Genomic DNA, 243,793 nt, shown 5'->3' with positions numbered 1-243,793 from the left:
ACAACTCAATCAAAAAATGGGCAGAAGACCTAAGTAGATATTTCGCCAAAGAAGACATACAGATGGCCAAAAGGCACATAAAAAGATGCTCAACATCACTAATTATTAGAGAAATGCAAATCGGAACTGCAATGAAGTATCACCTCACACCTGTCAGAATGGCCATCATCAGAAAATCTACAAACAATAAATGCTGCAGAGGGTGTGGAGAAAAGGGAACCCTCCTGCACTGTTGCTGGGAATGTAAATTGATACAGCCACTATGGAGAACAGTATGGAGGTTCCTTAAAAAACTAAAAATAGGGACTTCCCTGGTGGCGCAGTGGTTGAGAGTCTGCCTGCCGATGCAGGGGACACAGGTTCGTGCCCTGGTCCAGGAAGATCCCACAAGCTGTGGAACGGCTGGGCCAGTGAGCCATGGTCGCTGAGCCTGCGCATCCGGAGCCTGTGCTCCGCAACGGGAGAGGCCACAACAGTGAGAGGCCTGCGTACCGCAAAAAACCACACACACACACACACACACAAAAACTAAAAATAGAACTACCATATGACCCAGCAATCCCACTCTTGGGTATATACCTGGAGAAAACCATAATTCAAAAAGACACATGCACCCCAACGTTCATAATAGCACAGTTTACAATAGCCAGGACACGGAAGCAAACTCAATGTCCATCAACAGGGGAATGGATAAAGAAGATGTGGTACATATATACAAAGGAATATTATTCAGTCATCAAAAAGAATGAAATAATGCCATTTGCTGCAACACAGATGGACCTAGAGGTTCTCATACCAAGTGAAGTAAGTCAGATCAGACAGAGAAAGACAAATATCATATGATATTACTTATAGGTGGAATCTAAAAAAAGATACAAATGAATATTTTTACAAAACAGAAATAGACTCATAGACATGGAAAACAAACTTAGGCTTACCAAAAGGGAAAGAGGGGAAGGACGGACAAATTAGGAGTTTGGGATTAACAGATACACACTATTATATATAAAACAGATAAATGGCAAGGGCCTACTGTATAGTACAGGGAACTATATTCAATACCTTATAATAACTTATAATGGAAAAGTTGAAAAAAATGTATAACTGAATCACTTTGCTGTATACCTGAAACTAATATAACATTGTAAATCGACTATACTTCTATAAAAGTATATAAATAATAATTAAAATAATTAAAAAATTCAAATATTAATAACATTTTTATCTTAAAATACATTTGAAAGTTGTGGTCTTTTAGCCCAAAGGATACATTTTTTTTAAGTTTTGCCAAAAGTTTGCCTAGAACACCTGTCGGGGTGTATACTGACCCCCCAAATTGAAGGTATACACTTATCCATTTCCTCCCATCATTAGCCTGAACTGGGTACTGTTATTCTTTCATGTCTTTTCCAAATTGATAAGTGAAAAATCGTTCCTCTTGGTTTAACTTGCATTTCTCAGCATACTAGTGAGGCTGAACTTCTTTTCTCAAGTTTTTTGGCCATAGGTAGGTTCAATTTTTGTCTAACCAGAACTTTGGATAGTTTGGGGCCAACGTGGTTTAAGAAACAGAACTCTGCCAGTTCCCAGGGGACCCGTGTACCCTTCCTCATGGCAGTGCCCCTCCCTCCCCAAGGTGGGCGCTAACATGACTTCTGTGATCCTTGTTCTTTTTACAGCTGTACCACTTCTGTGGACACCCCTAAACGACAGAGGATTCCTTGCCTGTGTGTGGCCTGAACATGAATACAACACAGCTGCGTGCTTTCTTCCAAGGCTAGCCTGCTGCGCTCGTACTGGGCCTGTTGGCTCACTGGTTGGAACGCCTGCGAAGGGGAGCCCCCTCTAATGGATGCGAGGTCTCCCCAGGGCTTAGCAAAGGCTTTCTAGCTCTGTTGTGCAATCTGTGGCTCCCCCTTCCCCCCTTCTTCGTATGGTCTGACCTGCGCTGTGGCCTGAAGGCTCTGCACACTTGTGTCCATTTCCTAGGGCTTCTGTAACAGATGACCACAAAGTTGGTGGCCTAAAGCAACAGAAATGGATCATCTCACAGTTCCGGAGGCCAGAGGCCCCATTCAAGGTGTCGGCAGAGTGGCGCCCGCTCCAGAGGCTCCAGGGTAGACCCTCCCCGGCCTCTTCCAGCTTCTGATGCTCCAGGGGTCTCTTGGTTTGGGGCTGCATCACCCAGTCTCTGTCCCATCGTCACATGGCCATCTCCCCTTCTCTCTCCTAAGTCCCCCTCTACCTTTTCTCCTACAAGGGCACTTGGATTTAGGGACCACCTGGATAACATAGCATGATGTCATCTCAAGATCCCCAACCCAATTACATCTGAAAAGACTCGGGTTCTGGGACAGGGACATATCTTTTGCAGGGTGGCATGGGTCAAGCCACCCTTCAATCACCCCCTCTGCTTCTTGCCTCTTTCTTCTGCGTGTGGGGTTCCCCCACCCCCGACCCTGGCACATCGATCTCAGGCCTGGTCCCATCTTAGCATTTGCTGCGTGAAGGACCTGAACCGACACAGATCACTAAGCCAAGCAAGCTGGCCCTACTGTTAGGGAGGGCATAGGGTGCAGGGAGCTCACACCCTGTGAAAGAGGGGGGAGGCCAGCAGACTGGGTGGGAAGAATGGGACGAGGTACAGTTTCAGGAAGGATGCGGCTGGCACAGTGGCGATACCTGCACCCGTGGAAGGAGTTCCGGTCCCCCAGGCAGAGCTTGTGTCCCGCGTCCTTGGGCTTAGCTGTCAGCAGGGTGCGGCAGCCGGGGTCACCTGCGGCCTCGGCAGGAGGGAGGGCGGCATCTGGAATGTTCTCTGCCGCAAGACATCCGAGAAGCTCCTTTTTGCGGCAGGCACACCCCTTGCACCCCTGTCCCGCGCCCGTGGACCTCTTTCCCAGAGGAGAGACTTCAGAGAAGCGGGTTCCCCTTTTAGGGACAAACCAAGGTCCCGTCACCGCAGCTGGTCTCAGGGCCACCACGGTGCTCGTCCTCCCTGCACCCCCATCATCCTCCGCTGTCACCTAGCAGGTCTCGGTGGCTCACCTCTGGGACGTGTGGTCTGAATCTTTATACCTGAGGGGCTGAGCCCGTGGTAATCACACCCTCCTCAGACGCTCAGGCTGTGGCACAGGGAGAATTACCCTTCGCTTCCTGGACCCGTGAGTTCTTCCTGTGGGGACAGAGTGCCATACAGAGGACTCTGATTTCAGGTAGATGCTGCACCACGGAGGAGGGCGCCCCATCTCTCAGAGCGTTGCCCCAGAGCTGGCACTTCAGCCTTGCCCTCGGAAAGTCGTTTTTGCGCTCTGTGAGGCTTGCAGCTGTGTGTTGTCGCCAGGGACGTGGGCGTGTGCCCCGCTGGGCTGTGGAAGAGGAGGGGAATGGGGGTGTCTCCACTCACCCTCCCTCCCGGGTCCACTTTCTGCCCCTCCACGCCTCGCTCTGCACCCCAGGAGGCTGAGCCTTTGGGATGGCATCACCAGGTTGGATTCAGGCGCTGGAGAAGGGCTGGGTGGGGGGCAGAAGCACGACATTGAAGGGAAAGTGCAGAGTGTCTGAGATATGTTTTTCTGCCAGACCTCCTGCCTCGGGACAACAGGTACATGTGTCTGTCTTCCTCCCCCCTCCCTTGCACAGCCCCTCTCCATCAGACCCCAGCTTCACTATTTCCTGGGGGCGGCAACAGCTGCTCTCAGCCTTTTCCTTAAGCTCGCCCCGCGGCGGATACGCTATCGTGTGGGTCCCCAACCCAAGTCCATTAGGTATCATGTCAGCCCCCAGAGAGGGTGTTGGCTGAGGGTCTGAGGACAGCAAAAACAAAGCCATGTGTATAACAATGAGACAGGCTGGGACCTGGGCCCCTCTGCTGCAGGGCTGGCACCTGGACAATCGTCTCCTTGAGCAACGAAATACAAAGAAACCATAAGGGACTAAAAATAACTGCACGCATGCTCAGTCGGGGCAAATTATGAACAAGATGCAAAAAAGACCAAAAACCCAACTGCCACTTCTAAGGCGCCAGGAGCAAAAGCAGGGTCCAGGGCACAACACAGATCCCTGCACACAGCACCACCAGCGGTGGGCAGACCACTTAAGTCACCCCTCAGGCCTGACCCCTGGGTCTGCCCACCCCCCCACCTCGGGGATCGAGCAAGGGCACCCGTTACTTGTTTCGACTCCCCCTGCTACAGTACGAGTCCCAATAAAGCCTTGCCTGAATTTCTTGTCTATTGATTAAGGAGGCCAAGAACCCTGGTTGGTAATAATAGGTGTCTAGCCCTGTGAAGGGGAAACACTGGCCCTTCCAGGATGGAAGGGGTGCAAAGTAGTCAGCTTGCCACCAAGTGGCCAGCTGGTCTCTTTGAGGGGTGAACCATATCGGGGCTCAGTTTGGGTTCTGTTGCCAGGAGGTTGGGCAGTCAGAGGCGGAAGGGCTGGGTGGGGTCTGTGAAGTGGGCGTCAGGCTGCTGGGTCCCCGTGCATCCTCCACAGCATCCGTGTGCATCAGAGCCGGTCCTGGGGTAGCTGGTGATGAAAGCTGGCTGAGTCTTGAATTCTTATTTACTGCCTCTTCTGCGGTGGGTGATCTCTGGTGGGTGTTCACACGTGACACAGGAATATCCACACCTTGTGGCCACTGCCCTATGGCCACCCCCAACACCCTTGCCTGAGGAATGTAGTAAATATGGCCCTTTTGGATTAGCAGACGTTAAAAATGAGTCTAGTCTTATACAAAGTTGAGTAGTAGTTCAAGAGACTATCACAAATGGAATAACATCGATTCGTAAGTTTGACTGAAGTTGGGATTACTTAAGATTTAGAAATCTCATACTTTCTTTTTTTGAATTGTATTTTATTTATTTTTTTATACAGCAGGTTCTTATTAGTTACCATTTTATACATATTAGTGTATATATGTCAATCCCAATCTCCCAATTCATCCCACCACCACCACGACCCCCCGCCCCTTGCTTTCACCTTTGGTGTCCATACATTGGTTCTCTACATCTGTGTCCCAATTTCTGCCCTGCAAACTGGTTAATCTGTACCATTTTTCTAGGTTCCACATATATGCGTTAATACGTGATATTTGTTTTTCTCTTTCTGACTTACTTCACTCTGTATGACAGTCTCTAGATCCATCCACGTCTCTACAAATGACCCAATTTCATTCCTTTTTATGGTTGAGTACTATTCCATTGTATATATGTGCCACATCTGCTTTATCCATTCGTCTGTCAATGGGCATTTAGGTTGCTTCCATGACCTGGCTATTGTAAAGAGTGATGCAATGAACATTGGAGTGCATGTGTCTTTTTGAATTATGGTTTTCTCAGGGTATATGCCCAGTAGTGAGATTGCTGGGTCGTATGGTAATTCTATTTTTAGTTTTTTAAGGAACCTCCATACTGTTCTCCATAGTGGCTGTATCAATTTACATTCCCACCAACAGTGCAAGAGGGTTCCCTTTTCTCCACACCCTCTCCAGCAGTTGTTGTTTGTAGATTTTCTGATGATGCCCATTCTAACTGGTGTGAGGTGACACCTCGTTGTAGTTTTGATTTGCATTTCTCTAATAATTAGTGACATTGAGCAGATTTTCATGTGCTTCTTGGCTATCTCTATGTCTTCTTTGGAGAAATATATATTTAGGTCTTCTGTCCATTTTTGGATTAGCTGGTTTGTTTTTTTAATATTGAGCTGCATGAGCTGTTTATATATTTTGGAGTTTAATCCTTTGTCCGTTAATTCATTTGCAAATATTTTCTCCCATTCTGAGGGTTGTCTTTTCATCTTGTTTGTAGTTTCCTTTGCTGTGCAAAACTTTTAAGTTTCATTAGGTCCCATTTCTTTATTTTTGTTTTTATTTCCGTTACTCTAGGAGGGGATCAAAAAAGATTCTGCTGTGATTTATGTCAGAGTGTTCTTCCTTTGTTTTCCTCTAAGAGTTTTATAGTGTCTGGTCTTATATTTAGGTCTTTAATCCATTTTGAGTTTATTTTTGTATATGGTGTTAGGGAGTGGTCTAATTTCATTCTTTTACATGTAGCTGTCCAGTTTTCCCAGCACCACTTATTGAAGAGACTGTCTTTTCTCCATTGTATATCCTTGCCTCCTTTGTCATGGATTAGTTGACCATAGGTGCATGGGTTTATCTCGGTGCTTTCTATCCTGTTCCATTGACCTACATTTCTGTTTTTGGGCCAGTACCACATTGTCTTGATTACTGTAGCTTCGTATTATATAGTCTGAAGTCAGGGAGTCTGATTCATCCAGCTCTGGTTTTTTTTCTCTCAAGACTGCTTTGGCTATTTGGGGTCTTTAGTGTCTCCATACAAATTTTAAGATTTTTTGTTCTAGTTCTGTAAAAGATGCCATTGGTAATATGGTAGGGATTCCATTTAATCTGTAGATTGCTTTGGGTAGTAGGGTCATTTTCACAATACTGATTTTTCCAATCCAAGAACATGGTATATCTCTCCATCTGTTTGTATCATCTTTAATTTCTTTCATCAGTGTCTTATAGTTTTCTGCATACAGGTCTTTTGTCTCCCTAGGTAGGTTTATTCCTAGGTACTTTATTTGTTTTGTGGCAGTGGTAAATGGGAGTGTTTCATTAATTTCTCTTTCAGATTTCTCATCATTAGTGTATAGGAATGCAAGAGATTTCTGTGCATTAATTTTGTATCCTGCAACTTTACCAAATTCATTGATTAGTTCTAGTAGTTTTCTGGTGGCATCTTTAGGATTATATATAGTATCATGTCATCTGCAAACAGTGACAGTTTTACTTCTTCCTTTCCAATTTGTATTCCTTTTATTTCATTTTCTTCTCTGATTACTGTGGCTAGGAGTTCCAAAACTATGTTGAATAATAGTGGTGAGAATGGACATCCTTGTCTTATTGCTGATCTTAGAGGAAACGCTTTCAGTTTTTCAGCATTGAGAATGATGTTTGCTGTGGGTTTCTAATATATAGCCTTTATTATGTTGAGAGAGGTTCCCTCTATGCTCACTTTCTGGAGAGTTTTTATCATAAGTGGGTGTTGAATTTTGTCAAAAGCTTTTTCTGCATCTATTGAGATGATCATATGGTTTTTAATTTTTCAGTTTGTTAATATGGTGTATCACACTGATTGATTTGCATATATTGAAGAATCCTTGCATCCCTGGGATAAATCCCACTTGATCAAGGTGTATGATCCTTTTAATGTGTTGTTGGATTCTGTTTGCTAGTATTTTGTTGAGGATTTTTGCATCTATATTCATTAGTGATATTGGTCTGTACTTTTCTTTTTTTGAAGTATCTTTGTCTGGTTTTGGTGTCAGAGTGATGGTGGTCTCATAGAATGAGTTTGGGAGTGTTCCTTCCTCTGCAATTTTCTGGAAGAGTTTGAGAATGATGGGTGTTAGCTCTTCTCTAAATGTTTGATAGAATTCACCTGTGAAGCCATCTGGCCCGGGACTTTTGTTTGTTGGAAGATTTTTTTTTTTTTTTGTGGTACGAGGGCCTCTCACTGTTGTGGCCTCTCCCGTTGCAGAGCACAGGCTCCAGATGCGCAGGCTCAGCGGCCTAGCCGCTCCGCGGCACGTGGGATCTTTCTGGACTGGGGTACGAACCCGTGTCCCCTGCATTGGCAGGCGGACTCTCAACCACTGTGCCACCAGGGAAGCCCTGTTGGAAGATTTTTAATCACAGTTTTAATTTCATTACTTGTGATTGGTCTGTTCATATTTTCTATTTCTTCCTGGTTCAATCTTGGAAGGTTGTACCTTTCTAAGAATTTGTCCATTTCTTCCAGGTTGTCCATTTTATTGGCATAGAGCTGCTTGTAGTAGTCTTTTAGGATGCTTTGTATTTCTGTTGTGTCTGTTGTAACTTCTCCTTTTTCATTTCCAATTTTATTGATTTGAGCCCTCTCCCTATTTTTCTTGATGAGTCTGGCTAATGGTTTATAATTTTGTTTATCTTCTTGAAGAACCAGCTTTTAGTTTTGTTGATCTTTGCTATTGTTTTCTTTGTTTCTATTTCATTTATTTCTGCCCTGATCTTTATGATTTCTTTCCTTCTGCTAACTTTGGGTTTTGTTTTTTTCTTCTTTTTCTAGTTCTTTAGGTGTAAGGTTAGATTGTTTAAGTTGCTTTTTGTTTCTTGAGGTAGGACTGTATTGCTATAAACTTCCCTCTTAGAACTGCTTTTTCTGCATCCCATAGGTTTTGGATCATTGTGTTTTCAGTGTCATTTGTCTCTAGGTATTTTTTGATTTCCTCTTTGATATCTTCAGTGATCTCTTGGTTATTTAGTAACGTATTGTTTAGCCTCCATGTGTTTGTGTTTTTTATGTTTTTTCCCCTGTAATTGATTTCTAATCTCATAGTGTTGTGGTCAGGAAAGATGCTTGATATGATTTCAATCTGCTTAAATTTACTGTGGCTTGATTTGTGACCCAAGATGTGATCTATTCTGGAGAATGTTCTGTGCGCACTTGAGAAGAAAGTGTAATCTGCTGTTTTTGGATGGAATGTCCTATAAATATCAATTAAATGTATCTGGTCTCTTGTGTCATTTAAAGCTTGTGTTTCCTTACTAATTTTCTGTTTGGATAATCTGTCCATTGGTGTGGTGGTGTAAGTGAGGCGTTAAAGTCCCCCACTATTATTGTGTTAGTGTCAATTTCCTCTTTTATAGCTGTTAGCAGTTGCCTTATGTATTGAGGTGCTCTGATGCTGGGTGCATATATATTTATAATTGTTATATCTTCTTCTTGGATTGATCCCTTGATCATTACATAGTGTTCTTCCTTGTCTCTTGTAACATTCTTTATTTTAAAGTCTATTTCATCTGTTATAAGTACTGCTACTCCAGCTTTCTTTTGATTTCCATTTGCATGGAATATCTTTTTCCATCCCCTCACTTTCAGTCTGTATGTGTCCCTAGATCTGAAGTGGGTCTCTTGTAGACAGCATATATATGGGTCTTGTTTTTGTATCCATTCAGCCAGCCTGTGTCTTTTGGTTGGAGCATTTAATCCGTTCACGTTTAAGGTAATTATTGATATGTATGTTCCTATGACCATGTTCTTAATTGTTTTGAGTTTGTTTTTGTAGGTCCTTTTCTTCTCTTGCGTTTCCCACTTACAGAAGTTCCTTTAACATTTGTTGTAGAAGTGGTTTGGTGGTGCTGAATTCTTTATCTTTTGCTTGTCTGTAAAGCTTTTGATTTCTCCAACGAATCTGAATGAGATCCTTGCTATGGGTAGTAATCTTGGTTGTAGATTCTTCCCTTTTATCACTTTAAATTTGTCATGCCACTCCCTTCTGGCTTGTAGAGTTTCTGCTGAGAAATCAGCTCTTAACCTTATGGGAGTTCCCTTGTATGTTACTTGTCATTTTTCCCTTGCTGCTTTCAATAATTATTTTTTTCTTTAATTTTTGACAATTTGATTACTATGTGTCTTGGCATATTTCTCCTTGGGTTTATCCTGCCTGGGTCTGCGCTTCCTGGACTTGGGTGGCTATTTCCTTTTCCATGTTAGGGAAGTTTTCGACTATAATCTCTTCAAATATTTTCTCGGGTCTCTTCTCTCTCTCTTCTCCTTCTGGGACCCCTATAATGCAAATGTTGTTGTGTTTAATGTTGTCCCAGAGGTTTCTTAGGCTGTCTTCATTTCTTTCCATTCTTTTTTCTTTATTCTGCTCTGCAGCAGTGAATTCCACCATTCTGTCTTCCAAGTCACTTATTCGTTCTTCTGCCTCAGTTATTCTGCTATTGATTCCTTCTAGTGTAGTTTTCATTTCAGTTATCTTATTGTTCATTTCTGTTTGTTTGTTCTTTAATTCTTTTAGGTCTTTGTTAAACATTTCTTGCATCTTCTCGCTCTTTGCCTCCTTTCTTTTTTCAAGGTGCTGGGTTGTCTTCACTATCATTATTCTGAATTCTTTTTCAGGAAGGTTGCCTATCTCCACTTCATTTAGTTGTTTTTCTGGGGTTTTACCTTATTCCTTCATCTGGTACATTGCCCTCTGCGTTTTCATCTTGTCTATCTTTCTGTGAATGTGGTTTTTGTTCCACAGGCTGCAGGATTGTAGTTCTTCTTGCTTCTGCTGTCTGCCCTCTGGTGGATGACTATCTAAGAGGCTTGTGCAAATTTCATGATGGGAGGGACTGGTGATGGCTAGAGGTGGCTGTTGCTCTGGTGGGCAGAGCTCAGTAAAACTTTAATCTGCTTATCTGGTGATGGGTGGGGCTGGGTTCCCTCCCTGTTGGTTGTTTGGACTGATGTGACCCAGCACTGGAGCCTACCCGGGCTCTTTGGTGGGGCTAATGGCAGACTCTGGGAGGGCTCAAGCCAAGGAGTACTTCCCAGAACTTCTGCTGCCAGTGTCCTTGGCCTCATGGTGAGATACAGCCACCCCCCACCCCTGCAGGAGACCCTCCAACACTAGCAGGTAGGTCTGGTTCAGTATCCTCTGGGGTCACTGCTTGTTCCCCTGGGTCCTGATGTACACAATACTTTGTGTGTGACCCCGAAGATTGGAGTCTCTGTTTCCCCCAGTCCTGTCGAACTCCTGCCATCAGCTCCCACTAGCCTTCAAAGTCTGATTCTCTTGGAATTCCTCCTCCCGTTGCTGGACCCCCAGGTTGGGAAGCCTGACGTGGGGCTCAGAACCTTCACTCCAGTGGGTGGACTTCCATGGTATAAGTGTTCTTCAGTCTGTGAGTCACCCACCCAGCAGTTATGGGATTTGATTTTATTGTGATTGCACCCCCCTACCATCTCATTGTGGCTTCTCCTTTGTCTGTGGATGTGGGGTGTCCTTTTTGGTGAGTTCCAGTGTCTTCCTGTCGATGATTGTTCAGCAGTTAGTTGTGATTCTGGTGCTCTTGAAAGAGGGATTGAGAGCACATCCTCCTACTCTGCTATCTTAAACCAATCTAATTCAATTATTAATTGAAAATACATTAAACCAGAGCAGCAGTGACTTGTGCTGGTATATTGGTTGATGAGTTTCTAGAAATCTCATACTTTTTATTCTTAGAAAGCACCTCCAAGCTTATGTTAAAGGGAGAGTGATGCCAAAAGAGAGAGAAAGAGACTGAGAAGTGTTTCCTGGGTAGTTACTAAGTCTGAGGCCTCATTCTAGCTGGGTGCTGCATCTACTGCAACTCTGAGGAAGGTGGTATATTTAAGAATGAGACTCTCTGACCAAATCAATGGCCTCCATCTGGGAAATATCCCCCGGAGAGAGAGGAATTTGTGATCTCTTGTGAAGGCAGGCACTCAGTGGGTATATATTTAACTTGTAAACGTGGAAGGGGTGTCCCGTAAGCCAGCTCCTAAGTGAGTCCTAAAGTCCCAAAAAGGTGCCCGCATAGCAATTACTCACCACGTGTTTTGTCATCCAGTGGTCTGTGAATGGAAAGAACCTTCACTTGCACCTGGACAAAGAACCACTGGGTCATCCATCACTGTACGCACATCACATGACCAGAAGCCACCTGGAGGTTAATTGTCTTCACAGACGGGAAAATACAATTTTGTGAGCCACATCTGAGGAACCGATGCAGGAGGGCAGGCTTGAGGATGAATTTGAAACGCACAGGTGGATCACAGTTTTTCCACGCCTGTTTTCTCTGCATTTAATGTATCCCTACTGGTGACCTGTGTTGGATTCCTGCGTTTCAGACTGCGGATATATAATTCTACCAGTGGGAAATAAGGTTCTCGTGGTCCTATTAGGGAAAGCCAAATTGCTTCATCCCCAGAAGCCGGAGGATTTCACTGGCGAGCAGTGGGAAGCCTATACAAAGCTGTAATTTGCAGTCTGAGTCTAATTTAAAACCTCTTCTAAAAAAATAGAAATTAGTATATTGAAGAAACTCCCTGTATTACTAGCTAGCTTCCTCCTCAATTCTTTAGAATTCATGGGTAATCGATTTCTTGAGGAAAGTTAATTGGAGCTTAATCATTGCTTTCCATATCCTTTGATTTTTGCATGTACTGACCGTGGTAAATACGATGTGCAGGGCCACTGTGCATATTGGGAGACAAGTCATCGCATTATCCAAAGGCATGAATGCCTTTCACATTTTACCAGCTGAAGAGAACAATTTTGCCTTTTAATAAAGGTGAAAAATCTCCATGAATTCAGCCTTAAAATAGCCTGGAAAAGAGAGTGCAGTACCAGTGTGAGGCTGAACGTAGGGGCCGCAGGGATGGAGAGAGCAAGGATGCGGCAAAAGGCCACACAGACCTAGGCTTTGGCTCTGCTCACGGGCACCCAACCCTCCTGCAGCCGAGTTAAGGGGGGGCGCTGTGGTCCCCAGCTTCTCTACCAGGACCAGCGCACAGAAGAGGAAGGAAACTGACCAGGGAAATTCACAGCAGAGACACGTGCTCTGAGACTTGCAAGGCTCTCTGTGGGCCCGAGGAGACAGGAATATTACTAGACAGACAAACACTCCTCCTTCCAGCGTGAAGCTTGGAAACCAAGGTACGGGGCAGCCCCCCTCTAGAGGAAAGTGGCGAACAATACTAATACCCCTTGGATTTCTGGAGCTCTTCAAAAATGATGAGAACCGGCCAAGTTGTGCTTTTCCTCCCATCGCTTCTTTGCAGCCTCTGCTGAAAGTAAAAGCTAAAAAGCTGAGAAATGATCACAAGTTGAACTGAACGAGGTACCAGCTTCTGTTCGGCTCTGGGTCACTAAAGCCTGAAGGACACGCCCTGGTGGGGAAATTGGGGGTGGGGGACCAGCACAGATATCATGTTTTGGGGGGTGGGTTCTTTAAGAAGAAGACCCATTTATGAAATCAATAATAGGTGTGAACGTGTACAATTATTCAGAGTGAGAAATCACAGGGAATCACATATTTTTAAAAGTTGAGAAATACTTCCCCTCCTAGGACCTGCCATTTCTCATTTCAAATACTTCACTAATCCTGTTCTGTTTTCACCACCACCAGAGAGATGCTGTCAGGACCAGCTACATAACTTGGGGGTGGGGGGAAGGGGCAGGGGTAAAATGCAAATCCATGACCCCTTGTCAAAAATTAAGGATTTCAAGATGGTGACAGCAGGGCATTAAACCTGGCACCAGGAGCTTCTGTGTACAGGGCCTTATGTGACTTCACAGGCAGTGTGCTCACCAAGCCCATCCTAACAGCATTGCAGAATACAGAAACATAATACATTTTTATTAATCATAGATCCACATCTACGATACAGCTTCCCTACATTTTTTGGCTGCAAACTCTTTCATTGCCACTTCATGTGATGACTGTTTTGTAACATCATTTTATGTTTTGTTTCGTTTAAAACTTTTTTAAATTAAAGTATAGTTGATTTACAATCTTGTTTAGTTTTAGCTGTACAGCAAAGTGATTCAGTTGTACATATATATGTATATACATATTTATATTTATATATATACATAATCTTTTTCAGATTCTTTTCCCTTATAGGTTATTACAAAATACTGAGTATAGTTCACTGTGCTATACAGTAGATTCTTCTTGGTTATCTATTATATATAGAGTAGTGTGTATACATTAATCCCAAACTCCTAATTTATCCCTCCTCCCCCTTTCCCTTTTGGTAACCATAAGTTTGTTTTCTATGTCTGTGGGTCTCTTTCTGTTTGGTAAATAAAGTTTATTACTACCCAAGGCAATCTACAGATTCAGTGAAATCCCTATCAAATTACCAATGACATTTTTCACAGACCTAGAACAAAAAATGTTTAAATTTGTATGGAAACACAAAAGATCCTGAATAGCCAAAGCAACCTTGAGGAAGAAAAATGGAGCTGGAGGAATCAGGCTCTCTGACTCAGACTATACTACAAAGCTTTAGTAATCAAAATAGCATGGTACTGGCACAAAACCAGAAACATAGATCAATGGGACAGGATAGAAAGCCCAGAAATAAACCCATGCACCTATGGTCAATTAATTTATGGCAAAAAAGGTAAGAATATACAATGGCAAAAAGACAGTAAAACTGGAGAGCTACATGTAAAAGAATGAAATCAGGACATTCTCTAATAGCATATGCAAAAACAAACTCAAAATGGATTAAAGACCTAAATTTAAGACTGACTACTATAAAACTCCTAGAGGAAAACATAGGCAGGACACCCTTTGACATAAATTGCAGCTATATCGTTTAGGATCCATGTTCTAAAGTAATGGAAACAAAAATAAACAAGTGGTACATAATTAAATATAAAGGCTTTGCACAGCAAAGGAAACCATAAACAACATGAAAAGACAACCCACAGAATGGAGGGAAATATTTGCAAATGACAAGGGATTAATTTCCAAAATATACAAACAGCCCATACAACTCAACATCAAAAAAATAACCTCAATCAAAAAATGGGCAGAAGATCTAAATAGATATTTCTCCAAAGAAGACATATAAATGGGCAAAAAGCACATGAAAAGATGCTCAGCCTCACTAACTATTAGAGAAATGCAAATCAAAACTACAATGAGGTATCACCTCACACCAGACAGAATGGCCATGATGAAAAAGTCTACAAACAATAAATGCTAGAGAGGGCGTGGAGAAAGGGAACCCTCATACACTGTTGGTGGGAATGTAAACTGGTATAGGCACTATGGAGCACCATATGGAGGTTCCTCAAAAACTAAAAATAGAGTTGCCATATGATCTAACAGTCCCACTCCTGGGCATATATCCTGAGAAAACCATAATTCAAAAAGATACATGCAACCCAATGTTCACATCAGCACTATTTACAATAGTCAGGACATGGAAGCAACATAAATGTCCATCAACAGATGAATGGATAAAGAAGATGTGGTACATATATACAATGGAATACTACTCAGCCATAAAAAAGAATGAAATAAGGTCATTTGCAGCAACATGGATGGACCTAGAGATTATCATACTAAGTGAAATAAGTCAGACAGAGAAAGAAAAATATCATATGATATCGCTTTTACATAGTATCTTTTTCAATAGGGAGACTTGAAAAATAATTGTCTTCCCTTTAGCACATTTGATTGAAATTTGTCTCTTGTTGAATTATTCGTGGCTTAGAAAAAAGTTTCAGCATCACAACTCGTTGTTGTGCATATTTTCAGGGCTGTTGTCAAATTTGGGGAAAGCACTGAGTTTCTTTCTCATAGTAGCTGTGGGATTTGTTTTCCACAGAGAGGCTTCGTGTCACTGGCACGCTTCCAGTGCTAGGCTGTCTAGGACATGATCTCGCAGCAATGTGACTTCTAGCCCTATTTCCTGCTGTGTTGCTGGGGGACTGGGCACAGGAGTGGGTGGGGGGAGTGCTTCTTGAGGCCGTTCCTCCACCAGAACAGCTGGCAATAACGTGGAAGTGACATCTCAAACAGAACGATTCCCAAACTCGAGTTCCTCTCAGCTGGATTCCAAAGATACCCAACACCATCAGAAAGGAGGGAACATGAGATTGAGTTTGGGGGAGGAGCGATGTCAAGGTGGAAAGAGACAGTGCCCAATGCTGATCAGTATTAAAATCTCTCAGTTTTGCAAATTTAATAATAACAGGTGACATGGAACGGACCTGTGCAAGCTTAACCCTCATTAGCTTCTCAGTAAATCAACCTCTGAGAGTAAAACACACCACACTGGCATCTGGCGGTCTACCCGGCTGGAGCCCAGTATCATGCCAGCCCAGAGCTATGGAGCTGGCTGTGATATAAGCGGGGAGAATGGTGGCCATTATTTTTGTTAGAGAGGTGATTTTAAATACCACGTGGCAAAGGCTGCTGCTTGGCCAGCCATGGTTTTAAGCACACGTGTCCATTTAGGTAATGAAGCAGACAGCAGTGGCCTGATGAATATGTTGTACGATGGATGGAAAGAGGTCACCCACTTATTTTAAGTAAATGGTCCACTCTGAACAGATCATTTGGCATCTACTCCCAGAATAGTGCTTACACAATTATGATAAAAAGTCCTTCCCAGAAAACCAAAGCTCTGTTTTGAAATAAAGCATTTTACCCACTCCTCTAAAGGACCAGGATTATGCTAACCAAGGACTTCTCCTTGGAGAAGACCTAAGTGGGCAGTGCTCACTCTGTGTCACTCAGACCCCAGGTACCCGGCATCCTACGGAACTGAGGGGCAACTGAGATTCTCAAAGTTGGTTTTACAATCCAGGTTCAAGGGACAAAGCAGGACAACTGGCTATAAAACAAGGGGAAGAGCAGCAATGATACACAGCAGTGTTGATGTGCCTTTAGAGTCTATTTCAGTCCCTCGTGCCTGAGAGAGTGGTGATGTGGACGCCTGAGAAGTCGACGGTCCTCCCAGCTGGCCAGGCCACAGCCCCGCTTCATACCCTCCTCCCTGACCTCTCACCACCTTTGAGACTGGGAACCTCTTCTCCTTCTTGAACTTTCTTTGGTGGACTTTGCCCACTCCACACCCCCCTTACCTCCCCCTGGGGTGGACTTCCTGCCCCCTCCCCTCCCCCTGCTGTCTCCGGAGCTCTGGCACCCTCTCACCACCTCAGGGATGCTCTCTGAGGATGCTCCCAGTAGCCTGTATCTCCCTTCCCTTCCCGTCTCACCCGGCTGACCCACTGGCTTCTAAAGCCTCAGCACGCCCAGGTCTTCCTTCTGTTATCACCACCCCAGTCCTCCTAGGCACTCTTTTCAAAGCCTTGGGGTCACCAACTCTTCCAACCTCCACTTCTGAGGTCTCCGCCCCTCTGCCCTTTTCTTTCCATTTCCAATAGCGCATCTTAGTTTGGGACCACTGATGAACACGATCTCCTAATTACTCTCCCTGCTTCAACCCCCATCCTTTTAATCTATTTAAGATAAAATGATACTATCTTTTAATATCATTAAAAGCGGAGAAGGATTAGAGTTTTAGTAAGAAAGAAGTTATAAAAAATAATGTCCGAGAGTAGAGAGTTAAGTATGAAATTAACACAAGATGATTTCATACCTGGGCAATGCCGAACACCCCTTTAGGATCTCTTGTAAATTTAAGGTGAGACCGGCCAGCAGGGTTCTGTGATTTTCTCTAGTTGTAAATTAAAAAAAAATGATATTAAATTATCTTAATCTTCTCCATATCTCCTCTAAGTACAATTAGAAGATAACCTTCCCTGCTTGAACCCCTTCCGTGGCTCCCCACTGCCATCCTTCACCAGGTACAGAGTTCCTTGGGGCAACATTTGGGGCTTCCATGATTTGACTTCAACACATCTTTCCAGCATTATATCATGTAACCCTTCCTCACTCACCCTTTAATTTCGCAGAGAGGGAGTAAAAGGACAATGTGTAGCATAGAATCTCCATGTGGATAGCTGAGACTTGACCGCATTTTGTCTTTCCTCCAAAGCACAAACAAATGCTTTGCTGAGAGATTTAGTGAGATAGGGCAGGTCGCTAGGTTAATGGCTGAGGAATGCACAGAGGCACCAAGCCCATGATGAGCACAGCTGCTTTTAAATGGGACAAGGTGAATACACAGGCTGTCCTTACCCAGGGAATGTAGAAAGCAACTCAGCTGGTGCTGGCAGACTTTACCAACATCCCTCAGCACCATTCTTGGAACACCCAAATCTCATCAAAATTATTATTAGTGGACTGACAATTTCTGCCTTTCTTTATGAAAGGCAGGGAAATGCTGCAGAATACCTACTCTGACATGCTTCCCCTAGATCTCCTATTATCTCTTTCTTTGCACTGATATTTTATGTCATCTTTTGTGAAAAGCTAATTTTAAGGCACTTTTCTCCGCATTGCTTTTCCTCAGAAGGAGATCTGATCTTCTGAGGGCATAAAAGGAAGTGAGGAAAATGCATTAGGCAAAACCAAGGCTAGGATATTAGGAGAAAGGGGCACTATGATAAACCATAGGCAAAAATCACTTTCCTTAAATTATTTTCTTTGTTAACTCATTGGAAGAAGAGCTATGATAAGACAATATATATTCTTATTCTTAAATACCCAAGTCCTATTTTTCTTTTCCTATTTTTCTTTACATTTGTCATGAACTTTACTTCTAACACACATATGTTGAACTTATATCTGTCCCCTGACCCCATCATACACATATATGCACATATATTCACACCATATTTGGTTTTTTTTTTGAGGTACGCGGGCCTCCCACTGTTGTGGCCACTTCTGTTGCGGAGCACAGGCTGCGGACGCGCAGGCTCAGCGGCCATGGCTCACGGGCCCAGCCGCTCCGCGGCATGTGGGATCTTCCCAGACCGGGGCACAAACCCGTGTCCCCTGCATCGGCAGGCGGACTCTCAACCACTGCGCCACCAGGGAAGCCCCTCACACCATATATGAAAGAATAAGATGAATGAGGTGAGCATTTAAAGCTCATTTACAATCTATTGATACATATTCTTAATTGACAAATGAATCCCCTTATGTCAATTATATTGGCTTTGAACAAAAGTAAAAACAGAACAATGGATACATGTTAGAAATGAGGTACATAAAGTTTAAAATTTAGGAGAGAATATTTTGGTGTAGTTTGTATTAAGTCGAATGTTAAGAGATTTTGTCACTTTGAAAAGCCATAGATATGTTTTAAAAATTAAAATATGTTGTGATTAATTGAATTAAAATAAAGATCATTTAAAAAGTTTGCAGGTTTAATCATTTAAACATCTTAAAATACTTTCAAAATTAAAAAGTAGTGCATAATTATCTAGCCTTTTTAAGCAAAGAAAATTAGTTTACCAACATTAATTATGTTTTCTACTGACATTAGAAGTAAATTAAGAATATTATTAAATTGGTTTTACAAATGGCTAAGTTGAGACAGAGAAATATCAAGTGAATTTCCCAGAGTTATAGTCAAGCCAGTGGAAATTGAAACCTGTGGATTTTAATTTATATAGTATGGTTCTAATGATTATTAAAGTGTGTCTTCTTCAAAGTAGACCTGTTAATGACATTAGTTATATAAAAAAATTTTTACAAGATTTCTCACTCTTTTGAGAATCATGTTTCTTCTAACTTTTATAAAATGTTAAGAAGAGCACAAGTTAATACAGTTCTCAAAGTAATAAAAGTATTTTAAAAATTATTTGGGTACATCTAAAATAAAAATAGCTTTTGTGATAAGAATAGAGAATACTGATTGGTATAAGGATGAGTGAAATTTAAGACCAACATCAAAGGAAACCATGACCCATGTCCTTTTGATTCCCCCGGTCCCTGTACATCATCATCAGCTTTGCTTTTCATCCTGGATTTGAGTTTTTTATGGTTTCTGATCACTTGGGGTTTCCCTTCTGTCTTTTTGCCTAAGCTATGCTTCGTGATACTGCTATTATTTTTCAAAGGCTTTATGTTTTAGAGCAGCTTTAAGCTTACAACAAAACTGAGGTGGAGGTACAGAGATCTCTTGTACACCCCTTTGCACCCAGACATGCACAGCATCCCCATTATCAACATCGCTCACCAAAATGATACATTTTTTTTTTTTAACCAAGGATGAACCTACGCTGACACACTGTAATCACCCCAAGTTCATAGCTTACCTTAGGGTTCACTCTTAGTGTTGTACATTCTGTGAGTTTGAACAAATGTGTAATGACATATATCCATCACTATAATATCTTACAGAGCAGTTTCACTGCCCTAAAAGTTCTCTGTTCTCTGCCGATTCACCTCTCCCTCTACCTCCATCCTCCCACACCACTGATCTTTTACTGTGTCCACAGTTTTGCCGTTTCCAGAATGCCGTATAGTTGGAATCACACAGTCTGGAGCCTTTTCACATTGGTTTCTTTCACTTAGTCATATGCATTTAAGGTTCCTCCGCGTCCCTTCTTGGCTTGATTGCTCATTTATTTTTAGCACTGGATGATATTCCATTGTCTGAGTGGACCACAGTTTATTTATTCCATTTATTCACCTACCGAAGGACATCTTTTGGTTGCTTCCAACTTTTGGCAAGTTTGAATAAAGCTGCCATAAACCTCGTTGTGCAGGTTTTTGGGTGGACATAAGTTTAATTTTGTGAGAAACTGCCCAAGCTGTCTTCCAAAGTGGCTGCACCAATTTGCATTCCCACCAGCAATGATGAGAGTTCCTGTTGCTCCACATCCTCTCCAGCATTTCGTGGTGTCAGTGTTCCAGACTATGCCCATTCTAATAGGTGTGTAGTGGTGTCTCATTCTTGTTTTAGTTTGCATTTCCCTGATAACATATGAGGTGGAGCATATTTTTATACGCTTATTTGCAATTTGTATATCTTATTTAGTCAGGTGTCTCTGTTGATGTCTTTGGCCCAATTTTGAATGGTGTTATTTGTTTTCTTATTATTGAGTTTTAAGAGTTATTTGTATATTTGGATAACAGTCCCTTATCAGATGTGTCTTTTGCAAATATTTTCTGTCATTCTGTGGCTTGTGTTTTTACTCTTTTAACAGTATCTTTTGCAGAGCAGATCTTTTTAATCTTAATGAAGTCCAGCTTATTCATTATTTCTTTCATGGATCCTGTCTTTGGTGTTGTATACAAAAAGGCATCACCATACCCAAGGTCATCTAGGTTTTCTCCTGTTATCGTTTAGGAGTTTTATAGTTTTGTATTTTACATTGAGGTCTATGATCCATTTTGAGTTAATTTTTGTGGAGGATGTAAAGTCTGTGTCTAGATTTATTTTTCTTGCATGTGGATGTCCAGTTTTCCCTGCACCATTTGGTGAAGAGATTATCTTCGCTCCATTGTATTGCACTAGCTCCTTTGTCAAAGATCAGTTGACCCTATTTGTGGGGGTCTATTTCTGGGCTCTCTATTCTGTTCCATTGCTCTTTTTGTCTAGTCTGCTACTGATGCCACACCGTCTTGATTACTGTAGCTTTAGTGTAAGTCTTGAAGTTGGGTAGCATCAGTCCTCCAACTTTGCTCTTCTTCAACATTGTGCTGGCTATCTTGGGTCTTTTGCCTCTCCATGATAACTTTAGAATCGATTTGTTGATATCCATAACACAAGTTGCTGGGTTGTTTCTTGGGACTACATTGACCCTTAGATCAAGTAAGGAAGAACCAACACCTTGACAATTTTAAGTCTCCTATCCACAAACATGGAATATCTTTCCATGTTTTCAGTTCTTCTTTGATTTCAATCATCAATCTTATTTTTTATCCAGAAACTTGGGGTTCCATTAGCACAGTCTGTCATATTGCCAGGAATTTCCTAATTTTTCCATATTTCTTGCTTTCTGAACTTGGACAGGAGAAGTAAGCTCTAGTCCTTTCCTTGATATTTAGAAATGGAGACATATAATACCTGGATAAGCCAGAATTTGAGCCCATATTCTCAGAGTTCATTAGCAGGAAGGTGAAAAGATATGGAAGTTGGAAAAGATTCTGTAACAAAAAAGGGGAGAGGAACTGAACTAGGGGAGTAGGGAACCAGGAAGCTGTGTACATTCCCTCAAGGCTAAGCCATTCAGAGCATCCAAGCAGAAACAATGCTTCCCTGAATGTACATGTACATGCACTGATCCCCCATTTTTCTTAGTAATGAACAAAAGGTATCTCATAAGGTAAGGAGGTTGAATACATCTTATCCATCTTAGATTTTTAACATATTCACACTTTCAGAGAAAGACAAATACCATATGATATCACTTATAGGTGGACTCTAAAATACAACACAGAGGAACATATCTATGAAGGAGAAACAGACTCACAGACATAGAGAGCAGACTTGTGGTTGCCAAGGGGGAAGTGGGGGAGGGATGAATTGGAAGCTTGGGATTAGCAGAGGCAAAATATTATATATAGGATGGATAAACAACAAGGTCCTACTGTATAGTACAGGGAACTATATTCAATATCCTGTAATAAACCATAATGAAAAAGAATGTATATATATGTGTGTGTGTATATATATATATATACCTATATATCTATATCTGAATCACTTTGCTATACAGCAGAAGTTAACACAACATCGTAAATCAACTATACTTCAAAAAAAAAAACTGGAAAAAATATCAAAACTTTCAAATCCACTAAGTTCAGTTCACAAGCACAGGAAATTTCAGGATGAATTAGCCTTATATTTTCACAAAGTTAAGCTTATCTTTAAACTTCTAAATAGTGTTGAGCAGAATTGGAAAGCTTTTGGATATTTAAACACTTTTATTTTGGGCAATATAGTCACGACAAAATGATGCCATCTTTTTGATGTTTGACATTAATACTGCTGCTTCTGCAGCATGTAAATTTTTGGTCTATGTGAATTATATCTCTTTTTGATGTGCTTTGTCAAAATCAAGATTATTTATCATAATAAATAGTTTATTATACAAAACAAGAGGTAATTTTACAACATCCACTTTCCTCATTCTGTAGCCCTGTTTTATAATGTGGTAGGCATTAAAAAAAATACAATGTCGGCATAGTTTTGGAGAAGAGTCTCAGAGAAGAACTCTGCACCATGATCCTTTGCATAGAGGTCAAGAAAGCACCTTGATTTTTAAAATCTTTTTTATTCCCTGGGCGGTGGAGTGTTGGGAGCCAAGAAGTTTTCGCCATTAGAAGATGGCCGACATCCTGCTTCTCTTCCTGCTTAATGAGATAAAAGGCCGCGCCTAAAAACGAAAGCCCGCGCTTCCAACGAAAGCCCGTGCACGCAGCACCAATGATAATTTGCCAAGTACTTCCCTTATTCTGGATCCCGCCCCCCTTTCTCTGTACTGTATAAATACAGCTACTGCAGCAATAAAAATTTGAGGCTTGATCAGGATTTTGTCTTGCCTCCATTCTTTCGCGTCTCCTGCCCCTTCTTCTCTTTTCAACCCCTACAGGTTCCTCCTCGGACTCACAAGGATTTGTCCTGCTGGTCGGGACTCCCGGGGACGCCCGGGGCCGAGCACAGTGGAGGAATAATAGTACAGTATAATATAACATTAATTTGAGCAAATTTAATCCACTAGGATAGCAGACCTTTAAGAAACAGGAAACAAAAAAAACCCCTAGGACTTTATTTGCATTCATCTGCACTGTCTCCCTGGACACTCAGAAGGCAAACCGCCTTTGTTCATCCTCTCACTTTAGATCAAGTCCCTTGGACAGCCATTTTCATAACACCCTGGACCTTTGCCTTTTGGCACTAAGCACTGTTGCAATGACACTCTTGTGAGATGAATGTCTAGTTGCCCCTCTAGACTAGAAGAACCCCAAGGGTAAGGAGGGAGGTCTGTTTTGCCTTCAGCTGTATCTCCAGCATCTAGCCCAGTGCCAGGCTCTTAGTAGGTACACAGTAAATATTTTTGACTGAATATATTCATATATTATACAATTATGGACGGGCTGTACTCTACCATGCAGTAATTATTGTAATGGAGAAAATTTCTGATAATCTTTAGAACTGGCACAAATGTAGGAAGGACAGTAAGTTTCATGATAAAAAATTGTTGACTATAGCACAAACTTTACGGTTGATTTGAGATACTTTCTGGGAACCAATTTGGCAAGGACAATGATTGTCAACTGTTTCTTTCTTTTTATGTATTAATTTGATTCTTTCTATGTTATGTCTTTATGTTCTTCCCTCTGTCTTCCAAAATCTTTTATTTGATTTTCTCTAAATATAACTATGTAATAAGTTCATGCAGATATCTCTTTTAAAATATTAAATTTCTGATGAACAAGTGAAACTCAGGAGAAAAATCTATTGTATATCCTTTTTTTGGATTTGCATGTGAAACCTTTTGTTCTTCTAACATCTGAAATATTATAGGTACAGTTTACAATTCTGTATTTAATAATTCCACCTCTGCAAAATAATTTTCTTTCAGAGATATTTACAATTTCTTCCTGCCAATAAAATTATGACATTTAGTTGACAGGGGTCTATCTGATGAAGCATGGCTTGATTGAGTACCTACCCCTGAGGTTATTTAGGTTTGAATCTTGAATTTATGATGTCACTGTGTTCCCATTATCACTATCAGTAAGAGTCTATACAGTTTTATTTTAAAATGTTTTCTAATGAGTTTCAAAATCTGGTCATATTTAAACAGAAATATGGGAGCTTTAATGAAAGAAATGAACACTGTCAGGTTATATATAACCTGCCAGGCAGATGAAAACCATATATACTGCAAATGATCAAAAACATAACATGGGAGGTTTTTTGGCCCAAGGATTTAGCTAAGATGATTACATAACATGAGGAAGAAGAAATAAAAAAGATAAGAATCAACAAAAAGATATTTTGAAAACTGACACCTCAACCTATAATACAGGCTTGATTCTTGCCTGAGACAAGTAAATGACAATTCTCCTCTGGTTCTCAGAAATATGTCACTATGAGGAAAGATGCAAGGAAGTTTAAGTTGCTCAAAATTAAAGTTTTAAAAATTATTTGTGACATGGGGGGAACAAAATATATTTTTTGAATGATTTTTTTTTTTTTAGGGAATGTAGTTGTTCCTAATTGCTATTTTTTCCATGTTTCTAGCTGCAGTGGTCAAATCACTTCAGTGGGGCTGGGATTAAGCACTTTTATTCTGGAGGCCTTTGCAGCAGCGAGGCCTTTCAGCAGACAGGACTAGATCATCAGCAGGAAGTGGAGCAGGCTATCCTTCTGTAATAGGAAAGGACAAATCTGACACCATATTGGATCTGTTTGTTTTACTGTAACCTTTATATTCTGCTTTTGCTACAAGTTAAGAATGTTGCCTATAGCCTGAAATATACAGTATAGCCCATTCTCAAGGCTGTGACCTTTAAGGGTATAACAGTTTTCCATTCATATAGACATAAGAAGTTGCAAAACAGAGAATAACATTTGTCTTGCTGGAGGGTTATAGGAACATGTGACCTGACCTACCTGGACAGCTGCAAGAACAAAGGGTTCCAGCACCAAGAAGTTTGCAGCAACCAACCACGACCCTGTCCCATTTTAGTGTAAAATGAAGCCTGAATTCTAACTTGGGTGAGATGGTTCTTTGGGACACTAGTCCACCCTCTTCTCAGTCTTCTGGCTTTCTGAATAAAGTCTCTATTCTTTGCCCCAGCATCTTCTCTCCCGAGTTATTGGCCTGTCGTGCAGAGAGAAGAATGGAGTTTGGGCTTGGTAACACTTCCTGGATGCTTTGTCTGGGGCTTATCACCTTGAGAATTTGCATGGCCTGCTCTGAAGAGATCTGAAGTTTATATAAGCCCAAAGTTTACCCTAATTTCATCCTTAAAGTTAGACAGGATGGAGGGTGGTCTCTGAGGCCTAGATAAACTGGTTACAGAAATGAGGGATTACTATTCGTGTTCCCGTGGGGCTGGCTAAGCCATTCTCAATCTTTGGATACAAAATAACCTTGGTCTCAGAGATACTTTGCTCCTTCAGGTCAGGAAATAACAGGAGAGTTTAGAATGTGACAACTAAGGGTTAAAGGGATGTTTCTTAGGCCAAGAAATTTTTTTAAAAGGGAATTTTGTGACTTCTCTTTATAAAAGGAAGGAAGACTAGAGAATTACACATATCTCACAAGGACTGGCTGATGATAATATCATATATTTGGAGGTGTTTTGAAAAGTGTAAAGTGTCCAGCTGCAAGCTGTTTTGGTCATTGTTATTAATAGAGAATATCTTAGTGAATGAAATTATTTTAAAAATAAGCTTTTAAAGGAAAACATACCTCTATAATAATGTTTTATAAAATGGGGAAGGCAGTATAATACCCGGATTGGCTTTGAAAAATGATCAGAAAAGTAGTGAAAATAATATTATCTTGAAAAATAATGGATTTTGTACAAAAGAAAAATTAGTGGGGAAATAATAGTAGTTTATAACTTTAATGCTGCATCCACAAAACCCCTTTGTTTTATGCCAAAAGCTGGACTTTCATTCATTTGCAGATCTTGGGCTGGAGAGGTGTTTATTATGCAATTAATTAAGGATGACAGCATTTCTAAAAATTCAACTGTGGCATCTTAGATTTCATTAATTAAGGCAAACATTTATTGAATGTTCATCATATGCTGGTAATTTTTTAGCTTCTGAGGATGCAAAAAGACATCGATTTTCTTTGCTTGAGAGCAGTAATCCGTTGACTAAGAATATCACAAATAGGACATGTGGTGCCTTGTAAGTCCTTATACAGTGTAAAACACAATCTTTGGTTTTTCTGTAATGAACCCTTAATTTTTTCCTCTATAGACAAAACATTCCTGAAATTCTAGTGGGGCTAGAAGAAGTCTTGGGTGATAGGGACCCAGAGAAACTGTGTTATGGAAGAGGCAGCAGTAGGCACATGCAACCTCAAGGTGTCTCGGTAGGCACAGCAGTCTTCAAATATTTTGAGAGCTCTCAGGTAAGGAGAGTAGACTTTTTCTGTTGTTCAGAGGTCAGAACCATGCAGCTCTAAATGAGGATGCTTTTCCCAAGTAACTGTTAGGGTTTCCAACATTGGTACTGGCTGCCTCCTTACCCCAGGAGTTCAAGAAGAAACTGGGTACCCATGTTTCAGGGTAGAAATATAGATAGGTTTCCAAATAAGGAAGAAGTTGCATTGGATAAGCTCTCAGAAACCAGGAGTTTGTCATTCCAGATCTTTGGATGAGGATGAGTCTGTGTGTCACGAGGCTGAAGAGCTAGTGAGAAGCCGATGAGTGTGGGAGAAGCTAATTAGTGTCAAATATGCATGGCAGTACGTGGTGTTAATTTGCTTTCCATAGACACTTTTTCCCCCTGGATATCTTCCAAAATTAGACAACTCTAAGCCATGAAATAATAATATTGTTTACGAAAAGAAGCCTTTAAAACACTTTTATCACAAACCAAAAAGATTAAAATTCGTACCTGGTTTCTAATTTAAGAGTAGAGAGTGTGTTTCTTTTAAAATAGGAATCACTAGGTGGTAATATTCTCTTATAAATGAAAATCAAATCATCATAGTGGTGAGCCCATAAATGTCTCAGAATATCCCGGCGAGGTTTGAGAAAATGAATTATCGTAGCCTAATTGACATTATGTAAGGAAACATAACATGATTTTTTTTAAATTGGAATGGAGATTTCAAAATATTTTAAAGGAGTCACAAATAACAAAATGTTTTTCAGCTACCAAGTAAAAATTTAAATCTAGATAAGCCAGAATACATATATCTTGCGCAAAATTAAATCTTCATGTTTCCATCATCAAAAAATCTAGAAACAATGAATGCTGGAGCAGGTGTGGAGAAAAGGGAACACTCTTGCACAGTTGGTGGGAATGTAAATTGATACAGCCACTATGGAGAACAGTATGGAGGTTCCTTAAAAAACTAAAAATAGAACTACCTTACAACTCAGCAATCCCACTACTGGGCATATACCCTGAGAAAACCATAATTCAAATGACACAAACCTACTAGAGAATGGACTTGAGGATATGCGGAGGGGGAAGGGTGAGCTGTGACAAAGCAAGAGAGTGGCATGGACATATATACACTACCAAACGTAAAACAGATAGTTAGTGGGAAGCAGCCGCATAGCACAGGGAGATCAGCTCGGTGCTTTGTGACCACCTAGAGGGGTGGGATAGGGAGGGTAGGAGGGAGGGAGATGCAAGAGGGAAGAGATATGGGAACATATGTATATGTATAATTGATTCACTTTGTTATAAAGCAGAAACTAACACACCATTGTAAAGCAATTATACTCCAACAAAGATGTAAAAAAAAAAAAAGAGTCATGTACCAAAATGTTCATTGCAGCTCTATTTACAATAGCCAGGACATGGAAGCAACCTAAGTGTCCATCAACAGATGAATGGATAAAGAAGATGTGGCACATATATACAGTGGAATATTACTCAGTCATAAAAAGAAACGAAATTGAGTTATTTGTAGTAAGGTGGATGGACCTAGAGTCTGTCATACAGAGTGAAGTAAGTCAGAAAGAGAAAAACAAATACCGTATGCTAAAACATATATATGGAATCTAAGAAAAAAAAATGGTCATGAAGAACCTAGGGGTAAGACGGGAATGGAGACGCAGACCTACTAGAGAATGGACTTGAGGATGTGGGGAGAGGGAAGGTAAGCTGTAACAAAGTGAGAGAGTGGCATGGACATATATACACTACCAAATGTAAAATAGATAGCTAGTGGGAAGCAGCTGCACAGCACAGGGAGATCAGCTACATGGTTTGTGACCACCTAGAGGGGTGGGATAGGGAGGGTGGGAGGGAGGGAGACGCAAGAGGGAAGAGATATGGGAACATGTGTATATGTATAACTGATTCACTTTGTTATAAAGCAGAAACTAACACACCATTGTAAAGCAATTATACTCCAGTAAAGATGTTAAAAAAAAATCTTCCTGTTTGTGGTTGTAAGAAGCCCCTAACGGAGCTGTAAGCCCAGCAGTAATTGTACCGTTCGTGAGTGTAACTAATAGAACTGAGGGATGAGGATGGTCCTAAATGAGATATTTCCCTTCAGATACTGTATCATCAGACTACCACTCGTGTGTGTCATTGCCTGTGCCAGCCCACTGCACAGCCCAGTGTGGCATCTCAGAAAAGGAAAGTTAATATCAAATGAAAACATTTGCTCTCTCTACACTTACGACTTACATTCAGTCTCTTGAAAAAGGACCCGCTTTTTATAGCTCTTGAGATAGGCTTATCTGCCAACCTCTACTCAGTCCCCTTCAGTTCTTGTAATTGTTTGGCTTGGAGGTGCATTGTGAACTCAAAGGCAAAGGCAGATGTTTTATGCCACGTGCCCTTTCTCCCCTACAACCAACTAGTAAAACAAAATTAACAGTGCCCAGTAAGTGAATCTATCTGAAAACCAAACAGCCCTGCTACTTCTGTGGCTCATTGGACACTCAACACCCAACTTGATGATGGGCATCTCAGTCCTTTGATTTCGGTGACTCACGGATCACTCTGGGGTTTTAGAGCTGGAGGGGATTGTACAGATTATACAGGCCAGTGGTTTCCAAAACTGGTTCTGTTTCAGAGTCATTGGAGGGACTTCTAAAAAATTCATACGACTGAACTCAGGCCAGATCTGGCGGAGTTGAGTTCTCAGGCGTGGCTCTGGCAACCTCCCCTGGTGATTCTGGTTTGGGGACCAGTGATCTGGTCTTACATTTTTACTTAATAAAAGCCTGAAGAGATGGGATTGTGTATCATGGAAAACATGGGATTGTGTATCATGGAAAAATTTAGATTTAATGGAATTAAATGACTTGTCCAAGGGTTGGTTAGGGACAGAACTAGGACAACAACTCATATGTCCTCGATTCCAATTTTCTTTTCATACCACCATCCAGTCCTATGGCCAGCATCACTAGAAAGCACATAATTTGTACCCATTTGTGAATAAAAGAAGTGTACACACACACACACACACACATACACACACACACACACACACACACACACCAGATCTTTCCTGGGCTTTCTGATTGCCTTTGACACACCTTTCTCCAATTCCATCCCTCGATATTTTAATCATCTCCTTGACAATGTTCCCTGAGCTCCACCTTCTCTTTGGCTGTTTAACTCAGTCTCCTCTGAAGGCTTCCAAAGGCCATTCATCTGTTTCTACTCATTTTCCGCCAAGACTGTTACTCATGGTACAGCTGGTCTTTACCGTGTCTCACCATCTTCCATTCTGTTCCTGTCTTCCATTCTGGAGGTGTTTAGGTCTCCTGTATTCATCTTCCAAGTGGTTCGTTTTCTCCCTGGTTATTTCTGTATCTTTATCTGCTTGCTTTGAGCTTTGAGACATTTCTTCCACCTGATTTTGCGATTCCCTAACCTGGTTCTCCATCAGGACCTTCTTCCTCTTCAATTCAACTACTGAACATTTTAGTCCTTAGATGCTTAGTCCTTAAATACATATATTTATATTTTCTCTAAGGAATTGGTTTATTTGACTATGGAGGCTTAGAGGACCAAGATTAGCAGTTGACAGGCTAGAGACCCAGAAATACCGATGGTGTGGTTCCCCTCTGGTTTGAAGTCTTGATGGCCAAGCCATGCGTAAGTTACAGTCCGAGTCTGAAGACAGGAGAAGACTGATGTCCTATCTCAGAGAATGAATTCTCTCTTACTCAGCCTTTTATGCCATTCAGGTCTTCAAAGCATCGGACAAAGCCCACACGCATTGGGAGGGCAACGTGCTTTACTCAGTCCACTGATTCAAACATTAATCTCATCAGAAACACCCTCACAGACACACCGAGAAATAATGTTTAACCAAATATCTGAGTACCGTGTGGTCCAGTCAAATTGACACGTAAAATGAGCAAGTTCACCCCCTTGTGTACTTGGCATCCATACACAGCTCCTTAGCCCATACTCAATCTCCAAAAATAGACAACAATGAGGTCATAATTCTGCCTTACAGGATACAACTTACTGAGTACAACTGGAAACTCACTAACCCCTTCTTCAGAAGAGGTTATCCCCTAACCTCCTTCCTGTCACTTTACTGAGGATCAAACTAGAGCCTACCTACAGCCTTTGTCTTTTCAACATGGAATTAGATTATTTCACCACATCATAGCACCAGGAGTAGATATGCCATTAGTATTCACAGTAACTGCAGTGACCAGCGATCATATAGTTTACTAGGTCACTAGGCCTTCATTTCAAATACAGGACGTCACCTTTTAGCTATTCCTCCACAAGGACCTTTTTAATGTATCCCAATTAATTACCAACTTTTATAATCACCTGCCCGACTATGATTCCTTTGCCCGTTCTGGAGTCCCCACCAACTGACCATGACAGCGGTTCAGAGGTCAGTGTAGGATGACCTCTATGCTGTGCGGGGGTGGTCAGGATGAGCCATGGTGGTTCCAGCAGAACCAGTGGGCCTGTGGGCTCTGGGCCCCCTGCGTCCCTGCTCAGGGACAGTGGTAGGCCCTGGGTACCACTTCCGTCCCATTTTGCCTCTTCAGTCCTTCCAACATGTCTACAACCAAATCACCGTCACAATTCTGTTTTCACATTTTTGTTACTAATCGCTCCGTTCGAAATAACCAGAAAACTTTCTCTTTCCCTGGCTGGAAACCAACTGACATATTTAGATAATGAGACTTCTAGAAAAGAGTCTTGTTTACAGTGAGCTCGACCATGTTATCAAACAGAGCCATCAAACAGAGCCATGGGTCTTTCAAGCCATACTTGGTAGCAATTCCTCCACGAGCTGATTCTCTTCCCATGGCTCAGTTTAAGGTAATTGCACCTCGCAGAGGCAGCTATGCAGTTTCCAGGGGCTGATTTCTTCACATGGCAGCTCTGCTGTCTGTCCCTTCCCCTGTTGGGTAACTGCCCTGTCCCTCATGGAGGCCGTTCAGGTCGAGATCTTTGGCTAGCTGACAGCTTGCATCCAACAAAGCAGTGAAGTAGGAGAAAACATTGTGTCTGTCATCTACACTCATGATCTGACTGGTTAATGTAGCAATGACTTTCAGTGCATGGTAATCTCCAGTAGGTACTTTCTTTTAAAGCATTTAGTCTCTGATTTGGAATTAAAACCTTTTCCCACTGAAGGCATTTTAGGCACCAGGCAGAGGTTTTTCATCAGTGCACACTCCGGGGATACCGTGATACCACACTACTCGCCAAGCCAGTTCTGAGTTTCACCCTGAGGGGTCACTGCAGTGTGAATCCTTCTGAGGAGAGAGGGGTTGATGCCCCAGGAAGAATGGGAAGGCACCAATGGTGACCTTTTCTCACTGATTCATAAATATTTGTGAGAAACAAATATTTACAAATCTTCATATGCAGCAGGTACGTGCTGGGCACTTTTTGTTTTGCATATTCAAGGTTATATGCAGCCCTATTTGATGATACTTTTCTACAAAGACCCCTGTCCTCATATCTGAGACTTCATTCCTCAGCCTCCTGCATTATTTCTCCCTGTGATAATGAAGCTTCTCACAAAGCTGTATTCAACACATTCTCTTTATTAGTAATGATATTCCTGTATAAAAATTATTTTGGGGACTTCCTTGGTGGCACAGTGGTTAAGGATCCGCCTGCCAATGCAGGGGACACGGGTTCGACCCTGGTCCACGAAGATCCCACATGCTGCGGAGCAAGTAAGCCTGTGAGCCACAACTACTGAGCCTGCGCTCTAGAGCCCGGGAGCCACAACTACTGAAGCCTGCGTGCCTAGAGCCTGTGCTCCGCAAGAGAGACCATCGCAATGAGAAGCCTGTGCACCACAATGAAGAGTAGCTCCCGCTCGCCACAACTAGAGAAAGCCCGCGCGCAGCAACAAAGACCCAATGCAGCCATAAATAAATAAATGAATTTATTTAAAAAAAAAAAAGAGTGGTGATGGGGTGGAGAGCTGCGCGTCTTATTAAAAAAAAAAGTTATTTTGCCAAGATAATGCCAAGGCACTGCTTAGTAATCAGAGAATATTCATAAAGAAGTCATGTTTGACGTTTCCCGATGTAAGACAAAGTCTAAAACAGCCACTGTATCTAGTGTAGACTCTACCTGCTGCCTGATCACCCAGTATAGCACATTTTTGGATTTAACACAGGATTGCCAAGGAGGATCTGGGGAAATGTCAGTGGCAGCGACACAATGATGGCTGTATATTCAAAACTTCCCCAAACGGTCTTTAAAATAATAAAAGGAGGAAATGAAGCCACACTGCTGCTGGGAATATTTATATAACACTACTCCTTTTCTAAATTAAAATGTGTCCCTTCTATAATATTAGAATATTATGGGTCATAGTTATAGATTTTTATGGCTATTTGACATCACTTTAATTTGCCCCAATAGACTCTATTTCCCTGTATTTCAGGGCACCCCTGAAAGCAGAGTCTGAGGAAAAGGGGTTAAGGTAGTCTATGTCGGGAGTGAACTTGGAAGTGAAATATGGAGAGGGCGAGCCCAGGCGAGGATACAATCCTGAGTCAGCGCTGCGAGGGACTGAGGCTGAACCACTGGCATCCTTGGGCATTGCAGAGGATGCTGGTCAGAACTGCCTCCTGGAGAGGAAGGGGAGGGCGTCTGCTCATCTGTGCTCCCATTGGCTGAGGGTCACCCACCGGGTGTTGAGTCCCCCGCAGGTGTCTGGGGGCTTGTGCGGAGCTGAGCGAGCCCGGACAGTGGGAGGTGTTTCGGGGAGAGGTGCTGTGAGGTGGGGCTGGACAGAGCTCTAAGGAGCTGCTGGTGGTGCGTCTGTTCCCCCCCTCAGGGGCACAGGAGGCCGTGGGGCCGGGTTCCAGAGTGTCCAACACGGGCTACCAGCGTTCAGTTGAAAAAAAAAATTAGATCAAAGGATAAAAATTGTTCATAAGGAAAACGATCCCATTTGAAGATTGTCCACTTTCCTTAACTGCTAAAATCTGTATTTCCATATTTCCACATAAAGACAACTCATCAGAGTTAGATCATTGAGTTAATTAAATATAATAAATCTGCGGTTTGAACACTAGGTAGGGTGATTAATTCTGTATTCCCTAGTCTAGCCTCATTTGAAACAGACCCCTGGGACACTGTTCTCACATTTATAAATTATGAACTCAGTGAACCTAATATTTTGCTGATAATGGGATATAATACATTAAGGCGTGCTTGCTTAAACAGACATTCTTCTTCGGAGCAGTTAGGATGGGGAATGTCTCTTGTGGTGGTACATCTTATTTTCAGGCTTTCTTGTAATTTAGCTTAGTAATTATAGGATCATTAAAGCAATGTGAATGCATTAACCCTCACAAATTTGAACAAAACAATTATAAAAATGAAAAGAGGAGTGAGAACTGGAATGGAAAGATATGGTGAGTGAGAAAAAGGAGTGTTTCCCAAGATCCACGTAAAAGAGTGGATTCGGAGGAAAGGACCCAGGGAGAAACCCTTGCACTCACACATCGGGAGAGAGGTCTGTGTTACTCTGCCTTTTACACCATTCAAAGTCCTCAACAGCTTTCTGTTGTTTTTCAGAACAAGCCCAGGTCATGTCACTTCAAGGACCTCAGCAAGCCAACCCCAGCTTACCTTTTCAGACCGGATCCCAGGGCTCGCTGGCAGGCACTGAACCCGCCTAAGTGTCTAGGAGGTGCCGAGGGGCGCACAGGTGAGTGATCTGACCCAGAGCATCAGCTGGTCGGTGGGGCAGCCAGGATGGGGACCCAGCCTGACTCCGGAGTCTGGGGTCTTCCTGGTCACATCCCTGCAGGGCTGCTTTCCTTATGTAGATGGTGGCCCTCCCTCCTTTCTACCTTTTGAAGCCCACTGGTCCTTCACGGCTGAAACCAAGTTCTACTGTCCTCCAGAAAGCCTCTGAGGCTGGACGGCTCCTGGTCAGCCATTCTTCCTTAGGTTATAGAGACTGCAAGTGGGCGGCCCTCCCTCCTTTCTACCTTTTGAAGCCCACTGGTCCTTCACGGCTGAAACCAAGTTCTACTGTCCTCCAGAAAGCCTCTGAGGCTGGACGGCTCCTGGTCAGCCATTCTTCCTTAGGTTATAGAGACTGCAAGTGGGCATGGGTCCCTTGGTCCCCCACCACCACAAAGCAGGATCTGAGTCCTGGCACGCATGCATTTCTCCCTAATCTGGACCTGCCCTTGTTGAAGGGAGGCCAGAACCTTATTTAAAAACAAGTTGCTTTCACTTTGCGGCAGAGTTGAAGTTGAGGACACCAGGACCCCAGAGGACAGGGCTTTGGCGGGGACACCTCTTTGGGCTTTCTGTCACGTCCACTGCCCTCTCTGCATTGTGCATAGCTAGTGTTCAGAATTCATGGACGTGAACTGTAGTTGGGAGCTGTGATGATTCGGACAGCAATGGCTCCAGTTCTATTTATTCAAATGAAAGTTTAATATGCATTCCAGATTCAAAATAAGTGCAGAATGGCAATCTGAATACCAGAAATGACAGGTAATTTTTAAAGTGCTAAGAGTTGCAGTGTGGGCCTGGAAATGCTTCCTTACTCTCCTTTTCTAGGGAGAAATTGCACTTTCACAGCAAGCGGCCAGTGGCCACCATAACAGTAGTAATTAAAAGTATGCAGGCTTAATGTAAATGAAAGACAAATATACATTCAGACACACAGATTTCCAGTGGTTTTTCTGAGGGGAAAATGGAGAGAGTTGAAATACACAAAGACAGCCTCTCTTGCTCATTTCCTGCCTAACACTCTTGGTGCAAAAGCCAAAAATGCATGTGTGTGTCTGACGCCTGGCATGTTGGTGGATTCAGTTTGCCCGTCTTTGTTCTTGGAGTCAGCGTTTCCAGGGAAAGGGAGGGCAGGTGACCTCGAGAGGGTGGCAGTGGATTTGGGAGGATGCTCTCCTCACAAAGGTTACTGTTTGCATCTCAGCCCCTTCCTGGCTAAACATATTTATTGTGCCGTATCTGATGAGAGTAACAATGGCACTAATGACCATCGACTTCCCCTGCTTTGCAGGGAACCACAGCACGCGCTCCAGACCTGGACTGGTCTCTGATGTCTGTTCCCTTCCTCCTTCACTAGACAACCTGGGGGAGGGCTGCTCAGTCAGACCCACCCAATCCCCAGGCCCGGGTGCAGCGGCCAAGGTCAGTTACTATTTTGCTTAGAAGTGACTCTCTTGCTGGTAATTTCCAGACCTCACAAATACGTGGTAAAGACTCCTTTCCTCAACCGATGTTTGATTTTGTCCCTTTTCCTCTGCCTCTGTAGCTGTCCCTTGCAAATTATATCACCTTCTAGATACAGTGAGCTCCGTGAATGCAGGGTCTGAGCCTCCTAGTTTCCCCTCTGCTTTGTGAGAGAGGCTCTCCAGAGAGAGAGAAGCCTCACAGATGTGTGGGGTGGGACATATGTTATTCCCAGCTGTGAATTTCAAGTAACATCAATGGAGTAAGAGAATTTTTAAATTAACTTTCCACACATTGCATAACTTGTAGGAAATAAAATTATCTTGAAATGCTTTTTTTTGGCTGTGGGGAGGTCAATATGATTTTTCTTTTCTTGTTTTTTTTCTTCTTTTTTTGGGGGGTGGTCAGGATTGCTGACCTCAGGAAAGAGTGCTTTTCAGCCATTCTGACAAAAAGATGTTTTCCACTTGTTACCGGGTATGTGTATATATGTGCGTAGGGGAGGAGTGAGGCTGGGAATTTATTTCACCATTTCCCCTTAATTTAAAATTCTACTTCTTAATTCTATACAAAATTTAACTGGATACAGAGAAAATTTCTTAGAAGCAATAGGCATACCTATTAAAAAAAGGCCACTTGTCGTATAACCAACAGATTCTCAAACATTACTGTTGATGTGACTCACCTGGGATCTTGTCAAAACGCAGTTTGGAGTCTGTGGGTCCAGCGTGGAAGCTGCGATTTTGCGTTTCTAACAAGCTCTGGGTGATACTCCACCCCGAGCAGTAAGAAGCCACACACAAGCCAGCATAACCCTTTATTTTAAAAGAATTTCATCATTAGGGCAGCATTTGTGGGGTTTTTTTTAGCCTATCTGTGGTGGGTTTCGCATAGGTAGTAACAGTCCGCTTTCCTAGGTTTGCAGGAGGACTCAGTGATGTCCGCCCTTGGTCCGCACAGTGTACTCTGTAGGTCAGGACAGTGGAGTAACCGGGAGCCTTCCAGAAACTCCGACTCCTGGGCCCCACGTGGGTGGACGGACTCACCCGCATTTCAGTAAGGTGCCCAAATGTTGTAGGCACAAGGATGCTTGGGAAGCATGGACACAGTCCAGATGAGTAACCAGTGCACGGGAAGCAAACAGTTATCCTCTGAGTTCATTCATTTTTCCGTTTACAGGTGAGAAGACTGTACCCCAGTTAGTTACAGGACAAGAGTTCCAACCCCGTGCCCTTAAGAGAAGTGAGTGTCCCGAGCAGCGAAAGCCTGGGTGACTCCCCCTTCTTCCAGCCCCCTTTGGCCCCGGGGAGCTCAGGCCCCTGACTGGTCCAAGTCCAGCTCCTGCACACGGGGTCCCCCATGGAACCTGTCCCCCTTTCTCCAGAGAGAGACCCCTGTGCCTTGTCCCATAGTTGAATATTCCAGTGGACTCTGCTCAACACTGACTAGGTCCTGGGCTCACCTCCCCAGAGGAGTGCGCTTTACACAGGGTTTTCTGAATATAGCCATTTTGCTCAAAGAGGCACTCCTGGGGGGGGAAATTCTAGACTTTGTAGGACTGGTGAGCGTGTACTTTAGGACGTAGGGTGTGTGTGTGTGTGTGTGTGTGTGTGTGTGTGTGTGTACTATGTGTGTGGAGTGTGTGTAGTATGTGTGGGTGGACTGTGTGTGTAGTAAGTGTATGTGTGCATGTGTGTGTGCATGTGTGTGTCATGTGTGAGTGTATGTGTGCATGTGTGTGTGTGTGGAGTGTGTATGTGTGTGCGTGTGTCGTGTGTGTGTGGAGTGTGTATGTGTGCCTGCGTGTGCCTCACGATGGCTGTGGAGACGGCTCCTAGCGTCCCTGCACCCCAGCTGGTGGCGGGCACCTGCCCTGTCATGTGTGTCTGGCCTTGGGTGTCCAGATGCTTGGAGAGAAGATGTTTCTGCAGGAAAAGTCTGAACAGAAAGGGACATGGGGGGCGAGGGGAGGAAAGGACTATGACTCTGAGGTCTGACCAGCAACGTCCAGGGCGTGAAGGACATGATTTGGGGCCAGTGCTCTGGGGGAACAGGGGTATCGTGAAGACCATTCGTCCCACCCCGAGTATGCCATTTTCAAATTTAAATGCCATTTTTGTTTCTGATTTTCCTTTCAGGTTTTCAGAAACGGGCTAATCGGCTGCAGGTGCACTGTGGTCTGTTCAGCCATGTCTCGTGGTCTTAACTGCTTTGTATCTACACCTGAGGTGCTTTCCAATTTGCTCATGTTTCTCACCGCACGGGCGCTGATTGATTTGCTTTCGTTTTGCATTTTTGCTGATAGGAATCGAATGAGTTTGCTGATTCTCATTAGGCCTGTTTTGATAGCGTCATTTAAAACTCAAAATTTTGGTTTATTCTATGGTTTTGTCTCTTGGGTCAAGACCACTTTCCAGATAATGAACTCAGAGCCTGGAGGAGAACAGGTTAGGTCTCCAAGCCTTTCTATCCCTTTTGATTTCGTTGTGATTTATATTTTGATGTGTCTTTTTAAAAAATAAATTTATTTATTGGCTGCGTTGGGTCTTTCTTGCTGCATGTGGGCTTTCTCTAGTTGTGGCGAGCAGGGGCTACTCTTCGTTGTGGTGCGTGGGCTTCTCATCGCAGTGGCTTCTCTTGTTGCAGAGCACAGGCTTGAGGCACACAGGCTTCAGTAGTTGTGCCATGTGGGCTCAGTAGTTGTGGCTCACGGGCTCTAGACATGCGGGCTTCAGTAGTTGTGGCTCATGGACTCAGTAGCTGTGGCTCGTGGCTCTAGAGCGCAGGCTCAGTAGTTGTGGTGCACGGTCTTAGTTGCTCTGCGGCACGTGAGACCTTCCCAGATCAGGGATTGAACTCTTGTCTCCTGCATTGGCAGGTGGATTCTTAACTATTGCGTCACCAGGGAAGCCCTGATGTGTCTATTTAGGAGTTTGCAAGCATGTCTTGGTGTTGGTGATAGCACATGTAGAGGAAGAGATCATTTCACAGGTATATTTGGGTAGGTATGAGGTATGAAAAGCAGTTCACTACCCCTGTCCTAGATCAACTTGGAAAGGCATTTATTTAGGACTAAAATGTAATAGTACAAAAAGCTTGCCCTCGGTGACTGTGAGAGACTTAGGCAAATCTGCTGGTTTGCATCAAACTCTCTGGTTCCAATGATTTTTTTCTGAACAAGGATGGACTAGGCCACTATAATGAAGAAGTGGAGAGGACCATTTACAGTGCATTCAAATTCTGAATTAGGGGACTCAGAGGTTCATCTTTCTTCCTCTGACATCTCTCCTTCTCCAGCCCCCATCAGCACCTGCATACGTATACATAGACATATGCATATACTCACTCCTCTGCCTTTAGTACAAACCATTTTATAGGCAGTTTGACTTCAGAAATCTATGGGAATTACTTCAATGATGTAGCACATTGGACCTGTCATATAATGAAACACGAAAAGTAAGAGCGGTCATGTGGCACGAATATTGTACAGTGCACACACACTGTGTGTGCATGTGTATATTTGTGGTGAGCTGAACCTCAATCCACAATCTCAGGTGGGCAAGGGATGTAACCTTGTATTCTACAACCCAGCTTCAGTTTTTGATCTTGTGCCCTGGTGTGCTGGGAGTGGGTGAAGTCTCCACACCAGCCCTTTCTGGAGTTCTCCCTGCTTCCCTCCCTGGTGTTACTCCATCATCCAAGGTCCTTCCAGTTTCAGGAGCTGAGCTGCAAAGGGGGATGGTACCTGATCCCTGTATTCCCACTGAAGTCTCAGCGTCCTGGAGCCCCTGGCCTCCTCACATACGACTTCCCGCTGCCTGGTGCCGTCAGTAGGGACTCTCCCCTGCCCTGTCCATGGTCCTGTTTCCTGGATGCACAGCACAGCCGCCATCTCTGGGCTCTGGCCATTTCTCTTTTCTCCGGGAACTCCCACTCTCTGTTTTCCTTGTTCGTCCTTCCAAGCTTGGTCTGAAATCCATCTTTCTTCATGGTATGCCTGCTCAATCCTCTGCTCTTGGGCTTTTGGGAACTGAGGCTGGGGTTTCAGCGGGAGGGCCCCTTTGCGCCCTCCTGAGGCACCGGACCTGGATGTAAATGCGACTGGGCGGGAGTCGGTGGGAAGAAGGGCTACCCCAAACAGAGGGAAGACAGCTCAAAGATCAGCTCTGTGCAATCCTGGGATCTAGTCGTGTGTGTTTCATTCTGTAACAACTATTCCAGAACACGGTGCTGATGACTTTTCGTTTCAGTTGCAGAATCTGCCAGCAATGAGAAATCAACAAGTGTTTGCACACCCTTTGTCACTTATCAGATAGCCTGCTTGGTAGAAGAGATCCAAATTGTAAGCTGTGCAGAGAAATTACCTTTCTATTGTAAGTTTCTAAGGACGATTAATTTTCAAAGGTGGCTGGCAAGTACACGGTGAAAAGAAGTGGATTGTTAAGTACCTATGTGAGGCCAAGTGTTTTTTTTTTTCTTCTAATAAGGCACTTAAAATCTTACCTTTTAAATACACGGCTTGATCAATGTGAATTATATCTGCAGCCTGACAAATATCTTTCAAAAACCATATTCATGGAGAGAAATAAAAGCAGAAGTAAATGGATGGGTGTGAAATCCTTTCATTACTAAAATAATAGGATAATTTATGCAATACCTCAAGCATCTAAGTCTTCTAATGGCTTTTTTGAAAATATAAAAGACTGAAAAAAATCAGTTATGCCCGTTCTCTCCTTCACTGAGTGTTTGTTTGAAAAACTCCTTGTTCAGTTAATGTTGTCTTGAGAAATAATAGTGGCCCTGTCTGGAAGAAAGAGGGAAGGATTGAATTCTTGTGGTTTTCTTTTCAGAAACTTCTATAGCTGTTTTGGGGAAATGTTTTCCCAGTTATAGTCCTTTTTTCTTCCAGTATTCTGATAACAGCTTATGATGTACATCCTCGCTCGAATCTTCAGCATGACTTCAAATCTGATGCACCAACTTCCATCATCAGGTTTCTTTTTTCACTTTGAGGCCCACATTGCTGCACCTCTGGATGTCCACGGTAGCTTCTCAAGCAATCCGTGGTGAAGCACCAAGTTCCTAAACCTGCAGCGCTCTTCCTGTACTAACCTCCTCGCAGATTGGACACAGCAGCTGTCACTGGTGCCTGGGCCCATACATCGTAGGGGTAGCTAAGGGTGATCTTTATAAGACATCTGGTGCTTACTTCAGGACCATTTTAACTTAAAATCGGCCACTTGTTCCCCTTAAATAAGACATCTCGATGGGTTAATGACTGATCAGCCCATGCTCACACATAACTGAGATTCCATACATTTGGTATTTTTTATTTTTCGGGGGAGGCCTGCACCGACTCAGATATGGCCTTAAGACTTGGGGTGTTCCGGGGTCCCATTCTGGAGCCCACTGTCTCTGCCTTCCCCTCCTCCCCTGCCATCCTGGATACCTTCCCAAAGTACTGCTTTCTGAAATGAAATCCTTGCTCATAATGCCGGAACTCATAGACCCTGCCTGCAGCACCCGACAACACTTGGCCTGTGTCCTGGCCATTCACCCAGACCTTCTCTGTGGCTCTTCCCCTCCCCGGGGAAGCAAGCCCTCAGCACCCAGCCAGAGAGAAACCTGTGTCCACTACACTTGGCCGCTGTGATTTCCAGATGGCCTATAACATTCTGAACCACAAACACCGCTCTCTAATTGCCTTATGTTTTCAAATGGATTGCTTATTTTAATTAATGAATAACTAATGAATTTGATGGGGAAGAAGCATGGAGGGTTTCCAGTCAGGGAGGAGTGGGGCAGGAAGCAGACCACTGTCTGTACAGGGGGCAGGGGTGGTGGTGTGAAGATGGACAGGAATTCTTCACCTGGGCTCTTTAGGACGGCCCCAGGGAGCTGTCCACCCCTGATGTGAAGAGGTGTGTGGGGCATTTATGAGGGCGTACACTACAACTGGTGTATAACCTTTTCTTAATTGAATTTTTATTGACATAACTAGACTCCCGTCTTGGCTGTAATGCCAAGAGATCCCACACACCCTGCCCGGCCCCGAGTGCAGCTCCCTGGCTGGACAGACGTAACACAGCTACACTCCAGTCACGTGAACAGGACGTCACCGTAGATTCAACCCACCAAGCAGAGGCAGATGTCCCCAGGTTTATGCACGTTCAGCACATGCGTAGGTTTGGGTGGCTACGATCAGAGTAAAGAGAGAGAACAGCTTCATCACCACAAGGACCTGTCCTGTTGCCCTTTGAAACCACCCTCACTTGGTTCCTCCAGCCTCACCCTACTCCTCAGCCCTGGCCCCTGCTGAACTGTGCTCCATTTCTAAATTGGGTCGTTCCAAAAATGTTGCGTACATGGAAGCATTCAGTCTGTAACCTTTCGGGATTGTCTTTTTTCACTCAGCATAAGTCTTTGGAGATTCACCCTAACTGTTGTATATATTGATAGTTTCTTTATATTGCTAAGCAGTGTTCCATGGTATGGACGCATTAGAGCCTGTTTAATCATTCACCTGCTAAAGGACATCTGGGCTGATTCCAGTTTTAGGCTGTTACAAATAAGGCTGCAATGAGCATTCATGTACAGGTTTTTGTGTGAACATGATTTTTTCTTTCTCCGGGTTAAATGTCCAAAAGTGCAATGCTGGGTCACACAGTAGTTGCATATTTTGTTTAATCTCTTAAACTCATTATTTAACGTTGTTTTCCTACTGTACGTTTTTGTATCATGATGCAAAGTCCAGTTGCTGGAGCAGTTATGGCTCTGATATTAATCCCTGAATAAAACCTTCTTCCTTTCTTAGTCTTTTTGACTCTTGGAAAATAATCTTAGAACTTAGATCTCATTTTATTCTTAAAGTAAATCTATAAGCTCAATGGCATTTTACAGGAAAACTGAGACACAGAAATGTTAAGTGACTTGGTCATACAGGGAATTAATGGCATGGTCTGAAGAAAATCCCCAAGACCCCTAAAATAGAATTCTTTAAACCATACCTGACAACATATTAATGGGTCATGAAATCAACAAAGTCAGTCTCAAAAAGAATGTTTTTATAAAGAAAGTGACTAGACTAGAATACAAAATACCATAGTGCATCACACATAATAAGAGTATGTACTGTGTAATCTTTGTTGCATTTTTACAAGACCAGTGCTCTAACGCCTGAGCTATGCAACCACTTTGTTGCATGTATATATAGTATGTGTGTGTGTATATATATATAAATATATATGTAGTATGCATGTGTGTACGTAAGTATATACGTATATATGTATATATAGTACGTGTGTGTATATATATATAAATATATATATATAGTATGCATGTGTGTACGTAAGTATATACGTATATATGTATATATAGTACATGTGTGTGTATATATATATAGTATGCATGTGTGTACGTAAGTATATACGTATATATGTATATAGTTGGCTGCTAGTTAAAATATATGTATATAAATCAGTGATGGTTAAAATATATATATTTATATAAAATCGAGCAGTGGTTAAAAATGTTAGAAACTCTATCCCTATAGATTCACTCTTTCCGTTAAAACCCACATATATTTACCTTACATTTTCCCTTAACAAGGACTTGCAATACTCCAACTAGAATGGAGGTTTAATTAAGAATTCTTGGTTAATATTGGTATAAATGTAGGTTTGAAGGGAGATCTCTTACCCGATGGGAATTTGTCCAACTCTTATTTGTCACTTTACAGAACTTTATTTTCTTCATCACTTGAGACAGACCTCATGTACAAACGCTTCCATATTATACGAAAAAAGAAAACTCCACCCAGCACATATGACAAAATTACCCTCACATGGATAACAAGACATTCTGATGGCAATGCAAGGAGTCAGAAGTTAGAGGACGTCCCCAAGGTCACACATTTAGAAATGACTGGAGCTAAGACCCAAGTCCGAATGTCCAACTCCCAATAATATGCTTCCCCTGAGATCTTACCCTGGTTCTCCGTTGTGGTATTTTCAAAGTAGTTACGTTGATCTTGTTATGAGCAGTCTGCATGTGCCAGGATTTTCATACAGAGATGAAAGCTGCAGCCAAGAAGCCTAGGGAAGACAGACGGACAGTCTACAGACACTGGAAGGGCTGCCATGTCGGAAAGGTGGATAGCACTTCTGTGTTACAACAGAGGCAGAAGTAGGATGAGCGTTTGGCAGTTAGGACGAGGGAAATGGGTCCATCCCAAGGAAAATATTTCTAAGTAAACTATCCAGGAACGAGAGAGCTGCCTAGCGTGGTCTTGAGCTAGCCAAATGAAGAAGTACTCATGGACTCATCAGGAAACCATCTACTCTAGCTGCAGGGAGACAAAATTCTGGGATTAGACCAAATGTTTTTTAAGATCTTTTCCAAATGCAACTTCCTAGGAATCTACCGCTAAATGACTTCCTACTCTGTGAGCCATTTGTCTCTGCAAATTCTGCCCACACACCAGATTTCCTTGCAATCTGTTTAGAGTAAAGAAATTATTTCAAATCAAAACCTTAACTACAACGATTTTATTTCAAATAGACATCATTTATCAAAAACTGAGCTTGAGGAATATGGTTTTTTTCCTCGTTATATTTTGGGTTGGGTCATAAATCAATTAATTCATATTGTGGAATGGAATAGAACAGGATATGTGGAATTAGGTGTTAATGTGAAACAGAGATTTGCCCCATCATAAGCTTCAAGAAGTAGGTAGGGGCAGGGCTTCCCTGGTGGTGCAGTAGTTAAGAATCCACCTGCCAGTGCAGGGGACACGGGTTCGAACCCTGGTAACGGAAGATCCCACATGCTGTGGAGCAACTAGGCCTGCGTGCCAGAGCTACTGAGCCTGCACTCTAGAGCCTGTGAGCCACAACTACTGAGCCCACGAGCCACAACTGCTGAAGCCCATGCACCTAGAGCCCATGCTCCACAAGAGAAGCCACCGCGATGAGAAGCCCACGCACTGCAACGAAGAGTAGCCCTGCTCACCGCAACTAGAGAAAGCCCGTGCGCAGCAACAAAGACACAATGCAGCCAAAAAATAATAATATAATAAGTTAAAAAAAAAAAAAAAGAAGTAGGTAGGGGCAGAAATTCCAACAGGGGGAGAAAAAGTGATTTTCTTTGCAGGGGGAGAAAAAGTGATTTGCTCAAGGTCATGGAGCTAATAAGTGATCACACAGCTAATATATTGTCATACAGCTAATGAGTCCTGGGCTTGCTAACTGGTGACTTCTTGAATAAATATTAAACTTTCCACAGGAGAATATGTGTGAAGGACACTTCTTACTTCTAATGAGAGCATTTTCAAAGGGTTATGAGTCCAACTGTGAGTGAGTTATTATTTACATAATAAAACTCACCCCTGCTTTGCTTACTAATATGTTGCTAGAAAAACACAGAAGCTACTTCCCCCTTCCATGGGGTTTTGCCTTATAAACAGACTCTTCTATTCCGAAAGCAAAACATTCTAAATCATAAGATTTTATGTCGTGGTTTTACATTTCAAGTCCCTCCACAAAAGATATTGAAGTTCACGTCAAGTACTGTCAGGAAAAAATGTGAGTATATAACTAAAATGTTCAAGTAATCCAATCCGTACCTTTTTACACTGTAGTGTCAACTAGAAAACAATATTTACATATCTTTTGCTCTCACTTGGTTTCCATTTCATCTAGTTGTATTTGAGCTCAAACTCCTGTGCGCTGGCACCAGAGAAAAGAGCGGGTGTCGACTCCAAGGTCTGACAGATGTTTTTCATAACGTCTCTGGGCCTACAGTAATAAAAGGAGGTTTGGTTAGCTCTGATTTAGAAAGTTCTAGAGATTTGACTTGGAAAAGCCTGGATGGAGAGATGAGGGAGTTGTACTGTGAGAGTGAGTGATTACTGTATATGTGCAGGGAGTGACCTAACAGAGAAAGGGTGGCCAGGCTCTGGGGAGAACCCTATTCTATGCCCTTGGACTCCCCATCTCTACCCTGGCTGTGTGGCCCCTTGGACGTTTCAAGACATGCACAGGCGAACGGGGAGACAGCATGGAGGCCAATTTGGAAATCAAGGCTCTGCTGCTGCTGTTTGAGCCTGTTTTCCTAGTAAGCGAACTGCTGCTGAGGGCATCATAGGTCTGGGCCTCGGCAGATCCCTTCCAACCCTCCCTAGTGTTGGGGGAATTTTCAGAAATTTGTCTTTTGGGCTTAAGTCTGTGAGAGGTTTAATAAATCCCACACGTTGCCACAACCCCAAGAAGCTACTTAGGCAGAGTCCAGTAGACACAGCTCACTGAGAACTGAGTTTCAGGGATTGTTTCGGGGGCTTTTGCTCTTTCTGCGTCAAGAGCTGTAAGGAGAGTGAGTGCTGTGTGTCTGGGGGGAGGGGTGCTTAGCTCTCCTGTCCTCCCAGCCCACCATCCCCATCCCTCATCCAGGCAAAACCCGAGCAGCAGTTTCCACGTCTTACTCTTCGCAGGAGGAATTTTGGTGATTAAAGGAGGGAGCAAAGGTGGATGCTTATGTTAAATTCTTTTGTCTTTACCCAGAAATTTTACTCTAACTTCTAAAAGTTCCCTTTAGAGTAAAGAAATTTCTTTACTCTAACTTCTAAAAGTTTAATTTTTAAACATTCTTGATCATTTTTATAGTCTCTTCTTTAGTCTATTCTATTTATTTAAATTGATTTTTTTTTTTAGAATGGCAGATTCACAAGAAGTTGTAAGGAATAGTAGAGAGATCCCAGTTTCCTCCAGTGAAAACATCTTATGAAACTCGAGCAGAATATCACAACAGGATATCGACACGGATACTGTCAAGATAGAGAACATTTCCATCACCACAAGGAGCCCTTGTACAGTCACTTCCTACCCACCTCATCTCCTCCTCAACCCCTGGAAAACACAGCTCTGTTCTCCACTTCTGTAATTTTGTCATTTTCAAATGGAATCTTATATAATAGAATCATATGTTATACAACTTTGGGGGCTGGCTTTTTCACTCTGTAATCCTTTGGGAATTCACCCAGGTTGGTTGTGGGTATCAATAGTTTGTTTCTTTTGATTGCTGAATAGTATTCCATGATATAAATGCACCACCATCCGCCTGTGGAAAGACACCTGGACTAACTCCAGGTTTTGGCTATCATGAAAAATCCACTAGAAACACTTGTAGACAAAGTTTGGTATGAACGTAAGTAGTGTCTTGCCAAGTTTTATCAATCTTTTCAAGCTCTTTGGGGTGTTTGCTTTTTCTATTGATTTCTTTTCTCAATTTCAGTGATTTCTGATTTTACCTTTATTATTTCCTTACTTCTACTTGCTTTCAGTTTATTTTGCTTTCCTTTTTTTCCCCCCGCTGGGTTCTTGAAATGGGAGCTTAAATGATTGATTTGAGACTTTTATTCTCTATAATATCTTCACTTAGTGCTATCAATTTCCCTTTCAGTACTGCTTTAGTTATGTCCCACAAATTTTGATATATTGTATTTTCATTCAATGTATTAAAAATATTTTCTTGAGACTTCCTCTTTTACCCATGGGTTATTTAGAAATGTGTTGTTTAGTTTCCAAGTGTTTCAAAAATTTCTTACTCTTTCTATTTTTGATTACTAGAGTGATTCAAGTTGGAGAACACACTTTGTATGATTTCAATTATTTTAAATTTGTTGGGGTATTTTTATGGCTTGGGATATAGTCTATATTAACATATGTTCTGTGGGCACTTGAAAATAATGTATTTTCTGCTGTTGTTGGGTGGAGTGTTCTATAAATGTTGATTAGATTGTGATGATGTTGAGTTCTATATCCTGTTGATTTTCTGTCTGGTTGTTCTATTAATTGTTGAGAGGAAGTGTTAAAATCTCCTGCTATCACTACAGATGATACATTTCTCTTTTAGTTCTATTAGTTTTTGCTTTACGTATCTTCCAATTTTTTAATTTGGTGCATACACATTTGAGATTTTTATATCTTCTTGGTGAATTTAACTCTTTTATTGTTGTATCATGCCCTTCTCTGTCTCTCATAAATTGCTTTGCTCTGATGTCTATTTTATCTGATAGTAACAAAGTCAGTTACGCTATCCTTGATTAATGCTTATATGATATGTATTTTCTCATTTTTTAAACATTCAACCTGCCTATATTGTTATATTTGAAGTAAGTTTCATGTAGACAGCACATAGTTGAGACATGTTTTTAAATCCACTCTGCCAATTTGTTTTTTTTTTAAAACATCTTTATTGGAGTATAATTGCTTTACAATGGTGTGTTAGTTTCTGCTTCATAACAAAGTGAATCAGCTATACATATACATATATCCCCATATCTCCTCCTTCTTGCACCTCCCTCCCACCCTCCCTATCCCACCCCTCTAGGCGGTCACAAAGCACCGAGCTGATCTCCCTGTGCTATGTGGCTGCTTCCCACTAGCTATCTATTTTACATTTGGTAGTATATGTAAGTCCATACCACTCTCTCACTTCGTCCCAGCTTACCCTGCGCCCTCCCTGTGTCTTCAAGTCCATTCTCTACGTCTGCATCTTTATTCCTGTCCTACCCCTAGGTTCTTCAGAACTTTTTTTTTTTTTTTAGGTTCCATATATATTTGTTAGCATACGGTATTTGTTTTTCTCTTTCTGACTCACTCTATTTGGTATGACAGACTCTAGGTCCATCCATCTCACTACAAATAACTCAATTTCATTTCTTTTTATGGCTGAGTAATATTCCTTTGTATATATGTGCCACATCTTCTTTATCCATTCATCTGTTGATGGACACTTAGGTTGCTTCCATGTCCTGGCTATTGTAAATAGAGCTACAATGAACATTGTGGTACATGACTCTTTTTGAATTATGGTTTTCTCAGTGTATATGCCCACTAGTGGGATTGCTGGGTCGTATGGTAGTTCCATTTGTAGTTTTTTAAGGAACTTCCATAATGTTCTCCATAGTGGCTGTATCAATTTACATTCCCACCAACAGTGCAAGAGGGTTCCCTTTTCTCCACACCCTCTCCAGCATTTATTGTTTCTAGATTTTTTGATGATGGCCATTCTAACTGGTGTGAGGTGACACCTCCTTGTAGTTTTGATTTGCATTTCTCTAATAATCAGTGATGTTGAGCATCCTCTCATGTGTTTGTTGGCAATCTGTATGTCTTCTTTGGAGAAACATCTATTTAGGTCTGTGCATTTTTGGATTGGGTTGTTTGTTTTTTTGATATTGAGCTGCATGAGCTGCTTGTATATTTTGAAGAAAAATCCTTTGTCAGTTGCTTCATTTGCAAATATTTTCTCCCATTCTGAGGGCTGTCTTTTCATCTTGTTTATGGTTTCCTTCGCTGTGCAAAAGCTTTGAAGTTTCATTAGGTCCCATTTGCTTATTTTTGGTTTTATTTCCATTTCTGTAGGAGCTGGGTCAAAAAGGATCTTGCTGTGATTTATGTCATAGAGTGTTCTACCTATTTTTTCCTCTAAGAGTTTGATAGTGTCTGGCCTTACATTTAGGTCTTTAATCCACTTTGAGTTTATTTTTGTGCATGGTGTTAGGGAGTGTTCTAATTTCATTCTTTTACATGTCCAGTTTTCCCAGCACCACTTATTGAAGAGGTTGTCTTTTCTCCATTGTATGCTCTTACCTCCTTTATCAAAGATAAGGTGACCATAGGTGTATGGTTTTATCTCTGGGCTTTCTATCCTGTTCCATTGATCTATATTTCTGGTTTTGCGCCAGTATCATACTCCCTTGATTACTGTAGCTTTGTAGTATAGTCTGTAGTCAGGGAGCCTGATTCCTCCAGCTCCATTTTTCTTTCTCAAGATTACTTTGGCTCTTAAGGGTCTTTTGTGTTTCCATACAAATTATGAATTTTTTTGTTCTAGTTCTGTGAAAAATGCCATTGGTAGTTTGATAGGGATTGCATTGAATCTGTAGATTGCTTTGGGTAGTATAGTCATTTTTATAATGCTGATTCTTCCAATCCAAGAACATGGTATATCTCTCCATCTGTTTATATCATCTTTAATTTCTTTCATCAGTGTCTTGTAGTTTTCTGCATACAGGTATTTTTCTCCTTAGGTAGGTTTATTCCTAGGTATTTTATTCTTTTTGTTGCAATGGTAAATGGGAGTGTTTCCTTACTTTCTCTTTCTAATCTTTTGCTATTAGTGTATAAGAATGCAGGGCTTCCCTGGTGGTGAAGTGGTTGAGAGTCCGCCTGCTGAGGCAGGGGAAGCGGGTTCGTGCCCCGGTCCGGGAAGATCCCACATGCTGTGGAGTGGCTGGGCCCGTGAGCCATGGCCGCTGAGCCTGCATGTCCAGAGCCTGTGCTCTGCAACAGGAGAGGCCACAACTGTGAGAGGCCTGTGTACTGCAAAAATAAACAACAGAAGAAAAAGAATGCAAAAGATTTCTGTGCATTAATTTTGTATTCTGCTACTTTACTGAATTCATTGATTAACTCTAGTAGTTTTCTGGTAGTATCTTTAGGATTCTCTCTATATAGTACCATGTCATCCACAAACAGTGACAGTTTTACTTCTTCTTTTCCAATTTGGATTACTTTTATTTCTTTTTGTCTCTGATTGTTGTGGCTAAAGCTTCCAAAACTATGTTGAATAATAATGGTGAGAGTGGACAACCTTATCTTGTTCCTGATCTTAGTGGAAATGGTTTCAGTTTTTCACCATTGAGAACAATGTTTGCTGTGGGTTTGTCCTATATAGCCTTTATTATGTTGAGGTAAGTTCCCTCTATGCCTACTTTCTAGAAAGTTTTTTTTTATCATAAATAGGTGTTGAATTTTCTCAAAAGCTTTTTCTGCATCTATTGAGTTGATCATATGGTTTTTCTCTTTCAGTTTGTTAATATGGTGTATCACATTGATTGATTTGCGTATATTGAAAAATCCTTGCATTCCTGGGATAAACCCCAATTGATTACGATGTATGATCCTTATAATGTGCTGTTGGATTCTGTTTCCTAGTATTTTGTTGAAGACTTTTGCATCTATGTTCATCAATGATGTTAGCATGAAATTTTCTCTTTTTGTGACATCTATGTCTGGTTTTGGTATCAGGGTGATGGTGGCCTCATAGAATGAGTTTGGGAGTATTCCTTCCTCTGCTATATTTTTGAAGAGTTTGAGAAGAATAGGTGTTAGCTCCTCTCTAAATATATGATAGAATTTGCCTGTGAAGCCATCTGGTCCTGGGCTTTTGTTTGTTGGAAGTTTTTAATCACAGTTTTAATTTCAGTGCTTGTGATTGGTCTGTTCATATTTTCTGTTTCTTCCTGGTTCAGTCTTGGAAGGTTGTGCTTTTCTAAGAAGTTGTCCATTTCTTCCAGGTTGTCCATTTTATTAGCATGGAGTTGCTTATAGTAATCTCTCATGGTCCTTTGTATTTCTGCAGTGTCCATTGTTACTTCTCCTTTTTCATTTCTAATTCTACTGATTTAAGTCTTCTCCCTTTTTTTTCTTGATGAGTCTGGCTAATGGTTTATTAATATTTTTTATCTTCTCAAAGAACCAGCTGTTAGTTTTATTGATCTTTGCTATCATTTCCTTCATTTCTGTTTCATTTATTTCTGATCTGATCTTTATGATTTCTTTCCTTCTGCTAACTTTGGGTTTTCTATGTTCTTCTTTTTCTAACTGCTTTAGGTGTAAGTTTAGGTTGTTTATTTGAGATGTTTCTTGTTTCTTGAAGTAGGATTGTATTGCTATAAAGTTCTGTCTTAGAACTGCTTTTACTGCATCCCTTAGGTTTTGGGTCGTCGTGTTTTCGTTGTCATTTGTTTCTAGGTACTCTTTGGTTTCCTCTTTGATTTCTTCAGTAGTCTCTTGGTTATTTAGAAGTGTATTGTTTAGCCTACATGTGTTTGTATTTTTTACAGTTTTTTTTTCCTGTAACTGATATCTAGTCTCATAGTGTTGTGGTCAGAAAAGAAACTTGATAAGATTTCAGTTTTCTTAAATTTACCAAGGCTTGATTTGTGACCCAAGATACAATCTATCCTGGAGAATGTTCCACGAGCACTTAAGAAGAAAGTGTATTCTGTTGTTTTTGGATGGAATGTCTTATAAATATCAATTAATTCCATCTTGTTTAATGTATCATTTAAAGCTTGTGTTGCCTTATTTATTTTCATTTTGGATGATCTGTCCATTGGTGAAAGTGGGGTGTTAAAGACCCCTACTATGATAGTGTTACTGTTGATTTCCCCTTTTATGGATATTAACATTTGCCTTAGGTATTGAGGTGCTCCAGTGTTGGGTGCATAAATATTTACAGTTGTTATATCTTCTTCTTGGATTGATCTCTTGATCATTATGTAGCATCCTTCTTTGTCTCCTGTAATAGTCTTTATTTTAAAGTCCATTTTGTCTGATATGAGAATTGATACTCCAGCTTTCTTTTGATTTCCATTTGCATGAAATACATTTTTCTATCCCCTCACTTTCAGTCTGTATGTGTCCCTATGTCTGAAGTGGGTCTCTGTAGACAGCATATATATGGGTCTTGTTTTTGTATCCATCAGCCGGTCTATGTCTTTTGGTTGGAGCATTTAGTCCATTTACATTTAGGGTTGTTATCGTTATGTATGTTCCTGTTACCATTTCTTTACTTGTTTTGTGTTTGTAGGTCTTTTCCTTCTCTTATGTTTCCTGCCTATAGAAGTTCTTTTAGCATTTGTTGTAAAGCTGGTTTGGTGGTGCTGAATTCTCTTAGCTTTTGCTTGTCTGTAAAGCTTTTAATTTCTCCATCAACTCTGAATGAGATCCTTGCAGGGTAGAGTAATCTTGTTTGTAGGTTTTTCTCTTTCATCACTTTAAATATGTCCTGCCACTCCCTTCTGGCTTGCAGAGTTTCTACTGAAATATCAGCTGTTAACCCTATGGGGATTCCCTTGTATTATTTTTTGTTTTTCCCTTGCTGCTTTTAATATTTTTTCTTTGTATTTAATTTTTGATAGTTTGATTACTATGTGTCTTGGCATGTTTCTCCTTGGATTTATCCTGTCTGAGACTCTCTGTGCTTCCTGGACTTGACTGACTATTTCCTTTCCCACATTAGGGAAGTTTTCAACCATAATCTCTTCAAATATTTTCTCCGTCTTTATTTTTTTTTTCTCTTCTTCTTCTGGGACCCCTATAATTCGAATGTTGGTGCGTTTAAAGTTGTCCCAGCGGTCTCTGAGACTGTCCTTAATTCTTTTCATTGTTTTTCTTTATTCTGCTCTGTGGTGGTTATTTCTACTATTTTATTTTCCTGGTCACTTATCCGTTCTTCTGCCTCAGTTATTCTGCTATTGATTTATTCTAGAGAATTTTTAATATCGTTTATTGTGTTGTTCATCATTGCTTATTTGCTCTTTAATTCTTTTAGGTCCTTGTTAAACATTTCTTGTATTTTCTCCATTCTATTTCCGAGATTTTGGATCATCTTTACTATCATTACTCTGAATTCTTTTTCAGGTAGACTGCCCATTTCCTCTTCGTTTGTTTGGTCTGGTGGGTTTTTACCTTGCTCCTTCATCGCCTGTGTATCTCTCTATCTTCTCATTTTGCTTAACTTATTGTGTTTTGGGTCTCCTTTTCACAGGCTGCCGGTTCTTAGTTCCCGTCCTTTTTGATGTCTGCCCCCAGTGAGTAAGGTTGGTTCAGTGGGTTTTGTAGGCTTCCTGGTGGAGGGGACTGGTGCTTATGTTCTGGTGGATGAGTCTGGATCTTGTCTTTCTGGTTGGCAAGACTTCTTCCAGTGGTGTGTTTTGGTATGTCTGTGAACTTATTCTCTTTTTAGGCAGGCTCTCTGTTAATGGGTGGGACTGTGTTCCTGCCTTGTTTTTTGTTTGGCATAGGGTGTCCAGCACTGGAGCTTGCTGGTCGTTGAGTGGAGCTGGGTCTTAGCATTGAGATGGAGATCTCTGGGAGAGCTTTTGTTGTTTGATATTACGAGGGGCTGGAAAGTCTCTGGTGGAGGAATGTCCTGAACTTGGCTCTCCCACCTCAGAGGCTTGGGCCTGACACCTGGCTGGAACACCAGGGTCAACCACATGGTCCAGAAGAAATGGCAGAAAAAGAAGGGAGGAAAGAAAATAATAAAATAAATAAAGTTGTTAAAATAAAAAAACAAAAATGTAATAATAAAAAGAAAGAAAGAAAGAAGAGAGCAACCAAACCAAAGAATCCATCAGTTACAACAAGTGCTAAAAACCTGCTCCGGTGGGTGAACAGACAAGCCTCTTGGGCTACTGAGTGCTGGCCGGCACTGATCCTCTGTGCAGGAATCTCTCTGCTTTGCCCTCTGCACCCCTGTTGCTGTGCTCTCCTCCGTGGCTCCAAAGCTTCCCCCCAGGCCACTCACAGCCTCCTCCCACAAAGGGGCTTTCTAGTGTGTGGAAACCTTTCCTCCTTCACAGCTCCCTCCCAGAGGTGCAGGTCCCATCCCTATTCTTTTGTCTTTGTTTTTTCTTTTTTTCTATTGCCCTACCCAGGTACGTGGGGAGTTTCTTGCCTTTTGGGAGGTCTGAGGTCTTCTACCAGTGTTCAGTAGGTGTTCTGTAGGAGTTGCTCCACATGTAGAGGTATTTTTGATGTATTTGTGGAGAAGAAGGTGATCTCCACCTCTTACTCCTCTGCCATCTTGAAGGTCCCCCTGACTGTAAGCTTCTTGACAGCAGGGATTGCATCTTACTTACCCTTATATTTCCAGTATTAGAAGATAGAATCCTGCCATTTTGATGCCTTCAAGAAATACCTGTTGACTGTTGTATGAATATCAGTGGTCTATCCTTACTTCACTGCCACATTTTGTTTGGTAGCTGAGACTCAGAAGCCGATATCAGAGCTTAAATTCTGGCTCCATCAATTAACATTTGGGTCAAGGGTGACAATCTCTCTATGCCTCAGTTTCCTCATTTTTAAAACAAGATAATTCATTAAAGTAATAAATACATTTACTAGTGCTGAGTGAAATGGTTGGCAGATAGTTAGTTCTACTATATGCTGGCTATTGTTATATTAGTTTTGTCTTTTATTGAGAGAATGAACGAAAGAGAGAGATAGAAGGATAAAAAGGAGAGAAAACACTACTTTGGTAGAAAGTATTGTATTCTGTGCAAGATCATTTAAACTAAGCACTGGCAGGAGGCGGTCTTTATGTGTATGTTTTTTTTTAATTTTTATATTTAATTTAATTTATTTTTTTATACAGCAGGTCCCTATTAGTCATCAATTTTATACACATCAGTGTATACACGTCAATCCCAATCTCCCAATTCATCACACCCACCCCTCCACCGCTTTCCCCCCTTGGTGTCCATACGTTTCTTCTCTACCTCTGTGTCTCAATTTCTGCCCTGCAAACCAGTTCATCTGTACCATTTTTCTAGGTTCCACATATATGCATTAATATACGATATTTGTTTTTCTCCTTCTGACTTCACTCTGTATGACAGTCTCTAGATACATCCACGTCTCTACAAATGACCCAATTTCGTTCCTTGTTATGGCTGAGAAATACTCCATTGCATATATGTACCACAACTTCTTTATCCACTTGTCTTTCAATGGGCATTTAAGTTGCTTCCATGACCTGGCAATTGTAAATAGTGCTGCAGGGAACATTGGGGTGCATATGTCCTTTTGAATTATGTTTTTCTCTGGATATATGCCCAGTAGTGGGATTGCTGGGTCATATGGTAATTCTACTTTTAGTTTTTTAAGGAAGCTCCATACTGTTCTCCACAGTGGCTGCACCAATTTACATTCCCACCAACAGTGCAAGAGGGTTCCCCTTTCTCCACACCCTCTCCAGCATTTGTTGTTTGTAGATTTTCTGATGATGCCCATTCTAACTGGTGTGAGGTGATACTTCATTGTAGTTTTGATTTGCATTTCCCTAATGATTAGTGATGCTGAGCAGTTTTCATGAGCTTCTTGGTCATCTGTATGTCTTCTTTGGAGAAATGTCTATTTAGGTCTTCTGCCCATTTTTGGATTGGCTTGTTTGTTTTTTTAATATTGAGCTGCATGAGCTGTTTATATATTTTGGAGATTAAATCTTTATCCGTTGATTCATTTGCAAATATTTTCTTCCATTCTGAGGGTTGTCTTTTCGTCTTGTTCATGGTTTCCTTTGCTGTGCAAAAGATTTGAAGTTCCATTAGGTCTCATTTTTAAATTTTTGTTTTTAGTTCCATTACTCTAGAAGGTGGATCAAAAAAGATCTTGCTGTGTTTTATGTCATAGAGTGTTCTACCTATGTTTTCCTCTAAGAGTTTTATTGTGTCTCGTCTTACATTTAGGTTTCTAATCCATTTTGTGTTTATTTTTGTGTATGGTGTTAGGGAGTGTTCTAATTTCATTCTTTTACATGTAGCTGTCCAGTTTTCTCAGCACCACTTATTGAAGAGACTGTCTTTTCTCCATTGTATATCCTTTCCTCCTTTGTCATAGATTAGTTGACCATAAGTGTGTGGGTTTATCTCTGGGCTTTCTATCTTGTTCCATTGATCTATGTTTCTGTTTTTGTGTCAGTACCATATTGTCTTGATTACTGTAGCTTTGTAGTATAGTCTGAAGTCAGGGAGTCTGATTCCTCCAGCTCCGTTTTTTCCCCTGAAGACTGCTTTGGCTATTTGAGGTCTTTTGTGTCTCCATACAAATTTTAACATTTTTTTGTCCCAGTTCTGTAAAATATGCCACTGGTAATTTGATAGGGATTGCATTGAATCTGTAGATTGCTTTGGGTAGTATAGTCATGTTCACAATATTGATTCTTTAAATCCAAGAACATGACGTATTTCCCCATCTGTTTGTGTCATCTTTGATTTCTTCCATCGGTGCCTTATAATTTTCTGCATACAGGTCTTCTGTCTCCGTAGGTAAGTTTATTCCTAGGTATTTTATTCTTTTTGTTGTAATGGTAAATGGGAGTGTTTTCTTAATTTCTCTTTCTGATCTTTTGTTATTAGTGTATAGGAATGCAAGAGATTTCTGTGCATTAATTTTGTATCCTGCTACTTTACCAAATTCATTGATTAGCTCTAGTAGTTTTCTGGTGGCATCTTTAGGATTCTCTATGTATAGTATCATGTCATCTGCAAACAGTGACAGTTTTACTTCTTTTTTCCAATGTGTATTCCTTTTTTTTTCATTTTCTTCTCTGATTGCTGTGGCTAGGACTTCTAAAGCTATGTTGAATAATAGTGGTGAGAGTGGACATCCTTGTTTTCTTCCTGATCTTAGAGGAAATGTTTTCGGTTTTTCACCATTGAGAATGATGTTCGCTGTGGGTTTGCTATGGCCTTTATTGTGTTCAGATAGGTTCCCTCTATGCCCACTTTCTGGAGAGTTTTTATCATAAATGGATGCTGAATTTCGTCAAAAGCTTTTTCTCCATCTATTGAGATGATCATATGGTTTTTATTCTTCAATTTGTTAATATGGTTTATCACATTGATTGATTTTCATATATTGAAGAATCCTTGCGTCCCTGGGATCAACCCCACTTGATCATGATGTATGATCCTTTTCATGTGTTGCTGGATTCTGTTTGTTAGAATTTTGTTGAGGATTTTTGCATCTATATTCATCAGTGATATTGGTCTATAATTTTCTTTTATTGAAGTATCTTTGTTTGTTTTTTGTATCAGGGTGATGGTGACCTCATAGAACGCGTTTGGGAGTGCTCCTTCGTCTGCAATTTTTTGGAAGAGTTTGAGAAGGATGGGTGTTAGCTTTTCTCTAAATGTTTGATAGAATTCACCTGTGAAGCCATCTGGTCCTGGACTTTTGTTTATTGGAAGATTTTTAATCACAGTTTCAATTTCATTACTTGTGATTGGTCTGTTCATATTTTCTATTTCTTCCTTTCAGTCTTGGAAGGTTATACCTTTCTAAGAATGTGTCCATTTCTTCCAGGTTGTCCATTTTATTGGCATAGAGTTCCTTGTAGTACTCTCTTAGGATACTTTGTATTTCTGCAGTGTCTGTTGTAACTTCTCCTTTTTCATTTCTAATTTTATTGATTTGAGCCCTCTCCCTCTTTTTTGTGATGAGTCTGGCTAATGGTTTATCAATTTTGTTTATCTTCTCAAATAACCAGCTTTTAGTTTTATTGATCTTTGCTATTGTTTTCTTTGTTTCTATTTCATTTATTTCTGCTCTGATCTTTATGATTTCTTTCCTTCTGCTAACTTTGGGTTTTGTTTCTTCTTCTTTGTCTAGTTCCTTTAGGTGTAAGGTTAGATTGTTTATTTGAGATTTTTCTTGTTTCTTGAGGTAGGCTTGTATAGCTATAAACTTCCCTCGTAGAACTGCTTTTGCTGCATTCCATAGGTTTTGTATCATTGTGTTTTCATTGTCATTTGTCTTCAGGATTTTTTTGATTTCATCTTTGATTTATTCAGTGATCTCTTGGTTATTTAGTAACATATTGTTTATCCTCCATGTGTTTGTGTTTTTTATGTTTTATTCCCTGTAATTCATTTCTAATCTCGTAGCGTTGTGGTCAGAAAAGATGTTTGATATGATTTCAATTTGCTTAAATTTACTGTGGCTTGATGTGTGACCCAAGATGTGATCTATCCTGGAGAATGTTCCGTGTGCACTTGAGAAGAAAGTGTAATCTGCTGTTTTTGGATGGAATGTCCTATAAATATCAAATAAATCTATCTGGTCTATTGTGTCATTTAAAGGTTGTGCTTCCTTATTTATTTTCATTATGGATGATCTGTCCATTGGTGTAAGTGAGGTGTTAAAGTCCCCCACTATTACTGTGTTACTGTTGATTTTCTCTTTTATAGCTGTTAACAGTTGCCTTATGTATTGAGGTGCTCCTATGTTTGGTGCATGTATATTTATAATTGTTATATCTTCTTCTTGGATTGATCCCTTGATCATTATGTAGTGTCTTTCCCTGTCTCTTGTAACATTCTTTATTTTAAAGTCTATTTTATCTGATATGAGTATTGCTACTCCAGTTTTCTTTTGATTTCCATTTGCATGGAATATCTTTTTCCATCCCCTCTGTTTCAGTCTGTACATGTCCCTAGGTCTGAAGTGGGTCTCTTGTATACAGCATATATATGGGTCTTGTTTTTGTATCCATTCAGCAAGCCTGTGTCTGTTTTTTTTTTTTGCGGTGTGCAGGCCTCTCACTGTTGTGGCCTCTCCCATTGCAGAGCACAGGCTCTGGACGCGCAGGCTCAGCATCCATAGCCCATGGGCCCAGCCGCTCCACAGCATGTGGGATCTTCCCGGACCGGAGCATGAACCCATGTCCCCTGCATTGGCAGGCGGACTCTCAACCACTTCACCACCAGGGGAGCCCAAGCCTGTGTCTTTTGGTTGGAGCATTTAATCCATTCACTTTTAAGGTAATTATCAATATGTATGTTCCTATGACCATTTCCTTAATTGTTTTGGGTTTGCTTTTGTAGGTCCTTTTCTTGTCTTGTGTTTCCCACTTAGAGAAGTTCCTTTAGCATTTGTTGTAGAGCTGGTTTTGTGGTGCTGAATTATTTTAGCTTTTGCTTGCCTGTAAAGTTTTTGATTTCTCCATCGAATATGAATGAGATCCTTGCCAGGTAGAGTAATCTTGGTTGTAGGTTCTTCCCTTTCATCACTTTAAGTATATCATGCCACTCCCTTCTGGCTTGAAGAGTTTCTCCTGAGAAATCAGCTATTAACCTTATGGGAGTTCCTTTGTATGTTATTTGTCATTTTTCCCTTGCTGCTTTCAATAATTTTTCTTTGTCTTTAATTTTTGCCAATTCTGTTACTATGTGTCTTGGCATGTTTCTCCTTGGGTTTATCCTGTATGGGATTCTCTGCGCTTCCTGGACTTGGGTGACTATTTCTTTTCCCATGTTAAGGAAGTTTTCTACTATAATCTCTTCAAATATTTTCTCTGGTCCTTTCTTTCTTCTCCTTCTGGGACCCCTATAATGCGAAGGTTGTTGTTTTTAATGTCATCCCAGAGGTCTCTTAGGCTGTCTTCATTTCTTTTCATTCTTTTTTCTTTATTCTGTTCCGCAGCCATGGATTCCACCATTCTGTCTTCCAGGTCACTTAACTGTTCTTCTGCCTCAGTTATTCTGCTATTGATTCCTTCTAGGGTAGTTTTCATTTCAGTTATTGTATTGTTCATCTCTGTTTGTTTGTTCTTTAATTCTTCTAGGTCTTTGTTAAACAATTCTTGCATCTTCTCGCTCTTTGCCTCCATTCTTTTTTTGAGGTCCTGGATCATCTTCACTATCATTATTCTGAATTCTTTTTCTGGAAGGTTGCCTATCTTCACTTCATTTAGTTGTTTTTCTGGGGTTTAATCTTGTTGCTTCATCTGGTACTTAGCCCTCTGCCTTTTCATCTTGTTTATCTTCCTATGAATGTGGTTTTCATTCAGCAGGCTGCAGGGTTGTAGTTCCTCTTGTTCTGCTGTGTGCCCTGTGGTGGATGATGTTATCTAAGAGGCTTGTGCAAGTTTCCAGATGGGAGGGACTGGTGGTGGTTAGAGCTGGCTGTTGCTCTGGTGGGCAGAGCTCAGTAAAACTTTAATCCGCTTGTCTGGTGATGGGTGTGGCTGGGTTCCCTCTCTGTTGGTTGTTTGGTCTGAAGCAACCCAACACCGGAGGCTACCTGGGCTTCTTTTTGGGGATAATGGCAGACTCTGGGAGGGCTCACGCCAAGGAGTACTTCCCAGAACTTCTGCTGCCAGTGTTCTTGTCCCCACGGTGAGCCACAGCCACCCCCTGCCTCTGCAGAAGACCCTCCAACACTAGCAGGTAGGGCTGGTTCAGTCTCCTCCGGGGTCACTGCTCCTTCCCCTGGATCCCGATGCACACACTACTTTGTGTGTGCCCTCCAAGAGTGGAGTCTCTGTTTTCCCCAGTCCTGTTGAAGTCCTGCAATCAAATCCCACTAGACTTCAAAGTCTGACTCTCTAGGAATTCCTCCTCCCGTTGCCAGACCCCCATGTTGGGAAGCCTGACATGGGGCTCCGAACCTTCACTCCAGTGGGTGGACTTCTGTGATATAAGTGTTCTCCAGTCTGTGAGTCACCTAGCCACCAGTTATGGGATTTAATTTTACTGTGATTGCGCCCCTCCTACTGTCTCATTGTGGCTTCTCCTTTGTCTTTGGATGTGGGGTATCTTTTTTGGGGGAGTTTCTGTTTCTTCCTGTCAATGATTGTCCAGCAGCTATTTGTGATTCTCATGTTCTCGCAAGAGGGAGGGAGAGCAGGTCCTTCTGCTTCGCCATCTTGGTTCCTAATCCCCAGGTCATTCTTACTAGCAGGAAAGTTTGGGAAAAAACATGCCAGGATCCCTCATTCCACAGGACTTCCCAAATGCTCTATGTGTATGTTATTTTATTTGAGAATCTTAACCATCAAAAGGACTGCTGCTGTGATGTGTCCCGTATGGGATGGACTACAGTGCATGGTTGAGACAGCACAATAAACAAAGGCTATAAAATAGAGTAATTCAGAGTACAGATGGAGTGACACTTTTGTTAGTGACAGCTACCTTACTATCATTTATAATATAAATTAAATGTAATCAATAGTAGACACATGTACCTTATAAAGAATGTCAGTAAGGTTGCTGACAGGTGCAACGCCATCCAGGTGCAGTCGTCCACTGCTGTCAGTCTGAGCCAGCACCGTTTGAAACCAGGCAGTGGCGTCTCTCCTCTGCAGTGGCAAATTACATCACATTTTTCTTTCCTGGTTTGACATCTGTTTTTCAATACAGAGCTGATGAGTGAGTTAAAAAAGCGTCTTAACCCTGAAAATGATTTCTTTCTTCATATTCAGATTGTTATTTTGATGTATTGATATGTCTATCTCCATTTGGGGAATTAGAATCTGGTGGTGGCTCTTGGCTTTGGACAACTCAGGCCATGCCCTCTCCATTTTGGAGGAAACTTGGGGCATTATTATCCATTTTTTCGGTTAGGAAAACTAAATCTCGGAGACGTGCTATTTGCCCAAAGCCACACGGTTCATAGTAAATAATAGAGTTTGGAACTAGGGTCTGGGTTTTGCAATTTCTAGTTCAAGGCATTTTAAATGAGTTTTGAGTTTAGAAGATGGTGGAAGAAAAGAGAGAAGGGGTAGAAAGAGGAATAACCCTAAGCAGGTTTTATTTATTTCAGTGGAGTTTAGCCTCTTTTTAATCATCAGTGAAAATCTATTGTAAGCTGCTGAGTCTCCCTTCAAGAAAATGAACATAAATTTTTTTGCTGACAATTTTGGGTGAAAATAGTCCCTGAAATCCACTGATAGGCCCTTATTGAAACATACCTAGTGTGAAAAGAGTCTGGCTTCTTTTTAAGGGATCATAAATAATGCCTCCAGCCCTCTGTACTTCATTATGCTTTGAAACATCTGCTGGAAAAGGGAACATTCTCAGGGGAGAGGGTGGATGCGGAACAGGTTTTATTATTCTCGATTATTGAAAACACTAACTGTAGATTGTACAGCTTCTCCTACTTTCATACCTGATGGGTCATGACAACAAGCTATGAAATTACACTGTAATACCTTTTCTTTTTCTTTAATAAGAAAGCATTATCAGGGCTTCCCTGGTGGCGCAGTGGTTGAGAGTCCGCCTGCCGATGCAGGGCACACGGGTTCGTGCCCCGGTCCGGGAAGATCCCACATGCCGCGGAGCGCCTGGGCCCGTGAGCCACGGCCGCTGAGCCTGCGCGTCCGGAGCCTGTGCTCCACAACGGGAGAGGCCACAGCAGTGAGAGGCCCGCATACCGCAAAAAAAAAAAAAAAAAAAAAAAGAAAGCATTATCATATGTTCCTTCTTACCAATAACATTTGAAGTTAGTTAATGTTACCGATTATTACCAAAGTGTATATATTTCAACAGCATTTGCTTCCTAGGAAGTAAAATATTCTAACTCCAAGGAGTAAAAGTGGAAGATACATTTGCTACATGGCGCTTTCAAGTTTGTAAAATTGTACTAGGAAAAAAGCAAGAAAATATCTGAGATGCTTTTAATAATGCTGACATTTTAAGAATTTAAATAAGTTGCTAAAAGGATTAAAGAAATTGTGGTAAGTAATCAGATACCTCTTTAAACATGGATATTAGTGTCAAATATGAAATCCACTAACCGCAAGTTGCTGGTGGGGACAGTATAAAAATTTAAAGAGACATTATGAAGGTTTTATTACTGGTTTAAATCCTCATTTTTACTTCTTAATGGGAAAATATGAAACCACTTCTCAGAAGAGTAATTTTAAATTGTGTAAATGAGGAATGAAATCATGGTAAAGAAGTGTGTACCTTTAATACCTGTTTTAGAAAGTACAATAAGCCATTATTTATTTATCTTAAATATATAGGAAATAGCTCCAGGGCAGCTTGGATAAAATTGATCTCATCTGTCATTGGAGGTGCTTTCTATTTATTTTAAAGGTACTGGTAGGGTCTTATGAAGAATTTTATTTCTTTAATAAACTCAGGCTATCCTTTCTTTCAGGACACACTCTTTCATGCTGAGAGAGAGAGAGAGACTGAGCGTTCACGTCTGCTCTCACACAAGTACGTTTCTGTAACACAACGGTGCAACACCAGTGTGCCCCTCCCTAGAAACAGTCTATAACCAGAGTTGTCCATTGTTTGTAAAGAAGGCCACACTCTAGTTACCCCTGATCATGGTGCAACGCTCTTTTTACAGCCTGATTTGATCTAAGCAAACAACTTTTAAAGTACACTCATAAAACAGATGGACTCACAAGTGAAAACATGTGGTAGGGCTTTAACTGTAGTGGTTTCGTTCCTACAGGAGAACTGGGGGAAACCATGTCTTGTCACATCAGTTTTTCTCAGAGCCTAATATAGTCAGCGCAACGACCAGCCCAGTTCAACACCTGTTTGTTGAACACTTTTTATACATCAGGCTCTGTGCTTGGTGCTGGGGATACCAATATGAGTGAGACTCAACGACTGCCTTCAGGATCCCCACAGATGACGGGCAAGAACGGATTCATTAGGACGTGATTTTGATACAATAGACACGATGCCTTGAGAGAGGTATGCACAGAGCATAGTGAATATGAGAAGGGCACCCTGGAGACAAGAATGCTTGTCATTCAAAGAAAAGAGTGCAGTAGGGGCACGCGGGTGTTAACAAGCATGAGGACCAGCGCGAGCAGAAGCATGGTGCTAGAAACAGCAACAGTTTGGGAGTTGCTGGAGTAAGAAGCAGCTATGGGGCTGGAGAGAAAAGCAGGGTCCATATGCCATTCCAAGGAGGACCTCGTACGCCATGCTCTCCAAGGAGTGGACTTTATTCCATGTCTCTACCTGTTTATAGGGAAGAAATGCGTGGGAGGCTCGGGGACAGCATCAGAGGTCTGGAGGTCCTCAACGTGTATTAGGAACCGCAGAATGGAAGTGACCAGTGGGGGAGGGTCTGTATAGAGTAGCCTGAGGAGAGCACGGGAGAACCTCGACACTCAGTGGGTGCTCGAGGAAGGGTAAGAAAAAGACTGCGGGGTAGGAGGACCACAGTGCAGCAACACTGTGGAGGCCGTGGGGAGCCCCGGGATTAAAGCCAGGAAGTGTATCTGGCCATGAAGGGGTAACAGCGTCTTAGTTTCAGGGGTTAGTGGGTTCGGGAGTGAGGGCCACGCTGCAATGAATGGAGAAGTGAAGGCAGGTGAGAAGCTTGGCTGAGCGCAGATGGAGAAGGCTGCGGCAGGAAGTCCGTTTTCTCGGAAGGAGGCTTCGGGGTGCATTTAAAGGCTGGTGGTGGGTCTGTGGAGGTGAAGGGGAGAGGGAGTATTGCTGGAGCCAGGTCCGTGCGAATTTAGACGAGAGCGGGATAGAGGCTCTATGAAGTGAGTTGTCTTTCAGCCGCAGGGGGACCTGTCTTCCTCCGAGACTGAACAGAAGGAAGCGAGAGATGTTAGAGCAACTTTATAAAACATTTAAGTAATTTATATTTTGAGTAGATAATTCTATCCATGCCATGATTCAAAATTTGAGAGGTATAAAATGTTATACAGTGAAAAATGTTCTTCTGCTCTCTGCTCCTTCTTCATCTGTTACCTCCTTAGAAAACACTTTATTGAACATCTACAATTTACAGATGCTGATTGCTGTACTGGAGAAGCAACAGCGGATGAAATAGAAGAAGTTCCTGCTGACGTGGCGTGTGTGCATGTGTGTGTGTGTGCGTGTGTGCGTGTGTGTGAGAGAGAGAGAGAGAGAGAGAGAAAGAGAGAGAAGGAGAGAGAGAAGGAGAGAGAGAAGAGATTGACAATAAAGAAATAAAACAAATAGTTGAATAACAAAATATATTAAATTTCTTAGAAGAAAATAAAGTAGGCAAGAGTTAGAAGGAGGCAGACTGAGAAATTCTGTATATTTGCAGGGCGACCAAGGAGGGTGCTCTGAGAAATGGATGTGGAACTAAGCTGTAACTGCACTGAGTGTATTAGGCTCTGAGAAAAACGAGTGTAAGAAAGCATGGTTCCCCCCATCCTCCTGCAGGAATGAAACCACTACAATTAAAGTTCTACCAGATATTTTCCCACGTGAGTCCATCTGTGTTGTGAGTGTACTTGCAGGGTCTCTGATTCTATCATCTATTATTATTATTATTATTTTGGCCGCGCCGCGCAGCTTGCAGAACCTTAGATCCCCGATCAGGGATCGAACCGGTGACCCCTGCGGTGAAAGCGTGGCGGAGTCTTTTTTTTAAGATGTTGGGGGTAGGAGTTTATTAATTAATTAATTAATTTATTTTTGCTGTGTTGCATCTTCGTTTCTGTGCTAGGACTTTCTCTAGTTGCAGCAAGCAGGGGCCACTCTTCATCACGGTGCGTGGGCCTCTCACCATCGTGGCTTCTCTTGTTGCGGAGCACAGGCTCCAGACGTGTAAGCTCAGTAGTTGTGGCTCATGGGCCTAGTCGCTCCGCGGCATGTGGGATCCTCCCAGATCAGGTCACGAACCCGTGTCCCCTGCATTGGCAGGCAGATTCTCAACCACTGCGCCACCAGGGAAGCCCGCAGCGGAGTCTTAACCACTGGACGACCCGGGAAGTCCGAGGTTCCCTGATGCTGACAGAACAGTGTCCCGGGCAGCAGGAAGGCCCTGACCAGGGACAAGGTCCTGTGTTTGAGGAGCGACAGGCAGGGAGCCTGAGTGGAGCTGAGGAAAAAGTGGGAAGACGAGGATCGGCCATAGAGGTCACTGGGGGCAACGTCTGGTGTGGTTTTGTCCTAACTTTGTGTGGTTTGCTTGAAACTGGGATTGGGATGTAATGGCAAGACACTGAACACATCCCGTTAGAGAGCTGCTTCTGACTCAGGAAGTCTCAGGTGGGGCTCGAGGGTCCAAATTGCCAACCAGCCCTGGTGATGAAGTGGCTGCTGGTCCAGGCCAGGCTGGGAGTGTGGTGGTGAGAGGCTGACTCGACTCCAGACACTGGGGATGCAGAGCTGTGCAAGAGCAAGCCGCTCTCCCGAGGGATGAATACAAGGCAGGTGCAGGTTCCAGACCAGTGGGCACCTATAGGCACGCTCCAGAAAGAGGATGAAGAAGGTGTCAGTGGTTTTGCTGCTTTGTGGCTGGTTCCTGAGGGCCCAGTGAAAGTTGTCTGGGTGAGTAAGTGCGTAGTATTGGGTCAGATTATGGAATGTACAGAATTTATGAGAACGGTGGACAGATACCGAGGGTGAGCTGGCACCTAGAATTGCTCACAGTGACTGAGATATACAAGGGTGTGAGGAAGCGTGGGTTTACTCCCCATGCTCCTTTAGGGGAAAAGGTACCATCAGATCCAATTTGAGCCTCCTTCATAAGATTAGGATCTTGAACAGACTGTTGTAGTGTAGTGAGGCTGGGAGTGTTGTGTGTCAGGGGCTGGGGGTCTTTCCTGGACTAGGAGGAAGTCCGGGGGTCTCCTTTGCAATCACCCTAATGGCAGGGTCAAGGCCTGGGGAAATGAACAGAGCTCTGGGGGACCCATTTGCATCCCTCCAAGGCCACTTGGGTCCTTTCCTCAAAGCATCCAATGTTACTAGTCTCCTGTGTATCCTTTCTGAGCTATTTTATGCAGACAAATAACTCAATGAGGTTATAAAACATTTCAACAGCACTATTAACAAGCTCGATCTAATGGACATGAGAATATTATACCATCAGCTGCAGAACACACATTTTACTCCTTTCAAGGACCCATGGAAGGGAACTTCCCTGGTGGCGCAGTGGTTGAGAATCCTCCTGCAATGCAGGAGACACGGATTCCAGCCCTGGTCCGGGAAGATTCCACATGCTGCGGAGCAACTAAGCCCATGTGCCACAACTACTGAGCCTGTGCTCTAGACCCTGTGAGCCACAACTACTGAGCCTGCATGCCACAACTACTGAAACCCGTGTACTCTAGGGCCCATGCTCCGCAATAAGAGAAGCCATTGTAATGAGAAGCCCATGCACCGCAACAAAGAGTAGCCCCCACTCGGTGCAACTAGAGAAAGCCCACGCACAGCGACGAAGACCCAACATAGCCAAAAATAAATAAATAAATTTATTTTTAAAAAGTGAAATGTGGAGCAAACTTTAAAAAAAGAAAAAGCTAATGGAAGGATTCTGTTCCAAAAAAAAGGACCCATGGAACATTTACAAAAATTGATCCATACTGGGCCATGAGGCAAGCCTCAACAAATTTCAAAGGATTTGAAATTTAAGGAACACATTTCTGAAGATATCATAACAAATCAGGAAATATTTAGAACTAAATAAAAATGGAAATTCTTTTATTAAAACCTGTTGGATGCAGCTAAAGCAGTGCCAGAGGAAAGCTTTTAGCCTTAAGTATTTGTCTTAGATTAGAAGGAAACATGAAAGTTAATAAAGTAATCATCTATATTCAAAAGTAAGAAAAACAAAAACCAAAATTAACCCTGAAAACAGTAGAAAGAAGGAAACAATAAAGAATATGGATTTAATAAAATAGAAAACCAACATGCCATAGAAAGACCAAGCAAAGGCAAAAGCTGATTATTTGAAAAGAGTACATTTGCTAAACCTCTGGTGAATTCAAGAAAATAGAAAAGGAGAAGACAAAGATTAGAAATAAAAACAGGGGCATATCAATAGAAGCAGCAGAACAAAATGATAATAAGAGATATTATAGACAACATTATTTATTACAGCATTGGACATATTCCTAGAAAAATATAATTTACCAAGGAAGAAAGAGAAAATGTTAGTATTCTTAGATCCAATAAATTAATAAATTTGTAGTTAAAAGTCTTCCTATTAATAAGCACAGATTGATTTACCAATACATTCAGAAAATGCTAAAAAAAATGAGTAATTCCAATCTCAGGCAAACTATTCCAGTGGATAGAGAAAAAGGGAACGCTTGGCAAATCATCATTAAAGTTTAGTTTTCATAATCTTGACATCAAACCTGATGAGGACAGTTTGAAAAAGAAAAACCTAACTCACAAACTTGGGAGAAAATATCTTAAGCAATATTAACCACATGAATCTTACAATGAAGAAATAGGTGAGTAGTGCAGGAGGGGCCTTAGAAAGAAGAAAAAAAAGAGGACAAGTGAAGAGAAAGGTGTCAGAATCTCAGGATGAGGAGTTATCAGGAGACTGGTGGGTTGATACCAAAGAGAAACCACACCTCTGCAATTTTGCCACTTCTTGCCCTAACATTACAAAGTGTGAAGGAAATGAGACCTTGAACTTTTTTTTTTTTTGCAGTACGCGGGCCTCTCACTGTTGTGGCCTCTCCCATTGCAGAGCACAGGCTCCGGACGCGCAGGCTCAGCGGCCATGGCTCACGGGCCCAGCTGCTCTGCGGCATGTGGGATCTTCCCGGACCAGGGCACGAACCCGTGTCCCCTGCATCGGCAGGCGGACTCTCAACCACTGAGCCACCAGGGAAGCCCGAGACCTTGAACTTTTAAATTTGTTTATTCAAGTAGTTATTAAAGCCTTTCTATGTACAAGGTATATGATTTGGAAATTTAAAAGGTACACTCTGAGGATTCTGTGAAGAAGACAGAGGCATCTCCCCAGATTCCCCTATGAAACACGAAGAACAGCCAGGATAGAGAAATGCCGGGATGCAGACAGTCTTCACAACACAACCCCTAAATCGTGGGTGAGTCATGACAAATCACCAACAGCTATGGGACCTCCTGGGAATTAGCATCCTTCCAGGTGGAGCAGAGAGAAGCAATGGAGTGTCTGACAAACCTGAAGGCTTCCAAATAAGAAGCAAGCGTTTGCCTGGAAAACTCAGCTCTTGTGTTGAGAACAGCAACAAACTGGGAGGATTTTCATGGTCCCAGAGCATCTGCGGTGAGACTGAAGGGGCTTGAATGGTCTGAGCTGCCTGCATCCTCAAAGCTACCAAACCGAGTCTCTCTCAGGACAGAGCTAGGGTGGTGTCCACGCTGAGAACAAACTGCTGAGGAGAGAATCTAAAAACTGCGCACGTCACGGACAATAGAGACCAAAGGAATGCGACGTCCAGACCAAAGCTGTGATGGAGAATAGAACCAGGAGCTCTGAGAATGCACTTGTTCACGTAGTTGAGTGAATACATTACCAACAAGAAGCGGGGGGTCTAGAGACGCCATATTGGGAAAACTGCTCTAAGCCAAGCCTCCTTTATAAAAGTTCAGAAAATCTAATTCTATGAATTCATTCTCAGAGTCTTATTCTAAAAATAAGCAACAGAAAAGGACAGGGTTCGAATCACATTCAAATTTATTGCAGGATAAAAAGAAAGAATAAGGGGCTTCCCTGGTGGCACAGTGGTTGAGAGTCCGCCCGCCGATGCAGGGGACACGGGTTCGTGCCCCGGTCCGGGAAGATCCCACATGCCGCGGAGCGGCTGGGCCCGTGAGCCGTGGCCGCTGAGCCTGCGTGTCCGGAGCCTGTGCTCTGCAACGGGAGAGGCCACAACAGTGAGGGGTCCGCATACTGCCAAAAAAAAAAAAAGAAAAAAGAATAAGGAGTAGAATCTTTCTATAGATAATGAAGGCATGTCAGATATTTTATAAGATATCCTTACAAAAATGAAAACTATAATATTCTTTCAAACTGAGATAAAAGAAGATATGAAATCATATTGAAAAACTCAGTAATGAAGTGGTAGAACTCAAGAAAGAATTAGACATAAAAGAAAAAATTCATTTCAGAGATTAAAACTAACTAGAAATATAACAAAGAGCAAACAGGCACAACAGGTAATGCTTTACAATAAATAGAAAATGAAAAGGGGGAAAATATTTAAAGATCGAAAAGGAATGATGGTGTCAGGAACTTGGTGGGGTGAGGGGTCCCTGAGGAGTTATTGTTTAATGGGTACAGTTTCAGTTTCGTAAGGTGAAGAGCTCTAGAGCTGGATGGTGTGACAGCTGTAGAACAGTGTGAGGGTATTTAATACCACTGAACTGTACACTTCAAATTGGTCAAGGTGGGAAATTTTATGTTATGTGTATTTTACCACAATAAAAAGTTGAAAGGAAAGAAAGGAAATAAATAGAGAAATGAAAAATATTAACAAGAGTATGATTCAGAGGATAGGCAGGGAAAATCCAACGTGTGTGTGTGTGTGTGTGTGTGTGTGTCTGTGTATAGACTCCATGAATAACAAATCAAACTAAGTTAGAAGAATTGCCTAATCATAATTTCATAATTCAAGAAAACGTTCATAACATGAAAAATTAAAATTATGTATAGAAAGAGCACATTGCGTACCTGGGAAGCTGACCCAGGACAAATATCTGAGCGATAGACTGATTTATGAGGGAAAGAAGAGGAGGTTGTCATCAGGCTTTTGCCTTAGAGCAGAAGAAGAGTAATGGTTAAGACCTCGTAGGAAAGAAACTGTGAACCAAGGATTTTATATTCAGTCAAACCAACTTTTAAGTATAATGGCAGCAACTGGCACGTAAGGGCAGGAACTTGAGGAAGGAGTTTTCCAGACGCCTTTCCTCGGGCATATATGGAAAACGAGCTTCAGCCAAACAGGGTAACTGCAGAGACACTGACTAGAGGTGCATGTACTTACACACAGGACAGAGGAGGGGCATTACGACTAGAGTGGAGAATGTGATGGCTTCGTGCTCTGACCCTGTAGACACAGTGTACTCTGTAATCCTGAAGCAGCGTATGAAAAATATTTAAAACAGTTTTTTAGTAGCTATACTGATAGAAGTTTTGGCGTTGTTATTCCGAGGACATTTTGTGTGACATCGAAAAAACCCAGGATTCTTGCTGTGGACAGAAGATTGGGATGAAAGAGAAAAGAGTTTCCGTAAATATGGACTTTGAATTGGGAGTATCGGTGTGAGCACACAAGATATTTTACCTGTAAATAAATAAACAAAACATTTGCATATATAGTTGTCATAAAATTATAAGTAATTTTTACCTATTATATTGCACGTAGAATTACACAGAATTATACCAGCCATAATGCACCAAGCTGGGAGACAGGGTTACTTTCTGTAGGACAGAGTAGTAGATGTAATGATGTCCATTCTTGGATATTATTGGAAGCCCTTTCCTCTAGGTTTGCAAGCTCCTTCCTTGTACATTTTCCCTCGGCTCTAAAGACAGTAGTTGCCTCTTGAGGTTGCTACCTTTGCATATTTTAGAGCTTATACCTTTCAGTAGTTAACCGTCTTCACCTTGCTGACAACTCTTTATATTAAATTTTACCAGCTCAAATGATAGGTGTGTTTTCTGCCTGCTGATTGGATGCCGGCCGCTGCAGGCTGTGTTTGTCCCTGAGGCTATGGGACAGAATCAAACATTTACATGCACTGGTGAGCTGCCAAAGGATTTTTGAGGAAGCCGATGATGGTCTTAAAACTTTGTGTCGGAAAGTTAAAAGTGGCTGACCTGTCTAGAAGAGGGAAAGCCAGGACGTAAGCTGTGCCACTGAGAGGTAAAAAGAGTGATTCCGGGCGTGGGCAGAGGAGATAGGAAGGAGAGATGGGAGCTGAGAAAGCCTAGGGAAAGAATTAATAGGATTTAGGACTGCTCAGAGAGAGAAGCAAAGGAGATGCTGAAAATTTCAAGCTATAGAATTTCAACGTGTCAGAAATGTTGCTGACTTTAAGCCAGGGATACCGATAAGGATGTGAGGAGAAAGATCTTGTGTTGGGAGGACCGTGGTGATTTGGGTCTTAGACATTTTGGGTTTTAAATGAAAATGAGCTATTTGGGTAACGAGGTCTGAAAGGCAGTTGAGAATAAAGGTCCGGGGCCCTGGAAGAGGCAATCTTCACAGCTCTACTGCTATATTTAAAATAAAAGGCCTTTCCATGAAAAAAAATTTTTTTTTTTAAGTATTACATTTCGTTTGGAAAAAATAAAATTAAAAGAAGAGAAAAGACTAGTGATTCAGTCACTCCTTGGAGTGTCCGTGATGTTCTGGGTGTTGGGATTCGGAGCTGACTCAGCACGTACACGGCCTCTGCCTGAGCGAGCACACACCAGAGCGGGGTGCGTCCCGTAACCGAGAGACGTCCTATATATAACTCATTCACTCGGGCATCTCCTTGTGCAGCTGACACTGACTCCTGGGGACCTCACTGGCTGCCCATGGTTTCTCAGATTTGACACCAAGGTTCAAAATCGAATCCAGGTATTCTAAAATAAGTACGCTTTCCAATCCTAGGCTACCTCTCTGCACACAGTAGGTGGTTAATACTCCACTGCCTACCCCACTAATTGAGAGAGGATCTCAGCTCTTTATTGAAATGACTTCTGCAGCAGGTGAGGTGCTTCTTCTTCCAGGGGCATTCTACTTTTGACAGACATTGAAACTTTAAAGGATGAAACTACGGTGGTGGAATTTCAGAAAGTAGCCAAGTCCTGATAGGGCCCAAGCAAGTGTCTGCTTTCTCCAAGGTTGAAGCACCCTCAGCCTGTTCCCTGGGCGTACACTCTCCCGGGTTCAGACCAAATAAAAGCAAATTAGTCAAATGGAGAAGTGCCCAAGTGCATCAGGCTAAATTCCAACTCTAACTCCCCTTTCACTCATCAAAAGCTAACGTGTTTCTCACAAGGAAGTGAGAGACACCTAGTGTGTTCGTGATACTCGGGCCAACTAAGTGTTTTCTTATTTTATCAGAAGTTGAACATGTAATGAAAGGGAACAGAAAATATATTGATGTATTTGGAGGTAGACAGTCCAAATATATATATATTTATATACGTAAAATGGAATCCCTTTTCTGTACACCTGAAACTAACACGTTATAAATTAACTATATTCACTGTAAAAAATGGTTTAAAAAACCCTGAAAAAAAAGAGTGGCCCCTCGCAAACACGACGTAAGTGTTAATATTATTAATACTGCAGGGTCTATTATATCCCACGTACCTGATGTATTTGGTTTTCCCGATTTGCCTGTTTGTACCGCTGGGCTGGGGGCTACACGGATACGGTTGTACTCTAGGAATTTCACTTTATTTGGAAAGAGATTTACACCAGTGAAGAGAGACCCCATAGCGAGCATAAGTAAAAATGCCAACTGCACAAGCAAGTCAGTGCTCCCTGGGAGGGCGAGAGGTGGGTGGGCTTTCGTGGTGGAGATTCCCTGGGGCCAGCACAGGTGCACACACAGGTGTGTGTAGGGAAGGCTGCGGGGACGACCGAGGCATTGGGCTGAGCCTAGGTAGCAGGTGGAGGGATGGTACCACTTACCAAAATAGCAAAACCAGAGGCAGAAGCTGGCTTTGAGGGGATAACACTTTTATTGCCACGCAGGTTTGGCTGTTGGGAGGCTGGGATGAGACACGACAGGTAGATCACTCGGCACAGTGCCTGGCACAGAGGCAGCACCCATTACATGCTAGCTACAATCATCTCTGCTCTCCAGAGGGTGCAGGGTGGCAATTTCAGCGCCAAGCTAAGAAATGCTGGCCACTGATGCGTATAGAAATGTGCACATTTTCTGAATCTGTTTGTACACTTGGGTCTTTTTTTTTATGAAATAAACAAAGTATATCTTTATAGCTGTAAGATTTCACTGGAATTCTCACCATGGTTTTAGTTGTCATTAGAAAAACTGGGAGAATAAAACAGTCAGACCACAGGTGAGGACTTGCAAGCGGCCTTAGGGAGGCAAGTTAGCCAACATCCTGTCACCTTTTCGGGTTTTTTCCCACCTAGAATAAACGAAAAGGAAAGTCTTTGACGGCCTTTGCTTCAGGAACAGCTGCTGGTACTGTTTGCACAGGCACATTCATTATGGGCTCTAAACTTGCTGAGCTGGCTGACGGCACGTACAGAGCCAAGTGGGAAAACGCCCGGGAGTCCTGGTTGCATTAGAATCCCATGTATGTGGTGCAATGAGTTTAATTCATGCAAAATAAATTTAATAATTTGTTGACTTTGTCTTCCTTCTGGACTCGCTCCTTTGCATTGTACTTGAAAAAGCATTTACTTAAATGCTGCAGGAGCACTGAAGGGAGGCATTGGAACTCAAGCCTCACGCCACGGACTCCGCAAGATTATGAGCCCCAGTGGGGAAGGTGAGGTGTAAGGGGTAGGCAATTAACACTGTTTCTTTTTTTTTTTTTTTTTCTGTCTTAAGACTCCTTTATTTACATATGTCTCACTATAGTAGTGGTACTAGGATTTTTTTTTTTTTTTAACATCTTTATTGGGGTATAATTGCTTTACAATAGTGTGTCAGTTTCTGATTTATAACAAAGTGAATCAGCTATACATATACATGTGCTCCCATGTGTCTTCCCTCTTACGTCTCCCTCCCTCCCACTCTCCCCCTCCCACCCCTCCAGGCTGTCCCAAAGCCCCGAGCTAATATCCCTGTGCCTTGCGGCTGCTTCCCCCCAGCTATCCACCTTACTACGTTTGTTAGTGTGTATATGTCCATGACTCTCTCTCGCCCTGTTAAAACTCACCCTTCCCCCTCCCCATATCCTCAAGTCCGTTCTCCAGTAGGTCTGCGCCTCTATTCCTGTCTTATCCCTAGGTTCTTCATGACATTTTTTCCCCTTAAATTCCATATATATGTGTTAGCATACGGTATTTGTCTTTGTCTTTCTGACTTACTTCACTCTGTATGACAGACTCTAGGTCAATCCATCTCATTACAAATAACTCAATTTCATTTCTTTTTAAGGCTGAGTAATATTCCATTGTGTATATGTGCCACATCTTCTTTATCCATTCGTCCGATGATGGGCGCTTAGGTTCTTTCCATCTCCGGGCTATTGTAAATAGAGCTGCAATGAACATTTTGGTACATGACTCTTTTTGAATTTTGGTTTTCTCAGGGTATATGCCCAGTAGTGGGATTGCTGGGTCGTATGGTAATTCTATTTGTAGTTTTTTAAGGAACCTCCATACTGTTCTCCATAGTGGCTGAACCAATTCACATTCCCACCAGCAGTGCAAGAGTGTCCCCTTTTCTCCACACCCTCTCCAGCATTTATTGTTTCTAGATTTTTTGATGATGGCCATTCTGACTGGTGTGAGATGATATCTCATTGTAGTTTTGATTTGCATTTCTCTAATGATTAATGATGTTGAGCATTCTTTCATGTGTTTGTTGGCATTCTGTATATCTTCTTTGGAGAAATGTCTGTTTAGGTCTTCTGCCCATTTTTGGATGGGGTTGTTTGTTTTTTTGTTATTGAGCTGCATGAGCTGCTTGTAAATTTTGGAGATTAATCCTTTGTCAGTTGCTTCATTTGCAAATGTTTTCTCCCATTCTGAGGGTTGTCTTTTGGTCTTGATTATGGTTTCCTTTGCTGTGCAAAAGCTTTGAAGTTTCATTAGGTCCCATTTGTTTATTTTTGTTTTTATTTCCATTACTCTAGGAGGTGGGTCAGAAAGGATCTTGCTGTGATTTATGTCATAGAGTGTTCTTCCTATGTTTTCCTCTAAGAGTTTGATAGTTTCTGGCCTTACATTTAGGTCTTTAATTCATTTTGAGCTTATTTTTGTGTATGGTGTTAGGGAGTGATCTAATTTCATACTTTTACATGTACCTGTCCAGTTTTCCCAGCACCATTTATTGAAGAGGCTGTCCTTTCTCCACTGTACATTCCTGCCTCCTTTATCAAAGATAAGGTGTCCATATGTGCGTGGGTTTATCTCTGGGCTTTCTATCCTGTTCCACTGATCTATCTTTCTGTTTTTGTGCCAGTACCATACTGTCTTGATTACTGTTGCTTTGTAGTATAGTCTGAAGTCAGGGAGCCTGATTCCTCCAGCTCCTTTTTTCGTTCTCAAGATTGCTTTGGCTATTCGGGGTCTTTTGTGTTTCCATACAAATTGTGAAATTTTTTGTTCTAGTTCTGTGAAAAATGCCAGTGGTAGTTTGATAGGGATTGCATTGAATCTGTAGATTGCTTTGGGTAGTAGAGTAATTTTCACAATGTTGATTCTTCCCATCCAAGAACATGGTATATCTCTCCATCTATTTGTATCATCTTTAATTTCTTTCATCAGTGTCTTATAATTTTCTGCATACAGGTCTTTCGTATCCTTAGGTAGGTTTATTCCTAGATATTTTATTCTTTTTGTTGCAATGGTAAATGGGAGTGTTTTCTTGATTTCACTTTCAGATTTTTCATCATTAGTATATAGGAATGCCAGAGATTTCTGTGCATTAATTTTGTATCCTGCTACTTTACCAAATTCATTGATTAGCTCTAGTAGTTTTCTGGTAGCATCTTTAGGATTCTCTATGTATAGTATCATGTCATCTGCAAACAGTGACAGCTTTACTTCTTCTTTTCCGATGTGGATTCCTTTTATTTCCTTTTCTTCTCTGATTGCTGTGGCTAAAACTTCCAAAACTATGTTGAATAAGAGTGGTGAGAGTGGGCAACCTTGTCTTGTTCCTGATCTTAGTGGAAATGCTTTCAGTTTTTCACCATTGAGGATGATGTTTGCTGTGGGCTTGTCATATATGGCCTTTATTATGTTGAGGAAAGTTCCCTCTATGCCTACTTTCTGGAGGGTTTTTATCATAAATGGGTGTTGAATTTTGTCGAAAGCTTTCTCTGCATCTATTGAGATGATCATATGGTTTTTCTCCTTCAATTTGTTAATATGGTTTATCACATTGATAGATTTGCGTATATTGAAGAATCCTTGCATTCCTGGAATAAACCCCACTTGATCATGGTGTATGATCCTTTTAATGTGCTGTTGGATTCTGTTTGCTAGTATTTTGTTGAGGATTTTTGCATCTATGTTCATCAGTGATATTGGCCTGTAGTTTTCTTTCTTTGTGACATCCTTGTCTGGTTTTGGTATCAAGGTGATGTTGGCCTCGTAGAAGGAATTTGGGAGTGTTCCTCCCTCTGCTATATTTTGGAAGAGTTCGAGAAGGATAGGTGTTAGCTCTTCTCTAAACGTTTGATAGAATTCACCTGTGAAGCCATCTGGTCCTGGGCTTTTGTTTGTTGGAAGATTTTTAATCACAGTTTCAATTTCAGTGCTTGTGATTGGTCTGTTCATATTTTCTATTTCTTCCTGATTCAGTCTTGGCAGGTTGTGCATTTCTAAGAATTTGTCCATTTCTTCCAGATGGTCCATTTTATTGGCATAGAGTTGCTTGTAGTAATCTCTCATGATTTTTTTTATTTCTGCAGTGTCAGTTGTTACTTCTCCTTTTTCATTTCTAATTCTATTGATTTGAGTCTTCTCCCTTTTTTTCTTGATGAGTCTGGCTAGTGGTTTATCTATTTTGTTTATCTTCTCAAAGAACCAGCTTTTAGTTTTATTGATCTTTGCTATCGTTTCCTTCATTTCTTTTTCATTTATTTCTGATCTGATTTTTATGATTTCTTTCCTTCTGCTAGCTTTGGGGCTTTTTTGTTCTTCTTTCTCTAATTGCTTGAGGTGCAAGGTTAGGTTGTTTATTCGAGATGTTTCCTGCTTCTTAAGGTGGGCTTGTATTGCTATAAACTTCCCCCTTAGAACTGCTTTTGCTGCATCCCATAGGTTTTGGGTCGTTGTGTCTCCATTGTCATTTGTTTCTAGGTATTTTTTAATTTCCTCTTTGATTTCTTCAGTGATCACTTCATTATTAAGTAGTGTATTGTTTAGCCTCCATGTGTTTGTATATTTTACAGATCTTTTCCTGTAATTGATATCTAGTCTTATGGCGTTGTGGTCAGAAAAGATACTTGATACAATTTCAATTTTCTTAAATTTACCAAGGCTTGATTTGTGACCCAAGATATGATCTATCCTGGAGAATGTTCCATGAGCACTTGAGAAAAATGTGTATTCTGTTGTTTTTGGATGGAGTGTCCTATAAATATCAATTAAGTCCATCTTGTTTAATGTATCATTTAAAGCTTGTGTTTCCTTATTTATTTTCATTTTGGATGATCTGTCCATGGGTGAAAGTGGGGTGTTAAAGTCCCCTACTATGAATGTGTTACTGTCAATTTCCCCTTTTATGGCTGTTAGTATTTGCCTTACGTATTGAGGTGCTCCTATGTTGGGTGCATAAATATTTACAATTGTTATATCTTCTTCTTGGATCGATCCCTTGATCATTATGTAGTGTCCTTCTTTATCCCTTTTAATAGTCCTTATTTTAAAGTCTATTTTGTCTGATATGAGAATTGCTACTCCAGCTTTCTTTTGGTTTCCATTTGCATGGAATATCTTTTTCCATCCCCTTACTTTCAGTCTGTATGTGTCTCTAGGTCTGAGGTGGGTCTCTTGTAGACAGCATATATAAGGGTCTTGTTTTTGTATCCATTCAGCCAATCTATGTCTTTTGGTGGGAGCATTTAGTCCATTTACATTTAAGGTAATTATCGATATGTATGTTCCTATTCCCATTTTCTATATTGTTTAGGGTTCGTTATTATAGGTCGTTTCCTTCTTTTGCATTTCTTATCTAGAGAAGTTCCTTTAGCATTTGTTGTAAAGCTGGTTTGGTGGTGCTGAACTCTCTCAGCTTTTGCTTGTCTGTAAAGGTTTTAATTTCTCCATCAAATCTGAATGAGATCCTTGCTGGGTAGAGTAGTCTTGGTTGCAGGTTTTTCTCCTTCATCACTTTCAGTATGTCCTGCCACTCCCTTCTGGCTTGTAGGGTTTCTGCTGAGAGATCAGCTGTTAACCTTATGGGGATTCCCTTGTGTGTTATTTGTTGTTTTTCCCTTGCTGCTTTTAATATGCTTTCTTTGTATTTAATTTTTGATAGTTTGATTAATATGTGTCTTGGCGTATTTCTCCTTGTATTTATCCTGTATGGGACTCTCTGTGCTTCCTGGACTTGATTAACTATTTCCTTTCCCATATTAGGGAAGTTTTCAACTATAATCTCTTCAAATATTTTCTCAGTCCCTTTCTTTTTTTCTTCTTCTTCTGGAACCCTTATAATTCGAATGTTGGTGCGTTTAATGTTGTCCCAGAGCTCTCTGAGACTGTCCTCAGTTCTTTTCATTCTTTTTTCTTTATTCTGCTCTGCAGTAGTTATTTCCACTACTTTATCTTCCAGGTCACTTATCCGTTCTTCTGCCTCAGTTATTCTGCTATTGATCCTATCTAGAGTACTTTTAATTTCATTTATTGCGTTGTTCATCGTTGCTTGTTTCATCTTTAGTTCTTGTAGGTCCTTGTTAACTGTTTCTTGCATTTTGTCCATTCTACTTCCAAGATTTCGGATCATCCTTACTATCATTATTCTGAATTCTTTTTCAGGTAGATTGCCTATTTCCTCTTCATTTGTTAGGTCCGGTGGGTTTTTATCTTGCTCCTTCATCTGCTGTGTGTTTTTCTGTCTTCTCATTTTGCTTATCTTACTGTGATTGGGGTCTCCTTTTTGCAGGCTGCACGTTCGTAGTTCCCGTTGTTTTTGATGTCTGTCTCCAGTGGCTAAGGTTGTTTCAGCGGGTTGTGTAGGCTTCCTGGTGGAGGGGACTAGTGTCTGTGTTGTGCTGGATGAGGCTGGATCTTGTCTCTCTAGTGGGCAGGTTCACGTCTGGTGGTGTGTTTTGGGGTGTCTGTGGCCTTGTTATGATTTTCGGCAGCCTCTCTGCTAATGGGTGGGGTTGTGTTCCTGTTTTGCTAGTTGTTTGGCATAGGTTGTCCAGCACTGTGGCTTGCTGGTCGTTGAGTGAAGCTGGGTGCTGGTGTTAAGATGGAGGTCTCTGGGAGATTTCCACCGTTTAATATTATGTGGAGCTGGGAGGTCTCTTGTTGATCAGTGTCCTGAAGTTGGCTCTCCTACCTCAGAGGCAGAGCCCTGCCTCCTGGGCTGGAGCACCAAGAGCCTTTCATCCACACGGCTCAGAATAAAAGGGAGGAAAAGTAGAGAGAATTATTAGAAGTATGAGGAAAGAAAGAAGGAAAGGAGGAAAGGAAGGAAGGAAGAAAGAAGCAAAGAAGGAAAGAAAGGAGGGAGGGAGGGAGGAAGGAAGGAAGGTAGGAGGGAAAGAAGGAGAAAATGTAGAGAGAATTAGTAGAAGTATGAGGAAAGAAAGAAGGAAAGGAGGAAAGGAAGGAAGGAAGAAAGAAGCAAAGAAGGAAAGAAAGGGAGGGAGGGGGGAAGGAAGGAAGGAAGGAGGGAAAGAAGGAGACAATGTAGAGAGAATTAGTAGAAGTTTGAGGAAAGAAAGAAGGAAAGGAGGAAAGGAGGAAAGGAAGGAAGGAAGAAAGAAGCAAAGAAGGAAAGAAAGGAGGGAGAGAGGGAGGGAGGAAGGGAGGAAGGAAGGAGGGAAAGAAGGAAAAAAGACAGAAAGAAAGAAGATACAGTAAAAATAAAATAAAGTATAATATAGTTATTGTACTAAAAAATATTTAGAAAGAAAAAAAAAAAAAAGAACAGATAGAACCCTAGGACAAATGTTGGAAACAAAGCTATACAGAGAAAATCTTACACAGAAGCATACACATACGTGTTCACAAAGAGAGGCAAAGGGGGAAAAATCATAAATCCTGCTCCCAGAGACCACCTCCTCAACCTGGGGTGATTCGCTGTCTAAAGGAGGGAAGGAAGGAAGGAAAGAAAGAAAGAACGAAGGTAAAGTACAATAAAGTTATTACAATTAAAATTAATTATTAAGAAAAAAAAATTTTTTTTTTTTTAAAAAAAAAACCATGGACGGATAGAGCCCTAGGACAAATGTTGGAAGCAAAGCTATACAGAGAAAATCTTACACAGAAGCATACACATACACGTTCACAAAGAGAGGCAAAGGGGGAAAAATCATAAATCCTGCTCCCAGAGACCACCTCCTCAACCTGGGGTGATTCGCTGTCTAAAGGAGGGAAGGAAGGAAGGAAAGAAAGAAAGAAAGAACGAAGGTAAAGTACAATAAAGTTATTACAATTAAAATTAATTATTAAGAAAAAAAAATTTTTTTTTTTTTTAAAAGAAAACCATGGACGGATAGAGCCCTAGGACAAATGTTGGAAGCAAAGCTATACAGAGAAAATCTTACACAGAAGCATACACATACACGTTCACAAAGAGAGGCAAAGGGGGAAAAATCATAAATCCTGCTCCCAGAGACCACCTCCTCAATTTGGGGTGATTTGTTGTCTAAAGGAGGGAAGGAAGGAAGGAAAGAAAGAAAGAACGAAGGTAAAGTACAATAAAGTTATTACAATTAAAATTAATTATTAAGAAAAAAAATTTTTTTTTAAAAAAAACCATGGACGGATAGAGCCCTAGGACAACTGTTGGAAGCAAAGCTATACAGAGAAAATCTTACACAGAAGCATACACATACACGTTCACAAAGAGAGGCAAAGGGGGAAAAATCATAAATCCTGCTCCCAGAGACTCCCCCCTCAACCTGGGGTGATTCGCTGTCTAAAGGAGGGAAGGAGGGAAGGAAAGAAAGAAAGAAAGAACGAAGGTAAAGTTCAATAAAGTTATTACAATTAAAATTAATTATTAAAAAAAAATTTTTTTTTTTTTTTAAAAAAAAAAACCATGGACGGATAGAGCCCTAGGACAAATGGTGGAAGCAAGAGTATACAGACAAGATCTCACACAGAAGCATACACGCACACATTCACAAAAAGAGGAAAAGGGAAAAAAAAATCACAGATCTCGCTCCTAAATTCCCCCTCTTCAATTTGGGATCACTCCCTGTCTATTCAGGTATTCCACAATGCGGGGCACTTCAAGTTGATTGTGGAGCTTCAATCCGCCGCCTCCGCGGCTGCCGGGAGAGACCTCCCCCTCTCCTCCCTGCTCTCACAGCTCACAGGAGCTCAGCTTTGTACCCGGCCCTGCCCCTGCGCGCAGATCGCTGGAGGGCGTCTGTTTTTTTGCTCAGACAGGACGGGGTTAAAGGAGCCGCTGATTCGGGAGCTCCGGCTCACTCAGGCCGGGGGTTGGGGGATGGGGGAAGGAGGGGCACTGCGTGCGGGGCGGGCCTGCGGCGGCAGAGGCCGGCGTGACGCTGCACCGGCCCGAGACCCGCCGTGCGCACTCCCGGGGAAGTTGTCCCTGGATCCCGGGAACCTAGCAGTGGCGGCCTGCACAGGCTCCGCGGAAGAGGGGCGCGGAGAGTGACCTGTGCTCGCACACAGCCCCCCTGGTGGCGGCAGCAGCAGCCCCAGCGTCTCCCGCCCGTCTCTGGGGTCCGCGGTTTCAGCCGCGGCTCGCGCCCGTCTCTGGGGCTCGCGCTTCCCGCCGCGGCTCACGCCTGTCTCGGGGGCTCGCGCCCTCAGCCGCGGCTCGCGCCCGTCTCTGGGGTTCGCGCTTTTAGCCGCGGCTCGCGCCCGTCTCTGGAGTTCCTTTAAGCAGCGCTCTTAAACCCCTCTCCTCGCGCACCAGGAAACAAAGAGGGAAGAAAAAGTCTGTTGCCTCTTCGGCAGGTGCAGGCTTTTCCCCGAACTCCCTCCCGGCTAGTCGTGGTGCACTAACCCCTTCAGGCTATGTTCAAGCCGCCAACTCCAGTCCTCTCCCTGCGCTCCGTCCAAAACCGAAACCCGAGCCTCAGCTCGCAGCCCCGCCCGCGCCGGCGGGTGAGCAGACAAGCCTCTCGGGTTGGTGAGTGCCGGTCGGCACCGATCGTCTGTGCAGGAATCTCCCCGCTTTGCCCTCCACACCCGTCGCTGTGCACCACTCCGCGGTCCCGAAGCTCCCCCCTCCGCCTCCCGCAGTCTCCGCCCGCGGAGGGGCTTCCTAGTGTGTGGAAACTTTTCCTCCTTCACAGCTCCCTCCCACTGGTGCAGGTGCCGTCCTTATTCTTTTGTCTCTGTTTTTTCTTTTTTCTTTTGCCCTACCCAGGTACGTGGGGAGTTTCTTGCCTTTTGGGAGCTCTGAGGTCTTCTGCCAGCCTTCAGTAGGTGTTCTGTAGGAGTTGTTCCACGTGTAGATGTATTTCTGGTGTATCCGAGAGGAGGAAGGCGATCTCCACATCTTACTCTTCCGCCATCTTCCCGCCGACTCCAACACTGTTTCTTTTAAGATGTTTTCATTGACAGCTGGTATTTCTTTTTAAAAAAATGGTACATCACTACAAATAATTCAATTTCCTTCCTTTTTATGGCTGAGTAATATTCCATTGTATATATGTGCCACTTCTGCTTTATCCATTCATCTGTCAATGGACACTTAGGTTGCTTCCATGTCCTGGTTATTGTAAACAGAGCTGCAATGAACATTGTGGTACATGTCTCTTTTTGAATTATGGTTTTCTCAGGGTATATGCCCAGTAGTGGGATCGCTGGATCATATGGTAATTCTATTTTTAGTTTTTTAAGGAACCTTCATACTGTCCTCCATAGTGGCTGTACCAATTTACATTCCCACCAACAGTGCAAGAGGGTTCCCTTTTCTCCACACCCTCTCCAGCATTTATTGTTTGTAGATTTTATGATAATGGCCATTCTGACCGGTGTGAGGTGATACCTCATTGTAGGTTTGATTTGCATTTCTCTAATGATTAGTTATTTGTAGTGAGGCGGATGGACCTAGAGTCTGTAATACAGAGTGAAGTAAGTCAGAAAGAGAATAACAAATACCGTATGCTTACACATATATATGGAATTGAAAAAAAAAAAAAAGGTTCTGAAGAACCTAGGGGCAGGACAGGGATAAAGATGCAGACGTAGAGAATGGACTTGAGGACACGGGGAGGGGGAAGGGCAAGCTGGGACGAAGTGAGAGAGTGGCATGGACATATATACACTACCAAACGTAAAATAGATAGCTAGTGGGGAGCAGCCGCATAGCACAGGGAGATCAGCTCGGTGGTTTGTGACCACCTAGAGGGGTGGGATAGGGAGGGTGGGAGGGAGACACTAGAGGGAGGTGATATGGGGATATATGTATATGTATAGCTGATTCACTTTGTTACACAGCAGAAACTAACACACCATTGTAAGGCAATTATACCCCAATAAAGATGTTAAAAAAATAAAGAATTATACAATGTTATATGCCAATTATATCTCAGTAAAGTTGGACAAAAAGGAAAAAAATGGTACCTCAGCTGTGTTTTTCCTTTTCACTGTCAAAGCAAGCTGAGATTCTCAGCTCCATGAACAGGAGAGCTGAGACCCTGCACTCTGTAGTGAGGGCAGTGAGGGTTATGCGGCCTGTTCAAGGCCACAGCAGAGCCCAGATCAGGACAGAACCTGGATCCTGTTGCCTGCTTGCTGGCTGCCCGTGCCCCCTCCATCCCCACCCCTCTGATGTCACTGAAGGCTCATTGCTGGCAACTAGGCGAGCATCGTCTGAGGCATTAAAGGATGTCAGAATTGGAAGGGGCCTTGGAGAGAATCAGCCTCAACCCTGCGAAGCTCTGGGGCTTGTTCAAGGTTGGGGATAAGGGAAAGAGCTTTGCTGACTGGATCCTGGGCCGTTTGCATTTCTTTAGGCCACTCCCGGTCTGGTGGACACGATTCAGAGAGCTCCTGTCACCGTAACTGCCACAGGGCTCGTCCACTCTAGGACTTGTGTGTCTTGCGTTTCCTCTCACTCCAACTCCCTGGGCAGGGTGGTCTCGTTGCAGGTGGTCCACAGGCTCTTCGGGCCCAAACATCCGGCACTTTGGGGGTTCCGGGTACAGCCCGTGATGGAATTCCTTAGATTCCTTCCAGAAACCTTCTGGTGCAGACAAACGAATCATTTCTCTTTCACACAACCCCTGGCATTTTCCGCCTCTGTCCCTGTGCAAAGTCGTTCCCTTTTCCTGGAACCCTCTTTTGCCTCATCTTAATGATGTACTGATGCTGCCCTGGGATATGATGCCACGGGAGCTTAGGCCTGTCTGTCTTCCCCTCAGAACAGTGCTCAGCACATAGTAGGCACTCACCAAATATTTGCTTAAAAATGGGTCCAGAGGATTATCGGTGCTGCTTGGTTCCCATCTTTTGGAGGCTTGTTCATCCATAACTAGGGTCCTTGATCCTGACCTGTGGGCTCAATCCCACCTTCGACTCTGCTCAATTCTCGCCCAGATGGAAGAGTCATTAGGCCTCTTGCCAGGAACAGGTATAACTTGCCATCAGGTTCGTTCTGCTGCCACTCAGGCTCTGTCCTTGGGCCTTATCTCCGGGACTCTGGTTTCCTACTCAGTTACTCCGATGATGAATCTAGTGCCCTTCCCCACCAGGTGGCGGTTTGGTGTATCTTGTTTAACTTTAGGCTAAAACGGTCATGCTGTACCCCTGGCTGTCAAGTTCTGCTTGCCAGACTGACCTTTCTTGCGGCGTCTGTCACAGACTCTGTCCCCGCAGCGCCTGTCCTACCCTGGGGGTGGGTGACTCTAGGTCTCCACTCCTCCCTGTCATGTTCTGTGTGGCAGTCATTCTCTCTCTCTCTCTCTCTCTCTCTCTCTCTTTTAATAAATTTATTTATTTGTTTTTGGCTGCATTGGTTCTCCGTTGCTGTGTGCAGGCTTTCTCTAGTTGCGGCAAGCGGGGGCTACTCTTCATTGCAGTGCGTGGACTTCCCATTGCGGTGGCTTCTCTTGTTGTGGAGCACGGGCTCTAGGCGTGTAGGCTTTAGTAGTTGTGGCACGCAGCCTCAGTAGTTGTGGCACGCGGCCTTAGTTGCTCCACGGCATGTGGGATCTTCCCGGACCAGGGCTCAAATCTGTGTCCTCTGCATTGGCAGGCAGATTCTTAACCACTGTGCCACCAGGGAAGTCCTGGGAGTCGTTCCCTTGGTACCTTGATACATCAGTGTCTGTTAAGATGATGCTTTGCCCCATCCAGGGTTCTTGCCCTGAATTCCAGTCTGCTCTCTGACGTGTGTCCTGGAAGGTGCTGCCTGCTTGATTTAGTGGTCTTGCCGCCTCGGGGCTCCAGCTGTGACTCTTGTGGGGCCACCCTCGCCTCCTGGCGTTGGACTGGCAAAGCCAACCACCGCCTCTGTAGTGTTTCATTGTAAACTCCACTGGCTACACTGGTCTTTCTCCCAGAACTGCGACCATTTCCCCATCACCTTCAAGTCCAAGACCCACATCTGGGATCACCGTTAAGAGCCTCGACACCAGCTGTGTGACTTAGGCAAGTTACTTAACTCCAAGCCTCAATTTTCCCATCTGTGAAATGGGGGAGAAATGTAGGCAATCACTGTATTTTGTCTCGTTTGGTCATGATGAGGACTGAATTAGCAGGAAGTGTAACCTGTAAGTTTCGCACCCAGGGTTTCCGGGCTCCCCTGCTCATCTCAGCCCTCCAAGCTGCTCTATACCCTTGAGCTCCCATAACGCTTATTCTCCAAACCACTCATTTTGGATTTAAAGGTCCTCTCTGGAAACTGTAATTTCCATTTTTTAGACCCACGTCTCACATCTCCAGCTATATCGTCAGGTCCTTTAAGTAAAAACAGTGTCTGGTGCCACCTTGTATCTTCCAAGGCCGGCCTCATGCACTGCATATAACAGGTACATAAGAAATGCTTACTCTTATTGAGATCTCCTTTAGTCTCAAAGTCAAACACAAGCATCCCACAAACGCTGACGAGCTGGCTCACCCTGGAGTGCATTTCCCTTGCTGAGTGTGCAAGGACACACACCAAGGCCGACAGAACACTTATTAACCACCCCAGGGATTGATTCTGCCGGTGGCAGCTGTCCTGGGACGGTGTTCCTCGTTAATGGTGTTATTAGATGCAGGGGTGAGAAGTCACAGCAGCTAAAACTCTGCTTTCCCATCAGCTCAGGGAAAATGACGGCTCTAGAACTCAGCTTGCTGGGAGCTAAGGACTGACTCCCAGTGTTTCAAATCCTGCCTCTCTTGTGGTGGTGGAGTCCCATCCTCACTAAGATGTTTCAGATCTGGCCATGTAATTGATCATTTTCCTCAAACCATACACCTTGACTTTACCTCCCATTGCCCAGTAAGAGGATGAAGCCTGCCACACGTGTCATCAGTAAGTTCAATAAGGTCACATGGACTTTCTTGGAGAAAGGAATTTAACACAATTAACAACCTGACACATGGCAATGGTTTAAAGAAAAGCTTCTTTGGGTTTTGAGATGAAAAGCAACTGACATTGGTGCTCTCACACTATAAGGTCTGTTTCTTCTACAAAATAGGGGGAAAAGTATTTTCCTGCCCTGCCCTTCACAGGAGGTCGTTGTAAAGGTCATACCTGGTAACGTCTGTGAAAGATCCTTCTGAGCTTAAAAGGGCTGGTGGGCATAAGGCAAACAAGATGGTTTTGTTGACTACAGACCCTCCCAGGCCTGGGGCCTGGATGGAGAGGCCAGGGTTGGGGAGGGGCGGGCAGGGTGCACCGTGAAGGTGGTGTCATCATGTAACTCAAGCCTGGCTCATCTGAAGGATGGCCAGGCATCCTTTCGGGGGTAAGCCTTGCTATTCCCTTAGAGTTTGCAAATTCTGATCTAGGGACCTAGAGGCTTCTGTTCCAGATCTCGGTGGGAGGGTTCTGAGGAACCACAGCCTGGGACAAGACTTCTCCTACCTGAATATTTGTCCTTAGGACAAGAATTCTCTAGATACACTAAGAAACACATGCTTGTTTTTCTATGGTCCATCTTCTCTGGGAAGGAGAGGACCAAGAAAAATGGACCTAAAATTACAAAAGGGATATTGTTTGGCAAAGTGGGGAGAAAGCAAAGCAAGAAAAATGTGACGGTAGACAGAGCAGGGCAAGAGTTTTATGTCCGCTCCAGGGTTAGAGGTATCCCAGCCTGTTAACAACAGAAGCTGGGTTGGCTCCTGGATACTGCGAGGGAATTACCTTTCTGAGATGACTTAGGGGCATTTCGTCTCAAGGTCTCTTCAGTTTCTTTGCTGAGTCTATAACATTTGTGAGGGAAAATAGAAACGTACATCCACTTCAAGAACAACGCGACAAGCTATCTTTTACAGTGGATTCTTGCACTTTTTAATGTTTTAGGACTGAGAATTCTAAGAAATGAGGAAGGAGAGTGAATATGGAAGCAAGGTGTCATGAGAACACATTAGTAACTAATTTGTTGAGCATGTCAGGTAGTTTCCCATGAGGTTGTTTGCCTTAAGCACGAACTCCTAGAGATGTTACCCTAAATGTTATCTCTACAGAGGGGCAGATACTGAAGAACCAAGAACCAAATATCTCTCAGAGACAGATAATCTCCAGATTGAAGTGAGCATTGTCTGCACGCTCGGGGCTCAGAAAGAAATTGCCAACATCAGACTGTCCACCTTCCTTGCAGAGAAAGTACGAAAGTAGCGTTCAAAGAAGTAGAGTTCAAAAAAAAAAAAAAAAAAAAAAAAGAAGTAGAGTTCAAAGAAGGCATATAAATAACTGACCCAAATAATAGCCTTCGGGGGTCTCCAAAGAGGCTTCCTTAGCGAGACATGCCTCTAACACGTTTGCAGAAAACTTCATCTTTCGTAACAGTGGTAATAACACGACAGCTTTAAGAAGTACTTCTAAAGTTTGGGGGAAAAGCCCGCTCACCCGAGGCAAGGAACAGCTCATGTTAGATGATCCATTAACCCCTGAACGAGGCCTATAAACAAAATGGTTTACAGAGAAAGGAATTAAAGAATTTACAATCTTTGTCAAAACCCCCAAATAACTCCCGTGATTTCTCTGTTTCAAATAAAGATTCATAGGCAGATCTAAAGAGTAATGATTTTTAAATTAAAAAATTTTATGAGCTTTTCAAGCAGAGAAGTAAAACTAGAGGGTCAGGCTCTTTCTCTGCAGAGAAAAAAGAGAAGAGTGGGAAGGGGAAGACAAAAGCCATATGGGGCGAATAACCGTATTGTTCGGAGAGCTCCTGAGAACATATTTATGGCGGATGATAAAACCACTGAATCCTGACTTTGTGTTGCTTAGAGGACGGTTCTCTAAGTAGATTAATAGCACAAAGTCTATTCCAGGTAGGACCCAGAACTTAATTATGAGAAGAAGTCATGCTTACCATTAACAGCACAGTTTGCAAACCAAAAATGTCTCACTCGGTGCTTCCGTGTTGACGACAGAAGGGCTGGGAGCAATGCTACTTGACCACACTTTGGAGAGTCGTCAGTTGGAGTTAAAAGTTTATAACAGGAATCATAGATTTTAGAGAGTGGGGGACATCACAGAAAACCTAAATTGATTCCGCCTCTCCATGTGTAGATGAGAAAATGTTTAAGGTTACAGTTAGTTGGTTAAAAGGGTCTAAGATTACATTTTAGAACGTCTTGTTCAGGTTTCTCTTCTCTACCATAATGGTTTACTTAAAGCAGTCAAGGAATCAGAGCATTTTACTCAGGTTGGAAGAGGCCTTGAAATTCGTCCTTTCGGTAACCTTCTCGTTGATGTATAACACACGTACAAAAAAGTGCACAAGTCATAAGAATACAGGAAACACATCCACCTCAGAAGGGAAACAAAACCTCATCTGAACTCCAGGAGATACCTTGGGCCTCTTCAAGTCATGGCCTCTTCAAGTCATGGCCCACACCCAGGGTCAGATGTCTCTGTGCCCAGTTGAGGAATCAGCACATTGAGGTCCACATTGGATAAACGATTTGCCCAAAAGCACGCTATTGGTGATTTTGTGCCACCTATGTCTGTACTTTTCCACTAAGTTAATTCCATCTAATTTAACTAAGAATACAAAGCTTAGCATGGTGTAACACTGCAGTAAGAGTCTCCCCAATGTTTGTTGAGTGAATTAATGAACTCATTCTGGAGGTTCCTTCTGTTTCATACGTCACTTCCGTGTCCTCTGTGTGTTTTTACTTGGCCTCCTCCCGACATGGCAGGTCTCATCCTATCTCCTTGATGATTCTGGGCCATCCGCATGTTTCTGTGAGAGAATTGAAGCTGTGTGCATGGCTGGTGTCACCCTCTGTAGGGCTTTTCTCTAGTGGGTGGAATGTGACCCATTTCTCTGGGTAAACTCCCATGTTGGTATCCAAAGAAATTTTCTCTGGGGTTATTTTATTTTATTGTTTTAAATGTTGAGCCTTCTTTTAATTTATTTATTTTTATTTTTGGTTGTGTTGGGTCTTCGTTTCTGTGTGAGGGGTTTCTCTAGTCACGGCGAGCGGGGGCCACTCTTCATCGCGGTGCGTGGGCCTCTCACTATCGCGGCCTCTCCTGTTGCGGAGCACAGGCTCCAGACACGCAGGCTCAGTAGTTGTGCCTAGTTGCTCCGCGGCATGTGGGATCCTCCCAGACCAGGGCTCGAACCCGTGTCCCCTGCATCGGCAGGCAGATTCTCAACCACTGCGCCACCAGGGAAGCCCTCTCTGGGGTTATTTTACTTTGATAGTAAAGAATCCCTCCATTGCCGGGGGACACGAGGACTGCTAGTATTTTACAAGCAGTGTGGGAGAAGGAGTGGCGACCTGCTCCTCACGCAGGAGATTTCACTAAACGCTGTTTCCATTCCTACCTCTCCTTCCACTCTCCTCTGGGGGAGACCAAAAGTTGACCTGCTTTTTATTGTTGCCATGCGATAGCAGTCCCAAACAATGGCAGTGATAAAACACCCTTCTGCCCTCAAACATTACATGGATCTGGTTCTAAATAACTGTGGTTGCTATTAATCGTTTTTAGCTTTATGGAGATTTAATTGACATACTGTAAAAGTCACCTACTTCAAGTGTACCTGTAATGACTCTTGGACCTTGCACACAGTTTGATGAACTTCGGTAACCGTACTCAAGATACAGAACACTTCCATCACTCTGAAGAGTTTCCTTGTGCCCCTTTGCACTGGAGCCTGTGCTCCGACTTTCAGTCCCCGGCAACCACGGATCTGCTTTCTCTCAGGATGCTTTTTACCTTTTCTAGAATTTCATATAACGGAATCAAGTGGTATGTAGTCTCCTGTGTTTGTTTCCTTTCACTTAACGTGGTTTTGAGATCCATCCATCTTATTGTGTGTATTAGGATTTTATTTCTTTTATTGCTGAGTGGTGTTCCATGATATGGATATCTTACAATTAGTTTATCCATTCACATGTAGGTGAATGTTTGGGTTGTTTCCAGTTTTTTAAAAATTAATTTAATTAATTAATTAATTAGTTTGGGGGGCTGCATTGGGTCTCCGTTGCTGTGTTCTGGCTTTCTCTAGTTATGGTGAGCGGGGGCTACTCTTCGTTGTGGTGCGTGGGCTTCTCATTGCGGTGGCTTCTCTTGTTGCAGAGCGTGGGTTTCAGTAGCTGTGGCACGTGGGCTCAGTAGTTGCGGCTCGCGGGCTCTAGAGCTCAGGCTCAGTAGTTGTGGCACATGGGCTTAGTTGCTCCACAGCACGTGGGATCTTCCCAGGCCAGGGCTTGAACCTGTGTCCCCTGTGTTGGCAGGCAGATTCTTAACCACTGCATCACTAAGGAAGCCCTGTTTCCAGTTTTGGACAATTGTGCATGTTGCTGCTGTGAATGTTTGGTACAAGTCCTCATGTGGATGCACAATTTTATTTCTTTTTGATAAATGCCTAAAAGTAGGATTGCCGGAACTTGTGTTTAACTCTGTAAGATACTGCGATATCAACTCAGAATGGCTGTGCCACTCTGCATTCCACCAGCAACGGATGAGAGCTGTCATTGCATCATCTACATGTGGAGTTGTCAGTATTTTTAATTCAAGCTATTCTAGTGGTGTGTCGTGTTATCTCATCCTGGTTTTAGTTTCATTTCCCTGATAACTTGTGATGTCATGTTCTTATTCGTCATTTATCTTCTTTTTTGAAGTGCCTGTTCAAGTCGTTTTTTGTCTTCCTATTATTGGACTGTTTGCCTTATTACTGAGTTGAAAGAGTTCTTTTTATACTTTGGATGCAAGGCTTCATCAGACGTATTTTGGAAATTTTTTTTTCCTAATCTAGACTTACCTTTTTGTTTTCTCAATTATGTCTTTCTAAGAATAAAGTATTAAATTCTGATGAAATCTATTTTGTCAGTTTTTTCTTTCATAGGTCATGCTTATGGTGTCCTATTTAAGAAATCTTTGACCCAGGCCACAGAGATTTTCTGTTTTCTTCTAAACATTTTATAGTTTTGCTTCCAATGTTATGGTCTATTACTCATTTTTTTTTTTTTTTGTGGTACGCAGTCTTCTCACTGTTGTGGCCTCTCCCATTGTGGAGCACAGGCTCTGGACGCACAGGCTCAGCAGCCACGGCTCACGGGCCCAGCCGCTCCGCGGCATGTGGGACCCTCCCGGACCGGGGCACGAACCCGTGTCCCCTGCATCGGCAGGCGGACTCTCAAACACTGCGCCACCAGGGAAGCCCCTGTTACTCATTTTTGAGTTAATTTTTATTGGTGTAATGCCTGGATTGAGGCTAATTTTTAAAATAAAGACATCCAGTTTTTCCAGCATAATTTAAAGACCATTTTTCCCTGTGGAATTACCTTGGCTTGAGAAAGGACTCGGCATATTCCACAGATAGAAAGGAGGTCAGTGTGGCCTGAATAGAGCAAGAAAGGAGGAGATGTTGTATCGTGTTGCTGGAGAGAGACACAGGTGCCAAACCTTGTAAGGTCTTATGGGCCTTGATAAGAAATTTGGATTTTATGCCGAAAGCTACACAATTGCCTCAAGGGTTATAAGCAGGGGTGCTGGAAGATCTGATTGATAATCTAAAATGAAAATTCTTTATCTGTCTGTATGAATCCATTGCAACCTCTCCAAATAAAGTAGGTCATTACTGACCATGCAAACAGTGTGCCAAGTTTGATGAAGTTTTATTGTTTACCCAGTGGGACAAAATTTGACCCATACCTCAGCAGTTCTTGAATTGCCAACTGCACATTCACCTTTCCCCCTCTCCTTGTAGGAGTCTGTATAAAACCAGAGCTAATGCACTTTTCTGAATGCTAGCTTATATGCTGCTACTGCCAGGAATTTTTGCCAGGGATATTAAAAACACTACCTGGTGTTTTATGTCCTTTGGTTTCTCGTTTTGCTCTTTCTTTATCACCAAGGTAGACATTGTGCTAATGCCAACAGGAAAAAGCTTCAGGAGACTCTTTAGTTATTAGAGATTGCATACCCCTTGGTGATTATTACCAGCTTAAGGTATATGAAATTAACTAAACATGAGGATAGCATTCCTAGAATAAAGAATATTTATGATGTACTGTGAACCTGAAAATGATTAAATTAGCTTAAATAAAAAGAGAGATTTTGATACAGAAAATTTTTCTTCTGTATTAGAGCAGGTTATGAGAGAAATTGTAGAGATCTCTAACAATAGAATCGTTTTGGGAAAATTTTGTTGACGAATGGTTAACCAGTTAAGTTATATCTAGATACTCTTTTCAGCTCAATTCTCAAAGTCTCTTTATTTAAATGTATAACTGTGCCTAATCTATAGCAGTGTTAATAGATGCTTTATCTTTTAGAACATTTTACATATTGAAGTTAAGAGAGAAGAAATGAAAGTTAAATGAAGTTGTATAAATAGGTTATTATTATTTGTTCTTCTACTGAATGAGTTCTATATGATTAATATCACAGGCTGGGCTGATCAGTTCAAAATTTGCATCATAAGTCATAATTTGTCTAACACTGTGAAAATGCTGGCTAGGAGGAAGGACACTTTATTCAATAAAATGTTGCTACTGGTCTTAATAATCCTGACATTCCTTAACTTTACTTTCTTGATATGAACTCTACAATAATTCAAATTTCATTCTAAAGATTTAAAATCTTTACATGTAGAATATAGTTTTAGCCTTCTAAAATTTTCTCATTTATTGAGATAGTCTTGCTAGAATGGAGTTGAGAAATTTTGTAATTTAAAGAGATGTAGAGAAACTCCCACTTCTTTTGGGCTAGATATTGTGAAAATTCTCCCACTAATGGCATCTGGAATTTACGAGATGGATATCTTCAAAGAGAAAATGGAAATTAGAGTGGTAAGCTAGCACAGAAACTCTGATTTCCCTGGCAGTGTTTACAATACCAGAAACATAGACCAGGGTTTTGATAGCCTCATAAAGAAATAGGGGCAAGAACATTTGTCTAGCAAGATGAGCAGATAACGAAGACTCATGCATAAAGCTAGCATGCTCAAAGGGCTAGACTCTCAGTGAAAGGCTGAGCTGGGAAAAATAACCATATCTTGTTGAAGGGATTCAAAAGGAAATTTTTAAATTCTTAGTTCTTGAAGGGCATAAAATTGCTTCTCTATTCCTAACAGTATTCTCCATTGTGTTACTGAAAATGCAGTGTTAGCAAAGAGGTAGGTTCTGTTTTCCAGGTGAAATTTCCAGCTCCATGACAGGCCAAAATAGCCCATAGTTATCTGTGTACACAGTTTACAGCTACAAAAACTGACTTTGGTACTTATTACAGAAAAATGCTCAGTTAAATGTAAGTGTTATTCCTTTAGCTAAATATTCACTGACCCAAAACCTTGGGTGGCATTTTGCAGAGCCCACAGTCTGATGCATGTTTAGACAGGCGGGTTTACACTGTCTTAAGAGGATGAGGGCCTGCCCCTGAGATATTACCTCATTATGCAAAAATAACATATCCTTCATGACAATTTTCACAGACGTTTAAGACACATCTGATGAAGTTCAACTTTCAGGAACCAAGGACTGCCAGAAAATATTAGCCTCTACATTATGCATGCATTTAGAAGCTTACCTGAAATCTGCCTTTTATAAAGGATTAGTGTGGATAAGTTGAACTATACATTTTTTTAAACTCGACTGCCATTAAAGAAGAAATTATAAGGTTGCAACAACAACAAAAATAATAAATAAATTCTTAGTCCTTGGCTTCAGGGGGGAAAATGTCTCACCTGAAAATTAATTACCAGCCTATCTATACATGATAATTTACAACACACGTACAGTTCGAAAATCACCATGCTAACAATCTAATTTAAAGTACTTCCAGGTAGGTAGTGTACCAGTGTGGTAGAGCAGTGACCAGAAACAAATATATATTCATTTGGAGAAAGGCATTCTTAACTTGTTTTCTTCAAATTAAGGTCAGCAAAATAGGAGGAAACAAGCCACAGTGAGCAGAGTCAACAAACTAGCAAACAGTGAATTACAGACCTGACTTAGGACCTGACAGAGCACATAAGATGTGATTACCTAATGAAGAATGTAAAATAAGTAAGCTTAAAATGTTTCTGTAAATAAAAAGAATATTGTAAATATGACCAAAGACTAAGACCGAGAGAACATTTTTTACAATTATATACGTTTGGAAAGGAACTAGAGAGAATTTATAGAAGTAAAATGTATTCATTTAAATTAAAACTCTGGGGGTGGATTAAACATTAGATAGAGCTTCAGATAAAGCTGAAGAGAAATTAATTAAATGGAGAAGAGCTTGGTAGAATTCTGCAGAATTTAGCAGAGAGTAAGAAAATACAGAGGACAGGTTACGAGGCATGAAAGACAGGATAAGAAGGTCCAACACATGCTTACTTAGAGTTCCAGAGTAGAAGAGGGGTGAGAAGAGGAAGAGGAAGTATGTTTTAAAAAATATTAATATTTAAAAAAAAGAGACTTCTCTACAATTGAGAAAGACCCAAATTCTTAGATTTAGGGAAACAATAAATCCCAAGCAGAATAAATAAAAACTAGTCTTACCCCTGTCATATTGTAGTCAAAGTGAAACCATTAATGACAAGAGAAGATTAAAAAGCAACTTGTTAAAACAGGCAACCTACATTCAGATAAAAATTAGACTGATGTCACAGCAGCAACAATGGTAGTTGGAGAGAATAGAAACATATCTTCAATGTGCTGAGACAAAATAAAAGTTAATCTAAAACTGGGAAATTAGTTATCTTTCAAGAGTGAGGACAAAATAAAGACATTTTTCAGACAAACATGAATTATAGGAGTTAACCGCAATAGACTTCACTAAAGGAATTCCAAAATGATGTACTTAAGGCAGGCGTAATATGATCCCAGATGGAAGGTCTAACATTCAAGAAAAATGGTACAAAAAAAATTGCTAAACATGAGGGTAAATATAAAGATGGACTGGATAAAAATGGAAATAACTTTTATTTGGGCGTAAAGGTATAAAAATCTCATCATAATAACTTTTAAGATGAGAGGGAAGTTACATGTTGAATTATATCCCCCCCTAAAAAGATCTGTTGGAGTCCTAACCCACAGGACCTCAGAATGTCATTTTATTTGGACATAGGGTCTTTACAAAGATAATCAAGTTAAAGTGAAGTCATTAGGGTGGGCCTAATCCCGTAGGACTGGTGTTCTCATATAAAGAAGAAATTCAGACACAGGCAGCCCACAGGAAGAGAACCATGTGAAGATGAATGCAGAGATCACAGTATGCTTCCACAAGTTGAGGAGCACGACATTAGCAGCAAGCCCCCAGAAGCATGAGAGGCATGGAACAGACCCTCCCTCACAGCCCTGGGAAGGAACCAGCCCTGCTGACACCTTGATCTGCAACTTCTAGCACCAGAACTGAAAGACAATACAATTTTGTTGTTTGAGTCACCTGGTTTGCGGAACTTTGTTACAGCAGCCCTTGCAAACGGATACAGCAGTGTTCAGAGTCAAATTTCCAATGTGATGAGAGTTCTAAAATCTTTATATTATATACAAAGATAGGACTATATATTTTTAAGCAAACTATGTAGGTTAAATTTTTTCTTGGAAGTCACTAAAAATGGAAATATAATATATATATTCCACAGCAAGAGAATAAATGAAAAATTTAAAAAGTATTCCCATTGGAAATACGGTTGATTCTACGTCTGGGACAGAAAATGTACAAGATGATCCTGGAGTATCTTCATACCAGAAAGCAAAGAAACTCAAAGACAAAAGGATTTGTGAACTGATCTGATTAGGCTGCACTGCCCAAAGATGGGAAAACTTAAGTGTCAACAAAGATAACAACTGGGATGGATTGAAGCACACCAAATTATTTAAATTCAGAGGTTCAAAATGATACTAATTTTTTTTGATTTATAGAAAGAAAGAAAGAAATTCATTGGTCGCCTGTAGAGGGTGCTAGAGAACATTCTCATTATTATGGAAACTAATAAAAAAAGGAAAAAAATCAATAATTAATCCTAAAAGTATTTCCTAAAAGATTTTCTGAGTCTTTAGACTATTAGAATGTGTTGTTCTTTATAAAATTATTCCAGAAAGTAAATGGAGAAGTTAAAACAATTTTAATGGCACCATTTAAAAAACTCCTGATGAAAAAATTCATGTAGGTAATGACCATCAATGGTAGACAAGACCATAGAAAAGAAAGAACCCAAAGGTCACATGTGACAGTAGAAGTGTAATCCACCACCTATGAGGTGGCCTTGCCAAAGTGGGGAAATTGAACCAAAATCTGGGGAAGGCTCTAGCTCTAGAGAACAATTTGAGGAAACACAAAGGGATGGAGGGATGTGTTGAACGCACCACGTGACGCAATAACAAAACCACACCATAGGAAACCAGAGGACAGATGACTAGCTTATTCAACACATCAAATTAAATTAAATTAAATTAAATTAAAGGAAGGAGAACGCACAGATTAAAAGAGACTTAGGAGACAGACCAACCAAGAAGTATAGACATTTTTTTTTTTTTTTTTTTTTTTTTTGCTGTACGCGGGTCTCTCACTGCTGTGGCCTCTCCCGTTGTGGAGCACAGGCTCCTGACACACAGGCTCAGTGGCCATGGCTCACGGGCCCAGCCGCTCCGCGGCACGTGGGATCTTCCCGGACCGGGGCACGAACCCGCGTCCCCTGCATCGGCAGGCGGACTCTCAACCACTGCACCACCAGGGAAGGCCTAAACCCTTTTTTGATATTTATTGTTTTAAGAAAAAAAATGTATAAAATCATCAGGGAAATAGGAACATTGGCTGGATATTTTATGATATTAAAGATTCAATTTTAACTTTTAAAAGTGCAATAATGGTGTTGTGGTTTTGTTAAAGGAAGAGCAGTTTAAAATAATCTGGAGATGGAGTGTTTGGGGGGACAAGTAAAAGTCTAGATAGAGAAAAACTGGCCATGTATTGATAATTATTGAAGCCAGGTTACATTGGGTTAATTATATTATTCTCTCTATTTCTATATATGTTTGAAAATTCTGTGATAAAAAAGTTAAGTGAAAAAATAACAATGCCTATTTCACAGGGTGATAGGGAGAGCAAAAAGTTAATTATTGTATTTATTAGCACAGAGGTTCCTGTGTAACTTGTAACCAATTTTTAAAAAGCCTCAGTTATAAACAAGGCAGAAAAGAAGGAAAAATATAGAAAATCCAGGGAAACAAGAAGCACAAAATAAGGTAGAAAACTTCAAACTTATTAATCATTAAAAGCCAGTTTTAAAATTTGTATGCAAGCATAAAGAGCCCAAAGACAGAAGGCAATTTGAAAAAGAATAGGGGGAGAAAGAGGGAAGTTCTCTACGAGTTACGCAGACTTTACAAGCGCAAACTGTTGACCTGGCATGGGACCGGCACAGGGACAGGAAAGCAAACAGGGACAGAATAGAGTGCAGGGCAGAGCCATGTGTCTCATATAGTGTGTGGTCAAGACACCATTGTAGTCTGGGCAGGAAATGATGGGCTACTCTGTAAAGGACAGCTATTTAGGGAATTATCATTTTAAAAAAATGAAACAAAATCAGATTTCAGATCCCTATTTCATACCATATAAAAAATAAGTTCTAAGTGGACTGAAGACCTTGGAATAAATATAACATAACCATAAGGTAATAGATAAATATGAATTCTGAGTAGGAAATTATTTCTTACACAAGACCTAAAAGGAACAAACCAAAAAGGAGAAAGATTGATTATATATGCCAATTATATCTTTTATCAAAGTAAAAAGAGATCATATTTACAGCACATAAAACTGATAACTGAATCAATAAAACATACAACTTGATCAATTAAAAAAAGACGAATTGGGCTTCCCTGGTGGCGCAGTGGTTGAGAGTCCGTCTGCCGATTCAGGGGACACCGGTTCGTGCCCCGGTCCGGGAAGATCCCACATGCCACGGAGCGGCTGGGGCCGTGAGCCATGGCCACTGAGCCTATGTGTCTGGAGCCTGTGCTCCGCAACGGGAGAGGCCACAGCAGTGAGAGGCCCGCGTACCACAAAAAAACCCCCCAAAAAACAGAAAAAAAGAAACTTTCATTGAGTTTCTTAAAATGCCAGGCATTGCTAGACAATGGAAAGGAACATCCTGCTGAACAAGAAAGACATTGTTCTCGGCCTTACAGATCTTGAAGCCTATCTGGAAGGATGGACGTTGAACAACTAGTTACCACCACTCTGGATGACTTGCCGTTCTCAAACACATGGTTTTTAGCGGATTCCTGCTTCCTCTTGGCCTTGCCTGCTCTCCTGTGATCCATCTTGTAGCACACATGTCTCATGACTACAGAGTTTTCCCTGATGTCCCCCCTCAGTATTGATCCTGCCTCTCAGGTCACCGGGCTTTCCTTTTTAGCCTCCAAATTGCAGTTATTAGCTTACTTTTGTCCCTGCCAGTAGTGTGTGAGCTCCTTAAAAACAAGGACCACTTTGTGTCTATCCTGCATCATGGCACATAACAAATGTTGGAAAGCTGTGTTGACACTTGAAAAGAGAAATACTGAGGCAGCTGTGTAGATAACACAAGGTTAAAGTGACAGCAAGATACAAAGTCATTTGCCTCAAAAATTAGAATATTATTGGGCAAAATTTTATTTTAACATAACAAATATAAACCCAATGATACCACTAAAGGTTTTAAAGTTGTAACAAAAATAAGAAAACTGTTTTATTTTATTCTATTTTCTTTTTGGAGTTTTCTTTGTTAAAATATGGACTTTCCCCTGCGCATGGAACTTCTTTTATATGCCATCAAAATAAGTATGTAAATTTAACGGAGACTTCAAGAAAGTTTTGATAAAAATGTTTTCATTCAAGGACATTTTTTTTCTATATTGCATTCATACAGAATGTTTTTCATTATTAACCAATTTCCTGGAAAAATACTTTTTCTTTATAAGTATAGCAGCAAGAAAAACACTAGTATTTTTAAACCAGTGTTTTCCTTGATCTGATACACCATAAGAACTTCTCCGAGTTGCTTTATATGTATAAATATTGATATCTCATTATAGCATATATTTTTACTATGAATTTGATTATTACTTTGCATAATGTGCTACCTTGGTGTGACATAACTTTTTTCAAACTACTCCCAAGGATTAAACCTTATTAAATAAAATTTTCAGAAAATCTGCTAAGTACAATACTTATACTGGAGTCCCTGTGATTAAAAAGATCCCAGTATGTTCCTATTTATGCTCATGTGTTTGCAATAGCGACTTGAAATTGAGGTGACAGCCTTGGTATTACATGAGCTTGGCCGAAACATATTATAAAAGGTACACTCTCTGCTGCCCTGTGACTAAAATATTTGTTTCAATGTTGCCGACACCAAATAATCTCCATTCACATACACATTTAAGAAGAGAGTGGAGCTTCCCTGGTGGCGCAGTGGTTGAGAGTCCGCCTGCCGATGCGGGGGACACGGGTTCGTGCCCCGGTCCGGGAAGATCCCACATGCCGCGGAGCGGCTGGGCCCATGAGCCATGGCCGCTGAGCCTGCGCGTCCGGAGCCTGTGCTCCGCAACAGGAGAGGCCACAACAGTGAGAGGCCCGCGTACCGCAAAAAGAAAAAAAAAAAAGAAGAGAGTGGATCAAATACCTTAAAATCATAAAAACCCAGATGAATTCAGTTTTCCATTATCCTACTGTAATGGGAATCCGCCTCTAGCCCTGAGACTTGCTCTCACAGAGGCATATCCTATTCTTATTGGCAGGACCTCTATGGCTTTGACTTAACCACCTCATCCACACAGAGACAGGAAGACAGCAATTTGGTGCATGTAATTCAAAAGGATTTCTCCAAGACTTCTTTGAGGTAATATCAGAAAGTTCCCTTTATTTCCATCTCGAAAGAAAATTGGATCTTAAATTTAACTCCACAGAAACACATTTTCTGTAGTGTCACAAATAAAGCAGGTTTCCTGCCCGGGGACACCTGCTTATTGCTCTAGCAGATTTCACTCGCTATACTATGGGGAATAGAGCATCGCTACATTTATCTGCCTCAAAAACTGCCCCAAGAAGGATGCCCCCACCTCCACTATTATTTCATGTCAAATTGGGAGTGTTAAACATTGCACTCAGACGTGACGAAAGGAGCAGAGGTATGAGAATTAGGAAAAATAAAGAAATAAAACTAGCCTCATTTGCAATCGATGATATTCTTGGAAAACCCGAGAGACCTATAAGTTAACACAACATAAGTTCTGTGACGTACAGAACACAATTCTAACCTACAAAAACAATAACCTCATATAAATAAACAATAACCAGCTAAAAGACATAATAGATGAAAAATTCCATTTGCAACAATGAAAAATAGAAAATACTTACATATAAACTTAAAAAAAATGCCCAAAATCTATATAAGAAAGGCTTTAAAATATACTTGAAAAGCACAAAAGTACATTTTACTTTATTTTTTTTCCCAAGTGGAAATTTGTTCTATTTAAAGTTTTATCTGAAGTTGAAAATCATGTGTACATTCTACACACACACAAACATTCACATATACATATATCTTGCTATCTAACCAATCAGAAAGAGGCTCTTTGGCTTTGTTCCAAAGCCTTAAGATTAATCAGAAAAAGGAGCCATTTTTTTTTCCTCTTATGTACATTTTTTAAAACAATGCAAATAACTATTTCACTGACTTCTATATACATTGAAAGAGTCTGGATCACTCCTCTTTACATTTTCACTGTTACTGTAAATTACATCATTAATGTAATTAATATAAGAGTAGGACATTTGAGAAAATGCTGAATTAAAAATTTTTATTGGATTATAGTTGATTTACAATGTTGTGTTAGTTTCAAGTGTACAGCAAAATGATTCAGTTATACATATACATATATCCGTTCTTTTTCAGATTCTTTTCTCACATAGGTTATCACAGATACTGAGTAGAGGTCCCTCTGCTATACAGTAGGTCCTTGTTTGTTATCCATCTTATGTATAGTAGTGTGTATATGTTAATCCCAAATTCCTGATTTATCCCTCCCCGTACATTTCCCCTTTGGTAACAATAGGTTTGTTTTCAATATCTGTAAGTCTGTTTCTGTTTTGTAAATAAGTTCATTTGTATCATTTTTTAAAAACTAGATTCCACATATGAGTGATATCATATGATATTTGTCTTTCTCTGTCTGACTTATGTCACTTAGTATGATAATCTCTACGTCCATCCATTTTGCTGCAAATAAGTGGGATTTATCCCAGGGATGCTAGGATTCTTCAATATCTGCAAGTCAATTAGTGTGATATGCCACATTAACAAACTGAAGAATAAAAATCATATGATCATCTCAATAGATGCAGAAAGAACTTTTGACAAAACTCAACACCAATTTATAATAAAAACTCCCCAGAGGGTGGGAATTGAAGGACCTCAGCATAATAAAGGCCATGTATGACAAAGCCACAGCTAACATCATTCTCAATGGTGAAAAACTGAAAGCATTTCCTCTAAGATCAGGAACAAGACAAGGATATCCACTCTTGCCATTTTTATTCAATGTAGTTTTGGAAGTCTTAGCCATGGCAATGAGAAGAGAAAAAGAAGTAAAAGGAATCCAGATTGGAAAAGAAGAAGTAAAACTGTCACTGTTTGTAGATGACATGATACTATACATAGAAAATCCTAAGGATGCTACCAGAAAACTATTAGAGCTCATCAATGAATTCAGTAAAGTTGCAGGATACAAAATAAATGCACAGAAATCTCTTGCATTCCTGTACACTAATAATGAAAGATCAAAAACAGAAATTAAGGAAACAATTCCATTTACTATCTAATCAAAAAGAATAGGGCTTCCCTGGTGGTGCAGTGGTTGAGAGTCTGCCTGCCGATGCAGGGAACACGGGTTCGTGCCCCGGTCCGGGAAGATCCCACATGCCGTGGAGCAGCTAGGCCCGAGAGCCATGGCCGCTGAGCCTGCACATCCGGAGCCTTTTGTTCCACAATTGGAGAGGCTACAACAGTGAGAGGCCCGCGTACCACAAAAAAAAAAAAAAAAAAAAAGAATAAAGTACCTAGGAATAAACCTACCAAAGGAGACAAAAGACCTGTGTTCTGAAAACTATAAGTCTCTGATGAAAGAAATCAAAGATGACACAAGCAGATGAAAAGATATACCATGTTCTTGGATTGGAAGAATCAATATTGTGAAAATGATTATAATACCCAAGGCAATCTACAGTGCAATCCCTATCAAATTACCAATGGTATTTTTCACAGAACTAGAACAAAAAATTTCTAAACTTTATATGGAAACACAAAAGATCCCGAATAGCCAAAGCAATCCTGAGAAAGAAAAACAGAACTGGAGGAATCAGGATCCCTGACTTCAGACTATACTACAAAGCTACAGTAATCAAAACACTATGGTACTGGCACAAAAACAGAAATATAAATCAATGGAACAGGATAGAAAGCCCAGAAATAAACTCATGAACCATGGTCAACTAATCTATGACAAAGGAGGCAAGAATACACAATGGAGAAAAGACAGCTTCTTCAATAAGTGGTGCTGGGAAAACTGGACAGCTACATGTAAAAGAATGAAATTAGACCACTCCCTAACACCATACACAAAAATAAACTCAAAATGGATAAAACACCTAAATGTAAGCCCCGACACTAAAAAACTCTTAGAAGAAAACATAGGAAGAACACTCTTTGGCATAAATTACAGCAAAAGCTTTTTTATTTTATTTTTAACAGTAGGTCCTTGTTGGTTATCTATCTTAAATATAGCAGTGTGTGCATGTCAATCCCAAATTCCCAATCTATCCCTCCCCACACCCTTCCCCCCAGTAACCATAAGTTCATTCTCTAAGTCTGTGAATCTGTTTCTGTTTCGTAAATAAGTTCATTTGCATCATTTTTTTTAGATTCCCCATATAAGTGATATCGTATGATATTTGTCTTTCTTGGTCTGACACACTTCACTTAATATGATCATCTCTAGGTCCATCCATGTTGCTGTAAATGGCATTATTTCATTCTTTTTTATGGCTGAGTAATATTCCATTGTATATATGTACCACCTCTTCTTTATCCATTCCTCTGTTGATGGACATTTAGGATGCTTCCATGTCTTGGCTATTGTAAACAGTGCTGCCATGAACATTGGGGTGTATGTATCCTTTCGAACCATGTTTTTCTCTGGATACATGCCCAGGAGTGGGATTGTTGGATCATATGGTAGCTGTATTTTTAGTTTTCTAAGGAACCTCCATACTGTTCTCCACAGTGGCTGTACCAATTTACATTCCCACCAACAGCACAAAAGGGTTCCCTTTTCTCCACACCCTCTCCAGCATTTATTGTTTATAGAGTTTTTGATGATGACCATTCTGACTGGTGTGAGGTGATACCTCATTGTAGTGTTGATTTGCATTTCTCTGATAATTAGAGATGTGGAGCATCTTTTCATGTGCCTCTTGGCCATCTGTACATCTTCTTTGGAGAAATGTCTATTTGGGTTTTCTGCCCTTTTTTTGGTTGGGTTGTTTTTTTCTTTTGATATTGAGCTGCATGAAATGTCTGTAAATTTTGGAGACTAATCCCTTGTTGGTCACATTGTTTGAGAATATTTTCTCCCATTCTGTGGGTTGTCTTTTTGTTTTGCTTGTGATTTCCTTTGCTGTGCAAAAGCTTTTGAGTTTCATTAGGTCCCATTTGTTTATTCTTGTATTTATTTCCATTACTCTAGGAGGTGGGTCAAAAAGGATCTTGCTGTGATTTATGTCATAGAGTGTTCTGCCTATGCTTTCTTTTAAGAGTTTTATAGTATCTGGTCTTACATTTAGGTCTTTAATCTGTTTTGAGTTTATTTTTGTACATGGTGTTAGAAAGTGTTCTAATTTCATTCTTTTACACATAGCTGTACAGTTTTCCCAGCACCACTTATTGAAGAGGCTGTCTTTTTTCCATTGTATAGTCTTGCCTCCTTTGTCACAGATTAACTGATCATAGGTCATTATTCTGAATTCTTTTTATGGCAGGTCACCTATCTCCATTTCACTTTGTTGTTCTTCTGGGGTTTTATATTGTTCCTACTTTTGGGACATATTCCTCTGCTGTTTCATTTTGTCTAACTTCCTGTGACTGTGGTTTCCATTCCACAGGCTGTAGGATTGCAGTTCTTCTTGCTTCTGCTGTCTGCCCTCTGGTGGATAGGCTATCTAAGAGGCTTGTGCAGGCTTCCTGATGGGTGGGGCTGTGTTCCTTTCCTGTTGGTTGTTTGGCCTGCGGTGACCCAGCGCTGGAGCCTACAGGCTGTTGGGTGGGGCCAGGTCTTGGGAAGAAAATGGTGGCCTCCAGGAGGGCTCATGCCAGTGAGTACTTCTCAGGACTTCTGCTGCCAGTGTCTTTGTCCCCACGGTGAGCCACAACTGCCTACCACCTCTGCAGGATACCCTCTAACACTAGCAGGAAAGTCTGGTCCGTTCTCTTTTGAGGTCACTGCTGTTTTCTCTGGGTCCTGGTGTGCACAGGACCTTGTGTGTGCCCTCTAAGAGTGGAGTTTCTGTTTCCCCCATCCTGTGGAATTCCTGCAATCAAACCCAGCTGGCCTTCAAAGTCAGATTCTCTGGGGGCTCCTCCTCCTGTTGCCTTTCCTCCAGGCTGGGAAGCCTGACTTGGGGCTGAGGACTTTCACTCCTGTGGGAGGGCCTCCATGGTATTATTGCTCTCCAGTCCATGGGTTGCCCATCCAGTGGGTATGGGATTTGGTCCTATTGCTTTTAAGCCCTTCCTACTGTCTTGTTGTGGCTTCTTCTTTGTCTTTGGCTGTAAGGTATCTTTTTCGGTAGGTTCCAGCACTTTTCTGTTGATGGCTGTTCAGCAGTTAGTTGCGATGTTGGTGTCTCCATAAGAAGGTGTGAGTCCATGTCCTTCTACTCTGTCATATTGAGCTCAGCAATAACTTTTTTGATCCACCTCTTAGAGCAATAAAAATGGAAGCAAAAGTAAGCAAATGGGACCTAATTAAATTTAAAAGCTTCTGCACAGCAAAGAAAACCATAAACAAAGCAAAACAAAAAACAACCTACAGAAAGGGAGAAAATATTTGCAAACGATGTTTTTTGGGGACCCATGTTTTCCTTAAGAGAGGCGGTACTAGTTTGGAATGAGTAGAGGTGTTGGGATGGAATTGTAGCTATCAGTGTGAAATCCTGATATATATATATATCATATATATGATATATATGTATCAGTATATACATTCACATTTTAGCTCTATGCACTGAATTGGTTTAGAAGAAGGACGTTCACTAGCCATCCACACACCCAGCATCCTGATCTCAGTTTCTAAGTACATTCCCCACTAAAAGGAATCAGGGCTGCTCCTTGCAGAAATGCCTGGTTCAGAGAAGGATCAGGAAGGTTCAAGGTGAGTCTGGGACATCTTTTGCCAGAAGTATGAGGACATGTCAGAAGGACTCAAGAGATGTTTTAATAGAATTTTACTTGCCACATTTTGGACAATTAGAGTATCAAAAAGAATAATGTAGGTAATGGATTACAATGTAGTGAACAAAAGAAGAAGCCATGAATCCATTGCAGTACTGATAATAAGGCAGAAGTGTATGAAAAGTACTTCTTTACAAAAGAATGCCAACTAATTAATGTAGAAATAATGAAAGAATTAGATATTTTTCAAAGACCAGTGTAATCATTTATTCAGGCAAAAATCATGAATGAATGGTAAAAAAATTGAGTGAACATTCTTGGGCATAGAATACTTACAGGGACTCCCTGGCACAGGGATTATTATCCCACAGATTATTATCCCACAGATTATATATTCATTTCAAAGTGTAAAAGATTCTTTTACAATGTGGGGATCTGAGGAACACCACCATAACTAAGTAATTAATGTTAGTATTTCCAATAATGGGACAAATCGACATTCTTTACTTCCTGATGTGAAGCAGTGAGAAGTATCCTTACAAAGTATCCTTGTCAAAAATGTCTAACATGAATTAAATCATAAAGATACAATCAAATTGAAATTTGGGGCACTATATAAGACAATTGGCCTGAAATGTTGAAGAAAAAAGAAACAAATGTCATGAAAGACGAATGAATGAATACATGAATGAATGGTGAGGAGGAATTTCCTCTACTGAAGGAGGCTAAAGAGAAAAGAACACTACTGCAATGAGTGGTTCTTGATTAGATCTTGGAAAATAAAACTGATATAGGAGACATTTTAGAATAATTGAGGACATTTGAATATAGATTTCAAATTTGATGGTGTTACTGAATCAGTGTGAATTTCCTTGTGAGTGACAGTCTCATGATATTGACACAGACTGGGACCTGGGACCCTTTGCTGCAGTGCTTGCACCTGGACACACCTCTCCTCAAGCAACAAAGTACACAGAAACTACATGGGACTAAAGACAATGGTGTGCATGCACAGTTAGGGAAAATCCTGGACAAAAGACACAAAGAGACCAAAAAACCCAGCTGCCACTTTTGAAGAGCCTGGAGCAAAAGCAGGGTCCAGTGCATGGCCCCTGCTCACAACACCACCAAAGCGGTGGGCACACCACCTAAGTCACCCCTCTGGCCCGACCCCTGGACACACTCCTATCCTCACCCCATACGAGGAACAAGCTCACGTCCCCTCAGGGAGCAAGCAAGCAAGGGAATGTGTTGTTTGTTCTCGCTCCCCCCTGCTGCAGCAGGGGCCCCAGTAAAGCCTTGCCTGAATTCCTTGTCTGGCCTCTAGTCAATTTCTATTGATTGCGGAAGGCCGAGAACCCTGGTCAGTATGAATATTGTTGTTGGGAAGATATTGTGCTTATGAAGTAAAATGCCTGTTTTTAGGTGACACATGGCAAGTACTCAGTGCTGAAGTACTAACACAAGAGGAGAGCTGCAACTTATTCTCAAATGTTTCCGGGAGGCTGAGGTGGAGGGGGGCAGGGGAAAGAAATACGTAGGAAGAAAAAATGAAACAGCGAACTTGGCAAAATGTTAAAAGTTGGTGAATCTAAGTGAAGGGTATATGGAGATTCATTGGTTTCTGCTTTTAACATTTTTTTCTTGGTTTGACTTTTTTAAAATAAAAAATTGAGGAAAAACAAATCACACGGAAAACATAATGTTTTTTTTTTTTTTTTCTGAGCATGTTTCTATTCTGTTGAGCATCCCAAGACAATTTCACATCATTTACATTCAAGAAGTATGTAGCAACTTTTCCTTAGAGACTGCGTTCAGATTGGCCCCATCCCAAATTACCAGAGTGGAAATTTATATTCTCATGTTTGTGCTTCCTTTCCTCAGTCCCTCACCTCTGCTTTCATAGACAGCAAGGCCCTCTTCAATCCCTAATGCCCAGTTCTAGTTAAGGAGGGAAGCTATGTGATAGAATTTCCCTAAAATGAAGAACCTTCATTTTTGTCATGCCTCTGAAAAGGTTTTACATCTTCAGAGAGACTGTGGAAAAGGTAACAAATGACTCTTAGATTGGGAACACATTTTTGAGGGGGTCCAGCTCTTCTCAGTGTGTCTTTAAATCCATATTGGAAGATTTTTACATTGATTTAAGTATCCCTGTCTCTTTGAGGCATATTTCTTACCCTGTAGGGCCAATTAAATTTGACTAGATTAGTCGTTTGTACTTTAGAAAATCATGAGCTGTTCCATGACAATATATGGTCTCTGAATGGCTGGTTTCCCTAACCTTATTTCTTTAGGGTTTTTCCTTAAATGTACTCATCACTTCTCCAAATGGCAAAGTGTATGATATGAAGCCCATGTAACTCATGACCAGGGCCAAATTCATGTGTGTGGGAGAAGTGAGCTGTCCTTTTATAATTATTGACCACTAGCCTCGCCAGTGAGATGAACCAGCAGGTAGACTACCCTTCAATTGTTTTCCCTTTACCAATCTTCTGAGAGTCAATTCTGATCATCTTATTTGTGAGAAATCAGATAAAATGCAAAACATTGTTAAAATGCAAAACATCGTTAAAAACTTTGAGACACTGTTTTTATTCTACTGAATCTCAGAGTTTCCCTTTTTGTAAATATAGTAAATCCGATACACATGAAGAAGTTCCGTTCTGAGAGCGCTTTTGTAAGTCCAACAAAGTTAGTCTAGGTACCCAACTAACACAGTCGGCTGTATAGTACTGTACTGTAATAGGTTTATAATACTTTTCACACAAATAATGCACAAAAAACAAACACAAAAAATAAAGCCTATTTAATCTTACAGTACAGTACCTTGAAAAGTACAGTAGTATAATAAATCAGCTAGCATACAGGGGCACGTTTGCATCTTTGAACGTGAAGTTTCGTATATAGGGGACTTACTGTAACATACAGTCCCAAAGCATGGTGAGGGGTGGGGAGGAAGTCTCTTCTAGTCTCTCTTTTAATTTTTGTCTTTTTGTCCAGGACTGTGCCTAACTCAAAGTAGAATGTCCATCTGGGCTAGTGGAGCTGTGTTGTCACCAACAGGATTAAGGTTTACTGGAGCCTGAAGTTTATACGATTTTTGTTTTATGATTCATTTTCAGAAAAGTAATAAAAAATTATGAATAGAAAATTAGGTACAAATATGCATGTCTATTTAGGATGGGAAAGAAGTCATATCTAATATAACTTTTAAGAGCTAACTAGTAAGGGGACATGGGTTCAAGCCCTGGTCCAGGAAGATCCCACATGCCACGGAGCAACTAACCCTGTGCGCCACAACTACTGAGTCTGTGCTCTAGAGCCCGTGAGCCACAACTACTGAGCCCACACACCTAGAGCCTGTGCTCCGCAACAAGAGAAGCCACCACAGTGAGAAGCCTGCGCACTGCAACAAAGAGTAGCTCCCTCTCGCCGCAACTAGAGAAAACCCGTGCGCAGCAACAAAGACCCAACACAGCCAAAAATAAATAAATAAATTTATATTAAAAAAGAAATGGAAAATTAAAACAAAAAGAGCTAGCTAGTACCAAGAATCGGAAAAATCCTGAAAATAATATTTTTATTAGTCAACTGCATAATGCATATTTTTATTCTTTGGCTGTAATCTTTTAATCATCTTTTCATGGAACATCAATTTTGGAATATTTTCTACAAAGATAATAGAAAGTTGAATTCAGTCTTTCCTTAAGCACTGCTGATCTAAATTCATATAATTCAATTTCTCAAAAATGTTCTGCTTCCACAACTTGTTATTGGTAACGTCCTTAAGTTTTAAGATTGCTGTCAAGCTTGGAAACATCCCTACCAAGTTTCTCTTATGTATGACTTGTAAGATATTAGATCATCATTGAGTACACTTTGGATAGGAGAGAACTTGTGTTTTGACTGAGAGTTAATAAAAGCCAGCCCCTCACTCATAGTTTTATTGCATCTTTTTATTGGAAGAATCTTCCTCAGATTAATTTGTGTTTCCAGATGTCTCAAACCTCATTTCTCCTTCACTACCCACCCAGTTCTGGACTAGGAGTTGTGGGCACCTTTGTGAGTTGTTACAGGAAATGATAGGAGCTTTTCTGGAAGCAAGTCCTCGGCAGGGTAGCTGGTGGTAAGTGGGCATGGAGTTGATCGTGAACCACGGAAGTCTATCCCCTGAACCGGACACCTTCCACAGTGGCTCTAGGACCTCCTGCCAGGAGGGAGTGTACGATGCAGGGGACACTGAGGTAGAAAATAACAATAGTCTTAACTGATTATAATACAAATAGCTTTTACATTTGCAAATTTTTCTAAAGTATGTCACCATGTGAACACATTACTAGGGGTTAGTCTTCATTATTTTCACGGTAAACCCATCTCTGGCTGTCACTGCAATACAAAACGGTCCTTTCCCAAGTCTTCAGTAAGATCTGCTGAGCAGCCAGGGATACAGGAACCATGTTTTGTGGCCCTCTCTAGCCACCCCACGCCATGCACAGTTCCGTAAGAGGAAAAGATACTTTTGCTATTCTGTTACCTTACCTTTCCTTAAGTTGGCCCACTTGCAGAGGTAGGGATGAGTGAAATGAGCTAGCATTGGGGGGTACATAGTGGTTATAGGGCCTAACAAACGTTGTTCAGAAAATTTTAATTACAAAACCACTTGGGTGCTTTATAAGTGTACAGAAAAACATTTCAAAGAACATTTTCAAAATTAATAAAATTTACTATCCAACATAAAATTAAGTAGAAGGGATTCATTACAATCTCAGAGAAAAATGGGAGGGATTAAATACGATGACAAAGGCAGAACTATGTTAGCACAACACTACAAAGCCCAAGAGAAATATTTGTAAAAAATAAAGGTAAATAACACTCTGTGCATTTCCCCTCCTCCTAGGACAGAAGTAATTTACGTAGAGTCAAAAATCTGATGGGATATTTTCTGTATGAAGGAGGTGGCAGGTGGCTGTCTGTTGGAGTGTGAAAAACAAGGAGAATCATTTGGATGCAACCTGAAAAAATTAATCAAATGACAAAAATACAAGTGGGGAACAATTTTCCCCTCCTCTTGGAAATTTTTCTGTGTAGAAATTTACAAAGGTATTGGAATTAGGGGAGACGATATACTATGTATCTAAGATCATAATTGCCAACATAAAAAAAGATGAATCGTTCAGTAATACAGGCAATGAAAAGATTCTTATCTTTCACAATACATTCAATAGAGTTTTCTTCTTTACATTTACAAATTACACAAGTCTCCTGAAGCACGGCACATGCAATATTGCAATATATTCTCATATTCCAGCCGAAAGAAACTGACAAAGACCAGGATTTTACTTGAAATCAGTAGAGTCTGATAAGCCCTTTCTGATTTTTTTTTTAATGCAGGGAGCATGTGTGTGTGTGTGTGTGTGTGTGTGTGTGTGTGTGTGTGTGTGTGTGAGAGAGAGAGAGAGAGAGAGAGAGAGAGAGAGAGAGAGAGAGAGAGAGAGCCCCATCAGACCCCATCCTCTCACTGCTGAAACTGCAAAAGATACCTGCAACCTTTTCTTCTTTCCTCTTGTTACAGTGTACATGGTGTCCCTTCTCCAGTGAAAAGCAACCATCTTTACTTGGGTTTGTAGGCCCATCTTACATTCTCAAGGACTTCAAGGCTTACAGCCTCTTCCCTCAGCATCCCCGAAGCCACAAACTCCTGGAATGTAATCTACAAATTGTTCTTTTTCTCCTCTCAATTCCTTTCCAGGGTTCCCTTCTCCCTCCGACCTGTCATTTTTGGGAGAATTCAGGGCTTGGTCCAAGGTCCTATTCTATTTTTTTCAATCCCTGTATCTAAGAGATTTCTTACATTCTTGTAGCTTTACATCCCACCTATTTGCTGACAAATTCCAAATTTATATGCCCAGCATGGACTTATCTGAGTTCCAATTTGTGTAAGAAACCAACTGCATGATTACTACTTGTATGTTTCTCAGATATTCAAGGTTAGGTCCTATAAAGCCGAACTCTGGACTCCTCTCCACCTCTCTCAATGTGGACACAGAACACACTCCATTTCCATCTATCTGTGACCTCCAAGCTCTCAGGAGCTAGAGTGAGAAACCTCAGCATCACCCTTGATTCCCCATCTGCCTACCATCAATGTTTGAGCCAGTGAGGCCTGTTTATTCTCCCTCAGGCTGCTTTCTCTTTTTTCCCAGTGTAAGCACCTAGTACACGCCACTACATTTTCTCAGGTGGGCTCCCTGCTTCCACTTTTATCCTTTTATAACCAATTACCCTCCCAGCATCCAGAGTATAAAATAATGATGTCACTGTTATAAAAGTGATATAAAGGTACAAAGTATCCACAGAATACAGAAAGATACCAATAGTGATGTAAAAACTCTCTCAAGTCCCACTATTTGGAAATATTAGATGAATATTATTGTAAATATCTCGATACATTTCTTTAGATAGGTTAAAAGACAGCAGAAATTATTTTATAAAAAGAGATACTGTTTAATAGGATCATATATTTTTATTTTTGGATGTTTAAAATACTAAATGATTAGTCATGATTTTTTGGATTATCTATTTTAAACATTGTCTACTGACTTCTGGCCACGGCAAATGAGACTTTAGCTCACTTACACTTCCCTTGCTCCCTCCTGACACAGTAACTATTTCACTACTCTTAGTTTCTCTTTTAATCACGTTGGTACCTCCAATACTGTATACTTTCCCTTTCTGTCTGTTCCATTAGTGAGAGAGACTCAATCCTGACTCCTTACCCTGTGAGGTGGGGTCCTCCATCCCTCCCCCACTTCCAGACCCTGACTTTTGCAAGCTTTGTTTCTACTTTTATATTGGCAAGACTGAAAAAATTGCCTTCTGTTCTATAACTACAGTGAAGTTTTCCATGCTTGGCCTTTGTTTAGATTTTAAAAGTTGAAAACTTGACAAGTATTGCTTCACATGATCATAACTATGTAGTGGGGCTCGTTACAAGCAGTGATTACCGATTACATGATAACGTGTAATTTCTAATTTCCTTTCTTCTTTTTCTTTATGCAGTCTTTAGGTTTGTTCTTCCAGTTTGAAGGATACTGTCAAGTCCATGGAACATTCCCCCCTCCTTTTTTTTTTTTTTAACTGCATCCCTATTTCTAGAGCCCACTTGGGGACCAATGCTGCTGCCCACTGACCATCTGAGGGCTTCTCCTTAATCCTGTCCCAGGGTAGAATCATTGTTTCCTGCATCTTTTCTCGTTCTTCCCGATTTTCTCATTTTCTGACCCAGCCTAAGGAACCTTGTGAAAAAGGATGCATGGGAGATAAATGTTTTGAGTTCTTAGATATTTGAAAATACTTTTATTCTGTCATCATACTCGATTAATAATTTGGGTAGCTCAGGACTTTTAAGTTCAACATTGGCTTTCATTGGAATTTTGTAGGCAGTGCGCCTTGCATGATTGTGGTCAGTGTTGCTATCTTTTCTCTCTGAAAACTCTTAGGGTCTTTTCTTGAATCTAGTTCTCAAATCTCTCAATATTATATTTAGGAATGGATGTTTATTTCACTTGTGCTGGACGTTTCCTTGGTCCTGTCCTACATCTATCCTCAGCTGTGGGGCGTTCCTGACCATTACAGTTTTGATATTTTTCTTCTCCCTGGTCTCACTGTTCTCAATAGCCATATATTAATTTTCTAAGTGTTCTTTTTTGCTGTTTCACTGTTCCTTTTCGCTAGATTCTATTCTTCCTATATGCATGCAAAATCTTCTCTTATATTTCTAGTATATTGATTAGAATATTTTAAAAGTTCTTTTCCATTTCTTAAATTATGTTTGTTTCTCTGAGGTAGTTTATCACATTTATCTTGGTCTTATTCTTTAACCATTTTCCCTCACATGTCAGATAATTCGTAGTTGTTCATTGCTTTAGAATAATGGAAAACTGGACTGGAAATTATGTTTAAGTTGTTTCCTTAAAAGAGGAATGGTTAGGGCTTCCCTGGTGGCACAGTGGTTGAGAGTTCGCCTGCCGATGCAGGGGATGCGGGTTTGTGCCCCGGTCCGGGAAGATCCCACATGCCGCGGAGCGGTTGGACCCATGAGCCATGGCCGCTGGGCCTGCGCGTCCGGAGCCTGTGCTCCGCAACGGGAGAGGCCACAGCAGTGAGAGGCCCGTGTACCGCAAAAAAAAAAAAAAAAAAGGAACGGGTGGTGATCTGGCATTCAAGCTGAGGAATTCATAAATGAGAGATAGAATAGGTTTTATCCAAAGTGTGGACATCTCACTTTGGGTTTCCCAGACTATTTAATTTTTCTGGAAAAGAAGTGTCTTGTTTAGTTTTGATTTGTTTTGGGGGCTGAGAGTAGGGAGGAATATGAGGTAGCTATCTATCTTTACATAGTTGATTTACCATGTTGTGTTAATTTCTGCTGTGCTGCAAAGTGATTCAGTTTTACACACTCACACACATTTATTTTTTTCTTTTTCATATTCTTTTCCTTTATGGTTTATTACAGGATATCGAATATAGTTCCCTGTGCTATACAGTAGGACCTTGTTGTTTATCCATCCTATGTATAATAGTTTGCATCTGCTCACCCCAAACTCCTAATCCAGCCCTCCCCCACCCCCTCCCCCTTGGCAACCACAAGTCTGTTCTCTATGTCTGTGAGTCTGTTTCTGTGCTTTAGATAACTTCATTTGTGTCATATTTAGATTCCACATATAAGTGTTATCATATGGTATTTGTCTTTCTCTTTCTGATGTACTTCACTTAATATGATAATCTCTAGGTCCATCCATGTTGCTGCAAATGACATTATTTCATTCTTTTATATGGCTGAATAATATTCCATTGTATATATGTAACACATCTTCTTTATCCATTCATCTGTCCACAGACATTTAAGTTGCTTCCATGTCCTGGCTATTGTAAATAGTGCTTCTAGGAACATTGGGGTGCATGTATCTTTTCAAATTATGGTTTTCTCCAGATATATGCCCAGGAATGAGAATCCACTTTAATCCAGTTTTGGGAGAGACAGTTGACCAATACAGGTACTCAGCCTGTCATCTTGAACCAGCACCAGAATATACATTCTGCTTTTAATGAAAAAATAATTAACTTCACTTCACTTGATACTAAGACACTGAAGTTAAGCGTTTTAAAGTTTCATGACATATTATGCTTATGCTTCGTAACCATAAATCTCACCATTCTTTCCCCTACATCTTCATTCCTAAGCTTCACATTTTGATTCTCCTCTTACTGGATGGATTTTATTTCAGGGAGTTTATTTTTAAAAATACTGTAACAGTATCCCCTGGGTTCTTTCACGCTACAGCAGACATGTGTCTATTGCCTTTCTACCTGAAGAACCACTAGGCAGGTTACAGAACGCGTGGGTCACACTTACTTGCTCCAGGATGCTGTGGAATTCAACATGGTGGAACACCTCTTACCATTGGTCTCTTGTCAGCTCTTGATTAGTTAGATTCTATCACCTAGTCCTTTTCTCCTCCTCCAGAAAGCTGGTGTATGCTGTAACCCTTGTATTACTTCCAATTTAGAATATCTGTTTGTGGTCTTTATACTTGAATGGAATTTTGGTTGGACACAGTATTTTTTCGCACATTTTTTCCTTTAGAGTTTGGTAGGTGTTGCTCCCAATGCCTCCATTCTGGAGTCCTACTCTGGAGAAGACTGAGGCCAGTCTGTTTTTGTTCTCAATTATAAGAGACAATATTTGCGTCTGAATGTCTGAAGGATATTTTTCTCATCCTCAAAATTTAATAACAACAAGAATATGATTTAGAATTGATAGTGTTAAATGTATTTGTCTTGGAATATGACATGAAGTGTTCAGTATTCCTGTTCCTGTATTTCAGGATTATTTTTCCATTTTCTATTGTTCTGATTCATCCACTGAGTTCTTCAGTTCACACACCCTTATCATCCTGTGTAATGTCATCTTTGTCACTCCTCCATAGCCATTAACTTCTATTTCCATTAGTCTTTTTCCTTTGATTTTACTGTGCTTATCACAAGCCTTTCCTTTGTGTATTTTCAGCCATATCCATTCAACTCCTTTCTGTATGTAATTTGTTTATTAGTTCCATAATGGTGTTGTTTGAATTTCAATTTCCTTATATTTTCAATTTCCATTTTCATTTCATTCTGTTGTTATCATCTTACACTTAAGCTCTCATTTATTCAATTCGCGTTCTTCATAAGCTTTTCTATAGTATGAAACACTGGTGAGATGTTTTCCTGTGTTCTTTAGACTCTGTTTGCTGTAGAATTTCTTTCATAATTATTTTTTGTTCCGGTTGCGTAATTCTCATGTTGTTATTTCTCACCAACTTCATGTTCCCAATGAGTCCTATATCTAGACTTTGTTTCTGTTATTCTGGGTGAATTCTCCTTAAGTCCCTTCTCACACTCTCTGAATCTGAGAATCTTTCCTTACAAGATATAGCTTGAGAGCTGGTTATGGAATTCTACCCACTTCTCAGTGGCCTGAAGGTTTGGGAAATGGGTAGGAGTAGGGAGCGAGCTAAGCTGGGCCTGGGTACAGCCTAGCTGTTAAAATATTCTATGTTCTTAATAGCTTTTCCTACTTGAGCTATATATTTCTTATTGAAGGGTTTGGCACTTCCGACGATAGTTCTGGATTTGTCAATTGTACTTTGTAATCCCGTCAGCTTGCTCTGTCTAATGTAATGTTACATTAGGCGCAAAATTGTTTTATTGTCTTGGGGATTATTGTCTATTTTTTGTAATGCATCTTATTATAAAAGCTAGTTTGTTTTTCAAAACCTAATGTTCAAATTTTCTTTTTGACTTGTTGTTAAGTATACCTTTCATAGCTGAATTTATATTATTGTTATTTGGTCTGATAATCTCTGTCTTTTAAAGGTGAATTTTATTTATTTATCAGTACATTCACTCTTTGGGCTTATTTCTACCACCTCCTTGTGTTTTCTGCGTACCATCCATTTTCTCTTTCGCCCCTGCTATCCTACCTTCTGTTGCAATGATAAAGGGTTTTGTATTTTTCTTTTTCTTCTTTATTTCCCCCCTCCTCTTCTTCCTCCTCCTCCTCCAAATCCTTTTATTTTGTCCTCCTTTGGATTCATCTAGTGGTTTGGAAGGTATCAAGATGATTTCTACTTCTATATTGGTTACCTGGGGTTTGCCTTTCCCCTCTTTTATGTATAGCAAATATACAGAAATGAGCATATTTATAACGCATAAGTGTATGTTAATGAGTTTTCACAAAGTAAATACACCTGTGCAACAATGCAGATCAAGAAGTAGAACATCAGGGCTTCCCCGGTGGCGCAGTGGTTGAGAGTCCGCCTGCTGATGCAGGGGACGCGGGTTCGTGCCCCGGTCCAGGAGGATCCCACGTGCCGCGGAGCGGCTGGGCCCATGAGCCATGACCGCTGAGCCTGCGCGTCCGGAGCCTGTGCCACAACAGTGAGAGGCCCGCGTACCGCAAAAAAAAAAAAAGTAGAACATTACCAGCACCAAAGGCCCCCCTCATGTTCCCTCCCAGTCTCTCCCCTCCCCTTCCTAAGGTTAATCACTGCTGTGTCTTCCTTACCATAGATTAGCTTTGCCTGTTTTGAACTTTATATAAATGGAACAGTAAAATATGAACTCTGTGTCTGACGCCTATTGCGCCATGCCACGTTGCTCAGTTCATCTATACTGTTGGATGTACCACCAACTCACCTCACTGTTGCGGAGCATCCCACTGTATGAACACACCACAGTTTAGGTATCCATCCTGCAAGTACTGGCTATTTACAGTTTCCAGTGTTTGGGGATTATGAATAATGCTGTTTTGAATGTGCTTGTCTTTGTCTTTCATTCACATTTATGTGGGGTAAACCTGTAGGAGTGAATTACTGGAATTGCTGGGTTATAGGCTACGCATATGTTCGGCTTCAGTAGCTACCACCAAAGAGTTTTCTGAAGTGGTTGTACCAATTTATAGTCCCATACACAGTGCATGAATATGTGCACAATCTTCAATCCCCTGACTGATAATAATGTTGAGTATTTCATATGCTTATTATCCATTTATCTAATCTCTTTCATGAGTTAGCTGTTCAGTGTTCAAATTTTTTTTTTTTTTTTTTTTGCGGTACGCGGGCCTCTCACTGCTGTGGCCTCTCTCGTTGCGGAGCACAGGCTCCGGACGCAGAGGCTCAGCAGCCATGGCTCACGGGCCCAGCCGCTCCGCGGCATGTGGGATCTTCCCGGACTGGGGCACGAACCCGTGTCCCCTGCATCGGCAGGCGGACTCTCAACCACTGCGCCACCAGGGAAGCTCCAGTGTTCAAATTTTTGCCCATTTTTCTATGGGCTATTTTATATTACTTCACAGGAACATTTTACATATTTTGGATAATAATCTTTTGTCAGATAAAATATTGAAAGCATCTTCTCCAGTTTTTGGCTTTCTCTTTTGCTCTTTTACTGGGGTCTTTTGATAAACAGAGGTTCTCAATTTTAATTATGTCTCATTTATTAATATTTAAAAATTATTTGCCTATCCTGAAGTCAAGATATTCTCTGTTTTTTTCTGATGTTTTATTATTACCTTTCATGTGGACATATATCTGCTTTCTGCTCTGGAACTTGTTTTTGTGTGTTATGTGAAGTAGGATATCAAGATTATTTTTCCCATATAACCAATTGACCCAGCATCATTATTAAAAACAAAACAAAACAGTTCTTTTCTCATTTGTCTTATACTTTATCATCAAACAAATGGTCATATGTGTTTCTATTCTGTTCCATGTGTCTATTTGTCTATTCTTGTGCTCATACCACACTGTCTTATGTATTGTAGCTTTGCCAATACATCTTGATAACTCTCAGAGCAAGTTCTTTAATTCTTTATTCTTTAAAATTATCTTGGCTGGTCTTTGTCCTTTACATTTCCATGTATAGATAAATTAGATCCTATTTGTTAATTTCCATAAAATAGCTTAAAGTTTTCAACATACAAGCTATAAATTAATGGGTAAAATTAATTAATTATAAGTAAACTATAATTTTTTTCTAAAAATATGTGAACTTATCTAGAACTATCCTCCTCTCAAACTGAAGAGACTAAGAATGTCAATTATGGGTTGAATATCTATTTTCCAGAGTCTTGCTTTTGTTGCCTAGTTAAATGAGTACGATATTCTAAATTGACAGTTCCCCTCATTATGTTGAATATATTTCCCTATTGTTTTATGGCATCTAATGTTGTTTGTGAGAATCCTGCTTGGTTTAATGTTTAATTACCACTTTTGTTGGTAATCTCCCTTTTTCCTGGTAGCTGGTAAGAGTGTCTCTTAATCCTTGATGTCTTCCAGTTTCACTGTGATGAATCTAGGTGTGAATATATTTTAATAGATCCTTCTTGGCTCTTATAGTTCACTTTCAATTTGAGGACACATGTCTTTATTCAGTTTTGGAAAATTCACAACTCTTTTTACTTCAAATATTGCTTGTCTGTGATTCTCTCTATTTTTCATTCTGCCAGTCTTATTTGTCTTTCCGTCTGTCCTAGATATTTTTAACACTTGGGTGTCCATATAATTTATTGTCTAAACTGGGACATATTTGGGAGTTAAAAGGAGTGCCACTAATAACGACATCAGGACACAGATGTAAACTGGAACTCTCCCAGATATGCTGGGGTGTATGATCTCTCTACCTAACATTCTCTCATAATTTATTCCCTATGCTGTGAACTGAGGTGAAAACCTCAGTAATATTTTCCAATTTATTATTTTCTCTGTTGCAAGATTTACTCCATCTTTTGAATTTTTTATTTCAATCAATAGATTTTTAATTTCTAGGTTATCTAGTCATTCTGCTTTTGATTTACTTGATTTGTTTCATTTTTGTTTTTCATATTTTTTGTTTTCTAAAAAAATTCATGTAGTTTTTTTTCATTTTTATCCTTAAGCATTGAAAGCATCCTTATTCTAAAATTTTGGCTAGACAGTTTCCTAAAATTTCACCTGTAATGAAATTATGTTGCAATTGTTGATTTTTGGCTGGATCACTTTCACAGCATTAGAATTCTCCATGCTTTTTGAAATTTTGTTTTGCAGCCTCATTTTAAATGAAAGATTTCCCCTTCTTTCTTTTTCTTCACACTTCTCTGTCTAGTGGATTTGCAGCTTCACTCTCTCAACTTCCTGAACCCAGATATTTTATGGATTGCAGAGCACCTGCTCACTGTCTGAGCAGAGATATGACATCAGGTCCCAGGTGAGGGGCATTTGGTGCAGCTCCTCAGGTGCAAGGTGTGGTTAGTTCTGTTGCTTGTGAAGCATCTACCATGTCATGGCCCCAGCAATGGGTGGGCGCAGATTTTCACCCTCCTTTCACCAGAAGGAGCCCCATCTAGCCCCTGTTTACAAGCTGGCTGCAGTCCTCTGATTTCCACAGGACACCCTCAGTTTTCCTTCCCTTGAATTCCAGCTGCCTCTGCCGTCGAGCCCAGCACGGCTGCAGCCTCAGTTCTGCTCAGCTCTGTGTTTCTCCTCTGTTCCTGGTGCACAAGGATGTTTAATAGGCTTTGAACCCAGACATGTGTTTTGGGTTTTTCCTTTTATATTTTTATACTTTTGCTATGTATTGGATCAGGGGAGGCATATTAAAGCATGAACTAACTGTTCTATTTCGACCAGAGTACATAAAATTTATAAGTGAATAAGTAAATTGTATTTGTTCTTAAGCTAAAACAGGTGGTCGTAAGATATCCAGATTTACCGAATTTTGTAGGACATTCAGAGACAGATATTTTTTGTACAAGTTCCTGAAACATTTTTAAAAATGTACAATAGTGGTGGTACTAATGAGAAGAACAGATACTTTTGTCCATATGGTCATTTAAAATATTTTTTGCCTATCTGCAATTATTTATTTTTCCTAAATTACATCATATAGAAATCTTTTCCTGAGCGGAAGCACTTTTTGTTGTTATATGATATTGTGACTTGTCTATGTTGAAATTAGACATATTTCACTCAGTTAAAAAAGACAAAAGATTACATTTTCCACACACACAAAAAAGTTGTAACGTGCAGAAAAACCAAACACAACCTCCCCCCGCCCCCCCAAAAAAAGAAAGAAAAAAAGAAAGTGAGGAAGAAAGAGCACATTCACTGCAGTGCTTTGAATAGTGCCTGGCTCTTAGCAAATATCTGTGGCCAAAATATCTGGATAAGTGTCTGAGCCTCACCCACTGCTGGTTGGCACCGCTGGAGCAGAGGGAAAGGGTCAGGGAGCATGCTGGGGGTGGGACAGGGTAAGGACAGAACAATCTTGGGGCTCAGACATAGGGTAATGGATCAGGTGAGAGTGCTGAGCGATGTGAAGGATACAGTTAGTGTAATTGTCAGGGTGTTGGTTGTTTTATAACCTGGTTGTAAAAAACAGTGATTTTTTTTTTTATTTTGACATTTTTATGCGGTGGCGAGTTTCCTGAGTCACATTAAAACCATTATGTCAACTCAGCCGTGTCTAAACCTGCTGCCTCCCATTTTGAGCCTACTTTACTGAGCTCTGCTCATCACTCAGAGGTGAGGAGAGACAGGCCACAGCGTGAGGTTATATGTGGACATCCTGCACAGTGTACAAGGAACTGGCATGGAGGAAAGAGTGCATGAGTCATCGCCCTGAGTGTGGTCTCTGGACTGTGGGTCCTGAAGAGAAGGTCCATTCAGGGCTGTCTTGGAATGGGTGGTTAGCAGTTTCAGGCAATTCAGCTTTACCAATCCTTCTCCCACCCAAGCCCCTAGAGGAGAAACAAGGAAATAAGGCTGGATCTGAGGGAATCAACCAGACAGAATGACTATGGCCGAGTCACTGCAGCCCAGCCTATGCTCTGCTCCCATCTCAGCCCCTGTGCCTGAGAGCAGGGGCGCCACCCTTTCTAAACTGGCCTGTGGGAAACAAGGACCTTTCTTTGGATTGCTTATTCTTAAGACCCACTCCCAAGAAAAGAGCTGCTCACTCGATACTGACTCAATTGCCTTATCATATTAAAAAACCCAAAATTTAACAATAGGGGGTGTGACAATATTTTGATGGGCAGGCTCACTCAGCAGTACAAAGTTTCCTCTGAATTCTGAATTGTAGGCCCTAAGCCACAGCCTACTCTGTAACCGAACAGAAATGTGTTCCCTTTCATTCCTCTTCATAGCTTACACTGCTCTCAGTTTATCATTAGCCAAAGACTGTTGCTAGCAAACAGAACTTTGAGAAATTCCCTGAATAGGTGGAAAGACCAGTTCTAGGAGGTTCGAATGCCTGGTTTCTAGGGGCTAGAAATCTTATGTAACACCGTGAATAAGCTGGGCCAAGACTAACCAGTCAGAATTAAATACTGAATAAGAAAGACAGGGAGGGAGGGAGGTATGCCACAAACGCTCATTTCCGTGGGCTTTGTTGCTGTACCATTAACATCGAAAAGGGTCACAGCTGCTTCTTTAATTTCCATGTCATTGAACAGGATTAGCTAGGGTTTACTAGCCATGGTTTACTCTTCCCCCAGATTCATATATTATCTCAACAGGGAGGAGGAGAACTTATGTTAAAGCCCCTTGTTCATGGAATTTTCCTTACACTGTCTTATTTTATCTCGTATCAATTTCATCTCCCTTTTACATATACAGAAATCATGGATGGGAGGTAAATAACTTGGCCGAGGTCATCATCTTCAAGTGTGAGCTAGGGCTGAAACTCTGGAAGGCCATAGAGCATAACGGGTAAGAGAGGGGTCAGGGGAGCACAGCTCCCACTTTAGTCACTTAATTCTGTGTGACTTTTGTCGAGTTGCTTCACCTTGTGCCTCCATTAACTCAGCTTTAAATTGGGAATAATTCTCACACCTCCTCCTAAGGTTGTTACGAGTTATTGAAGCAACACATTCACAGCATAGCTGGACACAAAGGCATCTCATGTCATTGGTGAGAGTATAAATGGATGTTCCCTCTTTCGAAGGCAATTGCTTAAATGTGAAGTCTGATATACCACTATTATTATAATTGTTAGAATTAGTGATAGAATTGAGAAATGTATGGAAAAATTAAAAATTCTAAATTTCAGAATCTAAAACGCATATCTATCTTGACCCATCTGTTTTGATTTAGGAATTTATCCTCAAGATATACTCACACATGTGCACCAAAGTATTTACACAGGATGTTCACGTCAATCATCGTTGCTAATAATAGCAAAGATTGGGAACACAAATATCGATGGGGGAACAGGTTAAATAAATTAAGATAAAATGCACTGTATGACCTCCAAGATACATGCTGATTGGAAGAGAAGGTGGTATAGGATATTATTTGTACAGCTCTGCCGTTTGGATTTAAATGTGTGTGTAAATATAATACAGATATTGGTACTTGTGGGTGCCTTAAGTATATCTTGAATTATACATAAAAAAACCGTTTACCATTGGTAGCCTTTGGAGAAGGAGGTTGGAGACTTTGGGACTAGGATTGGCAGAAGAATTACTTTACACTGTACATTTGTTTTCACTTAATTTTTTATGCAAAAGAATTCTTTTCAATAAGAAAGAACCAATTAAAATGGTACCATATTGCGTTACGAACTAAGGAGAATTGTTGGCTCCTTGTATGTGGGTGGGTGGGTGGGTGAGATGACCCCTCAATACGGGGCGACAGGACCCTTTGTGCAGTCTGGGGGCTTGTGAGAATCAGGCTGCTCGGTGCAGGGCAGCTTGGAGTCCCTTCTGAGACCCAGAGAATCCCTCTGAGTGTGAGAGAGCGACTTGGACTCGCTCCACTTTTGTCTGCAGCATAGTCAGGACTTAGAACAAGTATCTGCAGCACATTTCTGTATTTCTTTCCTACCTTATGACTCTCCTCTCTAAATCCTACTGTTTCTTCAGCCCCATCTTTGTGTGAGTCAGCTCTGGCTGCCATAACAAAGCATCACAGACTGGGCTGCTTGAACAACAGGAATGTATTTCTCACAGTCCTGGAGGCTGGGAAGTCGAGGATCAAGGTGCCAGGTGCTGGCTGACTCCATTCCCTAATTCCGTGGTGAGGGCCCTTCTCTTGGTTTGCGCATGACTACCTTCTCACTGTGTCCTGACTCTCTTGACCTCATCTACACCTAATTACCTACCAAAAGGCACATATCCAAATATCGTCACCTTGGGGGTTCGGGCTTCAAATATGAAATGGGTTGGGGAATACAATTCAGTCCATAGCACGTCTCTAAACTTCACTTGAGGTAAAACATTGGTTAAGCTTATTAATTTTTATAATAGGATATTAACCTAATCACCAGCTCGTTGAAATCTCCTTAATTAGCCGTACAGAATGTCTGCACTGCAGGTCAACTGCCTGGAGTGCATAGTCGTAAACACCCTGCTTCGATGATGCACACTGAAAGTCTGGGAGAGAGGCAGTGGGGAAAGACTGTCTTGGGTTACGCATCATTCACTGCTCTGTGGACCCCAAAGTCTCCTTCTCATGTCATTTCTGCAGAAAGCTCTTCCCTGATAATAGAGTGAAACAAGAGGACACGCCTCCACCCCTTTAACTCTTGACAGCAGCGTTCATTTTCTTCTTAGCATCTCTCACAGTTTGTAATTATTTTATTTTTATATCTTGTTAACTTTATTTCCTGACTCCCCTGCCAAAACGTAAGCTTCCTGAAGGCAGGGACTGTGGCTCTTTTGTTCACAGATGTGTCCCAGGACTCAGCGTCAAGTATGAACCAACGTCCTTGGATCAACCATATCGCAAGGAGGCTACCCGTTTGGACCATGCCATTTTTGTCACTGCTTCTGTAGAACTGTCTCTCAGTTGCTGGCCATGCGTTTTTATCTTAGGCTGCTCTCAAAACTAGTCAGGCAAATTTATCTATTTGGTGTGAAGCCGATACTGAGGTTATTATTGATTATATCTTATTCTATTGTCACCCAGGAGCCACGTCTCTAACCATTTTTAATTTTATCCCCCAAACATTTGAAGGCGATTATTTCAGATGACAGTAGTTAATTAAGATTTTGTAGTGTATACAGTCTCCCTCTTCATCATGGCTGGGAGGAAGCTCCAGGTTTTCTGCTCAAACGCAGCCACTCTGTTGACCCTAATGGTTGGCGTATGCTTCTCCCTCCCTCTTTTGGTTGTTTTACGAATCTTATTGTAAATATCTCCTCCTTCTCTTTTTGAAGAGTTCATCTCAAATACCTTCTACATGAAATAAAATGTAAGTACATTAAACGGATGTAGATAAATCCTTTTTTTTTTTCTATTTGTGTTATTATTTTTTCATTCTACTAGGTCTTTACGGCTCAGATTTGAGTCCGTGACATTTTGGTTTGGGGCCCCATGCTATCACCATCTGGTCTCTCTGTCCTTAATATTTTCCCTCCCACCAAAACGCTGCCACCAAAGACGTCTTTCTTTCCTGCGGTACCGCTGCTGCTGCCGCCTTCTGCATCACGTGCCCCGCAGGAACTTGCGATGCGCCACGAGCAAGGGCTCCTCCAGCCGCTGCCCAGCTCTGCTGTCTCTTCTTTGTCCCGTTTATAGCATCCTCTTCAACTTCTTTATTTTACAACACCTCCAATATTCCTGGAACAAAAACTACTCCCAATATAAAATCCCATGTTATTTGTTTCCCCTCTTTAATAATCCTTGACATCCATTTACTTATAAAAATCCTCTTAAGCCTCAGCAATAATACTCATCTATCATTACACAAATGTTCTGAATTTATAGATCATCATTGTATGCTTTATTTTATTAATTGTATTGGCGAATAGCAGTATGTAACTGTAAATAAAGCATTAGAAGTAGTCCCTTAAACCCGTCCACCCCAACCAAAAATATGGTTAAGTAATTATATAGGTGTGTATTTTCCCCGAAGTCCTTTCAGGATGATGTAATGTAATAAATTTAAAAGAAGACAAAACCGGGATGGTGAGAGGCAATTAGAAAACTGAAAAACATAATGTCAATTTGGCAGACGATGAACTACTTTTCTGGTGAGTAGAGGATGATAAGTGAATAAGCAAGTCTGAGAAGAACTAAGTCTGAATCTTCAGCATTAAGTTTCCTCAAATGTGCAGATATTAAAGTGAATTACAATTGGGCTCAGTGTTCCAAACTTATTAGTACAGAACATAGCAGGTACTAAATTGAATTGAAGAATGAAACTGAAGGAGATATTATAGGAAAATGAAGTGGAGTCTTGTAAAATTAAAGACCCTGTTTTTCATATAAATTGTTTGACTAGGAGTGTGGGAGAAAATTGTGAAGTCTCTTTACTTTAAGGGACGGTTGTGTTCACTGACATGCTTCAACCTGGTAATAAATCAGCTTGGGAACCTCTTACATAAAGAGACGTCACTATAAATTAGCTTTTATGTTTTATCTGAAAAGTAGTATCATCATAAAATATTTAGTCAAGGCACTAAAACTGTCAAAGTAGCTGGATAATTTGAGACCTGGTGTTTAAAAAAATCTAATTCTTTCATGTTGGGATTTTTCCTTGTATGTAAATTTTGATATGTGAGTTTACCCAAACTTGCCACAGTAAGAATCAATAATTTGTTCACAGATTATAACTATCGCAAATGTTTGGCAATCAGATGCTAATTAAACACTTTGGTTAAAAACTCACAAGGGCAGACTAAATTTAAAGAACATAACACTCCAAAGTGCTCTGTTCTATTTTGTTCTGCCACAAAAAAGAAAATATTCTCACCATGCAGCTGGTTTTTTATTTTTTGAGTTTTTTAGGTTATCTGTCCATATATTTCTCAATTATATCACATATCATATAATTTTAACAACTAATAATGACAGTTAGACTTCACATACAGGACTGAATTAATCTTTGCCACATCCTTATAAGCAGGGAGAGTAGTACACAGGTAAAGAAACTGAAGCCTCAGTGGGTCCCTGGGTGCCCTGTGGCCTGGCCTTACACTTCACAGGAGGGCGCCAGCTCAGCTCTCAGCTGTTCACCGGGGTTATGGGCTTGAGCGCCTCTTCCTAGTGAAGGGTCTTGGCTCTCACTCTCACTGACTCTGACCCACAGGCTGCACCAGTTAACCCACCTGAGGTGAGTCTGTTGCCCACCTCAGGCTCTTCTTGCCTTGTCGATTGGTTTAGCCGTGCATTTCTGGCTGTGACCTTTCACCCTGCTGTTTGCTCTTTGCCTCCACGTAACCACAGAGGCCATAAGAGCCACTCCTGCCAGCTGCCCTGGTCCCTAGAGCTTCTTTGAGCCAGGCCAGCTCTGTCCAGCCTCCTGCCACAAGAGGGAGATCAGACACCCAGCTGGGGAGCAAACAAGTCTAAATAATAACTCGAGTAAAAGCACTTTTAGAAAATGCCATTAAATTGTTGAAAATGACAACCATCACTAACTCTTGACTATTATAAGTCACCACCAGGCTGGCTACATTGATTAAGAAAAACCTATTATTATGAATGCAGATCTGTGAATTCCTCTTACTTTTTAAAACCAAAGTCATCAATTCCCCAGGTAGAGACTTCAAGCAACATCTGTTGTCTTAATTAGGAAAGAAATGCTTCAAGGATGAATTCTTTCCCTAAACTTGGTTGTCTTTCCAGTAGGTAACACATCTGAAACCATAGGTAGGGAGCAGGTATGTGATGGTCTGCATGTTGGCAAAACTCTGACTACAGAGTGAAACCATTAGAGATGCTGTCAGTGAGATTGATGATGTTACACATTTTGAAACTGTCCTTGACAAATTGTATAAAATGCACAATTCTTCTCCAAAGACGTATCACGAATTGTAGCAAAATGTAATACCCTTTTTCAGGGGCAAGGGTTTTATCAGTCAGTGAGGCACATTCAGGTTGAGTTAAGGCAGGTTCTGAAACAATTCTACTAAAATATGTCATTGTAAACAGAGCCAAGTGAAAAGAGAAGCATGAACGAACCAAGAGGGGCTGTTGAAATCACAGTTGGGCTCTCCTGGTGTGCTGGAGGGGGTAGGTTCCCAGGGCTGTGGGAAGATCATGGATAACAACCTGAATCCAGACAGCGGGTCCAGTGTGTTGACCCGAGCTTCCTAACCAGGAGTGCAGTTGTATACGAAGAAACTGAGGAATGTGTTCCTAGATGGAGGGTCAAGTTCTTAACCCTCCCCCTCATTCCCAGTGATTGATAATTTAAAATACTATTTTATATTAAAACAGAAACAAATATATGATATAGTTTTAAATTTCCATAGATTCTTTAAAGTGAAGAGTAAGAATGCAAAGAAATCTTATGTTTGCACTGATGTGGCCACCCCTCTGACGGATGGTATACATCGGCCTGCCTTGACTTACACATTCATCCAGGGACTTGCTGGAAGAGAACGAACAGACATCAAGGAAGTGTGCATCCAAGTCAGAACGGGCAGCCTGGAGCGACTCCAGATGCCAAGGCTGAAATCCACGCGATGTGGATAAGTATGCTACTTCCCTTCCTCATTCCCTCCCCACCTCCTTTCTTTTCCTAGAACGGGAGCAGAAAATTACTGAGTTTCAGAAGGGTTCAGAGGATTTTTCAGGACAATTAAGTCCAATCTTCTTATTACATAAACATTCACAAGAGTTTAAGAAGTGGTTTTTCGAGCATCTTCTGGACACTTTCTGTGACAGGAAACTCATTATTTGTAAGAAAGCTCTTTCTCCCTTCCAAGAATATGAATTGTTCGGGAAATAAGGGCTTGGTGTGAACACTGGTCCCTAAGGTCAGACAGTAAGAAGGAAAGCTGGACTTAGAAATCTATCCTGGTTTTGAATTCAGTGCTCTTTTCACGAACCTTTAGTAGAAATACTTGATTACAAATTGGTCTAAAGGAAACTGGCTTGGCAGAGCCTGGAAGGGAAGTCGTAATTCAAGCTGGTGCGGGGTGGGGGGGGGGGGGCAGAAAACAAATGACATCCCAGGAAGTTGTGAAATCTAACTCAGTACAGAAGTATGCAAATCTACTGACCACATCCTAAGACTGGGACACAAACTTCTTACTCCACATTTGGGTCATGAGGCTTGTTTACTGAAGAATATTTCCTCTATTTTTCCTCATCCTCCTCTCCTGGCTTCCACAGTTTGCAAGTGGCCCAGACACACACCATTACCTTAGGGAAAAAAATTTAAAAAGCTATTGTCCTGTTTTTGAACCAACAAAATTACAGAATCTACAATAAATCACAAGTGATCTTAGAATTCTAGAAAAAATCACAGCGATTCTATAATTACCCTGCATTCTAGAGAGTCAAATTGCAAGTCACTTTCCAAAAATCTTAGGACGTTATTTTGAAGTGATAAAAAAAAAACACTTCATGTGTAGTTAAGCCATTGATTCTTCTCTTTTACCTAAGCGCAGGACTTCTGTAAAGATTTTATTTGTATTTTGTACTTTCTGCTCAAAATATCCACCACTTTGGGATATTATTACCATGCCCCTTTAATGCCATATTAATTGAAAATCTATGAAAGGGATATGATGTGTATGAAAGCCAACCGTATTTGGGGATCCAGAGCCTGACATTCCTCTCCTGTTCACCAGCCCCTAAATTGAAGGCTCTGTGGATGTGCCCTGTCACTCATGTGCATGCAGGTCTGCGTCAGAACTCTTCTCATCCCATTCATACAAGAGCAGAAGAAACTCTAGTGAGTAGACATCCAAGGATGAGGAGGCATGTGAGAAATACCAGCAGCATTAAAAAGAATAAGCAAGGCGAATACGCAGAAAAACTGACATGAGGAGCTACAGATAATACTAACTAGAAATATACACTTGGAATAAACTATTCTAAGTTTACGTATAAGTTCAATCATTATACAGCTTATGAGGTAGGCACTGTATTACCCCATTTTGTTGTATTTTATTTTAAAATTTTATTTATGTTTATCGAGCTGTAATTGATGCACTATATTATGTTAGTTTCAGGTGCACTACATAATGATTCGATATTTGCATACATTATGAAACAAACACCATAAGCCTAACCGTCATCTGTCCCCATATAAAGTTACAAAAGTTACTACAATATTATTGACCATATTCCTTATTCTGTATATTACATCTCCCTCTTATTTGTCATGTAACTGGAGGTTTGTACCTCTTAATCCCCTTCACCTATTTCTCCCTCCCCCAAGATCCTCCCCTCTGGCAACCACCTGTTTGTTCTCTGTCTCTATGACTGTTTTCATTTCGTTTTGTTTGTTAGTAAGTTTTCAGGTTTCACATATAAGTGAAATAAAACAGTATTTGTCTTTTTCTGTTTGAAATATTTCACTTAGCATAATAGACTCTAGGTCCTTCTATGTTGTCGCAAATGGCAGGAATTTTTTTTTTTTGGCTATATATACACACCTTCTTTATCCATTTGTCTATTAGTGAACACCTAGGTTGCTTCCATATCTTGGCTACTGTAAACAGTGCTACTATGAAAACTGGAGTGTACATATATTTTCAAATTAGTGTTTTGTTTTCTTTCCATAAATATCCAGAAGTGAAATTGCTGAATCATATGGCAGTTGTATTTTTAATATTTAGAGGAGATTCCACACTGTTTTTCATATCAGCCACACCAATTAACAATCCCAACAGTGCATGAGGGTTCTCTTTCATCCTTGCCAATGCTTATTATTTGTGGTCTTTTTGATGATAGACATTCTGGCAGGTGTGAGCTGATATCTCATTGTGGTTTTGATTTGTATTTCACTAATGATTAGTGATGATGAGCATCTATTTATATGTCTGTTCACCATCTATGTCTCCCTTGGAAAAAAGTCTATTCAGGTCCCCTGCCCATTTTGTTGTTGTCATTTTTTCTTGATGGGTTGTTTGGGTTTTTTTTTTGATGTTGAATTGTATGAGTTCTTTGTATATTCTGGATACTAACCCCTTACTGGATATATCATTTACAAATATCTTCTCCCATTCACAGCCTGCTTTTTTGTTTCGTTGATAGTTTCCTTTGCTGTACAAAAGCTTTTAGATTTAATGTAGTACCATCTGTTAATTTTTGCTTTTGTTTCCCCTGCCTGAAGAGACATATCCAAAAAACAAAAATACTGCTAAGACTGATGTCAAAGAGTGTACTGCCTATATTTTCTTCTAGGGGTTTTATGGTTTCAGGTCTTACATTTAAAGTCTTTAACCCATTTTGAGTTTATATTTGTATATGGTGTGAGAAAGCAGTGTAGTTTAATTCTTTTGCATATAGCTCTCCAGTTTTCCCAACACCACTTATTGAAGAGACTGTTTTTTCTCCACTGTATATTCTTGCCTCCTTTGTCATAGATTAATTGCCCATATCAGCATGAGTTTATTTCTGGGATCTCTATTCTGTTCCATCGACCTATGTGTCTGTTTTTGTGCCAGTACCATTCAGTTTTGGTTAATGTAGCTTTGTAGTATAGTTTGAAATTAAGGAATACGATACCTCCAGCTCTGTCCTTTCTTAAGATTGTTTTGGCTATTTGGAGTCTTTTGTGTTTCTATACAAATTTTAGGATTATTTGTTCTAGTTCTATGAAAAATGCCATTGGTACTTTGATAGGGATTGCACTGAATGTAGATTGCCTTGGGTAGTATGGTCATTTTAACAATATTAACTCTCCCAGTCCACGAACACAGTATATCTTTCCATTTATTTGTGCTGTCTTCAATTTCTTTCATCAGAGTCTCACAGTTTTCCAAGTCCAAGTCTTTTATTGCCTTAGTTAGGTATATTCCCAGGTATTTTATTCTTTCTGATACAATTGTAAGTGGGAATTTTAAAAATTTCTCTTTCTGATTCATTGTTACTGTAAAGAATTGCAACTGATTTAAGTATATGAATTTTGTATAAAGCAACTTTACTGAATTGATTTATTAATAGTTCTAATACTTTTTTGGTGGCATTTTAGGAATTTTCTATATATAATATCATGTCACTCTGCAAAAAGTGACAGTTTTATTTCTTCCTTTCCAATTTGGATTCCTTTTCTTTTTCTTGACTAATTTCTGTGGCTAGGACTTCCAATACTGTGTTGAATAAAAGTGGTGAAAGTAGGCATCTTTGTCTTGTTCCTGATCTTAGAGGAAATGCTTTCAGCTTTTCACCACTGAGTATGATGTTGGCTGTAGGTTTGTTATTAAACATAAATGGATGTTGAATTTTGTGAAAAGCTTGTTCTGCATCTATTGAGATGATCATATGATTTTTATTCTTCAATTTGTTAATGTGGTGTATCTCATTGATTGATTTGTGGATATGAAAAATCCTTGCATCCCTGAGATAAATTTCACTTGATCATGGAGTATGATCCTTTTAATGTATTATTGAAATTAGCTTGCTAATATTTTGTTGAGAATTTTTGTATCTATGTTCATGAGGGATATTGGCCTATAATTTTCTTTTTTTGTGGTGTCTTTTTGTCTGGTTTTGGTACCAGGGTAATGCTGGCCTTGTAGGATGAGTTTGAAAGTGTTCCTTTCGCTTTAATATTTTGGAATACTTTAAATGTTTGGTAGAATTTACCTGTGAAGCTATCTGGTCCTGGGCTTTTGTTTGTTGAGAGTGGGAGGGTTTTTTTTTAAATTACTGATTCAATTTCTTTACTAGAAATCAGTCTGCTCATATTTTCTAATTGTTCCTGATTCAGTCTTAGGAGTTTGTACACTTCTAGGAATTTGTCCATTTCTTCTAGAGTGTCCATTTTACTGGTATACCATTTTTTATGGTAATCTCTTATAATCCTTTGTATTTCTGTGTTGTCAGTTGTAATGCCTTCTCTTTCATTTCTGAATTTATTTATTTGAGCCCTCTATTTCTTTTCTTCATGAACCTGGCTAAAGTTTTATCAATGATCAATACTTTATCTTTTCAAAGAACCAGCTCATACTTTCATTAATTTTTTTCTATTGTCTTTTTCGTCTCTTTCATTTATTTCTGCTCTAATCTTTATTATTTCTTTCCTTCTACTAACTTTGGGTTTTGTTTATTTTTCTAGTTCCTTTAGATGTAAGGTTAGGTTGTTTATTTGAGATTTTTCTTGTTTCCTGAGGTAGGTTTTTATCACTATAAACTTCTTAGAACTGCTTTTACTCTGTCCCAGATTTTGGATCATTGTGTTTTCATTTTCATTTGTCTCCAGGTATTTTTAAAAATTTCTTCAGTGATCCATTTTAGTAGCATATTGTTTAGCCTCCACGTTTGTGTTCTTTGCAGTTTTTTTCTTGTAGTTGATTTCTAGTCTCTTAGAGCTGTGGTTGGAAAAGATCCCTATATAATTTCAATTTTCTTAAATTTACTGAAGCTTGTTTTGTGGCCTAGCATGTGATTTATCCTGGAGAATGTTCCATGTGCTCTTTAAAAGAATGTATTATTCTGTTTGGGGGTGAAATGTTCTATATATATCTATTAATTTAACTTGGTCTAATGTGTCATTTAAGGCCAGTGTTTCCTTTTTGATCTTCCAGATGTCCATTGATGTAAATAAAAGTGTTAAAGCCTCCTAATATTATTTTGTTACTGTCAATTTGTCCCTTCACGTTAATATTTGCTTTATCTACATAGGTGATCCAATGTTGGGTGCATACATATTTACAATTGTTATGTTTCGTTGGATCGATCCCTTTATCATTATGTAATGTCCTTCTTTGTCTCATTACAGTCTTCGTTTTAAAGTTTATCTTATCAAATATAAGTGTTGCTATTCCAGCTTTCTTCTCATTTCCATTTGCCTGGAATACCTTTTCCCCTCCCCACACTTTCAGTCTGCGTATGCTTTTAGGTGTGAAGTGAGTCTCTTATAGGCAGCATATATATGGGTCTTGTTTTTGTATCCATTCAGCCACTGTATGTCTTTTTATCAGAGCATTTAGCCCATTTGCATTTAAAGTAATCACTGATAGGTATGTACTTATTGCCAAAATGTTAATTGTTTTTGGTTGTTTTGGTAGTGTTTTGTTCCTTCTTTTGCTCTTTCCTCCTGACTCGATGAGTATCTTTAGTGTTATGTTTGGAGTCCTTTCTCTTTGTTTGTATTGACTATAGGTTTTTGATTTGTGATTATCATGAGGTTCATATACAACAAGCCCCCTACATACGAATGATTTCTGCTCTAAGACCACATTCGTAAGTCCAATTTGTTCATAATTCCAAAAAGGTTAGCCTAGGTACCCAACTAACATAGTCGGCTATGTAGTACTGTACTACAATAGGTTTATAATACTTTTCACACAAATAATACATAAAAAACAAAGACAAAAAATAAAGAAAACATTTTTAATCTTAGAGTACCTTGAAAACTACAGTAGTACAGTACAACAGCTGGCATACAGGGGCTGGCGTCTAGTGAACAGGCAAGAAGAGTTACTGACTGGAGGAGGGAGAGGAGGTGGGAGATAGAGCTGAAGGATCGTCAGCAATAGCAGATGGAGGGCAAGCTGCACTTTCACTCATGACTGACGTTCAGTACCAGTGACATCACTGCTGCTTTTATGCTTGCTTCCAGACATCCTGGGCTTGAAATACTGTACTACTGTACTCTGCACAGTTCTATAAAGTACACAAAAGCACAACCACTTGTAGAGGATGCACACCCATGACAATGTACACCTGGCATGTCAACTAGCTTATGTGATTGGACATGTGAACACAGGTTTGCATCTTTGAAAGTTTGCAACTCATATGTAGGGGACTTACTGTATAAATATGAATGATTATTTTCAATTGATGAGCTCTTAAGTTCAAACACATTCTAACAACCCTGCACTTTTACTCCCTGCCCCCTCCAGCTATGTTTAATGTATTTTACATCATATTTTATATCTTTTTGTTTTGTATTATCCCTTAACTATTTATTTGGGATACAAATTCAGATCATTTCACTATTCACTATTTCACCTATAAAGGTCTTTTAACCTTCCTACTAGCTTTACAAGTCGTTGTACTACTCCTTTGCTGTATGTTCACCTTTACCAATGAGATTTTCCTTTTGTAATTTTAATATTTCTAGTTGTAGTCTTTTATTTTCCACTTAGAGAAGTCCCTTTAATATTTCTTATAAAGTCAGTTTAGTGGTGCTGAATTCTTAGCTTTTCCTTGTCTATAGAACTCTTTATCTGTCCCTTCAAATCTGAATAACAGCTTGCCAGGTAGAATATTCTTGGTTCTATTATTCTTTTTCCTTTCATCACCTTAAAAATATTGTGCTACTCCTTCTGGCCTACAGTTTCTGCTGAAATGTCAGCTGACTGTATTATGGGATTTGCCTTGTAAGTGACTAGTTGTTTTCTTTTGCTTCTTTTACGACTCTGTACCTTAATTTTTGCCATTTTAATTATAGTATGTCTTGGTGTGGATGTCTTTGAATTCATTTTGTTTGGGACTCTCTGTGCTTCCTGGACCTGGATGTCTGTTTCCTTTCCCAGGTTAGGGAAGTTTTCACCTACTATGTCTTGAAATAATTTCTTTGCTCTTCTATCTCGGTTTTCCTTCTGGAACTCCTATATGCAAATGTTTGTATGCTTGATGTTATCCCAGAGGTTCCTTAAACCATCTTCATTTTTTTAAATTCTTTTTTTCTGTTCTGCCTGGTAGATTTCCACTACTCTGTGTTCCAGACTGCTTATCTGTTTTTTTGTATCATCTAATCTACTGTTGATTCCTTGCAGTGTATTTTTTATTTCAGTTATTATATTCTTCAGCTCTGTTTGGTTCTTTATGTATCCAACCCTTTGTTAAACTTCTGTGTCCCAAGTTCATTGAGCATCTTTATGATTCTTACCTTGAACTCTTTATTGGTAGATTGCTTATCTCAACTTCATTTAGTTCTTTTTCTGAGATTCTGTCCTGTTCCTTTGTTTGGAACATATTCCTTTGTCTTGTCATTTTGCCTAATTCTCTGTTTATTTCAGTGTATTACATATATTGGTTACACTTCCAATCCTTGAGAAATGTCCTTAGGTCTGAGTCATCTTCTGATGCCTGGCAGCACACTTCCCTCTGGTCACCAGAGCTATATGCTCTAGGGTGCCCCTGTGTGGGCTGTGTGGGCCCTTCGACTGCGGTGGAGCCAACTATTTTGGATGTGCTGGTTCTGCCTTGTGGAGTGGCTTCCAAGCCACTGATAGGCAGGGCCAGGTCCCGGAGCAGCTGGCTGTGAGGCTCAGGGGGCCCCAGGGCTGGTGACAGTCCACTGGTAAGTATGACCAGGTCCTGGTGTACTGCCCCCAGGGTTGATGCCAGCTTGCTGGTTGGTGGTGCCAGGTCCTGGTGCAGTGGGCTGTGTGGCCTGGGGCATGCCAGAGCTATTGTCACCTACTGGTGGGTGGGCAAGTCCCTAGCGCTAATAGGCTAAGAGAGGACTCCAAATGTTACTTGGCAGTACCAGCTTTCTCATGGTAGAACAAGGTCCCAAATATGGCTGTGGCCATGTCTATATCCCCAGCGGGGTCACAGTTGTCTCCTGCTTCTCTGTGATGCTTTCCAAAAACAGCAAGTGGGTCTGATCCAGGCCACTTACTTAATTTAAAATTACTGCTTCTTCCCTGAAAGCATGTGAGATTTTGTGTGCACCCTTTAAGAGAGGAGTCTGTTTCTCACAGCCCTCTGGCTCTGCCATATACAAGTCCTTCTGGTCTTCAAAGCCAGACGTTCTGGGGAGGCTGTGGTGGGGTTTGTACCCCTTGCTCCTTGGGCAGAACCTCTGAAATTGTGGTTATCCCCTCATTTGTTAATCACCTACCTGGGAGTGTGGGTCTTGACCATATATAGTGTCTCCTCCTCTCTTAGCCGTCTCACTGTGGTAACTTCTTTAAACTTTTAGTCATGGAAAGTCTTCAGGTCGTTCTCATCAACAGTTGCTCTGTATGTCATTGCAGTTTTTCTGTGCCTGTGGGAGGAGGTGGGCTCAGTGTCTTCCTGCTCCTCTTTATGAATGAAGAAACTAAGGCACAGCTCTCCCTCTCCCTCTGGCACATCCACAGTCCCGTGTCTGCATGCAGGGAGCTATCTGCTGGCTCTGTACTGCCCTCTGTATGACACTCTAGGCTGTGGGCCCTCTGTGGCCCCAGTTACTCTACCAGAAAGATGGCCACACTCACGGTAGTCATGACACAGAATGATGGATGTTTTAGTACTTTGGATGGAATTCAACCTTTTCAGCTTCAAATCTGAAAGCAGAAATCTAGTTGGACTAAAAGCAAAAAACATACATGCAGCAGAAAATTTTAAAAATCAAGTTATTAATAGAAAAAGGTAAACGGTTATCTCTACCACCAAAAAAAAAAAAAAAAAAGACTTCATTATTGAGCATAGCGTACTGGAAAAATTTTAAATAAATTATCAGCAGGAAAAATTGAAAAAGCAAGAGTCCAGCAACAATTGGCCAAAATACATAATGATGTAAAGAGACTTCACCATCAGTTAAAACAAGTGACACTTAGACTGATTTTGCTGAAAGCTCAGAGGAATAATGGAAAAAATGGAAAATGCAATAAGCACTTTTAGATAAGAGCAGAGACTGATATATGAAGAGCTTACTAAAGAAAACAACTAAAACTGAGTTGACTGCCGTATCCAGAAAAATTGACATGTGGACTTTGGGTCACTCAGAAATGCAGAGAGCTTTCAGAACAATGTCAAGTAAGGTTCATGTAGACAAAGTACCATCGCATACTCTTCTAGCAGAAATGGTAGATTTTGAAAAATTCTTTCAGCAAACAGGAGGGCAACAAGGGCACTGGATGACTTGGATCATCAGACCTTTGTAAAAGTGAGAAACAAACATAAAGAGAAGACAATATTTATGGGAGAAATTCTAGAACCTTATCCTGAAAGAACACAGCATTAAGTGCAACAACATGAGAAATTATACAAAAATTTCTGACTGTAGAAAAAAGAAAGAATCTATTCAGAATTGGAACGCTAAAAGCAGCAAAAAAAAAAAAAAAGAGGAAATGGTCAAGTTAAAGAAAGAGTATATAACTATGCTTTTTCACAATAAACAAGAAGATGATGAAAGGAAAAACAGGAACAAAGAAGAATCATAAATTGTCAGTTGAAGCTTGGGAAGAACAGAAAAGTATCTAAATGTCAATGAGATATGTTTCTCATATTTAAGAGAACTTAAAAGAAGAAGAAAAGGAAGAGCAAAAGTAGCAGAAGAGCACCAACGCCAGTTTAGACTAAGATTACTATTATTACGTTACATCGAGAAGAAGAATTAAAAAGAGGAAGAACTTGTGAGGCTTGAAAAAGAAATAAGTGAAAAGTTAGACAAGGCAGAAAAAGGAAAACTGTTGCCGATGCAATTTTCAGGTTTCAAGAAAGAGATTTACATAAACTTGAACTGAAAATTCTAGATAGACAGGCAAAGGAAAAGGTAAAGGTAGAACAAAAAAGACTGGAAAAATTACAAGAAAAGAGTGAAAAAATGTTAGTAGATCCCTCTAGGTTTTACAAAACTTTTACCAAAGGTTGGAAAGAATGGCCCAAAGATGTAGGATCATCAAGTTCTGGGCCACTGCTTCATATTCCACATGGGGCTATTCCAATCTGCAGACAAAGAGACTACAGAAGAATATGAGATAATGAACTTGGCACACAGTTGATGAGAATGTTAATATTCAGTTATTCTGGGAAACACAGTGACAACTACGTTCTTTAAATATCACTAGCCTAATCGATTGATTATTCATTACAATTGCATGTGAATTGGGAGATGTTACATTCCACACTGACATTGCCGTTATTATTTCCTGTTTATACTAAGAGGGCAGTTAGTTTACAGGTTGGCCTATTACTGATGTCAAAGCTATTTAAATAAGTTTATGTTAGAAACATTATTTCAATGAATGCACAAAACATTTAGAAGGTTTGGTTTATGGCATATCAAAATTAATTGGGACAATGTTAGAGTGACATTTTTTAAACCCCTGATTCACAACTTTTAGAACCCGGATGTCAGTTAGCTTGAGTCATAGGAATGTAAAGTTCTCCTTTTAGAGTTGTAAAATAAGTTAACACTTTTTCTAAGTTTAACAAACTGGTAGCTTGGCAATTAGTGAACTTTTGTATAACAAGCATTATCTATTTGTTTGAAGAGAAAAAAAAAGAAAAAGAAAGAAAACGAAAAAAAAAAAAAACCTAAGACAGAAAGTTCCCCAAGTCCACAAAGTCATAACAGAGCTGAGATTCAAACCCAGTGTGTCTGGTTCTAGAGTCCATCCTCTTAACCACTATGCAGATTGCTCCCCACAGCAGAAAACTTTAAAGATCTAACGAATATTCTCACGGATCTTGAGAAAGTATTACTGCCTTAAAACAAGAAAAGGATGCTCTGAGAAAAGTGTAAACAGAGACCTGGAAAGCGCTCTTAGTTGTTAAAAATTTGAATGAGAAAAACCAAACAATTAAAGGACCAGACCACAATATCCTAGTTACCAAAATAGTAGTTGCATGAAAACTGGCTTATGCACCACCCCCAGGGCGACTGGCACTGTCCCATGGTTATGGAATCAGGTCGCTGCTGCTGCTGCTACTACAGAGGGTCCCGCTGTCACCCAGGCCCCTCAGGTCCCCCACGGGCACAGCTGGTTGCACCCTGCCCCCGATCCCAGGGATTCCTTGTAGTTGCCAAGGAACTCCTCGGCACCAATAAATACGTGACCTGCCATGGTGGAGGAGCTACCCCATGGGACCATCCTTGACCAAGAGGAGCTGGGACTGGGCAATACACGCACCCTCCAGAGGGACCCTGCGGAGATGCACAGCTTCACGCTTCTTCGGTGCAGATGCCCTGTAGGTCCCAGCCGTCAGCTTTGCGAGCGGCTGCAGCCTTCTCAGTCATGCTCCCCCAACTTGCTCGCCACACTCCGTCTTCTTTCCCTGCTTCTCTGGCAAAACACTGCCTAGCAGTAAGCTTTTACCTAGGTGCCGTGTCCTGGGAAATCCAGTCCAAGACAGGAGACTTCAGAGGATACCTGTGTCAGCGCTGTGGCGGCAGCAGGACCACTCTCCCCGAGAGAAGCCAGATCTCGCGGGATTGTGGGAGTTCTCGTGGGACCGCGGGAGTTCTCGCAGGATCGCGGGGCCAGGTGGCACCCAGGATGAGAAGTACCAGTGCTCCCGGCGTGATTCCCAGTTCCAGCACTTCTGTCAGGAGCGTGGTCACACCACTCATCAGGCACACCGCCTGTGGCTCGCTCCTCCTCCGAGTCACAGTGCTGCGGCGCCTCTTGGGAGGAGGATCAGACTGGTGTGGGGGAATGGCTCTGGCCCACCGGGCCAGCGCCGGGAGTGAACTGAGCCATCTGCAGCCCCAGGAGCCTTCCAGGACCTGCTGGAAAATGAACGAAGAAGACGGTTCTTTAGACATATCAGCATGAAACATCGAAGCACCAGATAAAGAAAGATTATAAGAGCTTCATTTGGGAAAAATTCTTTTAGAAAGGAGCAAGAATCCGTCTGACATCCGCAGCTCCAGAGGCTAGAAGGCAGAGGAGGGATGCCTTCGAAGATGACACTCAGCCACACTCCCGGGCAAGGGCGAAAGCAGAGCAAACCAAACCAGACATTCCGACACGGAGAGAATCAGATCATTTGCCCCATACCTACCTTTTTGAAAGAAGTTACCTGGGAATGTATACTTCAGGAAAACAAAGGCATAACCAAGAAAAAGGAAGACAGGCTCGGGAGACTGATTTCACGGAAGGACAAGAAAGCGAAGTTCTGGGATAACAGGTATGCAGGAGACTAAAGACGAAGCCGGCCAGATCTGAGCAGGAGAGTGGAGGTCTGGGGACAACGGGAGTGCGTGGACTAATAGGAGGTCGAGTCTGAAAACGTGAAGGAGACGATCAAGGCAAGTGATGCAAGGAATCAAGAAAGCAATTCAAAATTTTAGGCAAAAATATATAGGAAAGTCATTATTTTAAAATGAAGGAAATTAGAATGTTGCATAATTTTTTCAACTGAGGTAAAATTGCTAGGTAATAATTATATAAATTTCAGGTGTACAACGTTAATTCGACATCAGTATACACTACAAAGGGATCACCCCCAAAGGTCTAGTCACCTAATGTTGCATACTTTTAAGTAATTGGGGTCAGTAATCCATCTGACCTTGGTGCTTGGGATTGTCCAGCAGTGGCATAGGGGTCATGAAATTGGAGAAGGAAGTAAAATTCCAGCCCACCATTTGGCTCAACTGTGAACAATATTTACAGAGTAATGGTAATATAATGTTTGTTTTTCGGTCTCCATCCTTTAGCATGAAGTTATAAATGAAGCAAGAGATTTGGTTGTGGTGGAAAGGTTAAAACGTGTAGTCCAGTGTAGCTGGTGCAAGATGGGAGGTGGAAGGGGAGAAGGGAAGACAGGATCACTCATCTTCTGATCTTACAGAATGGGAAGTTAAGAAATACCGTTGAAGTTTGATGGAAAAAATTTAGAGATTTCATTCTCATTACTTAAAGCTACAAGGATAACCGATAGAAAAAAGTGATTAAAAATGACGGATACAAAAGTGAAGAGGAGAAAGAAATGAGGGTGCAGTGAGCCTTATTTTCGCCTTTCACGTTGGGAAATTGTCTAAATGTGATAAATCATGACTTAGGAATAAAATGATACTACTTAGAGTGATGGAGATAACCAACATAAACAAAGAGGGTGCTTCTGATCTGTGGGGCTCTAGGTGAGAGTCATGAAAGAGAGCAGAGAATTTTCGTAAACTTTCAGAACTGTTTGATTTCCTGTGCATGTCTCACTATTAGAAAAAATAAATACAAAATTATTTCAAAAGCTATTAGCATACATATGGCAAATTAAATCACAAGAATTCATTAAGTTACTTTGAGATAAAGTGCAGTGAAAAGTGAAGAGAGATACCAGGATAGGATCCCGAGGCAAATCAAAAGTTAAAATGAAGGCGCAAAAAGGGGCACAGGAGGGCAAAAGAGGAAAGCGTTTGTTACCAGGAAGCCATAGGGCCAGCATGAGAGCAGCTGTATCCAATGCTGCAGAGGTTAAGCAAGCCCGGTGGGGATGGATGCTCCCACTGGGTCTGGTGACACAGAGGTTGATGGGGGCTGGAGCCAGAGAGCAGTGTGTGGACTAGGGAGGTGAGGTACAGTGGTAGCAGGCTTGAGGGATGCCGAAGTTGGGGGTGAAGGAGAGGAAAGTAGGTGGGTAACAACCCAACAGGGACACCAGATCAAAGGTCCCTTTTGTAGTGCTCAGGTATAGAGCGAGGAGGATGTGTTCGTGTTCAAAGACTGATGGGAAGGTGACCGTGACGAGGGAGCAGTTGGAGAGGAAGGATGTGGAAAGGAAGACTCCAGAGAGCAGGGAACGATTCCGCAGAAGAGGGCACTTCCCCTGACACAGCAGGAGGAAGGTAGGGGGCAGGTGATGTACTTACCGTTGGATGCGTTGGGGCAGGAATTTGGGGAAGTGCCTGACTGACAGCTTCTCATTCCTGTGAAGGAAGGAAGAGGCCTGCCCCTGTCTGTGGAAAGAGAAGAAGCAAGTGCTCCGGCACTCGGTTTGTTTCTGTTGCATGACTTTTTTTTCAGCACTCAGCAATCCAGGCAGAGGCCAGGCAGGTGGAGGGTTGGCTTCATCCAAGATGGGTTGTTTTTTTTTTTTTATTCTATATTGGAGTATAATTGATTAACAAGGTTGTGTTAGTTTCAGGTGTACAGCAAAGTGATTCAGTTATACATATATCTATTCTTTTTCAAATTCTTTTCCCCAAGATGGGGTTTTTTCCAGGTGGTGCAAAAGGTGAATAGGTATTTTCTGGGAGCGCAAAGCGTGGAGGGCAGAGGCAGGCCAATTAGTAGAAGAAGAATTCGTCAAAAGCTACTTCTGTAAATAGTGAAAAGAATTTCAATTGTATAACCTATTATTTTTTTTAATGCAAAGCAAGAGGCAAGAGGCAAGAGGGTTGTAAGCTGCATCTTGAATGACACTTCAGGATTTATTAATCTAACTCGGGGCTAGAGGAAAGCCCCGAATGCCCCCTTCTAACGCTGGGGCAATTGAGGATTCCAGAATGCAGGGATTCTCTCCTATGTAAACTCAGTCTTAGCAGGCAGTAGAGAAGCGTACCAGGGAAGTAGGTCCAGACAACAAAGAGATGGGCCCACTGGATGAAGACGCCTCACGCGTAGATGCCAGTTCGGGCAGAGAAACACTGGACTGAACACTGCTGTGGAGCTGCCCCACTGCGATGGGAAAGATGCATTAGAACATGGATTGTTCTGGAAAAGGGCTTGAGATTACTGGAAGTGGCCAGCTGGGCACAGTGCTTTCCTGGCCTCAGCTCCGCTCAGCTTTTCTAGGAGGGCGTTTGGCAGCTCAGGTCCCTTCCTCAGGCATCTGAGGGACTTAGAGGATGGTGCTCACTCAGGAGGAGAGGTGATGCTGAACTTCGGTCCAAAGTCACCGTCTGTTTGCAGTGGCTCCCGGAGCTGCTCTTGACTCAGGTCCTCTAAGAAGGTCTGGAGTCAGGGTTCTCAGGCAGGGAAACCAAGGGCTCCCCATGCTGGGGTGTGCTGGGAGATGCAGGGCACTTCTGTGGAGACAGAGGTGAGCAGTGGTGGGTGCCACTGCCGTGCGCCACAAATGGACCTGACCCAAGTCTACGATTGGAGACGAATTCCGGAGTCTTCTTTGTTTGCTGCTGTTGCTGGCAGGCTCGGAGCAGCATCCAGCAACACTTCACTGACCTGTGCTTTCTGTTCTAGAAGTGAGGCTGAGAGGAGGAGGAGAGTTTGCGGGGGGAGGGGTTCTAAGTGACCCTGGATGACGGAACTGCCAGAGGACTTTGTGACAGTGTCAGCATGGTGCTTGGCGGGTGCTGGGATGGCTGCTTGCTCGTGGACTGTAGCATCGCTCCTTTCCTTCTCAAGGACATACAGAGATATACGTTCCCTTGTTTGCTCCTTCGTTCATTTATTCATCTCAACATTTGTTTAGGATTTTTTCCATGCACTGTGCTGGAAACCAGAGATGGAAACCCTAATAAAGACAAGATCCTTATTCAGGAAGGCTCAGGGTCTGGTTCCTTTCTCCTGGACCTCTACAGTACTTTACCTGGGTCTCCTTTGAAATGTTTGTCTCTCTTCACTTTGAACTATAGTTGTCAACTTAAATGTCATCTCTTCTCCTGGGCTTTTGGCCAGAATTTGCAAAATGGCTATGGTGGGTCCATTTAACCTGCAGATATGTTTTTTCTTTATTACCTCACATACAACGTAAAAACAAAACAACTTGAGATCACTTACCCCATATGAAATTTAGAAGACTTCACGAAAATTTTGGGTTTCTGACTTAAAATATCAGAAGATCTGCAGTGCTGGGTGCAGTTTCCCACGTCTGGAGCTGACTGATGTCTATGATTTCATCAGAGCTTGTGCTTTCCAGGATACCTCATCCCCACCTCATGGCTCTGCCCACCAATGATACCTTTTTGCCTCTGGAAGTCTAGAGACTAGTAGGAAAATGTGATTGAAGCTTAAGTGTGAGTCCATAAGAACTTGGATGGCTTTGAGTGGTGGCTGGGAAAAAAAGAAGAAGGGAAGAACACGGGAAACAAAGTGCACAGGAAGACTTTTCAAGATTCAGTGACTACTCCAGTATGGCTTGATAGGAATAACAGTTGTGACCCTAAGTGGCTGGACAGTGGTGATGTTAATAGTGGGCATGGCTGGTGGCCAGTGAGATGTCCTACATCAGATAATATCAATACATCCGTGCCCTGTTGTTCTGAGAGCTGGCTATAACTACTCGCAGTTGCCTTCTTCTCCAGAAGATTGCCATCTGCTAAAAGAAAGGGAGTATAAACGTTGAGAGGGGGCATGCTGTGCTCACAGGGAGACAGCAGCCCATGGTCAGTGATAACTGACGTGCACATCCAAAACTCAGTCCCTATGGCCTCAGGGTGGGGTCAACTCACTGGTACAATTAACGCTCCAGAGTTCCCCACAGATCAGGCCGCAGCCGGGCTCCACCTGGTACCACAGCCTTATCGAATAGCTCCTTCATCCGCCGTATCTCGCTTACTCCTTTTATCCAAAGATGCTGTCTCAATAAATCACGAACCACAGTCTCAGCAAATCATGTACTTTTTGGGAACCCAGCCTTAGATAGTGTTTATAACAGAACGATGTAGGTTAATACTGGGAAATGGTTCATGATGCAGGGGGATAAGATCCAGGGGTCCTCCCCTAAGGATTCTTTCACGGTCATGGTTTTATCTCTCACTGGGCACCACAGGGCCAGCACACACAAAATGAGCAGCACATTTAATTTTGTTTGTCAAATGAATTTGATCTGGAGCCTGTTGAGTGGGAGGAGACCGCAGGACGTCCAGGGTAAGATATGGAACCTGGCACTGCAAAGTCGTTGTGGCTGCATATTTAGGTCTTTCACAGGGACGGGAACAATTCAAGAAAGAGGCGGTAATCAGTGTCAAGCGTGAATCAAGTCTTCATTCTTTTCAACGTAAAGGAGCGGGCATTTGTCTTTACCTCAATTAGGTACATAACTCCAATTAGTCCAGATCAGTGATTTTACAATCCCTTAGTAATGTTTAGGCAAAGTTCCAGTTAGTGAGTTTTGTTCATTGCTAGTAAGTAGGTCTAGTGGAAAGGATTAACATTTGATTGGGGAAGAAGTTAGTGGATTCTGTTTATGTCTTCTGTATTCTATTGTCAAACAATTGAGTGAGCCACCTGATCTTTTAGAACAAGGGAGTGTGCAAAATAAAATACACTTATGAAGAGATTTATGCCTATCTCTCTTCATGACATTGATTATATATATATATATATATATATATATATATATTTTTTTTTTTTTTTTTTTGTAGTACGCGGGCCTCTCGCTGTTGTGGCCTTTCTGGTTGCGGAGCACAGGCTCTGGACGTGCAGGCTCAGTGGCCATGGCTCACGGGCCCAGCCGCTCCGCGGCATGTGGGATCTTCCCAGACCGGGGCACGAACCTGTGTCCCCTGCATCGGCAGGCGGACTCTCAACCACTGCGCCACCAGGGAAGCCCCAATTATATTTTTTTAAAAATAGAAACAACCAAAGCAGACAGAAGCATTCAGATGTCCCAAAAGGCCACACTATTTACCTTTTCAAATACACTTCTCCAGTATCCCAAGGAAACTGGCTTCAAATGCTTTAAATCTTGGTTGTCTAATTTCATTCCATAACCGTAATTATAGCTCTTTATAACATGCTAAATAATTCCTCCCCTACTGGATGTTTATACTTTTCAAATATTTATAGACTGTCGTAATTCCTTAGTCATCTTTTTGCAAAGTTGCACATATTTTGTTCCTATAATATTTTTCATAAATCAATTTCCTCAATACTAAGCTGCTTTTCTTAGTTCCCCATTCAGCTTGTCTCCATCTTCTTGATAAAGTGCTAATCAAAAGTAAATGAGATATTTTGGGCGCAGTTTATCCTAAGGTTGTTTGAGAGGGTTTAGAATTTCCTCACCTAGATTAGAGTTCCTCATTTACATCCTCATTTATATATAGCTCAGAAGAGTGCTGACTTTATCAGTGTTTCTACCATTTCCCTTTGAAAGCTCATAACTAGTTTCCCATGTAATGGCATTCTAAGTCTCTGTGCCATTACCGTTTCTTACCTGATCATGGAACATGCAGGAATTCAAGCAGTTCGGAATATATTTCTGTAATTTGCTTCTTATTATGCAATACTGAATCACATTTCCAGCTTCTTTACATCCATAACCTATTATCATTTCTCAGTGTCCTTCGAAATCAGTTAACATCTGGAAGCTTAAAAAATATTGTTTTCACTCTAGATTGTTCAAAGAGACATTAAATTCTTACAACTGCATTCTTAGTCTTTCAGCATAATGATTTCTTTCCAACAACATGTCAGTTGACCTGGTTGTGTCATTGCTATGGGACAGTCCTTTTGCTGATTATGTCTCGGGCATCCTACTGGTGGGATACCATACATATACTCTTCAGTGTAGCAGACACGTAAGAATAGCATTAAACGCTCAGTATTTTCTTCTCCAAGTAACATTATTCCTATATTTATATATTTCAAGTTTTAAAACTCTTTCACATCCCTTTTTAGTGTCTTTTTTTTTTCTTTTCCTTTTCAGTTTAAAAGCCTCATGTAGCTTCCTAGTGCCATAAAGGATGGTACTGTGGGTCTGGCCTCTGATGGTCCCACTCAGTCAGACTCCCTCTCCCCCTTTCTGGCCCGTGAACCCTGTGCTCCACTGCATGCAATGAATTGTCTTGTGAAGCCTTTGGAAGGATTCCCACAGAGTTCATTGCTCCCTCTTGCCAGTCCTTGTTGCCTTTATTCTTCCCTCTACGATAGTGATAGGTCTTGTCTCACTCAGAGCTTTCCTGTTGTTTGTACACATCGTTGTCTCCCACATATCATTATGTGAGTTGTATCCCTGCCCAGTGCTTCACAAAAGAAGGACTTAATAGATGTTGAATAGATGCAACTCCAGCTTTTCTACTTGGGCTTTGGGGCGATAGTCCAGTTGGAGAGAGAGTTGGGAGCTAGGAGCCCTGTCCTGAAGCTGCATTGGCAGGGTGAACACGTGGCCTTTACTTAGATCGGTTATCGGGCGTGGCTCTCGGGGGGCTTGATAGAGATGGTGGGCGCGTGGCTATGGGCCTCTGTACACCCCTTGGTGTTGGAACAAGCTGGGAGAACGGAGAAGTGACTGCAAAAGTCACTCCGTGATTGATGGGGATTAGAATCCTGGGCTTCTGTCTCCACTCATGGTTTTGTTCCCATGATTCATTGTTCAATCTTGCTCTGGAAGTTTCTCATAATGTTTACTTCCTGACTCATACTGACACCAGGCAGAACAGGTGACACTTCTCTACCCTGATGCCATCTGTTTGTGTGTGGCTGAGCCACACTGACTGCATTTTGTCAGCTCCATCTTAGCCCCCAGTCATACCCGCACCCCCTCTGCATGACTGAGCTTTAGCCTAACTCACGAGGGATCGAGCAAAGCCAGATAAGTTCCCCATCAACCTTTACTTCTGCCCTCATCTGATATGAAAACTGGAAGAGTGCCTTTTGCTGACTCAGATGGTTAATAGTCATGAGAACCCCCAGGAAGAGGAAAAGCCCCTCTTCCCGTTGGTGCAGACACGGGAACTTCTCCCAAGTAGACAGATTCTGATGTTAGCTTTGGTCCCTTTAAGTCCCCCTGTACCCCTTTTTGGAGGTGCAGGGACTGCAGCTGCAAATGCCTCTGGGTCATCGTCCGCCCAATCCTGCCCCTATGTAGTTCTCCGTGATAAACTTCATAATTGCACTTCATGGGGTTGCCTGCTTCATTTTCAGACTTAAAGTTCTTTCTCAGTTTGGGGGATATTATCCAAGATATTTGCTTCCCAACAGTTTGGAAGATAGAATCACCTTTTCCCATTCTGACGCCGTATCAATCAGTGTTAGAACTCACTCTAGGTGTTTCAAATGGAGGGGATTTCACACAGGGTATCGGTGTCAACAGTGTTGGAAGGTCTGATGGAGCGGAGGCCGAAGGCAGAGGCTAATGAAGAGTCAGTGACGACACAAGTCACTCCCGACCCTGGCTGGGGGGACACAAGGGAGGGGGCAGTGCTGCCAGACCTGGCAGGATGCTCGCAGCAGACACTGCTAAAGCCCAGAAGCCACGCCACCGCAAAACCCGTTGTCGCTGCTGCCGCAGCTGCAGAAGGCTGAGGAGGGCACAGCTGGCTGGCTGATTTGTGCTGCTGGACCTGTGGACCGAGCCCGAGCTGCAGCCACCAGCCGTCATTCACAGGGCAAGGGAAGCCTGAGGCCACTCACTGCTGTCAGAAACAGAATTAAAAGAAGTTTCCTTTTCCTTCAGCTTTCCCAGTTTCCTTCTAGTTCCTCTTTTTGGAAGAGCCCATCCAGAGAAATCATCTAGCTGAGAAGTCTGGGAAATTTAATTATAAGTGTTTCAGCCCCAGAATACGAAAAGGTAGAAGGGAAGCTGAGAGCAAAATGGGCCAATGAGGGTCACACACCCCTATCCCCCCAAGTTTGTGGTATGATTGCAATTCTCTACTTTCTCCACCCACAAAATAATGATGGCAGATTAAGTTTAAATATCAATGCAACTTAAACTTTATAACCTGGTGAAAGTAGTGTCAGCATATACAACATTTCTGGGTGTTTCTTTAGGTCATTGTTTTCTACAACGTACTCTACAGAATACATCTTAAGAAAGGGTCTATTGGTCAGATGAGTTTGGGAAACTCTGTACTTTATAACCCTCTCTTAGAATTGCACAGTTCATATTAGCACAGTAAAGTCTCCGAGAAATTCATTAGTCTCCAATAGAATTTGACATTTTTGACTTTGCAGTTGGTATGCATTAGTGAAAAAAGAATGTCACAGTCCCTGCCATATGGAGTTTACGAGGAAGAGGCAGGGGGAAAAGTAAGCAGAGAAACGTGTGTGTGTGTGTGTGTGTGTGTGTGTGTGTGTGTAATTTAGATAAGTGTTATGAATGAAACAAATAGGATGCAGTGATAGAAAATGTTATAGAGGGAGGTGGGCCTAGTTAGACAGCATGGTCAGGGCAGATTCTTGGAGGAAGTGACATTTAAGCCATGACCTTAAAGAGAAGATGGGACCAGTCATACACAGAGTGACTCAGTAGCCCACGTCAGCAAACTGTTCTTGAACCCTAATGAGATCTGTACAGAAATTGAGAATAACCATTTGAAAACATTTATAGTAATTTGATAGACTACCCTGACGTCTGTTCAACCTAAAAATAAAACGTCTTTAAATTTTTTTTCTGGTATTTGATTTTTACCATATTTTACAAAGTATAATTCCGTGATAGACTGAGCGGGAGCGGGGAGAGATCTGATCTTTTACTGCAGACCATTTAAGAAGCTGTGCTCTAGCAGAAGTACTGAGGATGCAGAAGCCCTAAAGAAGGGAAGAGGCAGCTGAGTTTGAGAACTGACAGGAGGCTCCGGACTGGGCATGTAGTTGTGTGCAGAAACTTGAGGACAAAAATAAATAAACAAACAAACAAATAAATAAAGTGACTGGATTTTACTCTAAGCACGATGGGAAGCTACTGAAGAATTGTCAACCGATGCGTGATATGATTTAGATTTTAAATAATCCTTGTAACTGCTTCATACAGAATGAGTTGAAATGAAATAAAGAGTGTATGACGGTATGATCAGCCCCAAAGCCTTCAGAAGTTTCAGAGAAAGACTCCGGCAGTGGTGGGCAAGAGGGTGTCCCTGGGGAGAACTGGAAGAGAGCTGGCAAGGCCCTCCTGGTGGAGTGGAGGTAGGTGAGGACCAAGGGATGGGGAGGGAGCACAGGAGGAGGGGGAGAAGTTAAGGCTGGCTGTGTACATTCAGGGTCACCAGGATTGCCTTTTCATTCCCATGGCCATCGGCACCAGATGGTACTGAAGAGAATGGGAAGAGTTGAGGGCCCAGGACTGAAGCCTAGAGAGTATCTTTGGACTTTCTAAGGCCCTGGGCAGTCTAGTTTAAAGAGAACTATTACCCCAAGGGCACGTTGATTCTTAGACATTCCGATTGGCGTATAGACATCTCTGCGTTGAATTCCGTTCAGGAAATTTTCTGAGGACCTGTATCATTTAAGAGATCATGGGTGTCATAAAAGGCAAAAGTCCAGCAAGACCTTTCAGAGTTTGCTCTCTGGAAGGACATGTAAGATATGAACAAAAGTACAGGACATATCTGATCAGTGCTGTAAGAGCTATAAAGTGCATGGAATCTACAAAGTTATAACTGGGAAGCTTCATGGAGAAGGTGGCACTGAGCTGGCGATAAAGAGACACATGAATTTGAATCAACAAAAAATAGATAATATGTAGGTACACATATACGTGTGTATATACATAATATGTATAATATTAACCCCACGTGCACACATAATGAAGATACACATTTATGCATGTGTAAATAAACACATTTATGTTTATATCTTTATTGGCCTGTATATAATATATCAGTCTATCTATCATCTATCTATCTATCAATCTATCGATCGATCTTTCTACCTTTCCAATCCAATTTCAATCCAATACCAATACGACGGGGTTTATTCTTTCCCTGACATCTGGAAACCTCGCCCTCAGGGTTTACAGGATATTTACTTTTTTGTTCAGTCTAGCTCACACAAGCATGTGCAGAATTGCTAACTCATATTTCTGTGAGGAGCGCATTTACTAACTAGAGTATGGCAAATCCGTACAACCGTTCTTGTCTTTAGCCTTAATATCATCAAGCAAAATACTGCTTTCCAAAGTTATTGGGTTGGGTCTTTCCTTCCCCCCCCCGTGTTAGGTGGTGATGTGACATATTCATAGGTTAGGAGAGCAGCATTTGTTAGAGTTTGTATTCCATTTGGGGGTGCCCTCCCACATCCTGGTCTCTTTTGGTTTAGAGTAAAATTCACTCGTCGTGGTATAGAATTCTCTGGGTTTTGACAAATGCTTCGATCCACGTACCCACCACGGCAGCCGTGAGGCAGCGTAATTCTCTTCCGCAAAGCCCCCTCGGGCTACCTGTTCGCAGACAGCCACTCCAGTCCCTGGCAGCCATGCTTCTATTTTCTGTCTCTATTTGGGTTATCTCCAGTTACTTAATTAGAGTCATGTACTGTATGGCCTTTGGGGTCTGGTTCCTTTCACTTGGCACATACATGTGACAGTCATCATTCACACTATGCCAATGTGAATAGTTCAGTCCTTTTAGTTGCTGAGCAGGTTTCCAGAACGTGGGTGTACCACGCCTCGTTCTTCTGTTCACGGACTGGAAATTATTTGGGGTGATTATGAATACGGATAGGATAGGTGTTGGTGTGGACACAAGTTTCCAACTCTCCTGGGTAAATACCTAGGAGATTCAACATGTATTTCCCTCTTTGTGTTTCAGTTTGGGTAATTTCTACTAACCACTCATCAGGTTCACTGGTTTTCTGTTAAGTTTGCTGAGAGCCCATTGAAGGCATTCTTTTCCTCTGTTACTGTGGTTTTGTTGTGCATTTCAGTTGGATTGATTCTTTCTTTTTTTTTTTTTTGCGGTACGCGGGCCTCTCACTGCTGTGGCCTCTCCCGTTGCGGAGCACAGGCTCCGGACGCGCAGGCTCAGCGGCCATGGCTCACCGGCCCAGACGCTCCGCGGCATGTGGGATCTTCCCGGACGGGGACACGAACCTGCGTCCCCGGAATCGGCAGGTGGACCCCCAACCACTGTGCCACCAGGGAAGCCCTGATTCTTTCTTATAATTCTCATCTCTCTGCTGAAATTACCCCTCTGGTCTTGCATACTGTCCTCTTCCACTAGAGCTTTATCACGTTACTCGGTTATTTTAAATCCCCTGTCAGGTAGTTCTCACCTTTCTGCATATCTGAATCTGCTTCTGTTGATTGCTTTATGTTTTGACAGCGTATCGTGTTTTCTCACCTTTTTGCATGCCTCATAATTTTTTGTTGAAAGCCAGACACCGCGTTGAGGACACTAGAGGTGAGAAAAATCGTTTTTATGCCTCGGAATGCACACACCCGTCCTTCGACTAGAATTTCAGCGTGTGAATTCGAGTTGGGATTGGAGGAGTCTGAGCTTCCCTCTTTGGTGTGCCGCACACAACAGATCCCTTCAGCGACTCCTTGTGTTTCAGCTGGGGGTGAGTTTGCTGGTACCTTTTCTCTATGTCTGATGTCTGCTCCACCCTCTGCTGTAGTTTCCCCCTTTGCACTGCACCTCTGGGAGGGTCTGTCTGCAGCTGCAGGCCCTCTTCCAGCAGCATCCCCGTTACCTGTCACTTGGGTTGTGAGCCTGGGGGTGGGAGAGGGTGGGAAGGGTGTTGTGAAGCCTCCGTGTCAGGCAGGCACCATGTCTGCGGCTGTGGTCTTCACTGTGCTCCTGTCCTGCCCTCAGTCACACTGTGGTCCTTCACCCAAGAGGGATTCTAGAGCCTCGCCGGGCTTAGCGTAACTGCCTCCTCCCAGTTTGCAGGGACTTCCCCAGTTTCAGTGCTGAAAGTCCCCTGTCTGTCCAAGGCGAACTGAAACTAGGGGTGCAAGGATTATTTTCTGTTCCCTTTCTCAGCTGCAACAGGTTTCCACCCATGTCCTAAGGGTGACAGCGCTTGTTCCCTGCCTGTCTTAGACCTTAAGGCTTTTGTTGCACAGGTGAGATGAGGAAGAAGTGTCCGGGTGGGGCGGTCTGACCCCTCCAGGAGAGGCTGCTCTTCTGGCAGCCAGGGGCGCATTCTCAGTCCCCTCTGGGTGGGGTTCGTGGAGAAAAGCACACGTGGAGAGCAAAGGCGCACGCCGTCCACCTCCAGTTTTCAGGGGCTCCACGTCTCTCACTACCCCATGTTCAGCCTCTGCCTGTTTGTTAACTAGTCCGGCTGAGGGTCTGTTGTGTCTGCCCTGGGGAAGCAGGCGGCCATGGCTCGTCCCTCCCTGCAGAAACCTGTCTCTCCCTAGATCAGGGGCTGGTTGGTTGTCCTGCAACCTCGGCTCTCTGATGAGTTCAAGAAAAATGATGGACTTGCGGCCATTTTGACAGTTTTTGGTCATGAGCGATGAAGAAGTGATATTCTTTTAAGTTCTCTACATCCCTGAGCCAAATCTTTGATTTGTAACAGTTGTACTAACAAAAGAACTTCAGCTGCATACATACACACTGCACGCACACGCAGACTCCACAAGCCCAGCTCATCGCTGCTGTTGGCGAGCAGACTCGTAATTGGCTTCCGTAAGTCACGTGTCCAGTTCAGAGCAGGCAGGTTTGGTTGTAGTTTCCCTGGACTGTCCTGAAGAAGAGTCATATCCGTGTCTCTTTTACATGTAGACCAGGAAGACTGTGGAAGGTTCTTGGCATCTAGAATGCAGTCACCATGGTGATGTCCTATCTCCCTACACATCAGGGCTTCTTTTTTTTTTTTTTCTCACAAATTCAATTTGCATTGTTTACTTAGCTTTATATTTGCTACAGTAGATTAATTCAAATGTATTCAATAAATACATATTGAATGTCTTACAGAGAGTAAGGCATATCAGAGATATAAAGTGTATATTGAGTTTTTATGAAAAACTTGATATCTTCTTTTTGGGGATCAAGGTTGATCTTCTGTGATTTTCAACTCTGTGCAAGCCTCTGTGTTGGGAAGACCTGTATAAGCAAATTCATAGAGATTTTTCTGCTATCTGTGTCACCTGGCATTTCTCCACAGTGGCACATCCTCAAACATGTACAGGTTTTCTTTACGGTCTGTATCCTCACTGAACATTTAACATAACATTTTAAATTAACTAATATGGTGGTCTTTATACCTACAATTGATCTGTTAATTCAGAGCTATTATAACCACTATCATAATTATTTTTATTACCTAGTACGATGCACGTTGTTTCTGTCTCATAATTATCATTTTAAACTCATAAATATCAAAAAAAACCTCATAAGTATTTGCATTTTGCAAATAAATATTACAGATATCATTTGCTGTATTTTTTTTTTTTGCGGTACGTGGGCCTCTCACTGTTGTGGCCTCTCCCATTGCGGAGCACAGGCTCCGGACGCGCAGGCTCAGCGGCCATGGCTCACGGGCTCAGCCACTCCGCAGCACGTGGGATCTTCCCGGACCGGGGCATGAACCCGCATCCCCTGCATCGGCAGGCGGACTCTCAACCACTGCGCCACCAGGGAAGCCCTCATTTGCTGTATTTTTGTAGTTACTCAGAAAGTGTTTATTGAACATCTGCATTCCTTATCTCAATATAAAAGGCATTAAATATATTTACAAAGAAACTATCCTTTAAGAGAGGACTATAAGATTTTTAACTGCTATAAGAATAGTTTTTACTAAACACATTCATTAGGGTTAATTTCATGGTTTTTTTGGCTGCGTTGGGTCTTTGTTGCTGCGCGCGGGCTTTTTCTAGTTGCGGCGAGCAGGGGCTACTCTCCGTTGCGGTGCACAGGCTTCTCATTGCAGTGGCTTCTCTTGTTGTGGAGCACGGGCTCTAGGCACATGGGGTTCAGTAGTTGTGGCCCATGGGCTTAGTTGCCCCATGGCATGTGGGGTCTTCCCGGACCAGGGATCGAACCTGTGTCCCCTGCATTGGCAGGTGGACTCTCAACCACTGCGCCACCAGGGAAGCCCTAAATGGACTCTTATGGATGATAATCCTGGCAATGATATACTCCATGGGTTAGAAGAAGGGGAGAGGGTAGAACCACAAAGAGCAATTGGGGGCTTCCCTGGTGGTGCAGTTGTTGAGAGTCTGCCTGCCGATGCAGGGGACGCGGGTTCGTGCCCCGGTCCGGGAAGATCCCACATGCCGCGGAGCGGCTGGGTCCGTGAGCCATGGCTGCTGAGCCTGCGCGTCCGGAGCCTGTGCTCCGCAATGGGAGAGGCCACAACAGTGAAAGGCCCGCGTTAAAAAAAAAAAAAAAAAAGAGCAATTGGGACACTATCAAAGTAATTCAGGTTTGCAGTGTCAGGAGCTTAAACTAGCATTGTAACAATGGGCCATGGAAACATAAAGGAACAGTTAGGACAACCACTATAAAGAAAAAAAAGAAATGAACCCAATATTGAAGATTTACCAATATGAGAAATAAACAGGAAGAACTAATCAAGGATAATGCCAAGATTTTTAACTTGGGTGATTTTTTAAAAAAATATTTATTTATTTACTTATTTGGCTGTGTCAGGTCTTAGTTGCAGCGCACGGGCTCTTCATTGTAGTGCGCGGGCTTCTCTCTAGTTGTGATGTGTGGGTTTTTCTCTCTCTAGTTGTGGCGTGTGGGCTTCAGGGCGCGTAGGCTCTGTAGTTTGCCGCATGCAATCTCTCTCATTGAGGCACTCTAGCTCAGTAGTTGTGGCACGTGGGCTTTGTTGCCCCGTGGCATGTGGGATCTTACTTCCCTGACCAGGGGTTGAACCCACATCCCTTGAATTGGAAGGCGGATTCTGTACCACGGGACCATCGGGGAAGTCCCCAACTTGGGTGATTAAGAGAATGGCAGAGAAGTTAGGAAAGCCTCTGGTTTCAGAAGAGAAAGGTCATGAGTTTGGATTACGGTATCTTGAACAGGGCTTATGGGTCATTCATCTTTGTGTCCCAGCCCTTGGCCCAGCACCTGCTACCCAATGCTTGTTCTTCAAATAAATGTCATTGAGACTTTGAGATGGTGAGAAGTAACCCATAGGAATTATATCGTAATCGTTCAAAGGTACAGTATAGGACGGCCATAAGGTCTGTAAACGTAAGCAAATATGCATAATAAATCATTTAGGGTATTGTAATACATACAGTAGCATTTAATGATGTATTCACTGTATTGCTCCTTCTGAGCTGTGCATGTTGCATGCAAAATGGCAGTGAATGTTGCACAAAGTGCAGCATTTCCATCAATGCACGTATGCATGTCATACATTTCCCTGGAAGATTTGTGTCCCTGGTTTTCACTAACAAACCTTTAACTTACTCAAGAAGTGATCAAGAGAGTTCAACCTGTGAAAACATTAAGTAACAAGATTTATTTCCAGACTTTTGGGCCAACAATAGAACCCCCATGAGGGAATGAGACTGAAGGTATAGAATGGTGCCCATCAGCAGAGAGGTTAGATTTTGAGAGTTGAAATTGTCACAACGGATGACTTTTTCAAAGGAGTCAGTACAGAGAGAAATAAGTGGGTATCCAAGGAAATGAGAACTAAGGCAAGACTGGGAGGTGGTATAAGGAGAGCCGGAACGGGGTGGGATCCTGAACAGGGTTAAAGATGGAGCAGGTCACCCAAGAGGTAAATACAGCGAGCAGAGTGACACATCACAGAACTTATGCAGTAACTTCTTCCAGTTTCCATGGAGTGTTGGGGAATGGAATGCAGTTTTGGAGGGAGCGAATCATGAAGATGTGGAAGCACGTAGATCATTTGTCATTTGTGGAGAGGTTTGGTAATGAGTGGAAGGTAAAAACTAGGATAGTAGCTGTAGCAGTATCCGGTCAAGGTTACTGTTTTTTAAGCTGGGGAAGATCTGTGTGTGTGCGTGTGCATGCGTGTGTGCGGGCTTGTGTGTGTGCGTGTGTACATGTGTTGTGCGTGTGTGTGCGTGCGTGTGTGCATGTGTGTGGGGGGGCTTGTGTGTGTGCGTGTGCGTGTGCGTGTGTACATGTGTTGTGCGTGTGTGTGCATGCGTGTGTGTGTGGGCTTGTGTGTGTGTGTGTGGGCATGTATGTAAGCCAGTAAAGAGGGAGAGGTTGACAGTGTTGGAAGAAGAGCAGGAGAAATTATAACAAGGTCCCTTAGGTCTTGGCTGGGGGGAGGTTGCAAAATTCTATTTCCCCCTCAGTCTTCACCTCTGGATTTGTAACCAAACTGTACAACTGTTAGAGTATTTATATTCTTCTGAAGTGGAATTAATGCTTCTCGATCAATTTCCTCTATTGAATTTACCCAGGTTTGCTTCTCCTCACCTTAAAACATTTCATGTAATATTCTCAGTCACCATCAATTAATATTCCTTGAGAAACTCCCTTCGTATCAGGGATTAAAGACAGTGCAGCTGATTGGTTTCTACTGTAAATTCCTAGGAATGGCGTTTTACTTATTAAGGTAGAACCTTGAAAATGCCCTCTTGGGAATTATTCCATATAGATTCCCACGACTCCCAAGTGCAAGCCCAGAAATCTATTAGACTGAGTTTTTTGTTCCTTCTATTTTACAAAATATAAAAGAAGAAATTAGAGGGGAAAGTTTCCACTTAAATGGATTGCTAGATGCAGCATTACATGAATAGAAGAGCTGGTCGCAACCAGTGAGTCATGCCATTACTTTGGGAGGAAAAATGACAAGATGACTTAATAATTATTTTGAAGTTAAAAAAATGCATCTATTTTTTTATATTTGGCAGTTGTGGCTCATGTACTTGGGATCAGACTGGGCTGTGTCTATGATCCCCCCAAGGATTTCTCAATGAACCTATAGCACAGACACAATTAAATGTTTGTCTCATTTATTTTTTGTTACACTTTTGAAACTCAAAACAAAAATCACCCCTTTCTGTGTTTTCGTAATGGCAAAGACAGCTAGAGATATCATGTCATTACAATCAGTGAGTGAATGTGTTGTAGCTGAAATCCGTGCACTGCTAAGAGCTCCCAATGACAAGGAGCTCGGTGAGTTAACTTTGTGTTAATACTCTGTTCGTTAACAGATTTTGATGAAAGTCATAGATATCAGTTTAAAGGAACACACTGCTACTGGGTTAGGCTTGTTTGTTCATTAATCTAATAATTTGTTAGAGAGCATTTAAAAATGCCTGTAATGTATCACCTACTATAGAGAGCTCTGAGGAAGAAAACTATCAACCCTATTGCAATTTGCTGCCTTTTTTTAGAAATAATACCTGCGGCAACAATGGAGTGTCTTCAAGAACTTAGAAATAGAGTTTTCCTCTGAGGACAAAATTCTAACTCAGCATTAAATGGACTTGGGTTGCAATGAGCGATTACTGTAAAGAGAAGGACTTCCAAGGGAGCCTGTCCCCCACCAAGGTGTTCACATAATCGAGGGAGATTGACAGTCAGCCTGACCGTAGCTGGAAATTGAAACCGTCCCGCAGTTGTCATGTTGTCACGATCCACCCCTGGCCCTACCCAGGGCCCTCTTCCAGCTGCCCTGGAGCTCCCACAAGTCAGCAGCTGGCGGACCCTCCAGCCCTCCTGCGGGCGTTCAGCCTGGCTACAGCCCATGTTGGATGGGTTCTCAGAGGCTTGGAATATCCTCCCTGAATAATCCACCTGGATTGTTTGATCCCTGATGGATCTTCAGATAGAACCAGTGTCTAAGAGGCACAAGGGGGCTAAAAGAACAGTGCCTGGATTAGAGGGTGCCCGGCTCTGTCCCCATCACATATGAGAGGAAGCAGTGGGCTTTGACCCCAGTACCTAGTGTCCCCTGCCCTGATGTCATGCTGTCTCAGTCCTTGGGTCAACTGGGTGATGCTGACAAGTTAGAGATCCTGGGCCTGTGTGGCTGGGATGGCCTCTCAGCCCTGCAGACTTTGCCTGTGCTACCCAGGAAGTTCTCAGAGTAAAAGCTAGCCAGCGTTTCCAATGATCTCAGTCTGCTGACCATGAAGAAGAGGCAGTGACCAGCATGGGGTGAAACCAGTAGGGCTGGTGGAACCCAGGGTACCGGTGGGAAGGAGAACCAAGCTTTTGACCTTACTGTCTTCCTCAGCCACTAACATTTTTGAAGAAAAAATTCTACCCCAAGCAGGCTCAGCTTCCTCTTTCTATTCTAATTTATTATCTATTTTCAGCATGCTGCAGAAACTGCTCTCACTAAGGTCACAGTGTGCCAAACTCAGCTACCCCGTCTTCAATTTCCTTCCCTATGTTATCTCCTCAGCCTGTGATGCTGACCTTGAGAGTGGGAGTGAGCGTTTTCACCAGTGTCTATCACAGATCACAGTGATTGGTTCCCAGAATGCATGCAATACATTTTATTGAAAGAAAGGATAGTTCTTATTGACGAACGAAAGAAAATCATCACCCCCTTTTTGGGACTCTCTTAGGATTTTGTTATAAGATCTTCTGTGGCCATTTGTATTTACTCACCTGTGCTCCCAAGGGATTGAGAGCATCCAGTGTATCCTAGCCTAGCCCAGGGCCTGGCATATAGTAGATGCTCAGTAAAAGTTTGTGGCATAAATGAAGCTGGGGACTGGTGTTGACTCGGTGATGGTGCTCCAGTTACCCCAGGGATTTGTAATAAGTCACCCCAAGATGTAGTGACTTAAAACAATAATCACTCATGGCTTTTCTCACGCTTTCTGTTTTGCCAAGAATTCGGGAAGAGCTAGGCTGGATCATTCTCATTGTTGGAGGGGAGCCTCAGCTGGCATCTGGCCGCAGCTTTAGAGTGGTCATTGTCAGCGCCCAGCTGGAGCTGCAGGAATCTGAAGGCATGGCTGGGCTGGACGACCCACGTCCAAGTGGCTCACTCACACGGTGACACGTCTGTGCTGCCTGTTGGCTGGGTCTCTGTTCCTCTCCTTGTGGGTCTCTCCATAGGGCTGCTTGAGCATCCTTAGGACATGGCGGCTGGCTTCCCCCAGAGCAAGCGATCCGGATCAAGGTGGAAGCCCCCATGCCGCTTGTGACCTAGCCTCAGGAGTCACGTGCTATCCCGTCCGCCATATTTTATTGCCCACACAGGGTCAGTCCTCATCCAGTGCGGGAAGGAACTTTGCAAGGGCATGAATATCAAGAAATGGGGATGATTAGAGCTATCTCGGAAATGGGGTAGAATAGATGATTAGCCATCAGAAAACAAAGTTTCAAACTGAGACAAAGCTATCCCTTGGTGTTCATCTAAAGGTGGTTGTGGGCTCTGAAGCCTTGAAGAAACAGTTGTTGCCAAATAGGACAGTGCCTCTCTGTGAAGAGATGGTCATCTGGATGGAGTGTGCCTTTTCACCAACACCCAGGCCCAAGTTCTCTCCCAATGGAGTTGCTGACAGTCTATGAGAAATGACGCTTTAACCTCCCAAATGGCACGGCCATCTCATGGAAGGCCAGACCAGAGTCCAGGGTTGGTTGAGGCTTAGCCAGCCTATACTTGTCTTCGGGCAGAAGCAAGACTCGTTTCCTCTGTTATATTGAGGCGCCATTAAGTCCTGGGCTAGAGCTCCGAATGCTTGCCTTTGGGTCTCTCTGCATCCTCTCTGGCATGTCCCTGGGCTCAGTGACAGCACGTCTGCTGGTTCTGATGTGTCCTCATAGGAGCACCTGTGCTCTGAGAAGCCTGGAAGAGATCCATTCCTACAACATGCCTCGGGGAGTCTTTTCACAAGGTTAAGAGTAACTGTAAATGAGAAGGGCAGAAACTCCGAGGAAGACTGGAGGAATGCACAAGAATCACATATTCCTTGGCTGTAAATTTAATAACAAGCACCCTTCTGAGCTGGGGAGAAGTCCAGAATGTGTTTACATATCCACTTCTTATTCAGTTACTGAAATGCTTTTAAGTGATCAGATAAATTTAAAGGGCCACACAATTTAAAGAACTGTATAAAATAATAACAAATACTTAATGGTAATAATTGGAAAAAGGGAATGTGGGGATACATATCTATTTTTATTCATGGAAAATAAGTAATAACTTTGGAGGTGATAGGCAACATTTCTTTTCCTTTTTTGATTGACGTCAAAATTTCTATATTTAATAGCTTTTATACTAATTTTCTTTAAAAATTTTGAATGTTTTGCTTAAAGTATGGCTAGAAAAGATCTTTTCAGTTTCTATTTTCAGCACAGCATCTTAAATCAAAACCCAAAATATGGGTCTAAATACTGCTGAATTGTTCAACTAAGGACTCCAAACATTGTTATTGAACAAAGGTTATTACTTTTTTTTTTTTTAAAGGTTATTACTTTTTAAACATGGCTCTAATTTTAGTCTACAGGCTGAATTTATTTGTTTCGTTATGCAAATGATGATTTATTACCAAATTCTTATCACATTAATTTCAGCTTACCTCCACTGATATCTTATTATCCACTAATTCAACACTCATAAATTCTATGAGCATTTTACCTTTGCTTTGTTAATAATTTTCGTGCGATTGGGAAAAAAGGGCTTTAAGCAGTGAAAATACTCAGTATTGGATATGAATCTAGAGTTGGCCTCCAAATTGTAAACTATTTCTTAGAAATAAATGAGTCCTTTAAAAATGTTAAACCTCTCTTGTAGCAAACCGCCATATTGCATGAATTGTAGAACGTACAGTTTTCCACATTTAAATATCTCTGGAATAAGATGCATCTTAGAATCATTTGCTTCTTAGGTTCCTTGAATATGGTACGTTCATACTTGGGGTTTTAGCCAAATACTCCAGTGGCCTGGAAAGGGCTGCAGAGGACATGTGATGGACATCGCCAGGGCAGCTCCGACTCCCTACTTCTGTTCAGGATGTCATTTATCTATTCCCTACACTTTTCCTCTTAATACAAAATGATAAAACAAAAAGTGTCCCCTCGGAAGTAATGGAAATAGAGCGGCTTTTGATAAAAGAGGGTGATTTTTTTTTTATAACTTTTTTTTTTTTCTTTCTCCATGGGTCTAAAATTCCCGGGAGCTACTGAGAAGTTAACTCCTGAGGTTGGATAAAATGGCCTTTGATGTACCTTTTCCTTTTATATGAAAGGCTCTCAAAGGAAATTCTATAACAATAAACCTTCTTTCTTTAAGTCCCTAAAACACAATTCACTATAAAAAAATTTATGTCACATGTATCTTGGATTCTAGCCAAAAAAGTTTAGTTCCTGAAGTACCATGTCCTCCTGACCATGGCCTTACCCTTCAAGGACATGGTTGAAACCATGGCAAGGTTGAAACAGTTACACTGGAGCATGGCTATAGTATCTGGAGAGCTTAGGGTAGATTCTGGGTACAGGGAGTCAGAAGTTATACTTTGTAATAGGACATTATGATAGTAGTTTCTCCTCGTTCCATGTATATCTGTTTAATTGCTGAGTTCAATATTCTTTGAAGATATACTGGTGAATAATGATTAGAGTTAATATGTATTGATAAATTAATATGTGCATGGCCCTAAGTGTTGGATTTTTTATTTGAAGCAAAGACATACTTCTTTAGTGTCAATGAGGGAATGTTAAATGCTCTCAAAGGTAGGGATAATGAAGAAATTTAGGTTTTCCGGTAGGGTAACTCCTATACAGAACCTGGAGATGAGAGACCTCCAGGATTAACTTTCTTAACATAGATTGGACACAGCATGATCAATTATTGCTCCAAACTTACTTTTAAAAATCACTACTTAAGGTGTTTGGTAATACTTCATGTAAAATTATATTCTTTAGAAAATATATCGCACAACTTGGCGCAAAATCCTATTGCCCTATAAAAACGGATACATTTGCCAAAAGGTGGTGGAAAAGGTAAAGATTCAATTGCAGCAGTTATACATACAAATACATATAGGCTTTCACAGACATTTTCCATTGTGCCAGCGTTTGTGTAACTACTGCACAATTATGTGGCAGCTCAGGGCTACACAATAGTACGTTCCTGAGACCTCAGGAGAAGAGGCAAGATTCCTTATAGGCTTTACCTTGCAAATTCCAGATATTCTGGAAAATCCTCTGCAGTGTGTTTTCCAAAGCAAGCCCCTGTGGTCAGCCTTGATTCAAAGGGTAAGGAGTTAGACTGTACCTCTCAAGGGGAGGTGAGCAAAGAACATGAGGCCAATTGTAATCTACACACAGCCAGACCAGGAGCACAAGGGCACAGCAACTATCACTAGACTTTCTTTTCTGGGATGCTTACGGCTAGACGGACAGCATTTACTTCTGTAACGTGTTCTGGTCCTCTGCTATTGGATGATGACTCCAAACTCCCAGATCGGACCAGCTAGATTCATGTGGCCTACTCCTGCCCCATGTTTTCTTCACTAAACCGCTATGACCAACAAGTCTTTTTTGTGTGTCAGGTCTATTTGTGTGTCTGTTACTTATTAGTTTTAGATCATTCGTGGATCATAGTAAGTCAGGGCTGCAAGGGACGTGGAAGAGAAAATCGGGTCCTATTTGATAGGAAATTTAGGTTTAAAGTAGCTGTGTGACCTGTCCAAGGCCAGAAACTGATTAGGGGCAGAGCCACAGCCATAGTGCTTGAAGACGGGCAGTCCTGATTTACCTGTGGAATGGGCATCCTGTTCACCTATCCTCGCCCTAGAAACAGCCCATCGTCCCTGTTGTGGTCTCCTATTTCACCACGAAACATTTAGAAAGAAGCTTTAGACGTGTACGTCGAACCTGTCTACTCAGCCCACAGTCTGTAGATGTGAGCTGAGCGCCCGCCGGGCTGCGCATGTGCGGGCGTGGCCTCCTGTAGCCGGAGGCCACAATGCAAAGTTTACAGGAGTCACTTGTTCCAGCGTGCTGTTTCACCTTTAGGTACTTCTAAAACACGTTTTCCCCGGCTGTCCTTCCATTTACAGAACAGACCAAGGGGCCGAGGATTCTGAGTTTTTCCTCCGAGCACAGATGCGGAGTGGGTGTTAGTGAAACCATCCACGGATGCAGGTGAAAGTCTGATGGTTATTGCTGCTTTTGCTCTTTGGATGAGGTAGCAGACAGCTTTGACTCTGTGGTCCGCGGGGACTCTGGGTGGCTGCCCAGATGCAGTCTCGGTAGCTCGGGGTTTCTATTGATGTGCTGCCCGGTCACCACCAGCTATGTCTTCTGCCGCGGCCAATCCGTCTTCCTCCCGGAACAGCCGGGAGAGAGGGGTGGGGGGGATGTGGACGGGACTTAACCCGCAGACGGCGACGCCTCTTCGGACCCCGATCCGCCCCCCAAGGCACGTCCGAGGCCGAGGGAGGCGGGCCTTCCGGGGGGCAGAGCGGCGGGCGCGGCGCGCGGGGCCGTGGAGGCGGGAGCGATGGGCGGGCTCGGGCGCGGGCGGCGGTCCCGGGGCCGCGGGCTCCTCCCCGCCCTGCGCCCGCCGCTCGCCGCGAGCAGGCAGAGCGGGCTGGGCGCCGAGGTGCCGCCCGGCGCCCTGGCCGCGGCCCTGCCCGGGCCCTAGCGCCGCCGCAGCCGGAGTCCGGAGCCCTGCGCCCGCCCGCGCCCGCTTCTCCGATGGGCAACCTGCTCGGCGGGGTCGGCGTGCGCGAGCCCACCACCGTGGAGGACTGCGACTCCACCTGGCAGACGGACTCGGAGCCCGAGCCCGAGGAACCGGGGCCGGGCGGCGGCGAGGGCCCGGGGCGGGAGCCCGCGCAGCCCCCGGAGCCCCCGGAGCCCCCGGAGCGAGCCGGCGGCCGGCCCCGCGCCAGCCCCGCGCCCGACCGGGACGCCGAGGTGGCGGGCACCGAGCAGGTACGCGGCCGGGGGGGGCCTCGGGCCGGGATGGGGGGGACGTTGCCGGGAAGGGGGCGGCCCCGGGCGACCCCACGCTCGCGGGGCCTGGGCGGGGGCTGATCAGGGCGGCTCGTCCTCCTCCCGCCGTCCCGCTGCCCCGGGACCCAGGCCTGCGCGCGGCGGTCGCCCGGAGCCGTCCGCTGCCGGCCTGGGGCCTGAGCGCGGGCGCGACTAGGCGGTCCCTCCGGGCAGAACCCAACTTGGAGGGGTGTCTTCTCTGCCTCCGCAGACGGGTGATGGAAGGCGGGGTGGGAAGAACCTGCCTCAGAACAGAGGATTGTGAAAACCCATCTAGTGCGTGTTATTGGTTAAAAACAAAAAAAAACAAAAAAAAAAACCCGGAATGAGGTGGGACTACGATGGAGCAGCGAGCCGTCTCCCTACGGCGGGAGTCCCCATCCGACGTTAAAACACCAGGGTTCCTATTCCAAGTCAGGCCTTCCAACCCAGGAGTTCAGGGCACGCTTCAAAATTCCTGTTTCACGCAGAAGACTTGTTGATCCAGTTGTGCTGAAGTCATTTGCCCACTGCAATTCGGAGGAGGGGTTAGTAACGAGATAAATATCCCTTTTAACCTCTGATGGACTGAAAATAATCCAGAAAACTTCAGAAGGCGGAGCTGCGTGGCCAAGCCTCTGAAGAAGTGCGCCTGGCGGAGCTCTGACAGGCTGGTGGTCCCGGGTCAGGCCCTCCTTCCCATCAGCCATGGGGGGATGAGGGTGGGAAATGGAGCCCCAAATCTGATGTAACCATGGGCTCTTGGGTTGAGGAGAGGAATCAGCGGTATATTTTATAGGAAGGCTGCCTTCTACATCTTGACGATCATTTCTTTTTGGGTCAGGAGGAAACAGTCTTAGTGCAAGCTCTATGCTATCCAGGTCATTTCCATCAACTGCAGTTTCAGGGGTGGGGTGCGGTGGGAGTTCCTGTTTTGAGTTCCCACTTTAGAGAAAACTGAGGCTTAGTAGAAGCTTGCCCAGGATCATCCAGAGAGAGAGAGGTGCAAACCCAAGTATGCCTGTCACCAGCATCAGAACTTCGGACGTGCTGGAGTCGTGAATGTAACTCTGCCCCTTGCTGTTGGGTCATCTTGCCTTGGGAGCTCAACCTCAGGGAAGTATGAGACACTGTATTCCAGTGTTTTTCTCTCCCACTTGTCTCCAAATGAAGAAACCTTCTGAAGAAGTTTGGGATGTCAAAAAACACCCGCTCAGATTCAGTCCAACTCACCTGGTCCATCTATATAAAACAGTTTTATAATTAATGTTTCAATCAGTTAATTGCAACCCCAGTAAATGGTAAATGGCACCAACCCTTCCTTTTCCCCTCGAATGATTAATTTTTCTTCTCTGTATCACCATGTAACTTCTACTTTTTGTTTGTTCGTTTGTTTTTTGATGTAACTTCTACTTTTTAATACTGCTTTTGACTGTCCACCTCTTCTGTTCCCTACACCCCACAGTCATTTGCAAGAACTACTGGAGCTACCTTTAAAGTCTATCCCAGACCGACTACTTCTTACCAGCTCCATTGCTGTATTCCTAGTCCAACTGAATAGCTGACAAACGACAGTGCCATTCACTGAGATGGGGAAGTCGAGGGGGAAAGCGGCATCTGAGGTTAGGTCAAGAATGCTCTTGGGTTTAATATCTTATGAGACATCCGAGTGGAGCTGGTGAGTAGTTAATTACGAGTGGAGCCTCAGTCCAGGACTGGAGTCATCAGCATGTAAGAGTGGAGGTATTGAAAGTCCTGGGAAGATACAGGGTCGTCAAGGAGCGTGAGAAATGTGGTCAAGCCCTGGGCACTCCTCCACTGAGAGCACGTGAGGAGGGGGAACCAGAGATGATGCTGACCAGGGGCGACCGAAGAGATGGGACGGAAACCAGGGCAGCTGTGGCAGGTGACAGTGTTTCAGGAAGGACAGGGCTTAGCTGGCCCCATGCTGCTGGGAGGTTGCCTGAGTTGAGCACCAAGAAGGGTGCTCAGTGAGATGGAAATTTGTTAGGTGGCATTCACAAGAGTCGTTTGGTTGTGGATGGAATGCGGAGGAAGGAAGCCTGGTTGGGGTGGTAAATGGGAGAAGAGGAGACGGACTGGGCCTCTGGGCAACTCTCCAGCGAGGCTTTACTGTAAAAGGGAGCAGAGCTATGGATCTGTCATTCAGGTGGGGTTTGGGTCAGTTCCAATTTATGTATGTTTTTTGTTTGTTTGTTTTTTTGCGGTACGCGGGCCCCTCACCGCTGCGGCCCCTCCCGCCGCGGAGCACAGGCCCCAGATGCACAGCCCCAGCGGCCACGGCCCACGGACCCAGCCACCCCGTGGCATGCGGGATCCTCCCGGACCAGGGCACGAACCCGCACCCCCTGCATCGGCAGGCGGACCCCCAACCACTGCGCCACCAGGGAAGCCCTGTATGTTTGTTTTAAGATGAGAGACACTACAGCATGTTTGTTGAAAGAAATGACCCAGAAGACAGGGACAGGGCTTCCCTGGTGGCGCAGTGGTTGAGGGTCCGCCTGCCGATTCAGGGGACACGGGTTCTTGCCCCGGTCTGGGAAGATCCCACGTGCCGCGGAGCGGCTGGGCCCGTGAGCCATGGCCGCTGAGCCTGCGCGTCCGGAGCCTGTGCTCCGCAACGGGAGAGACTGCAACGGTGAGAGGCCCACGTACCGCAAAAAAAAGGAACATTTTGGTGACACAGGAACTAGGAATCATATGTTAAGGAACAAAATCGGTGTCTGAGCAGGTGAAAGGGGGTGGGATAGAGAGACCAAAGGAGCGGGAAGTGGGGGCAGAGCAGGGACACTGCCTGCAGGTTGGCACATTTAGAGGATGGAGGAGGTGGGCGTTCCCGTGATAATCCTGGGAAATAGGCAGGGTGTGAGTCATTCTCCTTTCAAAGATGATCAAACTAGGATTCAGTTAAAAGCTTCACAAAGCAGCAGCAGAGTGAAGACTCAGCCCAAGTATCCGGACTCCCAGTTTGGGGCTGTTGAAATGACACCACGGTTTCTATAATGATCCTTCGCATTTGGTGGAGCTGAAACGGATTCAGACCTAATTAGTTAGACTTGGAGCCCAGAGCCTGGGGTTCTCCTTCTCCCGCTGTCACAGGCCTCTGGGTGTTGGTGAAATTCTCTGAGCCTGCGTTACCTTGTTTCTAAGATGGAAGCACTCCTAACTGCCTGCCAGGTGTGTTATGAGAATCAAAGGAAATAATATATGTGCTTTGTACATGGAAAAGTGCTTTCTATACACATGTCGGATGATGAGTCATGGGGTTGTAGCTCAGGCTAAATAGATCCAGAAACCTGCTAGGCAGAGCTATTTTGAAACGTGTGGCAAGGACCAGAACGTAAGCTTTGCCTCGCTTATGTAATGTGACAGAGTAGCCAGTGTTAAACACCAGCGAGTTTGGTTAAGTATCTCTGTACTTGTAGTAATAGTGAGAATCACGCCACTTCAGAAACGTGTGAAAACTGCCTAGAGGATGCCAGTCTGTCAGCACAGATGGGGGCGGGGGCTGAGGAGAAAAGGCTAGGGGCAAAGGTCTTAAGGAATATTCGGACCTAAACTTTGTCATCTGTTTCATCATTGTCACCAGTCTTGTTGCCCTTCTGCGTGACCCTGGACCCGAAGCACGTTCCTGCACGTTATCATAGTATTGATACATGGAGTTCGAGAATGCGAACTGATTCTATTGACCTGTATCTTATATTTTCAAAATTATGTCATGGGGCTGGGAGTTTGGTTTTGAGAGCTTTTATTGCTTTCTGTGTATATATTTGAAAATTTCTAGCTTTAATCACATTGTATTATCACTGAATTAATGGAAGGTTATTCATACCTTTGTGTACTTGTTCTGGTGCTGTAAAGGGTGGAATTTAGAAAGCTATTTAGTTTGTGTTAAAAGACCCTTTCCTTGCATTACTATTACTTGACTTCCAAGTACAGCTAAACATTGCAAAATTAATGACAGTTTTCTTTGAGGAATTGATTTATTATCTTAACACTTTTTTTTTTTAGTGTTATGTAAAGTATTCTAAAATAAGTTTGGTCAAAGAATCACTTGTGTAACCTCTGGTAAAATATAGGTCTTGCATTCATTTTAAGAATTCTAGGGTTTTAAGGTTTCTACTGGATACCGATCCATAACATTTGGCCTCTATAGGCTTTTGGCGAATAATAAAGTTTTTCATTTAGTGAAACACCTTAGGACAAATGTTATTGGCTTCCACTCAGGAAACGAGAATGCCAACAAATGTTGCTTGTAAGCGTTATTAAGAGGACATTTATAATATCCTTCATTTATCTGGACATCTTCACACTTTTCAGGCTTTCTTTATGGATGTTCATTATTTTAAGTTTGTTCTGGAAACTTCTTGATGAAATTATCTTGCTTCAACACGTAAATGGAATTTCACTTTTTATTTTAGGAGGCTGATTCCACTGAAGTATCTGCCAAACCAAAGAGAAGTTTTTATGCTGCGAGGGATTTGTACAAATACCGACACCAGTACCCAGTAAGACTATAGAATTTTTTTTTCTAAAATGTAAAATATTTCCCTTCTGTTTTTGTTACTTTGTGGTGCCAGTGAGCAAATGTGCAAGGAAGGTCCTTGTGCTTTTTTTTTTTTTTTTTTTTTTTTTTGCGATACGCGGGCCTCTCACTGCTGTGGCCTCTCCCGTTGCGGAGCACAGGCTCCGGATGCGTAGGCTCAGCGGCCATGGCTCACGGGCCCAGCCGCTCCGCGGCACGTGGGATCTTCCCGGATCGGGGAACGAACCCGTGTCCCCCGCATCGGCAGGCAGACTCTCAACCACTGCGCCACCAGGGAAGCCCCTTGTGCCTTTTTTTATATGTCCACATGCTGGAGATTGATTTATTTTTTCCTTTAGCAGAACTTCAAAGATATCCGATATCAAAATGACTTGAGCAACCTTCGTTTTTATAAGAATAAAATTCCATTTAAGCCTGATGGTGAGTAATCCGCTCCCTTGGTAAAAAGCAAACTTTAAATAGTAGTACCGCTAGTCATTCTTTGTTCATTCCATGGTCGGTGCATTCATTGTTCATTGACTGGCTTTACTCTGCCCTGCCGTCCACTGTGTCCCCAGAGTCCTAGACCCTTGAGCTGTGAGCATCTGCTCAACAGGTTCTGGGGGAGTAACTTGAGGATTGGCCATCCTTCCCACCACCTGTTTACAGTGGCGGCTACTATCTGAAAGGTAGTGGGGGCCATTTTTGTGAGAGGAAAAGAGGAGATTTTGAGAACCATAGAATATTAGATTATTAAGGACCCATAAGGGAGATCAAATTCAGTTTCCTCATTTTAAAGATGAAGTTGCTGGGTCTTGATGACCGACTCGATCATAGACTTGATCAGAGACTTGGATCTGGGCTCCAGAGTTCGGTGTTCTTTTCACTGTGCCAAACCCGGAAAATCTTTGGAACATAATTGAAAGGTGTTTTTTTTTTTCTATTAGAATAATCTTTCCTGTCGATTTTCAGATTCAAGGTCAGGGAGCTAGAGCAGCCCCAGTTCAGCGTTCCAACATCCCAGGGAGGGAACTGCACACATGTAGATCTCCACACAACTCTGTCAGATATACTGGCCCTCCTCCACACTCTACAGTTGCCCTCCCAGGATCTTTCCTAAACCTTTAGTGAGAGGGTGCAGTCTCCGTGGTAATATGCATGATTCACCCAGGCACCAGGCCGTGGTTCGTGGTGGGCGTCCTCATTTTATCCAGGTCAAACCAGAAAGCTGGCTGCTCCCCGTCCATAGAGCCCTTATCTCTGTGAGATGACCAGATGGCCCTGGCGGCTGCTCTTTACTCTCAGTGGAAACCCAGCCAAATCCCCAGCAGCGTGAGTCAGGGAACGAGGGTCATGGATTGCAAAGCTCTCCGAGTGGCAGGACCTTGCATTCTTTGATGAACTAACTGGCTGAAGAATATCTAAGGAATTCCCTATATTTGTGCACTGGCAGACGCACCAGTTGGAAATTAGGATGTAAGAACATTGCTGCAATGGCCAGATCCCCTTATCTTCAGTTGATTTCTGGTGTCCCAGAAGTCTGCCCTGTTTTGGAAGGAGCCCTCTAGATAAAAATGCCCTGTTGTATTGACTAACGGTAGAAAGGTACTGCTTTATTTACTAATTGAAATAGTATTAATTAAATTAGTTTTTTAGGACATGGAGTAAGAAAACCTTTTGAAGAAATGCAATGATAGGTAGCTAATTTGACTCTGATGTGAATTAAAAAAATTTTTCCCAAAGGAATGCCTTCAAAATATTAAAAACATTGAACATAGAGATAATGACAGTATTTAACTCAATTATTTTTATGTTTCTAACAGTGAATTTATTTTCGAGGTGGTAATGTAGAGCAATAACTTAAAGCAATGCATTAATTTTTTGTAATCTTTATCACAAAAGTTATTTGAAAATCTTGTAAGCCTGGTGGAGGTCAGAAGTTTTAGCTAAGGTCACATAAAATGTTATTCTAGTTTATTATATAAATTACATCAACTCTCACTTTCCTTCCCAGTATGTGTGAACACACACACACACACACACACACACACACACACACACACACCACGCTTGTCAGTAAGCCTAAGGCTGCAACGATGTATGTTACTTATTAAGTAGGAGGAGGGATAGATGGAAGGGGAAACAAATGGGAAATTATGGAGGTAAATGGCTTCAACATGCTGATGATTAAAAAACAGCCTTTTACCACAAACTGGTGATCTCTGGAGGAAACGAGAAGGAGATGAGTTACGTTTAGAAAGGTGTTAGGTTGTTGTGTCTTTTCCTATAAAATTGACTAAGTGGCCGCACAGTCAGTTGTGACTAGACAGATTTGGGAAGCAGAGGATTTTGCCATGATAAGTTCTTATAGGAGAAGAACTGGATGTGGTGAAGAAGAGGGCTTACGTTTCAGAACCAGAAAGACCTGTGTTCTACTCCTGGTTTTGTTAGTGTGTGACTGAGCAAATCGCACCATGTCCTCGGTGGTAAAGCGGGGCTGGTGACGCTGGTTTGAGACAGTGCTGGGTGGATTCAGCGGGCTGGCTACACCCTGTGTAATCCCGGCCCCCGCCGCTAGGAGGCGCTCACCACCATTTCCTTTCCCTTTTCTCTCCTCCCTTTCCTCCTTTTCCCTGCTTCTCTCCTTTCTCTTCTTCCCATCTTTGTCTCCTTCCTTTCTTTTTGCCTGGCATACATTTCATTTTTATTTGATCTAGTATTTCAAGAACTCTATGGCCCTCCAGGGCAGGGGTTGGCCAACTTTCTCTGTACAGAGCCAGAGAGTAAATATCCTCAGCTTTGCGGGCCACGCAATCTCTGTTGCAGCTACTCAACTCCCCTGTTATGATAGAAAATACGTGAATGGATGTGCCTGGCTGTGTTCCAATAAAGCTTTATTTATAAAACACATGGCAGGCCATAGGTTGCCAGCCTCTGCTTTAGAGTAACTGTCCAGTAGCGCTTTCTCCGATCTGAGGTGACATAAATTTTTTTTAGAATTAGACTTATTACATAACAGAGTATATGGCATAGGGTATTCATCTTACACAAGCATTGTTGTTGTGTGCTGTTGTTAAGTTTTAACATAAGGCTTAAGCGATTCAGTCTTAAAATGCCTCCAACAATGTTTTACACGTCTGGTTCGTGTTCTAAATCTTTCCTCTTTAGGTGTTTACATTGAAGAAGTTCTCAGTAAGTGGAAAGGAGATTACGAGAAGCTGGAATACAGCCACACCTACATCCAATGGTCAGTCGTGTGCTCTGTCTCACACCTGTTTCATCATGTGTGTCTCCCAGGCAACATTAATATAAAAATATTATTTTTCTAAAACGTAGGCTTTTCCCCCTGAGAGAACAAGGCTTGAACTTTTACGCTAAAGAACTAACTACGTATGAAATTGAGGTAAGGCCAGCTCATTTCATTTGGTGTGAATTAGCCAGATTATATTGCCATTTGATGGCCCTGGTAAGTCCGAGTCACCCAGCTGACTTTTCTTTTTTCATTAGGAATTCAAGAAAACAAAAGAGGCAATTAGAAGATTCCTCTTGGCTTATAAAATGATGTTGGAATTTTTTGGAATAAAACTGATAGATAAAACTGGAAATGTTGCTCGGGCTGTTAACTGGCAGGAAAGGTTTCAGCACCTGAACGAGTAAGTAAAGCCCCGCAGTGCAACCCGGGCTGGCGTGGTGTTTTCCCCGGGTTGGAATTCCCTATGGCTCGCAGAACAAGCAACAAACGGGCTCAGGAATTTGAATTCAAAAGCTCGTCTGAAATGCACTTTATTCCTGTTCTGTATTCTAAAGCAAAACAAAGTAGCAGCCAAAAAAGAATGACATTCCAGGTAGAAACGCGGCTGCTCGGTTTCAGAGCTGTTTCTTCCCGAAGCATCTCTGCTGCCCCCAGCCAAGTGTGGCCTCGCCCCCTCTTTACACCACGTTGCTTGACCTTTGCGGTTGTTGTTTGTGTACACTTTTCCAGACCCATCCCCTAGGTTGTGAGATTCTGCTAGCTCAGCACGCTTCTCAGGTACAGTGCTTTCTTAGATTAAATCCATGAATTAAGCCTATGACATGTAAAAATCATTTCATAAGACCGACAGGTACTCATACATTTTACTAAGAAAGAGGGAAAATTAGAATCGTCGCCATTTAGGTCAAAACCAGAAGCCCATTTTTGGTTAATAAAGCCAAACACCTGGAAGAAAATTTTACCAGTTTATTTGGAATTGATTTGCTATATTCTTTTTTTTTTTTTTTTTTTTTTTTTTGCGGTACGCGGGCCTCTCACCGCCGTGGTCTCTCCCGTTGCGGAGCACAGGCTCCGGACGCGCAGGCTCAGCGGCCATGGTCACGGGCCCAGCCGCTCCGCGGCATGTGGGATCCCCCCGGACCGGGGCACGAACCCGTGTCCCCTGCATCGGCAGGCGGACTCCCTACCACTGCGCCACCAGGGAAGCCCTGCTATATTCTTTTGCTTGGATATTTATAACTTTCATTAACACATATGCCCAAAGTTGGGTTTTTTTTATTATTATTTTCTTTGCATGCAAACTGGCTTTTTTTTCTTTTTAATTATAGGGTGACTTATGAGCACTGGACTATAAAACCAACTTTAAACATTTTTAGCACATTGTAATTAGCTGAACTGGCCAAGTACTAAGAGAAAAAAAAATTAAAACTAACCTAAGAAATTTTTCTTTGCCCCAAACAGAATTTTTGGCATTGCTTAACTCAATTTTTTGTGCTTTCCTAGAACTTTTATCTTGCTTGTGTAAAATGAGTATGAGTACAATATGAATGTTTAAGCCTTCCATTTACTTTATTAGTTATAATCAACGCTGTTAAAATGGTAGCTTGCACTAAAACACGCAGGATATGGGCATAAAGCATTATGATCTTGACGAGAAGACCCATTAACTCATAACTCAAGTTCACTTTGATTTCTGTAGAGCACTTATAGCAGAAGTATATATGCCTCTGCCTAGGCAATGCAGGTAGCTACCTCTGGACAGAGTTTCTAAGCACTTATGTCAGACTGTCACAGAAAGCTGTGTGCAAGTAGCCTGTTGACATGAAGGATGGCAGAAGGCAGCCTTTGAAGAGGATCTGGTAGCATCTCATCTTCCATGTACCCACGACTATCGTTTTAGAGAATTTCCACCTGCTTTTGTTTTGGTCGGAATAGCAGTCATACTTAGTAAATGTTTGTTGAGTGAATAATGAGGAACAAAACAGGTTTGTCTGCCTAAATCCTCCTTGGGGTTTTATTGTCAGATCCTCAGATTAGTAGCTGGAAGCCGCCCTTCTGAAGGCTGTCGTTGAGTGATGTCCTAGCTTGGTGTGGGGAGGGGAACCTGACCCCTACTGCCCCGTGCTTCACCCTTTCCACCATCATTTTTCCTTTCCGTGGGTATTGCTTACAGCTTTTACTTGTGTTTTAAGCTGTATGACATCTTGAGTTTTTCACAGTAAGCAGGGAACTCAATACATTTATCGTAGCCTAGCGGATAAAAACTACTGAATGAAAATCAAGTGAAATAAAGTTTAGTGAACAAGTGACCATGACTAAAAGAGGTAAAACGTTTTCAAACACGAGAGTGCAGACATATAGACCAGCCACGAAGATGGATTTCCAATTTTATTTGTAATCACCTTGGATTACGGAGCTGTACTTTAGACCCTGGAATCCCCTCTCACTTTTACTTTCTGTCTCCTGGTTCTTGGCTTTTGCGTGTCCTTTCCTCGCTAAGCTGCTCTTCCTGACAGCTTCAGTCCTTCTTACTACCCTTACCGCTGTCTGGAAGCCCAGCTTCTCTCTTTGATCTGCTACGCGACCCCAAAGTCTACTCACGACTCTAGGAGTGTGGGGTGTTTTTTTTTGTATTTCTTTGTGACATTTATTTCAAATCATACTGCAACACCCGATTTCTTTCTTGTATAATTTTGTTCTATAATCCTGATCTCCATTCTCTTCAACCCCAGTGTTTGTCCTTTTCTACTGTTACGTAACCTTTTTAATTGGCGAACGTGTTGATACAGATTAAGTGTGCACGGAAATTTTATCTTGGCCATTCATCCCGGACTGGATATGTGAAACTGAGCTGCTTGCAAATATAGGAAATTTTGTTGTGTCGTGTAACTCTTCTTTGGGATTTTTAAAGGAAAACATTCTTCCGCTTTTCCATATCTCTCTTTCTCATAGACTTATGAAGCAGATGTTGGGATTTTTACCACCAAGTTTTTAGAGTATGCAAACTCTACATTGGATCAGTCTTGCTGATAAAGACATTGTCTTAACTTCACTCAAATTTGTATTGTCTCCAAAGACTGGTACTTCCTAACTATTAAAAAATACAGATTCATAAGACCGAAATGTATCTGTGCTACATTGTACCCTTTGGCCTTCAAAGAGTCGAATAGTAAGAGAACACTATTTTGGTAAACATCCAGGAGGCTGGAGATAATGAAAACTGCTGGACTTGTCATTTCTAGCGTCTGGTGAGCCCACATCATTAAGGGTTTAGTTTTGTCCAAACTAACTCTCTTCTTAAAATATAAGGCCATGGAGCCACGCCCTTCCATCCCTCAAATAATTCAGTATCCTCTTCCAGGCTTCCCAAATAAGCTGCTAGTTATTCCTAAGCGAATACCAAGCACTTGTGGAAGCCAAGGCAGGTGTATGCGATGCTTGTCTAAAGTTCAGTGTCTGAGGTATAGACAGGCTTGGGGAAGTGAGGAATAAGTGGTGCAATATTGGGTGAGTAACTAACCCCGGGCTGGTGATGACACATATGATTAATACATGGACCTGAAGGCTCCCTTAGGATGCAGCCAGGTATTTGTAATAAAGCAACTCTTGGGCTGAGTGAGGTAGGGGGGCAAGATTATGAATCGTGACAAAATAGGTTTGGAAAGTTTTCATCTGCTAATGGCTTTAGTTTTGGGACAAGAAAAGAAAGATGTTAGTGCAATCTGGGGAAAGAGGAGTCTTTGCAGTCCATGCCATTAGAAGTAAAATTTTAAATTCTGTGATAGGGAAAGAGGAGGTGAGAGAGAGGCCACAGACGGAAGAGAATGAGGTGATTAAGGTGGGATAGGTACACATAAGGTAGTCCTTAGTACCAAATCTGAATAATACCAATACCAATAATTATATTGATGTTATATTGAAGTGTCTGAAATTGATTGAGTTCCACATGCTCTGCATATATGTCAGCTAATTTGATGCTTACAAGTGCAGTGAGGTGTGGGCCCTTTCCCCCACGTTAAAGATGAGGGTACTTGAGCCTTAGCGGTGCCGTGATTTCATGTAGCTGTTGGTGGCACAGCTAGGGTGTGAATTCGGTTCTGACTCCAAAGCCTGTACTCTTTGCTCTGCTAAATAAGTCACTTCTGCCTCCTTTGTCAGAATTGTTCCAGCGAGGTAGAATGGTTTCTGCTGCTTTCCTTCTGAGTCGGTTGATATGGTGGGTTCCGCTGGCCCGCTGACCCTGTAAGTCGTACATTCGGCCGGTAACCAATGCTCGGCACTGTGTACCTGTGACAGGTACGATACATTTGTGTAGTAGATAGTCATCCTCAGTGTAGTTAACAAACAGCAATTCGACACCCATGGGAATACATTGAAAATCTAAATGTTTTTCAAGTACAAAGAACTAAAGGAAAAAGGAGAATTTATTTTATGCATTGGAGTTTTACACAGATTGGCGTTACACTGAGGTACAGGGGTTTCACATCTTGTTTTATTCTTCTTAGCGGTGTCTGTTACGACTTTTAGCCAAGTCATTACAAGGCATGTTTTCGCAGCTTACTCTTCCATCAGAAATAGTTTCCCAGTGGTTTTTACGCCCCTGCTTTCCGCTAATTTTCCTCCTTCGTTGTATTCAATCCTCTTCCAGGTCTCAGCACAACTATTTAAGGATCACTCGTATTCTGAAAAGCCTCGGCGAGCTTGGATATGAAAGTTTTAAATCTCCTCTTGTCAAACTTATTCTTCATGAGGCTCTTGTGGAAAATACCATCCCCAATATTAAACAGAGCGCACTGGAGTATTTCGTGTACACAATTAGAGACAGAAGGGAAAGGAGAAGACTCCTGCGGTTCGCCCAGAAACATTACACGCCCTCGGAGAATTTTATCTGGGGACCACCCAGGAGGGAACAGCCCGAGGGCAGCAAAGCCCCGAAGACCCCCGCCCCGCCCACCTCGGGGCATCACAGCCAGACGTCTACGCACAAAAAACCCAAGGACTCCAAAAATCCCTCCGCAGCTGGGCGCATAAATAGCAAAGCTGCCGAAGACAAAAAAGTGACACCTAGGGAGCCAGAGGAGGAGACAGACTGGCCCAGCTCAGAGGCCGGCAGCGAGGCTGCCAGGTCGGGAGACCCAGAGAGGGAGGGTGATGCCGACAATTCCAGTCCTCAACCAGAAGAGACAGTTGCGCATGCGCTGGAGAAAAAGGAGCGTGCGTCTCCCTCTGAAAAAGATGAAGAGCGTGAAAACCGAAACAAGGACTGTGAAAGTCCCGGAGAGACAGGTTCCCACGATGACGCACCCTTACAGTGAATTATCAGGAAGCCCACAGACCCGTGTGGGTGAAGAACAGAGGCCACGTTTCGGAGGGTAGCCGGCTGTTGGTGATCTCTGTGGTAAGCATTTAGTTGTCACTTGGTTTTGATTTTGGATGACAGTGAATTTAATATTTCACCAGAAGTCTGAAGACAGGACCCCATTCGTGAATGCATTCTGTAACACTTCGGGGACGTGAGTTTTCGAATCCGGTACACAACAATTACTTTTAAATTATTTTCAGTGTATCTGGAAATAACCATGTAGTCTTCGATACAGCAAATAAATTCTTTGGAGAGACTCCGCTCTACATGAAGAAAATCAAGTGGATAATTTCGTTAGGTTGCCACCCCTTTGCCCGTTTTATGGATTCCTTTGTTTTTAAGCTGCGAGAAAGAATTTGGTCTTCTCAGATGTATTCGGAAGAAATTGGGAGTTTTTTCATTACAGCACCTCAGCATGCTTATTTTTAGTTTCTGGTAAGTGGGATGGATGTTCCTGGGGAGATACACTTGCCCCTCCCCGTTTGTCGGTCCTGCTGTTTTTCCTCTTCCCCTCTCCATTCTCTCCCTCGTTGGCCACCTGTGTCGGCGGGCACGCGCATTTCTAGTGTACATTCGGATGATCTACTACAGTGACATTTACGTGGCGTAGAGGGAACTGTCGACTGTATTATTTCAAGAATTTGTTTAAAATAATAAACATGGTTTTCTGTGTTAAGTGCTTAAAAACAAATTTTGATGCAAAAGTCCAAGAAGAGAATTTTGCCTTCTGTGGCTGTTCCGTACAAATTTGGTGCTTGTTTCTGAATGCAAATGACTAAAGAATTAAAAAATAAGAAAGGGAATTATTCGTTTTCAAAAGGCACGCATCTGGCACTGGCAACAAGGCAGTGGTCCCTAAAACCATGAATATCTCAGCGTTATGTAGACTATGACATTAATATGGCTTAGTCCACAGTATATCTTTAGAAAAAATATAATCTGCTGCATCTCTAAGTTGTAAAGGCTCGAAATTGAGAACAGACTGGACATCCCGTATATTCAGTTTTAGTAAGCACTGAATGTGTTAATATTGGGTAAGAGCAAATAACTTTCTTGCTTATACTATTGTTACTAATTATTACACATTCGAAAACAGTCAAACACTGTGGTGAGAACTTCAGAGCATACGTACACATATAGTGAAAGCAATTCACAGAAAAAATTTATTTTCACTTCATTTCATTTAGAAAGGAATTGGCTTTTGTGTGTTTCTTAGGCCCTTAAGGGAAGTTCTATACACTTTAACCCTCAGAGAATTTTTACTGTGTCCTATTTTTAAATCACATTATGTCATCTTCTGTTACCTTTATTGACCAGAGGATTTTTAGCGGAGGGTTTCTAGAAAATAGACACACAAGTAGTATGCTTTAGAAGGGTTACATTGCCTTGAAGTTTACATGAAACAGCATTGTTGCTCAAATCTGACTTATTTTATATGAATGTTAGTAACGCTCATGTTATATATTGTATTCCAATAAATATAGAATATTTTTTCACTATCATTTCTCATGATATGAGAAATGACAGTTTTTGCTTTCTACTGTTTTGTGAAGTGAGCATTAGGATTTGGGGAAACCATTCTGCTTCTGCATTTCAATTTCTTTGTTTTTTCACATGGACCCTCTAATGGCCCCATCGAGCTCAATAAACAGTTCTACAGCTTAGCGCGTGAGAGTAGGTTGTCACATTGGGCTGAATTGTAGGAATATGATTCACTTGAAATACCTTACCAATTTTGCATACATGATAAAGTGTTCACACCACTTTCTAAGTGCATAATGTTAAAATTTTGTGACCAGATATTAAAATACTAATAAGTGGACAGATACTAAAAGAAATGGATATAATCTAAATCACATAGAAACTAATAGTATATCAGAACCCTTAGAAGTAAAAATGTTTCATTCAATAATTTAACTTTTAGCGTATTCCTAATTAGGGATTTGATGAGATTGTACTGTTTAATTTGAGAATATTTAGTCTCAAGGGAAAACTGCCTGGCTTCCACTTAAAACAGTGGCCTTTTTCTACCATGTTGTTTTGAAATGCATACTCTCGTGAAACAGTCTGATTCCTACGCTTAATCTGTACATAACTTACGAGAGAATTCTTCAGTGGAAACAAGTGAGAGGATGGCATTCCTTTTGCAGATAAAAATTATGAACGTCTAGAGTTTTTTTCTATTAAGAATACTCTGTACATTCAATAGTTTTACAGTAAGATCTGTAGGTGTGTCTTTAGGTGTGTGTGTTACGACACGAAACAGCCCTCTGGGTTTGACTGTGATGTTTTGTATTTTTAAGAACTACCATGTGCTTGCAGAAACTAAGAAGCTGTTCTAAAAACGCAGTGGAGCATGGCCAAATGACTAGAAACTTTATTGAATTTTTGTGAATATATAGACTTTATCATTGTACCATGGACTGTGAATATACTAAGTATTGGCTATTGATAAAATACTAATTTGCATTTCAGGCAAATAGATGTTACACCGCTTGGTTAGTCTAGTATATTTCTAATATTTTGTGCTTTCATATCCCAAAGGAGACGATATATGTGAAAATATTTTGAAATACTGTAAAGTGATATATGATGAAAAGATATATTTCTGTAGAGAAAAAGTTTACAACAGTAAGAGTATTGTACCATTATACATCTTCATGCTCAATCTCATAAGAAACTGAAAAGAATCATGACAGAACTGAAAATATGTCTGCTTTCTCTAAGTCACGTCCAGTTCTCAGTTCAAAAATTATTTGGTATAGTTTTATTTTGGATTTTAGTTTTGAGAAACAACCTTTTTCAGTTTCAAGGAGAAAACAAAACTTATGACTCTGGAGTTACCAGAGAAGTTCTAAGATTTTTTGCTAAGTATTAAAAATATAAAGATTATGTTTAAAAATTACCTACTTTTGTTTCTAGTTTTTACACTTTAACCTGACAGAAGGAATGCTCTGGTGAAAAAGGAAAAGTATTGTAGTACAGTATTACATTTGAGTTACTCTCTAAAAAATCATTTTAGAAAGTAAACTTCCTTATCCAGTTGTCAAAAATTGGTTGAACTGATGGAGAGGGAATATTTGTTTAATTGTTTAAAGTTAAATTTCCCAGGTTTATAGTAGAGTTATGGTTGAGTGTCTAATCTACTGAGTAACTAAATCAAGCCAGTTTCTTTGTCTTTCTATAATTGAGGCTCTTCTAAAAGCTTTATTTTCTAACCTGAGAAGAGAAGGGCGTTCTTGATCTTGCTTGATTGTAATTGCATCTGTGGGTCTCTCAAGTTTATTTGGGGTGAGTGGGGACTCTTTGTTATAGGAGTAGTTTTGAAGATTTCTATTTTGTTTCCCACTTAAAAAGTTCCAATTTTTTTTTCCTTTGGGGTATATCCATTAAGTGTAAGGTAGGCTGAAGTTAGACAAGCAAGAATCGTTTCAAATGTGGTGCAGTTGTAGAAAATGATGGCCTGGGTCACAGTAGGATCTGGAAAATTAGGGGTGTACAAAGGGTTGACTTCTTTCAATTTAGAATTCTTTAGTGTTTATTCCATGAGCATATTTGTTGAGTAATCTCTAGGGTGCCAGTGAGTACACCCTGCCTCTTTGCCTGTTCCAGCCCACCCAGCAGACTGTACTTAGGGACAGACCATGTTTTAGAAATTCCTTATTACTGAAGTTAATGATAGAATAATATAGTTATAAATATGAATGCCTGGAGGTGTCCAGATGTGCCTTAACTAATGTGAATGCTTTTCATTCAGAAGTTTAAATTTTTACTTCATTATAAAATCTTGCCATAAGAAACATTCCAAACCGTGACAGATCAGTTAATTTAATGAAATTTACTTTCGTGCTTTTTCATTTTGGAGACATTTCCATTTGTATCAGTAACATCAGTTCAAAAGGAAGTGTACTAGCCACAGTGTTCAAAAATGTGTTACATTTGAGAAAGAAGTAAGGCGTGAAGTTAAGCAGAAAGATTAACTGCATTGTTACATTTATTTATGCTTCTGCCTAATTTTGCTACACCCTGTAATTTTCATTGTAAACATCTCTCAGTTACTACAAGTAATATTAATCTGTGTTTTACTTTTGCTTTTAGATACAGAGGGATGTAGAGAATGGCATTCTATTAGAGAAATGATTTAAAAGTTTAATTCCAGTAGATAGTTGGAGGAATCTGAGATTAATTTGGACTTTTATGCTGTAGTTTTATTAGAAACATTTAAACAGTACTTGTTCTTGCTTTTTCCCTAGATTAGAGAGAATGTCTTTTGTCATCTACTTTTTCCCTCATCTGTTGAGAAGTTTATTGTTTTAGTTACTTGTGGGAAATAACTTCTTAATATGTTTGTTTCCTTGAATTAAAGTGTTCACGTGGAGGACACAATTAACTGCTTCGTTTTATGGCCCAAACTCTTGCCTGGAGGTTGAGTTCAGAGATGGGGAGGTGGCTGAGAACCAGAGTGGGCGTCTTGGTGAAGGGGCATGTACACTGGGCTGCATCCTTTCCAGTAGAGGAGGGGTCTCCGGAGCCTCCCCTGGATGCCGAGGGTGTCGCACCCCGTGATCGCTGTCTTCTGAGGAAGGTGGGCCACCTTGGACCTCATGCACAGTTTCACTGGGTATCAATTTTCATAAAATACCTGTTATAATTCATTCGTCACCATTTTGCAGTTGTTTAGGAAATTGTGAGCAGTTGGACACCTGCTATGTAAATTACAGCTGAATCTTTCTATCTCGGGAAACATTGAAATACCAGTTCTGCCTACCCCTCTCGCCAGTTCAAAACTTCTGATTTCCATCAAAAATTATTTGGGGTTGTTCTTTCAGAGGTCTCTATATAAAATTCTCCATAAAATGATTTAGTGTAAAGACGAAGTGAAAGGGAAAAGGCACCAGTGCGCACTTGGTATGCTGAGAGACCTTTTTTAGACAAATCAGAAACCTTATATATTTTAATATGAAAACTATGTTGAAGCTATAAAGTTTATCATATTTTTGTTTTTAAATTATAATGGAGTTTGTGGAACAGTTACATTAACTAGAGAGATTCGTTGTGTAATAAGCTTTGGTCCTAAGAAGTGTCCGAGGTCTGCAGTCATTGGTCATGAACACCTTTTTCAGTGCTGGTGGGTTTAGTTTCATGTGGAGAAGAGGAAAATAACAATCGAAACAAAAAATTAGAAACGGTCACTAGAAACTCACTTATAGATATAAAGATGTAACTGACTGTAGGTTTGTGGAGTGCCAGAATTTACTGGAATGAGGAATAGATGAGGATGCAGAAGCTTTACGGTGGGAACGTGCTCGGTGTTATCCGTGCCAGGGAGATCTGGACTGGTGTGAATGGGAAGCAGTCCCATTCATGCTCGCATTTTCAGCCTGGATTCCGCTTACTCCACAGTAGATGGAAACCTTTCACACACTGAGAGAAATAATCACATGATGTGCCACCAGGTTTAATTCCTCTGCCCGTGGTTCTACTGACAGGAAGTTAAGTGGAGGCAGTGGCTGCAGAGACGGGAAGGAGGTCCCGCGCTAGGCTGTTTCTAACGATGTGACTGTATACCCCACGCCGGCGAGAGCGATGGCGTCTTCCTCGTGTGGCACCACAGTTAAGAGCAACAAACCACAGCAAGGGTTTGACAAGCGTTTTGTTCTTTGTCCTTTTTTGCTTTTGTTTTTGTTTTGCGGTACGCGGGCCTCTCACTGTTGTGGCCTCTCCCGTTGCGGAGCAGAGGCTCCGTTCGCGCAGGCTCAGCGGCCATGGCTCACGGGCTCAGCCGCTCCGCGGCACGTGGGCTCTTCCCGGACCGGGGCACGAACCCGCGCGCCCTGCATCGGCAGGTGGACTCCCAACCACTGCGCCACCAGGGAAGCCCTGTCCTTTTTATAAGAAGGTTGTTTCCGTGTTTCCCAAGTGAGCTGTCCACTCCTCTTCCGTGTTACCTAAGAAGATAGACGGCTAACTGGGTCCAGTCACCGCTTCAGCTGGGAAACTATCGTGTCCTTTGTATTTTGAGTATTTCAGGAAAATGGGTAGATTCTTAGAAAGATGTGTGCTTTCCTTCCTGCATGAGCGCTGACTCTCCAGCAGCCGTGGGCCTTCTCTGTGCTCTGTCATCTCCTGCAGGATGAAGTACAGAACGCCGTGCACGTCTGTGCACAGCAATACCATGTGTATGTGGTAGGAGCTGTAACCAGTTTCTGGATCTGTATGGTACTATGAAACACTTATTTTATAATCCTGTAACTGTATGGCAGTGTTATGCCAGAAAATGTATAAAGTGCAGTAGTGTCTGTTGTTTACTGCTGTATTTAAAAATATCATTTCTGAAACTATATATTTAGAGTTCTGTTACTTTTAATAACTATTGCCAAATATACATCCTGTAAAACGACCAAAAGCCACTTCATCTTACTTAACATTTTAGCATTATGCTGATTTTGCATGATTAAAATATTTTTAAAGAGCTGGAACAAATGACGTTGCTGTTTTTCTCTGATTAGACTGTTTTTATGGTTATGGTATGAGATCAACATTATTTCCCTTTTATCCCCTAAAATAAATATTGTATTTTGAAGAGTGAAATCTTCTTTACACAGGCATTTATTTTTGTCGGGAGATTTTGGAGGGCAGATCACACGTGTAAGTACCTGGATGTTTACTGTTCTCTCTTTTCCTCACTTTTCTCTAATGCAAAGTTTTTAAAGTATATTTAATACAGATGACTGAAAATGAATAACTCATGGAGGGGACAGATTTTTTTTCACTTAATAGAGCTGGTCTTCTAACAACAATTTTTTGATTAAGAAAAATGCAGCTGTGAGATGCCATTGAGCACGTTGCTCGAGATGCCGCAGGACAGCGGGGATGAAGGTGAGGAAAGGCGTCACGTTGGAGCTTGCCTGCGCTGACCTGTAGAGGCGGGAAAAGAGCGTATGAAAGAACTAAGAACAAACTAGTAAGAGTCAGAATGAAATCACATTGTGCATACTTGAGAAACGCAGAGAGAGAGAGGGAACAGACCACAGCCATGCTGGCAAGCAAGCATGATTTTAACTGCAGCCTTTGGGATGAGCTGTTTAGGGAGGGAGCAACGCACACAAGCAATTATCCTAAGGGAAGAACGGACGCATTCTGGTAACAGAAAATAGAGATGTTTGCTTTTCCCCAAGGGTCAAATGTCAGAAGGCAACCTAAGATCTTAAAAAGATGGAGATTGTCAGTAGAGTGAAAAAAGCAGGACTGAGTCTACATTTCTTTAAGAATGTAAAATCTAAATAATACGGGAGACAGTTCGCAGAAGAGATTTCAAACACGTTCCTTATTTTAAGCCTCAAGTGGATGCAGAGAAGGCCAGCTGGTGTTCCAGGGATGGCAGCAAATCCCAACCTGGAGAAAAGTGTCAACGGTCAGGGTGGCCTCTCGTGGGTGAGTTTAGGCTCCGTGATTGTGACTGACTAAGGAGTTGGGCTGATTACAGGGAACGTGTAAGGATGATCCTTTCCCTTGGGATTATCTCCGTGAATATGTGGAGTTAACTGGAAGAGCGTTTTAAAAATAGGTTATTCACAAGAGAGATTAGAGAGCCAGCGTGGATCTGACTTTACTAAGGAAGGCTGGGTTTACTAATTTTGCTATAATAGTTAGCGTTCCACTATTTTTATAACCTTAATGTATGTTCAGCACTACCGAGGAATATACAAATATGTTCTTCTCAAATGGTGTGTAACATATTTTGTTGTGATTGAAATAGCTTGTTTGTTCTACTCTCAGCTTGAGAAAAGGAACGGGGTAGAGGAGGAAAGAATAAACAGAGAAGTGGTGGTTGATGTGAACCAAGGGAGCCCTGGTGGCTCACCTTAGGACCCAGAGGGTGTCTGAGATCCCCGAGTGGATGATTTCACTGTTGTCAGGAAGAGAGTTTCAAGAAAAATCCCTGAAGGAGGAAAAACTAAGGGCAAAGAAGCGTTTTGTCTAACCGGGGAGAGCTGGCTTGGAGGCCAGGTGGACTTGGGTCCATGTAGCAACATGGTCACTTACAGTTGGCTGTGTGGCTTTGGGTGAGTCACGTAAGTTCTCAGGGTCTCTGGTCTCCTGTTGGCAGCAGTGTCTACTTTGTGAGTTTCTTGGGAGAATTAGAGTGTGGGTGAAATGCCAGGGACATATTCAAGACACTTCTGTATAGTGGTTGCTAGCATTCTAGAGAAAATCTAGATGTTTGGTCACCACAGACCTTGTGCAGCATTTGTCTCAATGGAAGTCAATCTCGCCTAATCTATGTTTACAGGGTTTATAGATCAAAATAAACATCTTAAGCTTTGTTTATTATTTTAATGTAGTTCTCACTAGAAAAGCTACCAGGTATAAAATGGATGATTTTATATTAGACACACTGATATTCACAGGATAGAAAATTTCCCTCATTGTGAATGTAATGCATGTACGAAATAGCCCTTTATTACTTCCTGAATAATTTTTTGAACTGGTTTCCCTTCTCTGCCAAGAAAGAGCTGGAGTGTGGGACAGAGCTGAAGCCTTTTGATCAGGATCAGAAGATGATCTTAGTTTATTTTAGGACACCACCAGCATTGATTCTTATGGGAAGCAGGAAGTTTTAACTTAAAACCCTCCAAATAGACATTTACGTCATACCTTAGTAGAAGGCCACTTAACAGTTAACACTGTTTAAAAACGTGCGTGCAATCAATTCTATGAACTTGGTGGCCTTCTTGCCATTGTTTTCTAACAACCAGAACCAGGAGGATGAATAATCTTCTACTAAATAAATATTCATCTTTCAAAATTCTAACCTATAAGCATCTTCATACCGTGAAATTAAGATGGGGTCACCAGAGTTCCTGGGCCGCTGTCTCGTTCAACCGTAAATCGTTTCGGAATGCACCACACAACACTTATCAATAAGATGGGAAATAAATTCTCATTGACGCCGATAGAAGCTGAATATTTTCTTTTCCCTCTGGCATTCATTTCGACCAATTCCCCCTCATTTTACCCGTTTCCCTGTCCAGAAATGGGAAGGGATATTATAGACTTCCGTAGTTGACACTGAGTGTGAATCCTAATGTCCTAGAAAATGAAGAGAGGGGACACAACTGTCCCCCCTCAAATGCTGCAGATGCAAGAGCTCGAGGTGGCACCGGAGCCCGGGCTCCCAGTTCACTGTGTTTGCCCTGTAACCCTTGAGCGTCGTCGGGGAACTGGAAGGGTTCAAAAGCATCAGCTTAGACAGGGGGCTGGCCCGTGCAGCGGTGTCACCCAAGACTAGAGTCCTGTCCGTGAGAGTGGCTTTCTCACCGCCCCGAGCATTTTCCACTGGCCAGTGTTCACGTCGACAGGCTCTCAAGTTGGTTCAAACATTTCCACTGGGGAAGAACCCACCGGGGCTCTGCCAGTGGACTTTGTCGTCACCTCCCACGTGTGCCTTTTTACACAAGCCGTTCCTCAGAGCTCACCTCTGGGATGACACGGAGCTGGCTGGGCTGAGCCCCCGACGTTTCCAAGCTCATCGAATGGCATCACCTGATCCCCCCAAGGGACAGGAAACCAGGGAGCTACATGGGAACGTTCATTTGTCAACTCATCCGGTTTGGCAACACGTTCTTTGATTCTACTTCTGGAGTTTGTCTGCAATCCACCCCCTCGTTTGCACCCCTGCTGCCTCTGTAGTCCTTTATCTAGTGTAAAGACTCCTAAATTTCCCTCTGCCTTCAGAGAGAATGCAGCCTTCCCAAGATGCCACAGTGTGTCTTGTATCTCGGGTGCCTAACCTAGGGTCCAGCACATAATAAGCAATCCACGGCCACTGAATTAAAAAAGATGTTTAGCAGTGATATCTTGAAACAAGCGTGAATATATGGACAGCTATTTCTGGATCCATTTCTGAAATTAGATGTCTTCCACAAGACGAAGAGCTTTCAAAATGAATTATTTGTATGACAGTACAAAGATTTATATTGAAACATTTCCTAAGTATTTAATGCTTTGTTTGACCAACTTGGATCATACTTTCTTCCTGATTTGGGGTCACTTAGTAACAGATGTCATTAATTGCTTTTAAACTGATTTAAGTTTAAAACAGTTGTTTAAAGTTGTTTTAACCTCGGAAGTTTCAAATCCGAGGTTAAAAAAAAGAAAGGGGAGTACACGGTCCTACTTTTCCTGCCTGGTTTGAAATCTGAAATAAGATGAAGTAATTTAAAAATCACATTTGGTGGATTAATAGAGTACCTGTTTCCGTGCATGGCTGCGTTATGCGCGTGGAAATAAACAAGTGAGAGCATGAGACAGAAGTGTTTCTGTAAGAGAAGCATGTGTAGCTTTGGCAGAATAAAGGCAATTCCTTGGCAGTTCACAGCGGAGCTGACTTTTCCCTTCTGGTTTCACACTTTAGACCAAATTCTGATTGACAGTAAAGGCTACACTTTAAGAAATGGCTTTTCACCTTAATGTTTAATTTTCCAGTTGTATTGCTTCTTTGGTGTGAGCTTTTCTTTTTCCTACATGTTGACAACCAATTGAAACTAAGAACTCGCTTATCTTAAGTTTTCATTAAATGGAAACCCTATGGAAGTTTTCATGGATGGAGTAAATTGTCGCCCAAATTCCTTTAACCTCCATGAACATTTTTTACAGGCCATCCTAAGAAAGGCTTGAGTGTGCCACATACTTAGAAAAACACTCAAGCCGAACGTGACTTTGTGAAGAGGGCGGTTCCTCATTTTGTTTGTCCTTTTTTCGCTTATGGTAATGAACTCAAATTCTAAAATCGTTTGAGGTCACAAAACCAGTCACAGTGAAATGAGATATGTAGAGAAAATGGAGCATCTGTTTCGCAATAGCTCATCGCATCTTCCTCGTGAGTCCCACCCTGCTGATTGATGGGGACCTCTTAGGCTTGTCAACGGGAACTACCTCTGTCACTCTTGTTCCTATTTCTACTTTGGGGTTAAACATCCAGACTGTTCAAAATCTGGATCGTGGCTGGAGTGACAGCCTCTTTGGAATGACCCTGTTTCTTTTGGTAAAGGGACTAGTCATTGGGATTTTACACCCGCCTCTCTTTTCTTACTCAGGAAGGCATCTGTGGGCATTGACGTGGTCTCGCTGCTCATTTGTGGCAGCAGAGGAGAACAGGTGAGAAGATGCCCAGGGTGTCCTCTGGGCAGGCCTGTGGAGTGGCTGGGCTAGGCTGCTGCTAAGGTGGTAACTGCTGAAGTTCAAGGTCTCAGCTGGCGATCGGTACTGAGGCCAGTGGTGCCGGTGATGGAGCTGACAGCCTTCAGTGTAGAGCAGCAAGCACACCATTTAGACCCCAAGCCTATGTGGGTCATGGACACGTCGGCTCCCCTGGGCCCTCGTGGTCACCGGGAAACCAGAAGTACTGACACATATGGGCTCAGTTTCCTGTCCGCGGTCATCTCAGTTCTGGGCTCCGGGCTGTGGTGGAAGCAGCGTCTCCCGGAGGCTTCAGCCCACAGAGGTTGTTCAGGAAAGTAGGACACCTGCCCCGATGACTCCAGCCTCCTTAGAAGTCTATGGTGTTTCTAAAGACTCCAGTCTGAGTTGAAAAGATCACTTATGTAAAACTCAAAAGAGAAAAGAATATTACCCCTGTAATAATAGACACAAAGTTGTCGCTGGTGGTGGTGTTCGGTAGAATCTAGAGTTGGAATAGACTTTAGAAAGCATGAAGTCCAACGTTGGCATTTACTCATGAAGAAACACGTTTAAAGAGTTTCTTCGATTTTGTGACAATTTGCTCTTTGGTTTAGCTCGAATCTAGCTCCCAGCCCCTAGCTCTGTGCTCTTTCCGTGATGTGGTGTCACCTTTTCTGTATGTGTATTTTCCTAAATAGATGGAGGTTGGAAGATCTGTTCAACTAAATGCTGTAGTCTCCCTTTTTATTCACCCTTTGGTTGAATTAATTAAGTAAATATTTTAGTTTTGGAGTCATCTGTGTGATAAACGTTGGGTTCTGTGATTTGAATCCCGTCTTCACGGTTGGCCATGTGGCCTTGGGGAAGGTCACTGATACTCCATGAGCTCCAGCTTCTTTGTCTGTAAAGTGGGGACAATAATATTCACCTTGGAGGAAACTGAAAGTTATAGAATTGCATTGTGTTTTCATGGTACAGAGCAGTTAATAAACTATAATTGTTGTCGGTATTTCTTAAATATCTGTGGTTTCTGAGTTTTTCTTTGAAAGGCCAAAATTTAAAAGAGAGAAAGTTGGAGGTAAAGGAGAAAGGGAATAAAGAAAAACACAGAACCAGAGCTCTGTATAACATTTTAGATTGCTCTTTGCTTTGTCTTTAGGGTTGGGTTCCTGATTAGATTATACCTGATCCTTCTTTATCTAATTTGATGGTTAAGAGGAAAAAATTGATATCACAGAAGAAGCATTGTGTAAGCTAATGTGTTATCATTATATTTGTAATATAATTCTTTCAGGAATCTTGAATAATCTACTTTTTAAATGAAGGAAAATCTATAAACTACCCATCAGGGGATTTGGTGAGAGGAATAATTAATATAATACCTGATGGTTCAGAAAGTTAGTTTCCTCTTTACCATCAACATTTTTGTGTGCAAAGCAAAAAGATCAGTGGGTAGTTACACTTCCCAAAAGTGTTTTCAAGAGAATTTTGTGCATCTAGGTAAAACTCTGCTGATAAACATTTCTCTTAATCTATAGCCTCCTACAAGTGCTCCGTAATTGCACAAATGCTATTGCCGATTCAAACTAAAGTACGGGAATTCTGTGAAAAGAAATATCTAGACCTAGGAAAAAAATTTCTAAGTGCCCATTACCATCATAAATTAGATAATTTTTGAGTGGTAACTCCACATAGATCTATAGATGGAGGAATCCATAAAAGAGCTGCTTTCAACTTTAAAGATCTAATTGTCTTAGTAAGTAGCTTCGTTGTTGATACCAGCAAGACTTGTTCACGTCTGCAGTCTCCCTTGAATGGGGTGGAGTCAGTGTTTATCCAGAGATACCTTTTTCTAATACAGCAGGGAATTATCTTGTAACTGGAAATGCTTCCCACTGGGAATGACCCTTCCCCCATTACCACCCCTCCTCTACCATCAATTTGAAGAAATCGTTATTCTGGGAATTAAACTAATAAAACTAATAAATAATGGAAGATTGCTTTCTGCAGTAGACAACTTCTAAGGCAGGCTGTTTGGAGTACTGAGGGATACATTTAACAAAATGTGTGCAAGATACGTACGTTGAAAACTACAAAAGATTGTTAAGAGAAATTTTAAGAGACAATATAAAGATATTCTGGGACTAGAAAACTCATTGTTAAGATGTCATTTCTCCCCAAACTGATCTGAAAATACAATGGAAGCCCCAGGACTTCTTTGTAGAAACTGGCAAACTGATTCTAATGCATGTATGGAAATATAAAGGACCTAGAATTGCCAAAATAAAGTCAAAGTGGGTCAGAGACCTAGAACAAAATCTAAGCATATAAAACCTCTAGAGGAAAACATAGGAATTTTTCAAGATTTGGGGGCAGGCAAAGATGTTGTAAAGAGAACATAACCCTATCTGTAAAAATTTATAAATTGGACTTCGTTAAAATTAAAACCTTCTGCACTTCCAAAGATACCACTAAGAAACTGAATGAAAAAGCAGGCACAGATCAGAAGAAAATATCTGCAATACATATGTCTGAAGAAGGACATATCCAGACTATGTAAAGAACTCTCACAACCCAAAAATAAGACAGGTGACAATAAAAAGTGCGCAAAAGGTTTGAACAGACACTTCACACACACACAAGGTTTGAACAGGCACTTCACACACACACACATACACACACAGACATACACACCATATATATATATATATATATATATATATATATATATATATGGTGAGGACAGGAAAATAAAGACATGAACACATCATTAATCGTTAGTGAAATGCAAATTAGAACCACAATGAGACACTACTACAAACCTACCAGAATGTGAAAATTGAAAAAGATTGACGATATCAAGTGTTGGAAAGGATGTGGAGCAACCGGAACTCTCCTACACTGCTGTTGGGAATGTAAAATACTATAATACTTCAGAAAACTTTTCATCAGTTTCCTATAAAATCAAACATAAATTTCCATATGACTCAAGCTTAGGTATTTCCTTAAGAGAAATGAAAACCTATGTCCACAAAGAGTCTGTACACTAATGTTCATAACAGCTTTATTCATAATAGCCCCAAAATGGAATTAACCCAAACATCCAGTTACAGATGAACGGATAAACAATTTGTGGAATATTCATACAATGTATCCAGTAACTTACAAAGAAGAAACTATATATGTAGCATCATTGATGAATGTCAAAAACATTCTGAGCAAAAGCCAGACACAAAAGAACGTGTGTGTATGATTGTATAATATTTCCATGAAGTTCTAGAACAGGCGAAACTAAATCCATAGTGTTAGGAGTCAGGTCAGCAGTTGCCTGAGGATGGGTTGGAGTCAGTTGCAGAGTTAGGAGGGAATTTGGGGGCCAGGTGGTGACAGGAGTGTTCTGTATCTTTTTTTAAAAAATCAATTATTTATTTTTGGCTGCGTTGAGTCTTCATTGCACTGTGGAGGCTTGTCATCGCGGTGGCTTCTTTTGCTGCAGAGCATGGGCTCTAGGCACGCGGGCTTCAGCAGTTGTGGCACACAGGCTCAGTAGTTGTTGTTCGCGGGCTCTAGAGCACAGGCTCAGTAGCTGTGGCGCACGGGCTTACTTGCTCCGCGGCATGTGGGATCTTCCCAGACCATGGCTCTAACCCACGTCCCCCGCATTGGCGGGCAGATTCTTAACCACTGCGCCACCAGGGAAGTCCAAGGAGTGTTCTGTAACTCAATTATGGTGATGAGTATATAGACGTATACATTGCCAAACGTATCAAACTGTACATTTTAAATAGGTGCATTTTATTATATGCAGAATATAGTTTGATAAAGTAAAATAAATAAATAAATGAAATAGACTACCTCCCCATTTAAAATCAGGAACAGTAGTGCCTAGACGGTCCCTCTAACTTGGAATAAGTGTGAAGGACCGAGGAGGACAGTAATTCTCTCTCTTCATAAACAGGAGGCTCCTGCACCCTTCTCAGGGTTTCAGGTTACTGCCTGTTGCATAGTTAAACATCTTTATAAACATCAAATCGAATGGCTAAAATTCAAATGCATTTCTAGTCATTTTCAATTTCATCTTTTGTTTTTGGCTGTGCCCTGAGAGGCTTGCAGGATCTTAGTTCCCTGACCAGGGATCGAACCCGCGCCCCCTGCAGTGAAAGCACCAAGTCTTAGCCACTGGGCCACCAGGGAAGTCCCCTCATTTTCAATTTCAAATGTTCTTTGTTCTGTCAACTTAAGTGTTATATTTTGTCACTTCATCATTTTTTCATGAATGGCATCTCCAGTATAAGTGATTGGACCATGTTCAGCACAGGGGAAAGAATTCCTTGGATTTGTTCTTTATTGGTAATCTCTCCCACATCTGTCTTGTTGTCCTAGCTTTCTAACTAGTCTCCCTACCCGCGCTCCAGTCTACAAATCACGGTGGTGTGAGTAATCCTTCTGAAGTCTGTCCTTGATCAAATCACCCCCCTTCTCAGGACCCCTCACTTTGCTTACTAACAGCAGACTAATTTGTTTTCCCGGTCTGGGTCCTTACTATCTTTCCCGACTAACCTCTCACTGCTCCCCTGTGAGTGCCATATTCTAGCTGAGCCTGACACCCAGTCATTGCTTCGTTACATCCTTTCCTCCCTACCCCTTTGCTTGTGCCCTCTTTCCACGTGGGATGCTTTCCCTCCGACCCGGCCTTTCCACCTCTCACCAACCTTCCACGCCAGCTGGCAGGTCATCTCCTCCACCATCACTCACGGCTGATGTGGCTGCACCTGCCAGAGCATTTTCCTTCCTGCTGCAGCCTCTCCTGTGTTTGATTATAAACTCTCAGAGGCTGGGGCTCTGTCTCTGACATCGATCCAGTAGGAAGGACACACAAATTGAATGAGTATGAGGAAAGAATCATGCAGGTGCTGGTGGCTGAGAAGCAGAAGAGTGAAGACCAGACTTCTATCCCCCTATTCCTCACTCTATTACTTTTTACACCAGGGGTGTTGGGAAAATCCGCCACAGGCCTTTGAACTGCCTCCAGGACAAGGACGAGGAGAGTGCATTGCTCCAGACATTCAGAATTGAATCCAAGAAGGTAGTGGAACTTTCTCAGGGAGCCATCCTAGCAGAAAGATTAGCTTAGATGCCTTTTCTTCTTCTAATCTCATAAGGTGGTGGAGCAAATGGACTGTAAAGTCCCCTATGGGAATTGTGACTATTCGTTAGATCTTTTTATATACACTTTTTCTTTTATTTTTAAATGGAGCTTGGTTGGAGACTTATAGGATATTTTGCATGTGGTCTGTATTTTTTTTTTTTTGGGTTACGCGGGCTTCTCACTGTTGTGGCCTCTCCTGTTGCGGAGCACAGGCTCCGGACGCACAGGCTCAGCGGCCATGGCTCACGGGCCCAGCCGCTCCGCGGCACGTGGGATCCTCCCGGACCGGGGCAAGAACCCGTGTCCCCTGCATCGGCAGGCGGACTCTCAACCACTGCGCCACCAGGGAAGCCTGTGGTGTTTTTTAAATGGGCCTCAAACTCTTCTGTGTTTAAGGAATGGTTTCACAAAACAGAATTTTGGATGGCACCTTTTCCACCTGCAGACTCACTGGCACACTCCCAAGGCCGCCCTTTGACACCACGATGCTGTTTGGGAAGAGCCATGTTCCGTCCTGACCAGCTTGCTCACACCCTTGCAAGTCCCAGTAGAAACTCTGTCTGTCTTGGCTTTGGCTCTACGTTCCCTAGAGCTCCCCTACCTTGCACCAAATTGTACCTCATCAACCTTCTATCTGACAATCGATACTAGAAAATGTATAGGCTTGGTTGTAGTAAAAATGCATTTCCTGTGTGGATAAAATGTGGTCATTTGCCTATGACGTGACACACGTGGATAGATGCTACTTTTAAATGATTAACGTTAAGGCAAATGGACGAAACAAATACCGCGTGTGATGGAGGCTGTTGGCTGTCCTCGAAACTTCTTCTCCCTTTGTTCCGCTGGCAGCAGGTGGTAGCTGGACCCACGGTTCAGCCAGAGTGTCGTGTCTCAGACTCTTCACCACCCCGTGAGTCCAGCAGGGACGGTGCTACTCTGGGTGGGTGGGGGACGTGGGGCGTGACCTTGTACTTGGGCGTGTGCGGTCTGCCTTTCACAAGCTGGAACTTCCACACGCCCACGACCCAGCTTCCATGACACAGCCAGGTCCACACCCCAGAGCAGAGGTGGGAAACATCTTCTGTCAAGGGGTGAACAGTAAATATTTCCAGCTTTGCGGCCAGTCTTTGCCTCGCGTTGTGAAAGCACCCAAAGACGACACATAAACAGATAGGCATGGCTGGATTCTAATAAAATGTTCTCTACAAAACAGGTGGCGGGCCGGATTTGGCGCACAGGCCCGCGGTTTTCTAACTCCCGCCCTGCGATGGACACTCTATGGAAGGAAAGACGTGGCTCGATGAGGGTCCGGAGCTGCCCACAGACCAGACCCCTCACCTCGGTGGCCATTTTCCCAACCAGCACGCGAGCAGACTTGCTGCCCGTCCTCAGAATCACTTCACAAGGAGACTGCCGCTGGGCTTCAGCCTTCTGAGATGTCCTGTCACCGCCTCTTCCTTCTCTCTCTTCTTCCTCTCTATTCATTTTACTTAAGGAAGAGAGACTAGTGTCCTCGGACACCACGTGTCCATTTGGCCTTTTGTCTCACACTTTCTTGAAACAGATGCATGGATTCCCAGGGGCTGTTCTCATGTCTCCCCAGCTGCCTGAGGAACGGGGTCACATCTGGACAGAACATGTGAAGAAGGTAAAATCTTGGGGGGGGCACTAAAACATAGAAGCATTAAAGTATACATGTATATGAATAATTTAATGGCTGACTGTGGTCTTGAGGAATATATTAAATTTTTGTGCTCCAGTCTGCTTATGCACTGGGGATAGTCATATTGCCTTTTCATCCTCCTAAAAATAGAATATCTTAAGATAATCCATTTTCAACTACTTCAAACTTTTCAAAGGAACGGCACCTAAATCCACAGTATAATTGAGGTATCAGCTTTTTGTCACTCTTACTATCTATTATGATTTGATTCACTATCATAATATAATCCTTCTCCGAGTCATTTCTATGAAAAATTTATAAGAAAAATGTATTGCAAGTTTTTAATAAATATTTGTTTTATTGCCCAGACTTTTATTCATAAGGAAAAGCTATTAGAAAATCATACTTATTCTAGGTTAAATGAGAATAACATTAACAATTCTTCGTTGTGTTTCTGGATGTTTCTGATTGTGACTGGAGCGCCTCACACTAACTTTGAAGTTAATTCTCATTTTCAATCATAATTAATTTGGGTCTCTCAACATCAGGCTGTATATTATTCAACTACCACTCTTCAGTGTCATGAAAACATTTACTGCCGTGTGTTCAAAAATAAACATTTCAGTTGCAGACACTTGGAGAGAGTTCGGAGTAGGTGCTAATGTGACAGCAGTTATATTTCTTTCAGGTGTTTCTGTTTCTCACGTAAAAAAAAAAAGAAAAACAAACAGCAACCTAAAAAGCAGTGGAACAAAGAGAAACCATTGATTGACAGGTAATCTTCTTAAATACGCACGTGAATACTTGGAAATGTCAGATCTTTACTCATTACCTTGAATTCCCCATGTTTTATGTGATGAGAATTACAGCCTATTGTTAAGAACAATTATCATATAAAAATGTACGGGATTACATTCAAATTTAAGATTGTATTCGAATGTTCACATGGGCTAAATAAAAATCTTCTTATTTAGACCTACACAGGAGTTATCTCACTGTCATTCCGCAAGTTCAATTTTATAGTTTCACTAATCAAACTAGGTTTATTTGGAAAAGGAACTTCATGTGTCACAGGTGTGGGAAGTAAACTCAGGTGTACAAGAAATATCCCAGTTCTTACTGCCTTTAAGTCAAATGAAAAAGACTGACTCCAACCGTATCAGACTCCAAGAACCCCATCTCAGTCAGTGTCGGCGTCCCAGATGCTCCTCAGATCAAATCAGCATCCAGGGGTCACAGGGAGCGGGGTCAGGAAAGGGCCTCTAGTTGCCAGGCTATCGTGGTCCCAGCTGACATATCCTAGTTAACCTTCAAAACCGGAGCTGCCTTGAATGTTCCGGGCTCCACTCCACAGCAGTGGGGCAGGGGGGCCAGCACCCAGGGTGCCTCCTCCCTCGGTGATCAGTGACCATCCCCAGATCTCGCTGCATCTTCCTGGGTCACTGGGCAGTGGTGCGCTTCGTGTCCGTCTGCACAGAAGCCTGGAGGGAGGGCGAGGGGCGCAGGGCCCGCATGCTCACCAGGCCCCGACTGGGCGTGGGCTGGACAGAGGCAGGTGTGCTCAGAAGCCTCTTCCTTTCTGCCCACATCTTTGGGGGGGTTGGGGGGGGAGTGGGACTGGAAATGGGGGGTGGAGCCAAGGCTTTTCCCGCTGGAAAAAGTCTTCTGGTGCCGACTAGCTGCACTTTCTCCTCCCGGCCTTGCATCCTCCTGCACTTCCACCTCCTCCCCTCCCGCCCCTCCCCTCCCCTCCCGCCCCTCCCCTCCCCTCCCGCCCCTCCCCTCCCCTCCCGCCCCTCCCCTCCCCTCCCGCCCCTCCCCTCCCCTCCCGCCCCTCCCCTCCCCTCCCGCCCCTCCCCTCCCCTCCCGCCCCTCCCCTCCCCTCCCGCCCCTCCCCTCCCCTCCCCTCCCGCCCCTCCCCTCCCCTCCCGACCCTCCCCTCCCCTCCCGCCCCGCCTCCTCCTCCCGCCCCTTCCCTCCCACCCCTCCCCCTCCTCCCGCCTCCTCCCCCAAGTCGTCATGGAAAGTGGTTACCAGGACAGGCCACCAGCTTGGAACAGGGGACAGGGGGAAAAACTAAGAGTGCAGCACGTTGAATCCCCACCACGCAGGTAATACGGGGCAATGTCCAGGTATAATGTTTATGATCTGCAGCTCCTCCCACCTCGAGGGAGGAGGGACCGGGTTTTGGCCACACGGTGTGTCGTGGACTCCGAGGGGTGCTGTCCACGGTGAGGAGGAGGGGGAGAGAGCCCCGAAGTCGTAAATGACGGGCGAACGGCAGGAAGAGCCCAGCGGGGAGGAGAGCAGAGGTGGGGTCCTGAGGAAGAAGGGCTTGACAGCGGGGCTTGGGAGGGGCGGTGCTGAGTGTTCCCGCAGGACATCCTGCTGTGCATTGTGTGTCCTGATTCTCTGCCTCCTTCTCAAGAGACTAGGTGGAGGCCTTGTTGCTTTTCCGGGCTTTTGGGGTGGGATTTGTTATTTTTACGCCATGTCACTTGTCCTCCAGGTGGAGGTGCAGTGCAGTTGGGCAGGTGGTGATCCTGTACTATCGCCAGGGAACATGCTGTACCTTGCAGCCACGGAGGAAAGTGTGGGTTTAAGAGTAAGGCAGAGATGAGCTAAAATCCCCTTACGAGAATGGCTACCATTTACAGAATGGGAAATGTCAAGTGTTGGTTTGGGTGTGGAAGAACTGGAATGCTCCTTCACAAACAGTAGGATGTAAACTGGTGTAACCACTTTGGAAAACCATTTGACAGTAGCTGCTAAAGCAGAACATATGTATACCCTGTGGCCCAGCCCTTGAACTCCTAGGTGGATGCCCAATGGAAGTGCACATACGTGCACCAAAGGACATAGACTGTTCATAACAGCCAGACTGCCCATCAAACTGCCTTTAAAAGTTGTAAATAAATTGTAGTGTATTTAAGAATGGGATCCTATATAGTAATGATCAGGGCTGTTTACAACTGTACATGGCAGGAGAGCTGATTCTCACAACAGAAAGTTGAGTGAAATAAGTCAGATGCAAAAGACTTTATCCTCTGTGACTCTATCCCATAGAGACAAATACAGGCAAAACCATGTCAGTGGGGCTGCAGGTTGGGGTGGCGGTTACCATCGTGGAATGGCTGGTGACAGGAAGAAAGTGTGCAACGTTGCCCACGTTCTGTTTCTTTATCTGGGTGCTTGTTTACAGTTTGTGAAAATACAGCAAGCCGTATAGTTATTATGTGTGCATTTTTTTCTTACGTTTCTCACACTTCAAATAAAAGGTAAAACCAGAAAAAAACGGGTTTAAACTTTGCTGTACTTTACATACTGGCTTTTAAAATAAGACAGTAGTTCCGATAAAAATGCTGAGTGGGAGCAGAATTGAATACAGGGTCATTTTGTGCCCATCAGCCCCTGACACAAAGGACGGAACAATTAGTGGAGAAACTTGGGAAATGGAATTATCTGTTCTTACAGAGTCAACACCAGAGGTTGGCTGACAATTTTGTTTCTCCCACAGCAATGCAAAGATAAAGGCAAAGATGAAACGAGATCGTATTAATGATAAGCACGGTGCCTTGCATACAGTAGCTCTCAGAAAGTGGAGCTGTCTCTGTGTCTAAGGGCTGTAACTATGTGGTCCAAGCAGAGAGGCACACATTTCCCAAGACATGTCTCATTGCTCAGTGTTACACAGCTAATAAGGGGCCTAGGATCTGAACCAAGAGAGTCTGACTCCAGGATTGTTCATGTGTATGTCAACAAGTCCAAGCAGAGCAGAATGGCCCAGCCACAATTCAGAGGCAGAAGGGTCCGGATGTTAGAGATTAATCCAGACAGCAAAGGATGTCTAGCTCAAGGAGTCTCGAAAATCTGTGGTGAATGTTTTGCAGGAAGGTTTTGTAAAAAAATTAATAAACAGAAACCTAAATTAGAGTGCGGGGGCCAGCAGGGGGCGCTCTAGCACCCTTTGATGATGGCAGAGCCCAACAGGAGGGAGAAAAGAGTCCTCTTCTTTCCCGACAAGGACTCAGCCAATGAAAAGCCGTAGATGTTTTGTTTACTACAGCCCTCCTACCTTTTCCCCTCTATAAAAGCCTTCGCCTTCCCTTACCGTGTGGGGCCTTCCACGTGGCTCACCACGGTTGCAGACCCCGAATTGCAATTCTCTGCTGATCCTGAATAAACCCATGTTCGCTGGAGAAATACCTGGCAGTTTATTTGTTTCAGGTCAACAGTTTCAAATATAATTGAAGTTTATTTCAAAGTCTAAAATAGTTTCTTAGAAACAAAAAAGGCTCCATTCTAATCAACTGGATACATATTAATAGCAAAAAGTCACTTAAGCAATTCTGTCTTATTTGAACAGTTTAAAATCAATATAATATACTTAAGTTGCCATACTATATCTTTTTGCATTTTTTAGTAATTTAAAGTATTATTTTCCCTGTCAGCCAACATTTAAAATACATTTCTTTCCTATTAGAGGAATTTCATGAGCCTGTTAAGTACCATGTGGAAATAATCAAGTCCCATTATGAACCCAACACCAATTTTCAAAGCAGCTTACCCACTTAGTACCAGCAGCTGTGTGCTTTTTTTCCCCTCCTTTTTAAATTTATTTTCGGCTGCATTGGGTCTTTGTTGCTGCACGTCGGCTTTCTCTAGTTGTGTCGAGCGGGGGCTACTCTTCGTTGCCGTGCTCAGGCTTCTCATTGCGGTGGCTTCTCTTGTGGAGCACTGGCTCTAGGCACATGGGCTTCAGTAGTTGTGGCACATAGGCTCAGTAGTTGTGGCAGCCGGGCTCTAGAGCACAGGCTCAGTAGTTGTGGTGCACGGGCTCAACTGCTCTGCAGCATGTGGGATCTTCCCGGACCAGGGCTCGAACCTGTGTCCCCTGCATTGGCAGGCGGATTCTTAACCACTGCGCCACCAGGGAACCCTAGCTGTGCACTTTTTAACTCACAACTGGACTTTTGAAATCCCTTTGTTTTCATTTTGAGTCTACTTCTTTGATGTAAGTTAATTGCTTTGGCAGGATCTGGACCATGCTGGGGTTTGCACCACTGGGACCAGCACTCAGTCCACCAGGCAGCCGGCGGTGGGTGGCGTGGACGGTGTCTGGGAGCAAAGCTCAGTGTTTCCTGGCAGACAACCAGCTTTCTCTCTTTACTTATGGGTCTCCCATGGACTTTTTCAGATCTCTCACGCTCAGGCTGGGGCGTTATTTCAGTTACTTAGAGAATGACCGCAGATCTCACACTAGCCTCATTCTCTGGTGGAGCCCTAGCTGAGTGAACCTGGTTCCTTGACCATGAGTGCTGAGGTTGGACCTCATGGCAACCTCCAGCTTACTTTCTTTCTCCAATCCTGACCCGGAGTCCAGGGCAAGGGACCCTGATTGCTGACAAAGGCGACACTCATAAAGGGATACCAGAAGCCTGTCCAGGGCACCCACAGTGAGCCCACAGGGGCCTGAGTAATAACCCCGAGGAGGTCTGGACTCACCTGGCCTAGCATCACCTAGTGCCCTTAGTTGGGTGTTACCCAAAGAATTGACAGCAACAATTTCAATGTGGGACATCACATCCAGACCACCTTCTGGAAAAGGGCTCAGTCACTTCTTGGCTTGTTTTTAGAGCAGCTGACTTAACTCATCTCACACAGGGGAGGCTTGCCTGTGAGGGCGCTGGCCTCCAGCCTGCCTTGCTGACTCAGGTGACTTCCTTCTTCCTTCTGAGTTTAAAGAACGCTGTCCTCATTTACAAAGCCCCGTACCTGCGTCGTCAGCATAAGGCTCTTCCCACTGTCCACGGCTCTCAGGCTGGAGGCCAGCTCCTTGTCTGCTGACATCTGGTCTCTGTGACCTTCCCCTCTGGACACCCACCCTGATGCTGTCCACCACAACCAGCTGACCTGCTGTGTGCTCTGTGCACTCTGCCTAGACTCTGGGCACACAACTTTGTCTTGCTTACAGTATGGTCTTTTAGAAACCAGGTCTCATTTTGAAATCCAAAGATTCCATAAAAGAACAATAGAGAAAGAAATTTTCCAAAGACTTAGTATTAGGACAGATGAATTTTTTTTAAAGGAATAACATTTCCTGGTTAATGAAAAAGTAGCTTCTTTTTTTTTTTTTTTTTTTTTTCACGATCTCTGTAGAAATCTCGGGAGATGCTGGGGGAAAATGGTACTACACTCAGCACAGCACATGGTTACTCACTCACTCACTCATTCGTTCCCCACTGGGAGGAGAGCAGAAAACAAGTTAGGCAACATCTCTGCTCTCCTGGGTCTTGTATTCTAATGCAGTAAAGAGGGAACAAACTAACAGAGGGCTGTCAACAGTAAGTCAGTTGACGAAATTATACACCCTTAAGGAATAAAGAGTGATGGTGTGGGCTCTGCTAAGGAAAGAGGTGAAGTGTGAGAAGGCAGCACTCAGAGACCTGAATGATAAGAAGGCATGAGCCATGCAAGGACCCCGGGCCAGAGCATTCCAGGCGGGGGAAGAGCAGGCAGGAGGCTCCTGAGGTAGGAATGGACCTGAGGTCTTTGAAAGGCAGAAGGAGGCCAGTGTGTGTGTCTAGACGTGAGCTGGGGGCGAGGAGGAGATGGGAAAGGCAGACCAAGGTCATGAGCGCCCGTGGACGGTGGCGATTAGAGGCCTCTGGGGAGTTTGAGCAGCGGGGGACGTGGCGCGTTGTGCTGTAGAAGGTCACTTGGTGTGGTGTATAATGGGGCGTCTGGGGCTGTGGTGGATAGTGGGGCGTCTGGGGCCGTGGTGGATAATGGGGCGTCTGGGGGCGTGGTGTATAGTGGGGCGTCTGGGGCCGTGGTGTATAGTGGGGCGTCTGGGGCCGTGGTGGATAATGGGGCGACTGGGGGCGTGGTGAATAATGGGGCATCTGGGGGCGTGGTGTATAGTGGGGCGTCTGGGGCCGTGGTGGATAATGGGGCGACTGGGGGCGTGGTGGATTATGGGGCATCTGGGGCCGTGGTGTATAGTGGGGCATCTGGGGCCGTGGTGGATAATGGGGCGACTGGGGGCGTGGTGGATAATGGGGTGTCTGGGGGCGTGGTGTATAGTGGGGCATCTGGGGGCGTGGTGGATAATGGGGCCTCTGGGGGCGTGGTGGATAATGGGGCATCTGGGGGCGTGGTGGATAATGGGACCTCTGGGGGCGTGGTGGATAATGGGGCGTCTGGGGGCATGTGGATAATGGGGCATCTGGGGGAGAGGGTTGATGGGGGCTTGGATGTTAGCAGTAGAGGTGGAGGAGAGTGGGGTGCACGATACTCTGTGGAGGGCGAGCCCACAGGAATTGTGATGGGTCACATGTGGGAGGTGAGGGATGGAAGGCGCGAACAGAGCGAAACCAAGGATGAGCAGCGAGGTGAGTAATAGCAAGATTCCAGAGATGAGAAAAACCCCCTTTGTTCCCTACAGTGGCCCTTTGTGGTGGGTTCTATTATCCCACCTAATCCCATTTTATCCCATCCTAGATCTCAGTGTATCTGTATATCTGACCCCTATCTGTCCTATAATATTCCTATAGCGATTACAACACAGAGAAGAAAATTAAACCTGAGGGCTGGAAGGTAACTTGGCCCAGGACCTGTAATTAGAAAGCTGTGAGCGGGGTCTGAGCCTGTTCTGCCTGGTTCTAGGGTCCGTACCTGTCTCCACTCTAAGGTTACTTTTCACTTACCAACCACCAACTGCCATTGTCAACATTTTTATTTACTTCCTTTCAGCCTTAAGATGCATTTCTGCCTTTTAAAACAGGCCTGTGACATATAATCTTATGATCTTTCCCATCAACCATTTTCAGAGCATTATTAAACACTCTTCATAACATCTTCCATGCAAACCATCATCTTTCAAATGTTTCTTTTCAAGAGAATAAGACTTTTGAGCCACAGTGTTTGGGGGAGAAACAGGTAAACGGCCTAAGAAAGTTTCCTTAAGGGCAGGAGTAGCGGGGGAGAACAAATAAATATTTTGTTTCCCTGATTAAATGTGTGTTTCTCTAAGATTTTCACTCAAATATATATACAGACATTTGAAAAATCTGTGATTTTACATAAAGCATCTTGTACATTATGTATTAGCAAACTATTTTAAGATTTACAGTGTTGTGTTAGTTTCAGGTGTACAGCAAAGTGAATCAGTTATACATATGCATATACCCACTCTTTTTTTTTTTTAAGATTCTTTTCCCACCTAGGTCACTGCAGAGTATTGAGTAGGGTTCCCTGTGCTGTACAGCAGGTTCTTGTTGGTTGTCTATTTTGTATATGGTAGTGTGTACATGTAGGATCTTAGTTTCCCTACCAGGGGTTGAGCCCACACCCCCTGTAGTGGAAGCTTGGAGTCCTGACCACTGGACCTCCAGGGAAGTCCCCAGCCTAGCCTACCTTAAACATGCTCAGAATACTTACATTAACTTACAGCTGGGCAAAATCATCTTAACATAAAGCCCATTTTATTTTTTTAAATAAATTTATTTATTTGGTTTTTTTGGCTGCGTTGGGTCTTCGTTGCTGTGCAAGGGCTTTCTCTAGTTGCAGCGACCGGAGGCTACTCTTTGTTGCAGTGCGCGGGCTTCTCATTGCGTTGGCGTCTCCTTGTTGTGGAGCACGGCTCTAGGCGCGCGGGCTGCAGTAGTTGTGGCACGCGGCTGCAGCAGTTGTGGCACGCAGACTCAGTAGTTGTGGCTCGTGGGCTCTAGAGCGCAGGCTCAGTAGTTGTGGCACACAGGCTTTGTTGCTCCGCGGCACGTGGGATCTTCCCAGACCAGGGCTCGAACCCGTGTCCCCTGCATTGGCAGGCGGATTCTTAACCACTGCACCACCATGGAAGTCCCTAAAGCCTATTTTATAATAAAGTGTTAACTACCTCATTAAAAAAAAAAAAGGAATTATTTACTTTAATTCTTCAAAATTACCTTCAAACTTCAAAACGAATCTTTAGGTCTGAGCTCTGAGCCATAGAAGGCTTCATCTATTTCTTAGTATCTAGTTTGAACTTATAACATGTACTCTGCCTCATTCTTTGATTCTGGATCCCATTGTTTCAAGTAACGGAGACCCAATCAAGCTAGTTCAATTAATAATAAATAGTAGCTGTCTTAGACCGAGTTATCTACAGATTGAAGCAAGCAGGAATTTTAAAACCTGAAGTTGATTTGGGAGGTGCAACCCCAGGGGCACCAGAGTGGGGAAGAAGGAAGCCCTGCAGAGAATGACGAAGGGTGGGATGTGAAACACTGCACCGTGGCTCCTGCTTCGTGGGAGCCCGACGGACACAGCAGGTCTTCTAGGGACGCCCCCCACCCTCCGCCCGCAGACAGGTCCAACGGAGAAGCTGCATCTCTGAGGGTCCAGGATGCAGGAAGGAGGGCTTTGTGTGTGCCTGGCTCACACATCCTTTGCCACTGATCGGAGACTGTCCCCCGGGGCGCTGACTCTCTCTTTTGCAGGCTGTCAGGAGGCACCTTCAGGAAGTCTGGTGCAGCTGCCTGGGGTGGCGAGTTGGCAGGGTGGGCCCTGCCTTCCCAGCAAAGCAGGCTGTGTGGTAGGGAGAGTCTAAGAGGTTCATGAGATTTGTGACTGTTGCATCGGAATAACATTGGGCTGAGCACCGTTCCTGGATTATCTAACTGAGAGCTCATCAAACCCTCTGACGTAGCTAATTTGCACCTGAATTTATGGTTAGGGAAATTTAAAGAGTGAGAGGTGGAACGAAGGCAGACCCTACAACTCACACCTTAACCGCTGTTCTTCCCTTTTGAAAGCTCTGGAACAGCAGAGGGGCTTATTAAAAAGAGGACATTCCAGGGAAGTAGTCAGTGGACTCTCCTGGGACAAAGGGTTGGGAGTGGGACCCCCACTGGGAGCCAGGCCAACTCAAAGGTGTCAGAGTCATGGACCTTTGTGGCATATCTGCTCCTTTCTGTGATTCTGTGATTCTGTGATAAGTCCTTGTACTTACCCCATGAGTCAGCTTCCTCTGCCCCTCCTTGTCTCTGACCAGGGCATGATCACAGCCTTCCTTCGCTTCTGTGCCTCCTCTGAGCCCTTTTCTAACTCATGGCATCCTCTCAGACTCAACCCTCGCAGACACTATACTGTGTCCTGGTTTTCCATTTCTACGTTTCTTGGGGAAACATTGGCCTGACATGGTTGTTAGAGTGTGTTGGTTGTAAACAGCAGATTATTAAGTTCTATTTAAAATGAATTCATTAGAAACTATGGGTAGATCACAACAGCCCTGTTTGGAACTTACGGGACCTACGCATCTCCAGAGACCCTCCAGAGGGTCTCAGAAGCAGAAGCCAAAGGACACTCCATGTATGTGCCAGCCCTGGAATGTTCTTTTTCTTTTCTATCTTTGCATAACATAGCCTGAAATTCAAAGTTCTTGAAAAGAGGAACTGATTGGCCAGGTGTAAGTGATATAGCAGCCCTTAGCTCTGCCAGGAAGTTTTACCAGGAAGTTAGTTGAAGGAGCTTCCAGTGATGCCTGGATTCAGTTTCCCTGCAGGGTTGCGTGTGAGAAGGGAGATAATTACGCAGGAGGATATTAGGATGCTATAAGGAAGCTGGGTAGACAAAATACGACAGATGTTTCCCATGCCCAGTTCACGTTTTCCCTCACCACAGCACACCACACTCCTCATTTGTTGGCTGGTCTCTAATGGGCTATTCCGTAAAGCTGTGGCCAGCCTTAATATTGAATTACTGAAGATTGAGTTATTGAATTATTTCTGTCACCACTTCCTTCCGTTTGCACATCCTAGACCTGATCGTGGAAAATGACTCTGTTAAAGCCATTTATGTCGGACAGCACTTGGGCACTGCATTTCTTTATTGACAAACACCTCTGCAGCATTGGTCTTTGATTCACTACTGCAGTGGGGTACTGTGAGAGACAGAGAGACACAGGATGCAATGTGATTATTGCTTCCTGGGTGCTGAGAATTGGATATGAGAAACATAATACACAATAAATATATAACGTGGTGATAATATAATGTAATATCAAACAGTGCATAATCTAAGATAAAAATATACGTGTATGGCGGTAGCAGGGTCGAGAGCTTAACTTGTGCTAATGTAACAGGAGCTAGGTGTAGTGTGTAATTAAGTCTTTTTTTTTTTTTTTTTTTTTTTTTTTTGCGATACGCGGGCCTCTCACTATTGTGGCCTCTCCCGTTGCGGAGCACAGGCTCCGGACGCGCAGGCTCAGCGGCCATGGCTCACGGGCCCAGCCGCTCCGCGGCATGTGGGATCTTCCCGGACCGGGGCACGAACCCGTGTCCCCTGCATCGGCAGGCGGACTCTCAACCACTGCGCCACCAGGGAAGCCCTGTGATTAAGTCTTGAAAGAATATATTTCACACCACTCTCTATAAAATAGATAACCAGCAAGGGCCTACTGTGTAGCACCGGGAACTCTACTATCTTGCAATAACCTATAATGGAAAAGAATCTGAAAAAGAATGTATATTGAACATATACGTGTAACTGAATCACTTTGCTGTACACTTGAAACGACCTCAACGTGGCAAATTAACTCTAATTCAATAAAAAAAAAAACCAATCTTGAAAGAATACATTTGACCTGGGAAAGAGATAAATTTGTGCGTGGCGACTAGATGATATATGTCCAGGCTAATTAATCTAAATGATAACTTTTGCTATGAATGCGTCCCAGAAGCTAGGCTGGAGATTGGTTTAGAGTCTGTCTCTCCTTCCGTGTGCTGACGTACAGGTGTTGTCCCAGCTCGTCACCTTGGCCGCAGGCCTGCTCTGCACCTAGCAGGGAGGCCACAGCACTGCCATTTGTAAACGTGCAGGCCCGGACCACCTGCCTTCTGCTATCCTTCCACTGTTAATGTCACGAAACGCCTCTGGCAGGGTAAGTAACTTTATTACTAAGTTGTAAAGTAGAGCAAGTTCTTAATACCGTATGAATTGTATTCTATCCCATTTCTCCCCCTCTAATGGGGAGAGGTCTCACTGTGTTCTGGAAAACGTCTCCTTAAAACTGCTGAGTAGCATGTCTTGCATGCACTGAGTTAGGAAGCCCCATTGCTGCCGGAATTTTGATTGGAAGCTTGTTTTAACAAGTTCAGGTTTACTTCTGAGATGCTCATTTTCTTTCGGAATTCAATTGATTAAGGCAGCCTGAGTCTCAGCGGTAACTACAAGAAATTAGATTTTGCTGGGAAGTATAAACAGACCCGCGATGATCCGACGCTGTGAGTGTTGTCAGGCCAGCACACGGCTTTGTTGGGGAGGTTATTGACACCGAAAGCTTTGGAAATTGAGGTTTACAGGAGCAGGCCCAAGTCAGTGATGTTTGTTTCATCCTAGGTTTTTTTTTTTTTTTTTTTTTGCGGTACGCGGACCTCTCACTGCTGTGGCCTCTCCCGTTGCGGAGCACAGGCTCCGGACGCGCAGGCTCAGCAGCCATGGCTCACGGGCCCAGCAGCTCCGCGGCATGTGGGATCCTCCCGGACCGGGGCACGAACCTGCGCCCCCTGCATCGGCAGGCGGACTCTCAACCACTGCGCCACCAGGGAAGCCCCATCCTAGGTTTTCGAACAAGACGTTAGTTGGCCTATTCCGGTATCACGTTACGAGGTCCAAGTTTAGCTAGGATACTAACCTCCTCAGCCACAGCAGAAGTTAAGTAAGAAAGAAGAAAAATACAATTCCCTCCAGGTCAGTACGATTACTCTTTGAGGAACAGAGGCAGAACGGGGTCTGCAGACACCACAGACCGAGCTCCGTGTGATACGGGTTTATTGCCCTTGGGCCACGCATAGCTATGAGTTAAATTTTCTTCTTTCTCCGTGTTTAAAGATCGAGAGTCTATCCTATCGTTTTTCATAAGTTGATTAAAAGACGAAACTCTCTGAAAAGCCTCAGGATGCAGGGGCGAGTCCTGGCTTTTCCACCAGCTCACGTGATTGTCAGCTTTGGGGCCCCAGTGACAGGAGACGCCTGACTTATGATATTGAGGGGCACAGCCCTTCCCCAGGCTGTGCCGGGGAGCGCACGATTCCCCGCTCACCGGCAGGGAACAGGCTGACGCCCTTCTCTCTCGCTAGCCAGGTGTCACTGTTGTGTGTTACTGGTGACAAACTTCAGTGACACAGCTCCAACCGATGGTGATCTACCAGGTATCTTCACCCTGCTGGGATCTGCCCCCCGGGCAGTCTGGCTGACCATGAATGGACCACTGATTTCTCTGGGTTCTACTTTCCTTATTTGTAGACCTCTCCCAGATTAACAACTCTGCAGGCATTGTGGTAGCAGTGATCAAGCCAAACGAGGCCTGTGTATATTTATATCAGGCTAATGTAAGGAATTTCCATGCTTATTAAATCTCACGGTTCTTCCAACACCAAATTCTGCATTGGACAGTTGCCCGGGGAGATGATTTAGAGCCTGTAGTTACTCTCTCTGGTATTCAACTATATACTACAATATGTACTACAGGGGTATGGCTGCTCCCTTGAAAATATTCTTTCTTTAATGTCCATGTTGGATCTACCGGTCGTTAATGCATACTAAACACATCTATATTATGATACAAATATTAGTGTGGGCTAAATAAAAATGAACAGTTGCAATGCATGCTGGCCGTCAGGGCACTAGCCTACGAGTTCCGTGAGAGTCTAGCCTTGGGTCTGGTTTGTTCACAAGCTCAGAGCCTGGCACAGAGGGGATGTCCACTACTATCTGTTGAGTCAACTAACACCTTCTATAGTAATGACAGTATATAAAGTAATGGTGTCTTTTTTTTTTTGTTTGATCAGTCTCTTTGTTTACGTGTCAAAAAAAACCCCCAACTTGAGTGAACTTAAGCAGAAGGAAAAGATGCCATCACGTCACCAGTCGTGGGATGGAGGGTGGAGGCCTGGCCTCGGGAGAAATACTCAGGGACCCAAATCCACAGGCTTCCTATCTCCATCCCTCATCCCTGATGTGTTCCGCGTCCTCCAAGAGGAGACTCAGGGCCACTGGCAGTACCTCAGGTCACATTTCAGGTTCACCGTCATGGAGGGACAACCTCCCTAGCTTTAGTCTGGCTCAGTTTTTACCCAAACTCATAGGGACAGCGCAAGGTTCAGTAGAAGACCTTTTATCAGGAATTCGTTAGTTCATGTTTAAAAGCAGGTTAAAGAAGGGAAAACTTTAGAGGATATTTCTGAAACATTTCATTTTAACTTGAATTAATTTGCCGATCTTTTGATGTAAAGCCAAGACTTTGTTTTTTCCAGTCTGGATCTCTATCCTGTTCTTGAGAGAAACCAGACCTTCACGTATTATCCTGTTCAACAGTGATTTCTTTAAGATGGAGCACAGACTTAAAGATACCTACAGTCAGTCGGAGGACAGAATCCTTCTAGGTGTTTGAGTTCCCCTCAGCTGTGTATAGTGGTATCTCTCATTATTTATTTGACAGCTCTGTGTGTCTGTGTGATTCACCTTCATCTACTTTTCCCCAAAACTTTCAGGATACATTTCACAGAAATAAATGTTTCATTTCTGCTGCATTCGTTTTATATTTGCTTAGTGTTTAAAGAAATCACACACTTACAATAACTGTAAGTCTGGTGGGAATAAAAGAAACTGACTCTTGATTAGTATACAACACAAAAGGGGCGACAAGGGCGTAAACATTGTGAGCAACGCCAAGCAGCCACAGTACATAGTGGGCCCTGGGTACCAGCAGATCTGAGGAGGGGAATGGAGAACATTGTTGAATTTGACAATGGTAACACCCCTGCCTTTGAGTCCTCTCAGCAGATGGAGGGACAGACCCGCTCATACGAAACACGTAGCGCAGACTGTAATGGCATCTTAATAAAGAGCAAAGGGGAGGGGATCGCTAATTCTGCGGTGAGGGGGGCAGGTCAGTTGGACCTGCTTCTTTGGGAACAGCAAAGGGAGAAAGGAACAGCGAGGACCAAAGCAGGATTAGGGTTGGGGTGTGTGAAAGGACAGCAGAGAGCTTGCGGCCACGTCCAACTATTGAAGTTCCCAGATTATAAAAAACTGAGGAAATGCCAAAACAAATTTATGAAAATTGTGATCTATTTTGAATGCTTACATTTAACAAAACCATGAACACCCACACCCACAAAAAGTGCTATTCACTGGAGATCACAGGATTTATTTTTAAAAGCCACCCAGGCCCAACGGGCCAGCAAATGGGGCATGTTTAAAATTGCGTGACCAAGAGTTGAATACGCTGTCAGTGTATTTCTGTGACTCTGTGTATAGTGTCATTTGGAGATAATCCCCACAACCCAGCTTTGACATGGTTATAGATGTTCCGCCATAATTAGAGGGTGCTCCTCTAGGCCCTCTAATTGCACGTGGAGCATGGTGCTTTAAGGTAAGAGTTCCCCTCTCTGAAAAGAGCGCTTAGCAGTCACAAGCCAATCGTTGCATTTTCCCTTTCTTTATATCCTTTTCTTTATAAGGCTGTGATCCTCTCCTAAAAATATCAAGTGGGTTCAGAATTAAATACTGAATTACTGTGGACCCATCAGACTGGATAACGAAATACTGAAAAATACCCTTAGTTGAGTCACTTGGTTTGTGGAATGATCTGGGCTTAAAGATAAAATTTTGGCTTAGGTTGAATATGAAAAATGTTCAAGGAAACACTCAACACTTGAGCTTTGCACAAATTCTGATCTCGCTAAAGCATCCTAGAATCTCCCAGTTTCTGCTGTTCTCCACGCTTCCACCACCATCACTCACCCTGACATAACCTACAAGGGATTTGGCCGGCGATGCCTCTCCCTGTGGTGCCATAGCTTTACCCTAACAGGTACGTGGTGATAGATGTCATAGACACAGAGACAGCACCAACATAAAAAGGCTGTGGTGTCTCAAAGAAAAAAATAGTGGGCTGGGTGATGCTAGCTGTCAAAGAATGTGATGATCAAATCTGTTTTCTCTGTCCACACTTTCTTTTTTTTTTATTGTATATTCCTGAGTTACTTAAAAAAATTTTTTTTTTAATTTATTTGTTTATTTATTTATTTTTGGCTGCATTGGATCTTCGTCGCGTGCACGGGCTTCTCATTGCGGTGGCCTCTCCTGCCGGAGAGCACAGACCGTAGGCATGTGGGCTTCAGCAGTCGCAGCTCGCGGGCTCCAGAGAGCAGGCCCGTCAGTCGTGCCAGTCATGGCACACTGGCCCAGCTGCCCCGCGATATGTGGGATCCTCCCGGACCAGGGATCGAACCCGCGTCCCCTGCATCGGCAGGCGGACTCCCAACCACTGCGCCACCAGGGAAGCCCCTCTGTCCGCACTTTTTAAAGAAAAGAGGAGAATCCTTTTGGAAACATTATCAGGGAGAATAACCTTTAATTGAAGGAAGAATATCTGACAGTCATGGATGGATTTTTAAGAGGGATGGATGCTGTTATAATGAGCACCCATAAACTGGAAGAAATCATGAGGTACTTGACAGCTTTCCGTGCACTAGAACTTTCCTTTCAGCCTCGACTCATAGAGTCTGTTTCTTTCAGGCCTGACCAGGCACTAACAGTGCTAACAGGTTGACTCTCAACGCGAATGACTGAATGGATTAAGGAAGATTTAAAAATAGACTTGACATTTCTAGGAGTCATGCAAATGTAAAATTGTTTGGAATTTTGGTTTTTTTTACTTATCTTAACTAATTTTATTTTCCATAGGAATGAAAAAATCTAATAGAAATAACTCAGTTATAGGATTTTACATTTCAATTATTAATCAGTAACATGATAGGATTTTAAAAGCCAGGCAAAATGGTAGATGGGGTAGAGGCAATGACATGTGAAGGTCATACTTTGAGATCTTTGTGTTAATGACAGACTCAGATGTCCGAATGGGCTTAGAGGTGATACTCTGTTTGGCTTTGTTTAAGCGAGGCAGTTGTGAACCAAGGCCTGTGTGACCTGTCTGCATTTTTTAAAAACTGAAACAACAGATTATTTTATCTTTTATTTATTTTTTTAAATTTTATTTATTTTTTGGCTGCATTGTGTCTTTGTTGCCGTGCACGGGCTTTCTCCAGTTGCGGCGAGTGGGGGCTACTCTTTGTTGCGGAGCACAGGCTCTAGGCATGCAGGCTTCAGTAGTTGTGGCTTGTGGGCTCTAGAGCACAGGTTCAGTAGTTGTGGTGCACGGGCTTAGTTGCTCCGCGGCATGTGGGATCTTCCTGGACCGGGGCTCCAACCCATGTCCCCTGCATTGGCAGGCGGACTCTTAACCACTACGCCACCAGGGAAGTCCAACCTGTCTGCATTTACCACTTGTCCCTTTTGAGCTAAGGGTGTCCAGCTCTGCCCAGTTACAAAAGAAAGGACGTATCTATTTTGTTTGTTTCACTCGTGATGAATGGATTGTGAATGGAACGGTATGAATGGAATTGTAAATAAACATCTTGCTCTAGATGTTTCTCCTTTGTTTCTACCTCTTCTAAGTTGTTTTGATGGAGATAAACTTTACATTGTAGCATGTGTTGCCACTGCCTGCTTACCAACACTGGTTTTACAGATATTAATCTATTTTCAGGTGAATGGGGTAGTTCAGCAAGGGCATTCGTTTTTACTATGACCCACAATAAAGATATTTATTATATACCAATATATATAAATATAAATTTATAACAAACATTCACATAAACATCTCTATATATTATATAAATACTTGTATAATATAAATAATATTTATATGAATATATATACAAATCCTATAGACATACGTATGAAACAAAAGTCTCACAAAACAAACTTTATTCTTACCACTAGAGATGCTCTCTGACACGGACGGATAGCGTGATGTAGGGCTCCCAAATTGGTGTGTCAGCAGCATCCCAGCAGCTCAGTCTCTTACAGTCCCACAAAAGAGATGCTGTGCCGGCCAGCGAGAGTTAATTCCCAGGCCAACTTCCAGAACCAGGGTCCAGCCATGGGGCTCCTGGGTTACCCAGAGGCATGAGTCTTGGGGGGCATGTGATCGACCCTCGGTGGGGTGGAGGGCTGCCAAATGGAGCCCCCCAAAGGGATGGGGAGTGTGGGTCCCTGTGGTCCACAGCAGGCCCCGGCTGTGATGGTTGTAGGCTCGGTGAGGAATCCCCTCCGATGTGTGTGGGGAGGAGCTGAGAGTTTTAAAGAAACGTCTTCCGACTCTCTAGATGGACAGTTTCCAACCTCTGTGTGCCTTTCTGTCTTTCCGTTTGGTGTCCGGGGAGAAGAATTCAGTCGGCCCAGTTTGAATGAAGTGTCTATGCCTGTCCTAATCAGCTGTGGATAAGCGCTTAGCCTCCTGCGGTCCAGAAATGACCATTTTCTGTGACAAACTTCCTGCACCACAGGGGCTAGTTTGGGGATCCCGCGAGCTAGGCAGCCACCCCAGGCGGCATCCAGGAGAAATACGAATATCCTTGGGATTTTGGATCCCAGGGCTAAGCTTCTCAAGGGCTCCCCACGGCGTATTGACAAGTAGGAAGTATGATCTGATTTTGCTGGAGGAGAATCCAAGGGATAAAAGGATGGGTGACTCACTCAGAGTGTCGTGGGCTGTCCGTGGAAGGGCCACGGCTAGATCCACGGTTCCATGTTGCTTGCTCAACACAGCGGACTCAGAAACCTTACTGGTATTAACACTGCTTTGTTCATGTCATTAAAAAAGCACCCCTACATAATCCTAGTTAGTATTATGTCCTCCAAAAAGTTATGTTCACAGCTACATGTACAGTATTGTGATGTCACAGCTACATGTACAGTATTATAATGTCACAGCTACATGTACAGTATTGTGATGGCTTCTTTGATCATTCACTCTGGTACGCACATAAGTCCAGCTGTCTCTAATTTCCTGTGATAGGGACAGAATTTCCCTTCTTTCATCCTCAGAGGTTTTTTTGTGTGTCCTTTATATTCCTCAGAAATCTAGCATAGTGGCTCTGTAGTGACAACAGTACAGCAATTTGTGGTCCTTCAAAAAGATGCAGTACACGGGCTTCCCTGGTGGCGCAGTGGATGAGAGTCCGCCTGCCGATGCAGGGGACGCGGGTTCGTGCCCCGGTCTGGGAAGATCCCACGTGCCGCGGAGCGGCTGGGCCCGTGAGCCGTGGCCGCTGAGCCTGCGCGTCCGGAGCCTGTGCTCCGCAACGGGAGAGGCCACAGCAGTGAGAGGCCCGCATACCGCAAAAAAAAAAAAAAAAAAAGATGCAGTACAACTAAAAGTCGTGACTCTGTGTTAACAGAATTACATGTGACACCTAATGAATTTTACACGGATCCTCATGCCCATGACTCTGGCTTCTGCAGGATTATGTGTATAAAAGTAAAAGTTTTTAAATGTGCAAGAGACATTGGTCAAACTGGAAGAAAAGATTTTTATGCTTTAAAAAGAATTAGAGTCAGTGGGGGTGACGCCCATGGGCATTTGGGGAGCATTAACTGCAGTTGGTTGAGGATATTGGCAGCTCCAAGCTGCGAATTCTATAACCCTCTCTGGGTCGCTGTCCTGGTTTCTCAGCAAACAGATTTCTTAGTAAATAGATAAAACCCAAGACCAGAGCCCTCACTTGGCCTAGATCATTACAGTGACCATCAGGATCTACCCCATTAGATGCTACAGTGAAGAATATTGCTGGGAAAGCGTGTGTGCATGTACGCGTGCGTGTGTATTTCAGAACAGACGCCATCCTTCAGAATGAAGGTGACTGACTGCTCCTTTTAGAGAAAGAAAGAAATATAAGTAAGGAACTCAGGTGGCCAGGAAGCAACTCTGCTAGGAGGTAACGGTAGAAATCTCTGGTTTCTACTTCAAAAGTCTGAGCACAGCCTTTCACTCTCCTCTCTTGTTTATTACCGCCACCTGGCTCTCCATAGAAAGGGTTTCAGATGATCTAATATTTTCTAAAACTTACTGGATTTAATTCTCCCCTTGGTGGCTGAATAGACAGCAGCCTATACGTCTGTTGCCCTCCGCAGCCCCCCAACAAAAATCTCTTCTCCAAGTTTCCCAAGGATGCACTTGAGCTGGTGCTACCAGTGACTGAGAAGTTGAGTACTGAGCATGAGTTTTTCCATCAGAGTAAGAGGCAAGTACATTCAAAGGACATTTACCGGCAGACGGAGAGAGTTCTGTATGTGTCCTTAAGCCGTCTGCTGTTCACGAGTCTACCCTTCCTTCCGGGGAACTTGCTTTACCTTGGAAGGACCTGCCCGTTCCAGCGTGACAACGGGCTGGAGGGCTGGTCTGTGGATTGATCTGCTAGTTCTCTCCGCAGAAGAAGCTTTTTTCACATTTAAATTGAGCCTGGAAACAAGATCCACCTGCCGAGGGAAGAATTCAGAGTGCAGGGCTGAAGTTGGTGAGAGCAGAGCAAAGATGTCTGGGGGTGTGTGGACAAATTATCCCAACTCACCATAAATACTCCACTGGATTCAGGGGTAAAGTTTTTCCTTTCTGAGAATAGTTTCCTGTAAAGGGCAAGTCACGAGGGTTTGGCTTTTTAACTGACACATTCGATGGTCCCCCAGGCGGGATGGGAATGTCTCCTTAGGAAGACATTACATCCAGGTTGAGCTCTCAACAAACCGTTTCCTGTCTTTGGTCTAATTAAACTATACACATTTTGGGGGGTATAAAATAGAGATGCTGACATGCCAGCATTTATGCTGCTGACACAAAAGTTCTGAGCTCAGCTGATGTAAGTGGTGCTGACATAAACCTTCTCCTTGAGAACAGCTGCTAGAGGTACTTTTCCACAATCTTCCAGTGAATTAACTTGAAGCATCATCTGGGCTGAGAGTTGGAGCATCCACCAGGAGATTTGGCCCCCTGATATGAAAAAATAAACCTATTGCTTGTTCGATGACTTACTTCTTTCGTGGAATAACTCCTTAAATTAGAGCATGGCTTTTTAAAGTTCAGTATCAGATGAAGATGAAGTACTGATTATCTTTGTATGAGGGGCTTAGTTTGCAGGGATCGAACAATGATGAAAGCCCCTTTAGTTTGGGGTGGAAAGTTTTTTAACTTTGCATAAAATAAGTTAGTTCACGATACAGATTTCATGTTAACAGCTGCTGAGTTCACTGACGATGAGTCGTCTCTGTTGATAATTCTGTAGATGAATGTGATGAAACCTGTAGGTCTTCAGGCAGAATTGGACACACACTCAATATAGTACACACATACTTAACGGGTCTAGGACCTCCTGAAGTCACCTTGCAGCCCAGGTCAAGACCTTCCTTGACTGGTTCCATTACATAACCAGAGATGGTGTTTGCCACCTACATTTGGGGGTGCATTATCCCCAATAAGGCTTTTAGAAGCTATCTTCACCCATAGTAACTTTCTTTAACATTGGTAATCAAGGACTGTGTGCTTAGCAGGATCTACCGGCAATTGGAGGCGTACTAGTTCAAATCTTCCGAGAAGCTAATGCCAAGACAGGGTCAGACGTGCAAGAGAGTCACTGGAGGAGTGCCCGTGAAGGAGAAACCAGAAGGGGGCAGGAGGGGGCAGGTGAACCTTCAGACCTGGAAGCAGATCTGATGCCTTTGAAAGCAGAGAGGGAAGGAAGGCTTGGACAGGAAGTCTACACTGCAGTGCTTTCTAGAAAGTGTCAGCCAGCCCAATGGAGTCCTGGAGCGAAGGCTCTGTGTTAGAGGAACTCTACGCTGAGCAGGAGGCTGGCTGACCTCTAGGAACCCCGCCTGCCCCACCTTCGCCTGGATACAGATAGCCACGAGTGCTGGGGCAGATTCCAAGATGCTGGAGGCTGTCAGTCAAACACGTTCCCCAGGCAGGGTTTCTCGGAAGGGTATCTAAGCGGTGGCCTCCACAGCCACCACGCTGGGATAAGAGGGTCTTTGTTGGTACCAAAGTGCACGTCCTCCTGTTTTCTCCTGCTTCCTCACGTTTTGAGAGCTGCTACTCTTTGGCCAGTGTGACTCTGCCCCACCCAAGCATCACACAGGGACAGGTAGGTAATATGATATCGTAAATGTGTAGCTTAGTTTCCTGTCTCCCTATAATACTGTAGCCACTTCAATTGTTCAGTAAGGGGGTTGGGTGGAGTGAACATTATCCACAGAGGTTGAATACATGGCTTTTTACCATAACCTTTACCTTTTGTCTTGGGGCAATCGACAACGTCATCATCAAAACGACAGCTTGCTGTTTAAGTGTAGAGCCCAGAATACTCAGCAACAGAAACTAGGCTAATATACCCAGTGTCTCTCAGCTTGTGGTCTCAGTGGAATTACGTCGTAAGACTGGTGTCCAGGTGTTTTTTTTTTTTTTTTTTTTAATCTCCCTCCCTGCCTCAACCAAGACCCTGTGGGCTCTCACCTCCTTTCTCTCACTTCCACAAAAGGCAGGTGGGGGATGCCCTCTCCTAAATGGTAGAGCAGAAGATGGACGACTCTCACCAGGACTCTATTCTCTGGGGAGTGAGATGCTTCCGACATGGGCTGCCTGGGAGAACAGAGGGGTTCTTAGATGGGAAAGTAGCCAGGATGGGGGATGCTGAAGAGGGCTCCCCTGTGGTGGGAAAGTGAAACACTCCCGGGACTCGGGCATTTGTCGATTATTCATTTACACATGCTACAGCTGTGGGGCAGTTAGTATGTGCCAGACCCCGTTCTGGGTGCTAGGGACCCATCAACGAACTAAATAAACATTCCTGCCCTTTTGTAGCCTACATTCTATTGGGGAGACACTAACGTGTATGTAAGCAGTAAACAAAATCTACCAGTAAATTATATATCTAAGTAAATATGTTACATATAGAATACAGCTTTTCTTCAAATTGGCTTTTAGCAGGAATTAGCAGAAGCAGAAGCCCTTTCCCTCTGTTTTCTTAGCCCCTTTTAGGGTCTTTCATCTTGGCTGCCTGTTTCTTTCCCTGGGAAGGAAATACTTCCTTTGTAAAAATTCATCAAGTGTAATTTCCAGGAAGTCACTGACAGAGTGAAATGACCCTGAATATATTATTTAGTGAATATCTTTGAATTAACTTTGAATTGAATCTCTGAAAAGCCTGTTTTTTAACCAGATCTTAATAAGTTTCCCCAGATCAGTTCAGCAAGTGTATTGAAAATATAATTGGCTGAACCCAAATTAAAACACCCAGGTCTTCATTCTAAATTCAGGAAAATAAACCTACCAAGATGGGCAGGGACTGGATACAGATGGCCCCGAGTCCCACTGATTATGATCTAAAATCCTTCTAAACCTATGATCTCCTCTATAATAACTACACAATGAGACAAAAAGTACTTAAATTGCAAGGAAGGCAGACGTTTCAATCATCCCTTTGCTACATTAAACAATACAGCCTGCAATCCAGAGTGACAGAAGGAGAAAGCCAAGGGAGAAATGATGGCTTCAAGAGTGTAGGACTCACAACGCACCCCTGACCCCATTTCAGGGTCCAGTTCCAGAGCAGTTAGGTGGATACCACACCTGCTGGATTTAATGGAAGCCTCTTTCCTTTTTTCTTTTCTTTTCTTTCTTTATTTCTCTTTTCCTTCCTTCCTTCCTTCCTTCCTTCCTTCCTTCCTTCCTTCCTTCCTTCCTTCCTTCCTTCCTTCCTACCTTCTCTCTCTCTCTCTCTCTCTCTTTTGGAAGGGTCTCTTTAAGTTCTTCTGGGTTCATCTTTTTAGCAAAAAACTAAAACAATCAGTTGCTTCATTTTAGAATTAAATGATATACTTTAAAAGAGAGTATAAATTAATCATCAAACTATCAATACTTTTTCACTCCAACTTCAGACTTCCACATAGATTCTATTTTTAACTGCTTCAATTAAAAAAGCAAAAATTATCTTAGTAGTTGTGGGCAATTGAAACTTTAATGAAACTTAAGTCAATATTCGATTAAAGGCCAAAGGAGGTCACGATTAGAAATAATTTACGGAATGAATGGAAACAGCCCTCACCCCTGCTATGACTAAACATAACATTTTGGAGAGCAGGTTGCACTGAATGTCCTCCCTCCCTCCCTCCACCGGCTCAATAGTCATCCTATCTAGTGAGGCTGCCACCTCTGGGGCTACAATGGCCACGGCTCCATCTTCGCCCTGTCTGGTGAGGGTGCCGTCTCTGGGGTTACCCTGAGTGTCTCCATCGGTCCTCCTCTGGCTCATTCTCAGCATCCTGTACCTTTGGCCTCCTGCTCTCGTAGAGTTGCTCTCCTTCCTGGGCTCCTGCGACACTGTGTTTTCTTGGGTACCTTCATCTGGCTTTTACCAGATTCTTTTACCGCCTCCTCTTCTTTTTCTCGTTCTTAGAGACAGAACAGGAAACTCAGTCATTGGTCCTTTTCTCTTTATAGGACCCACTCTGTCATTTCCACTGCTGTGCTTTAAGCTCTGACCTTTTCAAAGGCATCAGCTCTGAATACACACCTGTCTGTGAAGCATCTACCCGTGGATGGTCCCCTGGATATCAAGTGTAGCGTCTGAAGGAGAAATCACCTCCTACCCCATTCCTACTCTTCCTGTGTTTTCAATCAATATCCTGTTTATGTTCTCTCATCTCTTAGGTCAGAGAACGGGGTCAAATCATCTTCAGGTCCTTCTCTCTCATTCCCTACGTTCAATCACCCAATCTCTTAATAATTTCCATTCCTAATGCCACTTTCATATTCAGGCTCACATGAGACTTTCACTAGATTCTTATTATAAAGGCCTTTAACTGGAATTCCTTTCCCTCTCTCCCTTTTTCTCTTTAAGAAATACTCATCTCTTTCCTATTATGTTTCAATATTGTGCTAGAATCTTGGGAAACCAAAGGAATTAGACCAGGTTCCTCGCTGGAGGAGCCCGCCTGTGCAGGGGAAAGAAGGGCGTGACCGATGCTCTGGGAGCTTCACACGGGTGAGCATGGTCCTAAGTGGTCCAGAGGGAGGGGCATTTGTTTAGTTTGCAGGACGTGGGCAGAGGGCGTTAGTGAGGGCTTAACGGACAGGGTGGCTCTGGGACTGGGACTTGGGGATGGCCAGGACTTCACTGGGTGGAGAGTCATAGTGGGGGTGAGAAATGCACAAGCTCACGGGGACCTGGCAGTGTTGGTGTCACTGAGCACAGGCTGTGTGGTGGGCGGCTGGGGGTGGGAGGAGGGAAGGTGGGCTGGGCCAGACCACGAGGTGGTGGAGTGTTTGTCCTGTAGTTGGTTTGGACTTGCTAGTGTCGTGTCCTACATCTAACTATACACCACCTCCTGAGTAGAATCAACACACCGATGCTTGAATCCAACCTGTTTCTCCAATTCCGAGACCCTGTCTGATTTCTGGCTCTATTCTTGGGGGCTGTTGGCCAAATCCCAAATTTATAAGAATAAGAACATCTCCGTATCCAATTCTTACCTTTAAATTCACGATCTTTTCCCTCTCTTACGGGAAACAAGGTTTGGCAAAATGCGATGGTGCCAGGATCCTTGTGCAAACTTCCCTGAAGACAGTCTATCGATCTATACCTATAATTTCATGAAATTAAATATATATTAAATTCATAAATAAATGAATACATAAATATATCCATTACACATGTACATAATGAAATATGAATTTTCGTTAAATTTTCACTAAGGTTCTGTGCGAAGGCTCCCTGTGCAGAAACTCTGCTTGCTCGTCTGGCTGCTACAGAATGCAGAGGTGTCTCCATGTTGGTCCAGCCTCAAGTAACAGGATGAGCAGTGCATCATCTCTGCCCTGAAGGGTGGAATGAGGAGAGACAGAACACCTGTCACTTGGCCTGGATGTGGGTGGGAAGCAAAGCCCTCTGGTCTTGCCTGTTCTGGAGGCAGGTGCCACGTCCCCTCAGTGGACCCTGGGCCATTGAAGTCCCCCACGTTGACAGAAAAACTCAAAAGCAGGCTGCTAGGGTCCACTCTTGCCCTGCGTAGAAAATAAACGGAGCTGCAGGACAGCCCTTTATCTTGTTTCATAACGTCCCTTGCGGTTTGCAAATTTGTCTTATTATTTATGACACAGAATCACACTAGGCCTATCTTAGAAAAGGGGGCATCCCTAATTTGGGGAAGGTTTTATTTTATTTTACTTTATTTACATTTTTAATTGAAGTATAGTTGATTTACAATGTTGGGTCAGTTTCAGGTGTACAGCAAAGTGATTCAGTTATACACACATATATAATCCATTCTTTTTCAGATTCTTTTCCATTATAGGTTATTACAAGATATTGAATAGAGTTCCCTGTGCTGTACAGTAGTAGGTCCTTGTTGGTTATCTACTTTATATATAGTAGTGTGTATACATTAATCCCACACTCCTGATTTGGCCCTCTCCCCCTTTCCCTTTGGTAACTGTAAGTTTGTCTTTTAAGTCTATGAGTCTGTTTCTGTTTCATAGATAAGTTCATTTTTTTAGATTCCTCATGTAAGCGATGTCACGTGATATTTGCCTTTCTCTGTCTGACTTACTTCACTTAGTATGATCATCTCTAGGTCCCAAACAGGCTCTCACTAAGCCTCCCAGATGACTGTGCCGGCAGAGTCACTGAGGATCTCCCACTTTCTGTCTTTCTTCTGTTTATGTTGCATCCTTCTCTCCGATTTTGCTGTTAAGAAGGCGCATCTCCCACCTCTCTGTTGCAGCACTCCTGTACTTCCTGTTGCCTATGGGATAGAGTCAGACCTTGCTTGGCGCGGCGCACCCCGCACTTCCAGCCTAATCCCCCATCTTCACCCAACAACAACATGTAAAGTGTCTAGGAATGACCCCCAAATATGTGGGAGCTGTATAATTTGTGTCCCTTTACAGATTCTTGACACAGGTAAGAACTGTTACGCCCAACAATCCACAAGGGAGCCTGTGGATTGATTTCTGAAGGTCCTTGAATCTCCTGAAAGAGTAAGACATACCTCAGAGCATTTTTCGGGGAGATAAGTTCCACCCCTCCTGTGAGATTGTCAGGTGGGTCCTGACACCCCAGAAGGCTCAGAACCACCATAAAGCTGTTGAGAGCTTGGGCACTGGTTAATCAAATTTGATAGACCAGTATACAAAATAAGAATGGGTGATAGTGTTTTAGTCAGATCATCAAGTACAGAACCGCATTATCAAATGTAAAAACTGAGGCCCTGGGGGTGATAATGACTTGCTTGGGGTCACTTACACACTAAACAACACAATTTAGATTTAATCATGCCTTGTCTTTTCTGTTGTTTCGCATGTTAATTTTACCTTTTTCAGCTAGAATAGAGTGGAAGCAACTTGAAAGCAGGGACCTTGCTTTGAAATGATGATGATGATAAAGATAACTTTGGAGGAAACTGATTAAGTGACGTAACTAAAGCTAATTGTTAGTGGGTATAGGACAGGAAATAGTTACACAGCGCTGCTTCTAACATATTGAGAGCACTCAGGCTACCTCTTAAAAATCCTGGGCTTCCCTGGTGGCGCAGTGGTTGAGAGTCCGCCTGCCGATGCAGGGGACGCGGGTTCGTGCCCGGGTCTGGGAAGATCCCACGTGCCGCGGAGCGGCTGGGCCCGTGAGCCATAGCCGCTGAGCCTGCGCGTCCGGAGCCTGTGCTCCGCAACGGGAGAGGCCACAGCAGTGAGAGGCCCGCGTACCGCAAAAACAAACAAACAAACAAAAAATCCTGGATAACGCGAATTTACTGATTTCAATCAGTACGTTTAGTAGATCAGGCGATTTCCAAATAAACGTGAGATTTTTAAATGAAATACTCTTGAATTGATGGACTCGTGAATTTGCACATCTGAGAACACTTGTTTTTCATGTTATCCAGTTTATTTACCGATGGATTAAAGAAAGAAATCACCATTTATCTGAGTTATCTTTTATCAGGCTACGTGAAGCAGAGGAACTTGCTTCAGGTTTTTGTTTAACCTTTACCAGATATCAGTATTTCAAATCTCCACATTGTCTGTTTTACTGATTTATACAAGGTTTTAGGATGGTTTTATTTTGTTAGAGAATTAAAGTGCCCTCTACTGTTTCTTTTCCATCATTACAGCCAAATATCTATTAAGACTTGATTGAATAGAAAAGTTGTTCTTAAAGAAATAAAAGCAAAAAATTAATTTCTGATAAAGCTAAATTAAAACTATCATACTTATAAAAAAGGAAATTATCCTTGACTAAGCATTTTTGAAGTATTTACACCTTTTATAACTTGATTAGTAAATAAATTCCCAATTATTTGCCTTCATCATATTTTTGTCACTTATATTTTATCTTTTTTTTTTTGCGGTACGCGGGCCTCTCACTGCTGTGGCCTCTCACCCGTTGCGGAGCACAGGCTCCGGACGCGCAGGCTCAGCGGCCATGGCTCACGGGCCCAGCCGCTCCGCGGCATGTGGGATCTTCCCCGGACCGGGGCACGAACCCGTGTCCCCCGCATCAGCAGGCGAACTCTCAACCACTGTGCCACCAGGGAAGCCCTATATTTTATCTTAAAAATGCAAATTCTACTTTATAAAGAGCACTTTCAACTTTTGATATTGGCTTCAATTCATTTTATTCAGCCTAAATGTTTTTGCTAGGTTGACTAATGTCTTTTTAAAAAGATGAATCCAGTAGATATATTTCCAATTTAAATATTCAGAAGCATAAAATAATTAAGAAGGGCTAATCATGATCATATTAATGTAATTAATTAAGCTTGCTACTGGGGAAAAAAATCTCCTTCTTGTTAAGATGTCGTGTGATTAACATCCTGAATAACTTAGAATTATCTTAGAAGTTTACATTTTTGCTTGTTGCAGACTTAAATCTTGACTAATAATTATGCATATCCCTTCACAAAAATTTTCAAGTTAAGTCATATTCTTTCCAACCACTATTACTAATAGCATCATTAAAAACTAAATGTCTCCAAGTCTTAGTATTTCAGTTATCTACATGCTTAGAGGCTTAGGATCTGTAGAGAACATTCTTTTATAAGTTCATAAATCGAATCATTTGAGAATGTTTCTCTCTTTCTCACTGTCTTTTTCGTAGGACTATTCCATCACTGCCAAGGTTTTAACAATTTTCTAGCTGTTGGTAGCTATTCAGTTCCTGCACAAAGACACAGATCCTGGCTGCCAGCATTTTGGCATCTGCTAACATTTTCATAGACCTCAGCTGAACTTTCAGTTTGTTCATGGAACTTCACAGGCTGACAAAGAACCAGCTTCTATTTGTCGTTTTCACCCTGCACTTTTAATCCTTTGCATAAGCCACTTGAAAGGACTGTATGAGGCAGTTCAGGGATAAAAGGGGAAAAGAAGAAAATCTTTGTTTCCTTTGCAAAGAAGAAAATCTATGTTTCCTCCCTTTTCTTTTCATCCAGAGAAAAGCAAATTAAGCAAGCCTCAAAACTGAGGACAATGGGGTGCCTGGAACTGAGATTAGCATTGGACGAGCCTCACACTTAAAAACACAGCCATTTGAGCTCCCTTGTGTGCCAGAATTAATCAGCAAAAGCAGCCGTAAGAACACATGCAGAAAAGGAAAACTGGAGCAGAAGCAAAAGCGGCCCGCCCAGGAGTAGTGAGCTCACACTTAACAAAACCACAGCCCCTGAGTTTGCCGTTAAGACACAGGTCCTTCTGGGGCCGGTCAGTTAGACCCTCTGGCCTTTCCTGAAGCCCTGGAAGAATCACCAACTCTTCTCCAAGGAATGAGACATGGCCTGTCTGGGTGGTGATGGCTCCTACCTGCTTCCCCAAGTCAGGGCATCCGGATCGGAGCACAGATCGCCTCCGGTAGGTGGAAGGCCTGTCTTGGGGACCGCAGTTTGGGTAAGAGGGCGTCCTGTGCCTCCCTGGGTCTCCCTCAGTTGGGCTGCCCTGCATCCTAGGACACGGTGTCTCGGCTGCAGACAGAGCTGCGTCGCCAATCCAATCTACCGGTGGTAAATGGGCTGGGCAGGTACCTGAGACATGATAAAGCACTGCTTTATGATGATGCGATGAGTCTCTGATGTACCTTCCCCCAGGCTCTCACAGCTGTGTTGTCAGCCGGTGGGCCTGTGGGTACATCCTCGGTCAACAAGTTTTGAGCACTGCAAACCCTCTCAGCCAATGAGGTGTTTCTTTTCTCCCCTTTAAAAAAAAAAAATCCATACTCTACTGAATGCCTTCTACAATCTAATGTGTTTTAACTTGCCGTGGCCGATCTTTCCGACCCTTGTGTTCTGGCGAGACTTTTAGACCCATAATGTCAGACCGAAAGTGTGGGCATAGAAATGTGGGATCAGGGGCAAATAAGGGAAGTTTACCATGATGCCAATTAACATCCAAATTTGATACGACCTTTAAAGAAATGTTTGCAGGAACACAGAATAAAAATCAGTGACAATTTGGGATTGGTGCAAGTTCTTTAAAGGTCCTGAGGATTATTATAAACTTCATGGCAGTCCAGGAAGATGGACCGAAAATCCTATCAATGGTAGATGGAAGAAATCGTAGGATTTGGAGAACAGAGGAGCGCAAGTGTGGGGGTCCCAGGCAGCCCGTCTACTTAGGAGCCAGGCTTGGAGTCAGAGATTTCTCCTGGGAGGTCTGGGTGCTAGGTTTGTTACGCTCTTTTCGTTAAAGAGACCTAAGAAATCTAAATCTAAATCAAAATCTATCTATCTATCATCTATCTATACATATACCTGTGTACCAGTATCGTCACATACATATGCATGTCAGTGCATGTAAATATACGTGTACATAGGTATAAATGAAGTCTTGAGTTCACACCAATACCTCCAGTTCTAACCCGCTGCCAAAGGGTTCTCTTCTGCATCTCAGCATCCCATATTTTTATGTCCTTCTTTCCACAGTGAAAACTCTAGCTTCAACATCAACACACTTACTCATTTGTTCAATGCTTCCAGAATTGCTTTGCACATGCCATTACTATAAACAACCTACTAAGAAGAATTTGGAATTTGTTTGACATTCTCTCTCCCCCTCTACCCCGAGACTGAGGGTACACAGTGGAATGTTGTGTTTATAAATTATTAGATTCCCCTTTCCTCCTCTCTCTCCTCCCCTCATGGCACTCTGTTGTGTGTAGGTACCATGGTTTATTCAATTGGCTTCCTATACTTAGACAGTGACGAACAACATTCTCTGAGTAACTTTGTGTGGGCAGTGCGTGTTTTCATATTGTTGGGGATATGTGTTCAGGATAAATTCAGGAGGGAATTCTGTGTTGAGGTTTGGCTACATATATTTGATTAGACATTCTCAAATTCTCCTCCCTAGAGGTTGGACCACTATTCTTTTTTTTTTTTCTTTTAAACTGAGGGAGATTCATTATTTTTTCCTTCCAGTTTTATTGAGATATAATTGACACAGAGCACTGTATGAGTTTAAGGTGTACAGCGTAATGACCTGACTTACACACATCATGAAATGATGAACACACGAAATTTAGTGAGCACCCATCATCCCACACAGATACAACATTAAATAAAAAGAAGAATTTTTCCCTGTGAGGAGAAGTCTTAGGAGTTAGTCTCCTAACCACTTCCGTATGTAACACACAGCAGTGTTCGTTATATGTATCATGTTGTAAATGACATCCCCAGCACTTATTTATCTTGTAACTGGAAGTTTGCACCTTTTCACCCCCTGCATCCAATTTTCCATCTCCCCATACCCCGCCTCAGGTGACCACAAATTTATTGTCGTTTCCTTAGAGTTTGTATGTTTGTTTGTTTTTATTTGTTTCTGAAGTATAATTGACCTGCAACCCTGTGTTAGTTTTTAATAAAACTAAACATTTCTTCAACACAAAGGTGGCTTTCACTATATCATCATTAATAAGTCATACTAATCTTGGATTGTGGGAACTGCTTTTGCAAACAAGGGGGAGGGATAGCCATTTTATTCCTGACTGTGAAAAATACTTCACCTATTTAATGTCTATAGGAGTTGAGTATAGAAGAAAATGATGGCAGTGTAACACCTCCTTGAAAAAGTTTACTTTATTGTCTTATTCCTAATATTCCCTCATTCCTCCTACTCTTCATCTCTCACCAATCCCTCACCCTACCCAGGGAAAGGAAAACCAGGCCACCACCGTGTTCTGCTTCATAGACCTGGAATTTGCAATTGAAAACAACCTTCTAGCTCAACACTCTTAGGATTAAGAGAACCCTCAATTGTATATCTATGGCCCTAAAATAAACTCAAGACAATTGTAGTCCACTGCTTGGGTTTGGGTCTATACTGAAGAGCCCCAGAGAAGGCCAGAGACTAACCAACCTTGATTTCATCATGGTAATTCACATTAATTTACATCACGATAAGCTAAACTAAGGTCAGTTTCACCTGCTTCACATCTGTGATGCAAAAGATCGTAACTGCTGACGTCAGTGGTCCATGAGGGTCCATTAGCTCTTAAAATTCTGGATCCTATAAATCTTATGTTCATCATCATAGTACAGTTTCTTTTGTTTCTGGCATAAACTAACATTAAAAATTATATTCCCAGGGCTTCCCTGGTGGCGCAGTGGTTGAGAGTTCACCTGCCGATGCAGGGGATGCGGGTTCGTGCCCCGGTCCGGGAAGATCCCACATGCCGCGGAGCGGCTGGGCCCGTGAGCCATGGCCGCTGAGCCTGCGCATCCGGAGCCTGTGCTCCGCAACGGGAGCGGTTACAACAGTGAGAGGCCCGCATACCGCAAAAAAAAAAAAAAAAAAAAAATTATATTCCCAATAGGATTTCCTAAAAGGCAGCCATTCTTTCCATTAATTGTGGAAAAAGTTTTGTAATCTCAAGGCCAATCACATATAATTGTTGATCAATAGAATTTTATACTCGACTGACATAGTCCAAAGCTTTAAAAAATGTATCTCAAGAGACATATCACATCACTTTACTCAATTTCCTGTGGCTATAATAAGCCAACGGACCATCTCATGAAGGCTAACCTTTCAGTCAGAAGAGATTGCCCTCAACGACAGAGAACTTTCATTCTAGAAACTTTCGTGATTATTATTGCTGTTGAAGCTTTTAAGCATTTTACCAGTCATTTCTATGTCCTCTTTTGTGAACTAGCCTTTGATATATTTTCCTGTTTTTCTATTAAAATATTTCACATATTATGGCTATTTATACTCTCACTGTCATAAGTCTTGTGGATGTTTCATCCAATTATTATTTTTCATATTTTTGGCGTATTTTTATATGTAAGGTCTTAATTCTCTTTATTTATATTGGTCCTTCATCTTGTGGGTTTTTAAAAATTGCTTAATTCTTGGAAGGTTTCCTCTCACCTTCAGATCATACAAATATTCACCTATTTGGCTTTTAAGAAATATTCAACTCTCTAATCCAGCTACAATTTATTTTACTATACAATATGAGCTACCTTTTTTTTTTTCTGTTAACCAATTTTTCTAGCACTATTTATTAGGTAATTTATTCTTTCTCTATTGCTTTATAATGAGCTTTATCATACACACAGGTTTGAATGCAGGCTTTCTTTTCTATTTCATTTGTCTATTTTTGAGGTAGTACTATTGCATTTTAATTATTGTAGCTTTAAAAAAATTACAATATCTGGGTAAGACAAGTCTCCCACAGTATACTTCTTTCGAAATCTTCTTGACTCTTCTCACCTATGCTTTATAATAGATGAACTTTAGTGTAATTTAATAAAATTTTTTGTCCCAAACTAACCACATTTGTTCGTTTCATTTCATGTTTCTCAGCAGACTTGGTCATTTTCTTCACGCTGGTCTGAGTATAATACTTGCATGTTTCTGTAGGTCAGACCTTTGGTTGGCTTGGCTTGTTCTCTGCCCTGGTTTCTCAAGGTTGACATCAAGATGACACCAAGTCTGCATTCTTTTTTCGGAGGCTCTGTGTATGAACTGGCTTCCAAGACCATCCATTCTGTTTATAGGACTTTAGTTGCAGGTGGTCGCAGGACTGAGTTCCTCACCTCCTCGCTGGCCGTAGGCTGGTGGTGGTTCTCAGCTGCTAAGATCTCTCTCTGTTCCTTTGCCAGTAACCCCCCCTTCTCCATCCTCAAGACAGCAATGGCAGCTCAGCCATTGTCATGCTTTGAATCTCTCAGCCCTTCCCTTCCATCTCAGCTCTCCTCTGCTCCCTCTTCCCCTGTATCTCTCTGACCCTGTTGTCTTTATTTTGCATATGAAATTTAAGACCAGTGTATCTAGGTTTATAAAAAACCCTGTTGGAATTGTTATTGGAATCAGATTATATTCTTAAATTAACTTAGGGAGAACCCACATCTTGATGATGCTGAGACACGCTAATAAAGAATAAGAAATGTCTTTCCATTTTTTCTTTTTTGTGTCTTACAGAAGTGTTTTACAGTTTTCTTCATATAAGGTCTGAGCATTTCTTATGAAGTTTGATCCTAAAATTTTACCTTTCTTGTTACCTTGTGAATGGTTTTGTTCATTAATTATATCTTCTAGCTGGTTATTATTTGTGCATATGAATGCTACTGATTTTTACATGTTAATCTTATATCCTACTACCTTACTAATTCCTTTATTAAGTTCATTTTATCGCTCATTCTACAGGATTTTCCATGCATACTATCATGTCATCTGCAAATAGAGATAGATTTCTTTTTATTCTAATGAAAGTTTATCTTATTTAAAAAATTTTTTTATTGAAATATAGTTTATTTACAATGTTGTGACAGTTTTCAGGTATACATTCAAAGTGATTCATATATATATATATATATATATATATATATATGTATATATATATACCATGTCCTTTTTTGGATTCTTTTTCACTATAGGTTATTACAAGCTATTGAGTATAGTTTCCTGTGCTATATAGTAGTTCCTTGTTGATTATCTGTTTTATATATAGTAGTGAGTATATTTTAATCCCAAGCCCGTCTCCCCCTTTTCCCCTTTGGTAACCATAAGCTTTTTTTTCTATGTCTGTGGGTCTGTTTCTGTTTTGTAAATAAATTCATTTGTATCATATTTTTAGATTTCACATACAAGTGATAACGTATGATATTTGTCTTTCTCTGTCTTACTTCACTTCGTATGATAATCTCTAGGTCCATCCATGTTGCTGCAAATAGCATTTTTTCATTTTTTTAATGGCTGAGTAGTCTTCCATTTTACAAATGTACCACATCTTCTTTATCCGTTCATCTGTCGATGGACATTTAGGTTGCTTCCGTGTTCTGGCTATTGTAAATAGTGCTGCAATGAACATCGGGGTGCAAGTATCTTTTCGAATTATAGTTCTGTCTCTGTATGTGCCCAGGAGTGGGATTGCTGGATCATATGGTAACTCTATTTTTAGTTTTTTAAGGAACCTCCATACTGTTCTCCGTAGTGGCTGCTCCAATTTACATTCCCGCCAACAGTGTAGGAGGGTTCCCTTTTCTCCACACCCTCTCCAGCATCTACTGTTTGTAGATTTTTTTGATGATGGCCATTCTGACCAGTGTGAGGTGATACCTCATCGTAGTTTTGGTTTGCATTTCTCTAGTCATTAGGGATGTTGAGCATCATTTCATGTGCTTGTTGGCATCTGTATGTCTTCTCTGGAGAAATGTCTCTTTGGATCTTCTGCCCATTTCTTGATTGGGCTTTGTCTCTTTATTTTTGATATTGAGCTGTGTGTGCTGTTTGTATATATATATTTTTTGATTGGGCTTTGTCTCTTTATTTTTGATATTGAGCTGTATGTGCTGTTTGTATATTTTTTTTTTTTTGATTGGGCTTTGTCTCTTTATTTTTGATATTGAGCTGTATGTGCTGTTTGTATATTTTTTTTTTGATTGGGCTTTGTCTCTTTATTTTTGATATTGAGCTGCATGTGCTGTTTGTATATTTTGGAAATTAATTCCTTGTTGGTTGCATCATTTGCAAGTATTTTCTCCCATTCTGAGGGTTTTTTCGTTTTGTTTATGGTTTCCTTTGTTGTGCAAAAGCTTTTACATGTCATTAGGTCCTGTTTGTTTATTTTTGTTTTTATTTCCATTACTCTAAGAGGTGGGTCAAAAAGGATCTTTCTGTGACTTATAGAGTGTTCTGCCTATGTTTTCCTCCAAGAGTTTTATAGTGTCTGGCCTTACCTTAGGTCTTTAATCCATTTTGAGTTTATTTTGGCATATGGTGTTAGGAAGCGTTCTAATTTCATTCTTTTACATGTAGCTGTCCAGTTTTCCCAGCACCACTTATTGAAGAGGCTGTCTCCAACTTGTAATTTCTTATTTTGTATACTTTGTGATTTCACCGAATTTTCTAGTGGCTTGTTTATTTTTCCAAGGAACAAGGACTTTAATATGACCTACTGTTTCTGTGTTCTCTACTCATTAATTTCTTTTTTACTTTATTATTTAAAATTTTCTCCTTCCAGTTTTATTGAGATATAATTGACATGTAGCACTGTATAAATTTAAGATGTACAACATAATGATTTGACTTACATAATCATGAAATGATTCCCACAATAGGTTTAGTGAACATCCATCATCTCACGTAGACAGAAAGAAAAAGAAAAAATATTTTCCTTCTGATGAGCACTCTTAGGATTTACTGTCCTAACAACTTTCATATATAACATAGAGCAGTGTTAATTATATTAATCATGTTGTACATTACGTCCCTAGCGCTTATTTGTCTTATAACTGGATGTCTGTACCTTTTGATACCTTCATCCAATTCCCCCTCTGCCCATCCCCCACCCCTGGTAACCACACATCTGATCTCTTTTGCTATGATTTTGTTTTGGTTTATTTGTTTGTGTTTGAAGTATAATTGACCTACAGCATTATGTTAGTTCCTGGTGCACAACACAGCGATCTGATATTTCTATGCATTACAAAATGATCACCACGAAAAGTTTATTTACCATCTGTCACCATACAAAAAATATACAAAGAACACATACAACTCAATAGAAGAACAACAAAGAACCCAATTAAAAAATGGGCAGAGGACCTGAATAGACATTTTTCCAAAGAAGACATACAGATGGTCAACAGGTACATGAAATCTGCTCAACATCACTAATTATCTGGAAATGAAAATCAAAACCAGATGAGAATATCACCTCACAACTATTCGAATGGCTATTATCCAAAAAAGAACAGATAACAAGTGTTGGTGAGGAAGTGGAGAAAAGGGAACCCTCATGCACTGTTGGTGAGACAGTAAATCAGTACAGCTACTATGGAGAACAGTATGGAGGATCCTCAAAAAATTAAAAAGGAGAACTACCATACAATCCAGCAATTCCACTCCTGAGTATTTATCTGAAGAAAACAAAAATACTAATTCAAAAGGGTATTATGATAAACATAAGGGTACATATACCCTTTTGAATTAGTATTTTTGTTTTCTTCAGATAAATACTCAGGAGTGGAATTGCTGGATTGTATGGTAGTTCTCTTTTTAATTTTTTGAGGATCCTCCATACTGTTCTCCATAGTAGCTGTACTGATTTACTGTCTCACCAACAGTGCATGAGGGTTCCCTTTTCTCCACTTCCTCACCAACACTTGTTATCTGTTCTTTTTTGGATAATAGCCATTCGAATAGTTGTGAGGTGATATCTCATTCTGGTTTTGATTTTCATTTCCCAGATAATTAGTGATGTTGAGCAGATTTCATGTACCTGTTGACCATCTGTATGTCTTCTTTGGAAAAATGTCTATTCAGGTCCTCTGCCCATTTTTTAATTGGGTTCTTTGTTGTTCTTCTATTGAGTTGTATGTGTTCTTTGTATATTTTTTGTATTAACCTTTTATCAGGTATATCATTTGCAAATATCTTCTCCCATTCAGTAGGTGGCCTTGTCGTTTGGGTGATAGTTTCTTTTCCTTTGAAAAAGCTTTTTAGTTTGATATAGTCCCAGGTGTTTTTGCTTTCTTTCCCCTTCCCTGAGGAGATACATCCAAAAAAATTACGTTAAGACCCGTGTCAAATGATGTACTGCCTATGTTTTCTTCTAAGTGTTTTATGGATTAATTTAAGTTGCTAATCCATTTTGAGTTTGTTTTTTTATATGGTGTAAGAAAGTAGTCCAGTATGATTCTTTTGCCTTAGCTGTCCAGTTTTCCCAGCACCATTTATTGAAGAGGCTGTCTTTTTCCCCATTGTGTAGTCTTGCATTCTTTGTCATAGATTAATTGCCCATATAAGTGTGGATTCATTTCTGGGCTCTCTCTTCTGATCCATTGATATATGTGTCTTTTTTTGTGCAAGCACCATACTGTTTTCATTACTGCAGCTTTGTAGTATAGTTTGAAATCAGGGAGCACGATACCTCCAGCTTTGTTCTTCTTTCTTAAGATAGGTTGGACTATTTGGGATCTTTTTTGTTTCCATACAGATCTTAGAATTATTTGTGCTCGTTCTATGAAAACTGCCGTTGGTATTTTGATAGGGATTGCACTGAATCTGTAGATTGTCTTGGGTAATATGGCCATTTTAACAATGTTAATTCTCCCAGTCCATAAGCATAAAATATCTTTACATTTATTTGTGTCTTCTCTATCTTTCCTCAATGTCATATGGTTTTCAGTGTACAGATCTTTTACTTCCTTGTTTAAATTTATTCCTAGGTATTTTATTCTGTTTGATGTGATTGTAAATGGTATTGTTTTCCAGAATAAGTTTTTTAAAATAAAACCTTTTATTTTGAGATAATTGGAGATTCACATGAAGTCATAAGAAATAATACAGAGAGATCCCATGTACTCTTTCTGCAGTTTCTCCAAATGGTAGATCTTGCAAATTTATAAGCACAATCTATAATCATAATCGTAATATAATCATAATAACGTTGATGCAATCAACCAATCTTATTCAACAAGATCTTTAATTTTCTTCTTTTTTTTCACTCATTCTTTCCTTCCTACACTTCATGCCTAAGGAATACAACCTCTTCTTCCTCTCTTTAATCCTCTCCATTTAATCTCTTTAATCCAATCCACTTCAGGCCCTACACACTTTTAAGCCCCTTCCCTGTAGCCAGGGCTGTGAACTGCCAAATCCCAACCTGTGTTCACCAGTTTTGTGTTTTACTTCCTCCTACTGGCTCCCTGGTCCTGACTGCCGGTACCCACAGGCTCACCGGAAGGGCTGCAGGTATTGGAAGCTTTGTTAGAATTTGTTTCTTTTTTTCCTTCATAAGTGACTTGAAGGTTGCAGTGTTCTCTATCTCCTAACAATGCTTAAATCATGGGTCCTGTCTAGTTTAATTGTACTTGTTGATCTTACGGTTACTTTGGGAACGTGATGGGAAGATTTGGAATCAGGCTGCTACTATTGTTCTTGAGCCTCATTCAATGTCTCTAACAGCTTTATACGTTACTGCCAACCCTCAGTCCTTTAAATAGGAGGAAACTGAGGCCCAGAGAAGTTAAGTGATACCAAGAAGCTGGTAAATGGTGTGCCGGGAATTGCTGATACACGTTTAATAAAATTTGGGGATTAAAGTGAGGAGAACACTTCTGCTGCTTGGATCACTGCTATGACACAGGGCCACAATGGCTACTGACACTTCTGCTTGAATATCTCCAGTGTTAAGGGACTCATTGCTTCCAGTGAGCCTGCTCCATCTTTGGCTGCTCTAATGTGGCTAAAAGTTCTTTCCTATGCTATGTTGAACTCTGCTTCTGTATATCTTTGGCTCTGGTAAAAGTTATGTCAACTTCGTGCAAGTAAAGCTCAAGTGTAAACCCTGCTCTGTGTTCTAGTCCTTTATCGTTGGAAGTCAGAAACACATCCTAGTCTTGCGTCTCCTTTACCAAGAAATGGCTGTGTTGTTATAGACACGTCCTAGTTTACTTACACCCCTACAGAAAGGAACACCATCTTGGAAAAATCTGGCCAGCGTAAGAGTACAACCATAATGTGCTGTCCTAGTCTGAACATTAGACCATATACCATGTCAATTGCATTGTGGGTTTCTTTTTCTGGACTGTCATGTTGCTCTTTGGGCCACAGAGGCAATGGTTAGGAAAAGCCTAATTTTTCCCGCATGTGCTGGTGACAAGTCATATGCCCTGTGTAGTCCTTGCTCAGTTAGGTGTCTGATTCCAGAGGCTGAACTTCTATCCATTCAATCCATTGTATCCAACCTGGTGCATCTTTTTGCCTTACTCAGATTTCACCTGGACTTTGATCCATCTACTGTAACACCCTTGCTTCCTTTAAAAAAATTATTCACGACTCCAACAATGCCTTTATCTTAGTGAACGTAAAAATGCAGTTGGACAGGACTGAAAACAGTCCTGTGGCCACTCAAAATTGGTGATTCTTAAAGCAATACTTTTTAAGATGTGCGACAAATTATGGGTAGAATACAACACTCTTCTTTAGCCATTTAATATTCTTTAATGTGTACCCACCTGAAAACGTAGCCAAATATTTGAAAATGTTGTAAAACAAAATTTTTAGTTTTGATTTCCGATAAACGGGTCAAATAATCTCCGCTTTCAATAGGCCAAGTCTTCATTCTTCCCCATCTTTCTACCCCCCATCCTAGCCCATTTCTCCAAGAATAAAATTCATACACGTTCTTTTTAATAGATAGCATTGTTTCACTGATTTTGAGTATCGCCGGTATAGGTAATGCCACATACTCTTATGAGCTATTTCTCAGCATGTATGGACATTTTGATTTTACCTCAGTGGTGTTTCTTTCTCCTCCTCGGGCAGGAAGATAGTCCCTCGGCCAGTTTGGCTGCATATACGTTCCTAACAAGAGACTGTGACCTAATCACAGTTTATTCACTGAACTTGGGGGATTATCACATATGGTGGGAATAAAAAATTGTTTCTAACCTAGAGAGCAATGAATATGTGTTATAGGAATTTATCTTCTGTAAAATTCCCCCACATAATACACATCCACGTAAGGCTGATACAGTGAACGCCCATGTTGTTCTAAATGGAAGATCAAGTTTTCTTTAATGAAAGTTAAAAAATCCCCACTCCCATAACCAAGCAACCCAAAGGCTCACAATAAGTAAGGAGGTCTTAGATCAGACCCAGGCCTATTAGGAGAGCCAATACAGCACGTAAGTTTTACCTAAACTTTATTTGCTAGTTGCTGTTACCAACAGAAAATGCTGATGCTGTCTGAGTCATCAAGGAAGTCTTCATCCTCTAAAATATAGAAAACATTTAATATGTATGTAGGTTATAGAAAAATGATCCAAAATGGTATTCCCAGACAAATTTGCATACTAATCATCATTGTTGAATATGAATAATTATCTTGGTGTATTTGAGATCTGTCAGATTTCTAATGGTTTAAGTAACAGGAGAAATAACTTAAAACGTTTTTCTGTTAAAAAATAATACTTCATAGAATGTCTTTGAAATGACAAAATTATAAGGATGAACGGGTTAGTGGTTGCCAGGAGTCATAGGGATGGCAGAGGGAGGGGAGGTGGGTGTGATCACCAAGAGAGAGATGTTTGTGGTGATGGGATAGTCTGTGTATTAACAGCATTGGTGGTTACATGAATCTATGTACATGTAATAAAGTGGTAGAGAACTACACACGTGCATTGTACCAATGTCAGTTTTATAGTTTTGATAGGGCACTATAATTTTTAAGATGTAACTATTAGGGGAAACTGGGTGAAAGTTTATAGGATCACCTCATACTATTTTTGCAACTTTTTAAAAATCTACAATTATTTCAGAATAAGAAATGAACAAACAAACTATACATTCTATTCATTGTATAGATCATTCTGCAACTTAGATATTTGCCAAGGTTAAACATATACACAATAATTTCTCTAACCATTTATGGAATGAGGCAGGATTATAAACAAATAAAATAGTTTAAAAGAGCTATCGAATGAAGGTTTAGGCATTTTGTGATTAAATAACTTTACAGGGTTAAAGTAACCAAACAGAATCAATTTTTGTAAATAAGAGAAAGAGAAAACCCCAAGCCTCTAAAAAGGCAACCCTGCTAATTTAGGGGGTGATGCTTCTTCTTTGTCTTTTCCACCCTACATGAACACCTGTTGCCTGTAGTCATTCAGGAACTCAAGTAATGCCCGGGTCCCTGGGGTCTTCTGTTCACTTGGGCTTCAGAGGAAGGAACTCGAGAGGGAGGTTCAGAACCTCAGGTTGTTCTCGCTTGTTGGTTGTCATGGTGATCGGTGCTACTCAGCTGTGTAGTGTACTCCGCTGGTGGATTTGGAAGTCCCCAAACTCTGAATTTAAACGTGAGAACCTGGATAAATGTGGGGATTGCACATAGAGAGAAAGCAATACATGCATGGGTGATGGTGTTACTTTACAGAGTCATACTGCTCGAGCGACAATTAACATAAAGAAGGGTGAATTCACGTACCAGCTCGCGCCATAGAAACTACAAGTTCAAGTGAGAAACGTGAGTAACACTCAGGACAGGTGTGCATTCTTTAGCTAACATTCTTGCTGACAGTTTGTTGCCAGAACTTGAATCTCAGAATTAAGAAAGGCAGAAACATTTCTCAAGAGGCTGGCAGATCATGGCATTAAAGCTCCAGACCAAACACATGGGCCAGAGAATGAGAGAATTTTCTTCTACATGCTCGTAATCTTGGACTAACCACAGACAACAGATTGCACTTTAAAATCACTTTCATTTCTATAATAAAACTAGAAGGCAAGCGACAGAACTAAGCTCAGGTTCCTACAGACCTACAATACCAAAGGAGAGCTCATGCATGAAAAAATCATGAACTGCTGGGTCAGAGAGACCTGCATTCGAGACATGAATCTGGCATCAACAAGCTATAGGAGTTGGGGTGAGTTATTTTAGCAAATTATTAAATTTCGGCCAGATTGTGTTATGGCTGCAAACTCTCTCTCCATCCTCAACCCAAATCTCAGGAGTTTACCGGAACAAAAATTCCCTTTGTCTGAGTGTCCATACTGGTCAGCAGAGTGATACTGTCCAATAGTCACTCAAGGATCTGGGATGACAAAGGCTGCACTTTGACGAGCGTTTCACCAACACAGGGGAGAGGGATGTGGTAAATTGTCTGAAGGCTCTCGATGCTTCCCTGGCACTTCTGTCCATGTTTCACAGACCGAAGCTGGTCCCAGAGCCACACCCCACCTTTGAGGACGTAGAGAAGTGCTACTTTCCTGTGCACAGAAGGGAAGGAGATCTGGACCATCTGTAAACAACCCAGTGACCACCGCATTTTCTTAACTCTTTCCATTTCAGCTTCCTCCCCAGGAAAAACTGGGACAATAATACTCGACTCAGAGGGTCTTGTGCTCGTGGCTGAATGGTTAGGAGTGATCGCTGGCACCACCCTGCCTGGACCCTGAATAGTCCCTGGTACACAGCAAGGACACTGGGTATTTTGGCCCCAGACGTGGCTTCTGGGACAGAGACTCCTCAGGGAGGGCTGGTGGCGCTCAGGATGACGGTGATACCAGAATGGAGGCCATGCTTGCCGTTGTCCAGCACTGACGTCACGAATACTTGTGAAGAAAACGTCAATCACATCTAACCAGATCCCACCTGGTAGCTGCAGTGGATCCTGTGGAATGTGAAGAGGTTCACGGAAGCACACGTTTAGCAGTAAGTGCAGCCGGAACGGTGCCCCCAGACGAGCAGCCTCCTGAAGCGGTGTCTCCTCTGTGTCTGTCCCGCTGCCCAGTGGCATCGCTGCGCTGGCATTCTGCAGACACTGGGGGGTGGCGGGGGGGCATCGTGGAACAGGAGGGGGTGGGAGGGCTGGGGGGGCCCAGCATCACTGCCGTGACTGCGGGTAACCAGCACCATCTGATCCGAGCTCCCAGGAGGAAAGCTGGGTCCCTCCACGACCAGGCCAGCAACAGTAAGAAAAAGGCAAAGGTGGTGGTAAAGACGTTGTTTTAGGAATGTTTTAGCCTAGGTGTTGAAAGCTTTTCAGGACATCTAGGAGTTCACAGCTTTCCCGTGACTGAACCGCACCTGAAGTGCTGGATGTTGTCTGACCCTCGAGTGACGGGCATCACCAAACTGCAGAAATGACTTTTAGCCTATGACGCTTGGAGGTTAAAATAGGGTGCATTTTTCCCTCTGGACCAAAAAGGTAGCGCTTCAACGCCATAACTGACTTTTTGGTGCCGAAGCAGGTGAGGAACTGAACGTTACAGAATGTTTGGCTGTCACTCCAAGATCACAGGGTATTTTTCTGGTCGGTCTGGAGGCAAATTTTCTTCTTTAATTGTGATTATTTTTAGGATCATCCAGATCACATATTTATCTGTTTTAGCCCTGCAGGCTCCCAGGGAGAACACTACAGAGGTGTGTTAAACTGAAGACCCTAAGCTGTGTAGAGTTCAAATGTTCCTGAAAGTCAGTCCTCTTTAACACTATGTCAGTTTATCTTAAAACTGTTATTTTAACCAAAATTATTGTGTGTGTGTGTGTGTGTGTGTGTGTGTGAGAGAGAGAGAGAGAGAGAGAGAGAGAGAGAGAGAGACAGAGAGAGAGAGACTCTCCCAAGCCCCGTAAGAGTGGCATTTCCCAGTTATTGTGACAACAAGAAATGCGGGCACACGTTTCCAAACCCCCTGGTGAGGCTGTGCTGTTCCCAGATGAGAAGCATTACACCAAGCTAGTGCATACACGTGGCTTGATATAGGAAGGAGTCGAGATTTTCTAGTTTGGGCTGAATATAAAAGCTCCCTCACGCTGGTGTTTGAACTTGAAAATTTTTTTTTCCTTAAAAAATAAAATTTAAAAGACAGTTTTAACAACCACAAAACGTTCCTTCATTCAAAGAAAAGACAACTCAATTACAATAACCATTCTAAAGATGAAAATAAAAACGCCAAATTTACAGTCTATTTGTATTCTTGACCATGAGTGGTAGAGCGTTTACATTTCTCTAGCCCAGTCCTGGGAACTACTTTGAGGCATCAGCGTCCAGCTAGCAGCCCCTCCTTCCGTTCTTATGTGGCGACTGGTGCCTGTGGGACCCTGGGTGAGCCCATTAATATTTTGATGGCTTGACTGCTTCCCTGAAACACGCATAGTAGCTGAAGCCATGTGGCAACGTGGCCATAGATGGACGCCTTTCATCATCAGCTGTTTCACCCTGATCTTTCAGGACGTTGGAAAGTGGGGATTGAATTAGTCCAGTGAGCTTTTGAGAGGAGTGGCATTCTGAGAAATAGAACAGAATCTCTAAGAAAAGAGGATGTTTGCTTAAAAGTCGACTTGCCGTGTGAACTTCTGGATGGTGGAAGTTTGTGCCAGTTTCAGAGAATGTTCCTCAAGTTGTGTGCTGTCGCTGCGTTTTGAAAGATGCTCTGAGAAAGAATTTCTCCTATGACTGCTTGACCAAGAGCTCTACCTGCCCGATTGAAGATCAGGTGATACAGCTTTAATTTTTAAATGTTTAACTCTTTAAAACTTTTCACTGAAGTATAACACACAATCAGAAAAGTTAAAAAATAAATTTTGGCTTGGAGACTTTTTTTTTTTTAAGAAGATGTTGGGGGTAAGAGTTTATTAATTAATTAATTTATTTTTCCTGTCTTGGGTCTTCATTTCTGCGCGAGGGCTTTCTCTAGTTGCGGCGAGCGGGGGCCACTCTTCATCGCGGTGCACAGGCCTCTCACTATCGCAGCCTCTCTTGTTGCGGAGCACAGGCTCCAGACGCGCAGGCTCAGTAGTTGTGGCTCACGGGCCTAGCTGCTCCGCGGCATGTGGGATCCTCCCAGACCAGGGCTCGAACCCGCGTCCCCTGCATTGGCAGGCAGATTCTCAACCACTGTGCCACCAGGGGAGCCCAGCTTGGAGACTTTTCATGCTATCACACCTGTGACACCAGTCCTTAGACAAGAATGGACAGGCCACGCCCATTTCCAGGCATTGGGCCCCATGACCCAAGGTAACCACATCCTGAGTGTTATCATAGATGTAGAGGTGCCTGTGCTTGAAACTGGCATAAATAGAAACATATAGCATGCCCTCTTCTGCGTCCTGCTTATTTCATTCAATTGTTTGCTTGTGAGATTTACTGATAATTTCAGGTGAAGTCGTAGATCATTCATTCTCACTGCCGAGTGGTATTCTGTTGTAAGTATGCACCACAATTTATAAATCCTACTGTTAATGGGCATTTTGGGTAGTTCCCAAGTTGGGGCTGTTACGAATTGTGCTGCAATGAACATTCTGACTCATATCTTTTGAGGGATGTTTTTACACGTTTCTGTGGGACAGACAAGAGCTGGGACATAGAGCGTGGATGCATGAAGTTCAAGTGGATGCCCCAAACAGCTTTCTAAAGTGGGTGTCCAAACTAATGCAGCTATTTGCAGTTTTTCCACATCCTTGCCAATGTTAGATTTTTTTTTTCTTTTTAATTTTACTCAATCTAGTAGGTGTGCCTTGACCTGGAGCTGAGATTTCAATTTGCGTTTACTTGCTAACCGATGGGGCAAAGCAACTCTTTATGTTAATGGGTCATTTGCATATCCTCTTTTTGTTCAGGTCAGCTCACTTTTCTACTGAGTTGCCTGTCATTAATTTGTAGGAAATTTTTAATATACTCTGGGTACAAGTTGTTTGTTATATTTGCTGCAAATATCTTCTACTCTATACATTGTCTTTTCATTTTATTAATGATGTCTTTGGATGGACAGAGCTTCTTGATATTATTATTTTCCAAATTGTCTTGTTTTCCCCTTCTGGTTAGTGTTGTCTTGGAACCTTTTAAAGGAAATTTTGCCCACTCCAAGGTCATAAAGATGTTCTATGTTTTTTTCTGAGAAGCTTTATTGTTTTGTCTTTCATATTTAGATCTACAGTCCATCTGGAATTGGCTTTTATGCATGGTGTCAGTTGGAGACCAAAAAGTCATTGTTTTCAATAAGAGTATTAAATTAACCCAGGACTGCTTATTGAAAAGAGCATCCCTTCTCCAATGCACTTGGTGTCACCTTTATCACAAAGTTGTCTTTATTCCACTTGTATGTCTATTGTCTATCTGTTTGTTGCTACACAAATACCTTACCATACTATGACTT

At 42.2% G+C, this 243,793-nt stretch overlaps 1 protein-coding gene and 1 pseudogene across 1 annotated transcript; both read left to right on the top strand.

The window, feature by feature from the left end:
* The first annotated feature begins 3,219 nt into the window (after positions 1 to 3,219).
* LOC136131919 (coiled-coil domain-containing protein 112-like) lies at positions 3,220 to 139,171 on the top strand (annotated as a pseudogene).
* A 26,151-nt stretch (positions 139,172 to 165,322) lies between these two features.
* Positions 165,323 to 178,715, top strand: OGFRL1 (opioid growth factor receptor like 1). The gene is made up of 7 exons (XM_065888665.1): positions 165,323 to 165,562; positions 170,044 to 170,130; positions 170,507 to 170,588; positions 173,316 to 173,394; positions 173,484 to 173,550; positions 173,655 to 173,800; positions 178,049 to 178,715. Exons 1-7 carry the CDS (start codon positions 165,323 to 165,325, stop codon positions 178,713 to 178,715), a joined length of 1,368 nt encoding a protein of 455 aa, XP_065744737.1.
* Positions 178,716 to 243,793: the final 65,078 nt, after the last annotated feature.

The sequence above is a fragment of the Phocoena phocoena genome, chromosome 12 (genome assembly GCF_963924675.1).
Source record: "Phocoena phocoena chromosome 12, mPhoPho1.1, whole genome shotgun sequence".
Taxonomy (NCBI): domain Eukaryota; kingdom Metazoa; phylum Chordata; class Mammalia; order Artiodactyla; family Phocoenidae; genus Phocoena; species Phocoena phocoena.
This window is presented reverse-complemented; position numbering and strand designations above follow the sequence as displayed.

What these genes read in the sequence shown, in the direction of transcription:
- OGFRL1 (XM_065888665.1), top strand. Translation starts at nt 165,323, where the DNA reads ATGGGCAACCTGCTCGGCGGGGTCGGCGTGCGCGAGCCCACCACCGTG. An exon ending in AATACCGACACCAGTACCCA is followed by an intron (nt 170,131 to 170,506) that starts GTAAGACTATAG and finishes TTTTTCCTTTAG; the next exon opens with CAGAACTTCAAAGATATCCG. An exon ending in AATTCCATTTAAGCCTGATG is followed by an intron (nt 170,589 to 173,315) that starts GTGAGTAATCCG and finishes TTTCCTCTTTAG; the next exon opens with GTGTTTACATTGAAGAAGTT.